The sequence below is a fragment of the Strigops habroptila genome, chromosome 5, assembly GCF_004027225.2.
Source record: "Strigops habroptila isolate Jane chromosome 5, bStrHab1.2.pri, whole genome shotgun sequence".
In the NCBI taxonomy this organism is placed as follows: Eukaryota; Metazoa; Chordata; class Aves; order Psittaciformes; family Psittacidae; genus Strigops; species Strigops habroptila.
The window spans coordinates 28,521,736-28,728,066 of NC_044281.2; the positions used below are offsets into that span (position 1 = coordinate 28,521,736).

The 206,331-nt window shown below is 39.9% G+C and overlaps 6 protein-coding genes across 10 annotated transcripts; 4 read left to right on the forward strand and 2 right to left on the reverse strand.

The window, feature by feature from the left end:
• Positions 1–22,723: 22,723 nt before the first annotated feature.
• On the forward strand, positions 22,724–47,525 carry ANXA11 (annexin A11). Of its 3 annotated transcripts, none has more exons than XM_030486199.2 (16): positions 22,724–22,775; positions 26,233–26,293; positions 32,977–33,037; positions 34,238–34,350; positions 35,712–36,077; positions 36,626–36,713; positions 37,109–37,203; positions 37,636–37,749; positions 38,925–39,015; positions 39,137–39,216; positions 39,357–39,413; positions 40,322–40,415; positions 41,177–41,272; positions 43,851–43,909; positions 44,555–44,677; positions 46,775–47,525. In XM_030486199.2, exons 3-16 carry the CDS (start codon positions 32,986–32,988, stop codon positions 46,832–46,834), a joined length of 1,488 nt encoding a protein of 495 aa, XP_030342059.1. In that variant the 5' UTR covers positions 22,724–22,775; positions 26,233–26,293; positions 32,977–32,985; the 3' UTR covers positions 46,835–47,525. The 3 variants fall into 3 exon arrangements, with proteins under 3 accessions (XP_030342059.1, XP_030342058.1, XP_030342060.1); XM_030486198.2 differs by lacking the exon at positions 22,724–22,775 and adding an exon at positions 23,293–23,568; XM_030486200.2 differs by lacking the exons at positions 22,724–22,775; positions 35,712–36,077 and having other exon boundaries at positions 26,227–26,293.
• A 756-nt stretch (positions 47,526–48,281) lies between these two features.
• PLAC9 (placenta associated 9) lies at positions 48,282–62,451 on the reverse strand. Its single transcript, XM_030486201.2, has 4 exons — positions 62,182–62,451; positions 51,199–51,299; positions 50,636–50,756; positions 48,282–48,446 (listed from the first exon to the last, which is right to left on the reverse strand). The coding sequence occupies exons 1-4, from the start codon at positions 62,237–62,239 to the stop codon at positions 48,436–48,438; spliced, it is 291 nt and encodes a 96-aa protein (XP_030342061.1). The 5' UTR covers positions 62,240–62,451; the 3' UTR covers positions 48,282–48,435.
• An 8,628-nt stretch (positions 62,452–71,079) lies between these two features.
• LOC115608888 (putative threonine dehydratase) lies at positions 71,080–103,638 on the forward strand. Of its 2 annotated transcripts, XM_030488371.1 has the most exons (12): positions 74,068–74,812; positions 78,971–78,997; positions 82,023–82,365; positions 87,415–87,531; positions 88,819–89,060; positions 92,636–92,801; positions 93,275–93,371; positions 94,256–94,331; positions 95,049–95,174; positions 96,177–96,344; positions 96,652–96,709; positions 103,235–103,638. In XM_030488371.1, exons 1-12 carry the CDS (start codon positions 74,685–74,687, stop codon positions 103,331–103,333), a joined length of 1,647 nt encoding a protein of 548 aa, XP_030344231.1. In that variant the 5' UTR covers positions 74,068–74,684; the 3' UTR covers positions 103,334–103,638. The 2 variants fall into 2 exon arrangements, with proteins under 2 accessions (XP_030344230.1, XP_030344231.1); XM_030488370.1 differs by lacking the exons at positions 74,068–74,812; positions 78,971–78,997 and adding an exon at positions 71,080–71,555.
• Positions 103,639–111,040: 7,402 nt separating this feature from the next.
• On the reverse strand, positions 111,041–118,455 carry TMEM254 (transmembrane protein 254). Its single transcript, XM_030485492.1, has 4 exons — positions 118,228–118,455; positions 116,112–116,215; positions 114,858–114,917; positions 111,041–112,588 (listed from the first exon to the last, which is right to left on the reverse strand). Exons 1-4 carry the CDS (start codon positions 118,333–118,335, stop codon positions 112,468–112,470), a joined length of 393 nt encoding a protein of 130 aa, XP_030341352.1. The 5' UTR covers positions 118,336–118,455; the 3' UTR covers positions 111,041–112,467.
• Positions 118,456–131,605: 13,150 nt separating this feature from the next.
• LOC115608163 (homeobox protein OTX1-like) lies at positions 131,606–134,080 on the forward strand. Its single transcript, XM_030486501.1, has 3 exons — positions 131,606–131,645; positions 131,769–131,953; positions 132,054–134,080. The coding sequence occupies exons 1-3, from the start codon at positions 131,606–131,608 to the stop codon at positions 133,008–133,010; spliced, it is 1,182 nt and encodes a 393-aa protein (XP_030342361.1). The 3' UTR covers positions 133,011–134,080.
• A 2,271-nt stretch (positions 134,081–136,351) lies between these two features.
• On the forward strand, positions 136,352–158,364 carry BMS1 (BMS1 ribosome biogenesis factor). 2 transcript variants are annotated; one of them, XM_030485493.1, is made up of 23 exons: positions 136,352–136,525; positions 136,941–137,183; positions 137,569–137,759; positions 138,818–138,897; positions 140,427–140,615; positions 141,104–141,246; positions 142,505–142,626; positions 143,256–143,452; positions 144,137–144,273; positions 144,801–145,603; positions 146,083–146,184; positions 147,384–147,541; positions 148,079–148,160; positions 149,090–149,166; positions 150,209–150,391; positions 151,994–152,182; positions 152,783–152,963; positions 153,506–153,564; positions 154,246–154,368; positions 155,254–155,401; positions 156,304–156,479; positions 156,967–157,128; positions 157,836–158,364. In XM_030485493.1, exons 2-23 carry the CDS (start codon positions 137,008–137,010, stop codon positions 158,070–158,072), a joined length of 3,915 nt encoding a protein of 1,304 aa, XP_030341353.1. In that variant the 5' UTR covers positions 136,352–136,525; positions 136,941–137,007; the 3' UTR covers positions 158,073–158,364. The 2 variants fall into 2 exon arrangements, with proteins under 2 accessions (XP_030341353.1, XP_030341354.1); XM_030485494.1 differs by having other exon boundaries at positions 136,477–136,525; positions 136,944–137,183.
• The last annotated feature ends 47,967 nt before the right edge of the window (positions 158,365–206,331 follow it).

Consider the following 206,331-nt stretch of genomic DNA (forward strand, 5'->3'; position numbering starts at 1 on the left):
TTTTTGCACTTTGCTTTACAATGAAGAGGAAAGTTATTAAGTGCCTTTATAGTTTACATTTTCCTTTCTACCATGAGGCTGGACACTGGGGATTCAAATAAGACTAGATGCTTGGGAAGACTAAGCATAAAACCTGCCACTGAGAGCATTCCAATTTGAAATCATATCATAAACTTCATATCTACTGAAAGTCATATGCAAGCTGCTGCTATGTATTATTGGGTATGCTGATAAGAGACCAACTGGACAGGTTTGGGGTGATACAGGGCAGCTTTGTGGTGCCCCCTTTTGGGTCAGAGTTGTTTCAGTGACTAACTATGCCATGTGGATTGCAAATACTTAATTTTATGGTTTTTTTTTTTTTTTTTTTGAACAGCCAGGTTAGCTGATGGGGGTCTTCTCACCTGCAGCACATGCAATAGGCAAGGTACAGCAAGATCATGATTAGGGAAAAATGTCACATGAAAAGCAGGGTAATAGGTTTCCTTCACTGTGGCATTCACTGTTGTGTTGGTTGTGGTGCAGAGGAATAGGAGGGAAAAATAAATTGTTCTTTTAAATGTTTTCAGGTTAATTCCTTGGCTTGACAGATGTTGCTGAAGTATTGTCATGATATTTGAAAAACAGTCTATGGTGAGGAGCACAAAAAAGTAAAGGTGCTCCTTAAAAAAAACAACAAAAAACAAAAAGACCCCAAACAAACAAACAAAAAACTCCAAAGAAAACCAACCAACAACAACAAAAAAACCTAAACAACCCACATCAAAGGAAAAGCCCTAAACTGTGAGCAGTTCTTCATCCCATTTCAAATTATCAAGAGCACAGAGCATAATTTGCATCTGACCTGGAATGTGCCAGGGTTTGCCCTGGCTGATCAAATGAGACAAACAGAAGAATCGGGGCCAGAAATAATCAACTGGAAAAATATGGACATAAAAAGAAAAAGGGAATGCTGTGTATTGTACCCAGAAAATATAGACTGCCTTTTGGTAGTCAAGTAGGTTGCCTTCTCCTATATACATCTTTCTTACCATTCATTTGGGTCCTTTGCGCAGGCACAAAAGACCTGTTGGTCAAGGATTTGATAGTGAGTTTTTCATGAGTGTTTTCTGGTGTATTTTATTGATGTGTGAGTTTATTCCCTTTCAGCGTAGTTGGTATTTTTCTTGGGAAGGAATAGAAAAAAAAATCCCTGTTATATGACTCTCTCAGTTGTCTACAAAAAGACTTACCTAATTAGTTGACCACTCAGCCCTGCAGACATGGCTGGAATATGGTTCAGTTCCCTCGGGCTTGCATTTAAGCACTGGATTTAACTGTTTCATTGTGTGTACTCATATTTCTTCCCTTCTACTGCTGTGAAGTAGCAACCTTATTAAAAATACACTTGATGTTACTAGATATCTTACTGGATAACAGGATTTTGTGTAGAAAACTGAATAAAAAACTTCACTTCAAAATGCTGTGAGGAAGGTCTAGCCTTCACAGAATTTAAAGCTGGCAGAGGCTATGGAAATGTTTATTCTGACCAACTCTAGTATGCAAGCTATTGAATTCTGCCAAGAATTGTATAATCTTTCTAATATCTTTGGCTAAAAATATCCTCTTGATCTGAAAAACACCCCTGGAAAAGGTAGGACATCAACTCCAGTGATTAATCACCCTTTGCATTAAAAGATTAAAAGTGGCCTCAGCCACTAGTTATCAGTTTTGTGGTTTTTTTTGTTATTGTCAGGGTTGTTTTTTTGGGTGGTGATGGTGTTTGTTTTTTGGTTTGGTTTGGTTTTGTTTTGTTTTCCTCTTACCCTCCCTGCCCCCCAGTAAAGAGTTTGTTGTTTGGAGTTTTTTAATTACACAGTGCTTTCTTTCTATAGAGGTTCTTTTGTCCTGTAACACATTGCCTTTTCATTTTGCTAGAATACATAGTTTGAGGCCTTTTATTATGAAGTAAAGAATTAATTCAAAAGCTTTCTTCTTTTAATTTAAGTGTTTCCTTTCTGCTACCCTGCTTTCCAAACTTCAGCTCGTGTCTATAAAACATAGATGTCAGCTGTACGTGGTATTCTAGTTCACCTCACTTTCACACTAAAAATCAGCACATCTACTCTTGTTTGTGTATTCAAGAAATTGGATTGTCTAGAGCAGATGGAAGGTTCATGCTGGTTCCAAGTTCCTTTTAATAGGAACTTGTCAGTCCAACTGTGTTCCTTGCTTTTGGATATCAAAGCTTTGTACCTTCACAAAAATCATCTTAAACTAAAACTTGAAGTTAAAGTCTCTAGAATCTGAATCCTTTAAAAACTTACATATACTTCTCTTCTGTATCTCTCTGTACCCTTAGTCTCAAAGCTGAGGACAGACCTTCCCCATGTTACCAGTTTAAAGCCAGGTAATAATAATGTACTGCATACCACACCTGCAAAAAGCGCATAGAAAGATAGGAAGATGATTGATGTACTTCAGTACATGCAGTTGTTAACTTCTGACTTTGTTATTTGTTAAACCATGACAATGTTGAATCAAGGCAACTCTTGGAGAATAAATTGGCCAAATTAGCACACACATGGGTAACCTTCCTCCACTCTGGGTTGAAGCCAGCAGTTGGAGAGCAATAACGAAAGGCTTACTGGGTAGAGGTGATATTCTACACCTTAAGGGAAGATGCTATCAAACATGCTATCACTTTTCAGGATGCCTACTCCATTCCTCTCTTCACATTTGGTGCATATTATGTTTCATGACAATTTAGCTTATGGTCAATATGAGTAGCTTGGTTCTTGCTCATATTTTAAGGTGGCTTCAGTTTCCATGCGGCTCCAGTAAGACAGTTCTTACAAACTTCTGTTTGAAAGGAAATGGGCTAGACTTCTCTAAGCCTCACTGTGTTGTTTTGTAGGTTCCTATTTGGAAAGTTCATCTGTGCAATAATTGCACTGCTAAAAAAGTAAATGAAAAGAAAACCAAGACTGGAGATACCACGTGACAAATTTGGATACAGTGTCCTAATAGCTTCAGGCTACAGGAAGGTGATAGAATGATGAAGACTGATATTTTTTTTTTTTTTTTTTAATATATTTTTATTTAAAAAAAAAAAAAATTATTCAGTTTACATGCTCCAAAGAGTCCATTTTACCAGCTGAAAAAAGCAGGGACATCTTCTTGAACAGTAAACAAAGCGCTGGATTGTATTGCAATGCAGAAATTTAGACCTTTAGCACTGTACTCTCTTGATTTTGGTAAGAAAGATGTTTTAGTCAGAATAGGAAGCTAGATGCTCTAAAGCTATTAGATAAGTTAATCTTTTTCAAGCTTTTTTATTCTTTTTGATATAATATTTGACACTGCTTACAGAACACAACTATTTGATCCCTACGTAGAAAAATATAAAGCAAAACCTGCCTGGAAACATTCCTGCTACAACACCATTCACTGCTGCTAACTGCCACAGGGTAACTACAGAACTCTCTCCTGAGGTACTAGCACATGAGTTACTCCTGTACATTCTAGCAGCCCTACTCGTGAGGTGGTTTTCAGGGAAAACCTTAGTGAGAGACTAGTTCAAGTTACTCTTAAGCTGTCTGAGTGGATATTCACAGAAGCAGGACTGTGTCTAGCTCTTCTAACCATTCGTTCTTAATTATTGGAGGTAATATGTTGATTTTTATTGAGTACCTAACTGGTTGGGACAGGAATACTGGAAAATATAATGCAAGGTGAATAAATGATACCACAGCTGGGCAAAAAATGCTAAGATGTTCTTCATACCCTCTCCTCATTGATTTGCATACACACACCTCCCCCTGCCCCCAGTGTGGCCAGAGAACACAGTAAGTTGTATATACTTGATGTACAGAAAATAGATTCACTTGTAATGTGGATTATTATGGGCATAACTTATTAATGATGGTTTAAAAAGCACACAGATAATCATTCTGTTACAGCCCCTAGGGTATCAGCAGTAGTTTGAGGGTCCAAGAGGATTCTAAACTATGATCAGCAAGACACATACCAGTAGGTGTATCTTCAACAGAGGAACTGCCATGGGCTATTTTTAGTGTAGCTATCAGATGTCTTAGGATGGAAAATTGCAGAGCTCTGTTCCAAAAGATCCTACAAAGCCAGGCAGGATGACCTCAAAAATATAAGTAGATGTTTAAGACTGTACCAAGCATTATATGTTCTCAGAATGATGAAGGGCAATTTTTGCTAGTTGTGCAGGAGAGAGGGGGAGATGCTTTTCCTAAATTGTGGTAAATCATAAATTCTTTACATTTGTTTCAGGGCTTGTTTCTTTTCCTCAGAGTTCTCCGGGCCCAGTCCTAATACCTTCTTTATTTACACTTGCATCATGTAATCCCCTACCTATTTTAAACCCTGGCTGTACAGAGTGAGCTGGTACATTACTGCCACGTAGAGTTCAGTGCCAGCTACTGTATGTTTTTTATACAAATTTATACAGTCAGTGGTAATCATGAGATCCTTTCACAGGACTGCTTTTACTAATCATGCAAAAAAATGGATGTCATTTTTTCTTATTCCCTTATATGCGCATTCCAACCAATAAAGCAGGATACTATTAGTCATGTGCAGCTAAGGCTAAAATAAAAACTCCAATAGCAGATATATATGATAACTGCCACATTTATTTGGAATATAGGATATGCCTGTGCATATACAAATGCATAGACATATACTCCATGTAAGTACACTGAATTGCATACTACTGAAGAAACATATGCTGAAGACTGTAATGAGAGAAGTAACTATGCCACAAAGCATGGCATGCGGCTCAATGTTCTTAATTTTAGTAGTATCTAATCTCTCTGTGGCAGTAACACAGCAGCTCAATTTCCACAGTCAGGTGTAACTTCTTGTTAAAGTCATGCCTGCTTACATGAGAATAGACAAAACCTAAAGATACTTATTTGAAATTTCTTCCCAAACTCATATAAAAGCATATGTGAGAATGCTTGCTTGGAATGAGGAGAAAAAAAAAAAAGTTTATTTGAGGAAAGAACTTAAATATTCTCTTGCTTCGCCAGTACCATGTTATTGGTTGTGTTTTCTGGAAACTACCTGGAATATGCTGGTATTTGGTTTTCTGAGGTTTTTCTACCTATTTTGGATATGGTGGAAAAAAATACTGGTATTACTTTTGAAGTCGTAGTCATAACAACTGTCTGCATAACTGTAGTTCTCCATAGAAGTTTTAATAGCTTAGTCTTGTTGTTTTCATGCAATGATTGATACAATTTAATTTTTATATTTTTTTAATTCAAGAAATAACTGATCAAAGCCCAGATACTGGTGACTGACAGCAAAACATCACCTGAAAGTAACTGTAGTCTGATATGTGTGCATCACATTGTACTGAGTGAAGTTGGAGACTCTACTTCCTGGGGTTTACAGGTGGTAATCCATAAGACTTCTTGCAGGTTAGACTGTGCAGCATCTTAACTCCAGTTCATATGTTACATTTTTTACTGCTCATAGTATTAAAAGGGGTTATCGGATTGTAACTGTTTGCTTTATTGTCTGAGCCCGCTCTGAAAACCTACATTTTGAACGATCGTAATGTGATCTCCCCATTTCCTGTTCAAAGTCTTTTACTGTGCTCCCAGCTGGAATTTCTGGCTCTTTGCTGTTTCAGAGTGTTCTGTGTATGGTGACTGTCAGTATTTGCCGTTCCCTACCCTGAAGATTTTGTTGATAAAATGTTAGCACTTTTCCGTTGCTTAATTTTCTTCCTCCTCCTTTGGCAGCTTTCCTCAGCTCTTGGCAGTTCCAGTTCTTTGTCCAAGCTGTCCAGCAGGAGATATTCTCATTCTGGGTACATTTCTCAGAAAGGACAACTTTTGTTGCCTCTCACAGAAGCCTCATAGAAATCCACACAATGTTTTCTTTTCAATCAACAGCCTGTGTTAATCTGTAGGATTCAAGGGAGTCTTCTTGTTATCAAACTGTAGCAGAGGTGAAAGTCATCTCTTTCACCTTACCCTTGACCTTTCAATTAGCCAGTTAATTATCAATTTATTGCAATTATACTGAGGACTGGGATTTTATTTTTTTTCCCCTGCCAAGAGCGCTGTGCTCCAGTCTTGAACCGCAGACACTAGATGGCCTGTTGAATGGAAACCTCAATGCTTGTAGAATTATTACACATATAAAGTAGCTTTTGTACCTAACCAGTAATAGGATCCGTGGCCATGTCAATTTAAATGATAATTTATTAAGAATAGGATTAGTAAGAGCTCACTTGACTTTGGGAGTGGAGTTACAACTTTGCTCAAAATCCCACCTAAATGTCCTGTGACTTCTCTTTAGCTTGTCCTTCCTTCATTGTGTTCAGTTGATCATTCAGCAGAGGTTAAAATTACACACACTGAATTAGGCACTGAATTACAGGTTTTAATTTTTAAAGTTAGTAGTGTTGTTACTTACTTGCAACTTCCAAGCTGTCTTACAAGCAGAAATGCATTGCAGATACAGTAGCAGCTGCTATTTTCTCTTGTTCTAAGCACACGTTCTCTGCCGCTCTATTCCTATCCCTCTGCATATCCAGTTTCCAAGGGAGAGCTGTTAAAGGGTTATCTTGAGGGAAGGTCTATCCTACTTCACTGGGCCTTTCCTGACTAGAAATCCAAGTGGATTTTGAGTGCAAACTTTCTTCAGAAACATCAGGAATTGTTTTGTGAATATTCTGAAGCAAGTCCTCTTGTAACTCAGCTTGGATTTTGGTGATTTGATCATGTTAATCTATTATTACCTATTAGATATTAGTATCTAATATGAATACTAGATTGCTTTAAAAATAAATAGTGTCTTACTCCTTATATATCAATAAAGAAGGTAAGTAATTCGTCCTAATAACTAGTAACCTGGCTGCACTTTTAGAACCTCCCCCTCTCCCTCCCTACTGCCCCAGAGCCTGGAAAAAAGATTTTAAAAATGAAGTTGCTCAACTCTTCTGATCATATAGGTAAAAGCAAGTATCTAATTAGACACGGATGGTAAGTAAATGGTTTCTTAAGCTTCCACTACCAGGACTTTAAAATTTCAATTGATAAGCTTCAAACAAATTTTAAAAGCCTGCAATATAATAAACTTAGAGTTGAACTCAGGGTTAGAAACAATAGATTGCAAATGCAAGGTATAGTGGAAGATAACACTGAACAAATGTTTATTCTGGTTTTTAATCTTCCATATATAGATGAATTACTGATTTTTAAAAATACGAATTAAAAGTACATCATGAGCCTACTGTAAAAGAGAACAGGAGCTGAATATTAGTAAAATATTCAGAAAATATCAGATTGAGAGGAAACTAAATGTTAGAATAAGCTGAGATAACTATGGAAATAAGATACTTGACTAAGAAATGAACAAATTTGATTTGCTGTGGATCACTGCAGCTTATATGCTTTTATGGAAGAATAGTTAGAAACTAAAATATACAGGAGGGTGGAAATGAAGTCATAACAAAAATACATTTATTCAATGTTCTGGCAATGAAATACAATGGGGTTGTGGGTGTAGAAGGTAGTGGTCAAAAGTAGTCACTGAACTGTATTCAGTACCCAGTTATTATATTTGGATAGTATGAACAGACTAGAAAATACATGCAGAGGAAAGATTAAGCACCCAATTAGCATTTTGTACAGTACATTAGTAGAAACATGAATAGGGAATTTTTTCAAACCCTCAAAGAGTTGAAGTTTCCCTGCAGAGAATTGAAAGTAAATGTCAGCAAATAATTGATGTACATAAATATTGGTGAGTGAAGTGAGTAATTAAATAGTAGTATAATAGAGAATAACACTTTGTAGACAGGAAAAGGAAACTTTTATACTCTGCTGATGGTGAAATCTATTAGACTGCAAAGATGGAGGCAGTGGAACCACTTTTTCCAATATAACAGTAGTTTGGCTGGAGCATGAGTAAATGTACAGTCTTGTTCTGGCATAGAATACAACTAGATAAATCAATGCTATTTCTTCCCCATTTCTAGCATCAATGATGTCACTCCTGTAAAAATATTTCATTATAGAAAAACAGATAAAAATCTCTCCTCTGATTTATTTCTTCAGTGTACTGCAGGGGTGGAAAGTCATCACGCTGAGCTGTCAGAGTCCTACAGAGTAAGACCTTCTTTTACTATGCATCATAGGCAATGGCAGGCCATGATGTGGGCTGCAATGGTAATTAGGTTTTATAGCATGTGTATCTGTGGTCTTTTTACAATCTATTGCCGGAATGTACTATTTTAAGAGGTGAGCATGTGCCTGTTGAGGATTGATCTGAGCTCACCAGCTAGGGTCTTGCACGCCATCGAACAGCTGTCAGAACAGAGAATTCAGCTCCAGTCCTTGTACTGAATTTCATGCAAGGAGCTCCTGCACCCTTTTATGGATCTGCCTGCACAGAGCTCGCTGAGGGATTCAAGGAGGTATCATGGTGTTCCCTGTAGCTGTTTTTCATTGTGTGTGAAGTGAGATGGTCCATCTTTGAAGCTGGATACAGGCTGATAGTTTACTGTTCTTGCTGTTCTGGCTTTCTGTTGTCAGAATCCTTGGAAATTCCAAATGAAATGACAATGTTTCTATATATTTTCTTAAATTCTTGCTTTGAATCAATTTCCCAAATGTTTAGAGAGCAGTGTCCTGCAGGATGATGCACTGTTCCTGGTTCAGCTTTGCCTGTGTCTTCCTTTTCCGATCACAGGAGCAGGCAGGCCGGGCACTTCAAGTGCAGAGCTTCCTTTGGGGCGATGATAATAATGCAGAAAAGCACCGGGAGGAAGGCAAGAGCAGCTTTCCCCCCGGCCTCTGTATGGCTGCCTCAAATGAAGGCTGCCTTTATCCCCTCCTGCTGTTCTGGCCTATGTACTGCAAGAGTCTTCTCATAGGAAAGAGATTGGTTAATTAGGCATAATGATCCCATTTTTGGGGACTATGGGATTCTACCAGTTAGTCAAAAGTCTTGCTTTGTAATTCAGTTTCATGTCCAGAGAACAGCTACATTTCAAGATCATGTCCCACACTGGGAAAATCGGGACAATTTCAGACAACTTCTTTGTTATCTTTAAGATACTCCAAAGATGCTCTGTGGCCACACAGCAGTAGAAATGTGCATGAAGGGTTAATCATCCTGGTTTGAATTACAATGCCAGCAGTCATGGAAAAAGTGAGACCTATGCCAAGTCTTCACGTGGAATTTCAGTGATACTTGGCTGATATAAACTGTCTTAAAATCATAGCCCTCACCTCTGCACTGGTTTTGTAGATCACCATCAGGCCTTTCAGATGGATGTCTAAATTGCATCTCCATTTGAACTGATTAAAAAAAATCCCAAAACTATGTTTCTCACTGGTTGTTTCCTTTACACTTCTCTTTGTAATTTCCTTGCTTTTGGTGTTGTCCTCTCTTTAAAAAGATCCTTTTAAAATACAACATACTAACCTAAGAGTATTGAAGATGTTAATTCCTTTGAAAACACTACTTTATCTGCAAGACAGCAGAGAAACAGAGTTATGGTAAATCACTGGACATGTTTGACCTCTAAATAACTTGGAACTTTTAGAAGATTTGTATGCGGTGAGGAGAAGCCTGCCATTTTGAGCACAGGTGAAGCAGTTTCTGGAAAAGGAATAGTGATGCCAGTTTTTAACAGCTGGTTCAGGAACTGCTGCCTCTGGGTTTGTTAGAAAGGATAAGTCTGTACTGAGTCTCTGGTAACTTTATATTACTAGACTGAACCAGTGCTAGTGGAGCTACTCTGACACAGTGAAAGTTGCCTTAAATAAGCAATGGACAAAAGACAAAATGAAAATGCTATACCTGATCACTTTACATTTAGGGATTTGAAAACCCAGTTTAAGTCCTGAGGTGGTCGCTCTTTGAATTCAGCTTGTTTCAGCTGTGAGCCTGAGTTCACAGGTAGAAAGATGACAAATGCTTCAATTAAGAGTGCTTTCCTTCAGCTTTGTACTGTCTGACTCTGCTGCAATAGGACAGTAGTAAATCAGCTCAGAAGGCTTATACATACAGCTTGTGTCTTTGAAAAGCTTACTGTGTTGTCATGTGCAAAACAGGAAACATGTAATGGTATGAACCCCAGAGGAGACGATCCAGGGCAAACTGTCCTGACCTTGTGGAAAACACATCCATCTGAATCTTGCAATGAAATGGAAACATACAAGTTAACCACAGAAGTTAAGAAATATCCTTGTCTGCATTGTGTTGCATTAATGTGGAAAGCTTTTTACATAAGAAACTGAGTGACAAATAACACAGCCTGCAAACTGATGGCACCAAGCAACTATCTTTATGTTATTTTTCTTCTTAGGAGCAGTGTCATATCCCGGTTTGTTTTCATTTTGCAAGCAAAGTGGTATTTTGGAGTGAATGACATACTTTCAGATTTGCACAATATTAGATGGTGTTGCTGTCCCTAAAGAGTAACAAAAATGTAAATACCAAGGAGGGAAAGACATGACTCAAATTAACTTCATCGGGCAAAAGCTAGATCATTAGTTAAAACTGAGTTGAGATTTGACTGAGAACAGACATTTTGCTTCAGAAATTCTCTCTTCTGGATCAGACCAGTTCTCCAGTCTATGTAATTTTGCACCTGTCAGAATGAATACAAGGCATTCCTAAAACCAAGTAACATTTCACTCTTGTCCTGCACAGGTATGATAATAGGATCCAAATCCTGTTCCTAGTGATATCTCAAGCCACATTCTTTAAAATACAAAGTTTTATTTCAAGTTAAACTAGAATTAGGGGAGAAATACAATATTTGAAATCCAAAAAGCTACAATCTGATTTTCATATAAGCAAATAGTTATAATTATGTTCTAAAGGCCTGGGAATAGATTTAAAGTTAGACACCATGTAAACTTTGGGAGTTTTCTATGTTCCAACTGTAAAGCCTGCTACATAGAGATGTGCTAAATATTTACGGACAGACTAGTATTAAAATCTTCATCTAAAATCTTGGTTGTTTCAGTAGTGTGTGTCTTAACCTACTGATTGAAACAATATTAGTTTAGGAGCCTTTCTGTTAAATACAGTGCTGAAGTTATCCAGTGCAATATAAACATTTAGCTCTGCAGTTTAGTCTGTAAACACTTAAAAGGTTGGAATGTTTACCTAAAATGGCCAGATGTCTAAAACTTGCAAAGCTGATCTGTTTGCGGTGTTAAGGAGTAGAAAATGAGGTGGTTTACACATTTGAAAACAGAGAAGAAAAAAAACCCAACCTCATATTTGGCTCCCATCAACAATTAGGTTCAGGTTTGTTTCAGTTCTGAGTTTCCTTGGCACTGGTTTGCCCATCATGAACTGATTTTGGAAGAAAATTGGTTGGGATTAGAACTGCTGCTGGAATCTCGGTATGAACCCAGGTCTCAGTGAAAGTAGGAGACTGATGCAGTTAAAGCTCTTTGTTATTTATTTATTTTTCAAAAAGGCTTACTATGATATGTCAAGCTGAAAAAAAATCCCAGAAATTTAGGAGTTGATTCATGAGCACTTACGTTTTAACTGCCTTAAGGATGTCAGTTTCTGTGAGAAGGGAGGAGCTACTGTCACACAGATGTGGCCGTAAGATCATAGCTTTGTCCTTATGATACTGCTAGTAAGTCACAATACCTCTAGGCTAGTAAACATGATTGCTCCTCAGTTCTTGGTTTGGTTACTTAATATTGTATTTGTAAAGAATTTACTTTGGTGTAGTAAGTATAAATGTTATTTCTGCTCATTTTTTGCCTTCTTTCAATGCACTAAGATGCTGAGTCCAAGCTAATCTGGAACATGACTCATATCATCACTGGCTCAGCTGTTGAAATCCTTCCATCAAGTTAGAAGGGAACTAGCCACTTCCTGTAGAGGGTAAGCAGCAAACCCAGTAATGATCCAAACATTGGCTCCAAAATACTAAATCAATATTTTCATAGTTCAAAAGAACGTTTAGTTCATGTTGAGATGAAAGAGCAAGTGAAGTTGGGAAGGTCTTACTGTATACAGGCTAGTTTGGTTGTGATTAAAACTGCACAATGTTTTCATGAAATTACAATGTAGAAGAGAGATGATGTTTTGGTTTTATTTCAAACCACAGCAGGGGTTAACTGAATAGCTGCTGTTTGACAAGTTCTGACTGCAACATCAGGAAAGAACTCAAACGAGTTTTACAGTTAAACATTGATTTGCCAACAGAGGGGAACTATATAGTTATCTGACATAGTTCTTCTCAATGTGTTTAAAAGTAATTACTCTTATAGATGTTTCATAGCTGTGCCCATAGATATAATTGCTGTAACGACAAAAGCGGCCACTTGAATTCTCCAGTGCACTTCTAGTGATTGGATGGCTGATACTACCGCATCATTTGATCTGCTTAATACCCAGAGGTGACTTTATTTTGAAAACCTTTTTCATTCTTCCTATTAGTGCAATGATAGTTACACAGCAGGGACATAGTAATTTGAAATCGCTGTGAATATTCACTTCGATAAAATTTTAATAGACAGTAAAAGGACTCCATCTGTTGGCAAATCTGTGTGTAACTACAGGATAAAATAAGAATTATTGTGCACTCATATGTTTCTGGGATACTTAAATTTTGTGAAATCTTAGCAATTTGATTAACACAGTTGAGATTAAACAAACAAACAAGCAAGAACAACTTGCCACAATCTGCAACTAAACTGTAAACTCTGACACCTCTGTAATTCAGGTCTATTTAGATCTGAGTATCGCATACAATATTTTCTCTTAACAGATTTTTCATTTCCTACTCTAGGATTAAATCAAAATTGAAGGATGCAGGAATGTCAGTGGCTCATATTTGTGAGTGTTAAGTATTTGTGGAGGTGAAATAGCAAAACTATTAAAAAAAAAAGACAAAATGTCTTTCCCTATTTCCAGAAGAGGGCTCTGACTCACCATGTAATGTGTTTTAATAGACCCAAGGGCTGAATCTTACAAGTTTTGTATTGAGCTGTCATTTCTTTGTGCTTTAAGCCACATCAGACAATAGGTTTTGCTGATGGCAGCTGCTTTGTAAACATCAACAATTTTTTTTTTTTTTCGTATTGCTCCTAAATATGAAAGTGCGAGTCTAGTTCTGGATATAATGAGGCTGTCTCCCTTACAACTGCTATCTAAGGAGGTTTACAGGGCTTGCAGTAAGGGTGAGGGTTGCAAAACAAAACAACAACAAAAAAGCATTTGAAGCAAACAGTAACCATCTGGAACAGGCTGAGTTGGAGAAAGAAGAGAGAATTCCTTGGCAAGGGTCAATTACCATCACACCTGAGCCTGTGTTCCCCTGTTCCACATGTTCCCCTGGCTCCATGTGCAGAGCTATGGTGAAAGGACACTGTTGGGAACCTGTGTGAAACCACAAAATGGACCCATGTGATGTGGTACAACCATCCAATGCTTTATGGCTGGGCTGCTTGCTCACCACCAGGAGATTCTTGCTCCCTGCAATTTAAAGGCAAAGAAGTATGTACTGACTCAAAATATCAGCTAAGTAGGAAATGTTTGCTGGGAAAACTCTCTAACTTTAGATCTGAATTTGCCTTCTTCTCTTTATAGAAATAGCGCCTCATTCTTGCCAGTATCAAGAACATAAAACTGATTTTATTCAGTTTGACTTAAACGTTTCATCATCCAGCTCTCTCAAGATCTGATCCCTAGTGCGTGGTTAGGATGCTTAACTAGGAGGTTGGGACAGCTATGAAAGGCGGTCTTTCAGTGCTCGTTTTTCTTAATGGTTGCAGAATATTTTGAGAAATCTTGGGTAAAAGATCATCTGTGCTAAAGATGGCTTGAATGACATGGTTTTTCCTGATTGTGGGAAAGGCTCCTGAGTGAGTCAGGGCTGAGTCATGGGAAGATTATGCTACTTCTATGAGAAGTATGAGACTTAGTATGAGACTTAGTTTATTATTTTCCAAGAGTTATGCCCCAAAAAGTGTTTTGCTGCAGCGGGATGCTGCTGCAGCTGGAGGGACTCATTACTGGGGTGAAGGAGCCCCTCAGAGCTTGCTGTGCTCAGATGACCCCTGCAGGCATCAGTGTCAATGATCAGAAGGTCTGGCAAGTTACGCTTCTAACTATAGTTTGAACTGTGTTTGGGGAATTTTTTTATTAAGCCTTTCAATTTTGACTAATAATTACAAATAAGAATTGTATATGTAGGATACTTATGTAGTCCTCTAGGTTATTATCCTTACACTGAGAATAGAGGAATGATATTTATTTCCAATTTTAGGGAAATAAGGGAAATCTGAAGCACAGACATACTAAGCCTATAGTGAGCTAAAATTACCCAAATCTTGATGTTCATTGAGTAGTCATATCTTCAGCTCCATGACTGTTTTGATATACTTAATATATGAATAAGCTATAGACACTCCCTTCCCCATAAAACTACCACACAAATAAGAAAGAGGGGCATATAGTAGATGGATAGCTCAATATGGTGTACCCTAACATAGGATTTAAAGGTGAGAAGAGCAGAAGATATGTGAGGGGGTTCAGGTCTAGTGAATAGCCCAGTAAAGGTGAAAAGCCGTGGATGCATCGCCAGGCAGGAGGAGCCGTAAGGTGTCAAAGCCAGAATCAAGGCTAAACAGAGCTTTGTGAGTAACTCCAAATTCCATCTTTTTCTATTAGAAGTGCAGTCATAAGAAAGTAAGAAAAAGGTAATAATAGAAACATTGCTGTAAGACAAGAGTAGGAAATAGCCACATAGGAGGCAAAGGGATATAAGAATTAAGATATTTGTTTTCCAAAACTGTATCCCAAGCTGTATTGTGTGATGGGTGCACCTGAGTTAATGATACTTTGGTATGGGCAGCACTAACAAATAAGCCAGCCCTGCTGTGCAAACCTTGAGAAATTGTGCCAAGCCATATCTTCTCAGGAACCTAAAGAATTTAGGTCGTATCCTATCGGGAGTTAACAGGGCCAGCCCAAGCTGAGACCAGACAAAACTAAAGCTAGTACAGCTGCACACCTGCACATATGCCAAAGGGGAAGTTGACTACAAGTCAATCACTTTATGCTACAAGTACCTGTAGCCCTCACAGCCCTTTGAGCTCTCCTGCACAGCAGCAGGCTGCATGGCTGTGATCTCCTCTTGAGCAGGGATACCTCTCAGGGTTACTCCTTGCAGTCAAGAGATCCCTTACCTAGCATCTGATATCTACAGGAAGATAAGCAACATTTTATATTAGACCTAAAACATACGAGCTAGTTTAATCATTAAAAGTGTAGTAAGTTGTAAAGTGTTTAACTGTCATTTAATTATCACTTAATTGTTTAATCATCATTCAATCATTGTTTAATCATTGTTTACTGAAACCTTTTGGTTAACCCCATAATGATGACTTCTCTTAATAATTCACCTGTGATATATGGAAATCAGGATCAGCTAAGAGGACAAAATGTCACTTGCATGACTTCACAAAACATTGGTGCTTTTCCTTTTGTTAATAATTTAATATTTGTGGGATAATAAACTTTTTCTTCTGAACCTCTAGAAATATGGAGTATGGTGTCTAAACACAAGGATTGTTAAGTCTCCAATATCATAGGTGTAGGTACTCATAATAGCTCCCACTTTTTCAGTTTACATACAAGTTATAATGAAAGTCTTTCTTTAATATTTTAATCTGCATTTGCAGTATGGAAAATCCCAAAGAAACTGGTAGTGCTTGAGTAATAGGAAAAGCAGTGCAATACCTTGCTATTGAAAATAACTGGAAGGTCACTAATGAACAGCATGAATCTAATACCACTTACAGGGAACCATAGCTGTTACAATCACTGGAGTCACCTGCTGCCAGCTGAGTACAAACCCCCTGCCTTGTGCAGACTATAATGGAGTACAGGAAGCATTAGAAAAACTGTTTTCACTTGTATTTGATTTATATTTTCTCAGAAATTCTGTGGCAAACCAAATATCCTTCAATTGAAAAAGCAAAGGTAATATTTTGAAATGTGCTGTTGAAATACAGTATATGGTTGGATAAGTCTCTTCAGCTTCCTGTGAATTTCTCAGAGAACCTTGCCTTTCTTCTGCCCAAGAGAAGAAAATCCTGTGCTCAACTATTGACCTTGCTTGAAAACTCCCTGAGATACTGCTGAGTGTTGGATTGCCTGAATTGCTTCATTCTCCATTTCCTGGAGGTGGGACGGGGGAAAGGTAGGCGTCTGTGTTTATGTCATATTAAGCTCTACCCAGAAACTTTGTGGGGCTCGGAAGTCATTTATTATGATGAAGCAAACAGTTTAAAATGGCATTACAAACTGCCACAGTTCACATACAGGGATAAATGGCTGTTCTAGAACCCATTCAGATGGGTTTCCCAGTCACCCAATTGAATCGCAGTCAGATGGAGTTAAAATACTAGCAAATATTTATCTATTTTCCCATACTAGGAGCTTAAATTGTTCAGGTGCAGGTGGAGCGTGTGTGCAAGAGCCAGCTCAGTCTATTCCTTGGAATAGACTCTATTACTTGGAATTAAATGTTAATTGGAGTTCAGAGTTCAATTTTGCACAACATACAATCCAAAGCAGGAGATCTAAACAAACTGTAGAAAATCTGAGCTGCAAAGGGCTGAACTAGTGACTTCTATGAGTGTGTGCTGCAAGGTGTCAGCCCACCAAAGCAAGGTGGGTTATGTCCGCCAAGCAGTAAAACACAGAGCTATCCAGCTGTAACACTTTAAGAGTTTAATGACAAGTTTGTGTTAGTACAAAATGGAACTACTTCCATCTGTTGTACTCCTTAGTGAAAGTGTTTATTTCAAGACTATATTCTGCTGCATGCGAAGAGTAATGACTTAAGTATAAATGCACACCAAAGACTCCATAGCTCGTATAACCTGGAGCGTAGAATTAGCTCTTATTTGAATGAATTTAGTAACACTGGAAGTTGTTCAGGTTGACAGCCCCACAGATCAAAGCTCATAGCATGACTCTTTTGGGAAAAATGTAAAATATATGCACAAAAATCGTTTCAGCAAAAATCCTGTGTACTAAAGACCTATACAGGTCTAAGGCCCTTTGATAACACAATCTGTACAGTCCATCACAAATTCTGGTTTGGTTCATGAAATGGCAGTATCATTGCATTCCTCACCATACATCAAGTCAAGCCGTAGGCTGTATCACCTTTATGCCAGACTAGAGGCAATGCAGAGCCATTACAAATTGCTGTCTCCCTGTCTCCCAGTTGCAACATGAATGCACTGGGAAAATGAAGCTGGACTGCAGAAAGTTCAGTTAAGCCTGCCTCCAGGCAATTGATTTTTAAGCAGTAAAATTTTCTCAGCAGTGTAACACAGATTGAGGGCATGCTATCTCTTAAGTGTCATCATGATACACTAGGATCCTGCAGAGGAACAAGCAGGATGATGAATACAAGTACATTATATTGTCGTGCAGGAATCCGGTTTAACTGAAGGCCCAGTTATGAAGGAAAACAGGCGCATAAAAGAGTTGCAAACTGCATGATTTGGAAACCACATGCAAAAAATGTAAATAAAAACACAAAGGAATGCTCAGGACTAGTAACAAAACTGAGGAAGGAAAATTAATGCCTTTTGTTTGCTAAAATAATGAAAGCATTTGGGAGGCTGTCTTTTCAAAATCTCCCAGCAACTAACAGGACTATCAAGAAATGAACTATGACCCAGAGTGACTGTGAGAGAACTCGCCTTCTCATAAGGGGCAGTTGAAAGATTATGCATATCAGTTCCTCAGGGGTCAAAATCAATATAGGCTGTATGTACGTCTATCTTCAGAGGATCTGAACCTGATCAAGTTCATGGAGGAAGCCTGTGGGTTAACTTGGACTTCTCAGGTTCCAGGCTAGCACTCCCAAAAATGTACCACAGGCTGGCTGGTACTTTAGGATCCTAGGCTGCCTGGAAGACAGTGTTGTAATATTTGCAGAAATCTTTTATTGTAGTTTTTGCTTGCTTTTAGTGTGTAAATTCTCAGTCATTTTATCTTTGAGTTTTCACCATGGAATATTTCAGTGATGGAAATGAAATGCTGAAAAATGGATATAGAAGGCAGCACCTGTGAAATCAGGGGTGTGGATGTTGTATTGAATTAACATACTAGATTCCATCACTTGGTTCTGGTTTGTGCGCTGTTATGGCACAAATCCACTTGGACAAGTAAGAGGTTGGAACTGAAGTTTGGAAGGGGCACTAGGAAAATGCAGTGCTTGCAGGAAATGCTGCTGTGATTTTTGTTGGTTCTCCCACAGTCTTCTTTGTTTGAATTGGTATTGAGTCAATAGCAGGACAATGTCAGAAAGCAGTATTACCATGCTTGAGATCATATGCAAACTCTCACCTACCCTGACACCAAGGATTCTAGGCCTTGTTTGCCTCTGTCTCATCCTGGCTGTGGCATCACTGTCCATATGCATTTGCTTTGAAATCGTAATACAGAATGACAGTTGTTAATATGAGTAAAAGTAAACCTCTGTTTCAAGTGCACAGCACATGAGGTTTGGGGGTTCTATCCTGGCTAAATACCAGTTTAAATATTAAAACCCTAAGGACTGGGGGAAAAAAAAAAAAAAAAAAGAAATAGGTATTAAAACTTGCTGGTAGACTTCCTGTAACTTTAACTGGAGAAAATAACCCTGTGTTCCTCTCTCTATCAGCTGCACAGCATGGCTTCTGTGATTACCTTAGGAACTGCATGCTGAGGTGGTTCTACTTCAGGCTGGACCTAGGTTTCCTAAACTGAAACTGAAAACTAATCTTAAAAGGTATGTGTATAATATACATATAATAAATATATGTAATATAGTACTCTCCAGTGCATGTTTCTGCATATTTTTCCTACTGTTAACTCTTAAAGAAAATGGCTGCAACTACATTCTGTTCTAGAGAAGTAGTCAGTCCAATTACAACATAATATTTACTTCGCCAACTAAACTGTGCTAACGTACTTTTGAGATGAAATGTGTTACAAAGATACATAGGAGAGTCCTAGTCGGAAATCTTAAGGCTCTTAGATCTGCCCCCCTGGTAGGAATCCATAATAAAGCTAAGCTGGTCTAACAAGGATCAAAGAAAACCTGGCTGGAAGTGTAGGGTGGAAAGGAGAGAGGGGCCTTGTCCCTTTCTGGCAGCAACTGTACTGTGAATGTCTCTGTGGGAGTATCAGCTGTAATGCTGCTGAAGGTGAATAGGAGTGCACTTTATGTCAAGCTCCTGTTAACACCTCCTTTTATTTTAATAAACTTGAAGGGAAGCAATAATCTAATGTGCAAGTTACATCTAGCTCTGTAACTTTGAAATTCACATATCCTCCTTTTGAAAATGCTTCCTAAATTTTATGAAACTGTATGGTTTTATACATTTGGGATGACAAAAATTGGCACTTTTCAGATTACACTTTGTCACTTGTTTGAAACAAACATCTATGAGGCAGTAAATAGAATTAAAAGGAAGAAATAGTGAGTCAAGGAACTACATAATTACATTGCTGGAACTAGATATTAATCCTTGCATAAAATACAAGAGAACGACTTGTTAGTATTTAATGCCTCAAATGTTCACTTGTACTGTTGGGTAGTCATAAGTCACACATCTCCACAGGAAAAGGAGCATAGTAATATACCAAAACTGTGTTGTTTGGTTTTTAAAAATCATGAGCCACTTCTTTCTGAGGGACCTATCAAAAGCATGACCAATATTTACTATTGCACATGGGATCCTATCTTAAGTGTCAGAAACTGTTGTATCTGTGCCATGCAGTTCCTTCACACGTCTAAAATATACGATCCACATGAAACCATTATTCGTTCTTCATGTACTTGTTCTTGTGATTCTCACCATCTCAAATTTTTGCCAAGGAATGTTGTGAAATTCAGTGAGTTTAATGATTTTGTCAAGTTGAACAAAGCCGGGAACAAGGTTCTCTGTTCTACTCTAAAAAAACAAAAACAAAAAAAAGGGCCTTGCTGTCATCTGTTTTCTTCTTCCAAGAGTGGAGACATGTGCTTTCTTCCAAGAGTGGAGACATAGGTGTCCCTCTCTCCAAGAGCATCGGGAATCCTGTTCCCCTGTGGAGGTGTGCAAGAAACAGAGCAGGAACCCCAACAGCCAGAGAACATGGCGTTGAATGAACAGTGAAGCCTTAGTCACAACATTCCTGTTGCTAACAAAATTTCCCCCAGTGCTTATCTACCTCAGAGGCAGTTTGGGAATTCAAACTCCACCAAGATGTGCATGGAAGTTAAAGCTGTGGTTTTGGGCCTATGCTTCCAAGTAGGCTGTACTATATTGCTTACACTTGGATCACTTTTCACAGATTTTCATCATTTTGATGAATTTTTACTGATAAAACATGCTGCCAAAGCTACTGCACTATGATATCTTTTTCTTTTGCTGACAAGAACATTTGCTACCCATAACAGCTTTTGTAGGAAGTGGGATTTGCTCCAGCCAAAGCTTCCAAGGAGTGTGGGTTCGACGGTTATCATTCCTGTGGAAAAATTTCCAGAAACAAAATGTTTTAAGCAAATTCCTTATGCCTTGACTGTCTGAAAATGGCAGCTAGTGAGGTCTCCATACAATGGTTTCCTTGTCAGAAAAATATTCCATATGCTGCTGTAGCTAGCCCAGTTTTCTGTTTATGAATGCAGTGTTAGAGGTGTGGGACTTCCAGCCACTTAGGCTGGATAAATAGAGGGATTCATAGAAGTGAGCCAAACAGGGACCTCAGTTAAATCTGTGGAACACTGCAACTGACTTTAAACTGAGCACAACCAGGTCTGGAATAAATAACGGGCTGATTGCAGCAGTACAAGCTTCCTCATGCATCCCTTCCAGCCCAGGCATGATACTCAAAGAGCTTTTCTACATGAGAAAATAACAGTACTTAAGTTGCAGAAATATGTTGGGGCTTTTTTTTCCAAATCCTGCTGGAATAAAAGAAGTAACCCTTTGTAGAGGTCACAGTGTCCTCATGGGATGGGAACAGCAGCTCCTCTGAATGGCTCCTAACCTGTTTTAGTCAAAATTACTCTGGTTAAAACAACTCTCCTGTTAGAGCTAACGTGACCCTTTTTGCCTGGTGCGAGATGTGTTAACTCCCAAGAGGAGCGCTACCAGCGTCCTGAGAGCACAATGATCCCTGCCCTTCTTTCCATGTGAGCTACTCTGTGGGCACATCTTAATATTTCCATCTGCCTGCATAGTAAACATCAGACTACACCCTGCATCTAAACCCATGTTGATGTTTAGCTTTACCTATTAATCATAAATATCTTTATATCAGTGAGACAAGATCAGCTGGGAATAAATTAATAGTTTATGCTAAACCAGAATAAGCAATTCAGTTGAAACATACGTGTTCATGCTTTGGACTACTTTAGGTTTAGCTTTCTACAATCGGTGCAGCCTTGGCCCCTGTGGTACCAGTTTAAATTTTGATTGCGGGTGGAGGGTGAAGGGATTTCTTTTTTTTTAATATTTCAGTGACTGCCCATGATTGTATCTGGAAGTTGTATGGAAGAGAAAACAAACAGCCCTTCCACTGAAAGGAGTTGGCGGGCAAACACGACGTATGCATGAACACATCCATCAAAATCAGTTCAGTTCTAAGTGAAATCACCTGTTACAAAACACATATGAGGGGAGCGAGCTTTGGAAAGGTTCTAAGACCCTGTTTGCAAAAATCCCAACTGCAAAGACGAATTTATTCCCTGCCCAAGTTGTATAATGCTGTGATTCAGTCAGCAGTGTTACTGTGATGAGTGTCTTGGCAAAAGAAATTTAATAGGAAAATGCTAGGCCTTTTTATTTTTCGTTTTTATTATTTTGTTTTGTATCTCTAAATGCTTCCATGTGAGCAACTTCACTCATCTTTAAAGAATGCATGTAGGAAAAAAAGACGTTTATTGAAGCATTTAGCTAGTACAGATTGTATTAGAAAAGGTCAACGTGAAAAATCTTCTTCCTTTAAAACTTTTGTAGAATTTTACTGAAGGAAATATATCTTACATAAAACAAAATGGAGTTTTCTGCCCCACCTTGCCTTGAAAACATGTTTTCTAAAATGTCTGATGAACTCCTGGTGAAAGCAGGCAGGTTTGGGAGTTTAAATCCGATGTTACGCAGAGTACTTATCCCTTTGACTTGGCGCGTAGCTTCCCTGCTTCGGTTTTGCGGTGTCTGTGTCACCCATCCCTGGGGGAGGACGTGCCCATAGGGACAGCCCAAGCTGCCCGTATGATGGGTGGAGCTACTTTATTTTCCTGCATGTTCTGCTTTTAATGAAACGGATCTCTCGCTGGAATTCGCCTTTTTGACAAACCTGTTTTGTGGAACTCGCCCCTTGTTTGCAGGTAGCAGCCGCCGAGGCCGCCCTGCCGAGGGCCTCCCCAGCGCACCCCAGGCCAAGGCGGGTGGCCGAGGAACGCCACCTCCCTCGCGGACAGGGCGCCGGGCCTGGGGCAGGGCAGCGCTTCCCCGCCGCCCGGAACAGCTGCCGCAGCGGGGGGGGGCGGCCGCCCGGGGCCAGCCCTGTCCGTCACCTTTTCCACTACCCGGCCACGGCCGGTGTTTTCCCGGCCCGCCCTCGCAGCGAGGCCGGCGCTGGGGCGGGCGGAAGAAGCCGCGGTCGCAGCGGCTCCTCCTCCTGCCGCTCCCCGCCACGCCTCGCAGCGCTACCGGGGCCTGAGGACGGGCGGCGGCCGCGGCGGCTCCCGGGGACGCGCGGTAGGAGCGACCCCCGGGGCGGGACGGCAGGGGGAGAGGGGTGACTGCCACCCTGTGCCTGGGGCTGGGCTGAGCTGCCCCGGGGGGCTGGGCGGGTGTCCCCGGGGTGCCGGGAAACTTGGGTCCGCTTGGATGGGACGGCGGGACCCGTGCGCCCTCGAGGTGACGGACACCGGCCCGGGTGCTGGTACCGGGGCAGGTCGGGACCCGCTGCAGCTCCGTAGAAAGCTTCTCTTGTTTCTTAGGCAAGTGAGGTGGTTTCAGAAGAGAGTATGTGTTTTGCTCTTGTAGTTGCAGTTCGATACTTTGCCTGTATCCTTAGTTTATCTTGAACTTTAATTTTGATGTGTATGGTAATGAGGAATAAGCCTAAAATGGTAGTCTTGTCAGAGTCGTTACACGATGTTTGGGGTTTTTTTACCAAACATCCCTTTCTATAAACTTCTTCTAATGTACTTTACTTTTTCGTACGCTATGTGTGCTTAAAGTGTCTTAAAAGCAGAACTCTTTTAAACTCTTGCTATACTCTAGCCATGCATATGACAGAAAACAACATAAACATCTCAGTATTCAGAAAAGCAGATTTTCTCCCTGTCCACATCGTGTTTCTGGAGAGGAGAAGCTTGGTAGTGGGGAGAAGTTTCTTTGGCTATTTTTTCCTCGTTTAATCAGATTAACGGTAGTTCCTGGAAGCCTTTTCCTGGTAAGGAGGAGCAGCTGGGGGAGTGGCAGAGGCATGCAGAGCAGCTCAGCCAAAAATGGGGACAGATGCATTGAGGCAGAAAGACCTGAGGTGAAGGCGTGGAGAGAAAAGAGACTGACAAGAGTGAAAAGTGCTGGTGCAGTGTGTTTTGATGAAGGAGCTGAGTAGTAGGTGTTTATGCATCTAAAAGCCTGGCTGCTGTAGGAACTGGGGGGTTCATTCCCTGACAGCCCTCCAGCAGACACTGTGTTCTACAGTCAGTTCTCTTCTGGAGCACACATGGTAACATCAGAAATGGTACAAAACCACTGTGAGTGGATGGCTCGTGTAAAGCCTGAGTGTGCGAATGCTTTCCCCACAGCTTGGCTATTTCTATAATTTCCTGGGTTTTGGGCTGCTGTAAGAGTCACGCGGAGCATTCTCCTCCCACTGATGGAGCAGATAACATGCACTGGGCATTGCTTCTAGACCTCTGGCCTGGTCCCTGCTGTATTTCTCCTAATTTTTTTCTTCCTGAAAGTGCCTCTGTAGCTAGTCTTGTGAATTGTACCCCCCTACCCCCAAAGCACCATATATAGTACAGTGCAACTGATAATGAAGATTCAGCAAGATTTTGAAGGGCCTTTTATGTCTGTATCAGCAATGATACTTTGCCTGACCTCAGTATGAGGTTAGGAGCCAAAACATACCTGTGAATCTGGACGTCAATTTCTGGAGTAATCATTGCACTCATTCATATGCTATGTCACTTCTTTAGCTTGTTCTCTCTAGTCCCTGGAAGTTTTGAATCATCAGACCGAAAATTCTGTGAAATATCAAAAGTCACTGAAAGATAGAATGAAGCCACAGGGGGATGGAGATACTTTATGGGGGTATTTATGTAGTCAGTACAGTATACTAAGAAAAAAACATTGTAAAGACTGTAGTGTTAGCTCACAACTTAAAATATATGATCTGATCTACTACAAAAAGTCCAGCCAAAAAGTCTTTCTGGTTTGAAGGTTACAGGAGATGCTGTTTCCTAGACCTCTAGCAAGTTTCAGAAGGTGGAGCATCCAGAGGGTCTGATAAATAACATTGCATTAATCAGAGCTGAGAAAGAGCCGATCTTAGCATCTGTGATAATGATCTAAGGATAAAGGAAGGAAGCTATAGTTAAAGCAGTGTTGTAATCAAAAAGAGCAGGTGGTTTAATGGTGGCTCAGAAATAGCATGGCTTTTGAATAAATCAGAAGTTTCGTTTATTTTTAGCCAAGGCTCTGTGTAATCAGCCATAGACTTCTCTGTCAGCTTCAAATGGCCATTAGAGGCTTCCCTTGAATTAAGTGTACAACTGAGTAACAGCGCCAATGTAATTTCTCTTGTTGGCTGTACGTAGTAGCCTTTGTTCTCGGTTGCTTTTGAAGAAGGTAGCAAAAGCCTTAAAAAAAATTAAAAAAGAAAAAGGCTGTATGTTTATGTTCCTGTGAGCAGCTTTCACCTATTTGAAACTTAACTTGTCATGCTCCGAAGTGAGGTGATCCCTTTGCTTTTGCTGTTGCCAGTTGATCTGAAAGCAGTGTGTTTGATGTAAATGCTGAACATCCTTCAGGCAGCTTCCCAAAAGTGGTAGATAAATAAGCCAGAGGGCAGCAGGAAGTATATAGAGTGTATTACTTTCATTGTTGTTCCATGTTTGTTCCAGATTTTATCAGAGCTTACTACAAAATCTTGGTAAGAGGTTAGATCCTGGCTGGGATAAGCCTGGAGTCAGTTATAGGTCAGATGGGGGACTTGCTGGTGTTGTGAGAGACTATTTTATTACATGCTTGTGATGACCGGGTAGCCAATCCTGCCTATGCTCAGCAGCTGGTTTTCTGTGTGTATGTGTGAAAATGTATCCATACTATTCAGCTTTCATAGGTGCTGAGTGTGGACCAATGATAGTCAGTAATGGGGGGGGGGGGGGGGGTTAAATCTTCACAAGGCCTCTGTGCTAAACTTTACTATAGCCATTCAGTCAATACGCAAGTGAAGTGATACTCACTGTAGTTAATTTATGCATCTCCTTCACGTTCCCAAAGACCTCTCACTTGGGTAAAAAAGCATGTTAGATTTCTAACTTTGGTCTAGCAAGTTACTCTAAATTAAGTGCTAAAGTTACCGAAAGCAAACAGTGTGAATATCCCCTTTATTGTTGCTAGAGAGAACAACTCCAAGTTTGGAAAATTGCCCTCATTCTGTAAACATTGCACCTATCTATAGTCCAAATAACAGGTTACTGGCTGCACTTGACAGTATTTTTGAAAATACTCAGTTTTCCATTAGTTAGGAGAATAAATGTATCTTACAAATGTTAGGATTTTGGGGGGGGTGGGAGAGGAAATCAATTTATTTTTCAGTAATAAGCTTTAAGGACTAAAGCTTGCTGATCCCATGCATGGACTAGATTTGTAGACCATAGTCTTGCTTTCTTTTAACTTTGCTTGTTTATGGTTGTTGTGAAATAACCTGGGTTTCTAGTTTACTACACTAAGTCGGTTCTTTCTTGAATAAGTCAGTTCCTGGAAAGAATTAATCCATTAGCTGTGAATCAGTAATTCTGTATAGGCAGGGATGAATGAAGTGTGTCCATTTGCTCACTGATGAGTAATAATCTTCTGGCGTTGCTGGACAGCTGCGTGTGTAAGCTCCTCACTGTGTAGAAAGCATGAAAGCCGTCAACTTCAAGAAAAAGTTAGTGTATTTACACACTTGTATTTACCTCTTTTTCAGCTGAGGAGTCCCAAGGCTGTTAGCCTGGTGCAGAGCATAAAGGTTTTGTGAGCAACATAGGGTAAGTCCAAAGAGCTTTTTAACCTAAAGTCCTGTGCAGGTCCTGTAAGGGTGCCTTTCTTTGTGCAGTTGTCACTTGAACAGCTTGGTGTTATTCGGCTTCTTCTGCAGCCCGAGCAATGTAAATGTAGGAAGTACTGGCACAGGACCTAATGGAAAACTTTCGTTGTCATTTTGCTCCTCTGTAGGTCTAGGGAATGCTGGAGCTCTCCACTTTTGCAGTGGGACCACTGCCTGGCTCTGCGCTTCAGGCTTGGGCATAGCAGCTAATTAAAAATCGGTGGCATGAAATGAACAATTGGGTATTTTTCTAGTAACTGTTTTAGAGTACTGAAGGTTATGCTATTGCTTTAGTTCTGTAGGATTTCCCACACAGAGTGTACTTTGTGAAATGGGGTAATTGGTATTTACCTATTCTGACTTGCACTGATGACATAAAAATTTGTTCTTGCATGGTAGAACTTAAAATAGATGGGTATAAATCCCTGAGCCATTAGTCAGTTGAGAACATGATTCAGACTATTTATACTATGACTGTTTTTTGCAACAAATTTTGTATGTCAAATTATGAGTAGAAAAACATCATTCTATCATTTCTTCAAGTATCTCATACACCTATTCCAGTATTATTTCTTGCTTGTTGTGTTGTTAGGAAACTGTCCTTATCTGTGTTTTCGTTTATGTTTTGACTGTCTGTATTGTAAATATTACAAAGAGAACACTGCAAGAGTGTGCTACAAAAGGAAACATTTGAGTCAGAGCAGAGTAGGAATGCAAAGTGAAGTTGACCTCCTGGAATTAACTCATGGTTTCGCTGCATGTGGATCTTCAGAGTCCATGCAACTCAGTTAAGTTCATTGGGGTTTTTTGCTTGAGGCATATATGTAGGGACTATTATGTAAACCCAAAAAGGTCTGTGATCTTCCTAAAAAAGGTACAGATGCTGAATGAAGCTGTATGCCTGGGGAATAAATGTTTAGCTACGTAAGCAGGGTCTTAACAATGATGAAATGCTGCCGCTGAGTGGTAACGCGGTACTGCCTTTTTCCGTCTCCCCTGCTGTCTGCTTGGTTTGGACCACTAATGCAAAGGTCCATGAAACCAAGCCCAGAAGTGTGCTTCTTTCTGTTCAACCATTTGCCATCTCTGTGGTTCAGTGCTGGTGAATGGTGTTACATTGCCATCTCCAGCAAACCAAGATCCAGCAGCTAGAATACGAGGTTGACTTGCTTGCCCTTTCAAATTTTGACCCTCTGTGAAGGATATGGGTCTTGAGTTGTTGAGGAGAGCACGCTTGAGCTGGCGTGAGTGTCTCATGAAGGAGACAAGGGGGCTGATTGTTGGAGCTTTTGGTCTGTATTTGCTCCTCTGGCGTGGCAGGTGCTGGTGGTTGTTACTAGGTGTTTAAAGAACTTTGTCATGAAGTGGCTTAGTTGCTTGTTACATCAGAATTAATCCTTTGCAGGCTTCTGAGGTCTTAGTTGAATGAGGTGTAATTTTTGTTTTGTTTTCTTACTAGCCCATGAAAGGTACTAGTTGTAGGTCAGAGTGAGTCATCTGGTAAATTCCATGTGGACTAGATGATCTCAGAGGAGGAAGGGAAACCCAGTCTACTAAATTAGTTTTTTCGTAGTGAGAGGAAAGCAAGACAGGGAGTCACATACATAAAAAAACTCAATGGAAAACCAAATTGCAGGGCTTTTTATCTGTCAGGATGGAAAATATTACACCTGGTACAGGAGAGAACCACCTCTATGCTGCAGTGCGTAAGTCAAAGGTAAATCTTGCTCAGGCTGGTAAAATATTAGTTAGCTAGCATGATGCTGACTGTGGCTTGTCCTTGTCTTGTAAAAGCACAGTGGTGGATGACTCAGCTCACTTCTGATAAAAATCCACAGCATATTGTAAGGTGGCAGATTCTCTTCTGCTGGTTTCACAATCAGGGATCAGTCTAAGAGCAGGTTCTGTAATTTATAGCTTTAGGCAGCCTTTTGTAATACATCCTGGTAATTAACCTGGAGGGAGGAGTAAGGGCCAAAGGTTTAACTTTACTCAGTGTTCCCTGGGAAACAGGCATAATTAAACAAATTATATTGGACAAATATAGGTCATGGTCTTTTCATCCTTTTTTTACCCTCAAATTATTGGACCTTGACATAGCTGGAGCCTGAACAGCAGCCGCTAAAAAAATTCCAGGGATGGGTGTGAATATAGCTGCTGAGCTTATTTCTATTGCACCTTGAAACAGAAGTTTTTGGCAGCCTTAAAATTTTGTTCTTTACTTCTGCAGTGATAATCTAATGTGTATTTTTATGATAAATATCTCTAGTTGTCCTTTTCTGCTGTGCTGTGGCTAAGAGGAGCTTATTTTCAAGATTCCCATTGAAAGTATATTACATATATAATCTCTTACGAACAAATCTGTTCAAAGCAGCAGGAAAATGCTGCTTGAGCAGTTCATGGCTTGCAGTGTAAATCGAGATAGCAATGTCCATTGCAGGAGTAAAAACCTCAGATCTTTCTTTAGAGTTTTGAGGGGGACCTCCAGGGTGGGAATGGGGAGAGGACTTTAACAGTCTTTGTTCTGTATTTCCTTCAAGGCATTCCCTCTTTCTGTGTGTGGTTTGGTTGTTTGGATTGTTTTTCTCCTCTTATGTGCAACTTCTTTCATGGCCGAGCAAACACAGACCTTGCTGTTCCTGTATCCTTCCACACAGTATTTGTATAGCAGGGTAGACTTGTGCATGTTCTGTTCCTGGCCTCTGTGTTACCATTTTGTTGTCAGCAGGCAAGTGCTGCTCATCACCAACAATTTTAGTAAGATGCTGTGGATGTAGCAGAAGAAATTTGGGAAGATAGGCTTAGAAGATGAAATGGAGACAAAAGTTATGGGAATGGCTGGGAAAGTTAACTTAGAGGGGTAAATACTTGTGAAGTTGGAGAAACGGCCAACACAGCCTCGATGAGGTACAGAAAAGGTAGTGATCGGGGAAGTTTTTGAACATGAAAAGTCAGTGTGGTTTTGGATCAAACCAATGTGGGAAACTTCCCCTTGGAGAAGTCCTGGATAAATGCAGCATTTGAAAGAAGCAAGTGGAATCTTTATATATAGTAACATTTTTTTAGATTGCCAATGAAGTTAGCCATTATTTCTCAACTTCAGCTTTAATTGCCAAAAGGCTCTTTCACTTTTTTCCTTTCCCAATTTGAAAGGAACGTTCTACATAGGATTGAAAGCAAACAAACCAATCCTGCAAAGAAAAATGCCTGTCCTATTGCTCCCCACCCTCTACCACAGGAAAAAACAAACAAACAAAACCAAAAGCCCATACCTTTCTGCCTTAAATTTGTACATAGAGCTTATTGAAAAGGCATCTTATCATTTTGGGGGCAGTATTCTGTCATTATTGTATTTACATGTGAAGCTAAAAATAACTATGGTTGCACATGGCCAAAAGAAATTATTTAAATGCTGTAATAATTTGCCTATACAAATGTACACATCGGCATTATCCATGCTAAGAATGTGGGTTGTGGGTTTTCTTGTTTGTTTTTGAGTCTCTTGAGTAATAATTTTTCTTTTATTCTTTATTTTAGTACCGTGGCTGGTTTTATTATGTAAAGCCAATTACCGATGTGGTGAGGCTCTGAAGTGCCCGGCTGCCTTCTCTTGTTTTTGGTTGGCTTTTTGTTTTGGTGGTGGTGCTGGTATTGTTTAGTATTTGGGGGTTATTTTTGTGGCCTCTCCCCACTTCCATGCACGTGTACCTTCCCGGAGGCTGTGGTGGAGCAGAGCTGGCAGCATGGGCAGTGCAGGTATCGGGCTGCGCCGCTTCTCTGCTGCCCGCCTGTGCCATTCTAACATGCGGCTGCGGCCTCGTGGCTCCCTCCTGCAATCAGATATGCCTGTGTGCAGACTGTTGAGAGCATGAAGCACCAGGAGCGTGGAAGCTGCCTTCTCTTTTTCCAGCAGAGGAGGAGAATATGTGTTCTGCTTTCAGCTCTAATCAGAAATGGTTTTGCTTTTTGGCCTCATGAGCTTGGAGTCTTAACAGTCCCTGGGTGGGTAACAGCAGGCATTGCCTCCAGCAATTATGATTCCCTTGGGATAGCAGTATCTTGCAAGTGCTGTTTAGATGGGGTTTACTACCTGAGTTTGTATCTATTTTAGTAGTGTTTGGCTTTACCATGTTCACATTTAGGTTGTAGTGAAGTGCAGTGTCTTTTTGAAGATATTCAGGCTGGGACATTGTCTCTCTAGAGCATTGAAGAAGATCCCAGGTAGCTGCTGCTATACCTTTATGCTATTTATGTTAGTATTTAGCATCAGTGAATATTCAAAAGTGAAGATTCTTTGTTTTGCTCAACGGCAGGGATGAACCAGCAGAGACTGTTCCCCCAAGATTTAGCTTTAGCATTAAAAAGTGGACACAGATAGGAACCAAATCTTACTGTAGGATATGCACTGGGGAATAATGCATACACCTGGAAAAATAAATTTGCTCTCCCTGGTGACTGCTGTGTATGCTGCTTGCCCTTCCGTGTATATTGCACAAGTAATTGTTTTGTATGCTGGGTTTGGTGCTGTAGGTTTTATCACTGTGTTTGAATTTGAAAGATTTGAAAAATTCCATAGAGCTTAGTCATGTGGAGAAGGGCTTATATAATCAAAAGCTTGTCTCTTCAGTTGTAGCAGCTTATCTGATGCTACTTCTTACAGCAGACTTTTCTCTCTCAAGTGGAAGAGTGACTGTTTTGTAGGTAGTGGTGTTATTTTGAACTTTCAAGAATCCACTCTGGAACAGTTAGTTTTTTCTTAATGTGGCCTTGTGTGGAGGGGGTAGAATAAATGCTAGCAACAGCCTTGATATTTGAGTTATTCTAAAACTCCTAGATAGACTAGGCGAAAGATCTCATTGGATCTTTCCAAGGCTGAAGAGAATGTGGGAAAAACATTTACTGTGTTATGGAGAACATCTTATAAGCATCTGTTACAATATAAAAATTTCTGTGAGCCAGATGTAACCTGGTTATGAACGGTGTCGTGTGAGCTAAGCTGTAGTCTGTTCTTTCAATTGAATATGCAGAGTTGGGCCATGATGGTTTTGAGTGGCTTTGAATTCCCAGGACCTTTCTTGAGGTTTAAATATGGCCCTTTGTGATTGACAGTTCACTGATTTAATGCCCAATTCTGTAAAATGTCAGCAAGTTTCCCAGCTGTGTGTCCTGCTTGGTGGCCTCGCATGTGGAGCTTGGTGAATTGTTAACTCTGTTACACCCATCAGAAAAGGGGGTAATGGTTATACCTGTGTCTGATCCCAGCTTGCACTTCGGTTTGTAGGGCGGATGAGTATGAACAAATGGCACAAATGGAAGAGCAATGCTTAAATTTGCATGCACAGAAATATTTTTTTTCCCCGTTAAAGGCCTTTTAGATTTACTGATAAAGAAACTTATACTGAGAAACTGTTCACTTATTTGCGATAGACACTTTACTGGAGTAGAGGTAAGGTAGGGTTATAACTTACAGTCTGCTCTGTTCATTGCAATTTTTGTTAGTTCATTTCTCTCTCTTAAAATTTCAGTGAGTACGTGCAGCCTGAAGGCCAAAGACTTTTTAAATAAATTGAAGATTTCCTTTAAGGAAAAAAAAAAAAATTTCCCATTCCTCTGTTGCTATGCAAAAGAGCCATGCAAACCAGAAAGGGAAGTTAACATGATTACGCAAAATGATAACAATCCCACAAAACCAGCATCCCCCATAACCTGAATCAAACCCAAAACAAAACTCCACAGCTGAAATCCAGACCCCAACAAAACAAGCCAAATGCAAAAGGTAGTGCTTTAGGGGAAAGAAAGGAAAGGGGATACTCTTTGCACAGCAGTTTAAAAATAGACTGAGAATTGTCACTAAAAATAACCTTGAAAAAATTAAGACTGTGGATGTGTCCTTCATCTGGACCAAGCTGCCTTAGTTTCCTGGTAAATAGGTTTAAAAATGAGGCTTCATGCATTCTGGAAATTAAATTTTATTTTCTCCTTCATGTAGCTTTCCTTTTTGACCTTCTGTTTTGGAATTAATGACTTTGTGCACTCCTGTGCTGACAAAGGCACTATCCACCAATTTGTTCTGGTCCTCTCAGTAAACCTTTCAGTAAACCTTTCGTACTTTATGACAATGCTGTAAGCACGAAGTGTATCCCTTTTCCTTCTTATTCTGACCTTGCACTTTTGCAGACATTTGCATTTAAATGCCTTCTAACAGTTCTCATAAAATTACTGACTTGAAGATGTGGGTTGTTTGTCAGATGATTTTCTACTCTTGATTAAGAAGACTGTTCTGTACAGGTTATAAATTTCTGGAGACTTTAGTAGCATGATGAAGTAAGCATTTTCAAGTAATACATCCTTAACAACATAATAGACTGAGTAGTAAGGAGTAACTGAAACAAATGAAAAAAGTAGTCTGAGGAGTGACTCTACAACTACTGAGATATCTGAATGTGTTTATTGGCCCAGCAAAAGGTAAAGGGAAGAGGTTTCCCAGGGAATAGCCTGTGCCACTTGTGCAATGTGTGTATAAATTTTGGGAACTGGCTACTGCAAACATGTTGCCTGTTAATTTTATGTGGTGTAATTAGTGAGACATAACAGAAAATAACTGTATCACACTTAACTTTTCAGATCTTTGCAATGAGTTACCCTGGCTATCCCCCAGCGGGTGGATATCCACCAGCAGCCCCAGGTAAGTTGTCTAAATGAAGTAAACATTAAATGGCGGTGGTAGTCCTGTTTGGAATGACAAGGTGGCATGGGTGAAGAAGGATACTGTGGAGGCTTTTCATGAGCCACCAAAACTTTCTGTGCTCCTATTTTATCTTGGCTGGGGATTCTGGTTTATAAAATAGGGGTGCTCTACCATGTGCTCATATGAAGTCAATTTTCATTCATCTTAAATGAAGCACACAGCACTAGGACATGGTCATAATTTGACCAAAATCAATAAATGTCAACGTCTTGTCAGTGTGGAGTCTTGAAGGCAGCCAGTGAGAAAAATGAGTATGGAAAGAAATCAGTCATACAATTTAAGAACATATTCAACAAAAAATTAGGGCTTTAATGATGACATTATCCCTAACTCACTGTTCTTAGGCAGATGGTTTTATATTGAAGGGAGAGGGCTGGTAAAAAGAAAATCAATTATAATAGTATAAAGCAGATGAATTATGTAACTCCTGCTTGGTATCAGGCTGAACTTCATAGTTGTCGGTAATGAACTTCACAGTTGTTAGTATTGTTGGCAGAAAGAAAGGACTGGAGTCGTGTGGGGGTGGTGAAATGCAGAGTTAGGCAAGCAAACTCAGGAAGGGGAAGCAGTGTACTGTGAGAAGCCAGGCTAGCCTGGGAGGATAAACCCAGTTTCTCAGTGGGATTTATCCTCCCAGAACATCCCTCTGAATGGTCTGGCTTAGTTAGGCTGCTGTGCAGAGAAGACTGTATTGCTGTGTGCAGCCGAGTTTTGCGATGTAGGTATCTGTGAATGTACTGTGTCATGCTCTGTAGGAGTCTCATATTAGTAGCCTAAAAAGAATTAGTATCATCTTCCTACTGGAATACCCAGACAAATTTGTAGATTAAGAGAAACTACTCTCTAGTCAAAACATGGTGTTTACAGTATTATTACCTCTTGAGTGTTAACCTTGACATATGCTTAGAGTTGTTTTAAACGAGAATTTTATAGATTCAACAGTAACTAATGTGATTAGAAATATCCAGTGAGACTTCTCTTTATATCATAATTGCATTGCTGTCTTGCACCTCTTCAGTTGAGTTTCCTTCTCCAAAACTGCTAGTGTTGAACAGATAATATATTAGAAATGTAAGTAGTGAAGCATGAGCTTAAATGTATAGTTTCTTGTTTCAGCACAGCTGTGTTTGGTTTCAGGTAGCAGTCCTTGGGGCGGTGCTGCCTATCCACATTCAAATCCACCTCCAATTGGTCTAGAAAATGTGGGTGGCTATGCCACTCAATTTGATCCCAACTACATGGCTGGAATGGTGAGTTTGCTTTCATTTAATGTGCTTTCCTGTGACTTCCTTAAGTGCAAGATGTGTTTCTGGCATTGTCACTGAGAAGTTTATCACTTGAGTTCTGTGCTGTATGTCCAATCTGTTTAGGTGTTGAGCATTCAATATCATCTATTGAAGAAAATGATTACTGCAAGCTATTCCTTTATTTTAGGAAATCAGACCGCTAGTTATATGTTGATTTAAGAGCCTAACTTCAAAAGTAATGGATATAAAAGTAACATAACTTGGCTTTTGCTGTGTAGAGGAATAGGGGAACAGACTATTGACACCGAGTATCTGTTGTCAATATATTCACATTGTCAAACACAGCCCAGATGTTGCCTGTTACCTGGATTTTGGCCAGTCTTAGTAAGGAACAAGGCTGTGCAATTTGAGGTATCAGTGACTCATCCCTGAAAAGAATATGGGATCAGCTGTCCCCTACAAGCACTGATGTTTAACAGATGACAGTAAAAGCCGCCTACATTGATTGAAGAAAACACAGACATTTCCAATGTGACTTTTTCTTTTTTCATAGAGTAGAAGCAAGTGACACTTCTGACAACTTAGTCTTCAGAAAGCTGTTATGCTGCATAACGAATGCACAGTTTGTAGGAAGACATTTGCATTACAGATGCTTTTCTGATGTAGATTAAATGAAGTGATTCGGCAGCCAGCAGTCAAAACGAGCAACAAATTACCTAGGGTGCACACTGCAATATCTACAGCAAGTAGCTTCTGAGATCACTGCAATCATCAAATGTCAGTTCTTCTGGTTCCTCTATAGAAGAGGGTCTGAGTATGTCGTGGCAAGATGATATTGCATGTAGAGTGGAGTATCTTTATGGCAGTTTCTGCAGATGTCTTTCCAAATGTAGTCCAGAAACTTGCTAGTTGTAAACTAACTACTCATGTATCTAGTGCAGCCAGGGATTGCTCATAGTAAATCCCTGCAGTCAGATGATGCTGTGGTCATATAAGGCAGCCATGGACAGAGAAGGGATAAGCACAGTTTTGTGTTGCTGGGATTAATCGGTGTAAATTCTTAGAATAAGATGTGGTGCTGTTCTGTGTGAGTGGTATGTCATGCTGGATGCAGTGGCAGGTATGTGACTGTTGGTTCTGCTTCTTCATGTATGGCAGCTTATGATTACAGTAAAGCGAGAGTCAACTGAACACAGGGTTTTTTCACGTCTTGTATGCTAGTAAGACATAGGTGTAAAGTTCTGTTGTGGATGCAGAGCTACCTATCTGTGTTCGAGGAGGGAGGTTGTATTGTATTAAGCCATTATTGAATCTCTGCTGTTTGTACACCTTCCTACCTCTTGCTTTATTGGCTGTCATTGCAGGCATCCAGTCTGGCGGGGACCTTTGGTGGAACAAATGTACCACAAGGTGTATATCCTTCAACACCTGGGGGTTATCCCCCAGTCCCTCCAGGTGGCTTTGGGCACCCTCCACCAGGACAACAGCCCTCTTATGGAGGGTATCCTCCACCTGGAGGAAATCCACCATCAGGAATGCCATCTTACCCAGGATACCCAGGTGGCCCTGTGCCAGGCCAGCCCCCACCACCACCTACGAGCTATCCAGGACAACCAACAGCAACTTACCCAGGGCAGCAGCCCATGCCAAATTATCCACCAGGCCCAGCTGTGGATCCATCTATGCCCTCTTACGGAGGAAGTACAGGGCCTACAATCCCTCCTGTAACAGTAAGAGCATCAGTGCTGTTGTTTTGAGATGTGATCATATATGTGTTTCTCTACATTTTCTTTGTGTATATAAATGTAAACTGGCCCTAAAATTGGGGGGGGGGGGTTGACCAATGCAAAATCCATGAAAAGAAGTTTGACTAAAGAGAGAGATACTTTCCAAATGCAAGCAATATAGGCTCATAGGATTTGAAACAAATGCTGGTTTACCATATCGTCCAAGAAGAAAGGTTTGACATGAATTCAAATGTAATGAAATTTGCCAGTTGTATATGCAAATATACTAAGTATTGCCAGTTGTATATACAGTTTCATCAAAACTTAATTAATTGGACAGCATATTTGTATCAGTGAATGTTCATGACCTTGCATTTTCTCATAATTTGGAAACAGAAATTAACAAATTGTTTAAGGTAGGGGTTTTTTGAGTTTTCCCTGTTACTTCTCTAACATGAAGAAAATCGGTACTATTCGTCATCTTTCCTACATAGTAAAACAGTCTTTAACTCATTAACACTAATAGGCTACTCAACATGGTCTTATTTTAGTATGGAAACCGAGGCACAATCACCGATGCACTGGGATTTGACCCTCTGAAGGATGCAGAAGTCTTAAGGAAGGCCATGAAGGGATTAGGTGAGCAGTCTAGTCTTTTCTTCGTATAGAAGAAGGGTTACAGCTTTGATTCAGCACTGATCTTTCTCCATTGTTACATATGTACTGAGTGGGCTAGTTCACATGTGGTTGTTCTTGGTAATCAGAAAAAATATTGGTAGTTCATTTAGGCATAAACAACATCATGAGTTTGGTATTTGGTTGTGGGTTGGTTTTTTTTCGTATTCATACTGTGTTTGTGATTGGGAGTGGAGCTTAATGTTCTGTGGTCATACAGAGGAATAGATATTGTAGATGAATTAAAAGCATACATGTCCTTCAGTTGGGTTTAAATGAGATAGGATCAAATGAAAACAGAAAGCTGAGTTCTGATATGATGTGCATGCTCATTCTGTGGCGTCTGTGTGTGCGTATAGGAACTGATGAGCAGGCGATTATAGATTGCCTTGGAAGTCGTTCAAACAAGCAACGGCAGCAGATCATCCTGTCCTTCAAAACAGCTTATGGAAAGGTAAATACGTCATGAGAACAGAGGGAAGAAGTAAGGGCCTACATTCCTTCACTGGAAGTTAGAAGACTTAGTGTTTGAAAAAAAAGGTTGAAAGTTGCTTAAGGGAAAGAAGATTTACAAATCATAGCCTGTTTAGGGTTCTGCTTTTACCTACTCTTGACTTTTACATGCAATGTTTCAAATGAACTACATAAAGGAATTTCTTTTTTAAATGGTTCCTTTGACTCTTTGGTCTGTGCAGTATATTTAATTGGGCCTTAGTTAACATGTTACCTTATGCTGGGTTTAGTGTTGTTAAATGGAATAGCTTTATTTGGAGATACATTATTGATGCTTATGCATAAAGAATTCTAATTAAAATGCACAGTTTTCGTCCTTACTTTGTCAGGTTTGGTCTTTATGCATTTTTTCCCTGTTTTTACTTCTTATTAGGATTTGATCAAGGATCTCAAGTCTGAGCTATCAGGTAACTTTGAGAAGACAATCTTAGCAATGATGAAGACACCTGTCATGTTTGATGCTTATGAAATCAAGGAAGCTATAAAGGTTTGTGTAGGAGATATAAGTTTAGAAGATAAAGGAAATAGTTGAGCTGATAAAATTTTTGGTAGTCATTTAAAAGCTTGGATTTACATCCCCTCCTTTCTGTCCAGATATTCAACCCACTGTTCATCTGACCTGTACTCCATTTCTTGGAGTTACATGATGGTAAAATTGAGAAATATTATTCCCATAGGTTAGAGGTAAAGACTATTTAATAGGTTTGTGTTGTAACAAAAATATATTAATAAATAAATACACAAAAAAAAAAAGAGGCAGAAATTGAGTTCTAACAGTCTCTGCAGTTCATTTATTAAATAGTCTTGAGAAAGTCCCTGAGGCAGCCATCTTCTAAGCCAGCCACTGCATGTGACACCTTTATTTCTGGGGTTTTGCTTTGAACTGTGATGGAACTGATTATGACACTGCTTAACTTAGAGTTGCCAGTGACTTTACACTCAGTGCTCAAGAATAGTTCAGAAAACTAGGCTCATAAAGATTTCAGGCAGGGTATACGTTTTTGTACTTCTTTTTATCTTTTCCCTCAGCTCAAAAGCGTATTTTCCTAGCCCATGCTGAACCTTTTCTAAAATGCTATGGAAGTATTGTATACTTTCTCTTTAAAACAATCAAACTATTTCATAAACATTTAGGGTTTTATAAACATTTAGAATTTTAAAATAATCAAACATTTGTATTTCAAGACAATGTTTAAATGAAGGTGAAATAAATATTTCAATTTCTGAGTAAATACGTATATTTACGTGTTCTTTGGCCACAATTTTAAAGTAGCTAATAGGATGAAATAATATTAGCTTTATTGTAATTGCAACTGCTGTTTCTTAGTGAGTGAAATTTACCTATTAGAATTAAAAACACCTTTAATGGTGGAAAAAACTTATTCTTGAAATGCCTGAAATCTGGGGTGAAGGATGACGTTTTAAAATGAAGTTTTGTTTTCATAATTATTTTAATTATCTTTTCAATTTGTGTTTAATACATATCTGTGTCTTGGAAATGTGTTATAAGTAGCATTTAAACTACTTGCTTTGACTTCCCCTGTAACAAGATTATATTCTGAATTGTATTTTGTTGTTTAATTTTATTCCATTTCTTTTATACAAGATTGTAGAATTAAGGTGAGAATCTGAAGTGTGTTTTCTCCTTATGCTTTCTTTTAGGGCATTGGCACAGATGAAAATTGTCTCATTGAAATCTTAGCTTCTCGCAGTAATGAGCATATTCAGGAACTCAGCAGGGTCTACAAAGCAGGTTAGATTTGTTACAGTTCCATTAAAGATTTCTTCCTTTTCTTCTTAATCACTGGCTGAAAATACAAAGTTAGAAAATGAGCAGGGCTGTATGATGATTTGTGACTGTTTGTCTCTTCCAGAATTTAAGAAAACTCTGGAGGAAGCAATAAGAAGTGATACATCTGGACACTTTCAGAGGCTTTTGATTTCACTTTCTCAGGTATTTGCATGCTGGTGTTTTGGAGTTTGGGTTTTGTGTATGTGTGTGTTTGCAGGCGGTTGGGTTTTTTTGGATGAAAAAAAAAAGGAAAACAAAAAAGGGCCCACCAGTAACACTTTTGTATCTTCAAATTCTTTCAGGGAAACAGAGATGAAAGTACAACTGTTGACATGGCTCTTGTCCAAAAAGATGTGCAGGTCAGTAGAAGTTCTTCATCATTTCTAAGCATAGTTAACTCAATACACTGAAATTTGACTGTGTGCTTGCTCTTAGGTTTGGTCACCTTGTGAGTTCTGTTGTAGTGCTTATGTTTCAGTGGGTGGATGTGATATGAAAAGCCGTGACACAGCAGTAGAGTCATGTAGCTCTGTTACAGAGATAGGCAGCTCTTGGAAATAGAGTCCATAGGGGTTTTTTTAATATTTCATTCTGTCAGCTATCTGGCTTTTCCACGTATTGGGCGGCTCCAATACAGCGTGCTGCTTTTTAAGGGAATGGCTCAGAGTTTTGAGGATTAAAAGAGTTTTGATTCAATTTTAATCTGTTCAACACCTGCATTAGCCTTTGCCTGCTATTTAAGGAACTCTGGATTTCTGCATCAAGTAAAGCAATTGGACCCACTAACCCAGTTAATTTTTTTGCATGTTCCATTTCACCACACAGCAAAGAGAAAACCCTGGATCATTTCAGCATACTACTGCAATATAAATAGTAATGTGATTAGCTTTCTACATATTATGCCTTAGCAAGAGATGAGAATATCCCAGAACATACCTAGAGGAGTAGGGAAAAACGTAGACACAAGCCCTGTTTGGAAGAACAATTTTCAGGTACTTTATAAACAATTTTTCCTCCTTCAGTAGTCTGGAGCTCTTGTGTTTGAACACTTACATATCAGTAAGCTAGGAAGACTGCAAGCATAGCATATTTTAGGAAGGTCAGAACTAGCTGCTGTTTATTGCTTCCGTCTGTTTTTCAGCAGTACATAGACTAAGAAATAAATATAAAAGGAGGAGAGGCTGTAAGGAAGCAGATCTGTAACTCAGCTTTTCAAGCATTACTGCTTTTCTGAGTAATGAAGTAATGAATTCCCTTCTGTGTTTAGGAGCTATATGCAGCTGGAGAGAACCGTCTAGGAACTGATGAATCCAAATTCAATGCCATTCTGTGCACAAGAAGCAGGACCCACCTCAGAGCAGGTAATGGTGTCCCCTACATAAATAGTAACTTGATTCTGTTGTATGTGACAGTATAAATGTACAACAGCTCCCTGTGCTTGAATTTTCCCCCATCTGTAAAATGAATGCAATGATACCTCAATGAAAAGCAGGGTAAATTCTGCTGAGGGAAAGGATACACAAGAGCTGTGCGTTGTAATGGTCTTTCTTAAATATCAGAGCAGGTAGAGCTCATGCTTGTTCAAATGTTTCTCTGATAAAAGAATTGAAAAACTAGGATTATTTCAATTTTGCATGCTTGTGTGTGCACAGGACACATGCAATCCTTCCCCTCTTGCTTGCTAGTGACTAGGTGTTACATCAGTCTGTAGTAATGCTGGAAATGTTTTAGTAACTACGTAGAAATGTGCTACATACTGAGGCACTTACGTAGAGAGGAAAGGGATGGGGGGTGTGTGTGTGAGAACATAGATGTTTTCTTCTTAATTTTATTGACACCCAGAGCTTTCCTAGAAGAGTTTTCACAGTTTGCCTTACAGTGGTTTATTAGTCTAGCCCTTTAAAAATAAGAACAGAACCAGATAAGCTAGAAGGAGCACAACAACATGTAAATGAAACAATATGGTTGATAACATAGTATTAGTCTTTGAGATGTTTAAGCTTGAGTGGGTATACTGTAATATCAAGTTGAGAAGTGTGATTGAAATGAAGCCATCCAGCATGCACCAGTGCCACCTCTTCTTGTGAGGCTGACTCCTGAAATGTTTCTCTTCCATTAATAGTCTTCAGCGAGTACCAGAGGATGTGTAACCGGGACATTGAGAGAAGCATATGCCGTGAAATGTCTGGAGACCTGGAAAAGGGCATGCTGGCAGTAGGTATGTGTTGTCTTAGCAAGTACATTCCTGGTATTCCACTACAACTGGCTTAGATGGTGACATCTGTGACTCCAGCTAGGGATGTTCTTCTTAGTAATAATTCCAGTTTTCTGCTTTTTATTTTGAGCTTTCTCTGTGGTCACCTGGAGTTAGTAAAGCAGGGCACTTAATTCACCTCAAAATGACAGATGAAACTTTTGCTTCAGGCAGCTGCAGATTTTAAATTTCATATGTTAAAGTGGGGAAAGGATTATTAACTGTACTTGGCATTGTTTTCAGAAGTGATGAGAACTTGTACCAACTGCTGAGTCAGTGAGAATTTAATATTTGGGATAGCTTTGGAAATGAAGCAAAATACAGGCATCAACCCCCTAAATAGTTACCTCTACCTCTTTTTACTAGAAAGAAAACTTAAATTTGATTGTAAAGGGTAATTTTTTCCACGTTTCCTTTTTGTGGCTAGAGCTTCGTTTAATCTTTAACTGCCTCCAGTACTTTTGAAGAGTAAAGACTCTTACCTCAAGTTTACTGTTGTCCTCGGGGAGGTAGTCATTAGTGTCCATGAAGCTGGGACAAGGCCTCAAGTTGTTGTGCAGTACTTCTATTTGGAATGTTTTATGCTAGGTAAAATTGTGGACCTCTTTCTCTCTTCTTTTGTCTCTTGTTTCTTAGATAAGACTGCTTCTTTACATCTCCATTTATTTTTCTGTTTATTACTGTGAATTTACTGTGGTATCTATTGCTGCTGCTTTAGAAGTGGTGTTCTTTGGTTTTGAATATCATAGTGACTAGAGAAGTGATGTAACAAAACCAACAACAAAACAAAAGAAACCAAAAAAACCCAAAAAAAAAATCCCAAAACATACTTTGCGTCATTTGGGAAACAAGATGGGAGAGGCCATTTGGCTCAACTACAACAGATAGTTTTCATGGAGTTTTGTAACAAAATCTTGCAAAATGGGAATCAATTTTAAAAGCCACATTTTTTTTCAGTCCTCTCTTGTGCATATGTGAACTATGTAACTACTTTTTTTGCTCTACTTGGCCAGGCTGTCACTATAGTAGCCTTTTAATTACCTAAACTGGGTCCAGCTCTGTTGCTGTCATACATTCACAGATGTTTTCCAGCCTTCAGAATTTGTCACCTCAAAAAGTATTGTTAGAAAACCGAACTTAGAATAAATATTTCCCAGTGTTTGCAGAAAAAAGTTGCCCCGGAGAAGAGAATGTACTGTCATGGAGCTCTGCAGTCACTTGGCAGGTCCCCATGTAGATACAGATTCAGAATTGGGAAAGTAGCAGACAAACAAGTCAATAACCTATTGTGTTATTCCCTGCACAACTCCTTGATTGAATAGATTTTGGTTTTGTGGTTTTGTTTATATGTGTGTGTGTGTATATATATATACACACACATATATTTATCTGTATCAGTCGATGGTAGCATCATTTGTGCTGTGAACCTTATTTTGAGAAAAAAAAAGGTTTTCTAATTGAAAATATTTAATTTTGCTTTTTTTAAAGCTTTCTGGATTGTGCAACTGGTAACTTACAATAACATCTTCAAACATCTTAAAGTGCAAGTGTGTTGTTTTAGCTAAATGCAGTGATAGAGAAACATGCATTTCATTTGTCATTTGTTTTTGAATTGTATTATACATGTCATTGAGAATTGTGTGTGGTGAACTGCTACCTCTCATCTACATTTTCCTACTCAGAGAAGTACTTTTTCCTATATAAAATGTTTGTTGCTGTGAAATATGTATTTAGGTTTACCTCTTTTGTTCTGTACTGATTTTACGTGAGAGCTTTTGATTCCCTTTTGTGCTATAAAATATATGTCAGGTGTGGTTTGTTTTCTGTGTAGTTTGCCACAGGTTGCATGATTGTGTGCTTGTAACCAACATAGGATCAATATATAGATTTTAATTCTGATGAGTGATGGAGTATTCTTTCATTATCCCGATTAACATGACAGTAATTTGGTTTAGATTTTGCTCTTTCAGATTTCTAATGAACAGTGCTAATTAAGTATAAAATCCAGTCATTACTAAATAAGCAAATTTAGAATTTTTCAGGAGTCCTGGTGAACTTAGTGGCTAAATAAAAATAATTGTGACTAACTTTAAAATAAGGGTGAGGTTTCTATTGTAGGTGGCTTCCCAACTTGTATTAGGGCAAGACTCATTTTTGTCATACCTTGCAGATGCATAGCCTAAAAATTCTTAAATTAGGAAAAAGCCTGGAGCACCAGTATTGGTTCCTTCAAGCCATCTGCCCCCTCCGATCCCCTCTTTTCCCTTCATAAGCAAGAATCTGGTCATTATGTCTGGTTCACACTAGATAGATGGTTTCTAGTGATGGAAAAGTTTCCTTTGAGCTGTGTCGTAGGTTCTTTAACTTTATTGCAGCTACTGTTTGGATTAAAAATCAGTTTGGTGACTAACTGAAGGAGAGGAAGCTGCACTATATCAAGTGTATGTTTATGTGAAATTAAAGCAGGTAACTATCTAGGATAATGACTGAGTTCTGATTGAGGAGGAATACCTGATTTCTATAATGCTGTTTGTTTTTGCAGTTAAGTGCCTCAAGAACACACCAGCTTTTTTTGCAGAGAGATTACAGAAGGCTATGAAGGTAGGTCCCTGTGACAGCATACATAAACTTACAGTGTGGTGAGGTTTTTTTTGTTTGGTTTTTTGGGGGCATTTTATTTGTTTGGTTGTTTCTTTTAATGCTTGCACAGCTCATTTGGAATTAATTGTTCAGCTGAATGTATTACATTTTTCAGTGGGCGGATGACTAAGAAGATGCAATCACTATTATGAAAGGCTGGAAAAATCTAGCTAATTTGATCCACTTAACAAAGAGATGCATACAACCATACCTTAAACAAAAAAGGTCTTCACTTGGTAAAACACAGATATGCTAAAGACTTGTTGAAATTGATATCTTTTAAGTAGGGAGGTCTAGCTGAGATAAATAAATAGGCCATTAAATTCACCAGACTTTCCTGACTCCTGTCCCTCTGACAACCTCTTCCCCGTTTTTTCGTAACTGTTCTTGTGCAGAGAAAAGGCTGTTAGTGTTCTACCAGTAAATTTAATATGTTAAAGGATGATAAGCCAAATTCTATTCAAGCTTATTGAAACCAATGAGGTTATGCTAGTAAACAGCCGATTGGGGGTGATGATTATTTTACATTTTTTTTTAACTTGTACTGTATCATCCAGCATTCCCACACATTATTAATATGTTATATTGTTGTTGTGTTTGTTTCAGGGAGCAGGAACAAAAGACAGAACTCTGATTCGAATCATGGTATCACGCAGTGAGGTTGACCTCCTGGACATACGTGCAGAATACAAGCGGATGTATGGCAAATCCCTCTATGCAGACATCACTGTAAGTCTTGGAGATTTTATTTTCCTTCCAGTGGCATCCTTTCTGCTAGCAGAACATGCATACTTATACTGAATAGCTATTAACAGCACTGAGTGTAGCTGGCTATGTTTAGTTTGCTACATTTGTCAGCAGATTGGAGGCTGAAGTGCCAGAGAAGAGACAGCACTTGCTTTTGTGCGGGGGCTAGATGAGCTAGAGATGGGAAGGAAGCCAACAGTCAAGGAAAGAAAAGAAAATTGGTCCAGAAGGGTTTCAGAGACCTGGTTTTAATTTTGGTCTCTGTCCCAATCTCTGTATATAATCTTGTAGAAACCACTTAGTCCTCCAACTGATAATGATGGTGGTCTACCTCATGTGTGTGTTGAAAGAGTTCCTAATATGCTTTTAAAAGATTACCTCCTCCTTCTCTTTAAAGTGCAAGATTAGCCTAAACTTCAAATTCTTTAGCAGTTAGTCAGTCAACCCTACTACTGCTATTAACAGCTCTAGTAACAGTCAGGAGGATGCCTGGCCAATGGGGAGGGTAATAAAAGCTGCAGGAGAGTAAGTGGTGCACCTTCATTGACCTTGTAACAAAGGTGCCAAATCTGTTAAGTCTATTTATTCCTTCCACTGATGGCACTGAGGGGCTGCAAGTTCATGGTGTTTGGAAGGAATCCTGCAAAGATAGTGAAGGATAGCATATGCAAAAAAGTCTTGATGTGAGTCTTCTGCCAGGAACTATATAGTCTTTCTGCCCATGTGCCACAGAAGCTTTTTCCAAGTGTATAAATGTGGAGCGAAGATGTGCTTCTGCTACAGTAGTTATGCCCTGGAACCACCAATGTGTGAGTAAAAACCAGTGAGACACTGGTGGAAAAGCTGTAGTCTCTTCCCCCTCCCCATTTTTCCCTTTACTTCCTTCTCCCCCTCCTCCCCCCTTTTTTTTTTTTAAATCTTTTGAGCTGGCATTAAAATAATTCTACCATTCAGGAACAGGCCATATTCATTTAACAGACTGAACTTACTCAAAACTTGGTTTCAGTAAATATGGGCATGGATGGGCACAGTTACGTGTATGTATGTAAACTGTACTTCTTATTTTCGTAAAAGTAGAGACAAAAATGTCCTTGGAAAGAGAGTTCTTAATTCTTCTCTCTCTCTCGTGTGTGTGTGTGTGTAAGTGGACAGCAGTTCTTTCCTTTCAGTGCGTATATAAACAGGAATGTTTCATATTTTGCAGGTTGTGCTTTACACATGGACAGGATTTATCCTGATCTTTGAAGTGTCTCTTAGTTCCTATTGTAATAATTTTGCTTTGGACAGTTTTCAGTCATACCTGAAAATGAAGGATGAGATAAATGCATGAGCAGAAACTGTTCTGTGAAAAGGCTTGGCAAGCCTCATCAACCTAAACTAGTCAATGAGCAGCTCCCGGGAACACTTTTTAACTCACAAGAGCACCAGACAAAACTCAGGGCCTATTGTGATTAATTGCATGTTTGTGTGTGCATCCATGTTGACTTTGGCTGTCCACAACATGAAAGAGATGTTCTCTAAATGTGGAAAAAACCCCATGCCTTATATCCTTTGATATCAGGGCATTGTTTTTAATGTTTGAATATAGTACAGAGAAAACTTTCAGTCGCTGCCTCTGGAAAAATATCCACATTGACTGCAAGGAAAAGGACTTCTGTAATAATTTTTCCATATTTTCATACTTTTTTCCTGAAACATAACTCTTCAGTGAGGGATTTTGTTTGGTTTTTTTCATTTTGGTTTTTTTTTTTTTTTAAATTGAACTATTCCCAGTAAGTAGTTGAACCTGTATACTGAATTCAGTTTGCTAAAGAAATACATTTCTATGTACACATTCAGTTCCAGTTGTGAAAGGAGCAGGTTTTACTGTGTGCTTTTGTTACAGTGGTTTCTAATTAGTAGGCTTGTTAATTTTTTTATTTTTTTTTTTTTTCAAGAGGTTAACACTTGCTTTCTTTCAGCCTTGGCTTCATCTCTTTTGGTTGTTGATGTTGTGTTTAGGATGCTAACACTTAATGTTTCCTCTACTTCAAAGCACAAGTCTTCATTCAACTTTTCTTCTTCTGGGTTCCTTTTCAGGGTGATACTTCAGGAGACTACCGGAAAATCCTACTCAAGTTGTGTGGTGGAAATGACTAAATGAAGCATTGAGCTTTTCTTTTTTAAAAGCTGCTATTTTCATGGTTGTGCTTTAAAACATCTTTTTTTCTCCAAAACGAAATATGTAATGACTTGTTTCTCTTACAGCAATTACATCTTTTAAGATAATATTGCCTATATCTTCAGTTCAAAAATAGTAGGTAATAAATGCCAAGAAAAAAATAGATACCAAGCTTATGTGCCATCTGCTCAGGATTCTGTATAGTACTCTCAGTAATCCTTGAATGACAGGTTGTCATTTCTTTCCTGCTTATATTATGCTGAAATAGTATATTTGTTTTATGGAAAAAAAACTCACAGTACTATGATTTAAGGTTTATTTTGTATAAACAGTCGTGCCATTTTAATGCACATTTTATATATATATTGTATGCAGAGTTGGATTCATACTAGCCAACTCCCTGATACGTGGAGAGAACAGCCTTGAGGTTTTGTGTCTAGTTAAGACTGTTTTAAAGAAGTTTCATCAGCTTCTATTTTCTTTCCTTGATTGTTTTTAAGGAAGATGTGTTCCACATTTCATTCTCACTAAGGCAACTATCACAAGGCAGTAGTAGTGTTCACCGTAGTAGAGATTCTATGATTAATGTTTTCAGGTTTTGGATTGTGCCTTAAATATATGTATGTAAGAAGATACTATGAAATTAAAACTATCTTCTAACTCTTTGCAGACTATGCTTTTTGTTGTTGATGCTGATTTATGTGTGAGTGATGACTGAGTCTGTGACACAGAAGTTTCCTGCTTGAATCCACAGAATTACTCAAATTGTTGTGTTCACAAGAGCCTGGGACTTGTGTGCTGTGGATGAGCGATTTTTTGTACATGAAATATGTAATCTGTAGTTTATTGCTCAGTATTTTCATTTTGCATGTTGTAATTTCTCTGACTCTTGTAACTTTGAATTTTTATTCTCCGCTAGCATGGATGATATCTCCTCAACTTATTGTTCCCAAAACATGTAAAGAAACAAAAACTACAAGGAGGGGAAAGAGGTTTGAAGCTAGGTCAGTGAAAATATACATGCGGGTGTCATGGGAACAGATGTTGGAATTAATTCTGGGTGGCATTGTCACTAGAGCAAAAACGTGTAAAGATTTTTGCACAGAATAAGGTGGCTGTGTGTCCAAATGACAAGATCTGACTAGACCCAATTCTGACTAGGACATGCAGATAGGACTCCAGTTTTGGTCAATGGCAGCAACGTGGCTATGTTCAAAGCCAGACAACTCCATACACTCATTTTTGTCAGACAATCTAAACATGTCTTGAGAGGAAATTGCAGCTGGAAGTGTATCTTCATTGGGAAGTTAGCTGTGCTTTGGTCCCAGACCCGACCTGATCTCATTTTCTTACTGAGAATGCTGTATTTGAAATGCAGTTTTGGTAAGTGAGCTGCTGAAAGATTTAAAATGTAAAGCTTCGAAATAGTGTCTAAAAGCAAATACTTGTTTATTATAAAGCACAGGAACACAGAAGGCAAACTACAGCTGGGGATTGTTCATCCGTGCTCAAGCTTATCAAAGTACAACTCTTCATGACAAGCATACTGTTACATTCAGCACTCTCGTCTTCGCAGTGCTCAGCTGGTATCTGTATGGAGAAGAGTTGATGTAATTATTTTTTGTTACAAGATCAGGATCAATCTTTGTGGATAAATATTGTTTAAAACATGAATCCTGCTACTTTGAAGTGGGGAATTGTCACTTTGATTTACCAGATCACAGAAGGAAGGTCCTATTTGCAATTCTTGAGCCATAGATATGCTGTAAATATGCCTTGGTTGATTTTAGGATTTCCATTTTAAATTCACTGTAACATTTTACTGGAATACTTTTCTTTTTTAAGTAAAATACCATTTCAGGGGAGTAACTTAATATCTATTAACTCCCCTTCACAGAAGACTGGAAATCTTAATGAATAACAAAGTTAGTGAGGATGTATCAGTCGTAGTGACTAGGTCCATACAGCCAACTGCAAGAAGTAAAAAGCAACATAAACTCTTGTCTACTTTGTGCCTTGTATCATGTAAGTGCACTAGTGTAAATATGCACATATGTATGTACCCATGTACAGCTATCTTAAACAAACAAAAATCCCAGCACTGACAAAACTGACTTCATAAGTATGGCTGTGGGTGCTTATACTTTTCCACAAGAGGTTGTTTTTCCACCAGGAGTGTCTCTCATCTTGTAAAATGAGGTGTTGATATTTGGGCAGAGAGTGAAGAGGACAGAGCATTATGAGAAGCTGTGTAGAATAGGTGGTCTTATCAGAATTATTTCTGTTGTGGTTTAATTTATTCAAAAGTATTTTTCCAGGAACAAGTTTTGTGTGGTTTTAAACTATCAAAATGGTAATACTTCCAGTATCTTCTTTTGTATTTTGTTGCCCTCTTTTGTTTCGTCATACATGAAACTAAAGAATCACAGGATCTTAAAACTGAAAGAGATTTTGAGATGCTTTGTCCATCCTGCTATTCTAAGGTGGTGTGATGTTTGTTTAAATTTCCAGTGCTGGGGAAACCACAATCGTAGAAACACAGAATGGTTTGGGTTGGAAGGGACCTTAAAGATCATCCAGTTCCAAGACCCTACCATGGGCAGGGACACCTTCCACTAGACCAGGTTGCTCAAAGCCCTGTCCAACCTGATGTTAAACACTTCCAGGGATGGGGCAGCCACAGCTTCTCTGGGCAACATGTTCCAGTGCCTTACCACCCTCACAGTAAAGAATTGCTGGGTTGGTATGCTGTCACCCCTTTGTACAAGGCCACCAAATTTGTCAGCACGATTTGCTCTTAGTGAAGCCGTATTGGCTGTCATCCATCACTTCCTTACTGTCCATGTGTATTAGCATAGTATCCAGGAGGATCTGCTCTGTGATCTTGCTGGGCACTGAGGCGGGACTGGCTGGTCTGTAGTTCCCTGAGTCTTCCTTTTTTTTGTTTTTAAAAATGGTTAGATTTCCCTTTTTCCAGTCAGCAGGAACTTCACTGGACTGCCATGACTTCTCAAATATGATGGATGGTGGCTTAGCCACTTCATCTGCCAGTTCTCCCAAGACCAGTGGATGCATCTCTTCAGGTCCTATGGACTTGTGCGCCTCCAGGTTCCTTAGATGTTCTCAAACCTGATCATCTCCTACAGCAAGCAGTTCTTTCTCCCGGTCCCTGCCTTTGCTTTCTGCGAGTTGTGGAATCTGGCTGGAGCTCTTGCTGGTGAAGATGGAGGCAAAAAAGTTGTTGAGTATCTTGGGCCTTTTCCATGCCCTGGGTGACCAGGTCTCCCATAACCTTCCAGAGAGGAACCGCGTTTTCCATAGTCATACCATTTCAGTGGTTCACTTTCTTTGTAAGAAGGCTTTGCAGTGTGCTTTGCTTGAGTCTTTCTTGCAGCGTTATTTCTTGTTTTACTCACTTTTGCATAGAAAACACACCATTCATCTTTGTGGCAACCTTACTTGTTCTGGGGGGCTACTTCAATAATCTTTAGACTAAACATTCCCGATTTAACACCCTTTCTGTGTAGCTCATGTATCTAGCTCCTTGGCTGGGTTTTTTTGTGGGTGGGATTTTTTTCACCTTCCCCTTTTCCCCCCACCTTTAACAGTTGTTGAAACCTGGTGTTAAAAACTAGACCCAGTATTTCAGCTGGGGCCTTAGCTGTACTGAATTGAATGAGGGAATTCCTTCACATCTTGGAAGAATAAAAGATGATGTGTTTCGTAGTAACATATGCAACATTGTTTTCAACTTAGGTTATATCCCACTAGATACTTACCATCCAAAATGTCTATACGTGGGGTTCCTGGAGCAATGGGTATGTTCGATGTTGTCTCATTGATGATATTGAGGAGTGATTTGACTTCTGATTCTAGATGCTCCACTGTTTTTATTACCTTCTAATGAAAACAAGGGAGACATGGGGAAAGGGGATAGTCAATAGGTTGAGTGGAAGGAAATGTACCGCATTTGTTAGCAAAAGTGCAAATCTAATGTTCCATAATGCTAACAGCTGATTTTATTTATATTGCATATTGCAGATATAAATCTTTCTTGTCTTCTGCTGCCATCTAGTGGCACGAAATATTAAAACTTCGTTTCACAAGAGTTAATTTACAGCACCTCTATATAAAGAATCACGCATAATTGACTTCTTGGAGGGAGCTTTGCATTGATTGGTTTTATGAAGAGTTGCAAACTGACATCTGAAAAAACAGTCATACCTTGAATAGAGTAAAATCAAAAAGGGACAGTGTCTAGAAACATCATTCTTCTTTTCTTTGGTAAAAAGGATGGGGTAGAGCTCTGGTAAGGTCAAGGAGCTAGTGCAGTAGCTCTTACCTCTTCAATAATATCTAAGCGTTCGTGGATTGCATCATGTTCGTTACACCAGCTTCCTCCTCCCAAACTTCCAGGTAACACACTGACAGGGTCTGCAGCAGCTGGAAAAACAGACACATTTAAACAAGGAACAAGGTGTTTTCTCTTGTCAGGGGTTTGGTTTTGTTTGTGTATGTGTTTGTTTCACGCAATCTGGTTTCTCCTACCTGTGTAGGGTAAGTTTATAGACTGTAACTCAGTCTCTACAAGTATAAAACCTAAGCACTGGGAAGATCTGTCTTACTCATCAGCTTCTCTGAGACTTTCTTCAGAAGCAACTGGTACTATAAAGCTTTGAAGAGTAAATAAGTTTGTCCACTTATGCCCCAAATCGATAATAGCTGGTGATTCCACACTGTCAGAAGCTTGTTCATAACAGTCTGATTTTGCAGTGGGAAGGGAAACAATAAAAATGTGTACAGCTGATGCCATTTACTGACCAAGTCACCCGTATATGCTGCTATATATGAGGTCACTTTTCTCTGTCAGTTAGCTATTTATCTTTCAGTACTCATGAACTCTTGTTCTTTGAATGCTTCATTCTGCAGGCTCTACTGTGTGAAAGGTCAGTACCTGCTGGTGTCAGTGCTTTAATAAAGCCAATTTCCTTTCATAACTTTTGTGCATCATTCAGTAACATTTAGTTTTTAATATGTGTGCATAGAACTGTAGCGGAGTATTTTAAAACCCACTAAAGTGATAGCATATCTTGCTCCATTTAAAGTTAGGTCTTTTGGTACCTTCGCCAGGAGGTGGTGCTGTTAGGACAGGATCCCAAAGGCTTAAATCTACCTGTTTGCAGCAGACTGCTGAAATACAGCAGGTACTTAAACTGCCTTGCAGTTCGTTCCTCCCTGCCCCCCCCCCCCCGTCGGTGTTTTGAGAATGTTCTTACCTTGTAACTTAGTGCTCAAGTGAACCACGCTACTTTGCAAAACTGTTGCTTATTTACATGTTTTTTTCTATCATGGCTGGAACAACATGGAGGTACTGAAATTCTGCGTTAGAAATAGAGGTTGCAAAGCAGTGTGGCCAGTCTTTGTCTACAAACCTTGGCTTTCCTATTAACAGGAAGGTAAGCTCCATTTTACTGTCAGAGATTAATAAATTACCACCTTTCCAATATTCCCAGCTCTAGCTCTCAGCATCAAGCCTGATGGCCTGACTCAACTGTATGCTGAACTGCCACCCGTTGTGTTGGAGTGAGAACAAGGGCAAGCAGAAGGCATGGTGATGATGTAACTGTGGATTGGTTGTTGACTGCTAGGAATATTCCCAGATCTAACTACAAATGAACTGTGAAAAGAGGCAGCAGAAATTATTACGTGGGCTAAGAGCAAATTGGAAAATTGAACAATTCCCAAGGAGGTTATTTTTCACTGTATTAACCTTGCTGTACATGGCAGGATCACAAGGTTGGATGGAAAGTTTGGGTGAAGGCCAGCATCAGTCGTATGTGGTTGTTAAAGGAGCTTTAGGCCAGCCTAAGTTACATGGTTAGTTTTTTATGTTCCCTAGAAATGGAAACACAAGAGGGTTAATGTTGGCTAGCTCCAGATAGTGTTGGCCACTTCTCCTCTGGTCATGCATCTTCTATCATACTGATCCATTAAAGAAAGCTCAGAGCTCTGCTGCAGGAGAAGCAGAAGCAGCTGGCTGTCCTGCCCTAGTCGGACTCTGACCCAGACACTCTGGCCTTTCCAAACTGCCTAAATGGCATGGTGGGCATGCTTGCTGGCACTGTGCAGGGGCTCCTTCACCTCTTCCTAGTACAGGACCTTAAGACTACAGAGTGACTTTTTGAAGCAGAAATTATATAAGGTCTTAACCTTATATAATTCAGTTTAATCATTCCTTTAGCTTAGCCCTTCTGTGTGAAAGAGGACTCCATTCAGCACAAACCTCAGCATTGGCCTGACTGCTACTTTAGGCAGGTGTATGTACATGGGGAGGTTAAAAATGGTGGATGACTGTCATTTGTTCAAAGCAGGGTGTGCCATGATGGGTATGTGCAGCCAAGGTAAGGTTGTTGCATCTCACTGTGAGCTTAGCAAAACACTGTACAGCTTTACATGCACATGCTCATCTAGAGTACTAGGTGAAGGTGCTGTTGTGAAATGCAGGGCTCAGTAGTGCTTGGTTCCTTGGGGTGGTTTGTTCCTGTATTTTGATGTGGAGACAGACAGCTTCCTGACACTCAGAGCGCACTGCTGTGTTATAAACTGTAATGGGTTTACCAGAGGAGGAGGAAGTGTCTCACCCAAGTTTGGTAGGGCTATAAGATGTTACTCAGAACCACAGGACTAGCATAGCGCCTAAAGAATTTGACAAATAGTCTGAGCCTAAATGTCTCAGGAAGTATCTGATCGCTGTTGTTAAGGAGCGGTAAGAGTTAGTAGAAACCAAAGCGTGTCTCATTCCCAGACCTCACAGTGTGGAGTTGGCTGGGGGATGATCCCGCAGAAACCATCAGCTTAGAGCCTGCGTGTCTGTGTCTGTAGTCAGTGACTTTCACACCAAAGCAGAGGTGCTCTCACACTGGTAATTGTCCCTTCACCACCATGCCAGAAGAGGAGAGTATGCCAGGTGGGCGGTTGCTGCTGCTAGCCGGCAGCCAGTGCTTTGGTCAATGTAGTTTTCTCCTGTTTCCTGAGTCTTGGCTTGAGGCTTTGGCTGCTAAAATCCCTGATTGTTATTTTGTCGTCTGACTTTAGCTCTTTACCCACAGCCTTTATCTCTGGGATGGGCTGCTCACAGGACACATCCGGTCCCTTGTAAATAAGGCACGTATCTGGGTCACTATGGTCAGACAACTCAGCTGAAGCAATAATTTCCATGTGCTCGAAGAGAATCACATGTTGCTTATGAGTGCTGCCCTTCTCTGTACTGCAGCTGGTGAAAGAAAATGACACAGTCTGCCTTTGGCATGACCTTCTCCAGCAGCATCTCTACCTCACATGATAATAGCAGTCACCTTGTAAAGGAAGTGGAGAATGGAAGGCTGCAATGGAAGCCATGTAAGCAAAACATCTTTTAGGATACTTCCATGTACTTGCTCTCTTGCTGCTGAGGAAACATTTTAAAGATGTAAATTACAATTTTTACTTGCTTATGTGTCAAAGCATATGCATAAATGCAGAAAACTTTCATAGTAAATGCTAAAGCTAAGAGCTTTTAAAAGTAACCTGTTCTTTGTATGCTGTATAAGTTACATATTTAAAATGTGTGGGTACTTGCAATTTCTGGCAGCTTAAGCAAGTGTGTAGGAGGCATATTTCAATGTCTTAAATATTTCATTTGAACAAAGGATTACTTCAGGCAGGCATTTTTTGTAACATTTCAGTATGATAGAGATACGTTACCTTTCGAGAAAGAACATTAACTTTCAGTTAATTTCCCATCTGCAAATTCCCACCTCATGTTTCCTGCAAGTAAGGTGTTCAGTTCAATTATTGAAGTCCATTCTATCTGATATATAGGTAGTTATTTTCCATCAAGAATAAGAACTCTCTTGTTCAAAAATCAAAAACCTGCACTTTTTTTCCTCTGATGAAGTCTTTCATGCTATGCTGATGGTGCCCATGAGGCTGGGTAGTTCTAGCTGCCCAATGTTGTCACAGAGTCAGACACCAGCAGATGGAATAGGAAAATGGAGAATCTACAAGTTGGTTGCTAATATAGATATATTTAATAGAAGAATATGCTTAATGTTTGAAATAAGTAGCATAATGAAGAGTAAAGATATATGTATCGTGGTCAGCCTGACTGTTCAGAACTTGAACTTATAACAAAGCCTAGAAGGAGCAATGAAGTAATAACTGAAACAACCTTAGCAAACATGTTAAGAGCAAAGGCCTTAGTTTTAGAATAACTCTCGGTTAAGCTCCTCTGCCTCCTGTACATTTGATATATTCCCCCAGCCCCACAAGATGTTGTTTCTACACACTCCCTGAAGAATTCCCCTTCTAGGACCATCAGGATTCTGTCTATCAAGAAATGTTAAATGGTTTATTTCGATCATCCAAGTAATTGCTCATGTTAAGCATCAGAGTAAATCTGAGCAACTGTTTCTTCACTGTCATTTGCTGCTGCTACTAAGACTGAGAGAACCGAAGTACGCAGTCACAGAGATCTGGAAGGTCTTTACAAGAATCCTTCCTAAAGATGCATTGCTGGTCAAACTGAAGCTACAGGCTTGATATAGAAATTACTGGGTCATGTTCTTTGGTCTGTGTTATGGAGAAGGTCAAGCTGAGTCCTTAAAGTCCATAAAATTCCTTTTGCACCACCCTGTCATTAGTGTGGTTTTGAAAGTTAACTGAAAGTTCATGTTGTGCTTAGTAGGGAGGGAGGGGTAAAACTAAGCAGGCCACAAGCCTAATGAAAGACAGTGAGATTGAAACAAGAACCAGATGGCAAATAAGGAAGCCTGAAATCATGTGACAGACTAAAAGGAATAAAGGATAACATGTACAACTCTTCAAGAAAGTGTGCTATGCTGTGTGTTCTGATTTGCACTGCCTTATGTTTAGCAGTATCCTTTTATTTCTGGAGTGTATGTCATAAGGTGCTCAGATAGCTTTTAATGAGAAAATGAAGGGAGTAGTAGTGGATTTATCTTCCAGCAGAAAAAAGTTCATGAACTTGAGTATCAAGTTCAAATGGTGAACCCATTAACCAGTTTGGGAAGAATGCAGCAGACCTCTGAAGGGATTTGCTGATCCTTGCTTAAATTATTCCTGTCTAAATGTAAGTGTTGGACTTCACTTTAAGAGTTATGTATAACTTTGAAGTGTTAGTTCAAGAGATTACATGGTTTACAAAAGTGGTTGGTGAAGTTAACTTGCAGCTGAATACAGGAAAGGCTCAATTGCTTTGAACCTGAACTGATACTAATGCTATCAGTATTAGTGCTTTCAGACCTAAGACCAAGTTAAGCCAAGACCGGTAGCCGTATTTCATTTTGGGGGCTGTACTCAAAGGCACCAAATTTAGTTTCCAGCTATGGCAACCCTTAATTATACTGGTGTCCTTAGATATGGAAGTATTGGATTAATTTTCTGTACTCAAAGGCATCGAATTTAATTTCCAGCTATGTCAACCTTTAATTATATTGGTGTCCTTAGATATGGAAGTATTGGATTAACTTTCTGTACCACTACTGGCTTCAGTATCACCAATGTGCCCAAATAAATTTTAAGCTGTATTATATATAACTTGTATAAAATTTTATTGTTAGAACATAAAAGGTAATTGATTTGGATAGAACATGTTGCGTTGGAAATGCTTTTTATGTACAGATTGTCTTCAAATTCTTACATGCTCAGGAGCATATCTTTAACTGGACATAGAGCATCTTCCAGGCTGTAATCCATAAAACACTGCCCAACGCTTAGCTATGATTTATGCACTTCTGAACCTCTTTCTAGAGTTTAGAGTTTCTAGTTACTTAAAGATAAGGGAATCCTTGCCTTTAGTGATTGCAGTAAAGACTGCAGTAATTGTAATAAATACATAAAATTTATTTGCTGCTTATATACTGTCACAGTTTACTGTGCTTTACACTGGAGGCAACTGTAGGAGTTTGCTTGTATATACATGCAAACATACGCATGTAAATATATATATATGTACACACACCTTTATTAGGCTCTAGCTTTTATGGCAGAACAGCATTGCAAATTCAGTACAGGGCAAATGTGGAATATCCAAAGCAGGAGATGGAAAGTAGTCATTGTATATTAGACAGAAATTGTCAGTAGAAAAACTCTTCTGGAATTTGGGGGATGGGTGGGGAGATTGGTTTGGTTTGTTGGTTGCTTGGGTTTTTGTAAATCATTTCAAGAAGGTATGTTGAAAGTTTTTAATGGCTGTTTAGGAATCTATCTGTTATCTGTATATTCACAGTACACTTCAACTGCTACCTGAATGCCAAGTTTTGGAAAGATTTCAAACATGGAACAAAATCCAAGGGATTTCTCTGGTATCCAAGATTCATGAACCTTTGATAATAATGAAAAAATCCTGAAATAAGTTTCTTCTGTGAAATCAATTATTTTTAATATTCATTTTAGAAGCTAAATAACAATATCAGAAAGTCAAGCTCCAACCTTACAGACCCAGTTCATAGTCTGCCTCTCAAGACGTAGAATATGATACTATGATTAGTACTTCAGATCCTAGATCAGTTAAGATTGAACTTATTTTAATTCTTTTTTTCCCAGAAGGAGAAGAACCAAAGAGGAAATCTCCTGCATTGTGGGATGTATTGCATTCGAGAAGGTGGGTCACAGTATCAGCCTACCAGTTCTCACTTCTCTACCTTGTCTATCCCATTAACCTATGCGTGAGATGTCATGTAATGACAGGTTCTGTTTGTACCCTGCCTCACTTGTGCTTGTGAAATATGAAAAATCAGAAATGGGACTTGATAAAAATTCTTCCAGACTAGGAGGTAGCTGCCATGTATTTTTGTGTAAAACCACTTTGTTTGGAGGAAGATTTTGCTATCATGATCCATCTCATTCTGATTTAGCACGGGAGCTTCAGCTCTCACTAATCCAGCGCTGGAGACTGAGAGGGAGTGTACAAGGCCAGGGATAGCTCATGCTGCTAGTGGGCGTTCTTTTTTCAGGCCCAGCAAAATCTGAGGCCCCTGCCATTGCTATCTGCCAAAACCAAAATTATGACTTGAAAAACCACTTTCTTCTGGTGTGTTACGTATTTGTGATTGTAAGAAACAAGTTTTGTCTATTTTCATTCAAAGGAAGGAGGATGACAGTAAAATGTTCCTGTGAGAGAGCTGTTGGCTTGGATTATGTTTTCAGCAGCCAGGGAATATCCTCTTCTGCTTGCTGCTGCAATGGAGAATGACTACAGGGAACTAAACTGATAAGAGATGTGAGCTATGTAATTTGCACGTAGGTTATGCTAATTTGTGCCGTGACTTACAATGGGACACCCTGATGCTTTGGGCTGCAAAAAAAAGTCTCCATTTATTATGTATTTATTTCTGTGTGAATATATATGTATTTCTGAAACTAAGGCAAAGTGTTAGGAGGATTTTAGCCAGTAGCTGTATAGGACATGCTTGTGTGTGAAGGGGATGAGCCATTTTAGAAAGGAGCCGTGTTGTAGCATGTGTAAAGAATGTAAATTGCGTAAAATGAGTGACCTCAAGTCTAGTCTGAGAATGGAGGGTGTGAGATACAGGAGTATTTGATGCCACCATCAATTTGAGGATGACCACTGGTATCAGGGGATAAAGAATTTCTCAATTTTATGAGGACATGGGTTTTGGTCTGTGTTTAGTAATAGGAGATGCAGTCATGGGGAGCTGGTGAGGTAAGGCTGTGACCTGCTAGTCAGCTCTGTGGTTATGTAGTTTGCATATGAGTCAGTTACAGTAGTAAAAAGAAATATGATAGTTCAATGAAAGAATATCCTCGGAGTTTTTTCTAATAATTAAACAAGTCTAAGAACTTGTTTGAAGATGTATTTTCCTCTGGCAGCTAGTTCATGTATTCAGCAACAACACAGGAAGTAAAATAGTGAGATATATATAAAAATATATACACACACAGAAATATACGTACGTGCATACTAGATCCTGGCATTTATGGCCAAGACTCACAACTGCTTCAAGCAAAGGAGATCAGCTGCATTTATAAATACAGCTGCATCCTGCAGATGAACAGCAGGACCCCTATATTTCTAAACTTTTTTGGAGTTTGATATTAACCTTTGCTTTACACATGGAGGTATTTGGTTTGCCTAGCAAGGTTTTGGAGGAGGGTGGTGGTGCTACAGGGACCCACACTGGAGCAGTTCATGAAGAACTGCAGCCTGTGGGAAAGACTCATGTTGGAGAAGTCCCTGCAGGACTGCCTCCTGTGGGAGGGACCCCGCGCTGGAGCAGGGGAAGAGCGTGAGGAGTCCTCCCGTGAGGGGGAAGTGGCAGCAGAGGTGTGTGAACTGACCGCAGCCCCCATTCCCCATCACCCTGTGCTGCTGGGGGCAGGGGGAGGAGGTAGAGAAAATCAGGAGTAAAGTTAAGCCCAGGAATAAGAGAGGGGTGGTGGGAAGGTCGTTTTAGGATTTGGGTTTATTGCTCGTTATCCTACTGTGATCTGATTGGTCATAAATTAAACTAATTTCTTCCAGTTGAGTCTGTTTTGCCCATGATGGTAATTGGTGAATGATGTCTCCCTGTCTTTATCTCGACCCATGAGACTTTCTTGTATTATCTCATCTCCCCTGTCCTATTGAGGAGGGTGGCTTTAGTGGACACCTGATGTCTAGCTAGGGTCAACCCATCACTTCTACAGAACTTAATATTCCTTTTAACTAAATATAACAAAACATAGGGTTTTACAGATATATAAATCTATTAAAAGACTCAGGTCTGTACAGAACCACTGTCTTCAGATGCCTCATGGTCTTAAAATACCTACATCTTGGAACACTTCGTTGTGATAAACTTCCTTTTTCCTTCCTTGCTGGAGCTCAGAGATGAGTGTTTGCAAGGACTGTAATCCTTGCATTAGAGACAATAATACTGGTAGGTTTCTATAAGGACAGAAAATACTCATAACATGGGGTGTAGGTTAAAACACTACTAATTTATTAGTAGAGAAATATGAGTCCACGTCTGGTTTAAGATAGGACATCTCTCATAAGTTTTTGTTGTGGATTTAGTTCTATAGTGCAGTAGTTTAATCTGGAGGCAAAATGTTGTTCTGTGAGAACTCAAGTTGTCAATTTTGGGCAAAAATAAGCTGTTCTAAAGGGATTTTTTCTCTCCAGTTTCTAGGCAATGGTCTATCTTATGGATCGCAGCTTTGAATCTGCATGTGGATATCAGAGAATCCAAAAATATTCTGAGAAGTTGTATGTTAGCTGTGTGATAAAAGACATTCTCACACTTGGTTTACTTTAACTTGTAGTTAAAACTGGAGGAAACATCTGCTATTTAAAAACAAATCACGCCACAGTATTGAGTATTGAGTATCGATGCCCCCATTGGAGTTCCTCTGTTGCTGTTTCCCTACTAGCATGCTCAGTATTTGGTTTGCTCAGCTAAATGGAGCACGTCAGTGTTCCTGTCAGCCTGTTGGCCTGCTTGCCAGGTACTTGGTTACCGGAGGACTCCCGGTTGCCTCTCTGCCATGCATAATCATACAGCAAAGACTTTGCTGTTGGGGACAGAACAATTTGCCCAGATGTTTTTGTAAGAATGGAAACACATTTAAATGGGGCAGGTATTGAATGCTCCAGTGCTCCAGGGTACATTGTATGCTACATTTGAGCAGCACCCCACAAACTAACCCAGCAACAACAGCAAAGAATAGCCATTAAGCAGGAGCATGTGGTTACATCCAGAAGGGCTCTCGCACCAGCCTCTCCTCCTGAGCTGTTTGAAGGCTGAGCTCTATGACTATGAGATTGTTCATGTTAATGGCTGAATTAAAACGTAGATTCTACTTTAGCCAACCCTGAACCATTTTTAAGAGGAACCCATGGGGGCTGGGAGGGAGGATCTGTAAGGAAATATAAAATTAGATTCCCCAACTCAAAGGTAGCAAAGGGAAAGTGGGGATAACTTTTTTTAAGTCTGTCAGCCAGCCAGGGTACTGCCCTGGCTGTGACAGACACAATTTCCCACCTTTTCTATACACCACTGAGACACTGAAAATGGTTCCGTAATTAAGTAGCTATCACCTGGCATGTTACTGGGTACTAGTCTCCACTGCAGTTATTATTCAGGTACTATTCTATTTAGCTGGATTTTATCTTCTTTTGCTAACGATTTCAGCTTAAAACCATACTTTTGGGAATAAACAAAACCACTCTTCCAGCATTCTTTATTTTTCTTCTTTAATTTCACAATTTTTTAAGGGTTTTTTTTGTTTGTTTCTTTTTTTTTTTTTTTTCCTGAAGCTCACAAAACTCGCAAGAGGATAGCGAGTACTTGTGGGGTGAAAACAAGCTAGACTGTCCTTGCTAGGGTATTGATATTCCAGTCCATCACTGATAAACATTACAAAGCCAGTTGGATGGGAGGGAGTCAAGGCAAGGAAGAGTGACTAGGACTAGGGGGCAGTTTTTCATTAAATGTTTTGATTGTAATGGAAACTTACTACCCTGCCACAAAATACAAACATTGTGTGTTGTCAAGAAGTAAGAGCCGAGGGAAAATAAAGCTGGGCCTCAGCTAGCAGAAAACACATAATACAAACAGGCTGAGAAGGCAGGTTTGTGGTTACACAGGGACTATAAACCCTTGAACTAGCCAAACTGAATAGCTTTCAGCCACACTCTCAGCTACAACATGATTACAGATTATTCCAGCACTAATCTGTTGTTAATGAAAGTAAAATTCAGATGCAAGTTTATCAAATGTTCTGTGTTTGTACGCAGAACTTTGCACTCCCAAGGCATTTGGAGAAGGCGTTATGTGCCTCAGTCTCAGGAATAAGTAATCCAAAGCAGAAAAGAGAAAACATAGTGCTGTTACCAGCAAACCTCAAATGAAGGATTTGAATCAAGGAAAATCTTTCTCTTTTCACCTTGAACTTTAATCTCATTTCTGAGTGCATACGTTAATAAGGCTGCCAGAATGGTAGTTATGGAAATGCAGGGTACTGGCTGCAGCACCTGAATGTGGTCCTGTATTTCTGAAAATACAGTGATAGTATCTCCCATGAGAAGTGAAAAATCTCTACTAAAGCAATATGCCCCCAGGATAGACTCTAATAGCACAAAAATTGAGTTTTTCCTGTTAAAAACAATGTTTCCACAGAATTTTGAAATATACCTGCATCACCTTCACATAAACCCCATAGAGTAAGCAATTCTTTACCTCCCCCTCCCACCCTATGAGAAGGCTTTGACCATGCTACAGTTAAGCTACAGTTTCTGCTTTGCAAGCTTGGAATCACTTACCCAAAAGATCTTGCTCCTGCAGGACTAAAATGAATGCCAGTGCCCAAAGGAAAACCATGGTTTCAGCCTCTCCCAGCTCTGCTGTAGTCCTGGTGGAGAGCTCTGCAGCCTCCCTCCCAGCTTTGTATCGACTCCTCCGTCCAGCCGTTCGTGCTGAGGTTTAGCCAGAGTTAGGAGGAAATATGCCCAGGCCGAGCCAAGATTCTTGAGCTGTTCTCTTCTGCTTCCCTCCTTTTAAAAGCACACCCTTTCCAGCTCCATGCAAAGTCCAGTTACCCAGGCAAGCTGGCAGTGATCCAGGCTTCCCAAAGTTATTTTTTTATCCTTGTATTTATTTATGCAGACTATAACTGAAATGTGCTGAAGAGCTTTGGGTCCTGTAAATACAGAAGTGTGGCAAGAAAAGGAAGGGAGAAAGGAGGAGGAAGGGGTGCTGGGTTTCAGGGTTTCTTTCCCTGTAGGATTTCATCTAGGGCGGGGAAAGCAGGAACACTGCAGAACACAGTATCTTTAGATCTTGTGAGCTTACAGGGCTTTTTCCATTACTTGTTCATTTTGAAGACTGCAGAAACATCTTGTTTGGGCAGTACGAAGTGTGGCAGTGCTGTGGCAGGTGGCAACTGTCTGTGGTGCTTCATATGTATATGTATATGTTTATGTGTATAGGTATAGCTCCTGAGGAGCCGTCTCAGTTTGGAAAGTTTTTGAAATAGGTTCAACTTGGTAACATCACGTGAAAAAATAGCTCTGCTAATGGTATGCTGACAATGCTTCTGATTTTTAGCAGGATCTTAATTAAATGTTAATTGTCTGAAGTGTTCATGGGTGCTGACTGGGTAAGTGTCTATCTTTGACCCAACTAGACTGGTGTTCAAAGACTGAAGATATCTCCTTCCTGGTATTGTTCCTCATATTCACTTCAGTTGAGTTACCTTTTTCCAACTATTGCAAGTAAAAGCTGAAAGGCCATTAAGTTGTCCTAAAGGCCATTGTCCAGGATAAACAGTGTTCTCACTGTTGAAAATACTAACCTGCAAACTAGAACAGGTTTCCTTAGTTTTTACCACCTCCCTAGCAGTCAGAAAATCAAGTCAGAAAAAAAGATATCTGAAAGTGAGCCTATAGACATGCTATCATGGAGTTCAAAGTATAGTAATCCTCAGTGACTTCCAAATAAAGTTAGATTTTAAGCTCAATTACAAGGCAAAAAAGACTCAGTAATAAAGATTCTGTGGTTGGAATTTACTAGTAGCTTTGTTGAGGTGCTAAGCAAAACAGGGCACAGAATAACCTTGGTGTGTATTGAGCCCCCAGGGCTGGTGCTAGTAAGCCAACATTTTTATAAAATAAAAATGAAATTGGCTATGAGAATTCTGGGGGTTTTGGCCTAAATTACTACATAGAATTAGTGCAATTGTAAAGAATTCTTGATTTAGGAATAAATCCAATCATTCCTGCTGAAAAATTACATAAATTTTAATTTTGTTATAAACAGGTCTTTAAAGAGGAACTGTGACAGGTAACAGTGAGTCCACTCTGTTTTATCGTGTTTGAGACACTGACATGGTAAACTATGATTTTTGATGTGAGATTATCTGCATGTTGTCTGTGCTTTGGAGAGAGGAGACTGAGGGGTGGAAGAAGAACATTTATGAAGAGTTGACCACTGTTTTCTGAATATGTTTGTCCTTTATCTTTGTCCTTTCTTAAGCAGAATCATCTCCTTCTTAAGGCTTCTCTGTACTGCAAAGGGAGCCTGTTTGTGGATGCTTCTCTGCATACTCTCTGCCGTCCTCTATGCCATGCTGTTAAAAAGCAATGAACGTTCACTGAATCGGTTTTCCTTTCAACACACTATAAAAAAACCACAGTTTCCATTCCAGACCACCTCTGCTGAGGTTAATCACCCCCTTTACAACACATTTCCTTGAGGTTCCTCCTGATTTGCTCTCAGGCCCCTGGAACAGTTCAGTCCCTCCAAGGCACTTGCTTTTTATTTTTACATATTGCATTATGTTTTACCATAGTGAGGAGCTGGTAATATAGCCATGGAGAACTAAACAAAGTAGTGAGGGTTTTCTCTAGTATTGTACTCCAGGGGTTGTTTCGCTAATGAGAGAGAAGTTTTTTCCACTGCAGGGAAATACAGCCCGAAAAGAATACCTCTGCCAAGTGGGATCCTGGTTTTCAGTAGGACTACCTGTCCTGAGAATTTTTATTTTCTTAGTTAATTTCCTAAGATGACTTTTGTTATTTATAAATACTCGGGATGAAGCTACAGGTGAAGACGACTTAACTGGTAACATAAAGTACAAAAAAGTTCAGGGCGTGACAGAAATCGCTACATTGCAAAGCAGACTTTTTCAGCACAAGACAAGATTTGAGATCGGCAGAAAGAATATGATACAAACCTATTTGTCTATGAGAAGTTAGTCAGTAACTGATTACCATCAGAGAAAGCATTCTTCAGCACGTTCATCGTGGAAATGTCCATATATGAGAATATAATGAGATCATATGAATGTAGGTTTGCATAAAATCCAGCTGTTGAGATGTTCTCAAGATACCAGCAGCCAAAAAAAGCATACCAGTGAACAAGGATGTGAATGTTTGCCAGCAGGCAGTCTGGTGAAAGGGAGAGCAAGCATAAGGATTAAGTCTATTTTGGGAGTGGGTTTGGGGTTTTTTTGCAGTTTTTCTGTATCTTTTTCTTGGACAAGTCAAATGCTTGGCAAAAGCAATAAATAAGCTCACAGGGACCTCACAGTGCATGGGATGAAGGAACAGAATAAACAAAGACGTATCAGCAGAGGAAATGTGCCATGTGAAAAAAATCGTACTGTTATTGGGCATGAAATTTTGCATCATGGGCTGACAGAGGATATAGCTAAGCATACACTTGGCAAAAATTAGAGTGTACTGTACTTCAGTCCCTTGGGACTATAAATGAGACAGAGGGAAATTAAGATTAAGTGGAAATAACTTTAGGGAACAAAAATATGGTAGAAAACCCATCGTTGTAGGGAGAGAAAATCGCCTTGCACTGAAGAGAAAGAAATGAAAGAAAATAATCTCTCTTCTAGATTTAACACCGGTGAATGATGAAATCAGTGCAAAGTTTGTGTCCTGCCTGCCTGCCCCTGGGAGAAGATTTGTGTCCATTGAAGACTGGAGGTTCCTTGGGCTGTTGTCACAAGCTTAATGTCTCCTAGGTTCTCATGACCAGAAGTTCTTGCTGCGTGAAGGCTGTTGAATATCTTATGAAAATGAGGCTTGGTTAATGATCCTTTTAGAAGAGGTACATTATTTTCACTCACTTTACTCTGGGTTGAAACAGTAGTTGGATAGATGTGGAAGCAGAATTTTGTTACCTGGAGGGGTTGATTTCCACAGAGCAGGTATGCAGCTTGTGGACTGCTCCTAAGGGAAGCAGAAGCTTGCTCTGCAACTGGTACATCTGTTTGGTCAACAGATGAAAGGCCTCTTGCAGTGGTGATTTCACCAGAATGAAGTAGATGTTGTCATTTAAAGTGTTTGATGGTAGTGATTCTTAGCACCGCATCCCTGACAGGGGATTATTACACCAATAATAATATTGTGGTTTTGTGGGCTGCATCGTTTGACGTGACTACCTTCAGGTTCCGCGCCAGTGCAATCCCCTCTCCAGTCTATTACATATCAGCTCATAGTAGTGTTTATGATACTGATTTGCAAGGGACATAAAAAAGCATGAAGTTCTCCTGTTATTGTCATAAAGGTATAATCTTTGACACTGTTTAAAAAAAATGTATCACATGGTTGATGGTATGAGGTACTGTAAAGATCAGCTCTATTTCTAATTGTACCCTCCCTGGAGAAGTTAACTAACTTATGTGTCATGGAGCAGACAACTGATCCAGCCTTCTTCAAAACAATACATTTTGTACTACACCTAAAGCCAGCAGTGAGTCAGCTACAGGAATTAACTGTCTTGTGTCATCTTGGTGCCAACATGCTAGGCTGCATTCTATTTGCCAGCATTAGGTAAGCATCTGATGGCTTCAGGCTGTTTTGCATCTGTGGCTTCAGCTTCCTGAGCAATCATCTGCAAGGAAACTGAATCAGAAAACTGAAGGAAAAGGTGGGTCACATGGAATATTAGTGAATGATGTTGTTTGTTTTGTATTTTTAACCAGTTATTAGCTCTTTTCATTTGACAGATTTCATGCATTTTATGAAGCCTGGCCATGCCTTGAAACCTCTAAGAAATATGGTACATGGTATGCCTGCCCAGTGTAGAGAAAAGAATGTCCTAACAAAGCTGGATTAACTATATTCCTGGCTAAATTAGTGACTCAGCAATAGACTCTTGACTCACAATCTTGTATTGCATACATGGTGATCTGATATTATGTGCTATACTTTGTACTACAGAAGACTGGGTCCCTTTGCTGTTGTAACTTTACGTCCACCCATTTGAGTCATATAAAAATGTGAAATAGACCTGTGAGTCCATGACAGATAATATTCTAGAAAATAATACTCACGGAGGAAGTACTTGATTATTCTCAAATTAGAATTACTCAGCTAGTGTCTTTAGCAGATCAATATTGCTAACCACACCAATTAAATGAGATAATTACTTGAAATTGGACCACCATTTTCATTCTATGAAGGAGCAGCTAATATCTAAGAAGCTATTCATCTGCTGAATAGCACTTTGCTGAGCACAAGTCATGATAAACAGCAGTAAATCAGAAGTCTTTGTTACTTAACATCTGTGCACCTTTTTCCATTAGGCAATGTACCATCCATGAATATGAAGCCTTTGAATATAGATACTATTTACCATATAAGCAACTAGTGAATCAGAGAAACAGCTGGATATAAATCCCTTTTTTGATTATTAGTCACCCTATTCTCCTTTCCTCTTAATTACCTCAAGGTTATGGACAGGTGCAAGGGAAAGAATAACTTGCCAGAAAGAGAAGCCAAGCTAATCACTTCACTGTCATCCCTCTGAAAATAACACTACATGTATTATATTAAGCCAATGTAGTAAAAATCCGAGGTTAAGACTCCTTTTAAAATGTTTGTTGGAGGAAATGGAATACTGTAGCAGGATGGCAGCAGTTTCCTTTGTTATTACAGATCACTCATATCTGTAACTGCAATTTTCTTCAAGCATACTTCTGACATGCTTCTAGGCAGAGACTGAACAAGAATGTGTGTGATTTTTTTCATCCTGCTGTCTGTGTAGTTAATCACATGGTGGAACCTGTCCAACAAGATTCTCCAACGGTACAGCTAGCTATTACTCTTTGGTACTGGCTTCTTACCTCTTTAATTCCAGCTGCAAAACTACATTAAAAGATAAATACTTTCAGAATGCCACTATTTAATAGGAGAATTTGTGGTAGTTGCCAGAGGGAAATTGTGTAATAATGAATGGGAAGAGAAGTGCCCATGAAAAGATTTCTATTATAAGTTGATCCAAGGCATGAAAAACATTATGAGTGTAAGAACAAATTAATAGATTAACAAGATTCGTGTGTACCACAAGCTCTGAAGGCAGGGCATTAATTCAGATTGTTAGATTCTTGTCCTCCACCCCTTATTTTGACATTTTTTCTAACAAGATCCTTAAAGCGTGATCAGTTCCATATGTGTTTAAGGGAGGAGGCTGATGGTGGTTACACCTGCTAGTAGTTTGCTCCATCTGCATGGATATCCTAGTGTTAAGGATGAAACAAGAGCAAGAATAGCAGATCAATATTGCTGAAATAACCTGAAAGAAAGTCCTTGCAGGAAATCAGGGTAGCATGGATGCTGTTTCTAAAGCCAGATTTTAGGACATTCTCCCTTGATTTAAGAGACCAGCTGGCTCTAAGTGTATTAAAATATCTCTTAAAATACTCTGTTCAGATGTAGTAAAATGCTTTAAATTATCTGTCCCAACTGTTCTTTAATTCAGACCCACTACTGGAACTCATTGTGAGAATAACAGAAATATTATTTCTTAATTCAGATATTCATCTATGTAATTTTGCATTTTTATTTCTTCAAGTGCTTTCTGTACTTTTCCTTCTTGGATACCACTTTTCACCATCTACACAATAACAAAAAGATAATTTTCTCTTTCACAATGGTGACTATCTAAGGTCTCTTCTAATTAACATTGAGAAAAGAGGAAATAGAAGATTAGGGAATTAAAAAAGTGGAAGGGGAACAGAGAGCTTATTGCATGTGTTCAAGGAGTAAGAAGCATCAGAAGTGCGGATAGAGGAGTCATGTGAATAGTCAGGATGCTATAAATAATTCCAAGGTAATCTCTTTTCTTTAAACTGTCATTACGAAAGTGAATTAGGAGAACCCGATAGGACAAGAGTCTGTGGTTTGAATTTAGAAGAAGTAATTATACCAGTCCAGGGTGCAGAAAGTGTTCTGATGCTGTTAGATACTAAGACCAGGAAACAGCCACTGGGAGGGACTTGGTTGTACAACCTTGACGGAGCCAGTGGAAAGAGTGCGTAGGACTGGGCAGACATGAGGCAAGGTGTTCAGGAGTAGCTCAGCAGGGAGGCAGGGGAAGGAAGGCAAGGACCAGGCTGGCTAACACAGGTAAACATCACCTGGCAGCCAGGGAGCTGCCTCATGGGTGGCCGGTGAAGTGATCTATTTCTGTCTGCATGGCCAAGAGGTTATCCTGGAGCTGCTCTGTCTCTGGTTCTCTGAACCCTCTCTTCGGTTCAGGCACCTCCTTCATTTCGCTCTTCCCACAGTAGCACTTGTCAAAAACTGAGGGCCAGGCTGAGTACAGCCCAGGTGAGCCGATCTCATGCACAAGGTGAACTGCAACTGAGAGTTCCGTGTGTTAATTAGATGCAGCGGGAAGGGAGGGAAGAGGATTTAGATCAATGATTGTCTAGTCCAAAGTAACAGACCCTGAACTGTTATGTACTTGACCTTGAGCATGCTTAGGCTGGAGGGGAAGCAGAGGAGTTCACATAAGTGCTGATTTTAAGAGGGGCTGGTGCAGCGAAGCATTTATTAATGATCAGCAGAAACTACCATCTCTTCTTCACTGCTGTTGGATGTCTAAGCAGTGACATCTCAAACATCTTTGAAGGCTTTCTAAGCCTCGGAAACCATCATGTAGTAGTTACCTACAGACTGCAGCAAATCAGAATCCATTTGAGAGTAAGTCTTTCAAAAGAAGGGGAAAAAAAAAGCTAATTGTGTTCCAGCTCGTGCTCACCTGCCATTTGAATGCTTGGTGATCTTTGTTAGTGAAAATAAATTTAGTGATTACAGTAGTACTTTGACATGATACTGTGCCGCTGTGATGTTCTAATGCCGTCTGAAATAGCGGAAGGTGAAGCTGCTGATCACAGTTACTGTGCTCTGTGCAGACAAACTACCACACATTTTCGGGGATTCGCTGTATGGGCTTCAGCCAGTGCACTTTTCCTCTACTGCGAACATAACCGCATGACCAGTGCTTTAGACCCAGGAGGACAAAAAGCTTGGAGTTCATAATAACATAAGGTATCTCATGTTACCCTAAGATATCTAGATACAGTCTTTACTAATTAATATAATAATGAGGTATATTTGAATAGATTATTGGATACTTTCATGCATCTGTAATGCTAATTTATTGTCTCTGCATGAAATTGAGAGGAGCAGGATATCACAGAGCTAAATATCCCAAATAGCAACGCAAAATGTTTTGCTGCTTCTATCAGTTATTTAGTCTCAATAGCAGAGAGTGTGCATTTTTTTGTAACAGCAAAGCAGCTGTTATGCTGGAGTTCCAAGTTTTTGCTCAGCTGCTGAAATGTATTGGTTCAGCATCTTAGAATTAGACCACTTATGGATATAAATATTGTTTTGGGAGATAATTTTTGAACCTCTAATGTAAAGATTTACTATTTGTCTTGAGAAATATCCTTTCTGCGAAATGTTTACCTGACAAGCAGATCCAGTCTGTCCCACATAGTAACTTTACACGAAGTGTACCCAGACTTCCCTCTAGCCTCTTGTACCAGCAAATACGTTCTTTGAATTGATGCCTGTACTTTCTCTCAGCTGCAACAAAATATAGCTTGAGGAAGCTAGATCTGTTTCAACTGATTTCAATCTACCTGATCAATCTTTCCTCAGCTTCCTAAAGATGGCAAATGGGAAATGCGACATTTCGCTGCCATGGGTCAGCTGCTATCTAACAAATGGAAACGCTGGGGGCTGAAACTCCAGTCTGCTCTATAAATGTTGAGATGGAAGTTAAATTAGTATGCTAAATTAGAAGGAAATGTGAAACTTTTTGGTGTCTACTCCTGCTTTGTCTTTTTTTAAATTGGTGATTCTTTTTGAATTGTCTATATTCATCCATACTGATTATTACAGTGGTTTACCACCACATTTTCATTGACACATTGCATAATCCTAAATTATCATCTTGGTTTTCTGTGTTGATATTCTCCTAACAACTGAACAACTTCTATTGTTTTTCTTGGCTTAACCGCAGACTGTCTCCACCCTCTTCTGCAACTGATCAAATTCTGCAAAAAATTCTCTGCTTTGAACAGACTATCGGTTCCCACCCATGCTGTTCTCACTGAGGTTGGAAATGTTATTAATTTTATTTAGTGTGGGGAAAAAACTTGGCTAACCCTTCAAAACCATCTTTTAAGTTCTGTAATTCAATGAAGTCTTTATTTACAATGGTAATAGCTATTTTTCCCCGTGCTGTCCAAACTGAGTTCTCTCTGGTTACAAAAGAATGAAGCACTGTTTTCCATTTTCACAGCAAAATGGTCCTATTTTATTTTTCAGTTTGGGGAGAAAACAGCATAACCTTATTTAGAAGGTTTTCTAGAAAAAAGAAGCAGCTGTTAATTCCCACATGCTATCTTAACGGCTTTTGCGCCAGGGACTGAGGGAGGAAGGCAGGCAGCCATATACAATCTGATGATTGTAAAACTGTTACTCTGAGACTTAGATTTTCCTCTTCTTTCCAGTCCTGATCCTTGATTCCACACACTAGCACATGAGCACTGAATTTCATTTCTGTCCCTTGATTAAAGGGGTGTTTCTCTTCTTTGGACTCAAAATTATCTAAGTAGAATATTGTAGGATGATCTGTATAAAACCACTCCTCACAAATTGTCGTTTCAGGTGTTTACAGTGCCCCTGATAGAAGCTGGTTTTACTGAGGTCTCTGTTAGGTATGCCTAAAGCTGTGCTGATATGAATGATGGTTTCCTTGCACAAACACAGGAAGTGTGAGTGGTGGCGGCATGGAAGATGTAAATGAAACCCTTGGAAAGCTATACAAAACTGAGGCATTGGCTTTTTTTCCTGAAGACCCACCAAAGAGCAGCTGGGAGGAGGTAAGAAACTCTTAACTAGAAAAGAAATGTGATCTGGGGAAGACCTGAAACTTAGTGTCATCCTTGACAGTTTCACGGCAATTGTGTTGGGTTTCACTTGACCGTACCAGCAATGTAATTACATGTTACCTATCCAGCTCTCACCCCCCGCCTCATATAAAAGCAAAAGATCCAAGGTGAAAAGTAGTTTTTCTTTCCCGCGGTCGTTGTGGTGTTTTTCAAAGCACAGTGAACAAGTGTGGAAGTGGCTATATTAAATTATTCCAGATCATGGTTTAAGAGAAGCAGAAAATGGTTATTTGAAGAGTTTGGCTTATTTGGAAGTTAGATACTGAGTCTCCAAATAAGCTACATGTCAGATCACATCAACGCAAAATGCAGAGAAAAGTCAAACACATTCTATCCCAGGACATCTACTTTGTTGTTCACATGTTAATTCTTTGGTTAGTCTTATGGTCCATATTTTTAAATCTTCAGCCAGTTAGTGGACTGATCCCTAGATATATAGATAACTTGTTCATTTTCCATATGATTGACCCAAGATTTATTAATCTTGACCCTGTTCATATACATAATGAAAATAATGTATTTCAGTCTGTTAGCTGAAAGGCATTTGGCTTTTCAAAGCTAAGAGCCAAGAGTGAGATTATATGTGAAAGGTTTGTAGGATCAGTTATTAAAAGGTGATACGCTAGAGAAGTTTTTTGCTGATTAAGTGCAAAATTGGAGAGAAATGAGAGCATCCTGGGAGTTTCAACTGCAACACACAAAAATCCCTTGCAGACAGTTGTTTCAGATGCATGCAATCTGAAAAATTTAATGACAGAAGATGGTATCGGGGAAATAACTAATAGGATGCAGCTTTTATAGCCAATTAATTCAAATGCATAACTGGTCTACCATGGTCAGTGTGCTTTTTGATGTAAATTAAGTAGATGGTACCATAGGGGTTGGATTCCTCCCCACACTTGACCAGATGGTCTCAGTGGCAGTGGGAGGAAGGCCGTGTAATACCTTGCTGCTCTGACTTCTCCTGTTTACATCCATCTTCTCAGTTGTGGAGCTCTTCTAACAATTACAAAACTCTGCTTGGAAAAAAATCTCTGAAAAGGCAATGAAATCAGGAAGGAGCTCTAAGTACCATCATACAGTTTTTGTAATAGCTGTTAATCTGTGAGTTAATCTAGTTCAAGTATATTAAACCTTGAAACAAAAAGCATAAAATATGTACGTAAGTGCATCCCCTGCATAAGTATTTTAATGTGAGACTGCCCCTAAAAAATGCCATTTACAGGGGTATTGCCTTCTGCTGAAGAGTTCTGGTTCTCAGGCAGCAGCAGCAGATGTGTCAACTTCTGCTAATAATTGCATTAGTAAAGACAAAGGAAATAAGAATTTCCGGGAGGAGGAAGTAGGAGACTAGATTAACTTCTTACATGAAGGTGGCTGCATTATTTAAAGGATTCAAGTGACAACAAAGGGAGATGTCTGAGAGAACACAGACAGATACTATAAAAACAGTGCCTATGAAAGGTGACAAAATCCAATTGCTTTAGAAAGAGAAAGCAGGATTGCTGTACAGCCATCCTCTCCGTGTACACAGACAGGGAAGGTGGATACACGAATTGGCAGACAAAGTGAAAGACACTTATAAGGACAATGAAATTTGACAGGCAAGAATGAAAGGAAGGTACATCTAATATTAGCGTGTGTTTAACTATTCCTCTCTCATTAAGGAAATAACCAGTTCAGAAAACGGTCATAGTTAACTTACAGCAATTAACAGTGGTGCAGTACCTTCTAAAACACTGCACAGTCAGCATTTCCAGCACACACTTAGTTAAGGACTTTGAATGAATGTTTGACTAGGGCCTAAATCTACAGCAGAAATTTCCAAGTATCCTTTTTCCCTACTGGGCTGCTTGTTTGGGAGTGTTTTAGAAGGACTACAATTCGATGCTTCATGTACTTCTGTCCGGAAACGTCTTGGTGAATTTGTTTCCAACTGCTTGCTCAAATGGCCCCAGAAATCTTTTCACCGGTATTGTGTGGTTTACAAGTGCTGACCACAGATGAGGACCTCATTATACAAGGAACTGACATCATGCCAAGACTTGAGCGCATCAGTCTGGGCTCCCAGACACCTGAAAGTGAGGCATTATGATTTCTACTATGTTTAAGTTCCCATTCCTGCCCAACATTGCACTTTGGACGTGTTATGAGCGAAATAATAACTCCAGGTGCCTTCTCTCTGTGCTTCAAGGCACCAGCAAAGTTGGCTTGAACTCTGCTCTGCAAGTGCTGGCAGCAGCCAACTGCATCTGCAAATGTGGCACTGCCTTTGCTAGCACTCTCTCAGGGCAAAGAAGAACAGATTTAGATGTTTGGGGGTTTTTTATATCTGTTCCTCAGTCTTTGCTCTAGATCTTCTATCTGTATGTTCTGGATCTCTCTGGTTTTTTGCTACAGGAACTTATGCCAACAGAATACCCAAATGAAGTAATCGGTCTCCTCTGTGCCTCAGTCGAAAAGCCCCGTGTCCCTTAGTGCTGCCTTAAAGGATCCTTGCAAGTGACTCAACCACCACAAAAAAGGCATCCCTTTCTTACTGCTTCTGCCTACCCAAGTGCATGCCATTAAATTGTGGGCCCTACAGCAGGTCTAGATCATGCTTCACAGATAAGCAGTAAGTAACTAAAGCTTCAAGTGTCCTGCTAACAGTGTCACCCAAGTATAATCCAGGCCCTGACTCAAACTGACAAGGACAGGTTGGCCTCTGGAATAATCTCTTTAAATAGCAGCAGCCACCTCTCTCGAAGGCACTTCCCTCCCCCAGCCAGCGCTGGAGAGCTGCTTACAGCACTGCTGCCCACTATTTCCCACCGGGCATTGCAGGGCTGGCACTGCTCACAGGCAAGTGTGTCCCCTGCCCGCAGCCTCCTAGCTTTGCTTCGCACCAGGAATTGCAATGAATTTTGCAGCACAGTTTCTCTACTCCAGGGTGCTAAAAACCAGAACTCCCAGGGACCGCTCCAGGGAAGATGAAGAGTACGACCCTTTCTGGCAAAGGTTGGAGAACATTGCTGTCTGACTTAGAGCTAGAGTGCTCCTTTCTCCCCCTCAGGGGTCATGGTCAGCCCTCGGGGTCCATCCAGACCCATGGACATGACAACCCCTGGATCCCTCCTGCCTCCCTATGGTGTCGTAGTTGGAGTTTTGCTTCGCCTCGTTGTTTATTTAGTCGCTGTGCTGTATAGGTAATGCTTTCTTTTTCCTTTCCTTATTTTCTAAAAAAAAAGAAATTGTAATTTTCCAATATTTTCCAGGGTTCTGTGGGTCTGAGTTGCTCTTGGAGTCATCCACTAGAAGCAGTGGATATTCGAATACTTTAAGCCCATGGAATTCAGTTTTTTTATTTCTACATTAGTATGATATTAGAAATAACCCTAGACAAGCCGATGGACTGCTCAAAATTTATCTTGGGATAGCCTGTGTCATATCCTGTTATTACAGGTGTTCTGCAGTTTTCTCTGTTATGGTGCTTATGGTATTCCTGAATTTCTCTTTTCAGGCTTGGATGGTGCAGATTGAATTTAGCAGATGCCTAGTGCCCTTGCATAGCACCAGATGGGAGGGTGCACCCATATGGCATGGTTGTGTTTGCACAACCTTGCTTTTAACCTTTTCCATGGTTGTTTTCTCCCCCAATTTTATTATCTGGGCACTGCTTGCAAGATCACAGCGTGGTGTTGCCAGATGTGGTATAAACAAGGGGCAATTCTCATTTTATGCATCCTGCCAATAGTTGCAGATGTTGGTATCAGTGCTCTCAATGCTGTTAATAAGCCCTCATGGAACACCAAAGGGGAAGACAAAATCCCAGTTCTGCATTGAAAAAATTACTTGCCTAAAGTCACGCATGATGTGATGCGTTCTGCAGCAAACTAAGAATCTTAAGCCACTCTTTTCATCTCAAGACCACTCTTCTCTCTGGGTTATGCTATTTGTTCTTCATTACAAATGAATTATAGAGATGTGTTAATCACCAGAGAATCTCTAAACTCAGAATACATTTAACTTAAAGAGGAAAAACGTTTAATTACTTGAAGAGTTTTAACTGCCAGATTGTGTGCAGTGTTTGATAGTGATCATTTGACATACACAGCTGTGAATGCCTGTAAGAACTGCTCAATGGTGGGCGTTTGAGGGACACTGGATGGTGTTGAAGCAGAGGTAGCCAAGAGGGGTCACCTTCTGAGTTCTTCCTGCATTCAGATTACTTTGTCATGTTATCTTTTTAGCAGCTGACATGCAGTTGCCATTGCCAACAGTAAGCAATGACATTTCCACAGTGTGTGAAGAAGACTGGCAACGGATTATGACCGCAGATGAAGGCAGATATAGTACTAAGCTCAGGCTCTAGTAAATCTGACTTACTGAAAGTAAGGAGATATTTTATCAGAAGTGATACTGTAGCTTGATTGTTCCCTGCATGAGCCTAAGCTTTCTTTGCATTTGTGGCTGGTGCAGCATCACGTGGTTTTGTCAGACCTGTATATGGTGAGTAGAGTTATAAACATCTGCTCTATTTCAAGGCTTGGTTATTATGTACCTATCTAGGCTGAATGGCCACAGTGCATACACCTCCAAACTTTTGTGTCATACAGGCTAGTAACTAAGCCTGATCTCTTTTGTCTTAAAGACACTCTCATAAGTAGCCCTTCTACGAACTTCCTGCAGAAGTCTTAGGCAAGTGACTCGATCTGTCTGTGCCCCAGTTTCTATCAATAAAGTTGAGCTAATATTTCCTGAATTTGTCTTTCTGTTTAGGGGAAGATGTTGGAGATTCCTATATGATTTAGGAACAATGACTCTGTGTAGGATTTGGGTATTTAAATGTCAGAGATGCATTTTAAATTTCCACCCATAATTGCCGCTGGTTGAAGTGATACAGTCTCAAATGTGTGTTTCGAAGTACTAGTGTTATACAAAATAATAATTCGAGGAAGTGACGTTTGAGTGCAGTGTTGTCTTTGATCTGTTTTAACTGTATTGTGAGAGTGATCCAGAATGTTCTTTCCTCATGCTGGGGGACTTGTCACCCTGTAGTGCTGCAGAGGACATTCACACACTATCTAGTGCAGTAATCTAGAATTACTAGCAGTGAAGATGATCTCTATTATGATGTTTCTTGCAATTTGTATGTCAGCAAGCCTCAATTTTTACATCATTGATCTTTCATAAAGCTGTTGAGATGTTTTGAAGAATTGCTTTTATTGCAGCATTTGGATGTGTTTGGGGAGGAGGGTAGAAGAGGTAGAAGAGGAGTTGGGATGGAACAGGAATACTTAGGTGCTGCTGGGAAAGGAGATTGCAACAAACGGGGTGAGTATTAGAGGCGTGTGGAAGGCTCAGGCATCCAGAAGGGTCAGAGGAGACAGGGCTGGAGACATGGAATAAGAAGGATTAATGGAGCTGGGGTGGTTCAGGGTAAAAGAGGGATTTAGATGAGGGAAAGGGCCCTCTGTCATATGCAGGGATTACCACTTTCTCACTCTCTTGAGAGGAGATCCCAGCCTTAGTCACATCTCAGTCATAAGCCAGGCAGACTGGTACCTCCCTCAGGCTGCTCCTCCTGCATCACCCTCCCCTCTCCCAGTATATGACCCACCTCTGTTCAACACTTTGGGAAATGAAGCAGAAGTGACTTTAAAGGGGTCACTTTCTGCTGTAATAAATACTCCAAACTTGCAGGCATAAGATCTGATCCTATTTAACCAGAAAGCAGATGACAAATATGCCTAAAACTGTATCTTACCAATGTCTGTTGCGTGGTGTGCTCCAGGAAGATGTTCAGGGAGCCTGAAGATGATGGCAGCATATAGGGTTTGGGCTTAAGAAACCCAGAACATTAAAAAAAAATGAAAGAAAAAGTTACGCATCGAGAACACATGTGTGTGTGCAGATAATTAACTTAACTTGCAGGCTAGCCCCAGTTCATTGGGATGGTTTGAAGTGGTATTCAAGCTTAACACTTTGCCAGTTTGCACCATGTTACTGGTCAGTCCAAGCTGGACACTGGAGTTTGAAATTTTTGTCATGGTGTAGATCTGTAAGGATGCTAAATACTCTACAGATCTTGTACCATACTGTGAGCCCCTCTTCATGGTGAGTGCGTACCGTTGTGAATGCAGATGATAAAAAACTGCCCCAGAAATGACAAAGAAATGCTGAATTTTCAGTCTTATACTACAATTTCTTTGTTTCCTTTTGTGACACTTGAATTTCTGTCTTGAAGCAGCACAGTAACATGGGATTGTATATCCATAATTCCAACTTCATTTCTGCCTCAAAATGTGGTGTTGTGACTCATCTTGTAAGAGGTGTAAAAGCTACCAAATGGGCCGAATGCTGATACTGGGTATGTCTGCAAATCAAAATGGCAGACCAAGGAGCAGTCTACCCCCGTGTCTTCTCTGTAGGGTGGTGGCCAGTAACAAGAACTTGGAGAAACATAAAATCCACCTAAGATGCTTTCTCTCATATGTTTTCATGGTGTCTGCCAAATAGGTGTTTAGGGGCTTTCGGAATCATGGGTTGCTTCTTAAATGTGTTTATTGATCTCTATTAGACCTGCTTCCATATAGTTGCCCAGTTTTTTTAGGAAGCCATTTATACCATTGTCATAGCATCCTGTGGCAATGAGTTCTGTGAGCTAATTATTTTTTGTAAGAAGGGAATTTTTAAATTTTCTATCTGATGCTTTCATATGACCTCCCCCTAACATTTATGCTGGGAGAAACAGCAACTAATCCTTCCCAGTCTGCTATTTACTGGACATCTGTGACTTTGTGGTTTTTTTGCTCCTTTGGTTTTAGAAGCTGAAGAGGTCCAGTATACAAGTTTAATCTGTTTAGTCTGTTTCATGGATCCTGAGGAAGGCAGTCTGTGTGTGCTTCATCTGAAGGGGACATGAAATTGTCCCATCATCGCAGTAAAGCTGTGTTGGTATTTCTTTTTCCTTGTAATGAAGGCAACAATTGTCATCTTCAGGCATAGTATGCACTACTACTGCATTTTATCATCCCAAAATTATTTTTGTTGAGTTTATTAATTTATTAGTTGACTAATATTACTATTTTTCCAAATGTGTTTTCCCCAGTGTTATTTAACTTGGTGAAAATTATCAGTATATTAAAAGAAGAAGAAAAAAGTCCTGGAAATCTGAAAAATTATTCAATAAGAGTTGCTGCTTTTTATCATTCTAAGAGTACATTTCAGCACACACTCTCTTTGCATTGGCTTTGAGACTTTCAGCTATGTAAAGCTATCTGCTTAAACAAAAGGTACTTTTTCCAGTTCCTTAATTATTCAGGGAATGTCTGCATATGAATATTCTCTTTTATTTTTTGCAGTTATGCTGAGGAGCTGCTCTTGAAAAAGTAGGTTTATAAACTGTATTTTCATGTTTGCTTTTACTAATCACATTAAAGGTAAAATGTCGTAATTTATAAGCATGTAACAAAGCTTGCCAGTTGGATATTTGCTTTATGGCTGGAAATAAACAGACTTTTTAATGAAAACTTGCCTAGACGAACTCCAAAACCAGAAAAGCAATCCTTTTGAAAGGAGCAATGTTTTATAATGCTTGGCTTTGTATTTATATTGGCTCAGAGTGGTGGGCATGATTGCTAGAATAGGAGCCATGTTTTGTTACTGTGCATGAGAAGTCATGTGCTGTCCTTCTGTGAGCACTTGTATGCTTTGCTGCCTTCTTTGACTGTTCCTGCAAAAGAAATCTAAATCAAACATGAACAGTGTTTGAGGAGAGAAATGCATATGATCCAACAAGGTTACTAGCTGCCTGTTTCTGATGGATTATCAGACCTCAACCCACTGATTACCTTGGGAGTTTGAGAGCTGTCAGTGCATCTGTGGCACACCTGGGTGGATTCAATAGGGAAAAATGTCCTTTGCTAATGTAAACGAAAAATGTGTACATAGAAGAATAAAAAGCCATCTGAAGTAAATATATGTAATGCATACATATACAATAGCATGATGATAACCCTTTGTTAATGAAGCTGCTGCGCTTTCAGATGCGAATGGACGATAGTTTCCATATTAAATGTTGAGATGGTAATGTTTCAGATGTCTTTAAACCTATCTCAAGCTTGAAAAGCCTATGCATATTTTACAGCTGGGTTGAGTTTTGTTCTTTTATTCTAATGGTCATAAGGTGGTGTCTCCATCAGGGTCCTGATACTCACTATTCATGAAAGCGGTGCTGCAGATTAAGGACTGAGAATCTGATTTACTTCCCTCCTTTGTTCTGCCAGAAAAAAAAAAAAAAGGAAATCTAAGACTAGGGCCAAAAATCAGCATCCCATTTTGGTCTTTATATTTGCAGATAAAAATAGTCGATGGCACTAGTGTTGTGAAGGGTTACACTGCAGTTTGTACTATCTAGGAGAATCTTGCTTCATCAGTGGACTTCTGGTGGTCATCTTTGGCTGGGTTTTTTTTGTTTGTTTAAGTTTTTTGAATGAACTTTGTAGTTGATTGCAACAGATGCAAGGAAAAAGCATGAATTTGTCTGCTTTCTCAAGTGCCACTCAGTAAAACAAAAATATGGAAGATGGCTTTTTTGGGGGGGGGAGGTAGGAAATGAGCACTTAACAGCTATGTGGCCTCTTAGATGATGATAACTGTTATTTATGCTAGGGGCTATGCTGTAATAAGTTGAAGGGAAGACAGTCCGATCCGATTCTTATCTTTGCATTAAGCAAACACTGGAAGCTTAGCATCTTTATGAAGTGTTCCAACCCTCTAACCTCAAAGCAACAGAAATGCAGAAAAGTATGGAATAGAACATTTTGATAAGCTACTTCATATGAAGACAGAATGCCTGATGTTTGGGTGTATGAGCTTAAAGACATGGTGTTGCGAAAATATTTGAAATCACAAGTTTCACCATTAACAAGTTACAAATGTGTAAATACTTTACCTTAGAAAATTAGTGCTGATGTCATTAATTTTGGAGAGAGAAGATCTTGCTACAAAAAATGTCCTTTTTTGTCTCCTGTGAGGTTATACAGAATGATAACCTGATGCTACTGTTATATTACTTGATTCAAGTAACAACCTTTTATATTGTCCATATTGTTACGTGAAGGCCTCAGTGGAACAACTGGAAGTGTAATAGGAAGCAGAGATACTAGCACAGATTATTAGGACCACAAAGAAAAGGGATGACACTGCCAAAAGTGGGGCAAATTGCTCAAAAAGCAAATATTTCTAAATGATTTTATTAAAAATTTCTACAATGCATGTTACAGTGCTGATTGCTGCTGTAAAACCAACCCTACTGATGGATAACTGCATAATTTAAATCCAAATTATCTTTTTTAAATGGTAATTTTTTTTTTTGGAGATGACAGTATGATCGTTGACATAATGTAACAAGTACATTTTCCAGAAAACCCCTTCTTCCCAACAGGTTAATATTGAGTCTTTCACGTAGAGAGGACTGTACCCTCTGTAATCATAGCAACAGACCAGGGGCAGTATCAACTCTTCCAAATCACTGGCCTTCTGCTTAATGCTTCTTTTTCCCCATGTTACTCTGCAAATTCCCAGAATTCCCAGAAGTTTTCCATTTATTTTTTAGTACGGCTGCAAACTCCTACACTACAGCATATTATCCCTTGTGAACTCCTGAACACTGTCAACCATAGAGTAAGGCAATTGAAGGTGGGAAAACTGGCAAATCTTTGTAGCAGTGTTGTCTCTCCAAAGTTTCTTGGGAAAGGAGGTATGTGTGGAATGATGGTGTCATCTTATCTACGTGTATTTTTATCCAACTCACAGATCAGGAGACCCAGTTCTTTAGCTCTGTAGTAGGATATAATTGTTATCCCTTATCAAAGTAACTTCCTTCCCATCATGAGGCAGCTGTTGACTGTTGAGAGTATGCTCTGCAAGTATGCAAGAACAGAGGAGCAGACCTCTTGTGTGCAATGTAATGACACTTGTTACCGCTATTAATAGCATAAAGAAATGGTCTACAGCACTTACTTGCCTTTTTTGAAAAACATGGAGCTGCATACAGCAAATACAATTCCAATTATTCCAAAACTTCTGGAAACACTGAACTAGGATCATTGGCGATGGAGTACTGAGGAAGGTCTGGCTGCCCTGACTGCACAGATTAGATCTTTCTTATTTTCTTGGGCATGAGAGTTTCACAGTTTGCCCACATGCCAGGTTACCTGTGGCTCTTCTAAAAGCTGGCTAGTTACAGTAGCCTTCAATCCACCTACATGATAGGTAATACAACAGTAATAATTCAGTCTGCCTATTTGAGGCTTGCAAAGAGCAACTGAGATGTGCATCCTTCTTAAATGCCAAGTGTTAAGCCTTTAATCATCCAAGCTTTCTTAACAAGTTTCTTTTATTTGTTTGTAGGGATGACAATAAAATAAAGAAACAAGATACTCCAGCACTTTGTGATCTTCACTGTTGTAAGGAGGGGCCAATAAGAAATGGCCTTATTGGACAGAAGCCACCCTCTATCAACCCTGAGAGACTGAAGGACTTTGGTGAGGAGGATTACCTGAACGGGGATGTGAAGACCTGGGAAATGAAGATCGTGCGCCGTAATGAGGAGTTACTTAGGGATGGTCTTTCCCACATCCCTCAGTCAAGCAGTAGGACCAGCCTGTCAAGCTGTAACAAGCTGATTCGATTTGAAGATATTAGTGCAGCAGCTTTCAAAATCCAGTGCAGTGTTCAGAAAACCCCCTGCATGGTAGGGAGTCTTTATGGCTTTGCATGCTTCTTTTCTTTTATTTATAAACGTTAATCAGAAATGAAGGAAGAGTATGTGTGAGTTGCAGCAGATAGATCTGTGTACAATGACTCATGTTCATATTAGTTATTGTTAACTGTCAATAATAATTTTCTTCTTACCTGTTTATATTAATGTAAATTCTCAAAGATTGCAGTGACCTGTAAAGAAAGGATAAACCTCATTAGACATAGACTTACTGCACTGTGGTGTTATGCTCCCGATGAAAATCTCTTGCTACAAGGAACCTGAGTTGGAGATGCAGACTATCAGTGTTTGGGTAAGCAGGCTGGTGGGAGGGTCTGGTTTGGAACCAGCCTTCATGTTTGGAGAGATTGAAGGTACAGATTTTCCTTCCCAGCCTGGCCAATCTAGCAAGGCTGACTATGTTCTGTAACCAGATGGTTCTGCCATGTGTGTCTTCAAAACGATACGCACAAAAGTAGAACTCCCATAGACATGTAAGCATTTGCTAAGCTATAAAAGAAGTACAGTGGCAAGATATTTAACTTGTAGTGTATTTCTACTTTGGGAAGCTCTTCATGGAGGCTACTGTAGGCACTCTATGGCTAACCTTTCCTGTAAGAAAGGGTGAAAAGAGTGTCTTTGCCAAATGGCAATTCACAGCAGCAGCCGCAAATTGCTCTCCCAATGCTGACCTGGAGCACTCACCAGCCTCACTGCCTGTGGATTGTCTTTCTAGCCTGTACAGGGAAAGGACCTTGGTGTCTGAACCACTGCTTGAGGTTAACAGTCCCTGGAGCAAAGTGGTTGGGTCTGCAAGGAGCAGCAGTTCTACTGGTTCCCAGATAGTGCCTGCTGCTCCAGGGACAACATAATTGCTTTTGGGGGTTCTTTTTTAGCTTAGAGTTCCCAAAATAAGGCTAGCTGTGGTTTTTGTAGCATACTACTGAAGAAGTGTGTCTTGTGACAAAGGGCATGATACAAGACCATTTGGGGCGTATGGTGGCACAAAAATCTTGCAGGGTAGTGTTGGCCAGAGGACAGGGAGTGAAACTGGATGCATTTTGCATTCATATATTTCATATATGTTCAGAGTGACTCAGGAGTAAACCATTCTGCTGGCTGTACCTGGATTTCCTTTCAGAGTGGAGAAGTTGGCTTGCTTGGGAAGGCAGCGGAGGGGCTGAGCAAACACGTGCCGCATGGGTGGCCAGAGAGGCAAACAGAGGGGCTGTACCAAACTCTGCACATTGCATCATCTGTCACCAAAACTCTCAGACTGTGATGCTTGAAAGCACAGACAGTGCTCTAGGCAGAAGTGTCAATCTTCTGCTTTTGTGGAGAGTCCCAGAAAGAGAAAAGTTGCATTTATATTGCAGGTAGTGAACACTTGCACCTCTTGGCATTTGGCAACTCTGCTCATATTTGTTAGATGGCTTTAATCCTGCTGTACAAAGGTAGGTCTATGGGTGGGAGAGTGAGAGTGTCACAGCTTAATTAAAAAAGCAGAACTAGCTAGCTCCGTACCCTTCGATAGACTGGATCATCCCTTCCCTGCAGCTCATGGCATCATGCACTTCTGACAAACAGTTAAAGGATACTGCTTCTGTACACCTGCCAGTGTGAGACTGCAGGAGCCTTGGCCATGTGGGTCATTGAAGGGCCTCATTCACACCTTCAGCTCAGATGGATCAGAACGACAGCTCCAAACTAGTAAAGCGCACCTTGGCCCCATCCCCTGAGCCATCTACATGCTCCCAAGGTATGGCTTCCACTCTGAAAATTAATCAATCAACACATCCCAATGCAGGAAAGGTGAGACTGCACCACTGAGTCCATCTTTTGCTCCTACAGGCTTCCATGTAATATGAAATTTTCTGTAAACTGATCACACTGCTACTCAGAAGTAGTTATGATCTCTTTGGTCAATTCGCACCATTTGTTCTCAGGCAGCTTTGCCCCTTGTGCTAGTTTTGGCTGGGGTAGAGTGAATTTTCTCCATAGTAGCTAGTATGGGCTGTGTTTTAGATTTGTGCTGGAAACAGTGTTGATAACAGAGGGATGTTTTTGTTGTCACTGAGCAGTACTCACGGTAAGTCAAGACCTTTCCTCTTCTCACCCCACCTCACCAGCAGTAGACTGGGGGTGCTCAAGAGGCTGGGAGGGGTCACAGCCAGGACAGCTGACCTCAACTGGCTCGAGGGATATCCCAGACCATATGGCATCAGGCTCAACAGCAAAACTAGGGGGAAGTGTAGCCATGGGGCTGCTGCTCAGGGGCTGGCTGGGCATCAGTGGGTTGGTGGCGAGCAATTGTTTTCATTTGCATAACTTGTCTTTCTTGGATCTTATGTCTCTCTCTTTGTTATTTTCCTTTTAATTTCTTTTTCTTTTTTTTTTTTGCCCCCCCCCCCCCCAGCTGTTCTCATCCCACTTTTCTCACTTTTACCCTTCCAGTAAATTCTCTTTTCCTCATCCTGCTTTGCTGGGGTATGGAGTAAGTGAGTGGCTGTGTAGTGCTTAGTTGCCAGCTGCGGTTAAACCATGACACCCCTCAACCTGAATAGTTCTTTTCTCTTGGGTGTCCCTGGCGGGTTTATGCAACATGGCTGTATTCCCTTTCTGCATTTACTGTGCCAAGCTAAACAGGTAACTTTCTTCAGTCTCTTTTTATGAACTATGTTTTTGGGGTGATCAGTGGAAAACCTATATCCCCATTTGTTTTAGTGTGAAAATAGCCCATGACTGTTGCTATTCAAAGTAATATTCCCACAGAAGTCATATGTATATGTTTCATGCACATGTATTGAAAGCAGAGTGGTGTCAGGAAAAACACAGATAATCTTTATTTTAACTCATTGCTGAAAGGTAAAAGCCCCTTTCAGGGACATTTGTTTGGATTAAAAAAGCAAGTATAACTATAAGCCATTCAGTTAATTGAATGGAGAAATACATTGCAGGGTGATTCCTATCTGGAGGTAAGACCATAAATGGAGTGCCCTGGATTCTTATGCAGGAGTTTCCCTGGAGCTGACGTATGGCTTGTGAGAGATGTTATAGAGGTATTCAGTATAGGGAAACTAGGAATTAGCATTAACTTGGGCACTTGGTTTGGTTGCTGATGTAGGAACTTCAACAGCTTTAAGGGTTGTTTTGTGTTAGCTTTGTCGGATGACAAATGGAGGCTGTACTGTGCGTTGTATGTTAGACACAGTATCTGTAGTCCTTAGATAAGATGACAGTGACAAAAGGGAAAACTTAGAGGCTGGTTCAGTGAGTCTTACAAGGTCATGCATCAGGACAGTACAGCTGAAAATAGCACTGACACCTCCTTTGTTAGAATTAATTGCTATATTTAAGTTACATGAAAGAAAGCCTCTGTTAAAGGAAGCAGAAAAGGAAAACCCAAAGAGTTAAAATATTGAGTATCAAAATTAAAGAAAAATAATAATAATCTGAAGTACACCACCTGAGTGGTAAAGAGTAACTTAATGACACAGTTTTAAATGTAGGAAACTCAGCAGCTTTATAAAGTTACGAGATCAATTTCCTTTAAATCTTTTTTTCTCATTGTTTGGTCTAGAATCCAAGATTTTCTGCAAAACCAAAAGTGATAAATCTAGTACAGTATGTGAAGAACCAATGAAGTAGTGTTTCTTGTCTAGTGTTCTTGTTCTGTTTGGCATAGGCTGTTTAGGATAGAAACTATTATCTTATTAGTATACTAAGCACTTTCCATTCTTTCAGTTCTGCAGCTGGGTTTGCAAAGGAGCAGCAAGTGGTAGCTCCTATTGCAGGATTTTCAGAGAGAAGATAGAGAATCTGGCCCCACCTATGGGTGAGGAAGCCAACATATGCTTGTAAAGCCACTGAAAAGCCTTGAAACAGTCATCCAAAATATTTAGCTAATTGTAGACTTTAAAGCAAGTATCTGTTTCAGATATATTTAGTTTACACAAATTCGCTTTGAAAGTCCCACAGTCTAAAAAATATGTCAGTACATATTACTCTGTACACTATACACTGTATGCATAACACTACCAGATACTTCTTGAGATAAATATTTAAAATATATTGTCATGTTGTCTTTTAATCTGTCTCTCTGTGAATTATCACGAATGAGGGCTTGATCCCCTAAATCCCTAGGTCCTCATTTACGTTGGCAGCCAGCAGAAGAAATAGAGCCAATTACTAAATAGAGATGCAGTAAGCCTAGGGAACTGGAACCCACAGGCTTACTGCAGCTCTATTTCACAGGTTATCTTGTTTAAAACTCTTGTTTTAGATAATGTGGTAATAGAAGATTACTATGGTGATGCATGCTGTATCTTACTATAAAAATTGATAAAAGTTTTGCCGTTAAAAAATATTTAAAAAAGTCATGCACTTGGACACTGCATCACATGTACTCTACTTGTTAATTCTGCTCGGCTCAGGGGTCCTTTCTGTCCCAAACACTGAACAGATTCAAACAGCTGCTGCTTACGCTTACACTCCTGGGCAATGCTTTTTACTATTTCCATCATTCTTCAAATAAGAGATGTCTTTACTAATGTTGTACTGGCCTTAGGGTGCAAAATGGACAATATTCAGTAGTGATTCAGTGTCAGAAACCATAGCAGAGCCACAATAGGAGGAATTTTCTGACTGCTTTTGTATTTAGGAGATGATCTCATGTTTGGGGTATTCAGTATCCAGTTCTGACAAGTGCTAAAATATCAGACCATAGGCTGTTTCTTTAAATAATTGAAAATACTTATTTTAATATATGTATTTGAACACTGAGACTAAAAAAAGTACTGTTTTCATAATTCATAATGGCATGGGGTACATATTTCACTGCTACAAGTTTGAAAATTACTTCCATAAACCAGAAGAATCTGGTAGGTAACACTGTCATGTATTTCTAAAGAAGCACATTATGAAATTTACATTTCAGAGCTCATCCATAGAAGCTGGATGCATGCCTCACCAGGGAGCTGATGGGGTGTGGAAGACTTTTCTTAATTTTAGATGCATTGCCATAATAACATTTCTATACTCCAGTATTCTAGGCTATCCAAGCAGTATGGAATGGACATCTACCTAAAGAAGGAGTTCCTCCAGTACACAGGATCTGTGAAGGAACGAGGTGTAATTTACCTTCTGACATCACTGCCTCAGGTATAAGAAAACGTCAACATTAAAAAAGAAATAGATCATAGAATCATAGACTCGTAGGATGGTTAGAGTTGGAAGGGACCTTAAAGATCATCTTGTTCCAACCCCTGCCATGGGCAGGGACACCTTCCACCAGACCAGGTTGCTCAATGCCCCATCCAACCTGGCCTTGAACACTTCCAGGGATGGGGCAGCCACAGCTTCTCTGGGCAACCTGTTCCCCCACAGTAAAGATTTTTTTTCCTAATATCTAATCTAAATCTACCCTCTTTTCAGTGTAAAGCCCTTTGCCCTGTCACTATATGCCCTTGTAAAAAGTCCTTCTCCAGATTTCTTTTAGGCCCCCTTTAGGCACTAGAAGGCTGCCCTAAGGTCTCCCCAGAGCCTTCTCTTCTGCAGGCTGAACAACCCCAAATTTACCAGCCTGTCTGCTTCACAAAGATGGATGGAGTGTAATTAAAGATATTTTTTACTCGCATTGGACACGGAATCACTGTGTTTCTTGCCTTTTGAACCATTCTGCAGAACAGCATAGATAGGTCTGCAAATATCTGAGTGCAAAATACTACTTTATTTACCATTGGCCAATTGCTTATAAAATGCTTAAAAATACTTGAAAGAAAAGTTTGCAAAATGTAGACATCAGCATTTTTCTGTGGAATTTAGGTGAAAGGGTTTGTATGCTTACTATAGTTCTGACATGTTGAAACCACCAAACAAAGTGATGATGAAATTGAACTACAATGAGTGATGAGAATAATCTGGATCACCAGTTGATTTTGTAATGAATTTCAGTATCATTACATGAATAGCTTGTTTATCATTTGCTGTAGGAGGTTATTGAGTCTCTGCAGCAATAATAATTATAATTGGCATGATACAGCAGCCCAGAAACAGTGGTTATTCCTGCACTTTCGTAATAAGATGAATAAATCCTTCTATTAAAGGGAAACATGAAATTAAATAATTTCACACGGGCAGGAAAGAGGGACCTGATTAAGGCTCTGAGGGGCCAGATACTGACTCTTCTGATCAGCTGGAGTTTTGCAGTTAATTCCAGTGGAACAAGAATTGAGACCAGAGGAGTGTAGGAACAGGGATTGATCTTGTGCTTAGTTCTGTGTGTATGTCCTGAGATCATACCAGATATGCATATATTGTATCATAATACCATAATATGACCAGCTAGTAGAGGAAAAGAAGGAAGTCAGACCATTAGAATGATCCAGGATCATATGGGATAACTTTGTGACAATATATAATGTGCAATAAGCAACCCTGTTTTTTCAGGATCAGCAAAGAAAGGGGGTGATCGTGGCTTCGGACAGTAACTTTTCCATGGCTGTTGCTTACCATGCCTCAGAGCTCCGTATTCCAGTGTTTGTCATCATGTCAACCAGCACATCCCCAGCCAGAGTGAAAATGTGCCGTGAGTACGGTGCCATGGTTATATCCTATGGCACTACAGCTAAGGATTCCCAGACGCACGCAAGAAAGTTGGCGCAGGAGAATGGTTACCTCTACCTTGAAGAGTAAGTGCAGAGTCAGACTGATTAGAAAGATTAGATTAGATACTTGTGCAGCTCTGCAAAAACAATTACTTTAAATAAAATTTGATCACAGATCATCAAAATGTTCCCATTACCTGGAGTATGGACAGTTACATATTCCCAGGCACAAATCACGAATCTTTCTATAACAGCTGGGGATGGAAAGCAAAATGAAACAATCTTCCCCAAAATTAGGCAAACTTCCTGAGTAGGCCTGGCATGATAATGGATATATGCTAACTCTTTATGAACCCTGTAAGAAAGCATTAAGGCTAGCATTCATTTTTGGTCTCTGTTTGGAGTAGAGTAGCTAAAACCTACTTCAGTGCAAAGGGTTCAGTGGCACAGTGTAGAGCAGAAGAAGGTTGATGCTGTGGAATTTTCACATATCCGGTGATATGTGTGACAAAACTGTGATTGTGCCTTGAAAAAAGATGATTAAAAGGTTACTTCACAGATATATTTAAAGTAGCAAGGATGAGTATAAATTTGTTTGAAGTATTTGAGGTTATTGAACAAGATGGATCTAATAAAACATGATTAGGATAAGACAGACAAAAATATTTAGAACTGATCCATTTTCCCTTTTTTTCCTTTTTTTCTTGTAGTCTCTTCTGCCTTTCCCTTCCTTTTTCTTTCTTTTTCCTTGTCTTTTTTTCAAGTGAGATTTCCAAAAGCATGGAGGGGTGAATCATTAGCATGAGGTAGCTGGCAGTCTCTCTGATGCACTAAGCTGGAATGTTATTCTCCCTCCCTGTCACCACCTCTGTGCAGGCTTCATCCACCACTTTGTCTTTGTATGGCACCTACTGCAGCGAGTGCACATTCCCGTTCGGCTCCTAGGCTCTACTGCATTTAACATCGTAATAGTGAGTGTTGTTGCCTGGAAAGAGGATCCCAGCATAAGCAGAATGGAGAAAGTCCTCAATTCTTTCCCAGCTGGCTTGTTGGGAAGGCAATATTAAAAACTGTGCTCTTCAACTACACTGTTAGCTCTGCCAACAGCAGGTGACCCACAGGGCTGGTTGGTCTGCCTTGTCTGTCAGCAAGGGTACAACCTTGTCCCAGACTGAGACTTTCAAAGAAACCTAAAGGAATGAGGTGCCCTAGATTCCACTGAATTTTAAGCCCATTTAAGCCCTCTTTGAAAACCACAGCTTTCCAAAACTTGGTGATTTCCAAACTTCTGTCAGCCATTTTTCAATCGATGTGTTAACTCCCAGCCGGCTTGCGTCAACTGTCATGTTTGCACATAAGAAATAAATTATTTTATTGTAATTTCATGTTTACTTTTCCTATTCTCCCCAAGTAACTATTTATGTTTCGCAGTGTAGATATTCTCCAAGTACATGAATCTCCAGGGACAACACATGTGAAGAACTTCAGCATCTAGCATTGCGGAACTTGAAATGTACATGTTACCACTAATAATATCAAAGCATTTTGATTTATTTCAGGTTACAAGCAACAGGTGTTTCAGGTTACAAGAAAGAGAGTTATTCTGTCTATTACTATGTTTAATTAAGACTTCACAGATGCAATTTTTTACACTCTGGAGAAAACCCCCACTACGCTTATGAGCCTCTTCATAATGGGATGCCTGAAACTTATTTTGTTAGGTGCAAACTGGGAGAGCTTTCCCAGACAGATGTATGCATATGTGGATAGCCAGTCATCTTTGATGTGTGCTGACACACATTAATTGTCACTAACCAAAGCTGTCTGTAAAACATCAGCTGATCTCCTGAGCTTTAGAATGGAACTTCTGAAATGTCATTTTATTTCAGTTTAATTCTAGGTTGCATAAAATCTCTAGCAATTTAGTCTCTGGATCTCTTTAACTGACAATTCATTCTTTCCTTCCTGAAGTATGCATTATGTGCCTGTCTTTGGTTTTACCTGCATAGGTGATGTCCTATGTAGGGTGTGCCAGTGTCAGTTCTTCCCATTTCTTGAGCACAACTAAAATACTATGTTATGAAAATGATCGTGCCAGAATTCAATTAGAGGAAGGAAGCCCTTTATCCAACTGCAACTTCCTGTGAAATTCCAGGAATTAAATGTGATTTTTCAAGTTGGAATTCAGTCATTAAGCCTACCTAATTGCAGCCTAGGTGACATAACTATAGGTGTTCAGAACCTCATTATAAATGCAATGTGAATATTGCCAGTAAGTAACACAATACCTCTGGGATGATGCGAGAAAGGTTGATTTGTGATTCAGAGACACAGTTTTCAGTTACCAGTGAAGTTTTACTCCTAAATTGAATATTCTATGTCCTCATTCATTTTTGCAAGTTCCCATGGTTTCCCATGTGACCGTGGCAGGGGTAACTCTGCAAACTCAATTCTGAACCTTATTTGTGAAAAAGGCTCCAGAATTGTTCACGAGACCAGTGATATATTTTGCCACATATAAGGAGGAGAGAGCTCCTTCAGTATCTTGATAAAGACAATAAATTCAGTCTTTAGCTGTTCTATGGGAGTGAAAGATCATTCCTCCCGTCCTTGCTTGTGTAGTTATATAGATTCTGCCCTGAGGAACTTGCTGTGTTTTGCTACATATGTGAGGTAACTTCTCAAGAGGGCCTTGCTTTCCACCTTGCAGGCATCCTGTGCTCCTGTGCTAAGCCTCTCTGTGCATGTCTAACAGTAATAAAAGCTTAGCTTCGTAGTACCCAAATGCCCTGGGTCAAGTAGATCGAGTGAAGTCATTTGATCTATAATTCTGTTTGCTTATCTGTTTGCCAGAAAAAACAGAACATACAAGCATACAGAGATCTAGGTTTTTTTTTTTTTGTTCATATAACATTCTACAGTTACATCATTGCTAACTTTTGAATAAAATGCAAAACAGCTTTTAGAAATAGATCCAATTCAATTGTGACTGTACTGTGGACTTCTCTTCAGTCTTTTGACTCTGCCTGTCCCTATTTCTGCTCATTATATTACCTTTGACTGAAAGTGTTTTACCAGTGAGTATTTTGGCATAACTAAATGCTTCTCTTACCCTTCCAGAGTCTTCCAGAGTAATGTGAAGGTATCAGGTGTTGGCCCTGGATTGTGGAAAGACTTAACTCTCCAGTAATCTGTTTGGTATTTGTGATGCAGTGCTTAAATTTCATGAAAATTCCCATTCATCACAAGCACTAAATTCCACTTATAAATTGAAAGAAGATTTCCTTTTGAGACTTTGTTTTTAGTTTGGACTGCAACATTAAAAGTTTGTGAAGCTGAAGGAAGTGATGGCAATGGAAACACGACTTCTGCTTCACCAGCTCTGTAAACACCTGATGCTAGTAACAACAGAGATAAGTGCTCTTCAGCCTGAAGGTTATTTCTGGGGTTTATCAACGGCACGAGTTTTCTCCCAGTAGGTAACAACACACAATGGTCTGTGTGATGGCAATGTCGTGTTGTATTGCCTCCTTCCTGCATTTTGCTCGTGATTTACTCTCACATATCTTTTTCTACCAAACAATGTCTTCAAAGTGGTAAATTGAGCTATTATTGTGTTGACTACTGTGAACCCTGAGCTGTGCCCTTCCTTCCCGCAGGGAGGATAGTGCTGTCTACCTGTCAGGCCTGGGAACCGTGGGACTGGAAGTGTACGAGCAGGTGCCAAAGCTGGACGCGGTGATTTTCCCTGCAGGAGGCCACTGTGGCTTGCTGGCAGGGTCGGCTGCTGCACTCAAACACCTCAACCCACATATTTCTGTAATTGTAAGTTTCCTTTAACCTACAAAACGTTGCATTTTAACAGCTTTTGCCACAGCTATTTTCAAAAGACACTGGTATCTGGTGATAACAATACACTGGTATCTAGTGATAGACTGGCAGAGATTGCATGTGCTGGGGACAGGGACTATCTGATCCTGTGGGCTTCACCTAGGAGAAGAGACTCTGAGAGCCTGGGAAGCCTCCTGTCCCTTGGCTTCTTGGCTGGATTTAAGAAAAAATGTGGGAAAGACTCTTCCAAAGCAAATGAAATCCAGTTCTGTGTTTTGAAATTATTTCTTACAGGAGAAGTTTGGCCCTAAATAAACCACAGTATAAGTTTAATGAGAGTACAATTATTATGCAGTTTGAAATTAATTTGAAGAAGAAACTTTGTGCAGCTTTTTTGGTGTCCACTTTGGTGGTGACTTCAGTTATAACTGGATCAATAAAAAAATTAAATCACTTGTCTTTCCCAGGGGGTTGAATCTGAAAGTTTCCCTGTATTGCAACAGTCCTTAAAGGCTGGCCACCCAATTGAAGACCAGGCTTGCAGCAATCATCACTTTTATGGTGGTAAGAAAATGCATTATTCTTTTGGAGGTAAAATAAAGCTTGTAGTTGATTTCTCCAACCATATTGTTTTCCCAATAATTCAGTTCAAACATATTTTAAAGGAAATTTTTGAAGAGTCAGAATTTCATTCAAGCTATAGAGGCAACTTCTGCCGCATTTCTCCCACCACCTACCTGGGATACAGTACTATTTACAGTGCACATGAAATGTTCAGGTCAATACTTGTAAATATGAGAGTATTTATCTGCCATTGTGTTCACAAGCAGCACCTTACCCAATGAAGTCCCGTGTAAAAGACTAATTCGTGAAAAGGCAGGAAAATGCTGTTCTTAAATATTTAGACTTACAAAACTGTTTTCTGAACAACAGTGTTTATAAACAATAGAGTTGTTTCCATATAATTTGCTCAAAGCCCCTCAACTGTTAAGCAATGTAAGAATATCCTGTTTACCTGATGTCCAAATCTCTGGAGGCTCTGGGTTAAATGGGAATTTTATAAACAACTTAACTCTCTTGGTAAGCTCTACCTGTCTCTGCACTCCTCCACTAACTGTCCTGCTGTAGGTAACCAACCCAGCACCACGCTTGGTTCTTCTCTCCTTCAGGCAGTGAAAAGCACTGGGCTACAAGGTCACTCTTGCAGCGCAACTATGCTGGTGAAGAATCAAAACTTTCTTAAAGGGGTCCAAAATGGCAAAATCTTCCTGTGAGGTTTGGTCCTTCATTACCAAAAGTATTTCTGTCATATAAAAAATCAAGCAACTTAAGATCGTATAACAGCAGTTTGCTGCACTCATTAAGGACACAAAAAAGCCAGGACTTTAAAAAATGTTGAACTTGTCTAAAGCAGCCAGCTTCATATTTTTGTCTTTTGAAATCTGCAGATGTGAGCGGACTTTGCTTCGGCAGCAATTCTTTGCAGCTGACTGGGAAACTTGTAGATAAAGTTGTTGCTGTGAGGTGGGTAAACAAAACCAGTGAAATTAATAATACTGGGTGAGCATTGCCGTATGTGAAAAATATACCATACCACCAGTGTATGGTGGTTCTTCACATACAGTGGAGAGCAGGTTGACAGGGGTTGCCATCATACACCTGCTGTGAGAGCATGGTGGTGGTAGGGTGCCCCACTTTCCAAGAGGGGCACAGAAGACACTGAACCCAATCCCACGCATCATAGAATCGTAGAATATCTCAAGTTGGGAGAAACCGATAAGGAATCATTGAGTCCAACTCCCTGCTCATCACAGGAGTACCTAAAACTAAGCCATATGACTAAAAGCATCATCCAAACTGACCCCTTGGCCAAAACTTCACCTGCTGCTAGTACATGGTCATACATCTGGGTGTAAAATTTGTCCTGGTTGTATTCGACAACACTTGAAGGCAGCCTTTGACAAAACTCTTCTAAATCTTCACAGAAAGTTCAAGTTGGTAGAATATACTTAGCACTAGGGTTTAGCTAGCACAATGGTTCTAGTTAAAATGCTACCCTATCTTTTAGTTAATATAAAGACTGAGATACACATTCACCCCAGCAGCACAGATTTCTGTAACACTATCTTGGGGTCGTATGTACCTGAGAGAATGAAAGGTATCCAGTTATACATAAATTTATTGTCTTCTGCTATTAGTAGATCGTTTTGGTTTGTTTTGACACAAGTCTTTTGCTTTCAGGGAGGAGGACATCCTCATTTCGATGCTGAGATTGCTGGAGTATGAGCGAGCCACGGTTGATGCAGAAGGGGCCATTGGCCTTGCAGCACTGGTTGCAGGGAAGCTGCCAGAGTTGAAGGGTAAAAGGTATGGCAGCTATTGCAAACAGGGAACTATGGCAAAAGCATGTGTCAAAAACATGTAAACGTGTGGCAAAACAGGGAACACGTGGCAAAGCAGGGAACTGTTGAGTGACTTGGTCCCAGGAAACGGAGAAAAGCTGCTTGTTTTATGAGTGATGAGGCAGTTTGTGCCTGCAGCTGGCAATAGGCTTATCTGTGGCATCTACTTCAGCCTGAAGAGACCACTCACAGGTCAGAAAACCATGTTGAACAAGACAAATATCAGCCTGGAGACCTGAAAAATCTTGTCATTTTCCTGTGTTCTTTAATGGTTGAGAGAAAGGCAGTTACACATAGCTCCATGAGTCATGGTCACATCTGCCAGGAGAGCATCCTGCTTTTGTCAGACTGTTGGCTTCTCTCATTCCGGTTCGGGAAATTAGCCCTGTCTGTGGTGGGACAGGAGCTAAGCTGTCTTCTGCAGTTGCTCAGTGGCACCTGCCTCCCAGCCCTGAGAACGCCTGCCCAGATAGTCAATGGGATTACACTTGTGCTTAGTGTTAAAAGTATGGGTAGGTGCCTTCTTGCATCTGGGCTGGAGTACTCAGTACTTAAGCAGATTGACTCTTGGCTCAGGACGTAGTCCAGAAGGTATGCCTTGAACATGCACGTTGTCTAACCACTAATAGGCTGGGACTTGGAACCTCCAGGGAAAACTGATGTCCTGTTTTTAAAATTTGACACAGAGCTAGAATTTTGCAGCTGATTATCTCTAATAAAACCAACATCTCCAGGAAATGCAAAATGAAAACAAAATTTCAGGCCAACTAATGCAGCCAGCTTCTAGGCTCCCACTGCCTGCACACAATTGATACTGGGAGCCAGGAGCCCCACTGACATGTGATACATATTTATTGAAGGGTGGTCCTAACAAATCCTAAGATGAAACTGAACACAGTGTCTGTGATTTATGGTTCCTTTGCACAGACAAGTGCTAATAAAAAATCCTGTTTTTATCTGTTTTCAGAGTGGCAGTTGTTATATGCAGTGGAAACTTGGAATTACATTTGCTCCAGCAGTGCATAGCTCGTGCCCTGACCCTTGATAACAGAGTGTGTAGATTTTCCCTTGTGCTTTCTGACTGCCCAGGAGACATTTCAAAGCTACTGGAGGTTTTGGCTCGGGAAGAAGTAAGGTAAATCAGACTTAGAGTAGGGAAACATAATCACAGAATAGCACAAAGATTATTAAAGATTTGGGCATGTTTCCAAATGTTCTCTGAAGTCAAGTCTGTAAGTAACTAATTAATCAAAAGAGGTTTTTCTCGTTATATTAAAAAAACCCCTTTCTATTTCCTTCATTTTTCTTGGAATATGAAAGCACCTTTGCAGCATAGAAAATATAAAAACCAGCAAAGATAGTCACTGTCCAGACACTTGTAGAAACTGTTTTACAATGACAAAGGCTTGTTGTGATTTCTAATTTATCCCTGTTTGATCTAGAATTTTGGATATCAAACAAGAACGCACATTTGTGACATCTGAGCTCTTCACTGTTGAGGTAAGATGAGATGCAATTTCAGTTTCTCTAGCAGTACTGGACCTCTCTAGTTTATTCTGTTTTCCAGTATCTCTATATGACTATGTTGAAGAAGTCCAGTAGAGTGTGTACAGTGATTTGGGGAGCAGTGTGATAATTTCTTCTTGTGTTATACAGCATCTTGCCTCACCAAATGCTTAGCAGGCACATAAATAATACAGGACCTGTTTTACCTGCTATTGCGGCACCGTGAGTGAAATACTCTGGCTGTTGCTATTGCAAACCTTCCTTACCTGCGTGGTGGTGTGCCGGAGGTGGTGAACAAGCTGCATCATCTGTCCTGAACTTGAAGAGCCAGCTACGTGGGTTGGCTGTAATTACCTGGGATCGATTTGCCTTAAAGCAATATGGAGAACACCGTTGCTCTTAAGGATTCTTTATTTTTAAGTAGGGCCTCAGTTTTGTACCTTACCCACAAAGAGCACAGAGCAAAATTATTATTCCTTTGTTGAGTATTTGATACCATAACAATGAGGAGGTGCTATCAGTTAATGGCATCTCTTAAAAGGATCATTTGTCTCATGGCATATTCCTTAATTCAACTGGTTTGGCAAAGGTGTGGTTCCATTGACTTGATGCTAGTGCTGTCAGAGTCCAACCTGACTTTGTGAAATCATAGGTGGAAGTCAAATTAGGGATCTTTGCTAAACAGGCTCATAAGTGGAATTCAGGAGTGTTGTTGAGTAAACAAGTTCTTCAATTTTGGCATTTAAATCTAATTTCCCACCTGGATGCAAAACCCCGCTCAGTATTTTCACTTGCAGATGTAAGGAATAGGTTAGAGATGACAGTAGCAAAGGACTACAATGTAGTTCACGAACAACTTTCAGAACATGATATTATAATTTTTCTCAAGTGTGTAGGACTAAAACTACATTGTTCTGCAGTGTCATAACAATAAGCCAGCTTACTGGTTCGAGTAACTTGAAGATAACGTGACAAATCCCTCAGATTCAGTGACTAACCTCTGAAAAACCCTTCCACCAAGGCTAGATTCAACAAACCCCGTAACTTCTAAAGTTTTCAGTATGATTTTTATAAAGTAGGGCTTGTATTTTTTATTAATGCTACAAAGTCAATCCACTTAGTTTTTGATTGAGAACATTAGACCAGTTTTCCATTGCTCTTCGAACCTCTCCTGTCTACAGTGCCTGAATGAAAAAGTGCCATATGCTATTGTCTGCCCTTTGAACAATGTATTTTCACCAACTGTCCACTTCAAGGATCTGAGAGTGTTGTACTAAAAGAGGGTTGAAGGGAGGAATTTGCATCCCTGAATAATTTACTTGGATGTTGGATTTGCATGATGGCTTTTAATCAGTCTCGGAGAGGCTATTGAATAATTAGATGTGAAGTAAAAAGTAGTGATGCAGATTTACAGACCTCAGTGACTTTGGAGGCACCTCTATCAGGTGACACCTAGTGAATCATAAAGTTTTTCTTTGAAAACTAAACCAAAGGTAATCAAAAAAGGTAAAATATTGAATTTATCTTTAAGCATGAAAGTAAATTTGTTCTAACCAGATATAGAAAAATGTACGGATTTTCATAGTAAAGCTAACACAAATGCGGAAGGTTTTGCTTTTTTTCTTTGTTGTTTGTAAGAGTCAAAACCCTGTGTTAGCAAAGCATTTTAAGCATTTGCTACTAAAGTAGACCTGCAAAGAACTTTGTATCATTTTCAGCAGCGTAAATCACAGAACATTAAATTAAGCATGCATTTCAATCTGGATCAAGAACCAAAATTATCATGTGTTGAACTGGTGGTAATAATAAGAAAGGCTATACCCACTGCACTATAATACATACTTTTGACTGTGGATATGGATGATGTATTTGACAGAACAGAGCAGTAAGTGCAGTGGCTTATTTTAAACACTAAATTGGTCCTGTCAAGATTGTCTTCTCAGTATTTAATCATCTTTTCAGATTTACCCCTTCCTTTCCAAATGAGAGAAACTTGGCTTCTAGTCACTGTTCATTAGAAAGATAGAGCACATGATTTTTCTTCCCCTCTAGTGAAATGTCTTGCTGGTTTAGTGTTTATTCATCTGGCACACGCTTCATGGGAAGATCCTTGCTGATAGTCTGATTTCATGGAATAGTAAGGACTTACTAAAATGAACCTTTATGTTCAAACTATGCTTTTGGAAAAATAACTTTTGGAACATTTTACTGACAAAAAAATAATAGATTTTTTTAATAAAAAAATATATGGCTACATTAGATTCAGCTGATTCTTAATGCAATACCTTGTGCAGTGGGATTGGCTGGTCAAGTACTTTTGGAACAATATGGGCATTTCTTTTGGATGATACTGCCTGCTCACACCTACAGTTTAGATTCTCTTTCCTTGTGACTCATGCTGAATTTCTGTCTTGCAGAGGACTACACCTTAATTCACTCTCACCTGAGCAGTGAGGAAATGGCTTCCAAAGTCCCAGTATTGAAATAGATAACTCTTAGCAAATTATACAAATAACCAGTCTGGTAGACTTCACCTATTCCTGATAGGTGATCAGCAATATAGGTAGAAATAAGGATCAGAGCTAAGGAAAATATTATCTAATATTACCAGCTAACTGGATATAGAGATCTGAAGGATTACCCAGTTAGTGGGAGGAAACTACAACTTGCTCCTGTGAACTTTCCCTATTCTTTAGGGTATCAGGGTGTCCCGTATTTGGACTTAGGCTGAAAAAAAAGTCAACTTTGAGCTCATCAAGTATCCAGAAAAGCCTTCTCCCCACCCCTGAAACTGCAGCATAGTCAGACTGGCAGGTACAGGAGGGTCCTGGGACAGAGCAGCGAGGACCTGCAAGGTCTTGAGGTGCTCCAGCAGCTTTGCAGAGAAGCAGCTGCAATGGCCATACTCCCTCTGACCTCAGTCCTGTTTGACATTATGGAGTTGTCTGGTTTGTTCACATCAAACCTCTTGGGAGCTTAACTCTGCTGTGGCTTTAAATAACACAGAAGAGACCAGTTGTGAAAAGAACATCACATTACTTTTCCCTCTGACTGTGCAACAAAATACTAATTCATAAATCAAATGTTGCTTTTTCTTTATGATAACATTACACATTGTCCCAGTGGTGCTGCATTTCCTGGCTCACTTTGTGTGGTGTAATACTTTTTTTTCCATACAGTTTATTCACATCAAGCCAGAACCCATTAAATTATCTTAGTCTGCTCTGGTCAATTTAAGTAAATTCCTTTGGGTCAATGTGCATTTTGTAAAAGGCTGGGGGAGAATATTTTGGATTAGAGTCTGCATTATCCTGCATTATTGACCTGAAAATATAGAGAAGCATGCAGCTGTCAAGCTACAAAAAGGATGCTATCATTCCTAAAGCATTTCCTGCATGATCCTGGGCAAGGCATTGTTTCCGTGCTTCAGTTCCCCATCTGCAAAATGAAGACACTTGGAGTAGGAAGTTCAACAATACATTTCTTCTCAGTCATTTTCTTCACTGGCATTCCACAGCAGACTAATGTGGTACAGAATAGCTTGCCCCTGTTGCAGAAATAAGAACCTGACTTCGGGGAGGCTAAAAGTAGACCTGTTGGATTATTATCTGATTTACATAATGCAACAATAACTTGCTTGTGCTCACCAACCTGAATGCAAGAATATGCCAGAAGATAAGGGCTCAGGTTGCACAAACAAGTGACAACTATGGCAGTTGTTAAGCTCTTTCTCAAACCTTGCATTGCACCAATCTTGGGGACTATCTGGCTTTTACCTTGAAGTAAAATAACCTCACTGGTTATTTTAATGGTCTTACAGGACCAGTTTTTTTTATTTTATCCACCTAGGATATTATATGCAGGAGAGAAATGCATAAAATGTACTCATTATTTGGTGGTGGTGGTTTTTTGGGTTTTTTGATACACCCAAAAGCAAGGTCTACTCTGCAAACGTGGTCCTGCAGTCAATGAGAGCACTGCTGGGTCAAAAAGCCTATGTCTAGTCCTGAGGGTGTATGGGTTTGAAACAAATTTAAAGTTTTCTCTAGTTGTCATGGGTTATCTTGCATGGAGTATAAAACACATCACGCAACAGGTTTTGTTATTTGTTCTTAGATGAGACCAATTTAGAGCATTTACTTTTAACTCATCAGTAGGTATGCAACCTCCTGTAGCTATTAGTACCTATGTGACTATTCATCCTAGGTAGATAAAATCTTCATATATCTCCCCATGAATTAGAGCATTGCCCTGTTGAACACTCATGTAAATGATACTTCCCAGGTGAAGTGAGTAAGAGAGAGGAGTTCTGTGGAAAGTAAAACTGCAGTGTAAATTGGCTTAATCTGAGCAAGACAGCAAACTCTTGCCTGCCTTGCTGTTTAAATCTGTAGCTGCTCTCAAGTGCAGCATGATTCTCTGTTCACTCCTGTTGTGAGCAAATGTTCTCTCTTCCTCTGCTTGACAGGTGTGAAACATCAGGTGAATTTCAAGTGAATTGCTGGAGTTGTTAATTATTGCTGCTGTGCTGCTATTACTTTTATAATACATTACAGCCTATTAATGGCCATATCAGGTGTTGTAGGCTGTGCATGCACAGAGCAAAAAGACAGTATTTATCCAAACAGTTTACAAGCTCTCTGGCTTCAATCATTAGCAGAAAGAAAAGGGCAGAAAGGAGGATAATTAGCTCTATAAATCAAAATCATGTTTGCTCCCAGGGCAGAATAGCTGCTTGCTGCCAGACGTTCAAAGCTGAACCTGGCAAGTCCAGACCGGTTCCAAGTGCAGCAATTGATTTGCTCAAGACAAATAGGCATGATTGCTGTGGAAGGGGAAAAAGGTTGCTTTTTTTAACTGCAGAGATGTGAGAGATGAGCGTGTGCTCTTCAAGATGGGACTGAAAAGCTTTCAGGATTTTATATAAAGGGAATGGATAATGGGTATTTGGTACTTTTGGTGCCTAGATATCCTTTAGACACTTTTCCCAATCTTTGTGTTTGCTCTTCTTCCGTCTTTATTAATTGTCTTCTGTGACTGTCCTTCTCTTGAGAAGAAAAAAAGTGGAATTTAGTCTCGAGAGAACTTGTGTTCCAAAGAGCCAAACAAGAATGGAATGATGTTCAGGATAAGAGGCGTAGAATTACAGAAACAAATCAGAAATGTGTCTCATTTGATGAAGAACATTTAAGAAGCTATAGCCAGTTTTCTTTATCAAGTTAAGCTCGTGGCTGTCTAGATAACCTGGAGTTAGTGTTTCATCATCTTATTCAACAGTTTTGCTAAAGGTTTATTGTTATTTTAAGCTCATTCCCAGAAACATGAATTTACAAAGATCCTATTTAGAAATATCCTCATAAACATATTGGAACAGAGCCAGTTTTATTTTTTGCCTTTTTGTTTTCTGTAAAGGCTGCAGCTCTGATAAGAACATTATATAGGACATCTGTCTGTAGCAGTCCACCTTAAGGTTACCATGGCCAGGTTTTTCTCTTTATTCTCTGTAGATTTGCCTGTTACAATAAAATCCGTTGTTGCACTGTGACTCATCTTGGATCCTTTCCTCACTAGATTTCCATGTTTCTGTGAGCTATTTTTTCCACGTGGCACTTTCAACATCAGTGATAATTCCAGCAGGGTCAACAGTGGCAGAAGTTAGTAGTCTAAAATTGTGAGGTGTAATTTTCCTTCTGCACCATCACATTGGTGCCTCACCTTTGGTAGTGCCCATATTTTCAAATGATGCAGTGGAGATGTGAGTATGTAGAAAAGAGGGAATAAAGAAGAATTGAAAAAAATTACCTTGAAGTTATCATCTGCAGAGTCAGCATGACAGGATTGTCAATAATACTTGTAGAGGTGAGTGAAGAATAAAAAGAATACTACCAGGATTAGGTTTGTCTGGGTTTGATTTAGCAGCAAAACAACCGTAGCATAAAACTAGAAGAGATGCAATGAGCAAACAGAAAATCAGAATAAAACAAGAAGGTGTGTGGCTAGGTGAAACCAGCCAGAATACTGCAGAGACAATAAAGGGCTGGGGGATCAGTCCATGAGAGAGAAGAGGAGAATATAAAGAGCTTGAAGGATGAAGGCACTGGAACAAACAGTGCCCAGAAATATAGAAATGTGGTGAAGTAAGTCAGGGATGGGTGAGGTGGCAGCAGCACCATATACGTACCTCAGGGGATGGAAATAAGAAGCTGCTAACACATGGCTTCAGGGAGGCCAACAGCAGACAAATATTTTGCCCAGGAGCCAGCAGAGGATCAGCCTATCTCCTTTAAACCTTGAAGGCAATAAAGTAGGGCTGTTGGAAGATTTTAGGACCATGCAGGAGAGCTGGAAAAGCCCCAGATGTCTGTTTTCTTACCTGAGTAGACAGAAGAAGCAAGGTCCAGAGTTTTTACGTTGCGTTGATCATTTTGCTTTTATGAGTGTATTTTAGGATTGAGTTGGAAATGCCTGTGTCCAAGGTTGCTGCCATGCCATCAGGAATGTTCTTAATTCTTTTCCCAGATCACCTGCACTGTGGAGACCAGAGACAAGATCCACACAGCCCAGCTGAGGAACACGCTCTTGGAACGCTACCCCACAGCTGCCTGGACTGAGCGATGACGGGCACAGCACAAGGGAAAGGGATGGGATCCTCCAACAAGTATTTTATAGAGACCTAATCTTGAGGCATTCAGAACAAATATTAGCTTTCAAAGCTGAACAGTTAGCAAATAGTTTCAGGATATTTATTTTCTGCTCAAAACGTAGTGAATGTCCTTGGGAATAAAGTTAAACTCCAAACTTTAGCTTAGCTAAGGGAAACTTCTAATCTCTGCTGGTGTTGGAATTCAGTAATTCATTATCTGCTGCTGTCTGGATTTTGGCTAGTATGTAGGATCTTATGGCATTCAATAAATAAACTGGGAGAAGGCATTTTTCTTTACATCTGAATGTAGACCTCTCAAAAGTCTTTTGATTCTGATGCCCCTAGTTAAAGTAACGCAGCTCCTTCTGCTGGACTTTGCCATACTACTAGTATAGTAATTTTCCATTTCCAAGCCAGAAGCAGTTCTCCATTTGCTGAATGTGCTTCAGGGGATATATTCATGTGTGGGTGTATGGGTTGGAACACACTTGTGATTCTTGTTCTGGTCTTCTCTATCATGCAAGGAAAAATGATGCTAACCAAATACAATTTAAACAAAAACAAAATAACCCTTGGAAGATAAAAGTCAATATTGTATTCTTTTTTTTTTTCCCCAAGGGAAAATTGTCCTATTTATAAAGTGAAGTTCCAAAAGATGTTGCAGCAATTAAAAAAAACCCCAACATTACCATACAATTAGACATTATATGCAGAACACAAATATAATTCTTCCGTCTGCTTTTAGGGACTCAGTATAAAAAGTAACATGTAAAATGGCTTGTGTTTCTTTATAAAAAGGGGTCTCTCCACCCATGTGAATTTTGTAATTAGCATTCCACTGATCATCTTAGTCTGCCTAAAACAGACTCCATCCATTTCACCTGACAGATTAAGTACACTGTTAAAAGTGAAATATATTTATAGGCCACATGTTAATAGCCCAAGGCAGTGCCGGGAGAAGAGGAAGCCTAAGTCTCAGGCACATGGCTAATGCAATTAACAAGAACACATTGGCCTAAATACACAGCACTACAGACAACTAATACGGTAACAAAGTGGGATGGCAAGAAATGTAAGAGAAATTCAGGCCCACTTCTGAATGTGTGTACAACAGTGACCTTTCCACTTGGGCAAAATTCAACTTAAGGCCAGGTGCAACAGAGCTGATATATGCTATTCACCCTTGGTTAAATGTAACCATGATTGACCCAAATTTGGGGTGTAGGTATTTTAATGAGAGGTCTTAATCCTGTCTCTAGTGTATCAAGTTGATAATTAAGTATAAAAAGTAAATATGATGTATTTAGCAGTGATCCAGCAGAGCCCAGATGAAAATCCAGCAAGGTCAAAGTGAGCATCTCTATGGGCTGTGTGGGATCAAATCACGCCAGTTCCCACATGCAGAGCTGGGTGAGCTGTTGCTAGGTGTTCATGAAAACCAACTTTTACTATACCTTTTGGGGACAAATATGCTGCAAGCCCTTAGTAATGCTCCTCTGTTGTCATATTACGATTTATAAATTGAGTTTCCATCTTTAGTCCTCCCCTGCAGTTAGGAATGGGCTTGCTAGATACATTTCCTTTCGTGGTTCTGCAGTGGGAAACTTTTGTCTCTAAAGCACTATCAAGAAGTCACATGTGGAAGAGGAGATGCTCTAGGATAGGCAAAAGTTTTCTCTGCCCTCTCTTAACTCTCGTATGTCTGTAGGCTGGGAAGTGCATCATCCAGAGAGTTAGAGCAGCCTAAGCAGAGGGTCCCTATGGATTAAAAAGAATGAACTGCATATCCAATTTTATGCAGATTTCACCTGTATCGTATCTACTACTTAGAGATATCCAGCTATATCTATAACTTAACTTGTGCCTGCAATATGGGATGAAGATGGCAGCATTCTGGCTCTCTCTACAGTATTTCCTTTTCTGGGAAAAAGTCTGTTCATTCCTTCTTGTTGTGACTCATGAAGGAGTAGGAGTAGAAAAGAGACTATCATCACAAGTTGTGGACAAATAATAGAAGTTCACTGATTTGGTCTACTTTTGAAAGGACCATGTTGTTTTGCATATGGAACTAAAAACTGTTGATGACAGAACGGCTAGTTTCTTTCCCTTCTTGCCATCCAGAACGATGGGTATAGGGCTTGGGCTCCAGAACATGTTCTGTAAATCACAGCCTGTCAGACACAACTCCTTTCCTCATGGTCAGAAGAGTTTAAGAAATCTGTATAGAAATGTGTGATGACAGAATATATATTGCCCATGTGCTACTTCAATTGAAACACGCAATGAAACACATCATCAAAGAGCAGATTTGGGGGTGTAAAACCATTAAATGTAGGGGTCTAATTATCCTCTTATCTCTTTTGGCAAAACTCTCAGGAAGTTTTGAGGATGTCTCAGGTATCTACATGAGAAGAAAATGGGACTTTTAAGCTAATGTCGTCAGTAGTGGCCAACAGCTTCTGCTGTCTGAGTTCTTGGTTTATCACCCCTCATTATCCCGGACTTTATTTTTTTTAGAAGCTCAGAGCATTAACAACTTCTTTTCTAATCAGTGGGAACTACATTTAGCAAGTCTTTACCAAACTGGGGCAGGAGAGGTAGCAGATAGAGCAACCAAAACCCAATGCACTCAAAATCATTTTATGATTTTGAAGATTTTTTGGGGGGAAAAATAAAAAGGGAAAAGGAAAAAAAAAAAGGAAAGTGATGTCTAGAAGATACTTAAAATGTCAATCATGATATATGTGGTTTGGATTTATTTTTATTGCATGAAGTATAAACATAAAGTGTAAATCACTCTTCAGTGGTGAGCACTTCACATGTGAATATAATGATACCAGAGCTGATTTCCATTCTGTACGGATTTTATACAAGTCCATAGGCTTAAAAGCTAAGATGAAATACTTCCAAGGGAAAAAAAAAAAAAAAGAAAATGAAACATTTAAATGAAATATTTAAACAAATGTATGCAATTGGAAAGAATACTGAAATACCTGTGCTGCTAACCTTTTTGCATTATGAACTATAATAGGACTATGGCATTTCAAAGATCTAATAATGTGTTTTAAAATGTTTCATTTAAAGAAGTACTTTTATAAAGTGTATTCTTATGTACCTTGAATAAAAACAACTTTAATGATTATGTAAGAATTTCAAATTGTTAAATCAGCAAAATTGTATTTATTTGAAAAATAATTAAAATGATGCTATACCACCTTAGCCATGAAAGACTGTCATACTTTCATACAGTACTGATAGAAGCCTTGCATTAAAAATTCAGAGTTCATTTGGTTTCCTTTGTCATTGACATTGACATGAAATCTACATCATTAATGCCTGGGGAGCTCTGGGCTGCCAGGGAGGTGAGCACAGCTGGGCAGCACACTGCTGCTCTTGCCCTGTGGAGAGGGATAGGAGTCTGCCAGACTGCTAACCAGCTTGCCTGGGTGAGCATCTCTTCTTGCTGGCTTGGAATAAGATTCTGTTTCACATTCTGGGCCAGGTGCAAACGCTGCCTTGCATGTACCTGGCTGGGCAATGTGTCGAGTCTGGGTGCAGAAGTGTCCTGGGCTGGGATTCTGCAGGTGAATGAAGTCCATGATATCTGGTGAATCAGATCAAGGTGCAGCAGACCACCTGCTAAAATGCATGTGGAAGAGGATGTTTTGACCCAGGTATTTCCACTAGCGCTAAGCTACTGAGCTTTGGGAGCAGCCCTATGAATACAAAGTTTGTCAGGGACACAGAACAACTTCTTCCAAGAACTGATGCAAACAAGGTGTATCTTTAACTGAAATAAAAGCTCTTGTCGCACTGATTCCTTAATTTCTTCAGCCAAGTCCTGTTAGCTCTGGATTAATATCTAAAGCTCTGCCAGTACATGTTTACACAGTATCAGGAGAAGTTCATCTCCCCATGCAGGTGGCATGTTCTCACAAGTAGCACCTTGCCATCTAGCCTCCTACTTTTGGAAGCTTTAGAAATGTGTTCCTCCTTCCCATCCCAAAATGCAGTAAGTGCGTTTCACACGCTGTATCGAATTTTTGCTACATCCAGGCCTAGGCATGTGATTTAGTGGTTGGAAAAGGAAACTTCAAGACTCTGGGGTTGGGCTGTAATTCCTGCCAGCCATTTATTTGATGGCCTTGGTCCTCCTGTCACTTTCTTCGCTGTTTGTTCAACTGTAAGCAGTCTGCCATGTATAGGATATTGAAGTTTGCACAGTTTCTTTCTATTACAAACCTTCGCTTTCATGTGCCCCCAACTTTTTGCTACATCCCAATGGAAGGGGAACTCTGAATGTCATACCCTGCTGAGCTGATGAATTTCCCATTGTTAAAAAGCACTTTACTTATATTAAATAAAACTGCAGCAAAAATAGTGGCTGTGGTTGGAAAACATTCTAATAAAATATGAGTGTTTTGAAGTCCTTCAGTAATGAACATATGTAACAACAGGATGCCTAAGCAGCTCATCTCTCTGAAGAGAGGAAGAGTCCTTAATGGGCAAAGCCAGATCAACCACACCTGAGTGCATCCACAGAAAGGATATGAAGGGCTTGCCCTGCCCTTGGAGGGGAATGGTGTGCTGGTAAGGGGTTCAGCTGTGCTGTTGATGTTGTCTGAAAGCTCTTCTAAATGCAGGTACTCTTATTTACTTTTAAATCTTTCATGCTTCTGGAATTTGTGGAGAAGGGTGGTGTTTGTGTCTAGTTTTGTTTGGTTGGTTGTTTTGGGTTTTTTTAATAAGAAGTGGAGTGTCTTTAGAAGGACATTTTAACTTGTGTGGTTTCTAAACTTGGTAAATTGGAGTCCCTGTCTATTCCCTCAAGGGGCATGTAAGAGGTTTTGTTTTGAGAGAACAGTCCAAAAGAAAGGGACCAAAAAGTACAATGGTGTTCCTTATGTCTCTCTTTCCTTTTCTCCTCCTTCCTAGTGATGCATGTGCTGTAGTTATGTTTGGAGTTGCAGAGGCCTTGTAAGGTCTAGTACAGTATGAGGATTGGGCCATATTATCACTTCCCCTCTGAAAAGTGATAGTAAAGGAAACGTTGAGGGAGTTTTTGTTTGTTTCTTTTGCTTTCAATAAACTATGGCAATTTCTTGAGCTGTTCACGCAGGCCTTGCAGACAGGCACTGGCCTGAATAAACAAGTTGCTGGCAAGACAAACTAAATATATAGGCTGTTGGCCATAAGCCAGAAGTTTTCATTAAGTCCTCACTTGGCCAAATCCAAAGGCTGGCCCAGTTGACTTTTGTCATGTATGGAAAAATCCAGGTCAGCATAAAAGAGAGGCAAAGTAAGACATTGTGATTCTGAGAGAGGTTTTTCATTGCTCCGTTGCAAAAAATGAGATACAGCCCTTAAGTCTTTAGAAATTGTGCTTGGAAACAGATGGGAGACATCTCATTGCCTCTGTTCAGACTCGGCAAAGCTTCTGAGCTGATGCTTTATTTCCTGACCCAGGTTCTCACCAGCAGAGCTTGATTTGAGCAGTGATATGTCAAATATGCTCATCTGGATTCCTCACTGTACTTAAGAAGTACATTACACTCACTTCTACATATTCCTATTTATTATGATTTAAAGGTGAAAACTGATCTGGGAAGTTTCTTTGCATTTTCTTCTGCAACAGTTACCAAGCAATCACAGCATAAAAGCACCGTTGTAAGAGATGTGGTTATTTGTGACTTGTATGAAATTATTTCTTTTGATCAACAATGCAGGTCAAATAACAACTTATTTTTGCCTAGAAAAAACAGGCACTGTTGTTTTAAATTTTCTTGGCATCTACTTTACCCTACTAGCATATAGCATACCCAGCTTTGCACATAGGCTTTCATAGCAAGTTGTTTTTTTTTTTCTCTTGTTTTCAATTAGAAATGGCTAGCTAACCAGTATTTCTCTTCACTACTGTCCACAGCCTAGTTAGCAGAAATATCCACCCTGAAAAACCTTTCTTAATGTCAGCTTAGCTTTCTTTGTGATTTACCACCTTATTTAGTGGTGTTCTTTGATAGTAAAAGCCCTTCTGTAAGACTCATTTGGTTTTCCTTTTGGTGGGAAGCAGTATTTTGAAACATTTTTTTACAGTGAAGTACTAACATTTGCAAGTGTCTTCTTTTGGCAAGCTGGGAGGGTTGGGTGGGATGTGGAAGATGGTTTGACACTCAGCCTTTGAGCTGCTGTGAAAACATAAGGGCACGCTTCTGTTGCTCTCTCCTTTTGCTATGGAAAGAGGATTTTTATTGCAGTGGAAAGAATTGCTCTATGTGAAGAAGAGTAATCCTTTATTGTCGCTATTAGGGTAGCCTGGAGAAATGGTTATGCCTGGTGTAACCAGTGCTGTTTCCGAAGAGCATGTTGCTAGCTGTGAATGAATGTATGTCTCCATGGGCTTAAAAGTTGCTGACCTGGATCCACGCTTCTGCTGGTTCCTTTTTTAACTAATAATTTTGTAAAGTATTATGCTATGTTTATCTTGCTGTGATGTTAGGGACACTGAACAAATATTCAGAAATGGTATCTCAATATTATTTTGAATCTTGTCATTCTGTGGGTTTCCTTCTAACAAGTGTTGCTTATGCCATGCTTCTTGGATTTTAACTTCGGGGTCTCATGGGCTTCAAAACTAGTAGAAAATGGGCATCTGTGCTGCTTGCACCTCTGAGACAGAGGCTGAGAGTAAATACTTTTCTAAACAAGTGGAGAAACTTAACTGCTGCAAAGCAAGGGTAGGGAGGAGAAAATGTTTGATGGTAGATGAATACAATGTAGTTGCATTTCTAAAATGTTTGATAAGCAAAGCCCAACAACCTTGAGAGCTGCTGAGATCTGTCAAGCTAAAAAACCCCAAAAAACCAACTACCACCCAAAAATACCCAACCAAACAAAACACCCAAAAAGGCTTCAAAAAACTCTGCTGATGACTCTAGTCTGACTAAAACTTGTTCTAACTTGGATGTATTTTTTAACTAAGGCAGTTATAAACTGACGGCTTTTCGTAGCTTCCCTGGGCTGCACTGAGGCAGCTTTTACCATTGCCTCTCTAAAGGAAGCTCTTCTAATTGAGTCTAAGAGTAAGCAGTTAATTTCTCAGAGCTGTGATTTATCTCTAGCCATTCCAGAGCCCAGCCCAGGAAAGGCTGGGAAAGCTGTGATGGTGAGTGTGACAAGTGCTTGGAGTGCAGACTGGGGGTGGGAGGGGAAGCTAGTGTAGTTCTGACCTTATCTACAGCTTTACTGATGGAAAGTGAATAGCGGAAAACAAAAACAGACAAAAATACCTATTGGAAAAAAGTATTTTATCACCTTTCCTAAGACTTTAATTAGCCTTGGTGTTACCGTTACACCTTTTCCTCTGTACAGGAACATGCTGATCCAGAGTTTATCCCTTCCCATCCTTAAGTTAATGCTCATTCAGCATTCCATTAGAATTCATCTTGAGCCACAAAGTAGTATATCTATACATGTTTTAGTGCAATGGGGATTAATTTATTTGTTAGAGAGAAGTCACATCAATACCTTGCCCTGTTAGAAATACTAGACTTCTGTGGGACTTGGAAAGCATATAGCCAGCTGATCCTGTATGTTCCAAGTGTGAATACTGCTACTGGTATAAAGATGATGCCTAAATATCTTGTATCGACATTTCTTTCCAGAAGAAATTAACAAAAAACAACTTTCTTTTTTGTTTTTAATCTTTATTCCAGGGTCATAGATTAAGATACAGGATTAGACAGTAAACCAGCTTGGGCTCTTGACATTCCTACCGGATTTCTAGCAACTAAACACAAGTTTCTACTTCTCTACAAAATGTAGACAAACCACCATTTTAAACCCTTCAGTTCTTCATACCTTTAATACTGACTGAAAAGCAAAAACTTATGAACCTGTGCTTGAATAAGACTTCTCCATCAGAATTATTACAATCTGTAGGTACCGCACAAGGCATAAGTCTATTTGTTACTGCCTTGTGGAGCTCTTCCTTAGAGAAGGAACAAACTTTTCTTTTCCTTTCTTCCAGAACACCACAGGTGGCAAGCTAAAATTTCTCCCCACACCATAGCTAATATTTAAATAATTATTACTTTTAAAAGTGCTAAAACAAGAGAGGCTAAATTCTTGTTCAAATATTCAAAGACAGTATGATAAAAGGCTCACTATGCAGACAGGAAGTACTCTGAGGGGGCCTTAAGATGGTCACTCAACCATAGATTTCAGGACATCAGGAAAACAGTGGTGTATGTTTACTCACTACATCTAATTTCATCCACAGGTATAAAATATAAGATTTTCAGCTAGGTTTTGGGAATGCCAATTGATTTTTTTCTTTTTCTTGGATAATAAATTATGTTTTGAACAAGCTGCCCTCAAAGCTGCAAGATTATTACTTTATGTTGTGCTAATGCAAAGATTAAAATCTTCATTCAAAAGATGAGGTCATGCTGCATGAAATTTAAGGCACATGTATTAAACCACACTGAAGTGCATTATGTGTCCAAGCTCATCAGCGCAGCTCAACCAGAACTGAGATTTGGTCTTTTTAATGTGCCTGCAGCAATACAGTAGTCTGTCTTTTGTGGAAGAAATCAAGTTGACAAAACAAAGTACAAATACTCTAACAACAACAACAAAAGCCTTTAAGAGGTCCTGTAGAGAAAATATAAGTAAACTTAAATCCTATCACAAAACAAGTGCAAGTTGCCTTGTGGCTGTAAATACTCTCCTGACGTAGAAGAAAATTCCTCCACACGAACAGGTAATTTATCGACTACTGCTACCAGTTGTCAGGAACTTTTCTATGATAATCAGATTATACAGTCTATGTCAAAATCTGCAGAGCAGCAGCTTTCGGCTTCTTGCATACTAAAAGGGATTAAACTCTGGCAGTGCCAAGACTGAAGGGCTGAATTTTTACTGAGCTATCCACAGGGCCCGGTGAATTATGATTGTCTTCTTTAGTAAGAGCAGAGTTACTTGGGTAAAAGGGCACTGCATCATGCAGCAGGAATGTAATTTAGTTAATTACAGCACCTAGATAGGTAATAGAGGATATTTTCTGAAAAATGAAGATGAAGAATGCTAGAAGTGACTTCTTTCACTGCTTCTAGTACTGCTTCTTGGCTGCAGGCTTGTAAGACACCAGAAGACCGAAGGAAGCATACCCAAATAAAAGTGTCTGAAGGAACCAATGAAACTGAACTGACGGGTCAGTGATTCCTTTAGATCTGCAAGATTAATAAAAGCATAAAATGTGTCAAAAAACCCTTACAATTTTGCAGATTACATTGTGATACTTACAAAGTAAGGTTAGATATCTCTACCCATCCTTTATACACCAGACTTGACCAGAACATTTGAACCTAGCATCATTAATTTCCATCTACTGAGACTTACTTCCTGTAGTAACTAAACATACCAGTTCTTGTGATTTTAGTGGATTTTAAGCTATCTTTCAGAGATTTCATGCATACAATTTCCTCAATAATATATAAATTGCAGTTTCAGTCTATGCTATTTAAAATTACTTATCCTAGAAGTTTATGTACAAAGAAACAAGAAATTAGGGTATCTTAATATTAATCTTAATACACAAGTCTGCATATAGCTTCCTGTTGAATACAGTCACTGAAGGTAGACTGCATGCTAGCAGGGCAAAGAGGCCTGACAACTTGTGGTGCAGGATGGAGAAGCACTGTTACCTGAATGTGCAGCTGGAAAAATACAGGGATAAGGGGCTGAAGACACCTGACTTGATTTATTAAACAGAGGCTTTCCTATATCGGTTAGTTTTAACTTAGCATTTTATTTTTCTGTATATTATGGAGGATGTAACTTTTTCCTACACTTCATTGTTGAGAACTACTACTGACTTTGTAGAGAAAAGAAAGTGTACACGCATGATAGCAAAACAAATACATTCCACATGTCCAGTAAACTAGTATGTGAAGCATAAGTCTGCTCCAACTCACTAGTTTACAGAGGAGCTCCCTCTACTGACCTTTGCTAGAACAAAGCTGTTAGTTATTCCATAGTCTGTACATGCACAGAGATTGTGTGGCAAGTGTTGACAAACACATTTCTTAAACCATTTTTCTTTTTAAGAATCGCAGCTCAATGTTTCCAAATAGGTGCAGAAACTGGAAAACTAAGGCTTAAGAAACTTACCTGCTTCTATGAAGCAAGCCTATCTGAATAGACCATATGCAGAAATACAGGCCAACAGCCAATGACAGTACAATTATTGATTAATGAATTTCTATGTGCTTCCTCACTAGTTCTTCCTCATGCCTCTTTTGTGATGTTCATATGTAGACAGCACTTTTACATCAGTAAAAAACATACGGTGTTTGGTACTCAAAAGTACAACTGTTTAGTAATCTACAGAAATATGCTTGAGGAGGTGATGATGGGCAGGCAACCTGTTATACGTGTTTTAACACTACTCTGTAAGACTTCATTACTTAACTTGATTACAATTCACCTATTTGGTACATTCACTGTTAATCAAAGTTCCCTCTTACTTAAAAATCACCTTAAGCCTATACACCTACCTATCTGCAGGATCAGAATTAAAGTTTTAACTTTAAAGCTACATAATTTAAAACTGAAGCTTTTGGTAAAAAATTTATTACTAACTCCCATTCTGAAGGCATAAAATGTTCATCCATATTCTATTATCTTGAGAACCACGTTAAATAGCTTTCCATGGAACAAAATCCCTTTTCCTCCAAGAGATGTTACCTGAGAAACCTGTGACAGGCAGCTGTGAACTGAACTAAATGAAGTGCAAAGACACCGTTTTTACAATGGCAAACAGACCAGCCAGCTACTCTGTAAAGCATGAAAACCAATTGCTACATTCTTCTGAATTATTACAAACAAAACTCAAGTGAACAGAAGGATGGTGTGTTTGGACAGGCTACCTTTCCAAATAATTTGTTATCTTAACATAAGACTTAGTTTGCCTTACTTTTATAGTATGGTTAGTTAAGGTATTGTATCCCACAAAGCTGCACATACAAGTAGATCTTAAGTAGTCCCAAACAGAAACATCCAATTGTATTCTCACAATATAGATGCAATCATTTCAGCATGTAATTAGCCATCTCAAAATTCTGATGAGGTAAGATCGGATGAAATTGTAACACCTTCAGTTATCAGACTATTTCTACACCATCTACTGTTCCCTCTGCTTCCTAAGGCACGACATTGCCCAGTGAACAATGAGTTCAGAGGCAGTCAGACAAGCTCTGGCAAACCCTGCTGCCGCCAGTTCTGCAAGTTGCCATCCCTGGCTTTTCTGCCACAACATCAGCAGAATCTGCAGTAACCTCCTGTGGAAGATAGTGAACTATCACTGCAGCAAGAATTTTATCAGTATCCTCTGTGCTAATGACACTGAGAATCACGAAAATCAGTCTGTAGCTTGTGTCACTTGTATTGGAAATCCTTTTCAGAGAATTTATGTTGGGGTTAGGAGAGGGAACAACTTACTGGCACATCTTAACACCGTAGAAGGCTTCTACTACATGAATCAACCAGGAAACCCAGAACCTAATAAAAAGAAAACATGTTTTCATTTGTTGAAAATTAGGGAGAAGACTATTGTACCAAAATGGATTATACAGACAATGTAAAGCTGGAAGAATAGAAGTGACATCTCGTTTTCAGCTAGAAAATGAGGTGTGTTTCTTATCTTAGAAAAAAAACATGTATACTCTTAAAAGAAACTAAAGTCCACTGAGAAAATGAGAAGAACTGTAACTCATGCAATATGCCTCAACCTACCATTTCAATATTCCACTGCATGCTTCTAAAAGTTTCAGCACTTGGATTAAGCCAAAAGGCTGAATGCATAGTGAAGGATGTACAAGTTAATCTTAAGTTAGGTATGCAAATCTATCCTTTTACTTACATGAGTACTTTTAGTGGTCCTAAAGAATTACCGAACTTTTTAGAGATTTAGTTCTATGAGAACTACTGGGTATACAGATTCAGAAAATAGAAATGACTTGACCAAGTTTGGTCTACAAGTTTTCACATAGCAGCTTTTAAAAAAAAAAAAAAAAAAAAGTTACACAGGATATTCAGTTAGGATCAACGAAATACCTTGCTAAAGCAAAAATGAAGGCTTATCTGCTAAATAATGCATGGTAAAACAAAGAAGACTGCTTTGCTGTCTTCGTGTATTTACAGGAGGTCAGCAAGTGAGAAACTTGGCTACAAGGAAATGTTTTCCAGCTCTTTTGTTAATTAAAATAAAACTTAAGTTTTGTAACAAAGCAAAACTTATTACTAAGTTTCTTCAGCAGATTATTTCTCATGTGGACAAGATGAGGATAAGTTAGTAGCAGGGTAGAAAATGTTCTATAAGTGAAGCTGGAAAAAGAAGACTCCTAAAAAAAGAGACTACCTGAGTAACAATTTCACAAAAGAGCCACTTTTAGGAGGTGTTATTGTAAGTTTACATATGGACTAATAACTGTCTCCAAAAGTAGTACGTTTTTCCCTTTATAACACAGATGTTAAATGCTAAGTTGAATTTTTAAAACTTTCATACTGGTCTTAGCCTGTCTAGTCTGCTGTGTATGTATACCCCACACCCTTAGTTGTAATGAGCTTGAAAGGAGAGCTCTTTAAATCTAATTAACAAGTGGGTTATAGGAAAGCTTGTTAACACTAAGCAGAAGAGTCAGAGAGAGGCAACAGGAAAGATGCAGAGTAATCGTACAATCAAATATTACTTACCCATAGCATACCCATTTGTGGTGGTTTTCCACTAAATAATTAAGGAAGGTACCAAATATTCCCAAAGAACTATAAGGTATAGTTGAAGGAAAAAGTGACACCCACTTCAAAAAAACAAAAAACAAAAAAAGGAAGTTAGCTTACTTCAAGGTAGAATTACTATCAACTTAACTTTCAAATTAGCTTTCTTCTTTTGTGCAGCTCCCCCCTGTCTGTTGAACACGGCTTTGGACTCATCTATTCATAGTATAACTCTTTCATTCCATTACCCTTGCCCATGACCCATATTCTTCACCAACAGGACTACTAGCCTTCTAAAGCACACTTACTTAAGAAGATTCAAACTACGAAATCTCTTTTTCCTGACATAGAAGATGCCAAGGTGAAAAGTTTAACGTTGCTATCTGTGTACCAAGAGTGCATCTGCACATTAAGCGGCATTTAAGTTAAGCTCATTACCTATTACACTCAGAAGCAGCAAAAAATACATTGTCTCTGTCCTAAGGAAGTTAATCTGAGGCAACTAACCTGAAGAATTCAAACAGTGGCTAGCCTGAGAGGGAGGAATAACTATCTATAGCTGGGGGATCAGTCCGTCTTCTTTTGTCCCTTAAAAAAAAAGGACAGAGTTTTGAAACGGGCACAGAAGATAATTAAGCACGAAGCCTAAGACTTAAGATGCATGCAGTGTTCAGGTATCTTGCCTGTCACCAACTTGTCTGCAGTGCTTATCACTGTCTACTTTTACCTTAACAAGCTGTGGAAGAGAAGCAGGGAGCCAGTGAGCTGCGCACTTCAGAGTCCAGTGGGGATGTAAGGTAAACACTAAGCTAGGCCATAGTTCACACTGGCTTATCTTTCCTCTGGTATCAATGCTGCAGCTTCTAACTATATGTAAATTTGGCTATTGCAAGGATGTGGCAAGATGATGGACTTAAACAGGGAATCTGCCTAAAGCTCACTCTGTTTCCTGGAGTGGTCCAAAAGCTGTTTTGTGAGCTGTGTGGCCTGACCTGACAGTCATTTTTTCAGTGGCGGTCCTTACGTTTAGAAAATCCATGCAAATAGGACAAAAACTACAGCATGTGGAAGTCATAACAAACTTGTCTGCTATATCAAAACTGTCATTAATCTCTGCACTCCAGTAATTTGACCTACTTTAGCTTAAGTCTACTTTTAGAAATTAAGCAAACATGGTGACTGGTCTGTTTTCCAACAACACTACGGGTTAATACAGTCTGTAACTAAAGCCACCACTTGTGAATGCACCTTGTTTATTAGTATCATAGAATGGCTGAGGTTGGAAGGGACCTTCAAGATCATCTAGTTCCAATACCCCTGCCACAGGCAGGGACACCCTCCACTAGAGCAGGTTGCTCAAAGCCCCATCCAACCTGGCCTTGAACACTGCCAGGTTGTGGGCAGTGTTTACCCTCATAGTAAAGAAGTTCCTAATGTCTAATCTGTACCTCCCCTGTGAGTTTAAAGCCATTGCCCCTTGTCCTGTCACTACAAGTCCTTGTAAAAAGCCTTTCTCCAGACTTTTTGTAGGCTCTTTTAGGTACTGGAAGGCTGCTATAAACCATAGCTGTTGTAGAATTTTATTGGTGCACAATGTGGTTTCAATTTTGTGAATGCTGAAGTAGCTTTCACAGGCTACCTGCAATACAAAACCTCACAAGTCGTGTGGCACTGGGGTTGCTGTAATCGCACCCACGATGCTGTACGCCTTCAGTGCCACAGCCTTCCTTCACCTCGGAATTCAGGTAGCTTATTTTTTCCTCTGAAATTCCTTTATGGATTTGTTCAGCTACCTCAGAAGCTGACCTGGCCCAAGCAGCATTTCTAGTTTCCTTTTAATCCCGGTCTATTTTATCAAGCGGCGTTTCCATGGACGCCGGGACTATTAAGGAAACCTGTTCCACACTCCCTGCAGCTTCCGAGATGCCTGCGAGCCCCGCTGAGCGCGGCTGTGGTAGCAGCAAACCCGCGGAGGTGCCCATCCGGTCCCTGAGTTCTGCAGCTCCAGCTTCGAGGACGCCGCGGAGCTGCTACAGGCCCGCGCGTGTCTCCCGGCGCCCGCCGGTCCGCCCCGCGCCCACCCGCCGCTCCTTACGCCGAGGACGACCATGCCGAAGGCGATGGCGATCATCCAGATGAGCCGGGAGCGCTGGAAGTGGCAGCTGCCATCGCGGAGCCGCTCCGCGCCGCTGACCCCCGCCATCCTGCCGAAGCCGCCGCCAACCGCCGCTGTGAGCGCTGCGCGCCGCCGCCGCCGCTAAGGTCGCCGCGCGGGGGGCGGGGCCGGAGGCGGAGCCGCCCCGCCGGTGACAGGCCGGCGGTGCCACTAACCGGGGTGGGGGGTGGCCGCTTCGTCCATACCTGGGGGGGGGGGGGGGGGAGCGCGGGGCTGCGGCCCGCGAGGAACCGGGGGAAGCCGGGCCCCGGCTGCGGCCGAGGAGCGCGGCGGGGGCTTCGTGGTGCCGCGGGATGGGGCAAGCTGTGCTGGGCCACGGTCTGAGCCGGTGGCGTGCCCGCCGGTACAGCAGCTATTAGCAGGGGCAGCAGCGCCCCGCCACCTCCTGGTCAGCCTGCCCACAGCCGCCGCTCCCCGCCGCGGTATGCGGCCGGTGCCGGCTCTCCGTGGTGCCGGTGTCCGGCCAGGGAGCCGGGTATGCCCCGAGGGCCGCAATGGCCCTAGAGCAGGAAAGAGAGCATCGCTGCTTACGAAACGCGGTTGTGAAAGAGAGTGAGCTTTTTAGCTCCACTCTTCGCAAATCAACTCCAGCCATTTGTTTTGGGGTGCAGGAAATGTAGTTACAGCAGGTGTAGCTGGGCACGCACCGTGTGCCGCAGGGACTGACCCCTCCATTAGCACCTGGTAACCCCTCGCAGCTCCCCGGACCGCCCCTGGTTCCTCAGCGGGGAGGTGAGCAGTGCCGTGGATAGGCCGAGAGTGCCCTCTTGTGGCACAGGTGGGAACAGGCAGAGAGGGAGGGACAATGAGGTGTCTCTTTTCCAAGGGGTGCACAGGACTAGCTCTAGTCCTCTGAATTGCACAGTATCCCGGACGCAGTCCACCTGCTGATTACAGATTAGCTGTAGTTCTCGTACTGGGCTAGAGTAAATTGGTAATGACATTTCTATCACCGAGCAGTTCAGTCGTGTTATTTAGAATGCCGCTCATTACCCAGTGCTCAGCACCAGTTCAGGTTTGGACTGAGAGCAGCCATGAGGAGAAGGACTCGGGGTGTTGGTTGATGAGAAGCTCAACGTGAGCCTGCAGTGTGCGCTTGCAGCCCAGAAAGCCAATAATAAACTGTTAATAAATCATTTGTTCTTAAAGATAAGCTACTAGCAGTGCATTTAATTTTATTAAGTGCTTTATATCAAGAATACTACATAATGCCTTCCCTTTTGAAAACTAATTATTTGAACCATATTAAATCCAGCATTTTCTATTCTATGACCTTTTGGGACTTTGAACTCAGTGCTGAGCTTATCCACAGAAGTCACTAGGGCCTTGGGAAAGGTGCCCACAGAAAGAACTGTTGGGCAGCTCATGCTTTCATTTGAACTTTGCTACGTGTTTGCTTGACAGTGACTTTGACAGCACAGAGAAATGCAGTGAGAAATGTTGGCTCTGCTGTTCTCTACCTGAAGGCTAAATAGACTGCTCTTTAACTACGTGTTAATGATGTGCCTGTAACGCTGGTTTGGTTTGTTGGGTTTTTTTTTCCCCAACAACTAATGCAGCAAGTCCTGACATTTTCCCAGCATGAGCACTGTGTTACAGAAAGGGGTTGCTATAGAGGGGTTTGACTTTGCGTGTGTTTGGGTTGGTTTTGTGCTGTCTTGTGTCCCTGTCTCTGTATTTCATTCCCAGCCATTCCTGCCCAAAGCACCGTGCTTTTTTGCTGGGGTGTTCTGTGGAGATTACGGGAGATTTTGGTAAGAAATTCCTGCAGCAGTAAAACTGCTGCTGAGAGGCCATCTATAAAAACCTGCGAGGCTGGCTACATGGAATACTCTCTGCATGATATAGTTGCCTGGTTGCTCTGCTGATGCAGGGGGAAAGAATGTGTGGCTCCATCTAAGACATCTTGGTATATGGCAGAAATTTCTAAAATTCAACATATTATTTTTGTGGCCCATTACTTAATCTCTTGCTCTTTAGAAAATTCTATGTAAATTGCTTCTGCCTACCTGTAAAATCCATGTGCAAAGGTTGTGCTGAGATGGCCCGAGCTTTGTGGTAGAGGTGCCTCGGACTGGCGCCACACAGTGAGCTCTACCCGCATACCTACCAGGGAGAACTTCTAAGGGCACGATAAGGCAGTTGTGCTAGAACGTAAACTAAAAGCAGCTAAAAGGGTAGACGTGCTGCTGTGCGGAGTTGGCTGGAGAGGGCAGTCAAGTACACAGGAAAGAAAGGGGCTGCCAGCAACCTTGCGCTGTAGCGGCAGGAAGGTGCTGGGAGGGGAAAGGTGTTGCTGCCTTGGCCATGCGGTGTGTGACCCCCAGCTGGGGACGGGGTCTAACCCTTCCCCTTCCGACTGCCCCTTGGACGGGGACTCTCATCTCAGCGGCTCGTCCATCTCTGTGGACATTTGCTTTGTTAGACTCTCTTGAGTGGCCAAAAGCAGGCAGGTGAGGTCAGAGGTGATGTCATGTTATCCTTTCTGCCACACTCCAGTGAAGACAGCCCACACCGTGTCAGCTTGGACAGAGGAGGGGTAGCTGGCTTACTCTTCTTTCTCTTTCACCAGCAATATCTGATTTACCTTTTTATTAAGACGAAGTGATATTCTTCCTGGCCCAGATAGACCATGGTCACAAAAACAGCTAGCCCAGCATGTGGCCCAGCAAAAGGGACCAGTCTTTATGTGTGTCAGCAGCCCCCACTCGCTGCTGGCCTGGTTGACACAGGTACCTCTATCAGCCCTGGGCATCTTCACAGCCTTGGACTTGAAAGTGAAATAGTTAATGAAGACACCTCCCTGCTCAGATCTTTTGTGGGGGTTCACTTTCAGCGATTTGATTTCTAATCCAGGGCAGCATCTTTGACCTGACTTTTTAAAAAATACTGTTGCTTTTGACAAAGAGAGGAGTCTTTGGAGTATTTAAGAAGCTGAATACAGTTCCATTTTTCATAATTTAGTCAGAAGTCCTGTAGCATCACCTAGTCTGGCCAGCATGTGCCATTAAATATTGCCTTCTTTCTCTGAATTGAGGTCAGTAACTGGCACTTACTTAAAGCATACTGTTCAAGGGATATTTTATCTTACTTTGAAGACATAGAAAGCAGAGAATCCCCTGCTTTCAACGATTAGTCTTTCTTGTGTTCCTTAGGTGTTGCTAGTATGTACCTAATAACTAATTTTGACGGAGTCATTTCTCAGTCTAGCTGAAAAGCTTGCTCTGTCATAATTTGCAAAACATATGCATTTATGCTTTCATATTTTGGACCAATAGGTTAGCTACCTTTGTGGCTTCAACCCTGGAAATCTTATTCGTCAGTGAGTTTCATTTATTGACAAGTATAATATAAATAAGAAACTACAAATCTCAAACAGTGTTATGTCAATTATTGAAAAAAAATGAAGAACCAATTTATTTGACAAGTTTACAGGAAATAAAACTACTTCCACATGCTTTATTTAACCATAACTCCTGAAATTTCTACTTTTTTTTCCTTTCCTTTTCTCCTAATCAGTGCCATAAAGCGACTGAATGAAGACCTGGCATGCTGTTACAAGTTGGTGGCTCCCAATAGCATACTACACACCCAAATATTACCCAGACTGAGTGCAGACAGACATCTCGGGCAGCTCTGGCCACACATACCAAAAGCCAGATTTAGATTTATAGTTTGAAACATATATCTGTTGTGACGGGATTAACGCAGCTCCATGTTCCTTCTCAGACCTTTCCTACGCTAGAGAACATGCGGATATTGGAGGCTAGCAATCAGCGCAGCTGCCATGACGATGACAGGGCTCTATAAGCATTTGGAGATGAACTAATCTGTCTTTACACTGCTTCAAGCTGCACAGATTGCTAAACTGAGTCTATTTTTATAGTAGCCAAGGCCATAGGAAAGAGAGGGAAAGCATAATCTTAAAAACAAGTTGGAAAATAAAAGTGTGTTGCCTCATAATTGCACACAAACATTTTTTCTATCACTTGCACCACTTGGTTTAGATTTCAAAGTAGGTTGGTAATTAAAGCCACAAGTGCTTTTTAAGAATCTAAGACTGAAAGAGGTGTTGTGAGATCAACAGGTAAGTTTGCTAACCACACAGTAACATGAAAATGGGATGTATGATCCTCTTTGAGATTTCAAAGACAACTACATTAGTTTTAAAAGAAGTTTTTCACTGAAGTTGTGTCCATAGGGCCCTGCAGTCTCCGTAGTGACTGGGTGTGGGGTTAGTTCTGCTGAAAACAATAAAATGGACTCGTGCATTCTTTCTGCCTAACCCCTGAGACACCGCTGGCTCCTTTCACACGCTGCTTATACCGGTATATTACTCTCTTAGAGTTTTAAATACTAAAATTTCTGTTGTACCTAGTAGTGGAGAAAACTTGTCCCCCTCTCTGGTTTAGAAATATTTGCTATCTCTAACTTAGAGATATTGACTATCTCACTTTCATTGGGAAGTACAAAGGGTATTTGCCAGGTAGTCTGCCTCTTTTGTTTGGTGTTCTTGGTAGATGCCAGAGACTAGATAGAGACATGTTAGCTCTTCTGTGACTTCTAAAATTCTTTAAAAAAAAAAGAAAAGGGGGGGGGAGGGCGGGAGGATTAGTCTAATTCAGACCAACCTCTATGGTGTGAGTCATCCTACTGGAGTCAGTGACTTGTGTAAACAGCAACTTTTTGTATAAGGAAGGATTAAGTGATTTGGCTTCTTTTAGGAAGTTACTTGGAAATGAACTGTAGCCAATTTTAAGCTGGATTTGAGTCCGGTATAAAAGAGGTGGGATCCATTCAGTGAAAGTTACCTAAAAAGATGGAATTATTAATAAAACTTTTTTTAATCAGGGTTAAAGGACACAATGCTGTAACGGCACTACTGCAAGCCATTTCTGATTCCTAATGTAACTAGTTAACATGTGACTGTTCCTTTGTAATTTTTAATGGGGAGTTAGGAATTATTACACTTAATCTCTTAGTTCTAAGACTAAGGAAGCTAATGAAAAGTATGGTCTTTAAAAATATTTCATGCTGCAGTATGACAAGCTTTACAGTTTTGAGGCTAATGATCAAGATTTTCAGAAGATTCCCAAATTTACAAAAAAGTTTAGAGTAATGAGATGTGCATAAGAAGAACAATGGGCTATAGTAATTCTGCTTGTTGTCATAATGAATATCCTTTGTGACTTGGAAGTAAATGAACATTTGTACATATCCCTGCTGTATCATTCTTATAGGTAAATGGATTCCTTGGATGTTTGATAAAACTAATGCTCTTCTATCACATTTTTAACACAACTGGGAGCGTAATTCAGGTCTTGGAAATCGTCAGCTAGACAGGTCCCAGCCAAATACTTCATACTTTGCAAAGATTAACAACTAAGTAATGCCTATAAGATATGAAGGTATGAATTTCTTGTTGATTTTACTACAAATTCAGTTTGTCCATTTTAGAGACAGATTTATGTCAGAGTTCTATATGCTCATTCTAACACTATCACTGAGGGGTTTTTTTCTGTTATTAAAAAGGAACAGAAAGGTGAAACAGACTTTTTTATCATGATGCTTTGGCCAACATTGCATTAATAAGCCCTTCTAATCAGAGAGCCAAAGCTCACCAGTTTTGAAGTCCAGGTTGCACAGAGAGCTCCAGTTTTAATCACAGTTGTGAATTTTACAGTTCTATATTTGGTTTTACTGATGTCTGCTGGAAGTCAGCAGTCTTTCGTACTACTAAACACTAAAGTTAGACAACTAAGTCCTACTAAAGACAACTTTAGTCCTACTAAAAATATTTTGTGAAGATCTCTGATGGCTTTCTTTTATTGTGTGACATAGCTTTAAAAAAAGAAAGAGTAACAAGTAACATCATTTTAAATCTTAGTTTATAAAGGCTGGATTTGTGCTGCAAGTATTTGGTGGAGCTTTTTTAATTGGATACATGCTACAGGTATTTGACAGGATTTTTGTGAAGGTATGTGGGCAAAAAAATATTTTGTCATTTGGGGAGGCTATTCAGGAATGCTGAATGTACCTTGCTAGGATAAATTACATGTGACCAGACAGTCTTGTTCATATTTGTCATGTTGGAAAAAAACTGAGTACTTTAGGCTGTTCAAAACTGTATTACTTACAGATAAGGAGCCATAACTCTGCACACCAGCATCCTACAGCATTATAGACTAAATAGTTAAAACAGGCTGAAGGAGCAAGTCTCCAGCAAACCATCAGCAGTTTGATGCCTTGTTCTGTCCCTTAACTACTTGATGACAGTGCATGTGTATCTTAATACATAGTATTTGGTATCTGATATCACTTCTTGTTGCTCTCTGAAGGAATTCCTAACTCTTTATTTCTGCTTCCTAATTTGAAAGACACTACCTTAGTTTGCCAAGTTCTTCATATGCATGGTAGTAAACACAGGAGTGCAGTGTTGGGAAAAATGAAAGGTTTCCAATTAGTTCACTGTTCTTGAGGGTCTATTGGCACCAGCTAATGCATCTTTATTGTGTTTCTCGGTTATGAACAAGTTGTGTCAATTGACACAATTTTCTAGCTCCAAGTATTTTTTTTCCTATGTGTCTGGAATATGAATATCGTGATGGAAAAGATAACTGCAGTACAAAGAAGCCAACACAGACCTAGCAAAGAAATGGGGTCACTAGCAGAAGGGTGGGAAGCACATTTCATTGCAACCACATGGGTGGGGATGTTGTTTGGGGGATGAGAAGGAATAGGACTGACGAGGGAGGTTAGAGTGATAGTTCTTTGAGCAGGGAGGAGAAGACTCCAGACTACTTGTCTCCAGTCCCAGCAGACTAGCCTTAAGGCCAATTCACTCATCTTTAGGCAACTAGTTATCGTAATCAAGCCCGGCAGACTATGATGTTGCGATTTCTTGTATTTCTACAGTAACACATGGGTGTGTTTGCATTCTGCCAGCACAAGAAAACGGCAGTCCTTTCCTAAAATATCTGTAGTTCAGAGGTCTGATCCTCTCAGGTGCTAAGAGTCCACAAGTGTTTCTGGAGCTATCAGTCATAGGGCATATCTGCCAGTTACACAGCACAGGTGAAGATGATGACTGAGACTTTCTTACAAAGGAAAGGAGACAGGGAAGGAGACGGTAGGGAGTATGAGGGAAAGGATTACCATAAAGTCTTGCAGACTGTGAATGTGACCGTACTGGGCATAAAATGCTGCTACATTTAAATGAAAATGTGTTTATCTCAGTGGTGCTGCTGGAGCAAGCAAGGGCTTGACAGACTGGACTGCACTCAGTAATCCTCTGGAGGTCCAGGCTGCATTTCAGGAGGATATTTTATACGTAATTTTTTGATGTTTCTTGAGATAGGACTTCAGTGAACACAGGTTTGCTATTGCATGGTTTCCTGTGCAGCTTTTCTACGCAGTGTTCAAATAGGTCAAGATACTGATAATCTATGTGTTAGGCTTATTGAAAGTGGAAATCCTACTGCAGCCCATTCCTGTGCTGGTGCGGGCTCTGCTCTGCTTGTTTGCCCTTCCCAGTGGTCATCCTAACTCTTTACAGGCTCAGGCTCAACCTGTCCAAACTCCAGATCAGTGTTCTGTGTGGCTGTCCCATAGAAGAGAGGTTTCTCTCCACCAGAGCAGGAGACATTGTATTGTGTGAGAGTCGGAGCACCACTCACTACCTTCCTGACAGGTCTGCGCTAGCCTACAGCCATCTACCAAGACTTTTTCTAGTGCACAGAAGAAAAATGAATACTGTTGGTCACCTTTGGGCTACCACTTAATAAAAGACACTAAGTTTGCAAATACTTTGGCTTCAGTTTTACCTTGGGTCTTATTTAATTTAAAATTAGGGGATGACAATTTCTTTCAAGATTGTCACAGGACTCAACAACTCACCAGGAGGCAGCATGATGACAGTCCAAGTTCAGGAACCATTTTCAGGTTCAGACAATAGATTAACATTACAACTCAGAAACGAGATCTTGGAGTCTAGTTCTTGGAGATAGTTCTATGAGAATCCAAGTTCAGTGATGGTCAAAAAAGCAAACAAAAGTGTTAGGAACTCTTAGGAAAGCAATGGAGGAAAAAAACCCCCATTATCATAATCATCATAATACCTAAACTACCATGATTCCTCTACATCTTAAATTCTGGGCATCACTCTAGTCTTCCTATCTCAGGAAGGATACAGAAGAATGGAAAAAAATGAAAAGGGCAATGTGAATTATCAAAGGCATGGAGCAGTTACCACAGGGTGAGTAATCATGGACCAGCTACCACGAGTAAGATGGGGTTCTTCAGTCTGGAAAAGAGGTGGCTGAAGGAGGAAAGTGATGGGGTTTGATGGGAAAAATGGGCAGTGTGAACCTTTGGAATCAGTGAAGGTCATTCCACAGTCTTGTGTGGGAGGCACTGAGAACCAAATGATTCCAGCAGGCAACATGTTAAGAACACATAAAAATAAGTGTTATTTAATGTAACAACATAGTTAAGTCCTAGACAGATGACCTTTGGAAGCTGAAATTTTACACAGGTTCAGAAAACAACTAAATTCACAAAATAGAAGCATATTTTGCTTTCTGTATAATTGGGAACTCTCATCCATGTCAGGAAGTCTTTGCGCTGAAAATGACTGAGGTCATCATCATCATTAGTAGGTAAAAGTACCAGTATGTCTCTGACTGAGCTGGTTACAGATATGTAACATCCCTAAATAGTTATCTATTTTTGGCCAGTGCCAAAGAGTTAAGTATCAGGCTAGACAGACGTTTGGTCTCAGTATGACCCTTTTTTTAGAGTTACCCTAGATTTCAAATAATTACAGTCAGTACTGCAAATTATTTTAGGGGTTAAATATAAGAAAAACTTAAGTGTGAGATTATTCAAAAGTTACGGGGAAACTGGCTTAAAGCCTTCTTCACCTTATAGATTTTAATGGGAACTGAATCAGGGCAAGACTGGTAGGTCTCAAAAGTGTGTGGTATTTTCAGCATCATTATTTTCCTCCACCTTCGATTGTTAGAAACAACATTCATTCCAGGTAGGAAAAAAGGCTAGCACAATACTTTGGCATAATAAAGGGATTTACTGTAAGAGAAAGCTCGGTGATGCAGGTGACAGCTCTTCCAAGAGCCAGTTCTAGAATGGGGAATGAATGCTCTTAGAAAGCAAGGATTATGATAAGTTTCACCCCCTTTTTGTTCTAGGTGCAAAATGTGTCCCCATCCTGCTTGCCCTGACGGCGCATCATGGAAGTGTGCAAGTCTGGCCACTGATTTATTTTCAAAACAAGATCTGCTGTAAATGAAGATCAGGTGAGAGCAGAACCATCACTTGGCTGCTGAAGTTCTTTGGAAGGTTCCTGGGTGCATGAAGTTCCTGACAGTACTGCAGATAGGGAGTAATCTTTGTGGAAGAGAATCCACTTTGTTTTGCTGAATTCCACAGTTTTCCGTTTGAATATGAAATCTCTTTGCAATTCTCCAAGGTTGCTTTGTAGTATTTTCATTTCAGTGATGTAAGAGCTGCCTTTTACTGCCAAGCCCGTAATTAAAGCAGTGTTGACTGGTACGTAATGAGCTGCAAACAGTGTACCAAAAGATAATTAAAGATGCACTCCAGATAAGCAGGGCATGAGCATCCTTTTTATGAGGTGTTAATGTCTGAAGACCAACTAGTGAAATTGATCTTGCCTCCTTCAGGATGAAAGTTCTGCTTAAACATCAATAGCATTGTACTGCCCTAAAAAATGTTTGATGTGGGGATTTCTAAAGGGGTGTGCTTGTCCTAAGAATCCCCGGGCAGGCGCCTGGTGACAAAGTCCATGCTGCACAGGTTAATTCGGCATCCCATTCAAGCTAGCATGGTTATGGGGCCACCTTTGCAACTCCTAACAGTAGGGCTGCTCTGGAGGGAGAGAGGAGAGGAGCTCCTCATGCCCTGATCTTGACTAGGATAGATGCAAACCTTTCTTTGAGAGCCATTTTAAAGAGCACTGGGGCTAATCATTGTCCAATAATTGTGTTGTCCCTCCTAAATGTCCTTTACACATATATCTTTAATTTTTGTTGTGTTTTCAGCATGTTCTACATGTGATTTGGATTCTTCTGTAGATGCACTTGTATCACGACTGGCATAAAGGAACATTAGCAGAGGACACAGTGGGTTTCCACATCTAGACTCTGCTGAAATCTATAGCAAAATTCCATGGGTTTTGGTGGGAGCCTGAAGACAATCTATGAACCAACAAGATACTGGGTTTGCTAACACACTGCTTTGAGTATTCCTGCTTCTTTTCCCACACTCTTCCCACTCTCCTATTTGTGAAATGAATAAAAAATACAGGGGCAGGGGGAATACTATTTTCTCAACACAGTTTAGAGAAGAGATGGGAGAGCTCACATGCGATTGATTTGAGTACGACTGACATGCAACAGCATGATGGTGCCAAGGGAACAAGGGCAGCCGGGGCTGGTCAGTGTTGTTGCCTGAATTAGTGTATGTTCAGATTGGAGCTGTAACACAAGTTAGCTCTTACGTTAGGCCAAGTCCATGAGTCTCAGCAGAAGAGGAGGAAGAAGAGGGGGAGGTTAAGATTACCATCTTCTTTCCTGGAATCTCACTTAAAAACAAAACTTGCAATCAAAGTCTCTATCAATTAGCATTGCAAAGAAAATCTCTGAAAATGAAGGGTGTAAAGAGGCTGCCTGGCAGAGTGCCTGAAACAATAACTCCGGGAAGTGTGAACTGCTGTCTCCATAGCCAGAGGATGTTAACAAAAGCCTGGTCTATTTGACTTAGCTAGTAAGGATGGACAGTCACTATTAGTAAGTAGTGCAAGTCCGTGCAAGCCTCTGCTGACTCCTCCTTATCTCTTCTGCACTGGCTGTGGCTATAGGATGTACATGTGTGTGCTGGAAGGTGTGACTTCCCTGTCCCTTTGAGATCAATATTGCAGGCTGCCTGCATGGTCATCTTTGTGTGTACTTATTCCTTTGAGATGATGTTTTCTGCCATGAAAATTGGAAATACAGAAAGAAAAATGACAGCATTTGTTCTAGCCCTCCCTGTGGCCAGACTGAATGAGTAAGCTCTTTGTACCCTACAAACATCCTTGGTATCCTTGATCCAGTTTATTATGCACCCCATGGACAGTTATAATGGAATTGCAGAGATATGGAAAGGTCATATGCAATTCCACATTTTCTTGTGCCAGTCTAAATCAGGGCTGCTCAATTCTCTTTGACCCTCTGCTCCTGTGCATCCATCCCCAAGCTGGTGCTTGAACTGAGCTCACCAAAAACTAGCCTGGCAAAAAAAGAGTGATCAGTTTTTTTTGGAAGGAGTAGCTCTGTGAGTTGGCTCATTTTTTAGCCAAGTGTTCACTGAGGTGGCATTTGCAGGACTACATGCAAAGCCAGGGCATAAAGGCAGGTAAGATTGCACCCTGCATGCTCAGAGCACAAATGAATAGCTGAAGCTGGATTTACTGTAGAGAAAACTCTTAAAAAACTGTGCCACCAAGCTTTATATGTCTGCTTATCATGTCTGAGCCTTCATCCACCCCTCCCTACAGATGTGTCTGAATGTGGAAAGTGAACTAAAACTGAAGGACTAACAGCACACCTTGACTGTACCTAGAATTGCTGAACCACTTGCCACATGGCTGCATTTTTTCCCTTCTCCACATGAAAATTCTTGCTTAAACACATATTTTATTGTTTGCATAAACAGGAAAAAACTTCAAACTATCCTGAAGCTCTGGGGGAGAAAAGAAATCTTGTGGGATGTATCTATACTATGACAGTCCAAGCTTATGGGAATGCTGTGGTAGAATAAAATATAAGAGTACTAAGAAACTGCATTGAGCTCTTGCATCTAGATGATTTGGACTACATGCTGCTGCCACCCCTCTAACATTCTCACTGCCTTCATATGAACTTCTGTTTGAAAGCATTATTTAGGTGAAGTGGTTTCTAAAGGCATTTACCTTGCCGTATGGGCAGAGCTGCTAAAGAATCCACTCTGTGGAGTACTAGGCTCACAGGGGCTGACTGTTGCCCCTGTCTGGAAGGACATTTGTTTTTGTTGTGAACCACTGAGGTGGTGTGTGTAATGTTAAAACCTTTGCCCAGCTCAACCCAGAAGTGTCTACATGGATGGTGGATGTACTGGTCCCTGCAGAATGCAAATAGTATGTGACAGCTTGCAGACTTTGTCCCTGTACCCTTCAGCTTCAGAGCAAGCTGGAGCAGGTCCCAGATCTGAAAAATGAATGGGGACATGTTGAGATGAAAAACACATCAAGTAATGATGCTGTTGTTCTTGAACACCTTCAGTGATAGCCATTAATGGCCTCATTTGACAAATTATTACATTGACTAATTGATTTGCTTCTGTTCTAATCCTGTTCTAACATCTAATCCTTTTCGGCATTGCAACTGTCGCTCCCTGTAAGTACTTATGTCACTCTTGGCTCTCAAATAGTATTTCTGGCCTCTCACTTGGTCATGATTTCACCTTGGACTGAAAGTACAGACCTTGCTTGTTCCGTACATGACTTGGATGAGTAGAGCTGTCTGGAGGGGGGAAAAAGAAGCAGCAGCAGAAGCAGCCCTAGCAGAGGAAAAGCTTGTGGTGAGCTCTCCAGCACTGCTCAGTCAGGAGGCTGCTCCTTCTCCCCTCCAGTGACTGCAGATTGTGCTCAGGGAGGCTTTGTCCTTTACTGTGAATGGTGAGCTTTGATGTAATGTCTAGTACAGCCACCAGCATTTTCATTACTGCAGTTAAGTTAATGAGAATGTCCCATGGATAGAAACAGAGTGGGGTAGACAAGGACTTGTAACCGACCGAGTGCAGTAAGTGCTGGGATGGATTCCCTTCAGGAGAACGGTGGTGTGGATGCCTCCTCGCATCTGCAGCAGCCCCATGTTTCCAGCAGAGCCCCGGGCCTGTGGTGCAGAGAGAAGGGGAGACTTCTCTGAGGGCTGCAGCTGAGGTGAAAGATAATTTCATTAAATTATCCACTCTCCATTTGAATTAAAGAAAGGTGGATGGGTTTGTGGCGGCAGTGGGGGCTTCACTGGGAGACGCTTTGGCTCCTTCGATGGGGCGAGCCCTCATTATGTGTATTTTGGTGATGGGATGACAATGGAGGTGTGGGAGACGGCTGTGAGTCACCCTCGCAGGCCCGGCGGCTCCGGCCCCATTGGCGGGGGGGTCGCTCACAGCCAGGGCGGAGGGCTCATAAGGCGCGAAGCGGCCTATGCCACCCCACCGCCCGCAGACCTCGGCCCGCATGGAGCTCGCCAGCCTGCCCCCCAGCCCTGGACCGACCGGTAAGACTCTCGGCATTTGTGCGGCCGGGGAGGGGAGGTCAGGGCGGTGGTGGGGCAGGAGAAGCGGGCTCCAGGAGCGCGGCTGGGCGCGGCACCGCTGACCGCCGTCCCCTCTCCCCGCAGGCGAGGCCCGGGCGCGTCCCGCCGCCCCCAGCGCGGGGCGGGAGGGCGGCCGGCGCAAGCGGACCACCTTCAGCAAGGCCCAGCTGGAGCTACTGGTTCGCGCCTTCGAGAAGGAGCCCTACCCCGGCATCGCGCTGCGGGAGCAGCTCTCCAGCCTCACCGACATCCCCGAGTCCAGGATCCAGGTGAGACGGGCGGGAGGGGCGGACGGACGGGCGGCTTCCCCCGGCCGGGCCGCGGCAGGGCCGGGGCGAGGCGGGCGCTCAGTCTCTGCTGCCGTCGCAGGTGTGGTTCCAGAACAGGAGAGCCCGGCAGCTGAACCACAAGAAGAGTGAAGCCGCTGCCTACCCCAAGCCGGCCAGTGGCAAGCAAAAACCTTCCCGCTGCGGCGGCGGCTGCCAGGAGAGGACCCGGACAGCGGAGGGGCTTGGGCCAGACGGGAGCCTCCTGTATCCGCAGCCCGGCCTACCAGGAGGAAACCAGAGTTTCGCTGGTCAGTCTGCGCCCTACTCGGGGCAGCTGTACTCAAGGCTCGATACTCATTTCAGGAGCTTGGATAACACTTTCGGAGCGCCGGCTCAGACCCCAGCTCACTTGGGTTTGGACTGCATGGGAAAAGGGGTCGCACTCGGTGTGGGAAGTGTGGGGAGTCCCCCCCAGGTCTCCTTTCCTGTGCAGCAGGAACAGGAATATCCATACCTGAAGAAATCTTTCCCTGAAAGCTACTACTCAGATGCAGATGTTTTCCAGTATTGTATAGAAGATCATCAATACCTGGCAGCTAAAGAGAATGTGTATAGGAGGCCTATCTTAAACTACTTAAATGCTAATCAGGGCCTGTGCAATGAGAACTATTTGTATGTCAAGTCAAACATTTCTCCCTTTGGGAAGGGCTCCACTTTCAATTATGTTGAAGGGGAATCTAAGCTTGAGCTCGAGCAGGTGAGGCACAGTCCACCTCTGGTTGCAGCTAATAACACTAGTCCTCCTTTGGTACTTCCAAAACATGAAGGGGGGTGTCAAGGGACGCTTTCTGCTCCAGCCCCATCATATGGGCAGCAGCTGCTGGAGACAGCAGTGAGTGACTATGACCCTCATTGGCTGGGCATGAGAAATGAAATTTTGGGAACTGGGTTAGATTTGCTGTTTGAGAATGAGCAAAATGGGGGGCAAGGTGGGCCAAAAAGTTACCTTTTTTCTTTTGGTAGCCAGAGTTCAACCTGTCATTTGGGTCACACATGAACCTGACAGTGGGTCTGCTTGACCGATGGAAAACTAATGTGGTTTTGTTGGATTGGCAGTGTTCTCCAAAGCGGCTAGAGATTTTGCAGGTCTGAGTATGGAGTGCTTGTTCTGAGTTTTGTGCACTGTCTGGAAGGGGAGCAAAGATAGGAAAAGTTAGCAAGGGCTACAGGAGAGTAGCTTGCTGAACGTGTGCTGCCCCAACCTACAGGAACTGTCACCAAGCTGCTTGCAGTACTCCTGCATGCATTTGGTTATCGGCAGCCTCACGTTAACTTGCACATACAGACTGATTTTCAAATCATGCTGGATTAATTCTGCCCGAGGCTTAGGGCTATGGCATTGTTTTTGTGGCCTTACTGCAGAGTTCTCTTTCTATTCTGGTCAGAATTCGCTTTAACTTAAATCTGTAGAAAACGGATGTATTTATAGCTTTTAGTGGAGAAAGCGTTAACATGAGAGGAGTACAAGCATAGGAAAAGCAGCCTTGATGGTAGCAGGAGACAGCTCACTGGGTGTGTCTGCGTTTTAGGTGTGCTCCTGATACAGAACACTGCTGGTCTTTTTCCAGATACTTGATGTAGAGCGCTTTTATTTAAAATGACCGCATGTGTAGCCTTTTAAAAGGCAGTGTTTTTGTGATTTCCTTTTGTATATTTTTTAAAAATTGTCTTTGTTTTCAAATTGTAATTTTCTATTTGCCAAATAAAGGGTTTTTTTTACCTGGGTGATAATGAACTTACAGAACTGCATGCAAAGGAAAAATAAAAATGTGTTCCAGCTTTGCATTTGCACATTGAGCCTATTTTTATACTTCTCAAGATCCATGGCCATCTGGAAGACCTCTCTAATCATGGAAGTGTTCTTTATGTGTGTCTCTGAAGAGCTACTATGGTTGTGTATTCAAGCATTATTGGGCCTAGGATGCTGAAAACTCTCCATGCAAATCCTCTTTTGTTTAAAATGTGGCTCTGGAATATTTTAAGTATGCAAAGATTTTAATATGCATGTTATTAACTTAATTACTTTGTTTATAGAACAAAATAAACATAATAAAAATATAACTTAAATACAGACCATTATTTTATTAATGAAGTTGATGTCTCTGTAAAGAAGCTGTATATTGAGATGTTACACAAGAGGTCCAGAAAGTTACTCCTGACTATTGTCAGTAATTTTTAGCTGTGGCTGTGAAGAAGTCATTTAACTTTTCTACCTTGATCTGAAGAATTTGGAACATACTCATGTCTTCTGGAAGAGCCATAGCTTGAGACAGTAGCTGCAAGGCACTTTAAATACAAAAAAGTTGTATCCGAGAGCTAAGTCCAAGGTGATGATTATCTTGCATATATGATCCATACATTTTTAAGACTTATTTATTTACATGCACACTTTTCCCTCATATGACCTTCCTAATGAGAAGTGAGACTTGTTCTTAGGCACAGACAAAACAAGAATAGTTTTACCCATGAAAAAGACAAGAACTGGTGTTCAGAACTGTGTATCAAATCACCTTTGCTTCATAAAGAAAGAGTGAGTTAAAGAGGAAGAGGAAAAAAAGACTGAAAGAATGGTATGCCCCAGCAAACTAAACAAGGATGTGGGGTTTTGGTTCCTCCCTGGGGTCAGTGGCCATCTGGCAGGCAGCACCCACTCTTCCCATAGTATCCTCCCTGCTAATGTCAGTGCACGGTAACCAGCACCCTCTGATCTCATGGGTCTGAGATAAAGAGTTGGTGGGTCACTATTGCAGATTCTCTCAAGTGAGCCTCGTCTCTGCAGTGCATCCAGCCGTCTCACTGTAAGGCATTCTATTCTGTCAAAGCTCCCAGCGCTGCACCAAGGCAGCTGTGTTAGGTGACTGGTATTGAGCTGTCACCCCGGCTGCTCTGGTTATACTGGGCATTGCAAGCCCTTCATCTGACCTAGGGCACACATGTCCCTTATTATCAAACCCATGTTTCCAGCACTGAAGTGGAATAGGCTCTGAATACTTCTTGTGAGCAAGTTCAAGAAAAATCATTCTCTCATCACAGAACTACCTACTGATCAGGGTAGAGCTTTTCTGTAAGTTGTGAGTTTATTTTGTTACAAGTTGCTTTTAACAGACCTACCTAGCATATATTTCACAATAAACACACATAAAGACAAACCCGTGCAGCGCAGTCAGATGCAACACTCTCGTGTGAGGCTTCTATAAACTTTCATGCCTTGCTATGAGGTGGAGAATGCTAGAAGACAAATTACATGCTTATTCAACATGTAGGAGGTACTTTCACCGTGATGGTATTAGTAGCTTCCCCAGGACCTTGCATGCCAAAAGCATCTCTGCCGTCATACAAGTAGATGATGCTAAGGAAAAGGTGGGGCAGGAACTAAATGTGTTCAGTATTGAACTGCTCTTCTACTGCCTATAAAATGCCCGTTTATAGAAGAAAGGAGGATTTTGCATGCTGTATGTTGAAAACTGTATTTTCTTCCACATAACTTGTCAAAGAGAAGGCGAGGACCCAATTTTACCCATGTGGTTTATGGTCAGCCTGGTCCTATCCCACTGCTAGGCACCTTGAGCTGTTCATTTGTGGGAGTGTGCAAAGCTCATTCCTTTCTTCTCAGCCATCTCCTGCAGCAGCAGGGCCGCAGTGACATCCACAGCCTCTGCAGCTGTGAGTTCTTGCTGGAAGCCACCCGCCGGGGAGGCAGGATCTGACAAGCACCACAGAGACAGCAGTTCATGACCTGGACACCTCTTTAGCAGCTCTGCTCCTCCCCGTTTCTCGGCATAAGGCAAATTACCCCCGAGAAGAGGGCTATTCACTTAATTAAGCAGGGACTGTACCTTTGTAAGGACTTGCCTTAAGGCGCAGGCACAAGCCTCAAATGAACAACTACTCACTTTGCACCTAGAGCATCCTGACTCCTGCATGCCCAGTCATGTCCTTTTGGGGTGGTGGGCTTGGTATTTGAAAAAAGCCGCCATCTAAGGACATTTCCTCCGAGTTCATAGCGCTGCCCTTCATGGGTTTTTACCCTCTGCCTTTCGCTTGCCCTCCCGTAATCCTTCGTAAGGACTTGTCTTTAAAACAGATCTTTCCCACATGGATTTCTGGGGCCTCAACAGCCAGTTCGTACGGGAGCAGCCCCGAAGACTGCGCGGCGGCAGCCAGCATCCGCCGAGCGTCAGCCACCGGCGGAGCGCAGGGGCCGCCTCCGCCCGCGGTGCTGCGGGGCAAGCACCCCCGCCGCCTACCGGGGGCCTTCACAGCACTTGTGAGAAGCTCGTTATACACACATCGTGCGCAGCCACCGGCCAGCTCCCGAAACCCCGCCCGCCGCGCCTCGCCTGCCCCCGCTGCGGGGCTCACGGACCCAGTCCCCGTCGGCCTGCGGCCGTGTGTCCCGGCAATAAGGTTCCGCCGCAGCCGCGCCTCCCGGAACTCCGGGCGCAGCCGCTGTTTCCAGGGGATCTCCAGAGAGGGACAGCCGGTGCGGGCCCACGCGGCGCGGAGTGCCAGGTGAGTGGCGTTGGCCGTTCCTGATGCCAGCTGTCTCGCTCCTCAGGGGCCGTGGGTTCCCTGCCGCGGTGGCGGGGGATCTCGGCTTTCCGGGGCTAAAGTAGCGGCCCTTCGCCTGCGGCGGCCCGCGCGGCCGGGAGCGGGCTGCCGGCCTGCCCGGAGACCCGCGTCCTGCCGGGCGCGGAGCCCGGCCTGGGCCGAGCCAAGCGGCCGTGGTGGCGAGAACGCGGTGCCCGGCGCGAAGGGCCTGGGGCCTGTCAGGAGTACTGCTTTGCACAGGGTGGGCAGGCAGGACACAGATTAGCAGTGTCTTTAGCGAGATGGTTCAGTAGCGTTTGCATAGCGCTGCTGTTCTCCCCCAGGTGTGCTGCATGCGTGTGCTGTGTGTGCTAACTGCGTTTTCTTCCTGTGTCAGAAGTGCGCAGTACCACACAGAGACAGTCTGCATCATATTGGTTGTAAACTATTGCTGAAAGAGTAAGATGGAGGAAAAAGAGAAGAAGCAGCATCGTGCAAAGCACAGTGGGCCAAAGGCAGAGAAGAAACGGAAACGTTATCTCAATGATCTTGGAATAGGAGATGAGGAGAATGCGCGGAAGAGGAACCCCAAAGCCTTTACGGTCCAGTCTGCTGTGCGGATGGCCAGGACTTTCCATAGGTAAGAAATGGGAAATGGTTATAGAGCATGCAAGGTCGGCTGGATGGATAGATGTTGCCTGGGGTTCTTTGTTATTGTGTAGAAATATACATAGTGTATTTTTCACTGGTGCACTCACATAACTGATCAGTCACTAGGTTGTGTTGTAGTTTATGCCCATGGCAGAAGCGTGATGCTTTTTGTGTTACATGGTACAGCTGTGTTAGTTAACGGGAAAAAAAAAAGTATGTAGCTCCTTAGACTTGGAGTTCCACATATATGTTAGTAGTATTTGGGCTCTTGTTGAACCTTTGTGCCCAAGCTTTTGCAAATACTGAAGACTTTCAAATAATAAATGTTACCTTTTTTAAGTTCTTGTGTTTGCTTATTATATTTTTTTTCTCAGAACTCAGGATTTGAAGACTAAAAAACATCACATTCCTGTGGTTGACCGTACTCCTTTGGAGCCACCTCCTGTGGTGGTGGTTGTAGTTGGCCCTCCCAAGGTTGGGAAAAGCACCTTAATAAAATGTCTCATTAAGAACTTCACAAGGCAAAAACTGGTTGAAATCCGAGGTCCTGTTACAATTGTTTCAGGTGAGAACAAAGAGGAAAAATTGAAATGCTTACTTAGCGCTCCTTATTTATCTTGCTTTGAGAGCTAGGACTTTTTCATGTTCTCATAAATTTAGGTAATTTTGAAGAAATCATTTGAATGTCTTATTAGGCATACTTATTAACAGTAAAAGAATAGTGAGATTTAGGCCTCTGGGGGACTTGTCCCTCTGAACTTTTCCACCCTGCTGGGATCCCAATTCTGTATCATTTTTTAGTTTTGTGATTTGGGTTTTTTTCCCTTTCTGGCTTTTTCCCAGTTTCTTCCATTCCCAAAACTTTTCCCAAGTTTTCGCTTTCCACTGGGTTCTGTTTTCACTTTTGAACTGTTATTCTCTGGCTTCATCTTAACTTCTGCATGTGTTTCCTGTTCTTTCAGGTTCCTGTTCTCTAATCCCGTCTTTGTGTCCCTTTCTTTTGTAAGCCAAGAACTAATTTGCCTGGCCATTTCTAGTTATATTTCTCCACCTCACCCCGTCATCAGTTCCTTTTCCTTTTTCTTAAGTTTTCAGGCCCAGTTTCCACTTGTCTTATTCTTTTCCTTTCACTTTCATTCTTTTCCCTGAATATTACCTGGGGGGATCATTGAGGTTCTAGGGGGAGCACAGCCCGCAGCAGCTCAAGAGAGCCTTTTCCAAGGGATATCTTGCTGGACAACTCTATGTTTGGTGCAAATAGGTTCTTCAGAGACTTTAACTAGTAAATCTTGTTTTTGCAAGGAATAACTGACAAATACAGGAAAGGAAAAATTGAAAGAAAAATTCATGTGTTCAGCTGGAATTCCTAATTGGTCTACTGGGACTCAACAGTTGAATTCAGCAATTGATTACCTGAAGAAAAAAAAAAGTCATAGATGTTGTCTGTAGTTGCTTAAAGTTGTCATTTTTATGTATTTTACATCTAAAGTTCAGTTAGCTATCTCAGGTTAGTCAAGCTGAGCTAACAGTGGCTGACTACAGGAATGTGACCTGAAAAGAAAGTGATGGACTGATTAGTTTGATCCTTCTGTTTCAGTTTTTCATTCTTAATTCTATTTTCAGGTAAAAAACGCAGGTTAAGTATTATTGAATGTGGATGTGACATTAACACAATGATTGACCTGGCTAAAGTTGCTGATTTGGTGAGTTAACAGTGGCATGTGATTTCTGCTGTAATTTATATTGAAAATACTACATTTGACTGGAGTGCACCAGTGTCTGATTTCTCTACCTATTGCTATGGAAGGCAAAACTGTCTTTAGTTTCAGACAGAACAGGACTAAGCTTGGCCATAAACCCAATATTGTGGAACAACACTTAGGACTTTCCTTATCCTGGGTGTGGGGAGAAATAAAAGTGTGTTTGAGCTGTTCGGGAGGATGTGGAAGAAGGGAAATGTAACTGAACTTCATTGCCGGTACAATGGGTCAACTTTTAATGACAGATCTTATAAGAAGCCAAGGTGATAAAGTGTCTTTTAATTGAAGGATTTGGTCAAACCATGTAAAATCTGAAGATGGCTTTTAGTCAGGAAGTTTTTAACTAATGTATACAGTAGAAATAGGTATTAGTTTACTAGTTGTTTTGATTTGGTACGCTCTGAGTCTTTTGAGGACCGCTGTGTAGTAATACAGTTGATTTCAGTGGAGTGTGGTCAACATTGTAATTGATTTGTAAATTTCAGTTCAGTGGATTACGTCAACTGATCGTGGGGACCTAATGCATGATCCATTTGTCTGTTCAGAATTTCACATTACTTGTGGATGTGGGGTATATTATTAATAGCTGATTACGGCTTGGGATCCTAATCTAGATATTAACTATAAATATCTAAATACATGAGTGCATTTATCCAGATAGTGTTCTACTTGTATGTTTTCTACTTGAGGAAGGGAGAAGTATTGAAAAATACAATTTTTTTCTGTTGGTAGATGTGACTGATGTTTGAGATACTTAATGCACATGATGATGCTGAGAATCTGTTTGGTTTTATTGTTAGGAGGCTGAGATGACATAATTGATTGCAGATCTCTTCATTAGTTCCCATGTGTTTTAAGTTCTTAAATGCTGAGGCCCTAATGCAACTGTGCTTCCATTTTCATGTGACTGTTGGGTGGCGTTTTCCTGTGTTAGTGCGTTTTAGTGATACATAACAGTAATCACAGTGAGTGAATTAAGTTTGTCTCATTTTACCAAAAGACTTGGCCTGAGAGGCATTAGTGCATCCAAGACATAGATATTAAAATTTTACTCATTTTCCCAGACATTGTTGCAAATATTGGGAAATACTCAATTTTGCATATTTTAAATTTGCCAAGTAAACACCAGTTCAGACCTTATTATGGTACTGTATGTTAATGCATTCATAGAGCAGCCTTATTCTTTTATAGTTTTCTTGGAGTCAACAAGCAAATCAAATCTGTATAAAGGAGATTTGATTGACTGGAAGAAGAGGTTTGATTTCCTAAGCTCTCCTAACTGCTAAAGCAGCTAAGGTCCATACTTCAGTTAAAAAGACAAGGTTGATTTTTGCGTTATATGAAAATAAAGAACAAAACTTTTTGCAAGGTTTTGCTTCCCGAGAAGCTTATGATTTTAAAGGTGTGGTCTTTGAAATTGGCTCATGTGCGTACCATGGTGTTACAGTGAAATGCTGATGTTGTGTTTTCAGGTTCTAATGCTTATTGATGCCAGCTTTGGATTTGAGATGGAAACATTTGAATTCCTGAACATTTGTCAGGTACATGGCTTTCCCAAAATTATGGGAGTTCTTACCCACCTGGATACATTCAAGAACAACAAACAATTGAAGAAGACTAAAAAGAAGTTAAAGCACAGGTTCTGGACTGAAGTGTATCCGGTATGACATTCAACATTTATTTTCCCGTATATTTGCATTAAGGAAGCTAAATTAAATGTGGGAGTATACTTAGGTCTTTATTCATCTCTACATCTTTTAAATAATACTATAAATGGACAGTGCTGATTTATCAGATTATGCCCTCTTTCTGCTTTTTGCTAAAATACTTGTGTAATTCTTTATCCCAGTGTGACTAGCTACTAAACATGTGATACTAGTAGAAAGGTCCTTTAGACAGGTGCCATGCAAGGAGGATCTGCTTGTAGGTCTGAGACACAAATTAGCCTTTTTATGAAGTTTTGTGGATGTGAGTTGTTTTCCTTTAAGAATTAGGGAAGAATTTTCATGCTGAAGAAGACTCGTTAGTTTGATCTTTTGGAACCAATTTTAACCTTCAATTTCTGATTATCATTTACAAATTAGAATGTCATTACCTTTTTTTAGTATTAAATTTCTGTTTAATATTTTTGTCTTTTTAATGTGTTTAGGGTGCTAAGCTGTTTTATCTGTCTGGGATGGTTCACGGAGAATACCAAAAGCAGGAAGTTCACAATTTGGGGCGTTTTATCTCAGTTATGAAATTCAGACCTCTTACTTGGCAAACATCTCACCCATATGTTCTTGCAGACAGGTGTGTGCTTTTCTCTCTGTTCTTCTATCTCAGCATAGATAGGACTTTGCTGTTTAAAACCCCCCAAAACCCTATAATATTAGAGCCAGTCAGCTCTATGTGTGAATGGGTATTTAGTGTTATGCAGGTGGTTTTGGGGAAATAAAAGCATACTTTTCAGGTTTGTGCCAATAACTTTAGCTATTCAGTTTTCACTTTCATTAGATGAGGCCTTTGGTATACTGCAAATACTTCAGAAACACAGAAAAAATAAGTAAAAATTGAAATAATCCTGCTTGTCAATGATTATATTGAACTTCTGTGGACAAGAAACAGTATTCCAGCAATTTAACAATAACTGGTGAAATTAGTCTTCCGAGTTCCCTGGAACATTCCTTCTGCTCCATCTCCATGTATAGCATTTGATTCACAGTCTCTTTGGAATATGAAAGTAACCTTGATGGTGGCTCTGTCTACTTGAGTACTTACATCACTTGCCATATTTTATGGCTAGAATGCTTCCATTTATGACTAAACTCCCACAGGTCTCTTTCAAAGCTCTAATTCTTCAGAAAAAAAAGTCAGAAATATCATGCGAAGTCCTGTGAAATACACAAAGCAAAGGGAGGGAAAAGAAAAACATCTGTAGTCTTTCAGTAAGATTATTTTAGGTTGCTATAACTGTTACAATTATTTTGATTGTTGAGGGAGTTCTAAGCTGATCTGCAGTCAGAATGTGCCCATCCTCTTCCTTTGCTGTGTGTTTGCATTGCCTCCCTTGTGCAGTGTAGGAAGGAGCTCTGGAAGGAGTTTCCCCCTCATCTGTCTGAAAACAGCCAATCCCTCTTTCCCTTTACTGTGGTAGTTTTTCTGTTGCTAACTGCCATTATCACAGAAAAGAAGGTAATATGTGGTTGCAGGGAATGCAGCTTTCAGCTGTTTTTCCTCTAATAGCAAAATTGATTTGAGGAGGGCTGTGTGTGGCAAGTATATAAACAGTAATTAAAATGTGCTAAGCAAGCAGTACATGTTTAGTGAAATGTCAATAAGTGTTCTGGAAATACATTGTTGAACATGATTATACAGATTTTAAAATGTTTCTGAAAGATCATTTTGACTATGGATTTTTTGTTTCTTATGATCATTCTATTTCAATTATGAGAGTCTGCAGAACATGCAGTGACAGCAGTGATGCTGCAATTCTCTTTTCTTAAACAGCCTTTTTTCAAAAGTTACTGTTAGGACTGATGCATATTCTAACATTTTTAATGTTGGGTAGAATGGAAGAGTTGACAAACCCGGAAGATGTTCGAATCAATCCGAAATGTGACAGGAAGATATCACTCTATGGATACTTGAGAGGAGCACACCTGAAAAACAAAAGTCAAATTCATATGCCAGGTAATTTGTCATATTCTTATAACTGTTTTTTGTACTGACCTATGAATAACAACATAGCTGTTGCTATTTTTATTGTTGAAATTGTGAAATGGATTTTTCATCTTTCCAAATACATGTTATGCTTTTGGAAATTATTTTTCATAGTACACGTTTTTGTAAAAATAAATCATTGTAAATAATTTTGGTTTTATTTGTTCCATTTTGTTGCAGTGTTTAAACACAGTATTGGCAGTGTCTGAAGTTCTTCAAAGGTGTTTTGCTTTAAAAGGTGCCTGAAGTGCAAAACATACCAGCTGTAATAGTGAAAAGTAAATTCGACTTACGTAAAATTTCTCATATTCTTTGAATAGGTTTCATATTTTAAGTGAATGTTTTAAAAGCTTAATATCAGAAATATTTTAATAAGAAATTTACAGACCTACTCAGAAAAGTGAGTTGTTAGTTTTCTCATTTAAAAACAAGCAAGTTCAGTGGCAGAAGAATTGGATGTTTGATACAGAGCTTGCTGTTGATGAGTCGCGGAATGTTAGAATGTGTTTGGGTTTTTTTATCTTTTCATGGTGAATTGTGTGAATTTCAGAATGAAAACTTCGTGAGAACGTTATTATTTCCCTTGTGTGTCACCCCAGGTGTAGGAGACTTTACTGTGAGTGATGTGAGTTTCCTACCAGACCCCTGTGCTCTACCTGAACAGCAGAAGAAGCGTTCTTTAAATGAGAAAGAGAAACTAGTCTATGCCCCTCTATCAGGAGTTGGGGGCATTGTATATGATAAAGATGCTGTTTATATTGACCTCGGTGGAAGCCATGCTCATGAAAAAGAAGAGGTGAGGGAATACTGTTGGTGATTTTAATTCTCTTGCAAAATGTAGTTTTTAGCTTGAGAGTCAAAATAAGTGTTAAAAAGTAAGCTTCTTTAGAATAATCAATCCTTATATATCCATAGTGGGTATGGATATACCCACTAGCGATTTCAGAGGAGAGATATTTTTATTATCTCTGCATAAAATATCGTGCAACACATTCGAAGGATCACTTAATAAGTACCTAAAGTAGTTTCAGTAATTTTCCAAACATTGACTTAAGATTTGTAAAAATTCCTGTTACTGGGATATTATCACTCTTGTTTTGCAGGGCAGGGTCATTGTGGGAAGGCACAGGATTTGACTGGTCAGAGGGAGAGGTGGAAAACAGATTGCGTACAAACAGATGGAATTCAGCTGTTTTCCCTGTACTGTGCTAAAAGTCATATACGTTTACTGTAGTGGTTGCATGCTGTGAAGGAGGCCCTCTTTAATTTTTCTTGGGTTTAACATTACATGCATTCTTGAAATGTGACGACAGAAGGGAGACCTTGCTATTCCGAGAAAATGTTTACATAAAGTGCTTTGGATTTTTTTCTTACATATGCATGTTTCTACTGTTTTAGGCAGATTAATGACTGCGTTAGCTGTCCATGAGACTTTTTTTTATTCATTTTAATTGAAAACTAAAACATCTTGGCTTTCCAGGAAGAAGTGAGACCAAATCATGAATTAGTTCAAAGCCTCATCTCCACGCACTCAGCCATTGATGTTAAGATGGCATCAAGCAAGGTCTCTCTCTTCATGGACTCTGGACCCATAGGTTCAGAAGATATAGGACAAGAGTAAGTTATGAATGAATCTCTTAATTTCAGGCTCCAATGTAGGAAAAATTCTCTGTAGAGCACAGTTAGAATGGCCTATCGTTTAATTCTTCCTGAGACTACTCATATGCCACATGTGTATTTTGAGATAGGACGAATTGATACTAGAAAAGTTCTGTCAGCAGTATAGTCCTGGTTTCCAGGAATTCTTTGGTGATATAACCCTAAGTAACATATTTGTGTTTTTCTTCGGAGTTTTGGAGAATATCAGCCATAATCTTCAGTAAAATTCATTGTATAACCTATTTTCATTCCATGGAAAACGAAGAATTTCTTGGAATTATTTATGGCTGTAACATAAGGTGTATTCTTAAATTAAGAGGCGTTCCATACTTAAAGAACTCCATTGCCTTTTTAATGTTCTCCATAACTTCACCTTGTTAAAAATAAAAAAAATAAAATTATATATTAACATGAAGCTTCATTGTTTCATTAAAATTTCCTTGTATTTTACCATCTTACCCTGATTGTGATCTTTGGGAAAACAGGTTTGTGATGCCAAAAGAAGAGAGACAGATTGACTTGAAGACTGGAAGAGTACGTCGGAAGGCATTATTTGAAGAAGAGGAGAAAGAAAATGATGATGCAGAAAGTGATGAGGAAGACAACCAAGAAGAAGAAGCAGTGTCTGAGGATGGAAGTGATGGTGATGATGAAGATGATACTGAGGAAGACAGTGGCAGAGAGCCATTAGAGGAAGAGATGGCTGTTGGGAGAGCCAAACGTCTGAAAACAGAGGTGGCTAAAGAAGAAACTGTAAATGAACTGCTAGCATTTGCAGACAGTGATGACGATCTTGAGATGAGTTCTGAAGGAGAAGAAGGAAAAACTGACCCTGAAGAGAGTGAGATGGAGGAAGATGAGGAGGAGGAGGAAGAGCAAAGGACTTACGAAAATGAAAGCTCAGATTCTGAATTTGAGGCTGCAGGCAAAAGAGTATCTGAGTCTAGGCAGTATGAAATAAAGAGTGAAGATACAGAAATGAGATCACAAATTGCAGATCACAGTCTGAAAAGAAAAGCAGTGCTCACTACAGATTCGGGCAACTGTACAGCAGAAGAGGCATCAGAATCCGAGGTTGAAAACTCTTCCCTTGATGAGGGTGATGATGAAGAAGGATCACATGATGAATTGGAAGCTGAGGAGTCAAGTAAGAAAGGATTTCGGCACACTCAAGCAAAAAAAGCTGAAGGACAGTGTAAAGTTAAAGCTGAGGATGATGATGTGGAGAATCTACTGAGAGAGGAAGATGAGTATGAAGAAAAAATAGATTTTTCTGCTGACACAATAGGTAGACTATGAATGTTAAAACTGTCCGTTTTTAATTGGGTTGATTGTTAAAGGATATTATAATTAGTAAATATTGTATAATGTTGTCCCTTCAAAATAAATAAATTGATAAGTGACCATACTTGTAAAGGAATGGGACTTTACAGGATGACCTTCAGAAGTCCCTTCCTACCTGAGCTATTGTGCACATCTGTGAGGAAGACATGTATCATCATGAAAATCAGAGAATCTGTTACTGTTCCTAATAATCTCAAATTTTTGTCCTAAAATTAGGGCTCATCGGGGAAAAAAAATCAGCGATATAATTTGTTAGCCACAGTTTATGTTTCTGTGTATATGTGGAGTATGGAAAAAACCAACCTGTGGGTTCTGTCTACACTTCTTAAGCCTGTTATTGTCATGTCCTTACGTAAATTATTTGTGTAGCTCCTAATCCCTGTTCTTTCTTGGAGGTAGAATGCAAGTTTTTTCCCTTTTCAGGTGCACTTAAGTGGAAAGAGGACCTTGCACAGAAGGCAGCACAGGCCTTTCTGAGACAGCAACGTTCAACCCCCAATCTTCGTAAACTCGTATATGGAACAGGTATACATATGTTTGGAAACTTATACTGTCTTAATATATGCTAGTTTTTCAGCTGTGATCGAGTTTGCAAGTTTGAATCCGAGCGCTGTCTTTTGATGGGAGGCTTGAGAAGAGTTAGTTGACTTTTGGGTGATTTTTTTTTTTTTATTTTTTTATTTTTTTCCATTGCTTATAGTTATTTTCACTAGTAATTGTAATAATGACAGCTCTTACTTTTCCAACAAAAAGCATTTTGAGGTCATTTTCCAGACTACTCTATTGTTACTTGTATTTTCTGGTACAATTATTTCCCCCCAGGCATTTAGAGCTCAGTCATTTAGATAATTATCTGGTAGATACTACACAAATCCATTGTGGTAATTGATGTGTTTTATAAAGGGATGTCGCTTGTTGCTTGTTCTCAGGAATTCCTGTCAGTGACTGAGAGTGGAATATTCTCTTAGACATGACTTAGTATTATCATGTCTGTAGTAAGTGTGCTTGTCAAGAAGAAAAAAAGATAGCTGGCTTAAAAGGAAGAGAAAATTACTATTTCCGTGATTTGTCCTGTTTAATTGACAAGTTTTCCAGTAGTTGAGTGTACAAACCTCATCATGCAGAACCTCTGTAGAACACAATTAGAATTTGGCTTTTGTAAGCCATCCACACTGCAGGAGTGAGATTTGCTGACAGATTCTCAAGACGTCTGGTGTTTTTGATCTACAGACTAACTTAATGTTGTTTCTGTACACAGATGATTTTGGTATTGTTTCTAGTTATGATATTGAATGTACATCCTATGTTTGTTTACTGGGCAATATTATTTTTTTTTCCGATGATTCCAGTTATGCCAATAGAACCAGATTTCAGGTTGGTCAAAGAAATTTGAGCTCTAGAATTTGTGAAATTAATTACATGTTTCCACGAAGAACTGTACAACTGAAGTTCACTATGATCACAGTGTATAGTATGTTCCTGGTTGCTGCTCACCTTATTTTGTTCTTGTGAGGTTGTTAATTTAACTCTTTAACACTGGATCAGTGTAGCTTTTTCTTCAGTCTTTCATATTTAAAACTATTTTTAGTTTGCATCTTCTTTTTTTCTCAAAGTACTTTCATAATACTGCAGGTATTGTGAAACATAAGGTGGAAGAGAAGTTACTAATGAATGTAATTCATGTAGTGTGGTGAGAATAATCACAGCTTGTATGTTTCGTTTAGCTGTTGAGGATGAAGACCCTGAGGGTGAGGACGCAGGTGATGAACTCGGTGGTTTGTTTCATGTCAGCCGTCCAGACAAAGCATCCAAACAGAAAGCTAATGCTCTTGACTGCTCCAAATTTCTGATAGAAAAGCCGCAAGATTGGGATTTAGAAGAGGTAAAACCACTGAATGATTGCTTCAGCGCATCCTATACTGGTTGTGTCCTGCTGTCTCATAAAGTACTACTGAGGTGTCATTGAAACCTATGGGAGCTGCAGCCAGATTGTCATGTTCTGCTACTTGCTGTTGTTAAAGTAGTTACTAGCTAACAGATTCCAAGACCTGTTCTTATAGAAATGAAAAGTTAGAGTAAGTCAATTTAGTGCTTGGCTGTCTTTACTGTTCGGTGGATCATAGTTTCCCCTTCTTTTTACTTCTTGACAAATAAGTAGCAATCCCGAGTGAAAACATAATGTGAGAAGGTAGAGACCTTGTTAATATAAAGACCTCTGGGCAAGAGCTGAATTGGTTTCACATTCCCGCTTTTGCTGAGGCATCATGTACTTTTGGTAATGATGTCTTGATATGGAGGTGTGCGTGAGAATAGCAGATTGAGCTGGTATCTATGATGGAGGAGTGGGGAACGCATTGCAGAATGTTTCTGTTGATCACAAGCTGTAACTGTACAAGGCAATGACACTATTATTTTGCAGGTTATGAGCAGTATTCGAGACTGCTTTGTTACAGGAAAATGGGAAGATGGCAAAGATGCAGCTAAGCTGTTGGAGGAGGATGGTATGTGTAAGACTTCTGAAAATGATTAATGTATACAGGATTTTTAAGAAAAGTATGGCTTGATGGTTACATGTGTAGAATGTTTTGCATTAGTGATATACTTGCAATATTTTCAAACTATTACATAAATTATTATGCAGATACTAATGCAATTAAACATCACTGTAAATCTCTGCACAAACAGTAGGCAAATAGCACATTCTGAATTCTGAAAATATACTCCCTGAAAAATAGTTTATAATTTAAATTAGGAAATTTAGTCCTTGGTCCACACTTGGGCATGCCAACTTTAAGTTAGGTATCTGAGTTTAACTATTCATGCTCTATGAATGGTTTATTCTTCTGGATAGTTTCAGTAGAAATAAGCAGAAATTCTGTTTTAATGGGAAGATAAAGTGGTCATTCACATTTGGCTGAAAAGTGAGATCTATCTTCAGATGTTTTGGAGGTGGTTTTTTAATTAGGAAATATTTATAAAATTTTAATAGTATAGCTGTATCTTGCATGTGAAATAATTGTGGTTTGACAGGCTTCTATGAGCGTTTGTTTTTAACTTAAAAATTGTCTGCTATATTTGTTTTTTAATGAAGGATGGGAAGTCGATTGCTCAGCTGGTGACTTGTGTCATTAGAGTGCTAACTAATGTGTGGTCCTTTAGAATGATCTAAACTTTATTTACATTTTTGAAACCATAAAAGTATTGAAAGGAAAGAGGAGGAGCCACTGGAGTTCAGCCGAGAATTTTCAGCTGAAACTAGAGAGGGCAGAACAGACATATAAAACTGTTGATGGAAAGAAAAAATATTTGCACTGAAACTAATCTACAAAGCAGTACCAAGAAATATACAATACTGAAAGTATGATAAATTGTATGGAACAATACAACAGAATGTTTAACTGTCAGATATCTTGGGTGCTTATGGTTGCAGAAGAACTGTATGGAGATTTTGAAGATCTTGAAACCGGTGTTGTGTACAAAGGGAAGGATGCTGCTGAAGGACATGAGGTCTGACCTGTATTTTTATGTTCTTTAGCAACATACATGCATATGAGTTTCTGATCAAGTGATAAGCTTCCTATGTAATAAACCTAGTTTTCATGAATTGATAGGAAAGAATTCAGTGGGAACAAAGAAAAAAAGATGCATGCATCATGGACTTTGGTGCCTATAAATATCTAGAATGGCATATTTCATTCTCAAACTGAATTGTTGTTTAAAGTTAATTATGTAAGTTACATAATTAACATAATAACATAAATGAATGAGGAAGTTACCTCACTTATTTAACAGTAGGTGTCAGGCTTAATCAAGAGCTGGTGGATCTCGAGGTATGAAAGAAGTGTTTCAAACTCAAATGTGATCATAACTGTTTGTACTGTGTAATTTCATCTGATGCGGAAGACTGTAGAGCTCTGTTTAAACACAGTTTCCTAGTCGTTCCTCATATCTGCATAAAAGAGGCTGGTGGAAGCAATTTTATGCTGTGGCTTGGATATCTTCCAAGAACAGAGCTGTAGTTGTCTGTGATGATACAGATTGAAAAATCAGGGGTTTTTTTCAGACTGAGCAACTTGATGGCTTTGCATTTCCTTATAAAATTGAGGGTAATGGCATAATTTTGGCAGTTTTCAAATGGTCTGTGAACAAACTTCCTCCTCTCTGGCCTCTAGAGTGCTGCCTTCCAGCACACTATTACTCAGTGCTATCAACCATTACTTTTTTTCTTTTTTTCATTATGTTTACTTAAGCTGTATAGTAACAGATAAGTCAGTTCTAGGGACTGTTCCCTGGCATTAAAATAAATGTTACGTCAAGCAGTTTTCTTAATGAAAAGGGGTATGATAGATTATTAAATATTTTGGTCGTTACTGAAGTTACATCTTCCTGTATGAATAACTTACTAATTTCTGTCTAAAATTTAAATATTTTTAAAGTATCTAATAGTTTGCATTATGACAAAATATTACTTAATATATATTAAACCGTTAAGCAGAAGGTTGTTTTTCAGTGAACAGTTCTACATGTTTGATAACTTACTGTTGATTAGTCTGAAAGTGAAGAAGAGGAGGAAAATGAAAAAATGTCCAAACCAGAACCAGAGGAGGAGGAAAAGAAAAAGGAGCGCATGGATAAGAAACGGAAACTGAAAGAAATGTTTGATGCAGAGTATGATGAAGGGGATGCCACGTACTTTGATGATCTTAAAGAAGAAATGCATAAACAAGCACAGGTACAAGCTGTTAACTTCACAATATATCTGGCTATATGTCTTGAAAAATACTCCACAGAGTTTGCCTGAAGGTTTTTTCCTGGAGATACTTCAGAAAATATACACAAAAAAATACATGCTTGCAATTTTTTTATGGTTGAACATTTTGCTTCCGTAACTGGAAAGAAAAACAATCAAACAAACCAGAGATTAATTTTAATTGACTTCAGTTAACCATACTCTAAATCACTGAATAAGTCAGGATGTGTCATCTAAGCTTCATCTACTTAAAAGTTTTTAAGCTTTCCATTTGTTCCATAGTGGTGGAACTAGCATGACAGGTCCCAAAAAAACCCAAAACATAGGAGAAAAAATTCCTTTCCAGGAGGTGTGGGGGGGGAAGGCAGGCATCTTTTTATGTGTAGGAAGGTGAAAAACTTTCTCATACTAATTTGTGTCAAATATTTTCCCAGTATTACTTCTAGTGTGTTTTTTGCAATGTTATTAACGGATAAGTAAGTTCTGTAAGCCTTTTCATCAAACCATCAAGTTATTTTAAGGAATAAATAATTGGTGACCATTGCTCTTTACATGTGGTAGAAGTCTTAAGGGTAACTGTATCCAGAAAGTAGCTTCTTTCTTTGGCTGACTTGGGAGAACATTGCCTTATATTGCTAATAACTTCACTGCCTTCTGACAACATGTTGTCCTAAATAGTCATTACATTAATCGTTACCTTCTTGCGTTAGCCTCCGTCATAAGTGATCATATGAGCTCTGGTATGATGTACTTACTAAGAGCACTGCAAGCATAAAGACTGGCATTCCAGTAAAGAAATACAAGACAATTTGCAACTGTTTGACTTGAGGTCTGTTCCAGAAATACATATCAGCAGTACTCCTACTGCGGGATGGAAGGGCAAGGATCTCAAACTGGGGATGTGTAAAGGCTTCTAGAATAATTTACTTGGACCAGAAGATTTGTGCCATATCTCAATCAATACCTTGAGAAATGAAATTAATAATTAGTTTGCTTAAACATGGCATTCTAAAGGTAGCTGAACATCAAGAGCTAGAACAGGAGCGTGAGGCTTCTGTTATTCACAAGTATATCTTGTTAAATATGTACATAATATCTACATTCAAATGATACAGAAGAGCTTTAAAAGACCCTTTTGATGACATACAGTGTGAGGTTGCACAGAAATATTTTTAAGCTGCTGAGTAAGATAGGAGCCCAGCCTTCTCATAAAGTGGCACCTTAAAGATCAGGATGTTAACTTTAAAAGGTACTTGGGCTCCTAAATAAAAATGTACTTCTGATAGTTGCATCTTTAAAATCCAAAGTGACTCTTATGAAAGATATATCAAAGTCACTCAGTCATTTGCTTCTTTTGGGTACTGTCTTTCAACTAGACTTAACAGGCCCACTTGGGATTTCAAATTGGAAGGAATTCATGGTGGCGGAGATCTTGCTGTGAATAAAAAGTCACGGAACCTATAGATCTTTCCCAAAAGATTTATATAAATGTTAACATGTCTTAAATAGAACTGGCACCTCGTGAACAAGTTGTTAGTGCTTGAATTTTGTAAAACACATGGTGGCTTTCTTTTTGTCACATAGCTTAATCGGGAAGAATTTGAAGATCAAGATGATGAGACCAGAGTGCAGTATGAGGGCTTCCGGCCTGGGATGTATGTTCGAATAGAAATTGAGAATGTCCCATGTGAATTTGTCCTGAATTTTGACCCTCATTATCCTATTATCCTGGGTGGTCTAGGCAACAGTGAAGGAAATGTTGGATATGTACAGGTATGTAACCAGAGCTGTGAGTGCACTTTGTATTGGCACAGGTGTGCTTCAGAGTGTCTGGGAGTTTCTTATTTTCTGTTTATTAAAGATACAGAGAGAAACCTTCGTCTTTGTCTCTTGAATAGGGGATTCGTTTTTGACACTATTAACTACAGTAGCAGATGCTGGATTTTTATAGGCTTGACTGGATAACTGGAAAAAGTTACTGTTGTTTAATGTTCATCTACAGAGATGTCTTAGGACTAAGGTCTGATATTGCAATTGCTAAATTGCAAACATAAATTGTGCTCTGAGGTTCATGGTCTATGGACAAATGGCTATAGAAAAGTTACTAGCACACACATATATATATATATATGGTAAAATAATACTTGTATGCACACAAACATGACTTCAAAGTGAGTGAAATACTAATTAGCTTGATCTTTGCGGTTAACCTAGTGTTAACTAGGTTAATGAGAATCTTCAAAGGTACAGAGCTTACTGAGTAAAAAATACTAGTGTAGATGGTGCTTTCAATTATTCGTGAAATTAAGGCTTGATTTTCAGAATTAATGTTGTTATCCTGTAACAGTATTGTTCATCTGTTCTTCTAATTAGTTGCGCCTGAAGAAGCACCGATGGTATAAGAAGATACTTAAGACACGTGATCCTTTAATCTTCTCATTAGGGTGGAGGCGATTTCAGACTATCCCCATGTTCTACATTGAAGATCACAATGGGCGTCATAGGCTTCTGAAGTACACACCGCAACATATGCATTGTGGAGCAACTTTCTGGGGTAAGGGCATTCTGGAGTTACTGTCCTGTGTCACTTAATCATTATAAAATTCTCAGGCTTTACAGGATGTATCAGGAAGTACAGCCAGTAGCTTTTAGAATGGAAAGTCTTAAAAAAGTTGTATTCCCCATGAAATACCAAATAACACCAAATAGTACGGGAAAATAGGCTATTGCATATAATTGGTGAATTATTTGAATGATTTGTGAATTATTTGGCTTTTAATCAAATTCTGAGCATGCAGCTAGGTTGTATTGCATCAAAGAGGAATGTGATTTGTTGGCTGTTTGCAGAGAGACACTTGCACACATTATGGGCCCAGTCCTGCAAATGCTTCTGAACAGGAGTAACTTCTTGTTAACTATTCCTTTTACTTTCGTGGGGTTGTGTATGTGAGTAATGGGTTAAATGCTTTAACATTTTATTTGGTTTTATTAATTGAGAATATTTGGCATGTATTTCTAAGCTTTCTGACTTTAAATGGAAGCTAGATGTTGTGTAGTAAAGCTTTTCATAAATTTTTTAATTTAATGTTCTTGTAGGGCCCATTACTCCTCAGGGGACAGGATTTTTGGCAGTTCAGTCTGTCAGTGGCACAACGGTAGGTTTGTTATCACAAAAGGTTGTTTACTACTTTCCACATGTGTTTGGACATACAGATTTGGGGAAGAAGGTGTATGTGTGGGAAAGCAGTGATGTAGGAACTGAAAAAGCAGGTAGACTTAAGCTTTTGAAAGGTGTATTATGATAAGAAACTGGATGGACACTTTTCTAACAATTTTTATCTGCTACACTGAAAATGACCAATACTGCTTTATTATTTTCTGTGGAAGGAATTATACCTACCTGATTTTCAGTTATTAAGTATACAGATAACTTTAAAACCTTTTCACAGGATGAGATGCTGTTGAAAATGTCTCTAGCATGGTACTGACTTACAGCAGTGCACAAAGCACTTCTCCTTTGAGACTTTCTGTCTGAGTAAGATTGTGTTTCGTAAAAGAGAACACAGTGAGGTAGTTAACAAGGACTCTTAGATTGCTTCCAAGGTAATTAGAATGGCAGTTCTGAAAATCTCATTAGGGAATGGTAGGAATGTTATGTCAGCAGCACCTCAACTAGTCTGTACGAAGTCAGTTTGCATTTGTCATGTTGCCGTACTCCTGCAGAGGTTATAAATTCTGAACTCAAACTCTAAAAAGCAGTGAAATTGTATCAGGGAAATGGTTTCTTCACTGGTAAATATACATTCAGCAGTGTCTTTCATCTCTGTATGTTTCAGCCTGATTTCCGGATTGCTGCAACAGGAGTTGTGCTCGATTTGGATAAATCCATAACTATTGTAAAGAAATTAAAACTAACTGGTTTTCCATTCAAAATTTTTAAGAACACTTCTTTTATTAAGGTAGGTATGTAGGTATGTATACTGTAAAACCACAGGTACCAATGTTAGGAAAGAATGAAACCTAGGACTCCATCCATCTCTCTTTCCTGAGGCAGAAGTTCACCTTAATTGTTGCATACTCTTCTGGCTCTCAGTTGCTGCTTGGCTTTTTTTTGAGCTCTCTTCAGTGCACTTTCTGAAGTTTGATTCAGTTTGATCCCACTGAGTTTCAGCTTTGGGATCAAAGATGACTTCTAGCAGTGCTTAGGACTGTATAATTACAGTTACAAAAATGTTTGGGACAGGAAGTATTGCAGAAGAGAATTTTCACTGACCTTCCAACTGTCCTTAGATCACCTTTCAAGCTCAGGAGGAGGTTAAATTATTCTCTGTTTGGGGCAGTAATCAACTAAGCACTGATCCCAACAGTGAAGTGCTCAGGTATTCACACTAAGCATACACAGATTTATTTTTTTTTTTTCTGATTTCCTTGTGATTTATGAAAGAAGCACAGACCTTGGAGAACTATATTGTGTTAGCCTCGTAGCTAGCAACTTAAAGGCAGCTTACTTGCTTTTAGGGTATGTTGTGTTTTACCAGATGACTTTAAAAGAGAACTGGACAGATTCTCTTAAATATGTTCTGTTTTAGAATTTTAAATGTATGTATTTAATGCGAAGAAGCTTTGCTAGATTACCTCTTTTTTACCCTAAAGTACTATCTTTTTACCCTAAAGTCAGCTCAGTAGGTTTTGGTATGATCAGGACTGTTAGTATAAACACAATGATATGTTCTTCCTATTTCTTTGTAAGATAGGCTTCTGGGAATTACTTAAGTTTTTGTAGCCTACATAGGTCACAGAGAGACTTAGCATCTTGAATGATGGTGGCTAATTCACACTTTCAGGGAATGTTTAACTCTCAGTTGGAAGTGGCTAAATTTGAAGGTGCAGCAATTCGTACTGTGAGTGGTATCCGAGGACAGATCAAAAAGGCCCTCCGAACTCCAGTAGGTGCTTTCAGAGCAACATTTGAAGACAAATTGCTGATGAGTGGTAAGTTGCACTTTCCATGTAAGTTATCACACAACTTTCATCCTGCTTCACAGATTGAAAAGACATGTCTCAGAATCTCTGGAATCTGATAATTGAGATCTGAATTCAAAGAGCATGAAATGCCTGGTGAGATGCAGAATTAAATTAAAAAAAAAAAGTACATTTTATGTTGTATTTTTTTCAATTGGAAGTAATATAGTATGCAGATGAAAAGGTTTGTCTTGGAGACCTGTTTCGCTCACTATTTTCAAGTGTTTTACACAGCATGGTATTCTTTTCTCATTGAACGCGAAGATTAATTATATTTAGTGGTAGTAGAAGAACATTTTTCTGAGAAATCCAGAGTTGCATTGTAACTCTAGTTAACTTTTTTCCTTAACCTGTTGGGGAAATTATGCGGGGGATAGGGCTGGGTTATCTTCTATGTTTGCTGAGTGTCACTGTGATGTTGAGAACATGAGTTTATGCTTGTTTGGGTTTAATGACCTCTATTTTCTTAAACCTATTGAAATTATGTGTAGTGCAAAATAAATGCCAGTTAGTTCTTTTATAAAAAGAGGTGGAGGAAAAGCAAATTGTCTTTGTCAGTAGTAGTAGAGGCACAGATACATACATGAACTGCGTTGCTAGCTCTATAATATGAATAATGAATAGGGTGTATTCAACTGGCTGCCCTTCAGAAATATGTACTGTTCAAGACTTTATGGAGTTTTGCAGGATCTGAGTGTACAAGTTACCTTGCCTTTTGCCCAATGTTGAAGAGATTTGGTATATATACCAAACACAACTCTAGCATGTGGTCTAGATGTTATTTACCTATTCTATTCAGGCAGTCTTTGCTTAGAGAGTGGATGTGATGAGTTGTGTGTTATAGAGCCAAGTAACATTTCATTTTCTTTCAGATATTGTCTTTGTGAGGACTTGGTATCCTGTTTCTATCCCAACATTTTATAACCCCGTAACATCCTTGCTGAAGCCAGCAGGTGAGAAAGATAGTTGGAGTGGAATGAAAACAACAGGCCAGCTGAGGCATGAGCGAGGCATCAAACTGAAACAAAACAAAGATTCCCTCTATAAGGTATATTTCATATGACTTTTTTTTTTCTCTCTTTTAAGCCAGTTTTCATAGTCACGTTTGCACTCTGCCTCAGACTCTGCAGCGTGAGAGCAGTGTAAATACCTGCTCATACATATGCATGCCTGACTTCATATTTTTATCCACTAGGCACAGTCTTTCCTTGCATGAGATAGGAATAAAGCAGTGGAAAGCAGATTGTTGCGGGTCAGTGGAAGTTTATAAAGTAATCTGCAGGGTAGAAGTCTTACCCAGTGGCTTACTGAGGCTTCTGTCATAGTAAAATTGCGGCGAACACACCATTCACAATTCGATGCAAGGATGTCAGAGAAGTTTTTTGGGTTTGGGGTTTTTTGGGGAAGGGGGAGGGCACGGAGGGGAAAGTGTCTCTGTGTTGGATTGTGGTGTTTGTTTTTCTTCCCCTGAAAGATGGAAAATAAAAGCTTTTTAAGATCATGATCTTATATATGTGTTATATCCATTCTTTTAGCCTATTGTGAGGGAGAAAAGGCATTTCAATAAGCTCCACATTCCTAAAGCACTGCAGAAGGCACTGCCTTTTAAGAACAAGCCTAAGAATCTCGAGAAGAAAGGCAAGACTCCAAAAGACCAGTGGAGACCAGCTGTTATCAGGGAGCCTCATGAAAAGAAGGTAATTATCACTTGCTCTGAAACAAGGACTCACAAAGTGTAAATGTATTGCTTAGACCATTTCTAACTTATTTTAGCACTTGACTCTACTGCTAGAACTGAAGGCGTATGTACTAGTGAAAAATGATCACCTGCAATTTGTTTTATTCCTGTTTTGTCATGCAGAATGTGTATGGAACTGTCACTGACTGGACAGTGTCTATTTTTTTAAAATAGTAGGTCATCTTAAGCTTAACTGTGATTTTTGTTCTTGTCACAGCACTTGCAAGGTATTTCAGTTGGATGTAGTGCTCTGACATTATGGATTATTTAAATTGGCGACTGTGGTCTTCTGACTTGTCATTGCTATGCGTTATTGACACAGACAGGACTTGAAGCGAATATTCTGCTTCAAAAATTGAGGATTACAGAGCGTTTGCAAGGGCAACAAGATCCAAACTGCAGTTTAAGTGTTCTGTAGTAGCAGTTAGGCGTAGCCTTTTAAATAGTACCTAACCAAAATCAGAGTTCACAAAAAATAAACCTTTGATTAACTTCCTAGGAAGATAAACAGTTAAACCATTTTAGAAATTGGGCAACAGGTGCAGAAATAATTAGGAACTTGCCTTGAATCTCTGATTCACTATATGTCTCTCTGCAGAGGTTAAACTGTTTCTTGCTCGCCAAAACCGAACTGTTTGTATATTGATTCTCCATTTTCTGTTTTAGATATCAGCTCTACTCAGTGCTTTGAGTACAGTGAATAATTACAAGATAAAGAAAGCCAAAGTAAAACATCGGGAACATCTTAAAGAGTATCTCAAAGTTAAGCAGAAGGAGGATGAACAGAAATTCAAGAGGCAAAAGGAGGCTAAGAAAAAAATCTATCGCATACTGGGACAAAGGGAGAAAAAGAGGCAGAAGTCAAGCTTGAAAGGATCTAGCAAGGGAGAGAAGAGTATATAAAATATCAGATTTCAGGCTGAATGGAGAACGAGGGTAGCTGTGCAATTTTCTGTTGGAGAAACAAAAAGGCCTTGGACTACACTAGATGCGATCTCAAGAGAAGAAAAAAAAATGCAAATATGACATTATTCATACTCTTGAATACATTTAGCAGTGTATATAAATAAGATGTAGAAGTATGGATTGTGGTTTTTCTACCTGATACTCTGGAGGGCTTTGTATTTCAGTATATTTCTATCCATACTGCATATTCTATCTAGCCAATAAAAGTATTTTAATGTCATTTACAGAATATTTGTTTGTAAGTGTTTTATCTTAGGACTAGTGGACTTCTGTAGGGGAAAAAAGTCCTCTGGATGTCTCTGAATGTGTTTCTGTGTTGGCAATACTTTGAGACATAGCCTAAATTTTGCCTTTGGCAAATCTTCCATTAAAAGGTGTGAAGATCAGCTGTTACTGGGCAGGAGTGTTGGATTCTCTAGCTTTGATGTGCTAGCAGATGCCACCAAAGGAGCTTGCAGTGTTTAGATCATCTGGTCCTGCATGAAAGCATCTCAGTTTTTTCCACTTCTCACTAGATGTTAAGCAGACCTTTAAAAGAGTGTTCCATCCAGATCTTCTGTTACTTGACCAGTTTCGGCACAGTGGCCCTGCCAGTAGATACCTCAATGCCTGCAGCTTTCTGGACAAATGGTATCAGACCCTTCACAAATGTGTGTAACTCCTTGGTGATTTTCTGTGAGGTAGGCACAGGTGGGGTAACTTGCTGCTTTTGGGAATATGTTCCTTTGTCCAGCCAGCTCAGTTAGACTTTCTTAAGGTGAAGTAGTAGATGGTTTCTATCCTGTTAAATTGACTGAGAGTTGAAGTCTTCCTCTGCATTACAAGAGGCTTTGAACAATCATTCTGTTTGAAGAGTAGAGCAATCTGTTCTTTTTATGTCATATATGGCATCAAATAGTTACTGTAATATATGTATTTTTAATACTTCATCAAACAGTCAGTGGGTTGGATAACATCAGTAATTTCTTGGTCTCCTTCCTGAATGAGTTTACTTTTTATCATCAAGCCAAAATTCATTATTATTACGCTGTAGTAATGTTTGCTATCTCAGATGAGAGATCTCATGTGGGATCAGGCTTCCTCACACAAAACCTCTCTACTGAATAGGTTTGTAGATTTCTTTTGTGAACGTTTAGCATTTCAGGATTTTCATAATTAATCTCATCATGTTCTGTGTACTGATACTGAAATTCTAATGCATCCGTCTTTGCTGTATGATATTAAGCTGATGCCTGACTCAAATTAATTTGTCAGTAATTTCCCTCCCCCCGCCATGAGATTGGGCTGAGGTCATGTGAATGTGAAAACATGATTTATGCATTAATGATTCAAGATTCTCTGCTGAATAGACAACCTCTGCCTTCAGGGATTTACAACAAAGCTGTTGGGTTTTTTTGTGCCACAGAGTGGTGCAGGGTTGTCCACTATGACCATTGTTCTGCAGGGTTGTTTCCTCTTCCGTCATTTTGTGCTAGGCTAGGTCTAATCTAAACCATCAAGTGTTCCCTATTAATCCTACTTCTATGCTGTTGTGAGCATACTTCCATCTCATGTGCTGTTGTTTGCATCTTCCATGTGTTCTTGTGTGACAAGTAGTTGTAGTTTTTTTGAGCACCTGGAAAGTTACCACTGCAACACTTGAGTTATTTCACATCTGCTGTTTGTATGTAATGAAAAATAATTGTGATCCAGTTCCTAATAGCTTTACCAAAGATGAAAATGGAGAAATAGTGGACTTCAGTCTTGTTTTTATTGTGGAGAGAACCACTCAGAGAACCAACCAAGCATGAACATGTTTCACCTGTGAAGACCACACAAGAGACTTGTTCTGGAATATACTTTTTAACTCTTTAAGTAGCCCTTTCAAAGGGAAGGGAGAGAAAACTTCGTAAATTAACTTTTTTTTTTTTCTTAATAAAAAAAAGGTTAATGTGCAGTGAGTGGTAGATAGGAGATGTTGTGTGTTATGAGCCCAGCTAAAAGAAAGGTAGAAGTCTTGCAATCTCTTGCAGCACTGACTTTATTTTGGAAGCCGATGAGCGAGAACCAGTTCAGTGATCATCCCAGCAGAGCCTGGCTCTGCCTTGGACCTGGGGAAGCCTCACATGGTGACAGGGAGGCTATACCTTTGCTAATTGTCCCTGGGCAGTGATTTACAGTGCTGTGGGGAAGGCCACTGTAATTCCTTTGCTCCAGCATGAGGGGAGTGCTGCAATACACATAGGTTGAATTTGTTGCTGTATTTGTCTGAAAATAAGTGTGCTACAGCCTCTGTGTAGCTGGGGGAGATGTTAATACTGTATGTGAGGAGAGCTACCCAAGTCCAGGTAACAAAGGTATTTCTCTTGTCCAGAAAGACTAAATAAACCTTTCGTTTTAGTAGCAACAGCAACCTCTAATAGAGCTTTTGGCCTGTTTTTAACATCAAATGGTTTAGTTTCGTGCCTGGGATAAGAAAGGGCAGTAACCTCCAAAATTATTTAAACCACTGGGCCAGGCACGCAGCTTCACTCCCCTCTCATCGGGGCCTTGGGCAGAGAGGAGGCCAAAGCCTGTCCTGCAGGCTGCGTCCCTCATTGCAGCCATCACGTAAAGCTGCCTGCTAGGAAAACAAAACCAATATTGACAACACCTCATCAGCTGCAAAAAAAGCCTGAGTTATCAAAGGGAATTGCTGGCAACCCTCTTGCACTGGCAGGTGGCGGAACAAGGGGCTGAACTGTTCTTATCTTGGATAAACCTAGTCAGCACTGCGGGAGGTATGTATAATTAGCAGTCTTGTTCGTGATTAAGCCGTAGGCAAACATGGAAACCTGTAACAAAGGCAAAGTCGGCTGTACAATGTTTTCCACAGTAAAGGGGAAAAAAGAAGTAATCTGCTGGTAGAAGGCACCACACAGGTCTTTCAGTAGGGGTAATGCAAAGTGAACTGTACCCTGAAGTATTTCACTTAGAAGAGGATGCTAATTGCCTGTGAGCAAGGGGCTTTCAGCAGCAGTGGTTCAGCCTGCAAGGCTGCAGAAACATAACTTAGGAGAGAAACTGAAATTGCAAAGAAACAGGCCATCTGTGGCTTTGAATTAGAACTTAAAATAGATGAGATAAGACGGGGGCGATGGGGTGCAGGCAAGAGGGCCGCTGTGTTGCTGATGGGGGTCTCTTACCCACAGTGTTATCCATGCGAATGGTTAGCAAAGGCTAATGCCAGGTAAGAGCAGCTGGGAGCTGGCTTTTTAAATAAAGCCTTTCCTGGAAAGCATAAAGATAGATGAAGAATACTTTCTATTTTGGATTACCTAGATTCATTTTACAAGGATTAGACTTCATTCCTCCTAATTGTTAGTGTTGCTTCAGTATGATTTCAAGCTGGAATTGGTGACATACGTACTAGAGCAGATGCAGTCTCATGCCTTGTCCTAGAGGCTGGCTTGGGGGGTGGGTATCTGGCAAATACCCACTCCAGTGGTATGCAAAGTGTCTGTCAGGGTGTCCCCATTCCCTGGCCCCAGTTGGTCATTGTGTGTTTGAGACTTCACCCCACATGTTGTCAGGTGACCTTGTTTGCTTGTGGGGGAAAACTTCTCTCCGACTGGCTTGAGAGGTGGTATAAAATGCGTATGAAGGTAGCTGGCTGTATAGCTATGGGAGGAGGTAGAAACCATACCAGGGCTAGCTAGCTTTGAGACAATTATTTTATATAATTTGCTATTTTAAAATGGAATTACATCTTTGTAATGGTTTACAAATAAAATCTCGATTCACATTGTATTTCAAGCTAGTTAATATGATATTGCAGCATAGTTATTGGATTCAATTGATATAATTAAAATAACTATGTTAGACTGTCAAAATACTTCTGTGCTACGTGTAATTCTCAGTGTTGCTTGCATATACAAAGCTAAGGCCAGTCTTGACTTCACCACTCAAACTATGTGTGTCTGTGCTAGGCGATGCAGCTAAACACAGAGCTCCTGGTTTTTTCACAACCGCTATGGACCCACAGCTCTGAGTGAATTCCTTGACATCTGCACATGCCCATTGCTGCTTTGCACCAGGACTCTAATTTGTTCCTGGCCACCCACAAACTGTTTGCAAAGAATCTCGGGGTGTTGTAGCATTGACACAAACTAATGCAATTAGACGTATTAGACATTGGTTTCTCTGCAACCAATTTTAAACAGCATCCTTGCCGTAGATTTAAAGGTCACTGTTGATGGAACCTCACATTCGCAAACACCAAGCTTGATTTGTTGTCTATTTTAATGTATTGTCCTGCAGTTATTGGGTTTTGAGAACATAGAATCTATTAAGAAGCTTAATAGAGCAGCTCGTTCCAATTATAAGAAATGTATTGGTGGAGAAAATGGAAATGCATGGAAGATCAATGTATTAAGCAGTTGCCTGAATGGAGGAAACAGAGGAAATAGATTAAAATTAATTCTCTTTAATACAAGAAAAATATTTCCTTGTATATAGTACTAAAAATGTTGGGTTGCTTATATTGTAGGGGATGATAAAGCAGTTCTATGCTGATTGTACAAAATCAGATAAAGAGCTATCCATAAATTTTTCCTTCATTCTTTTCTTTTTCCCCAGGATATTGCTGGGGAATATTGTTGGATTTGTTTTGTCTTTACATTTTTATCCCACTCACTCCACCCCCAGGTATTTTTCCTATTTTGAAAGTTCTTAAATTCCTACACTTGAAAACTGTTGTACTGAAAACTTCCTTGGCCCACGATAATTTAGCAGTGAGCCTGAGATGGGTCATCTGTGAAGATGTGGTCTGGAGTGACAGGCTGTTTGGCTTTGAATTTCTGTTAATAAATGCCAGGTTCCTTAGGTACAAAATCAGGGTTTCAGGCTACAGCCTAAGGGCATGGGCATTTGGATGGTAATCCCTAGTGAATGCTGCCAGTGTCCTTTATCGGAAGTGTCTAAAGGAAAAAACAGGGGAGGTACTTTTTACTTGGGTCAATTCTCTGCTCCAGTGTGCCGTGTGGCACAATTCAGCATGTCATCTGCTTTGCCAAAAACTCACAGGGAAGCAGAAGAGAGGGCAAATTCATTGAGCCAGTTTTCACTTTCACTACCTCATTAAACTGTGGCCACAGCCCCTCACGCTCAGTGCAATCAACATTCAAACACAGACGTCTGAAGAACACTATTGTGATTTTTGTTTTTACTTACTATTAAGGACAGGTTTCATAGGAACTATGAAACAAACTTGTGATCCATAGAAATTAAATATTAAAAGCTGGTTGATTTATTTACTGTATCATCCATTTACTAATTTCACCTTTTGTGGTATAAACAGGTTGCCTTTTAAGCCTCATTTTAAATTATCTGTGGATAATATCTGTGAAGGAGTTCCCAAGATATTTTCATGTAGGTGAAGATTATAGCCTGAATGTAAACAAACCAAGGTAAATACCGGCTAATTCAGAAGATAACTCAGAGACAAATTGCCTATTTGCAGTAGTGTTTTACTTTGAATTGTCTGAACAGATATTTTTCTTGTTTCCCCCTAAGAACAGCAGTTGGTAGGACCTTGAGACAGAAGTCCCATCACCATGTTGTCAGAAAGAGATAAAAGAGTGATCATGAACCTGTTGCTCTACCTTGCTGGAGCTCCTGCCATGCAAATGGAGGAAAGGGTAAAACCACTGTGCCAGAAACGAAGCAGGCTGGGATGTGGATATATCATAGTTGGTACTGAACTGAAACGCGCTCTTATTTTCCATCTGGGATTTGCACCCAACCTGGCATTTCAGTGCATGAGGAAGAACATGGCTTTTGTGCCACAACGGGGTTAAGTGATACGAAGATAAGTTAAAATAACATTAGCTATATCTAAAAATCACTTCAGTCTTATCAAGCCTGCTAAGATTGTCTCAGGTCTTCTTTTTCTCTGGTTTGGCTGTAAGGTCATAAGTCCCTTGTTTTGTTGTTTATTTTTTTGTTTTGGGTTTGTGTTTTTTTTTTCTCCATCTTTGTATATATATATCTATCTGATAGCAGACACAAACTCAGCTATGCTATAGGAATTTCCTTTATGTGCAAGTTTTCAGCATAATCTTATAGTCTCGTATGCTCTTTTGAAAATTATCAAGAGAAGCTGTAAATCTTACAAGGCTGCAGACTGTTAAAAGACTCAAAGGTCTTCTAGGGCACATTGTTCATTACAGACAGTAATCAACGCAGGGAAAGAGATGGATTATTGAGGATCTTGATAGATGATTGTGTGATCTGACACTGGCCATAGCTTGAAAAGAAAGATTGAGGTCTTTATTCCTGAAAATATTAAACCCCTGACTTTGATGGGATTGCTTATATGATTTAAATTAAAAACACTTTTTTGGAAGAGAATTAATTTCCAGCCTACTGGAATGTGCATATTTTAAAATTATTTTAACCAAATTTTCTTGCTTGTTCATCTGTTTCCAACATTCATTGTTTAAGTAATTTAAAAAAATCTAATTGTCAATAAGTTGTTTATCCCAGTGCTATATAAAGCAATTTAATTCACTTGGATAAAAAGGCTTTTTACAAAGTTCATTACAAACGGCTCTTCAGGAAACAAACAGATCGTGAGTTCAGTCGTCCTCTCCCCATGACGCTCCATCTGTCTAGACTATATCTATTCTAGACACATAATAACCTTTGCACTCATCCAGGAAGGAACAGACTCTCAAAAATTATTCCCAGAGTTGAACTGCATATGTTTTCATATGTTTTTGGGTAGTTTTATATTCTATAAGGTGTCCTTTCTGGCAGTAATGCGGTGAAAACATATGTAGATGTGTCAGGAAGATTCCCATAACAATTTTGCTTTGCAGAATCCGTTTACAAATGTTGGACATAGTGCTACTATTGACATTACTTGTATTTTGTAGCTTTTGGTTAATGGGGGCTGGTCCCTGAGGACAGGGTACCACATGTGTTTTGAGAGCAGTAACATCTGCTAGGTCTTTTCTGTCTCTTGAGAGTGGTTTCTGCAAACTCCACAAAAATCAGAGCTTGGCTTTAAAAACATCTTTCCAGAGTGGAAAACTGATTTGTACAGCTTCGGCATTAGTATTTAGGGAGGAACAGCAAACTGCTGAGACTTCCAGCACTGAGTTTTGTCTTGCCCCGACTGCGAGAGAGTAGAAGTGTTTCCACTGTTCAGCTATTTGGCTGTCCACACAGATGTGAGCCATCCTCCCATCTGCCTTGCGGAGATGGTGGCTGGCACTACTGTCCTCCTTGCAAGAGCAGATTGTGGTGAGGCCATAACTGACCTGATACCTCCTAAAGCCTCAGCCCGGCTCTGACTCCAACACTTTGTCTTGTACATGGGAAGTTATGAACCAGTTATAACCTGAGGTCTGTAAAGTGGGTGCTGCAATAGCCCTCAGTGTGACAGGCTTCACTGCAGCCAACTAGCATTCAGGCCGCTAAGTCTTATAGGGCTGGGACTCAGAGATGAAAAAATAGGGGATATGCTCATTGTGCTATATACAAAGGTGAGGTGCTTGGGGTTTCATTTTAATCTTTCTGTTGGAGAACTGAAGTTTTGCCCTTCCTGTTTATACCAGCAGTATGATTTATTTACAATTCTAGCTGTTCCCAAAATATGGGAAGTAACTCTGTGAAGAGTTCAGCAGCAAATTAATTGCTTTCCCACCTGTACAAGTCTGCAGGTGCCTGTCTCGGGCCATCATTCCTGAGCCTTGTTTATAGTTCTGCCTGTGATAACTATGCTATAAAATATTATTTTGCGGGGACACTAATGAGTCCTGTAAGGTTTTTATACCGCAGAAAACTGCCATATTGCATAAGGGAAAGCCTTGATTTAGGACATGTGCCCCTGGGGGGTAGAGGGAAGTGAGGTGGCCTAAAGGCCAAACCTCAGAGAATCATTGCTGCTTTGGGACAGAAAGCCAAAGGACCCACTTTTCTGCTGAGAATCAGGTTCTAATTCTGTCATTTGCATCTTTGCTGGTGGTTCAGTTTTCTTTTCTGCAAACCTGATGTTGGTGTGCATCCACATGTACAAATCTGCATTGCCACAACTCCACCTTGCCTTGCTCACACTCTCATAGTGCAGAACTGCAGGGCAGGAGGTGCCATTCAGCTCCATCACTGCAGGCAAATGATAATGAGGACGAGGCAGCGATATGCGCTGTGGTACTTGCCTGCCTCCACATCTTTTGTGAAACTTCAGGCGTTTTTGCAAAGTGCTTCAGGAGCTGTGGACGAGATCTGGTCACTGTTGGAGGGACAGCATGAATTAAGGCCATCACTGACCCACAAGTGGCATTGCCAAACTGTAGTGGCAGAGGTAGAAAGCATAAATCCTTGGGCAGTGCAGGCAAGCTTTATCCTAAGCTGAAGTAATTCTAGGTTCAGATATTTGGAAGGTCCCACGGTGCTTTCTAAACCCTGTACAGCACTCTCTAAAATCTGGAAGCTCTGTCTCCTCTTGCTTTGAAGCCAAGAACACTTAGAGTTAATTCTCTCTTCTTTGCCCTTGCCATTGACCTCATTTATGGAGATGAAAGAAGTAAAAACAATTAGCTCACCAGGAAATTCTATTATGTAGAAGGGAGGTGGACGTTTGATCAATGCTCATGGGTTATGCTCTCAGCTGGAAGGGCAGATTTTTGTCTCCCAGATGGAGTGATGCCCATTAGTCCCAGAGGCTTTGCAAGTGGGAAAGATAGTGATCCAGTCTTTCACTTCTGTAAAACTAAAAGATGCCATTTTAATCTTCTCAAGTAGTGAACTGGAATATATATTGGACATAACTAATCCTGTTGTTTAGGATGAGTAAAAGGGCTCATTAGGGAAATGTGTCCTTCATTTAACTATGCCTAACTGTGTAAAGCAGGACCTGCCCATGCCTCTGGCTCCCTCAGCTCAGAAGTGATTTCTCTTTAACTGTTTCACAGTATCAGCTTACTCCATTAAAAATAGAACAAGTTTTCTGAGAGCCCCCCATGCTCCTTCACCTCGCAGGCACGAGTGGGGCCCCTGAACACAATGCTATGGGCTGAAGCATACACTGGCCACAAGTGCATAGTGTGTCCCACTGAGGGCAGCCTGTGCAACTGGAGCTTCAGCTGTGACTTCAAAGCAGCCTCTTCGGCAGATTGGAGCAGGTGAAGTAGATCTGGCTGCTCTTGAATGTTAATGTTCTCATTGAAGCAAATAAGCATATATTAGCAGAGGCAAGGGTAAGTGGACTTTTGCCTTTGAAGCTTCTGTTGCATGATATGAATCACTCTTTTTTCCTAACCACTGCAGAAAAGTATTAGTTAATCACATTTAAGGTTTGTTATTATGAACAGGAGATATGCCAGTATTTTAGGGTTCGAGGTTTAATTTCTAGTGAGAGAAGTATTGATAAGCTTTACAAAGGTATAGCTCATTTGCTGTAAACTTTAAAGCATAAACTAGTACTGTTAATGGCAGGGTATTCTTGAACCTCAGCTACTGTCCTCTAACATTCAGTTACTATTTTCATGACACTAGTTGCCTTTTGGAATGGGTAATTTAACATACTGAGTAAAGCAAAAAATCTGCTGAGCCTTCTATTTTACTTCCAGCTATAGCTAATATGAAGAGTTAATATATGTCGTGTTTTTATTCTACCTCCATTTGAAGAGTCTTGATGCTTTTTACTTGTGTTAGTGTAAGAAGCCTTGATGCTACTCTGATAGCAGGGAGGTCATAAATTACCTCCTTTTGCCAAGGTGCGAAACGGAGCAATGGCATGACAATATGCTTTAGTGTTCCTGGCACCAGATTTAAAACGTTGTAGCTGTGAGACACAAAGCAGTAATTCCATATATCTTTATCATAACAGTTAAAAGGCATGGGGTTTTTGTTGATCATGGTGGTTCGGTTTTTTAAAGCATAGTGATTTAGCTTCATTTGGGCAGGGTTTTTTTCCAGTTCACGTGTCTTTTTTGTTTTCCAGTATACATCCAGCCCTTCCACCAATCTAGTTACAAGTCACTTTTAGCCCTCTTGCGCTTGTTTTTCACCAGGAGCTCAGCTGGTGCACCAGCACCTCACCTCATGCAGATAGGCTCTGTGTGTCTCTGATGATCCCTTAACTCCCCTCTCTGCTGCTATGCTAGCTAGACCCCAGAAAACCTGCTAGGGTTCTGTGGTCTAACAGATGAGAGACAGGTGTTTCTGATTAAGGTGAATGATATCTGATTTGATACACCTTGTTTTGCAGGTGTTTCAGCATCAAAGCTTTTCACTGTTGGGTGGCTGAAGGTTGATCATGGCCATGAAAGCTGCTGTATTTGGAGGATGGTGTTGAAACCAGGTAAGTTAGAAGGATCCTTTGTGTTACCAGTTCCCTAGTGTTGCTGGAAGCCCCCTTAGGAGCTGCTGGCAAATGTAAGGAAAAGGTTTTCTGCTGTTATGAATTTTGCATCAGTCATGGTACTTGCTATGTGCACTGCCAGGCAATGGATAGGCTGGGTTGATTTTATAGATGGTGCTGCTTGCTGAACATTGTGTTCTAGTGTAGGGTCCAGCTGGGTGCATGACCTTGGGGGGTGGCAGGGGCTGGAGAACCAGGTACTGTGTGCGGTGTCCTTGTGAGCACTCCTGGTGGTGCTCTGGCCAAGGCTTGCAGCCTTTGTCCATTTTGTTTCAGCTCTCCTCCCTGAAGCTTTTTGCTGTCAGTTTTTAGGAAGATAAACAGCAATGCAGAGCTGCCTGTGTGCCACAATAGTGGTGATTTGTTCCTGCTAAAAGTGAGGTTTCTGTGGGGAAGCTGGCCTGGAACCTTGCATGTTTCCCCTCTGCTCATCAATATAGATCAGGCATCTGACCTCTCCTGCTTGTACAGTTGGTCATTTCATTATTGTTTGGGCTTACAAAATTATCTGTAGTTAAATATAGCAACAGACCTTCCCCTGGCTAGCTTCTAGGGTAGAAAATCTGTCTGCTCACATTTAAGGAGTTCTATTTATTGGTCAGATGATTTGGTGCAGGATGCCCTTGTCACCGAAATCCGGGAAATAAACTCTCTAAACAGAATGATGGATTAGAAGCCGACATTACTTTATTACGGTACTGGGTGCATGGGGGATCACTTCGCCTATTGCATGCACCGAGAAGAGACAGTTTACAGCCCATGTATCTTCATTATACACGTATTCATTGTAATTCCACGAAATACCCACACAATTCTCGTTACTCATGCATATGTTAATTTGGGCAGATAAGGCCGTGGCACAGGCGCTGTGCATTTGAGGAGTGGTCTCTGGGGGTCGTGGTGATCATTTGGGAAGAAATACCCCTACTCATTTTACCCTTTTAGGGAAATCTGTTAGTTAAGGACATTGGAATGTGTTTAGTCTTTCTGATTAACTACATGTTCTTGTTTAGGCTCATTTACGAACTTGAGAGGCTCCTCAAGTTGTTTTCTTCCACAGCCGTTTACCTATTTCTCAGGCCTTATCAACAGGAGGAAGGCCTCCATTGGTTTGAGAGAAGACATCTCATTCTCTTGTTGCATGCCTTCCTTATCTCTGTATCTTCTATACAGAGAACTCTATAGTCTCTAACTCTATAGCCTCTACACACAGTAAAATTCTAGTTTAAGAATCCTTGTAGCTTTCTCTATGTCTAAGTCTCTATATGCAGTGAAATACTAATTTATTTTGATATCAATTATACAGTGAATTACTAATTTAATTCAGTATCACCCTCAACTTGGCAAACAGCACGGCTTGCTAAGGTGTGCGCTGGGCATGTCTGGGCATGCTTTAGTTCACAGTCTGGCTCCAGCTGTGACCAGGGAACAGGGACAAGCTGCTGTGTGAACTGGCTCAATAGGGAAGAAAAGGAGATGGTCCATCAGGGTTATTTATCCGCTGAGCTGTGCGGGCACAGCGGCCATTTTCACTTCTCTTGTGGACAACTGATGCTTGATACTGTATGCAGTGAAGTTATGGTAACACTGAAGCAGCAAGGGAAAGCTTATTTGGGCAGAAGCATGCATGCTGTTTTGAAGTGGGAGTGTTTGATGTGGATTGCATCCAAGAGAGTATAGCTGCTCTCAATGAGCAGAATAGGCATGAGAATGAGTTTATTGTCAGGAGCACTGGTCGTTCACCTGTGCTAGAATGGTGTACAGCTCTTGCAGTGCTGAGATGCAAATAAAGGTCTGATCCAGCCATGCAGCCTTTCTGCAAGGCTGTTTCTTGGAAATGTGGGTGACCTTGGAAACAGAAGGGCTCTCCCTTCAAAAGGGCTGCTCAGAAAGCCTTGCAGTATTGCAGAAGAGGCACTTTGCAATGCACCAGGTGGTGGGGATCAGCACAGGCTGGGATCAGTGCAATCTGGAGTACCAGGTGGCATGCTGAAGCCTAGTGCCAGCACAGACTTGCTATCGTTCTCGTCATATAATTCATTGGTGATCTTGCTAATTTGAAATCCGATCTGTGTTTTGTATTGGCTTTAATATGTTCTGCCAAATGAGTGGTAGTGTGAAAATCTAGCATTAATTTTTTGTCAAGACACAGTTGAAGCCACAGGCAAAAGTATGACTCACATAAGTATTTTTCACCTTTATTTCTCCTTCTCCTCCTTCCCTGCTCACCCCATCACCCTTATCTTTGTAGAGTGATGCGTTAGGTAGCACTAGGACTTTGACATTGAGAACTGTGCAAAGGTACTGTTCAGGTTGCTGGAGCTACTGAAATGCTCTTGAGTAGCAGATGACAGGTTTGTGTATCACCGTTGCAATTCTGGTCCTCTATATCCCTTCCTGGGCACAAATAGTGGCATTTTGGAGCAGGGCCAGGTTCAGTGACCTTTTGATGGGTCATCAGCTTGTGGTTTATTCTCACTTTTCACACAGTTGTGAAGCAAACTATGCTGCTGGCACAGTTTGCAGGTAAGACTGCATTGCAGATGAATCTGATGTGATGGGACTGCTGCAGTCTGGAGGGATGAATGCATGGCAGTCTCTAAAGCAGGGTGGCTTCTCAAGTCTGGCTTGCGATGTGGCAAAACAAGGTGAGATATTTTTAAGTGTTTAGTTTAAATAGGTGGATTATTTTGTCTTCCCCTTGCTGCAGCATTTTGTATCTATTTTTTGGAAAATAGCTAGCTTTAAAAATGTGGGTGTATCTATGGCAGAAGTAGCGCTGAATAGAAACAGTGTGAAGCAAACAGTAGTGTTTGCAAGCTGTCGGAGAAGCTTGCCTCCTTATTGATCCTCCGGGTTAGCAGAATGTGACAACCTATAGCAACAAAAGTGAACAAGCATTGAAGAATATAAAGGGTCTGATTAAAAACGTATTAAGTTGAACTCAGAAACCTCAGAAGGGTATTTGTGTTGTGACTCTTTCTTTCTTTCTTTCTTTCTTTCTTTCTTTCTTTCTTTCTTTCTTTCTTTCTTTCTTTCTTTCTTTCTTTCTTTCTTTCTTTCTTTCTTTCTTTCTTTCTTTCTTTCTTTCGAGTGTTGCTAAACAATCTGGAGTGAATTAGGGCTCTACAATCGGAAATTTGATTTGGGGTCATCTTTAAATGAACTCTAAAAGCATTAAACTCTGCTTGGCCAGGATCTCTGCTTTGGGCCTAAGCCCAGCATGTCATCTCCAAATCAATTCCAGGGTCCCTTTCCAGCCTAAGCTTCTATTGATTATTTCTCTTCCTTTTAACAAAAAGTCATCTCTATGGTGATCACATTATATATCTTCATCAGGAAATCAGTAAAGCCCATTCGAGACCAAAGAAAGCTGCTGTATGAGGAAGTGCTGCGGCTTGTGTTTGGCAGCAGTGCAGCAGCCGGCATGTGTGCCCAGGTTCACCGGTGTGCTCCCGGCAAGGCCACATCTTGGGCTCACAAGGCTGCAGCTGCTTGAAAGTCATACAAAAGGGAGCATGTGTGCATGTCTTGGGCACGTGCCCTTTCCAGTCTCAAATCCTGGGGACAGGCTGGTTTACCTCTTGATTCACTTTGGAAATGGAGTATAATCCCAGAGAAAGGGCACTGCAGTTCAGTGGGTTTTGCTTCTCATAAGCTGGTGCATATCAGAGGCACTGGGGTGTGTGGTGTCACCTCTGTAGTGACAGGCTGTGACACACACAGCAGGAGGTCTCATTCTTGACCTAGCTGTGGTGGTTCCTCTGTTGTATTTTGACAGAAGTCTTGTTTGATTCATTTGCAAGTGGTTTTGTCAGAAGGAATAAATGTGAGATGACAAAGAGCATTTTAATATCATGCTGAAGGTAGTAGTGCATGTAAAGTATTCCCTTTTGACAACTGCCATTCATACTAAAGCAGTCCATATAAAGCAACGCACACAGCCACAGTGAGCTATTTTGTTGGTTTTTAATCACATTTAAGCCTGTCTTATTCAAGTCATAGTTTTGTGCATGGATCATATCTTAAATTGTTGTTGAACAGACTTATTTCTACTGAAAAGTGGGTACTACACGCATTGGTTTAACTACATTGAGGTCATTTAAACTAGTGCTACTGTGCATGCAGGTGATCTCAGTGCTTCTCTTAAAGGGCTGAAATTTAGCAAGCACATTGCATCATGGCATAATAGCATGTATATTATACTGCCAATAATCCTTTACCTCCAATAAGCTCTTCTCTTTTACAAAAGGCAAAATAGTATTAGTACTGCATTTTTTCCATCAGTGTCTTGATATAATGTTTAGAGAATGTGCAATGGTGACATGATAAGATTGGAAGTTTAAAGGTGTCTGTGTAGTATGAGTTTTTTATAGGATTAATTAAAACTTGTAAAGCAACATCAATTTTTTTTTTTTTTTCTTTCCCCCCCCCCCCCGAAAAATACTACTTTGTAGTGTAAATTCTCATGGAAGTCCAATGGGAAATAAGGGACTGATGTAAATATAGTTTGAGTTGAGGCATATGAAATTAGAATAAATCCCTTAAAATAAAGGCCAGGTGGCAATACAAGACAGAGCAATGATGCCCTGTGTGCTACTAACTTGGTTAGTGTAGTTACCAATAATTACCACATCCTTAAATGACCATATTGTATTCAGTAGTGTCAGTAAGGTCAATTCACAGTCATAGGATAAAAGGAGACACTCCAATAGCTCTTAATGTGTGTCAAAATGAGAAGATTGATATTGACAAGGTGACCTTAGCTCCAAAGGGGCAGTTTGTTTTGAATGCCTGTAGTTTTTCTTGCTTATGATTGATAACCTCAATGGTATGAATATTTTCTTTCTTTTCTGTCTTTCTGTCTTTCTGTCTTTCTGTCTTTCTGTCTTTCTGTCTTTCTGTCTTTCTGTCTTTCTGTCTTTCTGTCTTTCTGTCTTTCTGCTTTTGTTTGTTGTTTTTTACCCCTCACTCCCAAAAGAGCACCACAGTTCATGCTAGCTAGTTCAAGTAACACAGCAGTAGAACAAGTAAGTAAAGACTAGTAAGATTTCCTGTAGAAACTTGCTGCACCCCAGTGCCCAATGTCCCTCAAGTGCCCTTTGATAGTTCTCTGAATGACCCCGGCTCTGTGTTAATGTCTGGCGTGCAGTTCCGCAATTAAAATGTGTGGCGTGACATCAGTTCCGAATTTGTCATTCCTTCAATTTTTCATGTCCACCCAATTCATTCTTCTGTCCTCTTAACCTTCTCTGTGTTAGATAACTGTGTTATATTCTTCAGTTGTCATCAGCGAAAAGTTCACATGCAATTTATGTTTTCATTTCTCTTATTTTTCTTTTTTTACATTCAGTTAGTTTTATACTGAAAAGCATTTTAATTAATATTCTCTAAAATTTGGAACCATCCACACTCTTCTACTCCATAACTTATTTTTTAACTCTTTTTTTTTTTTCTTTCCCTCCCCTCTCCCCCCCCCCCCCCCCAAATGAATTGACTGGAATGATATGCGCTGGAAAAGTTTTGGAGGAAGAACTGCGTAGTGGTCCTCTTTGTCTGAAGAATACCAGGGTGCATGCAAATTTGTAAGCTTAGTTAACTAAATGTAGGCCTTGAAGATTGTTCTCTGATTCTTGGGTGATTAAGAGTTCAGGCTTACTAAGCACTGTTACTGCCAGCAGAAAGAGAAATCATTTTTAAATAAAACCAGAGAATATCTCCAGGATTTGACTGTGTGACAGTATCAGCGATGGAGGGAGGTTATGATATTATGGCCTGAATAATCAGTGCAACTGAGATGTGGGGAGAAAGGGAAGTTATGAAGTGTAGCAAACTTGTGAGAAAACACAGGGTTTGGTAGAGAGCTCTTTAACCTAAGCTTCCTTGGAGGTTAAGAATGCTTGTACTGCATTTCTTACTGCAGAATATGGTGCTGCAACTGTAGAAAATGCTTTGCAGTGCATAAAATAAATTGTATAAAAAGAATGGTACCTTCCCTCCCCCACCCCTCACTTTCTAAGCCTGTTGGTTTGGAATAATACAGTGTAAGACAAATTATAAGAGTCAAAGATGAGTATTTCTATATTTTTCTTTGTTCCTCCTGAAGGTTTTACAAATATGATGCAGCTCTGAAGCAATTTCTGGTGCAGAAGTTGCTGCATTTATCTTAGATGAATGGATGGCAAAGGGATGCCTGTTAGGAGAAAGATCTAGAAATATGGTTGAAGGGGCAGTAACTGTGCTCAGAGATGGGAAAAGTGAGGAGGTGTCTGGAGATGGGAGACCAGGCAGGCAGACCTCAGACTTCCAGGTCCTTCTCCTCTCCTCTTTCTCTGGTTGAGGTCCCCTTCCCCACACCAAATCTGAGCAGCAGCAAAGGATGGCTGGTGTCTCTAAGTATTATTACTAGTAAATAGCATGCAAATGTAACTCTTTTGGTTTGTGTGTTTTGTTGTTTGGTTTTTTTTTTTGGGTTTTTTTTTTTTTTTTTGTGTTTTGGTGTTTTTAGGTTTTGTAATATTCAGGAAACACTTTGTCTTACTATAGTTTTTATGTCAGGAAGAAGGAGGTGCTCTTTGGGCCATCAGCCCAAACTTCTCCTTCAAAAAAAGTTTAAGGTTAATTGTACTGCTACATTTCTAGTTTTTAGACCAGTATACCCATCTGGCGTTTTGTTGGGGTTCAGCCCTACTCAGCGAAAAATGGTGTAGTACTTATGAAGCTGCACATCCTGACTGCCAAGAAGCACGCCTTCTTGCCATGTATGTACGTATACATGTCTCACTGTGATCAGGGTGTGTAGCCAAACAGCTCCAGAGTGGGTTAAGAAGCGTGAAAGCAGAGCCATAAATGAAATCAGGTCAGGGACTCTAGAGCGAGCTGTCCGCTCAGTGGAGTGGAAGAGAGTTGTATTTGTCAAACAGCTTGAGAAATAGCTCTGGCTTCAGTGATGGGTTTTGGCTGAGTGGGTTGATGTTGCTGAGCCTGGTCATGCTATGTGCTATCGCTGTTTGAAGGAATATCTTTATGTATTCACTTGGGCAATACAGGTTTGCTAAAAAAATTCTATTAACATATTTCTGTTAAAAAGCATTGTTTTAACCTCAACATTCTCCACTGCCTCTATTGCAGCTTTCTAATTTGGACATTGAAGCAGTTTGCTTCCATCTGTCCCAGGCTTTGGTGAACTCGTATTCTGCTCTCTAGCTTTTGAGCAAAGCTCTGGGAAGGTGCCTTCTGGGCTTGCCTGTGAAGGCTGTTTTCTGCATGACAGGCTGAAAGGCTTGACTAGTTTTGCACATTCCTTAAAAACAGCTTGAATGCTGGATTGCAGCTGGTTTATTACTGTTTGTTATTTTACCAGATTTTTGTGTGAACTGTTTTAAATCTCCATCTTCCTCAATTATTTCCATTACAAGTATTCATTACAAATAAATGTGATACAGCTAAAATTAATTCTTTTTTATGGGACATATTACTAGGCATTGTCTGTGACAGTCATGCTAGTGATAACACATAATTTCTGTTAAAGGTTTTTACCCTTAGCAGTATTCAATTAATGAACTGAAGATGTTAGGTCTCCTGCCCTGTAAGGAAGTCTTCTATTGGAAGCACAGGAAAAGGACCACAAGAGGCAAAGGGTCTGTATTTTTCAGAGCAGTGGTTAAGTAATTGCTACAGTCCTATTGTAATCCCAGGCTGCTTTCTTAAACTGCGATCTGAGGGCAGAAGAGTGCTATAACAAGGCAAGTGTGCTTCTTCACTGAAGTCCCTTTCTCCCTTCTGTGTTAAGAAAAGGGGAAATCATCTTGATATATTTCAATTTTTTGACTTTGTTTTGAATTGGTAGCTGAAGTCCCGAATGCCTGCTACCCTGCAAGTGGGAGTAGTAGGCTGGCTGGTTACTGGAGTAGTGTTTTGTTTGTTACTGCACCCAACCTCTAACCTCCTGTCAGGACACAGGTCCTTGTTGACAGCAACGAGGACTCAGGTTGAATTTTAGAAGTCAGTAACAAATGCTGGTTTAAGCTCATACCCAGCAAAATTTAAGTTAATTCCTCTTGTGTTGAACAAGCTGCTCTTTGCCAAGTAACATAATAGAGAGGTGCCTTATTGAAGGGAGGAAAGGAGAGGACATCAGGAAGGAAATTGGGTTTGTACACACTTAAACAGGCTACTTTTTTTCCCCAGATGATGCTGTTACGTGACATTCCCTTGTCTGGTGCCTGGGGAAGTGTCCGGCAGTTGCTGCCCATCGTGCAGCAGGGGCTACTGGCAGCCCAGGATGCCTGAAGACTTCTTGGACACTGCTGCATGTAGGGCAGTGCCAAGAGAGCTTACCTTCTGCTCTGCAGTCCACAGCATGTGTCGAACTCTTTCTGTGAAAGTGTCTTGTGACCTGTTGGGCACTGAGAAGCAGATCTAGAAATGCTCTTTGCAGATGTTGTATATACTAGTAATTTATATTTGGGCTAATGCTGGGTTTTCTTAAGCAGACATGTGAACGAAGTGTTTTTATTCTGTGATGTGTAACTTTACAGATTGATCTTGTTGCTGCTCTTTCTTTTGCTTACTTGTGCAGCGTGAAACCAGAGCATCTACCTGCTGCTGTGTGTCCCTGGTCAGCTGAATTAAAGCGCAAAAGTGTCTGAGTGAAGTAACCTTTTCATTCTGTGCTCTGAGAAGGAAACTTGTGGTACAGAAGAACATGCGGTGGGCGTGAAGAATGGCCAAAGACAGGAAGGGCACCTGAGCCAGGCTTGTGCAAGCCGTTGGGTGTGGGATTCTCCTGGCTGTGCCTGGCTTTCACCTCGTGACATTTGCTCTCACTGGCTTCTGTCACTGTACCAGGGTGCTATGTGTTCTACTGATTATGGGGCATGATTCGTATTTATCATGTTACTGGTGAAGTGGCAGAGATTGACTTAATTCTTGTAAATATTACTGAAGTAAAATAGGACTGGAGAATTTATGTCATCAAAACCACACTGGTGCTTACAGTAAAGACAGTAGAATGCACACATGACCCATCAATTCTCGCATTTCCTTAATTTGTTTCTTTTCTTATTGAGACGGGGCGCGGAGGCTGGTGTTAACCTTTCCAGTTTGTCAGAAAAGCAGAGACTGATTTCTTTCAACCAAGTTCATGCAAACATAGGCAGGAAGGGCAGGAAAAGTATAAAACACTAGAAACTCGCTTCCACCAAAAATAATTAAAATATTTCCATCTCTAGAAACTCCATTGTATTTTTATTTCTGCAATCAAATAGCAAGTGTGTCTTCTAAATGTATTCTTTGTTCTCAACTGTTTTCAATAGTTTTGCATGAAGTATAGTTGTATATTGATGATGAATGTTATAAAAGGGATTGAAAAAAAGATGTATTTTATACTGTCAACTAAATATAAGATTTCTATAAATTTGTAGTTTGAGTACATGATAGATTTTATTGTTCCTGAATGGCTAAAAAAAAAAAAAAAGCTTGCAATTTAGCTGAGCAATCTGGTTTTACTGGGCTAGAGCTGAAAAGCCCTTTACAAAGGTACTCTCCACATGCTGCTGGATTTAAACAAATGCTTTGTAGGTGCTGAAGCTGATGATGTGTTTCTAGAGAAGAAGGCTTCAGACCACAAGGTTTTTACCTTTGATCTTAAGGTGCACAGAGGTAATCTGTTCTGGGTGTGTGTGCTGTCACAGTGCTGAGACACTCAGCTTTGAGTTGTGCTTACCGGGTCATAGCTCATCACCGTCTCAGGCCGCTCCTATCCACTGAGAATGTGCTATATGCCTCTGTTACCCCACAACAAGACATTTCACCTTTTTGTCCATAGCAAAGTTATAGCTGAAAAATGTGGCATGGGTGTTTTGTTTTGTCTTTTTATTTTCACTATGCTGAACTGGACACCACAGATGTGGTAAACGCCTGCTAATAACGCTAGCTGTTAGGCACAACTTGGGATGCTGGCATCAGGTAATTCTGATGAAGAATTTATGCTGTAACAGACTTTTTGATTTTTGATTTCTTAACCTCATAAATAAATGTAGAAGGGGCAAAGAGATAGCAGAGATATCTAGCTTGCCAACTTGCAAACTCATTGGAAAGAAAAACTTCTAGTCAATTGAATTCTCCATGATAGATGTTATTGCAAATATCCTACAGTTCTTACTCTGATTCTGGTTCCATGATGCAGCACAGGAAGAACCTGGTCATTGGTTTCTCCTGATTTCCACCCCCAACCTCTTACACCCCTCAATTCACAGCAAATGAGGCTAATATATCCTAATGCTTGGGGGTGGCTTTCTGAAAAATATTAGAAACAATAATTTTTGAATTGTAACTGTAGGTAGATACTAAAACTTATTGTCTAAAGTTCACAGGTTGGATATTTTCCTCCCATTTTCAAAAGACACCTGAGATTTCCTTTTTGAGCTTATGTTTCAAAACTGATAAAACTCAGAGGGCTTTTTCTTGCTGCAGTATTAATTTAATTTATGATGAAAGCCAAGATATCAAATATTGACCTGACCTAGAGAAAATATTGACATTAGAACTAGAAACTTTACTGGTTAAGGTGCAGGATGAGAACAGAAATCTCTCACCCAGGGTGCACTGAGAGCTTAGAGGCAGCTTGGGGCTAATGCGAAGAGACGGGTTGTCTGGGCTAATACCAGCTGGGGAAAGACTGCGCAAAACCAAAAGGGAAGAGGATGCAGGATGTCTTTCTGAATTTTATTAGGCTTTAGGGATTTAGTCTCTCTTTTATAACGTATAACAAAGTGATTGATAGTCTGATAGTAAGAGGGTATTTTAGAAGATTAATTAATCTCTCCCCTTCCAAACTTGAAGGAATCCATGTCGCTTTCAGAAGGCAAGATATGACTTGTTGCATGTACAATTTGCTATACTTCACTAGTTTCTTTAAATATGCCTGACATTGTGACTAGCAAAGTCCTAGACAATTCTGTGACTTTACTTCTTGGACTTGTGTTAAAATGCCTGGTGATTCCTAGGTTCTTTTAAATTTTTGAATTTATTTTTTAAAAAGTCACTATTTCAGTTTCTTCTGCAGTACTGACCATTGGCTGTTTTGTGTTGCTTTGATCTTAAGAGGGTTGTAAAGAGACATCTCAGGTCTTTTGAAAAGACTGAGCAGAAGATGATGGTAGTTGCTACTTGTAAAGTAGCTTCTTTGTAAAGGATTTAACAATGCAAGCAACCTCAGGTATCAGCCACGAGGCCACTGAGACAGCCTCATGGTGAAAAAGTCTTTGGAGTCCAGTGAAAGGGGACATGCCTGGAAATAGGGTGATCTGGATGCTATTCCTTGCTTGGTCAGTATGACAGGGAATCCTGCTTCTTGGATTTTTTTCTCATTTGCTGTCTGCTTGTTCGCTTTTTGCTCCTTGCTATGCACGCACGTTGCACCTGGCAAACCAGGTCCTGGGTGTTGTCTTCTCTTTCTGCTGTCTTTCAGAAGGGCTGAGACATGTTCTGTCTTGTTTGCTTGTTTACCCATTTTATGAAAGCAACATAAAACGAGCAACAGTACTATGTGAATATTGCATTGCTAGATCTTTTGGCTATCAATTACTTCTAATGCAGTAATTGTGAAGTAAAACTGATCTGCCTGAGGTTACGAAACCAGAAATAGAGCACATCTGTCCTGACTCCTGGTCCAGTGACACAGCTGTTAATTCACACAATTTCTACTTGAGTTCATTAAAAATCTTATCCTACAGCTCTGCCTCCCTCAGCAGCCAAAAATTCTCCTTTTAATAGAAGAAAGGAGCTTCCTTTGGGACTGTAATTCCCCCCAGTAAAAGAACTTACCCAGCTGAGACTATGTGCTACCTCTTGAAGTACTGTTAGCTCTTTCTGACCTGAGAAATGAGAGGGGAACTGAACTCTTATATCTAAGCTTGGAAAGCGTGCTTAATACAGTGTGCTAGACATTTTTCATGTCTGAATGCTGCAGATAATGTGTTTTAAAAGTTCTCGGAGATGAAAACTTGATTTATCATAACAAAGAAGATGCCCACTCCTCTCCTAAGCCAACCAAACCCTTAAATGGAACTACAGGTTGGGAAAATGAATCAGGTGTGGATTGGGGAGTTGGGGTGGGTGTGCTGGTGGTGTATTTTTGTGTTGTTGGTTTTTGTTTTTTTTCTTTTAACAGATTTTGAGGACAGCAGAGACCATTGTAGTCTAATCTGTTGCAGCAGTCAGTGATAGAGAATTTCATACTGTGATTTCTTTATTGAGCCTATAATGTGTGGTTTCTAGGTACATAAGAGTGTACTTTCTAGGTACATATCCATTCTTAATCTATTTAAATTAGACCCGTATGAGGACTAACCTTTTCACATGCCTAATTTTTCCAACTCTTAAATACTAGTTTTAATGCTAATGACTAAGAAATGGAGATGTATGTAGCTTCAGAAGAGAGCAGACATACTTCACTACAACCAGGATGCTCAGCACATGAGCTAGCATGCCATTTGGTAACAAACTGGATTATACTTACACCTCGCTTCAGGTAATGTACTGGTTCAGAACTATTTGAGTTCCATGGTATTAATTTGCTTCTATGGTTGCAAGGGTTCAAAAAAGTCATTTTGGAGAGGTGTGGGGCTACTAAGAAGTTATTTCAGCATGCATTGTTATTCACAAAAGATGAATCCTGTACGCTTCTGGATGAAGCCCTACATGTTTTAAAAATAGTGGTTTAAGACCTCTTCCCAGTGTAACATACCAGCTATGCAACTACAGAAAGGACTCTGTGTTAGTGTTTTTAATTACATAGAACAAAACTTAAAATGGAAGTTGGTGTTGGATATATTTATATATTCAGCTTGACTTTGGTTCATCTTAAACCACTTTGGAAACATGATTTAGGCTTTGTATTCTGTAGCCTTCTTCAAAGCTTTAATTTCAGCAGTGAAAAATGGCCAATTACATGTCACAAAATCTTATGTGGATGCTTTTTTTACTCCTTGGGATCAAATAGTTTTGTTGTGCTGCGTTTTGGTTGTCTTTTTGTTGTTGTTGTTTGTTTTGTTTGGTTTTTAAGGTAATTTAAATGTTTTGTTTTCTATAAGTTCTCAGTATAATGCTTTGAAAAGCTGCTGCAGAAACTTAGTGTTATGAACTAAAACTAAAGTAAAAACTGGGGCTTTCTGTTGCCAGATTTAAGTCAATATTGCAGTAGGGCATATACAAAATGTCACAAGTGCTTGTGGTTGAAAGTGGCCAAAAAGTGGGAGAAAGAAAAGGGGAAAGAAGAGTAAATCCCCTCATTCCTGCAGATGTTTGAGCTGTGGAGACAATAGTACTTTAACAGACTGTTCTTCCCCTCTGTTCCAGGAGCAATGCCAACACTCACAGGAACAGGAAACTTGGCAGTCACAGATGTCTCTCTTCATTAGTGTGCTGTGCCTCTTAAACTTTGTCTCACCTACCTCAGCGAGTGACAGAATGCGGGACTTTCTCAGAACTGAGGGACTCTGGGTGCTCTAGAAATTGGATTAAGTTAGAGCAATTTGTATTTGTGTGCTTGCTGCTGCTCTTCCTTAAGGAATTCCCTGTTATATGGTGTAAAATACCTATGATTAGTGATGTAAAAAACTGACTAAAGGTAACTATGAAAAGCTTAAAGCCCTTAAAGCCTGTGTTATCTAGGTGCCTTTAACTTGGACACTGAAATGCATAGAAAATGTTACACAGTTGCCGGTGATACTCATGTCTTTTACCTCCCCATGTCACCCTCTCCCCCTGTGCGCCCTTGCTAGTGGCAAGTCTGTGTGTGTGGTTTTTTGGTTGGTTGGTTGGTTGTTTTTTTTATTATAACTTCATGTCTCATGCTCAATTTTTAAGGGGGTAGCAGAGTTCACAGTATGTGATAGGCTCTGCACAGAACCTGCAGAAATCCAGCCCAAATCAGGATTAAGCAAAGCTCATATTTTCCTCTGATAGTTACTTAAACTGCCCAGATGAAGGACACAAACCTATGTTTAACTTGAAGCATAGAATTTAAATAAAGTATGTGCTTTGTGCATATGCTGAACTGGAATCATACAAGAATGGTGCTAGAGTAATTTCTGATGAGCACACTTATACATAAGTATATACAAAACTGTCAGGTCATGGATGATTGCAATATAACATGAAGATCATATGCTGCATTCCTGGAACAATGTTAGTCAAAGCCAAGGCAATCAATAAGCATGATATGGGTATGCATGTAGGACATTCATAATATTGTTGCACTGACTATAATTTCTGATGATGGACGGATTTCCTTTTCTTGTGCATCCATTCTACTAACTTACTTTAAGACATCAGTGATCAAATTTAGTAGTTGATACTACCTAGTGAATGGGGAGTCCTAGGAAGTCCTGCTCTGAAATTCTAAACATGCATTTTTCTCTATGTATGTGTATATATCCTCTGTGTATGAGTATATGTGTATATGTATCAGAACATTATATATATATGTTTTTATTTCTATATTTACTCTATTCTATACTAACCGCTTCATTATTTTTCCTTTAAAATTTGTCTCATAAAGCAGAATGGCATTTTTATTTTGCAAAAGGATATTCTTTTAAAAGGTCATCTTCGTGTAAGCTGGCAAGATATATACTGCTGCTGTGTTTTGCTTGTGTGTGATATTTGTATATCTGTATATATATCTACTTAGATATAGATATATATAAAACAATACCTATATAATTACTTGCAGAGAGACAAATTTGTACAGCAATGTAGCATAGATCTTGTTAGTGAAAAGGAGCAAGTGAGATGATCCTGCCTCCAGCCGTGGCTCTAATCTTGTGAAGGGAACTGTCAGTCACTCTTTCATTCCTCCTGTCTTGTTGTGTCAGAGTTGGTATCCTATTTAATTCCTGGCAATGAAAGGACGCAAACTATTAGCTTTTCTATAAATACATATGAATTAAAAAAAAGAAACAGGGTGACTTACAGGGATTCTTTTCTGTTTTTCTTCTTCTTATTCTCCCTTGAAATGTTTAGAGATCCCTATCAATCCGAATTTGGAGATGTTAAATACTGGATATCAGGAAATACAGAATAAGCTTCAAAATTGCTCAAAAATGACTATATGGACAATGTAATTATTCTCATTTTATAGATAAGAAAGCTGTAGCTGAAGGATTATGAATCTTGGCTGAGTCTGGAACTAAACGCAGGTCTTGTGTGTCCTGTTCTAACATCTTAACTGTGAATCCATGGTTACTTTAACTCATTGTTCACCTACAGATACAATATATTGTTCTTCAGGTAAGATTTTGTGTGTGTGTGTGTGGTTTTTAACACTGTATGGTATATAGGTTGGGACTGGTGAGCCAGAAAATGTGTGTGTAGGGGTGAGGAGAGAAGATAGGCATCTCCGTCTATTACGATGATACAGCATCTAGGATGATGTGCATTATTTGGAAGAAGAATCCATTAAGAACAGCAAGCTTGAAAGCCAGAACAAATGACAGGATATGTGAAGGATTAGTTGGATGGAGCATCTGTTATTAATATTGAACAGTGCTTTTTGAAAGCAAATGTGAAGCATTAGCATGGTGGTGAGAATGTGAATGCTTTTTCATGAAAAAGATTATAAGAGTCATGCTTTTCTCTATTTAGAAGTAATGTTTTCATTTCTTGCTTTATCTGAAGTCTGAACACAAATTCAATTCTTAGTGGAGAAGCAATGCCTGGAATGCTGGCTCTTTCTGATCCCCTAGAGAAAAGCACGCCTGGTGCGGCATAGCCTATCACCTCTTTTAGGGGGAGTTGAACTACATGCTTGATCAAGGCAAGGCAGGCTGGCTAATGCTTGCCTACTGAGTGGTAAGCAATGGAAAATTAGCAGAAACTGTGGCACATCTGAGGGCTTTATTGATCTGATTTCCCTGCAGAACTGATTTCTCCATGAAAGCAATCTACCTACTCTCAGGACCCAAGGCATATACTCTGAAGTTTAATTGAGTCTGGCAATTGTGATAAATACAGATTGTTCTCGGGAGTCTTTCTCAGGTGGCACCAAAGAACAAATACACCATAATCTCCTGTGTGCGTTCTCTCTCTCTTTCTACTCTCCTCCCCGCTTAAAATCTTTTTTTTTTTTTTTTTTTTTTTTTTTTGGTTACTACTGCTTTTCTGTGGCAGACTGGGATTTGAAGGATTTAGAATAGTTTTCTTCAAAATCTGCAATAACAATCCATTCCTTTTTTTGTTAGGACTTACTTGACAGTTGACAGTGACAGCTGTGAATGTTGCTGTTTATAACACTAAAGGTTGAGTACATTTTATACTGAGGTCTGTGCAGTTTTCCCTCCGCTACAAACACAAGTTTATCAGCACAGATCATGCACAGAAAGGTTCAAGCTCAGCTATTCACTGCAGAGATGTTAGTTGTTACAGCCTGTATGCAGATGGTGCTTTATGCAACTTTGTAGCAGCAGCTTTCATGGAAGGATCGTAGACCACAATGATTAAGCATATTTTATGAGTATACTTGAGTATGTGTATTATTTATAAATATAAACTCTACTATGTATTGAATACATTGCAGCACCTCTAGCATTTATATCTGTTCTGGAAATGCAGCGAGGGTGAAAGGATACATCTCAGCAGGAACACTACAGATTGGCTTCCAATTCTTATTGTGTCAAGAAGCTTTTGTGCCTCCCTTCCTCTTTTCCTCAGCTCTGCTTAGACTGTAAACTGGCACTAAGGAGGAAAGCTACCCTTCTGTGCACTAATACAGAGGAAGAAGTGGCAGGGGTTTATCTGGCTTACAACATAAGATGTCTCTGCTAAAAAGACAACTAATAAAAAAGCACCTTCCTGCTTGACTTTATGCCTCGCATTACTGAAATGCATTTGTAGAGCACGCATTTTGCTCAAGTCTCTGGCTGTCCATCTGTGAAGTGAGCAGCAATTCTAACTTGTAAACTTGCAAGTGGAAAAGTAACCTCTCTGTTTCTGATTAGACGGCAGGTAAGAGGGAAAGATGGATCATCGATGTGTGAGAGGGAAGACCAAGCAGCACGTCTTAGCTGCTCATGGGCAGGCAGTTGTATATACAGAGCTACTGACTAGATTGCCTTGACTTTAGGCATATTGCTTCTGATTGTTGCAACATGGCAAATTCTTAGGTGCATTGGAGTCCCTGGATGCATATGAACCTAAGTGAATTTGAGATTTTACTGAAAATTCATTCAAAAAAGTTTAAGCCATAAATAAAAACTACATACACGGTCTAAAAATTCTTATCTGAATACAGAAAATGCTAGCCTAAAGGACTAAATTTAAAGGATAAATAAGCAGCTTCTGAGGTTCTATCTTTCCAATGCTTCATTCCAACTAGTATCTGGCAATTGTTCTGTTATTTGGAACTCCAGTGGACCAATTATTTAGCAAAAATCTATCATGACTTATATTTTCATTTCCAGACAGATAAATGATGGAAGAACTTTGGGCTTTGTACATTTGAATCTGTTTGTATGGCTAGATGTTGCATGGAAACATGCTTACTTGTGCTGTCAAATTTTCTGCTGATACCTAACCTATTTCAGTCTATGCAACATAGCACTAGATGGCCAGAGTACAGGGATGCGCAACATTTTCAAATAAACTGATGCTGAAATGGGATGAGCTGCAGATTCTTCTCTTCCCCCAATTATTTGGCTTTAATACCACCATGTTAGAAAGTACTTTCCCCCTCTTACCCTTTGTCAAAGTATCTGCGCTTTAATTATAAAATAACAGTGGAATATGTACAATGATTTTTGATCTTAAAGGCACAGAATCCTCGTCCACGAGACAATCTATAGTAATTTCTGACAGAAAACAGAATAGCTTTGGTGTAATCTCAGACAGCATCTGCCTAGCTGCTGCTGCTGGGCTTTCTTGTGTGGCATGCGCCAGCAGGGGCCACCATCCTCCTCTGCAAGCAGAACCGGTTGGGAGGGTATTCTCTGTGGTGGGAAAAGCACTTGCCTCCTCGGGTTTCCTGAGTGCACTTCGGAGAAGGACAGTCCCCGCGGGGCTGGGCTTTTTTCCTTAGGGTGTGGAGGGTGAAGGACTGAGTGATGGGAGTGGATTTCTTGCAGATTTTCAGTCACTGGCTGTCTCGTGGCAGGGTGTGCTGCTCAGGTTACCCTGGTGCCTGAAGTCCAGAGTTGGGCTTTTCATGAACCTCACCCAGAAGTTCATGAATGGGTTTTTGAAAATTGATTCCAAAAAAACAATCCCCTTTTCTCTCATTTGGTATACATGTGTGCTAAACCTCCCTCCAAAACTAGGTGAGTTTTAGGGCTTTTGACTGGGAGTAGAGTTTTATCTTCATACGAAGACATCCATACCCAGAAACACCATTTGCTCATCTGTAGCAATGCTATTGACTCTGCTTAAGGATGCCTTCCCTTCCAGCAGCTCTTTGTTCCCAAGATCTGGATCACCTCACAATCCTAGGGCAGTATCTCTGATCTACCCAACTACAAATTTAGCATCAAGTGGCCATGCAGCCAGGGATCCAGCACATTTAACACCTTGTTCCACATGGCTCTGTAGTCTCTGTGAGTTCTAACACAGCTACGTTAATGGGATGGTGAAGAAAGTTTGTCTGTTAGTTGTCCAGGCTGCTGCTTACGTGAGTAATTTGGGGATACTACTTGATAGACTTTATATGGAGGTATGTATGAGTGCTCCAAAATCTATTGGCTCAAGTTTAGATATGTGTATTGCACCTATAAATAGATTTTCTTATGCAAAAGCCCAAATGTTTTCTGGTGTTCTGTAGAGCAGAGGAACATGCAGTAGAAAAAAATTAGAGGCTGTTTTCTAGCACAACTGTGTTACTCTTGAGGTTTTCAAAGGGGAAACTGTACAACTAACCTTTTACAGTGAAATTCATCACTGCTGTTTTCCTAATATCCCATTTTTGCCAGCCTCTCCCTTCCTCCCTCCCCCAACTCCGCCCCTACTCCCCCCGCCTTGGGTTGTTTGGGGGATTTTTTTACCCTGTTTACAGGGATTGTTCCTGTAAATCTTCGTGTTTCCACTGACTTCACTAGGGTACTCTGTATGGGAACTTTGCAGAATTGCACCGTTTGTATCTGTTGAATTATAAATGAAGGAAATTGAAAATAGCATTCTTGCTTTTAAGCATTTATCACACACTAATTTTTCCCTTTGGCTACTTGTGGTTAATCTGCCACCAATTAAAAAATAAATGCAGACAGCTACTATCAGATCACTTATACAAAAAGGCATGTAAAAGCTGATTATTTCAGGATACCTATAACAACTCAGCTAGTATGCTCTTGTTGTTTTATATTGCAATGACTAGGACAAAGTTATTATAAAGATATGTAAAGGAAAAACTAATTTCCTGCCTCAAAGAACTCTTTATGTAAGGGGGTGTGTGCGTTTGTTACTTTCCTGACTTCTCCATGTTGTTCTGTTGTCCAGTGTTTATAGTCTTGAAATCTTCAGAAGTGTTTCTCTGATGAATTCAGCTTTTCCTCTTTCTGAATGTGTTTGAATAAACTGCACCTCAGCTTTTGACACATATGCTTTACAGCCCACATAGATCAGGCAAGATATTTTTAGTACCAAGTCAATCGTGATTGAATGTTGAAGGAGTAAGGATTTGTTACTTGTTAGGTGAATAAGTATTTTGAATCAGCAGGACAGTGTCCATTTTGAATTAATCTAAGTCAATTTACTATTCCTTAACTTACTATTTTCAAGTAAAACCCTAAAAGCTTCTTTAACACATGGAGAAAGCAGTTAAGTGTGCTTATGCAAGATTTTTGTGAGGCAAACCCACTACTTTCCAGCTGGGATCTGCTTTCAAAATATAAATTTATCAGAGACACACAAAAAAGCATTTCTTGTTTGACAGCAGTAGCAAGCAGGGGGTCTCAGACCATTTGCTAGTGAACAAGATTACATATCATAAAGCTGTCATGAGTTGGCACTAATTTGACAGTTTGTTGGCTCAAGAGACTCCAGCACTGTGAATGCAGGGGATAGAAATGTCTCTGTGATGCCATGAGGTTCATGTGGAGGGCATTGATGAATGGCAGACAAATTGGATTCTTGAGTAAAGTTGTCTTGTGCTGGGGATGGGGTGAGCATGTTAAACTTGACAAATTTTGGTTGTAAAATGAGTAATGGAAGACAATGGGAGGATGAAGAATCCTTAAATATTGAAATATCTGGAGTTTTGTTATTCTGTACCTCTTTGGTGGGCCAACTTTAAATAATTTTAACCTTGAATTAATCTTCATGCTCTCCCATTCTACAGAAGTGTTTCCATTGAAGTCTTTTATACCAGTCAGAACTTATTAGCTATAAGATAATAATCCCTGGGCAATACGCAGGCTACTTTTCATGTCTTGGAACAAATGGAGAGAGCGAGCGTGTCTGGGAAAGAATGTACATGAATAGAGATTAAGGAGACTATTCTGGGGGGGAAAATGAATGAGTAGACAAGAAGAGGGGTAAATAGCATGTGTGTGTGCGAAGAGTGTTCATGAGTAAACCTTTGGTTAGAACTATGTTTTCAAGGAATATCAATAGAATATTTCAAAAGCCATGTTTTCCTGGACATTAGTAAAATTATTGCTAAAATACTGGCTAATGCTTGTTGCACTTTACCTCAAAGTGCTTCATTCATGCTACGCTTGGGCTAATTCTCAGCCTTGCTCACTAATCCATATGGACTACCAGGAACATTCAACATGAATTTATCTTTTTCTCCTTTTCATTTTTCTTTTTTCCTTCCTCCCCTCCCCTCCCCGGTGCATACAGAATTGGAATTTATTTGGGAAAAAACCAAACCAGAAAACCACCTCACCTCTCCCAAACTAGCTCAGAATATTCTGTATCTTCTGTGTACCTTAACTGAAGTTATTCAGATGATATTTTCACAGAGAATATTTTGATCTCCACACACTTCAAATTGGATGTAATACAAGTTAGCATGTCTGGAGACACATTTATCAAGGAATGGGGATATGTCACAATTTGCTCATTTTTCTTTGCATTTATTATTTTTTTTTTTGTTAGTAGTTCAGATAGACGAGCAAGAAAGGTAACTATATGTTTTTAAAGAGCTGATATTCGTATTTTTGTTTCTCACTGTCCTTATGCTCTGCTCTCTTGTACACAATTTGCCTACAACTACTGGGCAAATAATCAATCTGATCTGCTTCATCCTCTGCTCTATGTTAAATCTTGACCAGATGGGCTTGTTTAACAGTATAAACTTGCTCTGAGAACAAGACAAACTCATTCGCACACTAGAAGTCACTCTCGCATAGATTAAGGCACCTGTATAAAGTGTAATAACAAAAATGAACTAAGTTTAGGCACAAGTCTTCAATGTAAACCCTAAACTAAGCTGGCATGCAACGTAACTCTTGGCAAAGACATATGCTTGGATATCTGAGTTCTTGATGGAATATTTATTTTAATCTCTTAGAGAATTGGATAGAATTGTTGGGATAATTCAAGGTCAATGGTTGCACTCACTTTCAGGCACAGTCAGTGTAAGCAACTGAATTTCTATAGTAAATCCATATGTTATTTCAGGAGTGGTTATGTAACTGAAGCAAATGGAAAAATTGCTGAGTGACTGGAGAGGCCTAATGCAGATTCGGGGAAAGTTCATCTCTGCTGAAGCTGCTGAATCTTCTCTACTAGCATGATGAAAGTGCATGTGAAGTCCAGACTGTGTGTTTTCTGGATTACTGTCTGTAATCCAGAAAAGATGGAGGAACCTTAATAAAACGTATTTAGTCGGGCTTAGCAGTAAATTGCCTAGTTTTATCTATCCATATCTATACATACTAAAGCAGAGACTACTTAGGTTAGTCTAAGTAAACCAAACCTTGGGCACAGCCATTCGGCTTCTCTATTGTTAGTCTCTAGTAGGAAGATTGCTTTTCAAAGTGGTGGGGAGTTGCATATCTCTATGTAGCTGAAAGTCTCAGCCTTACACTTGGATTAGATGGAAACCTTCAGCACAGGCACATGTGTGGGGGTTGCCTATGTTCAGCAGGAACGTTATATGCAGTTGTTATTGATTTCTCTATCGCTTTCAGTGCCTGATGTGCTGCTGAGAGGAACACAAAAAAGGCTGTCGTTTGTGCATGTTCAGTGCCTAAGAAAATCTGCATTTAAGGTGCATTGAGTTGCTACCAAGATTAAGAAATAATGGAAGTCAAAAATTGACATTTTACTTAATTTGAATTCCCCAACTTCCTCTGAACCACTGAAATGAATGGACTGCTCTTTCACCAGGAGTGGTTGTTCACTTTAATTTTTCCCATCAGTCTTTTTGCTGGGTGCTTGGTTTAGATAGCCGTGAGGTGAAGTTAGGAGTTACAATAGATCTATTTAGTAATTCCATACGCATTAATTTAAGATTTGATGCATGTAATTAATTATTAGAAAAAGGTTAATACGTAACCTGTATTTTGAGGCATTTACACTCCTTCCAGAGCAAACGAACAATACAAAATGAGAATTGACTCTGTTTGCATTCTTACTACAGACAGATGTAACTAATCTTAAAAACAGTCTTGGTTCAAGTGTCTCTAGGTTCAAACTTGAACAACAAAACTTCATGCCTGTAATAATAAAATGTTTCAGGACTATGGGTTCCAAGAGAAAGGACAAAAGAAGTTATATAATGCTTTCCAAGAGTCCTGAAAAAAAAAGAATAATTAAGAGGTTTATTTATTTATTTAATTTTTAGTCATGTTACAGAATGTCTTGGGCCAAAATTATTTCAATAACAAAAATTGCTTGTTATGGGAAGTGAAACAATAGGTGCAAAATACTAAAGGCAGGCTGCTGCTTATTTGCTGACATGCTTGTATCTTATTGTTTGTCTATGTTGCGATATAGCTGAGCTCCAAATGGAAAAACATAGTAGTTTCTGGGTTACAGCTTAAGTAAACTTGACCACATGCTGGCAATTGGTCACTTGGTAGTAATAGGATATGAATGATTCCGTGTGGAAAATGCCCTATGCTTTAGCTAGGTAAGTGTCATGAGCCATGAAAAATAAAAGCAGAACAATCTATTGTAGGAAATGCATGGGGAGTGACTTTCCTTTAGAAACAATTAGACGATAAAAATCCTCTTTACTCCTGGAAGGTACAGAGCAGGGATCAGGGGCGTTTACCACCTTTATCAGCCTGACTGAGCTCTTCTACTGCTCTTCTGCAGTACTGCAGATCTGCAACCAAAAGCTGAAAATCCTTCCAGGTGGAGGCAGTTCTTTTAACACTGTCTGCTTGGACAAGTGTCTGGATCAGGAACTGAAGTAGGACTGTCACAGCTGGGTATGATGAACTGGTTCCCAAACTGTTAAGAGACTCTTGCCTGGACAATCCAGCTGGATACACTTAACTGGGACAAAATGTACAAGAACCTACTGAAGAAGGAGCAGAACAATAGCACTCTGAGGAAATGCCTAAAAGCCAGTATACAAGTTCAAATACCTGTTTTTGAAAGTTGTCACTGTCTTGGGTGTGGGTGTACAGGTCACAGCCCCAGTGCCTTTGTGAGTGGAGATACACAAGTTACCAAGACCAAATAAGAGATAGGGATTCAACAGCGCATTGCTTTGGCCCTTCTTTTCCTACTGGGAAAACTTATCTGTATTCCTTTCTGTGCAAAGTTAGAGAAGAGAACTTGGTTTCTCAGCAAGACACACAATGTTCAACAGACGGAGATGGGTGCCTACTGAGCTACTCTATGAAGGGAGTTAGTAAGCCAGATAAGCTGCACAAGTGTACGCAAAACGTGATTTCCATCTCAGAAGCCGACCAATCCATTTGGATTTTGTAACTGGGAATCCTTTTGCCAATACTGCTCTGATTGTTATTATTATTATTTTTAAACAAAGCAATAAATTATTTAATGGTTTTCTTTTGAGAAACGGGAGTGACTCAAGATGGTCCACAGTATGTGGGTTAGTACTGTTATTCTCCTTTCTTCTGTTTGGCGATGACTCAGCCCTCATCCTCACTGGAGCTGTGCCTTGTCTGGCTGGAGGCTGGTTTGTGTGGAGGTATTATCCGTCTCTCCAGCTGAAGTTACGTCTGTTTCCTAGGGATTCAAAAGGGACTGGGATTCAAACAGAGTAAATGGAAAAGGAATGGGGGGAATGTCATGTGCTGTAGGAGGAAATCTGTCCTTGTGGTATGACTCTTTCAAAATCACTTCTAAATATAAAGTATTCAGAACAAGAGGCTGGTTTTCTTCTTTCCTGGGGGAGTGCTTTCATCGCTGGAATACAGAAAAGAATGAATGAGGCATGTCAGTGGGGCTGAAGTTGATAGATAAACCTTACGTTCATTATGGAGTTAAACTTGTTGAGTGTACTGTGGGAATGCCTGCTAGACCACCCTCTCAGCTAAAATATGTCGAAGTAGTTTGCTTTATGTGTGTAACAAGACACACATGCGAAGTTCTGAATTTCTCACCCTTCCTCACCTGCCTGATTTGGATGTGCAAAATCCAAGCTTTAGGCAGATGGGGAATTTGAAATGTTGAAAACTAACATACCAAAGGAATTTAGGCAGTAAGTGAACATGGTTTTTGAAGATCGTAATTTTGGTTTAGGTTCCTACATTCCCGTAAGTCCAACTTTCAATTCAGAAATCTCCGTTGGATCTTGGACTTGGTTTGTTTTGCACCTCATTTTTCTGTGCCCATAAGGGACATGAGTGATTTAGTATGCAGATTTGCTAGTGGTTGTAGCCATGCAAGAAGGAAGCTGTGATAAAGTTCTTCAGCCAAAATGTCCATGCTTTAGTGATGGAAGGGAGCAGGTTTAAAATGTTATCTGTAACAGCAAGTCTTTGAAAGGTCTTTGGTACAACAGGGAAAGATTAACTCTCTTATACGCCTACCTATCCCAAACCAAAAGTGAAGCGATAGAACAGCAGTAGTAACTACGTATCGTTAAAAAGGAGTCTGGGCCAACTCATGACTTGTACCACAACTTTAAATTATATTTGTAACCTGGTTCCTCTGAATTAGTTATTGAGTTAAATCTTTGGCTCTGAGATGCAGTCAGTGCTTAAAAAGAGCAGGGACTTGCACTATTATTACAAAAAGTGCATGGGTGGGGCATTGTGAGGAAGCAATTTTGGCTTATCTACTGATTATATTCTTGTCCACTTCTCAGTAAGTAAACATGCAGTGCCCCCTTTTCCCCCCATCCCCTTTTTCTAGTTAGCCAGCTCTGCTTATATCTGTGCTTGGTGTTAAGAGTCTATTAATGGATGTTATCTCCTTTTAGGCTACACAGAATCAAACCTTGAAAGTTCAAGGCATTCTATCTGCCATCTATTAATTACCACTTTTATTCCTTATGATTCTGCTTCCTTCTAAGGGAATGTTCTTATATTGCTTCTAAAGGACAATTTCCTATAGTAAGATATGTAAGCACAAGGCATATATTGATCTTTTCATGACCTTTTCTAGTAATAACATGTAAGATGTACTGCTACCTTCAAAGAACAGAGTGCATCTTCTCGATATCATGAGATATTAAATATTGCAGTGTGGAATGTGTAGTTCGTTTAGAGGCACGTAAATATTCTTTGTAACACTTAAGAACAAAGACAAAGATCCAGGGGGTGGGAAATAAAAGAAACACTGCAAACTGGGACGGACACACACACACATAAAACCTCCACAAACCCAAACCACAAAAACCAAAAACCCCAACCAAAAAAACCCAACTGAAACCCAACCAAAACTCACACTCCTCTTTCTCCCTCCCCCCGCCCCGCCTCCAAATGTGAATATTTCAAGACTCGCACAAAATGAAAAACCCCAGGAAAGAAAGTTTTGCATGTGTTCATGAGGCATTGTGCTACATTCCATAATTTATAACATAGTTTTAAATAAGTATGTTTGCTAATGAAATCTAACATCAATGATACTAGTAATTAATAATACTAATAAGTTTAGTAGGGTTACAAATGCTGTACTTCTCTAAAGTGTGCTGCCAAAAAATACACACGTATTCTTACTTATTTTTCACATCTCTCTCATAAGAAAACCAGGCATGGGAAGTGTTTTGCTTGGCAAGCTAATGTCACTCACAAAGCCTGCTAGGTTGCAGTTCAGGGTGCTCGTAAAGGCAGCACTAGCCTGCTGCTTTTACCTCTGACCACACCTAGTCATTTCATTTCCTTTACTGATGACTTCCTTGTGCTGCTGTTGGTAGAACAGTGTATGGTATACGGTGAGACAACTGTGGGCTTACTACAGTATTGGAAGGCACTCATGGAAAACTGAGGGGCATGTCAGCTCTGTGGCTTTGCTGATGCACTCTGTTGTGTATTGATGGCACTCCAGAACTAGATTGAGACTGCTGGGTTATTGCAGGAGCACCGCATTCATCCTAGAAAAGCTGGTATGAATAGCCAAGCATGTTTCCCAGCACATGTAGTCTGAATTTTCTTGCTTCAGCAGCTGTGCAGATAGTCTTTCTGCTTGGATTTGTTAACTCCAGTCACACTAGCATTATAGACACCACTAGGCAGAAGCGAAAAGTAGACTTAAGTGTTGTTATTCTCCTGCGTATTTGTTCTTTCTTGCTTTTTCTCTTTGCACCTGATTGCCGTCTCTTTCAACCAGCAGCCTAATGTATGAGTTCAAAACTCAGAGCAATGAGCCAGCAGGAAGAGTATGCTTCCTTAGGGCAGGTCTGGACTTTATTTTAGGCTTTTCTGTGAAAACTCAAATCTTCATGTGAACAGGAAAGGACAGAGCCTTCAGAAGAAACCTCTAGACACAACTTGTATTCTGCACTACTTCTAATCACACCCTGCAATGTGTTAAGCCCTTAGAAAGCCAAGTATCATCTTACCCTGATTTGCATCTGGTTTCTCTTCAGGCTATTGAAGAGAAAAATAGTGAAAAAGATGATGGAATACATATCTTTTGGCATTAGCACTTTGAGCTTCCTCTGGAAATAAACTAGGGAGAGCTGTCTTAGTGAACAGACCCACTGCACAATAGTCACTGCGAAAGATACAGATCTAATTAGGATGTAGTCTTAATTAGAATGCATTGGAGAAGTTGACCATATGGTGATAAAGATGGATAAATTGTGGAACCTTCTTCCCTAGTGTAGAAAAGTACACTTTTTTTTTTTTTTAACAATCTTTAGGGATTCCTGGCTGCCAAAGACCTTTTTTTGATTAGAAACCTAAGAAAGTACCACATTTTAAAGCTGAGGACACACAGTACTTGGGAACACAGTGGCCTGTGCCTGACCTGGAATAGATGTGCTCTGTAACAAAGCAAAGCTGAGGAAATTGTAGAATCTTTTGTTTTTGTTTTGTTTCTAAGAGGTGCTGTAACTGGCTGCACTTAATAACACCAGATCTGGAACCAGTCCAGGGAGAATCATGGTAAAGTCGCACCCCCCCCCCTCACTCCTCCTCTCACACATAGAAGTATTTAAAACAAATATATTTTGAAGGAACCACGATTTTGGAATACTTATTTTCCTTATTGCCACTCCCCTTTATCTTTCAATATGGGTTGTCTCCTTTGGAAAGTCACAGCTCATGTGTGAGTGTGCTCATGTTCACAAATGTTGCGCTGCTTATCTTAAAGGAGAAGTACCTGTGCAGTATGAAACCTTGATTCATGTCAAGATTAATGCCCAGAAATTCCTTTAACTGGTTATTGCTTTTACCTGGTTTAGGATGATCTCTGTTTTTCTTGGAACACAGATATAACTAATCCAATAAAAAATAATAACCAGAAATATATAGAGAGGAGTTACAGTGTTTCATATCTACCACTTGAGAACTAGAAGCAGCTTCAGGCAGACCTACTTTGTCCCAGCAGCTGCCTGCTGGCTGTTAACTTTGTTACAGCTGTTACAGAAAATGTGGGTAACTGTCCTGAGACTGAGTTCATTTACTGTATTCATTAAACTGCTGTAGAAAATGCACTGTGGAGGCTATTAGAGAGGAAACCCTCACCCAGAAGGGTTATGTCAGATCTTCTGCTTGGTCATCTTGATTTCAAAGAACAGAAAAGAGCAGTACAAATGATACCTAGTGTTTACTTTTGTATTGTTCTTAGTATCTTTGTGTTGTAATTTTTCTGGTTCTAAAAGTGATGCTCCATCAGAGCAAGATTTAGATCGTTGCTTAAGTTAGACTCGGTCTGTATGTGAAATAATGGTATTTTAATCAGAATAATTTTACTGACAAGTGAAAGGAAGGCCTGAAGGTCAGGTGATGTGCCTCATCAGCACGCCCAGGATCCCCACAGAATGGCTGCGATATGAGAAAAATTGATTGCTGAAGAGTTGCAAGCGGGTATCCAGATTCTTGAAGCTGTCTGTCATGGTTTGCTTGTCTTCCTCCTGTCGTGTCCTCCCTTCCTCCCTGCCCCCTTCTTTCAGCATGTTAACTTTCATTAGGTATTTGATGCAATTACAAAAAACAATAATTTCCAAGGTTTTGGGTCATTTTGTACAAATATCCGACATTTGTACACAGTGAAGATAAATATACCAGTAAAATTTATAAAATAGACTTTAGCTATCTTTCTGCATTACTAATAATGCTTTGTTAAAAAAGTAATGTTAATTAACTAATTGCTCTACTTTTAGATTTACTGGACTAGTGATTAAAATTTTCATTTTCCTTCACTTTAATAGTCTATTTCATTTTGATTCTCTTCGGCTACTACAATGCTTGTAATCTGTCTTGCTTTTCACTTCCCTAATGATACATTTCATGGAAAAGACAATACAGCCTAAGAATTTATATTTTGAAAAATCATTCTCCCCAATTGTTTTCTTCTAAACCAATCATAAACATGACTGCACTACTTGTGTTTCCTTCTATAGTAAATGAAGAAAAATAAATACCTGATTAAGACTGACCCAAATTCATAAATTCGTAGCTCACTCACTTCATTGACATTACTTCAGGGATGATGATGATGATGTCTCTAGAAATCTACATGCAAGTTAGGTTATGGAATTTTAGCTAATATATTCTCTATAAACCTTTATTAGTTTTGTTTCAAATATCTGTATGAGTAAAATTGTAATTATTAAATACAGACTAACATCTTATACGTGTCTGTTTAACCACTTGATTATTCATCTTAATGCCAGACATGTTTCTAAAAGTCCTTTCTAATGTTATTGCTTAAGGTCTAGCCAAGAACAGACAGTATCAGCCTTTTGAGTAAAGTCTCAGAGTCCTTCAAAGGTTTCTCGTCTCTTGCCAAAAAGTGTGGAAAATATATGACAACAATAATTCAAAAACTTCTGTGATCTGGATAGCTAAGACAAACATTTAATTTGTAATGCAGGCAGGCTAGCTGATGCACAGTTAATCTTGTCTGGGGACACGAGCTGTTGCTTGTATTTTGGCTTTCTGTAAGTGCTTACACACTTCCTTCCTTCTCCTTACTCTTCTCTTGTCCAGACTATGTTCTTGCCTTCCACCAGACTTCGCTTGCTTTACACTCACTGACCCTTTTCTTACTTAGTATATCTGTGAATAAATGGAGAATGTGAGTAAGAAAATGTGAGTTTCTGGAGGAGAGATTTGAACCATGAATGTGTACATATGTACCATGGGTGTAGGTTATCCATAGCACATGGGGATGAATAACTTCCAGATATGGCTAGTTGAGTGTGAAACACTGTAGACTTGCCCTGAAGTTAACACACTGTTTTGAATGCTGAAGTTGTTAGGTACTTGATGTTTTCAGACTGTGATATGCATTAGATTTCTTTGGAGGTTTCCTGTTTTCCTGCATGTCCTCAGTTGAGTTTAAAGGGTTTCTACTGAGAGGTAAATTCAGTTCTATGACTCGCTTTCTTTTCTCATTTACAAACTTAAGATACTCCTAACTCTGAAAACAAGCAGGTATATCATGATGAGTCCTATTATTGCTGTCTTTTTTCCAGGCACGCAATCCGGTACTAAACTCTACTGCAAAGCAAATGGATTTTACAGGAACATAGGTTCTATGTTCAGCAGTTTTACTTAGGTTAATTTAAAACCTATTGTCAATCACAGCTGGCTTAACTGAGTCAAGGGCTTCATCACATCCTTTTCCTTGTACCTCTCCAGTTCTTCTTCAGGGCTCCCCAGTTAGACCAAAAAACCGCTCAAACTGTTTTGTCCCAAATTTACTTCTTGTACTTTGATGACGATGTAAGAAACTGTTGCCTTTTTGTTTGTTTGTTTGCTTGCTTGCTTGCTTGTTTTCCATACATGCTACAGAAGCTGTTTTTTCTAGGAGGAAACTGAGCTTTAAAAGAACAGGAGACTACTGCTTCTGGTGATGGAGTTGCAATTTGTGGAGAGGAGCTGGTTAATGGAAATTATCTGTTTCAGCTCCATCAACCTTTCCATTATGAAAACTACTTATTAAATGCTTGTAATGTTGATTGATGGTAAATATTTGGTCTCTGTTTGCTGATTCGTCGTGAGGCTGCAGCATAGGATTTCTCCTGCAGCACGCAATTAACAAAAAAACTTGAGCTCTGTTCCAATTATTTTAACCTGTCAGCCCCTGATTCACCACACTGAACTTCAAATTGTCTTGCCTCTCTGAAATTTTAGTAAAGATAAACAAGCTTCTGTCTGAAAAATTTCTGTAGAGCTTCTAAACATTGCACTCCCTTTTGGTACCACTGATTTTCCTTATACCCCTGAGGACAAAAGCAGGGGATGGTGCAATGATTTCAACAAGAGAGGTTTCCAGGCCCACTGGAAATTCAAAGCTACTACAAATGCCCTCTGGAAGATGACAGAGCTGATATAGGATGTCAAAGAGCCCTGTAGTTTAAGAAAAAGAGAGGGTGCTAAAGAAAACAAGGTGGAAAACACTGCATTAAGAGGATCCTCAGAAGATTTTAGCTTTTTCCTTATGAAGTTGAGAAACCTGAGAAAGGTCTGTGCTTTTGAATCACGAGTGGTACACTGACTGTGCAGAGCACACCATGGGCTAAAAGGAGAGGGTTTTACTGGGGTTTGGAGAGCCTAGCATGCTAATCAACAAATTCTGTAATTTTCCTGTGTGCATTCAGAAGAAGGAGAATTGGGTGTAATTCGCATTACATGAGTGAAATTCTAGTTATTCTATTTACTACTTAATTGTGTGTAGGTAAATAATGACTATCAAGTCTGGTGTGGTTGCAGAGTTGCCAGATCATTTTTAGGCTCATTTGCTGACTGAAAATGAAAGAATGAAGCCTTTTTTTTTTTTTTTTTTTTTTTTTTGGGGGGGTGTAGGGGCGTGGGGCACTGGAGAGCTTGGAGGGGAGGAGAAATAGTTAGACCCAAAACTTCTAACAAGAAAAGGATTGTTTTAAACTTCAGACTTTTCAAAACACTTCTAATAGTTGAAATATTTTCCCCATATTCAAGTGCTTTTAAATGTGTCTAGTTTTATAGTCATAAAATGTATTCGTATATTCAGGGGTTCATACTGAAATTATTTAAAAACATAAGTTACTCCTACATATGTTTAGACAGATTGAATGTAAATGATCCAGAACAGTTTTAATTTCTTTCTTATATTTTTGGTTCCAATTTCTCAAAATTTAACTGTTCTGAGTTGATCATAGGCATACTCCCCCTCCTCCCCCCTTCAGTTTTCATGAGATTGGAAGAGTAATTTTCAACCAACCCAATTTATTAGTTACTTAATAAGGTTAGTGTCCAAAGCCATCTTGGGTAGCTGGTCCACAAAAAAAAAAAAAACAAAAACCCACAAGTATGCATATATCATAAATATACTCATAAGTATGTATACATGTGCAGTAAGTTACTAGTAGAGCTCATCATGCAATGAAAGAGATTAATTCCAATAGCTAAATTTATGGAAACTATTCCTAAATAGCAAGTTGGAGTACTATGCAATAACCCACAGAGCTGGTTGAAAAATGAAAGCTCCTCTCAGGAAAAACTTACTTGGCAACACCCCAGGCATACAGACTAACTCTGTTACTGGTGAATATAAGAGTTAGAGCTGAATTTAATATGTTGAAGAGTTTGAGGCAACCACTTGTTTTCCAAGGGTACTCTGTTTTGGCTATTGCCCTACTGACCTGTTCCATGGCAGGAAAAATGAGTGATCATTTGCAGTAAAATATGGTGAAAATACCTGCAGTCCTCCTGTTCAATTTCACTTGGCCTTCTCGGTAAGACTGTGCTTTCATGCTACATTAATTCTGAACTTAATTGAATGCTGCCGTCTGAGTGCCATTTCACTGCAGTGATAGAGTCTGAAAAAAGAGCTTTAGTTGATGGAGTAAGAGAATGTGTTGGCAATTTCTTCTTGAAATAAAGAAGTATGCTGCTTTAACAAGTGTGCCCACATGCTACCTGATCAGACTTATTGTGAAAGTTGAAGTAAAAGCAAGTAAAATTATCTTTTATTGTTAATTCAGCTGTGCCATTAAATTCTCCAAGTATTAACATGTGTTATACGTAAAAAATATTTGAAATGCACATTTCCAGCTACTGTTGTATTTCTTATCGTATCCTGATTGCGGGAATCAAGTTGTCAGTAACAGCATAACATATATATAAAACATGAGCATTCGGGAGCCTGAGTTGCTGGGTTTGGTTTGGTTTTGGTTTTGTTTCCTGTGGTTTTCCATTTTCTTTCTTGATCCTGAAAATGTTTAACCTGAATGTATGTATGCATATATATATTCTTTTGAAGTGTTGAGAAGGCTTCAGGGTAACTTTAGACAATGGTTCCCAGGACAGGGGTTCCTAACAATTTTTGTTTGGGAGCTGCTGTGGAGCCTGTTGCAGAAATAGTTCCAGTTGTACCTGATATGCCTCAGTCACCTAGTGGAGCTCTCTGTTCACATGATGTGATCTGTGAACTCCTGTTTGGAAAGTAGGAAGCTGTTTATTACCTTAGCTTAGCAGGTGCAAATATATGTAAAATATACGTGAAATGTGGCAGACTGTTGCTCCTGTTCTACTGTAAACCTTAAAGGAGTTATTTAAGTTACATGGAAGTCATGGTGCAACTCCGCTTGTGTAATGCAGAAGCAACATCTATCGCCTTGCCCTCTTCAAAAAGTGTCTGCATATACAGCATGTTACAGGGATCAACATATTGATAAACAAGGCTTTTTTGCTGTTGTCCTATTTAAAAAAATAAAAAAGCAACTTTTGGCAATGATCTCACTCTTGCTGCGCCATAGAGATTGTTGTCTGTGTTAAAAGGACATAGTAATTCCCTTTTGATTACAAAATTCATTGTTAGACACATTAGTTAATAAATTGGCAAGTTGTGCTCTCGATACAGATAAGCACATTAATGTAACAATTCATTATTTTTTGTAATTATTTAAAAAGACATCATTTCACAAATCATTACTGCTAGCATTTTTTTTTAAAGTTACGTTTTTTTGAAGTGAAATTATTCAGTGATGAAGTTTATCTGTTTCTTAGTTTATTATCATTTTATAGGATGGATTTCCTAATTATGATTTAAATTTATATCTTGCACATGGAGAGCTATAGAATATTTTCACTGAGGTACCTGTGTTTAATGTGCTTATTCTAGTCTATGAGACTGGAGATTCTGAAAAAGTTTTTCTCTGAAAAATATTTGTTCTACAAAATATGCCATCTGCTAACACAGGTGTGTTCTCACAAGAAGATTCATTTTGATGTATGTATACTTTTTCATTAGAGCTTATGGGCTCATTATAACCCCTGTAGCTGAAACTGTGTTTTGTTCCACATATATATGATCCCTGATGAAGCCGTTCGACACTGGCCTTTTCAGAGTTGCATTTTTTAATTAATCAACAATTCTATTGTGAACTCTGCGCTTTCTTAAACATAATGTTTTCATGATCACCTGAAGTTTAATTAACCAGTGTTGAAATATTTATACGTTGTTTAACTTCATCTTTCACAACTTCCATCAGTGGATTCTTTATAGGTATATCTGCAAAAGAATGTTTATACACAATTAAATACATTCTTCTGTACAGGTGCTATAGTAATAGAGAACAAGCCTGTCAATATAAACATTTTTTATTTTACATAGACCTTCTCTTTAGTACAGTAACAATGAAATCTTTTTATATACTCCTAAATGCAATTTACTACCAGTATTGTCATTTTTCCAGGATTTATTTAGGATTGCACCATCAGTATGCAACATTTAGTATATCCTGCTCTATTCGCTTCTTTCCTATTGTGCAGTTTTTCCTAATACTAGCTGCTGTGTATTTTTTCACTTAAAGTTTGAAGCCCAAACTTATGGCTGATGGGTGATAATCATGTTTTTCCTATGCTAATAACCAAGTGCAACATTTGAGGTCAGAATAATCAGGTTTGTTCCTCTCTATTTATTCAGTTATTTCTAAGCGTTCCCCCTTTGCTTGAAATAAAACTGCCACTGACATTATTTCTCATCTGCCTTCTATGAAGGCAGACTATCTCCAAAGAGTTGGAATGTGTCGCCTTTCTTAAAGTAGAGTCCAGGCTGAAATCAATCTTGGTGACAAAAGCAGAGTTTCTGTTGGTGAGTTTTATTTTCTAATGAGCAAAATTTACAAGGAGAGTGGCTGAAAATTCATCATTGTAGAGTGGAGTTATTCCCCAGTTTCAATTCCAGCTGGAATTTTCAGCAGAAAAGTAACTGTCCTTCTTACTTACATGAGCAATATTTCCCAGAATAGATTCTGCCAGGCCTTTCTAGGGATTGCAAGTTTTAAGGGTTTAGAATAGGTAATTTTTCCTTTCATTTGTACCCAGCAGAGCAGAAAATGCTGTAAAGCCATTGAATTAGTAGGTTATATAACAGCCTTTGTATGCTTCTTAAACTCTATTCTCATCTGTGGTTATTGAGCATTGCCCACTTTCTGATTTCTATACACCCGTGGGACATGCACTTTAATCCAAGAGTTTGTAACAGAGAATTCTTAACTGGTAAGATTCATTGTACTCTTAAAGAAACAAAAGAAAACAAAGCAACACCCCCCATCATTTTTTTTTTGGGGGGGTGGGGAGTGGAGAGTGGGGGGATGGCATTAAGGATAATTCTGGTTTTGAGTGCATTCTTTCTGAGCCCCAGACTACAAACACCTGTAGCATTTAATGAGTTCATAAAAGGACAAATTGGATTATGCATAGTAGGAATGCCCAGGAAGGCTATTTTGGGGTTTATTATAAAGGAAAAATAAAATACTTCTGATGAAGAAATGCACCAGGAAGCTGATGTTAGTAAAATGTTGTAATATGCTCTTGTTTAGCTTAGTTGTTTTTTAAATTTGTTTTACTACTGAGGGAGATAGGTGGCTTTGCAAGTTCTGGTACCTGGATCTAAGAGTTGTGTGCTCATCTCCCTTGCTATGGAGAATGTGAACCAGGTATTTCTTGGTTTTCTTGACTTCTCTTTGGTTCCTAGATTCTCATCTTTTCTGATTATTGCTGCTGTAGGAACGCTGTTGTCTTAGATGTGTGATATTTATTTATTGTGCTGAAGTAGGAATATACTATTTATTCTAACAGTACAATTTTCCTTCAATTATGTCATTGAAAAGTCCTCCTTTGGGGCCAAAGCTCTATGATATTAGAAACGGTTGGAGCAACCAGTGTTGTCCTGAAGAATAGATTATGTAGGCAGGAGGATACAAGTAGTGAGAGGAGAATGGGGGAGTACAAGTATACAATGAAATGTTACTGGTTAACAACACAGGCTGCGGTTTCATTTACACTGCCTTAAGGCAAGACTGACTGGCTGCTCAGTTAACGAATCAAAGAATATCCACCAGAGCCTGGGGCAATCTGGTGTCACACAGATTATCTAAAGGACAAAGAGGTGAGTGGGTGACATGGCACGTGTGGAGAAATGTGCCTCCTGAGATTATTTTCAGAGCAGTATCAGTCTAAACAATACTTTTCCAATAGGGGAATGGATTCTATTAATTCACTCAAATTTGGGGTGAGGGGATTTTTGGAAATGTATGTGAATATTTAAGACTCTTTAGATTCCTGTGCTTCAACTGGCTTTAGGGTTAAATGTCTTATTCATACACAGCATATGCAATTATAACACTCATAGAGATGTGGTGCCTTGAAACCTCTCAGATAGGTTGTCCATATGCTAGCACCCTTTTCAAAGTTTAAGGAATTAAATGGTGATAGTCTGCCCTTTGTTTTAGATATCAGATTTTTAGATAGGTTCCTGCTCGACTAGTGGCACAATACAGCACTGGACAGTGTTCTTGGTTAAGACCTAGTTATTTTGCAAGTCCTCTGTGATGTAAATTTCACAGTTGTAGTGCTCACTTTTGTTTTTCAGATGGCATTATATATATGTTAAAACTAGCTATATCACTGGAAACCATTGTCACATGCTGATGCCTTCTTCCCCTTCAGCCTTTTCTGTTTGAGTGACAGGAATTGGTTCATTTCTTTTGGTATTTGTTTCTAGAGACACCTATTTTCTATTAGCTCAACTTGTCATATGCCTTCACAGTGCAGAAAAGAATAAGAGCTATCATATCTGTACTTGATTTCTTTACTTGCTTAAACAGAAGGATTAGTCACAGTAAAAAACATAAATGCAAGAAATAAACATATTTAGAATCTGAATATTTCCTTTTTCATGTGTATTTCCTGTAGAAAAATGGATATTGTAAAAAGGGCATCAATAATGCTATCTTTGTAATGCAATCTAATGGCTAAACCTATAGTTTGGGATTGTTCTGGGTTATTTGATTCTGCAACACATGCCACTTAAAGCATGGAGAGGTTCCTTACAAAAGTATTGGGCCCATTGTTTTCTATGTTGAATTTTCCCTTATCATTTCTCCCTACCACAGATGGTTAAACAATCCCAGAAAAGGGTTGTTTAGAGACAATTGTGTGTGTGTATAAGTCAATAAAACATTAAAACAAGCAAACTCCAAACCCTGCTTCTTGCAGAGTCTTTAGTGGGTGGAATGGATGGTAACCGTTGAAATCTACTGATTCTACTTTCTGTAGTAAAGCGGATCAGATACTGTGGTATGAACATAGCCAGATTTAATGTAGGTGCTTGTAGACCACACAAGAGAGGGATAATTTAGTGATGTAGGGGTTACTGACTTTAAAGTATTTGTATTATAGGTCTCTTTTTCTGTTTTCTACAACTTTCTGCAAGGACAATGAAATAAAAAGCATTCAACTACCATGCTGCTTCTAAACACATCCAGTTGAGTCTTCTTACAGCAAAATGAGATAAAAGCAGATGAAACACATTTAGGAGGCGGGAAAGCCTGCAGAGTCATGGTTTGACTGGGCATCAGTCAGTGATAAATCAGCTGTTGGGAAACTGGGGGTAAGAGGAGGACTCAGACACTATGTGGGTAATTTTATCCTAATGGGCTGAAGGTCAGATACTGTATATGGCAGTAATTAAAATATTATGCTACAATTCTGAGAATGGCATTCTGGTTTTCTAATCAATAAACAGTGTCAAACAGCTGAAGAGCTGCAAGTTACAATTCCCCAATCAGATGTATGCAGCTATTACATTGCAACTGCATAGTTAATCAATTGACTAACATCTGTGAAATGTCTCTTCTGTTAGATGCTGAGAGATTTTCTGTTGGATAAATTCCTGAATAACACTGAATGCTGGTAAGCTTCAGCAAGGCTTTGAAGTGTTAATACAGTTTCTGTTTTTACCGATTAGAAATTAGAGTTGAACAAATGGCTGAATTTGTGCCATTTT

What these genes read in the sequence shown, in the direction of transcription:
- ANXA11 (XM_030486199.2), top strand. Translation starts at nt 32,986, where the DNA reads ATGAGTTACCCTGGCTATCCCCCAGCGGGTGGATATCCACCAGCAGCC. An exon ending in GAAGGCCATGAAGGGATTAG is followed by an intron (nt 36,714 to 37,108) that starts GTGAGCAGTCTA and finishes GTGTGCGTATAG; the next exon opens with GAACTGATGAGCAGGCGATT. An exon ending in AAATCAAGGAAGCTATAAAG is followed by an intron (nt 37,750 to 38,924) that starts GTTTGTGTAGGA and finishes GCTTTCTTTTAG; the next exon opens with GGCATTGGCACAGATGAAAA.
- PLAC9 (XM_030486201.2), bottom strand. Translation starts at nt 62,239, where the DNA reads ATGGTTTTCCTTTGGGCACTGGCATTCATTTTAGTCCTGCAGGAGCAA. An exon ending in GCAGGAGCAAGATCTTTTGG is followed by an intron (nt 51,300 to 62,181) that starts GTAAGTGATTCC and finishes CTGTTTTTCCAG; the next exon opens with CTGCTGCAGACCCTGTCAGT. An exon ending in GCTTAGATATTATTGAAGAG is followed by an intron (nt 50,757 to 51,198) that starts GTAAGAGCTACT and finishes TGTTTTCATTAG; the next exon opens with AAGGTAATAAAAACAGTGGA.
- LOC115608888 (XM_030488371.1), top strand. Translation starts at nt 74,685, where the DNA reads ATGGTCAGCCCTCGGGGTCCATCCAGACCCATGGACATGACAACCCCT. An exon ending in ACCCACATATTTCTGTAATT is followed by an intron (nt 92,802 to 93,274) that starts GTAAGTTTCCTT and finishes TGTCTTTCCCAG; the next exon opens with GGGGTTGAATCTGAAAGTTT. An exon ending in CCAGAGTTGAAGGGTAAAAG is followed by an intron (nt 95,175 to 96,176) that starts GTATGGCAGCTA and finishes ATCTGTTTTCAG; the next exon opens with AGTGGCAGTTGTTATATGCA.
- TMEM254 (XM_030485492.1), bottom strand. Translation starts at nt 118,335, where the DNA reads ATGGCGGGGGTCAGCGGCGCGGAGCGGCTCCGCGATGGCAGCTGCCAC. An exon ending in CACAAATGGGTATGCTATGG is followed by an intron (nt 114,918 to 116,111) that starts GTAAGTAATATT and finishes TCTTTTTATTAG; the next exon opens with GTTCTGGGTTTCCTGGTTGA. An exon ending in TACGGTGTTAAGATGTGCCA is followed by an intron (nt 112,589 to 114,857) that starts GTAAGTTGTTCC and finishes TTAATCTTGCAG; the next exon opens with ATCTAAAGGAATCACTGACC.
- LOC115608163 (XM_030486501.1), top strand. Translation starts at nt 131,606, where the DNA reads ATGGAGCTCGCCAGCCTGCCCCCCAGCCCTGGACCGACCG. An exon ending in CCCCAGCCCTGGACCGACCG is followed by an intron (nt 131,646 to 131,768) that starts GTAAGACTCTCG and finishes CTCTCCCCGCAG; the next exon opens with GCGAGGCCCGGGCGCGTCCC. An exon ending in TCCCCGAGTCCAGGATCCAG is followed by an intron (nt 131,954 to 132,053) that starts GTGAGACGGGCG and finishes CTGCCGTCGCAG; the next exon opens with GTGTGGTTCCAGAACAGGAG.
- BMS1 (XM_030485493.1), top strand. Translation starts at nt 137,008, where the DNA reads ATGGAGGAAAAAGAGAAGAAGCAGCATCGTGCAAAGCACAGTGGGCCA. An exon ending in AGTCTGTCAGTGGCACAACG is followed by an intron (nt 153,565 to 154,245) that starts GTAGGTTTGTTA and finishes TGTATGTTTCAG; the next exon opens with CCTGATTTCCGGATTGCTGC. An exon ending in GGGAGCCTCATGAAAAGAAG is followed by an intron (nt 157,129 to 157,835) that starts GTAATTATCACT and finishes TTTCTGTTTTAG; the next exon opens with ATATCAGCTCTACTCAGTGC.